Source organism: Rhinoraja longicauda, chromosome 14, assembly GCF_053455715.1.
Source record: "Rhinoraja longicauda isolate Sanriku21f chromosome 14, sRhiLon1.1, whole genome shotgun sequence".
In the NCBI taxonomy this organism is placed as follows: domain Eukaryota; kingdom Metazoa; phylum Chordata; class Chondrichthyes; order Rajiformes; family Arhynchobatidae; genus Rhinoraja; species Rhinoraja longicauda.
Window position 1 is genome coordinate 30,617,944 of NC_135966.1, and position 288,358 is coordinate 30,906,301.

Sequence of the window (288,358 nt, forward strand, 5' to 3'; positions counted from 1 at the left end):
ACCTGCAGACAGCAAACTCCCATATAACAGCCAGATAACTGATATTGCTGATGGATAAATATTGTCCAAAACTTCAACCCAAGTTGAAAACTTAAGTAAGCTCCCTTTCTCTTCCTTGGTAAAGTACCACAGGATTATTACCACCCACGTGAGGAAGTAGTGAAGTTATTGTTTTAATATCTCTGCCAAATGACGGCATCTCCATCAGTGCAGCTTTTCCTCAATGCTGCACAAGAGTATTTGGTCTAGATTTTGTGCTCATCATCAGGTGCAAGACTTGAATATTGATCCATTGATCCACATGGTCACCAATGTGCTATTGAATACCCTGCAAATGTCAGGTTCACTGAAGACCAATCCAATCACATGCAGTTTGATAACAGTCATTCACCATTGCAGGGACTGAGTCAAGAGAATCAAAAGTCAAGAAAGTTTAATTGTCATATATACACTGAAGATGGAACAATTAAATGAATAAAAAGTCTGTAAACAGAACTCAGATTATGTAACAAACATAAATAAATTTAAAAAAACAATAATAGACAAGCTAAAATGTTTTTGAACCTGGAGGTTGCGGTTTTTAGACTCCTATACCTTCTTTTTGATAGCAGGAATGAAATGAAAACAGAAATGAGAGAAAAGAGCTGCTAGTCCTGATGACTCGTGCTGGCTGCCTCTTTGGGGCAGCATCTCCTGTGGATCCCTTTGATGGTGGAATTGAGCCGGGCCATGTTATATACTGACAAAAGTGTCACAAAAAGCTGGAGTAACTCAGCGGGTCAGGCAGCATCACAGGAGAGAAGGAATGGGTGACGTCTCGGGTCGAGACCCTTCTTCAGACTAGTGTCAATTCCACAGGCAGTCAATTCCACAGGCAGTATAATTGCTTTTGGAGAAAGTTGCCAGTGAACTTCTGTAAAGGGACAAAGAATCAAATGAAAAGGCACAAAAAAAATCTTTACAATATTTTTAATATGACTGCAATATACTGGAAAAGAAATACAAAAAAAATCAGTTAGTATCTAGCTGTAAATATTTTTTATCAAAAAGTAGTTATCTGCATAATGTAGTGTGAAATTATAAGAAACACATCTTACAAACTATCAGAATATTGTACAAAAATACTTTGATTCTTTGCACAGATCCTAAGGGAGTAAATCAATGTTCCAGAGGATACAGTGATTCATACATTGTCCCATGATATACAGTACATTTCTTTGTAACTTGATTAAAAAGGAAATATCAAGATTTCAGAAACAGTGCATCGGACAGCATTTAATGAATACAGCACTTGATCCACAGTATGGAGTAATAACATACCACAGTATTCCTCAGTCGAGTATCACCAAAAGATTAGTTCACAAGTCTTGCACAAAGTAAATATTGTTAACTACAGTTTTTTTTAGAAATGCAGAGACACTGCCACATTTGATATATGCCCCAAAGTTTTCATTCTACTTATTTATCTGTTGTTCTGTTACCCATGGTTTTGCTATTTGTAAAACACTAAAATTTGAAAGGCGCCCCTCTTTCAGCATGTATTCACCAGAGAAGAGTTCCCAGTCGCTGCTGGGAACATTGGCATAACGGTCAAATGTTTTCAAATAACACCATATGAAATAACTGTTGTGACTAAAAAAAACAACTCAAATTATGTTTATTACAGAAGCTGATGCACTGAATGGAAAAGATGTAATGAACCCTAAGATGACAGAAGTGAATGATGGTCAAATCAGACACTTCAGATGCTCAATCCTCTTCACCCTTTCAGAGTCCTAGCCAAAACCATAAGTGTAGGTAGCAAGTGTTTTGGGAAATTGTGTAGAGCAGGTAGAGGGAGATGGACAGAAAAAAAGTGACAGGATTCATGTATCTAACTTCATCAAAATCTACCAGGGCTCACCTGCCACAGAACATGCAAATTTGGGTCCACCACCAGAATAAAGTCCACCGAATCAAATCCAGTGGTTTAAATCAAAAGGTTAGAATCCAAGTGTTATAATGCACAGACCAGCCCTTATGACATGCTATGGATCAGCACTTCCAATAAAAATAGATTTAAAAACAAGATTATTTGCTCGTCGTACACACATTTTTACAAGGCTGCCGATTGAAAACTGCGGCCATTAAGCTGCTAAATTTTTAACAAATCAAAATGGAGAGAATGAGTTAAGGCAGGTGACCATAAAGGGGCACACATTATTACATTCCTACAGAGCAACTGCACTCAGCCATTGAGATCAGGTTACACTGGCTTCAATTACATTGTGTTGATCAGGTTGCACTGGCTTCAATTACATTGTGTTGATCACTGTCAGAAATATGTGAAAGTTCTATTATGTGCAAAGTATTATGGGTAGGGGGTTGGAGGTAAAGGGGTAAAAGGATACTTGAAACCCAACAAGGTCCAAGCTGTCAAACACAGTAACAACATCCTAAATGACACAACTTCTGGTAATTGGTTGGGTTTGCATATGTTTTGTAAACTGAGTGTCTCATCTTTTAAATTGAGAATTTCCCCATTAAGAGCACACACCAGTCTTGGGCACTAATGGCCATATTTGGAAGCATTTCTTGTGTCTTTAGTACCTGCCAGTCTCTAATATACTCACCCCCCCCCCCAAAAGCTAGGCCCCTAGTTTTTCGTTTCACTGTGAATGCTGAGTTGGAAGGACACCAACAGAATTGTGGATGACTTGTATCCAATGGACTACATTTATGAAAAGAGTCTCCCAGGATATTTTCACACGATATAGCCAAAACAATCTGTTAAATGGGTTGTGAAATATGCTGTCATCTAGTACAATATATATTATTTTGTTACAATTATTTTAGATAACACTAAATAACACTAGAGTGGGTGGTATTGTAGACAGCAAAGGTGGTAAACGAAAATAACAGCAGGATCTTGATCAGCTAGGCAAAAGGGCTGAGGAATGGTTAATTAAGTTTAATAAATATAAATGTAAGGTGTTGCATTTTGGTAAGTCAAACCAGGGCAGGACCTTCACATTGAATGGTAGGGGCCTGGACAGTGTTGTAGAGCAGAGGGATCTAGGAGTGCAGGTTCATAGTTCCTTGAAAGTGACGTTACATTTAGGTAGGGTGGTCAAGAGAGTTTTCGGTACATTGGCCTTCATCATTCAGGGTATTGAGTGCAGAAGTTGGCATGTTACGTTGCAGTTGTAGATGTGGTTGAGGCCGCATTTGGAAGATTGTCATTGTTTTGATCACCCACTACAGGAAAGATGGTGATAAGTTGGAAAAAGGATGCAGAAGATTTGCGAGTATATTTCCAGGACACGAGAACCTAAACTCCAGGGTGAGGTTGGGCAGGCTTATAGAAGTGTTTTTAGATTTAGAGATACAGCGCAGAAACAGGCCCTTCGGCCCACCGGGTCCGCGCCGCCCAGCGATCCCCGCACACTAACACTATCCTACACCCACTAGGGACAATTTTTCTTAACATTTGCCCAGCCAATTAACCTACATACCTGTACGTCTTTGGAGTGTGGGAGGAAACCGAAGATCTCGGAGAAAACCCACGCAGGTCACGGGGAGAACGTACAAACTCCGTACAGACGGCGCCCGTAGTCAGGATCGAACCCGAGTCTCCAGCGCTGCATTCGCTGTAAGGCAGCAACTCTACCACTGCGTCACCGTGCCGCCCATGATCATTAGGGAAACAAATAGGGTGAAAGCACAGTCTTTTACCCAGTAGGGGTATCAAGAACCAGAGGACGTAGGTTTAAGGTAAGGGAGGAAAGATTTAATAGAAACCCAAGGGGCCATTCCTTGATTATCCATGGAAGGTTCAGAGAGATTTTGGAAATCTGCAGACATATACGAGGGAGAAATGTGCAATCGTACATTTTAAGCCACCTGTTGCACCATATAAAGACAGGCCATTTTTGGTCTTGCATTCATTTTGGTAACATCTAACAGTGTTTACGTAAAGGACACAAGACACATGGTATCACAAAGTCCTTTTCTGCTACTATTTTATTGTGCCAATTCCTGTCTGAGATCTATTCCTGAGAATACTAGGATAAAGTCCTATCCTGACCAAAGCAGTCAGGATAATTGGGAATTTGAAAAAAAAAAGGTAAAGGAAATTATTTCAACATGGAGTAGGAAAACTTCAATCATAACTGCAGACATTGCTTGACTGAATGTTCCAGTGGGTGTCAGCAACAAAATCACCTTTAAAACTGTTTCCAGTGGTGTAATATGATCATAAAATATCAACCTGGTTAACAAGAATTATAGTGCTTAGCCTATTTTCGCATAGGGATACAAATTACTCCTGTTATTTTTAATCTTATTTGAGATTAAAAGAGGGCGGTGAATGACACAAATGCTTAGTTTACAGGAACAACTATCACAAACAAAACTTCGACAGTTCTAAAATAGTTTCTTTAAAATAAAATCAGTGATTTCTAAATAGCAAAAATGTAACCACCTAACAAATAAGAGTTAACTTTTTAAAATAGAACTTTGGAAAATATTATTATAAAATAAATAATGAAAATGGTAATGGCCATTTCCTTTTGAAATCTCAGCCAAAGTTTGTAACTAACATGCATAATGAACCATTAGGAATGTTTGTAATTACGTACACTTAAATCCTTTGAAAGAGCAACCTATAGAAAAGGAGGTTCAATACAATCTGCAAGGAAATCCTAGTCATTTATACACACGAGTGTAAAAGTCTATATTTTATATTATTATCTTTGATCTTAGAGGGTAAACAAGGTCCATGCAAGATAGCTCACTATTTTCAGCTATGCATACAGTATTTGCAACTTAAAAACATACTTATTCCAATAAAACAATATCATGGGTATCTGCCACTCTTTCATCTTAGATCACCAATCCCACTTTAAAGTACAACTCTTGAGGAACAGTTCAAAATTATTTGTTTAAATTGGTTGCATTGACTTAGGAAGCACATCTGTCACAATAGCAACTCCCCAAGACCATTTGAGAACCCAGAAGTCTAATAGTTCAATATTAAATCTAAGCTCAAATTTCTGGTTTCCAATAGCTTGAAGAGGTGTAACGACCATGTATGGAAAAGGCATTAATGCTGCCAAGGCTCCAAGTGGCTTGTGGCACTTTGTTCAAACTGACCCAGTGCAATTTCTGTTTCAAAAAGGTTCAATGTAATTGGCATACCATCTATACATATATTCTGGAAACAGTATTCTTCTCCAAAGGGCAAGTACATCTTTAAAACTTTGGGGGAAAAATGTCTTGGACAAGCCACTTGAACAAGTTAGATGAAATTTCTGTATGATATCCACCTACATACAATCAATAGGCAAGGAAATTGAATGAGGCAAAGGACATATAGAACAAGTATCCCTGATAAAATCAGTCTCTGGTTAAGGACAAGTTTTCTTCTTTGGCAAACCTAAATTAACCTCATCAGATTTCCATGGTATTTAGTAGTCATGTGCATGCCAACCAAACAGAAAATCCATACCCTAACTTTCTGCAACGTGGACCGAAACAGAGGCACTCCTTCTTATTGAGCGTGGAGCTGAGAGCCTCTTATCCTCAAATGCTTGAACAACACCTTGGACCATAATATTTGTTACTTCACAGTATCTGCAAGAAGTTTTGTCCATTGTTCACAGATAGGCAAGACCTCCACCTCAGTGGTAACATATCACAACCTTTTACACTTCCAACATCATGGCACTTGAGACCATAGGATATTGAAGTTTGTTATTCTCTTGTGATCGGTCTTTAGGAGCAGTTCATTATACAAATCCCTCCCTGAGTATAACTCCCATTTTTTTTGTGAGAAATGTGTAATAACAGTAGTATTACATTTGATTGTTTTATTTTCGTCTTTAACAGTAGCATTTTCTTGCGCGAAGTTTAAAGTCTTGACAAATTTGGCAAATTGATGCTCGATCGGTTTCAGCTGCCCAGCTGCCATCCCTCACAAGCTTCAATGCAACACAACCATTCCATGCTGCCAATGGAGCTGCAAGGTGGGTCTCACCCCTCTTCAGATGGCAGGTAAAGAAGTCAGAATATCAGCAGATTGTTCACGTAGTTTATCGTTCCTAGTTCAGATTGTTCATGTAGTTTATCGTTCCTAGTACCCAGGACTAAAGGTGGCTTAATATCTTTCCTCTCAGATTGACAATTTTTTGCTTAAAACAATTTGGTGAGCTAGGACAGGAAATAATTTTAACAGCACATTTGTTTCATCACAAAAGACAAGATTACCGAGCGCAGGTGAAATCTTGTCCATTAAATGCAGCATGTACGGGCTGGATGAGATTCAGACATACGACAAAGCCAATCACATTCGCTTTTCGTGGTGAACAGTGGAGAGGTGCGAGGGAGATAGTGCTGATGAGCTGGACGGTAGTCTGCGTATTACCACCTCATCGTAAACCAAGCTGGGCAGCACCGAGGTCCGCAGAAGTTGGCTGTACATTTGCTGTGAATGGGAAGCCAGCCGTTGTTGACGTTGCACGGAGCCAGGAACCACAGTGGGTGAAACGGGAAGGCCAGATGCCAATACTGGCACCACAACTGAATCAGACTTTCCTTCCTCCACTGTATTTTTATTCAAATCAACCAGCTGAAAGTGGGCTCCAAATTTTTCCGTCTTGTTCTGAAACTCGGGGCAATAGGTTCCATGCAGATACGAGCCCGTGAGTGCTCCTTTCTTGTTGTCCTGTTCATCCCCCGAGGATAAATCCTGACTATTGGATGGATTTGATTCTTGGTCCATTTGAGGCTTTCTCTTTTGGCTGACTTTGGTCAAGCTGGACAGAAGCGACTTCTTTCCAGTTGGTTCGCCCTCTTTTCTCGACTCTTCCAGGTGGGGTGAAGGAAGTCTTTGGTCACTGTGGATTGGAAACTGTCTCCTCTCAGAGTTCTTTGGAAGCTCTTCTTGACAGCTCTTTGTTTGACCCAAATTTAGGGATGTCCCAGATGGTAAATGACGACTGCTTTTTGCTGGAGCTCTCTGGCTACCATCTGACGTTTCCAATACTGCAGGTAAGGCTGACAACGTGCATAGATCTGTTGGTTGTTTACCTGCTGTCTCAGAGTTCAATCTAGTTTTGATGGCCCGCGGGCTCTCATTATTGGTTGCAGTATGATCTAGCTTTTGAGTTTTAGGATATTTTGGTAAACTTAAGTCTGTGGGCACATCTTCGGACACAACTTCAGAACTTGGGCTCAGGGGTGATGAACTAAGTGACTCTGCACCAGAGCTATGATCCGAATGAATAGATTCTCTTCTCTGATCAATCACCTCTGTGCAACAGGAATCCAGGCACAGCTTCTTGATTGGTTGCTCATTTTTCTTAAGGCTTTCCTTGTTCTCACAGAAGTTTTGCAGAGATTGAGGAAAAAGATAAATAGGGACACCCTTCTGTGATACACAGACTGATGCATCCATGAACTCTGCAATTCTTTTTCCTGACGAACTCCTACTTGACTTACTGAGGTTTAGTGGCGAGGACTGTTCCCTGTATCGTATAGAAGGCTCATTTTTTGGTGGTAACTGCTTGTTGGATAAATTCTGAGGTAAAATCTCATACAGTTGTCCTTTATGATCATAAATATAGCTGCTATCATTGGTCTTGCTCAAGTTCAAACCTACCTCCACCAAACCGTCCTTCATTGAGTAGCCTCGTGGAGTTCCACTGCCATTACCGACAAGTCGGCCCATTGGTCTCGAGTTAGATTCATGCTCTTCCTTGGAAATTGCAACATGTTTGACGGAACTCAAATTATTGAACAAGGGCAGTGTAGATGCATTTCCTTTCACCAGTCGAATTCCATTTACTTGTCCAAAACCAAGCCTCTTTGCTGTTTGAGGGACCCCTTTCGATTCTTTCCTCTTTAGTCCTGCCACATTGTGCGTTCCAGGCTCTCCCAGAGGTTTGCTGCATACTTTGATCTTCTGACTATCCAACGCCACGTTCTGTGGTCGTTCCACTATGAGGGCTCGTTGCAAAGTGGGTCTGGATAGTTCCTTGGACGTAGCCAGGCCAAGCCTGCTTTTGAGAACATCAAGAGGAGAAATGCCTTCAGGCAACTGGAAGTTTAGAATTCCAGAATGAAGATTTTGGAACATTGCATTTGGAAAGATGTGCTTACTACTCTCTGTGCCCAGGCTTTGTTTAACTCTGGTGCCACTAGACAAGTCCTGAGGGTGATGTGGTGACTTATGTTTATGTCCTGTATTTGGGCACACTCGATTTTCCTGGTTTCTTATTTTGTGCTCATGTTGTCGAAATACTTTAGACTCCGTTTTCTCACTTGTGCCCAGTCCTGTGGGTGGGCAAGCGTTGCTTCTGGAACATTCCACTGCAATCGATGCAGCATTATCTTGGCTTTTGCATTTTAGTATTTGCATGTGTTTATCTTGAGAGTTGCCCTGAGTACTTGAGTGTTGAGCAGTGATAGTCCTTTGTCTATTCTCTTGGCATCTTTCACCTCTAGGTTGTTCATCCTGGAAGAGAGGATTGATTCATTTACTGGTCCGATTTCACTCGCTCTAGTTTAATACAAAATATATGCACAGAGCCTCATTTGATTGCCCCACAATCCAGGTACCCAAATTTACCACATCAAGCACTGCTATAGAGACGTTCTCAATGCTGCCGCAGTCAGTTGTTTTACAGCTTTGAGTTTTCCACCTTAGATTAACTATAGCAGGGGTAATCAAATATGAAGGTTAATTTTAATAATAGTTGCGTGACACGTCAATTTAGGACAGACAATGAATCCACCCTTGAATATTCAACATGAAACAAAGTGGTCAATCTTTCTCATTAAGTTAAGGAAGAATATGGAGGAGAGTGGGTCTAAGATTGTGCAGCATTCAAATGATGGTTTATAAATTCAGCCATTGTAAAACAAAAAACCTTAATGCTGGAAGTTTGTTGTAAGATATGCGAATACTGGGACAGTTAGGGTCAGTGAAGAGTGCAATTGGAATAACTTTTCAGATCAACCCAAAATGCTAAGTTTCTCTCCACAGATGCTCCCCAATTTGCTGCATATTTCCAGCAGTTTCTTTTTCAAACTTCAGTTTTGCTTTCCAATTTCAGGCATGTTAGTTCCTGTTATGTTTCATTTTACATCTCCACGTGCAGACTAGGTGCCCAGTACAATGCCTTGCAAAGGTGAGAAGGATCTAAAGCAGGGATCTCCAAACTATGGCCCACGGGCCACATCCAGCCCGCTATGAGATTTATCTGGCAAGCTCTTAGACAGCGGGGACTGGAAGCAGAAGCTGCCAGAGATGGTTCGCCACTGACCCAGAGCCGGGACAAGGCGAGAGATCGCAGCACCCCCTCGAAACTTCCCTCCTCGCCGTCGCCGCTCACGCCGGGGATGCGGGGCTTCTGAACAACAACTACACTTGTGTTTGTTCTTATTTTGCTGAGCTAGAGGGAGACGGGGCAGGGGAAGAGAGTGGAGCAGCAGCGCAGATCTCGCTGGCTTTGGGAGAGAGGGAGAGGGGACGAGAGGAACAGAAAGAGGGAGGGAGCAGCCCCCACAAGTGGTGGTGCTCCTTCACCGGACCCTCTGACACCCTCCTCCCTGCACTCCCCCGCTACTCCCTCTACCCTGACTCTCTCCCTCCCCCCACTCTCTCCCCTCACCCCCTCTCCCTCAGTGGTGGTCACTGTATTTTTTCTCTTTTATAAATAATTGTATACCTACGGTATATATATATATATATATATATTCCAATATTTCAAGCTCTTTAAAAAAATTGAATATTATTTATTTGTTGCCATATAAACCTAATCTAACTTAACCTAGTTTAACCTTTCCTAATCTATTCGAACGTAACCTAGTCTAAACTTTTTTTGAGTTCATTAAATTTATAAAACTCACACTTCTTTATTTTTTCCTACGGCCCGCAAAAATGTGCCAAATATATAATGTGGCCCACATGCTGAAAAGTTTGGAGGCCCCTGATCTAAGTCATGGCATTGTTTCTGGAAAATTCACAATACAGTCCAACAGTGTGCTGCTACACAAATAGGTCTTGACTGGGCCAATTCCATCACCAGCATTCCTTTACCTTGCACTGCTCCCAGACCCAGTTTTTGAGTGCTACATATTCAGACATGACTTGCAGTATTTGGAGAAAGGAGATTCCTGTTGATTCTCTTCCCCCTCAAATGCATTTCAAACCTCAGCCATACCACAATAGAAAGAAAAAGGAAAGTAAAGGAAGCAGAATAAAATTATTAGCTTTTGCACGTGTAATTAATGAGACAGTGCTCACCTTCAGAATAAATTGGGCTGGGTGTCAAGTTTGTAGATGACACTAAAGTGGGTGGTGTTGTAGACAGGAGGATGGTTGTCAAAGTTTACAACAAGATCATGACCAGGTGGGCTGAGGAATGGTTGATGGAATTTAATACAGGGAAACACAAGGTGTGGCATTTTGGGACGTCTAACATGGGCACGACTTCACAGTGAATTGTAGGGTTCTGGGGAATGTTGTGGTACAGAGGGATCTAGGAGTGCAAGTGCATAATTCCTTGAAAGTGACGTCACAGGGTGGATAAGATGGCTTTCGGCACATTGGGCTTCATCAGTCATACTATTGAGTATAGAAGTTAGGAGGTCATGTTGCAGTTGTACAAGACATTAGTGAGGCCACATTTAGAGTACTGTGTTCAGTTTTGGGCACCATGTTATAGGAAAGATGTTGTCCAGCTTGAAAGGGTTCAGGGAAGATTTACCAAGATGTTGCCAAGACTCGAAGACCTGAGCTATAGGGAGAGGTTGAGCAGGACGATATCCTTGGAGTGCAGGAGGATGAGGGGTGATCTTACAAAGGTATACAAAATCACAAAAGGATTTAGATCAGTTAAATACACAGTCTCTGCCCAGAGTAGGGAAATCAGGAACCAGAGGACATAGGTTTAAGGTGAGGGGGCAAATATTTAGATTTAGAGATACAGCGCAAAAACAGGCCCTTCGGCCCACCGGGTCCGCGCCGCCCAGCGATCCCCGCACGTTAACACTATCCTACACCCACTAGGGACAATTTTTACATTTGCCCAGCCAATTAACCTACCAACTTGTACGTCTTTGTAGTGTGGGAGGAAACCGAAGATCTCGGAGAAAACCCACGCATGTCACAGGGAGAACGTACAAACTCCGTACAGTACAGCACCCGTAGTCAGGATCGAACCCGAGTCTCCGGCGCTGCATTCACTGCTGTGCCACCATGCCCCCCTTAATAGGAACCCGAGGGATTACATTTTTATAGAAAGGGTGGTTGGTATATGGAACGAGTTGTCAGAGGAGGTAGTAGAGGCAGGTACAATTGCAATGTGCAAGAAACATTTAGACAGGTACATGGATAGGGTAGGTTTAGAGGGATATGGGCCAAAAGCAGCAGGAGGGACTAGTTTAGATGGGGGCATGTTGGTCGGTATGGGCAAGTTAGGCCAAAGGGCCTGTTTCCACACCTTATGACTATGACTGGGGTCTGCAAGGAATGGAACAAAGGGACTTATTGTACTCCCTGTCCACTCATGACTGTGTGGCTACATTATGTTTGAACTCCATTTACAAGTTTTTAGATGACACCATCATAGTAGGCTGGATCTCGAACACTGACGAGATGGAATAAAAAGAGGAAACAGAGCGCTTAGTAATATGGTGTCAAGATACCAATCTCTCTCCCTTTGTGTCAGCAAGACGAAGGAGCTAGTTATTGACTTCAGAAAAATGTTGTGCACGTGTCCTCGTTAACATCAATGGGGATGAAGTGGAGATTGGCCAGAACTTCAAGTTCCTAGACATAAATTTCACCAACAATTTGTCCTGGATCAACCACATTGAAGCGGCTAAGAAACCTCAATCGATTAGAAGATTAAGGAACTTTGGCATTTCTACAACGACTCCTACCAACATCTGTAGATTCACCATAAACAGCATCCTATGGGATGCATCAAAATTTAGTTTGGTAACAGGTTTGCTCAAGACTGCAGGAAAGTGAAGAAAAACAAGACCATAGTGCTGAAATAATTCAAATGGTCGGGCAGCACTAAGGGGAACATGGGTAGGTGATGTTTTAGGTCGGGACCCTTCTTCAGACCGGTTGCAAGAGGGGAAAAGAAAAGCTGAGAGGAGGGGCAGGACAAAGCCTGGCAGGTAATAGGTGGATGCAGGTGAGGGGGGAGGTTTTGATAGGCAGATGGGTTGACAAAGACCAGGGATGAAAAGAGAGAGAGAGGTGTGCCAAAAGGATTCAAGAGTTGCAAATTGGGAAGCTATAGGAGAGTATGTATGGGGACGGGATAAATAGATGCGAGTTCAGGTGGTGCACAGGGGAGGGGTTTACATTACCTAAAATTGAAGAATTCAACGTTCATGTTGATGGGGTGCGAGCTACCAAAGTAGAATACGAGGCTGGAATCCATATGTTTTTAACTGTAAGATGAGGGAGCTATCCAGTCATGTGTGGGACTATCAGACTAGGGACCACTGTAGGCCTTCCTGAACTTCTCACACATCACTGGGGTGAAAGCTGTACTGCAATATGATCAGCAGACATCCCAAACAGAGAATGTGCTCTTATCTACAGTAGAGGAAGTGAGAGGTGGGGAAAATGCGATATGAAAAAATATTACTGCATATATATCATTAAATTGTTTTTGGTATTTGTGAAACGCAAGAAGGTAGCACATTACAAAGATGTAAATTGTAATCAACGTTTTTCAGAATACAGGCAAGTCCGGAGCATAAATCAATATGAATTAAAAGTATCTCACCTCCTTCTCAAATATCCGACTCACGTCCTGACCTTTCTTCATTTTCATGTTCAGCTCCCCACTTTTAGTTATAACATCTTTCTCAGAGTCCTCGGAAGTGCTTGTTGCGTGCTTGCGCGGCTTGGCTGGCGGCAGTGGTTTGTGCTCCTCCCCTTTGAGGTAACGTTCGTAAGGTAGGATCAACCTGCATGGAAACAGAAGTGAGCGTCACCTAACCACATCGCTTAGCGTTAGCTTTAACCATTACTTGCTGGACTTCAAAGATAGACATAAAATGCTGGAGCAACTCAGCAATACAGGCAGCATCTCTGGATGGAAGGAATGGGTGAGTTTTGGGTCGAGTCCTTTCTTCAGACTGAGCCTGATAATGTCAGGGTTGCTGCAGAGTGGGCAGAGGGCTGTACGTTCAGAGGTACGGAGCGGTTAGAGTAGGTAAGGGGAGTGGAAAAGTTGAGACAGTTGATGTCACGCCAGCAGTTAGAAATGAAAAGGTCTAAAGAAGGGTAGAAGGCCATCTGGGGGAGTCCAAAAGGCAGGGGACAGGTAGAGACGGGATCATCACCGGGTAATGAGAACTCCGTCCCATAGGAAAAGGCACGGAGACAGAGGTGACGGAAGAACAGTTCTGTGTCGTGGCGGACCAGGAATTCAATGAGATAGGGGCAGAGGGGACTAAAAGCGAGGCCTCTGTTGAAGACAGACCATTCCCTATCAGATATAGGGAGGTCAGGAGGGATGGTGAAGACAAGACAAGGGTAGTGGATGGGGTCAGAGTAGGCCGGAGAGTGGACGGAGCTTGAGGCGATGTTCTGTGGGGGGGGAATGGTAGGTGTTCAGAGAGGGAGGACTATTGTACAGGTGGGGAGTGGTTGGTTAAAAGAGGGGGAAGGGGAAGACCCAGTGGAACCACTACTCAGGTTCCCTGTAGGAGGGGGAGAGCAGTAGGACCCAAGAGAGGCAGACCATGTGGTGTTGGAGCCTGCAGCGTGGAGGCTGTGGGCCTAGTAGTGAGCCTGGAACTTGGGTGAGGTGACAGTTCTGGCCCGTTGGTGGGCGGTGGAGAGGCGAGGGTCGACTGAGTCGCTTGTGGAGGCCCGAGGGGGCGGCAGCGGCGGTGAGCTCGGGGAGATGGCGAGAGTCGGCAGCCTGGGATCTCGGCTCAGTCTGAAGAAGGGCCTCGACCCGAAATATCACCCATTGTTTCTATCAAGAGATGCTGCCTGTCCTGCTGAGGTTACTCCAGCATTTTGTATCTATCTTCAGTATAAACCAGCATCTGCAGTTCCTTCCAGCACACTTGCTGTACTTCCTCTGGCTGCCATGGGATAAAGGGCAGGAATCATGGGTCAGCAGCTACTTGATGGTTCTCAAGCTCAGAAATAAAATAAGAAATAGGTTATTGCCATCAAATTCACTTCCTTTGTCTTGGGAACTTTGTCAGAAGTCTGACTTTACTTTGAATCATCTACATGGAAAAGATGGAGGGGTAAGAGGGGAGAATTATTTCAATTATCATCTACCTCTCCAACATTCACTCAATTCACTTGGGGATGGGGAGGCAGCTGAGTTTTATATTTAGGAGCAGAGATTCCCGGTAATCTGCCTCCAGGTTACTGGTCTGGCCGGCAGGGTTGCCCTTTCAAAAATCAGCATGGCTGGAGTGGTAGAACATAGAACAGCATAGGAACAGGCCCTATGGCCCATGTCTGTGCTGAACATGATGCCAAGTTAAATTAATTTCATCTGTCTACATGTGATACATCTCCCTCCATATCCATGTGCCTATCTGATTGTCGCTTAAATGACATTATTGTATCTGCCTCTCCAACAGTGTGTGGCTGCGTGTTTCAGGCAGCCACCATCTTCTGTGTAAATGTCTTTCTGCACATCTCCTTTACACTTTGCCCCCTCTCACCTTAGAGCTATGCCCCCTAGTCTTCGATACTTCCAGCCTGGGGAAAAGGTTCTGAATGTCTAGCCGATATGTGCTTCGCATAGCATATAATTTTCTCAGGTCTCGCTGTGTCATTGCTCATTGAATGCAACTCCTTCCACCAACCTCACAAAAGTTTCTCACATTCAGAAACAGTATTGGATTTTGTCTATTGTTGTAGTTGCAGGTTTTATTGCTGGTTGTAGTTTAGGAGTGTAGGCTGCCAATGAGGCAAAATGTGCCCTACCTCTCGTAGTGTCTCCTTGTACAAGTGGCAGCACTGGTGCTCCCTGGATTACCACCAAGTTCATCATAAATGTGTTTCCACAACCGGCGGGCAGTTACCTGCAATAGGAAATTGAAATATTTAATAAGAATTGCAGCAAATGGATAACGCCACTTTCAGATTTAAATTTGAAATTATTCAGTATTTTTAATTAACATTTTGACAAAAGACCAAAGATGTTTAAACGGTGGCTCAGTGCCATCCTGGTATATATTTTAGAAAGTTCACCATGGAAACCAGTATTTGCATTGGTATTTATGAGACTTGGGCTCCTGAACAGGATGAGAATAACCGCTTCTATTGTTAATGGTTTCCCAGTCAACAAAGGGCATTCCGAAGAAGATTGTTTCTTGGTGTTTCCAATGAATAATGCAAATTTGGCAAATGAATAAATAAAAACAGAATATATAAATGACAGACTGTAAGTCAAGGGAAATTAAATAAAGTAAAGATTCAGTTTATTTTGGAAAACACCACCAGAAAGGAAGGGGAATGAAAAATGGAGATTCAGAATGATTTTGTACTTGGTGAACAGACAATTTGGACATAATTATCAAGGAAAGAAGCCTTAAAAAATAAAGACCAAAGATAAAAATGCTGGCAGTTCTCCAAAGTTAACAATCTGAGCATTATTTTTATTACACAAAACAGAGCACATTATAGAGGCCTGTATTTCTTGGAAAATTGTCCATACCATGATTTTCCGTAAAGTAAACAAACCCTTGACAAAATTTTATGTTTTTTCCCCCCATCATTTTGCATTCGTTTCATTTTATTCCCCATTACGAATGAATTTTTATTCCGTACCTAGGAGTTGCTGTGTTCAGGTGGAGTGCATTGTGGAAGGCAAGTGGAAGACTTTGGTTCAAGAGGTTTCAGTGTAGAGCATGACAGCAGGATAAGGTACGGTCTGTGTCTTTTTTCCCCCCCTGTAAATCTTCCATGGTCAAGAACAGCAGAGGTGGCAGCTAGGGCAGTTGTATGCTCCTCCTGCAGAGTGTGGTAAGTCAGGGAGACACCCAGCAACACCTGTGGGAAATGAGTCTGGCTGCAGCTCCTTACAGACTGCATTAGGGATCGAGATCTGCAGCTGAACAACCTCGGGATCATCTAGAAGACTGAGGTGGTCACAGACAGGAGCTACGGTAAGGTGGTTAGGATACACCTGGAGTACAAGCAGAAAGTAGATGGAAGACCACCAGTAAAAGGAGTAGGCAGAGAATGCAGAACCCCATGGCAATCCCCCACAACCACAGGTATGCTCCTTTGGATACTGTTGTGGGATGGGGGGGGGGGGGGGGGGGTGGATCAGCAGCATTCAGGTTTGTGGCATTGAGCCTGGCACTGTGGCATAGCAAGGTAAGGTGAAGTCAGACATTGCGATAGTGATACAAGATTCATTAGTTAGGGGGTCAGACAGGAGATAACGTAGCAGCAAAGAGATTGCAAGAAATTCCAGTGAATTGTGGACACTGGCCAGATCATCACACAAACCAACCTTACTTCCATTGACTCCATTTAAACCTTACGCTCGGCAAGGCTAGCAACATAATTAAGGTTGAGTCACACCCTGGCCACTCCCTCTTCTCTCCTAGCTTAGCTTTTCTCCCCTTGGACTAGCTTAGATGGGGTGTCATGGTTTGCTTGGATGAGTTGGGCTGAAGGGCTTGTTTCTGTGCTGTATGACTTTATGATCACAAATTTATTGGTCACGTTTGCGAATTCTGTAATTACTGAACTTATAACGCAAAGCTACACTTTGAGTCCCAATATTTCAAGAACTGTTCAAGCCCAGTTAAAGGCAAATGTTAACACTTGAGTGAAAATAAGGAAACTTACTGCCTCATATCCTCCAAGGCGTTGTGTTACAGTGAACATAACAAACAGATCAACTGGTGGAAAAGGAAAAAAACATTTTAGTGTATGAACAATAACTGTCTATCCACCATGCTCAGAATGCACTTCCCACCAAATAGAATCCTTTATCTAAAAGTTGGACTGGCAACCTATTTCATGCTGGGAATACATGTTAAAGCCCTGTAGAAAGTGATAAAAAATTGTGAAATTGTGACATCTATGCTTTTAGAATTCATTATTAGCTTCACTCACTATGACAGTATTAAAACCTTTACTGCACCTTTTATGGGTACTGGTACACACACACACTAATAATAACTAGTTGTTGGCTTCTGGAAATGGATCAGCACTGTTAAGAAAATTCTCCACAACAGTTGGTGAGTCTTGAGCTACATAAATGTAGGACGAGCCAAGGGACAATTGCTGCGATAGGCTAGAGACCAAGCTGAGGAAAACAATCGTTTCCCACATGTTGGGTATCAGATGCGTTTAATACAATAGAATTGATAAAGGCATTGTGGGCATAAAGGTATCAATAAAGGCATTGATTTATAGCAATATCCCTTTAAGTCTAATTATAAAACTGAAATGTTAAAAAAAACGAATTAAAAGTTATAAAGGATCTCAGACTCGAAACATTAATTGTTTCTCTTTCATCGATGGTGCCTAACCTGCTGAATATTTCCAGCCTTTTTGTTTCTATTCCTATATGTAGGTTATGTAGGTTAATTGGCTGGGTAAATGTAAAAATTGTCCCTAGTGGGTGTAGGATAGTGTTAATGTACGGGGATCACTGGGCGGCACGGACTTGGAGGGCCGAAAAGGCCTGTTTCCGGCTGTATAGATATGATGATATGATATGATAAATCATGCAGTTTAAAATACATCTGGCCAGACGTTTGCATGTTTTTTTATTGGGAGTAAATTAGAAGTTGTAGGTTCTATTTGATCCTTTTGATCCAATGTCTGTCATTTGGTCATTAAAAGCTATGAACATTGATGACGCCAAGTCAAGTAGAATTTATTGTCAGAGGCCGGAAGATACGACATGCAAATGAAAGTGTAGCAGGAAGCACACGATCTAGTTTTTCAATGGGTAGGGCACCTATTGGAAACGGGTGCAAACATTTAGAAACAGTCCACACATATATATTTTTTTAAAGAGCAAATGGATCAAATTTCTCGGTAATGTAGGCACTTGAATTTGAAAGCTGACATTTTGCTGCCAAGGAGAGATTCGCCTACAGCTACATTTACAAAAATCGCACTACAAAAATCAAACCTAGGTTTGACAAAATTAGCATTAATGGAACTGCAGAATTCCAAAAGGACAACAGAGGTTATCTTGCTTTGTGGGAGCAATGTAGCATCAGTGTTTGTTGGCTAGAACATCAGTTAACAGTAACCTGCCTAGGGAAGGTTGGAGGAAGAAATATACTGCCGTACATTAAATCATACCAGACCTGACTTTATAATTCAGTAGAATAATATTGCATATATTTATTTGCAGATGAATATTCATTATTATTTTTTCAAAAGGGCATATAAACCCTTCAGATGTTGGCAATTCTTCTGGACTGCGCTTGGAAATAATGGCTCTCGCAATTTCTTATCAAATGCAAAAATGACAAATTGTCTCAAAGATCCTGGTAGATCTGTGAAAAGCTGATCTTTGGAATTGAATTTATACATGGTTCCAGACATGTTTTATTTGATCACAGATAAAGACAGTTTATAGCTGTACACTGAGGTCATGACCATGTTTTGTAGAAACTGAAATGTTGCCAGCTGTTCAAGAAAGATTCAAAATCAAACACCCATTACTCATCCACCAGTCTCCCTCTCTGATAACTGACTATCAAAACCTTCTCTGTAATCTCTACTAACTACAGATGTTGGGAATCAGAAATTACAGAGTATGCTGGTCAGGCAGCATCTCTGGAAAATAATGACAAGAGACAAAGTTAACATTTCAGATCAAAGTCTCTTCAACAGGCATGAGGCAAGGTTATTCATTAATGGATTGCACCAAAAATAAGAATTGTGTGTGAAGAGAATATATGTTTTCTCATCACAATGAAAAACATCTCTCAATGAAATCTGCTCTCATCTTCATTTGTAATCTGAACTAATAGTATTTTGGCATTCTTCCTTTAGGGTCATGATGATAACATTGGTGTGCATTTCTTGTGAAAGGTTCCAAAAAAGACCAATTAACAATACATCCTTTTGGAGAGCATAATTTGTGGGGGGAAATATATAACAGCTTTTATTTTCTCCACAATGAGATCATTAATTTTCTTCAAAACATTTGGGTGGAGATATGGCAGACAGAGTAGAACCCAGACAAGTGAGAGTTGGTGCATTTTGGGATGTTAAATGCAAAAGGGAAGTTTACAGTAAACGGCAAGTTCCCAAGGAGTACAGAAGCACAGAGGAATCTTGGGGTGCAAGTCCATAGCTTCTTTAAAGTAGCAACACTTGTAGATGGGGTGGAAATGAAGTTGTACACCATGCTTGCCTTCTTCAGTCAACGCATCAAAAGTTGGGATGCCATATTGCAACTGTTTAAAACTTAAGTTTGGGCATATTTGGAGAACTGTGTGCAGTTCTGGTCTCCACATAATAGGAATAATGTGGAGACTTTGGTGAGGGTGCAGTAGTTGTTCTTTCGGATGGTGCCTGGATTGACGAGTATTAGCCATAGAGAGGTTGGGCAAGCTTTGTATGGCACAGACTTTGTGGGCCTACAGTGCTGTACTATTCGATGTTCCATGAGGAGTTTAGTTTAGAAATACAGCATGGAAACAGGCCCACTGAGTCTGTGTCGACCAGCGATCACCCGTTCATTAGTTCTATCCTACACACTAGAGGCAATTTACAGATGCAAATTAACCTACAAGCCTGTCAAACGTCTTTGGTATGTGGGAGGAAACCAGAGGACCCAGAAAAAACCCACGCAGTCACAGGGAGAACGTGCAAACTCCATAAAGCCAACACCCGAGATCAGGATCAAACCTGGGTTTCTGGCGCTGTAAGGCAGCAGTAAACAATGAACAAGGACATGCCAGAACTCCAACAACATTGGATCAACTCAGTACCATCACTTGATTTGCAAGCTGTCTACCACCCTGAACATTATTTCCTCCACCACCAGCACACAGTGGCTACAATGAATGCACTACAGGCACATGAGAACACCATCACTCAAACTGCACACCATCTTGATTTTGAAATGCATCACCAGAGTCTTGATCTTGGATCCTGCTCCCCAACAGTACTGTTAGACTTCTTTGACAAGATGCAGGGATTTAAGAAGTCACCTTAACAAGTCCAAAAGAAAATTATGTCACATTTAAGAAGTCCAAAAGAAAATTAATAATTACAAGATAGATGAAGATATTTAATCTGAGATATGTTGTCTGCATATTAAGTGGAACTAAATTCTGAAGCACCCTTACACCAAAAATTACAAATTGGCATTTGAATTCAATTTTAAAAAAAGGTTATGGATCCTCAGAAAAACAGCAAGGAAAAAGTATATTGCAACTCTTGGACAACTTGCTTGACCCAGAGCATCTGTGTGGAATAACACAGGAGCAAACATCAGCCAGGGCAATTTCATCAAAATGCAGAGAAATTTGGATAGGTGATATATGAATAAGGTGGAATGAAGGGGTATGGGGCAAATGATAGCACAGAATGACAACTTGGACAGCATGGACATGGTGGGATGAAGGATCTGCTTCTATCTATATAGCTCTATGATTCTACCAGTTCCAGAAGCTACTGGCTATTGTTACTTAAGAATGAACTCACTTCCCAATTGTTCAGTGCAATTTTATACAATGATCACAAGAATTTGAGTGGAGAGAAATATTTTTGTTTGGAAACTGGTTCAGGGAGCCATTTGAAAACCATCCAGACCCAATGTTCATCATGCAGGCATATTGACCACAGTCAAGTAGTACAAATACATGGTGTACATTAAGATGTAACTCTGCCCCTCCCCCTCCTTCTCTCATGATACACGGGCTAATATGGAGTCATCCACATTTACTTAGAAGTAATTATCAACTTGTTCAGAGGGGAGATCATAAGATTTAATATTAGATCATTTCAGAGAATTCTTTTTTTTTGTAGTTATTTCCTGAGCAAAGCCATACAATTAAAAGAACTTGAACAGGCAGCACACAACTCCTGATCTCAGGTGCTGCCAATGTCGAGTTTACACAAGACTGCTCTGGGTGCTCTGGTTTCCTTCCACATCCAAACATAAGCAGGTTGCTAGGTTAATTGGACCCTGTAAATCGCCCCTTATATGAACATAGGTTTTGGGGGAATTTAAGTTAATGGGGAAATCATGAAAAATTGGGATTAACATGGGATTGCTGTAAAAATGCGACACATGGTTGGTAAATGGTGTCAAATGGCCCTTTTCCATGCTGTAGATTCCAAGGGGAACTATTTTCACCCTGTATTAATTTCTCGATCTATTTTTAAATCCAAAGAAAAAAAAGCATTCAAAAGCCACCACTAAATGGGCAGATGTGGCTAATAGTATTTCATAGCAACCTACTCACTCCAATGTCACATCACATTATTGATTCATAATTCCTAGAATAACACAAATTAATAATGTTACAATAGAAGTGGAACTTTAGGAGTTCTGAGATTTATCAATGGAGTATTGCAAATGTATTTATCTTCAGAGTTTACATTTTAGAGATATAGCATGGAAACAGGCCCTTTGGGCCACCGAGTCCATGCCGACAATCTATCACTCATCCACACTATTTCTATGTTATCCCACTTTCCCCATGAACTCCCTGCACACAAACAATTTACAACAGCTAATTAACCTACAAACCAGCACTTCTTTGGGATGTGGGACAAAACTTGAGCACCTGAAGGAATCCCATGTGGTCACGGGGAGAACAAGCAAACTCCACACAGACAGCACCAGACGTCAGGATCAAACCTGGGTCTCTGACGTGGCAACGCAACAGCTTTACCAGCTGCGCCATTGTGCTGAGGATTCTGAATAAAGCCGGTCATTTTGGGAAACTATGGGACATTTATTAATGCACAGACATGCTGCATTCCATTAGTATAAGAAGATAACTGCAGATGCTGGTACAAATCGAAGGTATTTATTCACAAAATGCTGGAGTAACTCAGCTGGTCAGGCAGCATCTCGGGAGAGAAGGAATGGGTGACGTTTCGGGTCGAGACCCTTCTTCAGACTGATGTCAGGGGGGCGAGATAAAGGAAGGATATAGGTGGAGACAGGAAGATAGAGGGAGATCTGGGAAGGAGGAGGGGACGGAGGGACAGAGGAACTATCTAAAGTTGGAGAAGTCGATGTTCATACCACTGGGTTGCAAACTGCCCAGGCATTCCATTAGAACACTTTCAAATAACAATTTCAATTTATCACGCATCTCCAGGTAGAGCAGACTGACTGGTAACATCAGGGCCTGGTCTGGAGATGTATACACCCAGGTAAGAAGGAGTTTCCAGAAAGTGGTGGACATTGCCCCAGTCCATTGTGGGTATTGACCTCCTCACTATGAAAGGGGTCTACAAGAAGCACTGTGTTAAAAAAAAGCAGCTAATATCAAAGACTCACACCACCCTGGCTATGCTCTAATCTTGCTGGGACCATCGGGAAGAAGATGCAGATGGCTCCAAACAGTGACACTAGTCCCAAGAACAGCTTCTTCCCGTTAAACATCAGGCTTTTGAACAACAGCACAAACCTTCCTCAACAACAATCTACTACAACAAATTTGTTTCAGTGGCACTATGTACTTCGATTTTCACGATTATGGTCTGGTTACCCAGCATTACGTATAATATATTGTATTTTTGTTTATTGTATATTTATATGTTGTGCTGTTACATTTATGCGCCTGCAGAGCTGCGACAAATAAGTATTTCATTGCTCCATTCCCAATGCATATAATCAAACACTTGACTTTGTAAAGTAGCAGAAATGTCCAAAGAATCTTGGGGCTGAGCTATTAAATTCAGGGTCATAGATGTCAGAATTAGAATGCAGTTAACTTGGAAGTTTGCAGCTGGAGGAATGGGGAGGGAGGGATTCAAGATAATTTTTTAATTGCATTGTTGCTCAACTTGGAAGCATTGTAGGTCAGTAACTTTAGGTGCGAGACACAAACATCACACAGTGTAAATTTGGATCAGGACAATTAAGTTTTGGATAACCTTGAGTTACTGGAGGAGTGCGAGAGTCATAAATAGGGGGACCCAACTCCAAAATAAGAGGGCAGGTGCAGGAAGAGAAACCATTGCTGGTAATTCTCTGGCCTTGGATGCATGGATAAGAATAGAATTCAAGCAGTCTAGACCCACCCAGCTGGTTGACAGTGGAGAGGTGTTGAAGATGTATTGCATGGAGGATCACGTTAAAGGTTGCAAATAACGTGAAGAAAACTAAGGAGCGATGGGTTGCTTCTGTCACAAGCTCACAGGATGAATTTGATTAGAGTAATTTCAGTATTGTCCAGGGTAAATGGCAGATGTGAAGAATTCCACAGGCTTCAGTATATATATATATATATATATATATATATATAAAAAAATGAGAAAATAAAGAATTTTACAGTATTACTTCACATGAATGGGCACAGAATAGAGTGATACAGACCATATCTAGACAAATGGGACTTGTTAGATTTGCATTATGGTTGGTGCAGACATGGAAGGTCAAAGGGCCCGCTCCTGTGCTGCACGGTTTTATGTTCTAACAACAAGTCAAAACAATTAAGAAACGTCCCATTCCATTGGCTTTATGGATCCAAGTTACAGATGGCATTTATTAATCTGGTTAGTTAAGGGGAAAACATTGGTTCAGATCCTTGACCATCTATTTTGGTGCAAGGATAACTAATGGAAGAAATTTGTCTCTACATTTAGTTGGCTTTTATCACTCTATAAATGCCCTTTGTTCTCTGTATATTTCTGAGGTGAATGAACTAGATCCATAGAATACAAAACTTTATTTTACGGCTACAGAATGAACTGCACAATTTTGTTTTGCAGAATGCCCAAGGAGATACAAATCACATTATCCCAAAGCTTATATTAGTAAAAACATTGACAAATTCTTCAAGAATTATGCTGCATAGGTTTCCTATTCTTAAACCACATCACTGAGATCAGTTAGCCCTTTTTGGGCAATGTATTACTGTGAGGCTTTCTGTAAATTATATCAGAGGCATTTATGTTCAAATGTTCCAAAGGTTACAATAAGGTTTAACTTTTAAACTAAACAAACATACATTAGGTCAAAGACTGTGTTCAGTAATAAGCTGATGAAACCTGCAAAATCCAAGACATGGGAAACAAATAAATTGTGTATCCCATCAACCAGGAAGCACCTGCAAACTTTGAGTACTTGAAACCTCTTGTTTTATAGTCATGGCCCACTTTGCAGTTAAAGAATTCGCAACAGAAATTGACACATTATCCATGCAAGCTTGTAGTACATCTCAGTTCTAATCACACGGCAACTGCACTTTGAAAAAGTATTTTCAGTTCAGGAGTGGATAAAAAATGTGCCCACTCATTGCACAGCCTCCCTGAATTTTCCTTCCAGTGAGCTCTGCTTTACCATGGTCCCAGTGTCTTTGGATAAGAGACAAAGGAAAATCAGCATTGGCACCCAGTCACTAGCCACAACCCCATACCCTGTAAATAAATACACAGTAATCTGTGGCATAAGAAATAAATATTAAAGCCAGACAGGTTAGTCTGCAGTCTGCTGGTCAAAGGATGAGATGCCTCCCAGGAATTCTGTTGGGATGTCTATGTTCAAGTTTGAACATGTTTAATATTACTACCTGCACCACAGATGTCTAAAATGGCTAACAAATCCCAGCAGTGTGGTTCATCAGTAACAAAGAAGAATGATGAAACAACTTTACTAATACAAGCTTGGGCCTTCCACTTTAATTGGTAGCTCTTCTGATCCCCTAGAGAGAAGTAAAGAACCCATCTCCCTTATAAAAGATGTGTCAGAAAGAACTGCAGATGCTGGTTTAAATCGTAGGGAGACACAAAATGCTGGAGAAGGATTGGGTCGAGACCCTTCCTCAGACCCGACCCGCAAGGTCACCCATTCCTTCTCTCCAGAGATGCTACCTGTCCCACTGAGTTACTCCAGCATTTTGTCTATCCCCTATAAGAGAGTCAGGTTCACAGCAAAACACTGAGAAAAATATTACTCAGCATATTAACAGTGATTATTTATTTTCTTCCTTTTTATATCCAGCTGAAATTATGTTAAATGAGGATGATGTCTGGTGTAACTGAATTCCAGTAAGCTCATCAAAATTATACACTGTGCTGCACAAAATAATAATTATCTATTCTAGTCACAAGTGTTCTCTGCCCTTAGATGCCTGCCTGATCTGCTAAATTTTTCTGCATTTTCTGTTTTATTTTACAATTTCCTGCAGCATAAATATTTTTGATTCTTTAATATTGATTAGTCAGGATCAAGAAAGATTGGAGACCAATATTATTGTTTGTTATCGTATAACAAAATGGGTACACGCTTGGTCATGTGGTAGGAAACTATATATATTTTGGGCATTGCAGAAAAATGCTGATCGTGGCAGGAGCAATGGTTCATAGCTCCTCATATTTCACTTTGGCAGCTCACAACACTGCAGTATGAACACTGATTTCTCCAATTTTAAGTACCTCCTGCATTCCCTCCCCCACCCCACCCTAGTTGTCCTACCAGTTCTACTGTTGGCATCCTTGCATCTCTCTCGTTATCATATCTTCCCCAGCCAACAATGCGACATTATGCGCTCCACCCTTCCTGAGGTCATGTGTTGCCGGCCCTTCTTTGTTCTAGCCTTTCCTCACCTTCAGTTTATTTTCCCCACCCCCCTACTTTCAGTCTGAAGAAGGGTTCCGACCCAAAACATCATTTGGTTTTTTTCTCCAGAGATGCTGCCTGTTCCATTAAGTTACTCCAGCATTTTGTGTCTATCTTTGGTATAAACCAGCATCTGTAGTTCCTTCCTACACGGAATGAACTTATTGGTCATTCAGCATCTACAGAGACAGAAGGTGCAAGTCTCCAGAGATGCTTCTAGTGTTTTCTTTTGCCTTCAGTGTCCCCACATGGGGGGTTGGTCATGTTCTGGATTATGATCAGGTAACCTTTTTGTGGTGGACTCTGTTCACCACAAAGCGGCACTGGGCAGCTGGCACATCATGTCATTTCCTTTGTACATTAAATCTCGCATTAAAGGTAGAAGATGGCAGACTCTTGAAGAACAACTTATCAACCAGGAAAAGTACAAGTGACAGGGTTCCATACCCTTGCTCCATAAAAAGAATCAAATACAAATAAATATTTATTTCATTATATAATAATCCTTTTTAGACTCTTCAGGAAGCATTTTTTTTCAATTTTTCAAATGAGTCATAAGCACAATTATTCTGTCATGGTCAATATTCTGCAATTTACCACTAAGGAGCACAAATATTCCCTTTTAGCCCCTTTATTCACTGGATTTTTAAGTTGCTTTGAAGGGGCAGTGTCCACCAAGAACAATGGCCATTTCTATTTGATCACCTTTATACAACAATCTCTTTTGTTCTTCCTACTTAAAATCAATGACGAGTCAATGGACACATGTACTGACTGCACAAACAGTTTTTAGTGACCAGCAGGAACTACTGTCAAGATATATTAAGACATAATTTTAAGCATTACCAATAAATACAAGTGAATAGCTACCATTTTGTTATGTTTATCACTTGGAAAATTACTTCAATCTTGTGTGTTCTGAGAAGAACATCCTTGTTTTTAACCATGCGATAGATTAAATTTGACATGTTAGTGAGAATAAAAACTAGCTGGTGATATTTTTTTTAATGATTTCTTGCAAACATCTGAAGGGATAACCATTTTCCTGATTTTCACTTCCCTAATCACTTTGCTATTCATGCAGGCAATTCCCCAGGCAAAAAACAATAAAATTCCATAGAATTTGTTTTGAACAAAACCTAAAGACCAGATCGGCATAGGCATTTACAAGGGGCAGAACAGATCCATGTTCACATGCGGCATATAATGATGCAAGGAACAAAATGGAATTTGAGAACAACTTAATGGTGGAGAGCAACATTCATACACCAAACAATATTCCCATTCATGAAGTGAGAACCCATCAACTGATTTCTGGCTCCCATATCAAATAATATATAACTCTGATCTCACAGCATTGTGTCTTACTTTTCTTGAAGCCCAGGTGAGGTATTCTGGCAATGGGGGTATTGCGATCACACATGAAGTTGTGCAAGGCCTTTAGGAAACGTTGCTCTGCAGAAAGCAGCTCACTTGGATTGTCTGCCTGATTCGCTTGTGCATTTCCAGATGCCATATTTTCTGAGTCAACTTTGTCCTGAAAATAAAGTTCCATTGAATTAAGTCATAAAAAGCAGAACCATTATGTAACAAGAACTTCAAAATGACAAGCACGTTGAAATTTGGAACATGTTTGTGGGGATGACACGAGCAGTAGGGGGGGGGGCAGGTTGTGCATTATTGTGGATATTGGAAGGAATATTGATCATTGCCTAGGCCTGGATTGGTTAGCAGGTAAAGGAGTTGGAGGTGGGGTGGCTAACAGTCAGTGCACTCTGAAACAAGTCTAAAAGCCAAAAGGTCTCAATTTGTCTGGCCGACATCCCAGTCTCGTACTCACTAGGAAGACAGATGGCACAGCAGTTGCCAACTGTAGCAGCAACTTCAGTATTCCCAATAAAGCCCCAAAGCTTACCATTGACGAAGGAGGGGAGCGATATTTCTTGACGCAAAAACCACAGAGAGATCTTCACGACGTTTCAGTTTAGTCGTTTATTGAAGTAACAATACGAAACAAATGAGTATATCTCGGTGCGGTGCTGGCTCGAAGGGCCGAATGGCCTCCTCCTGCACCAATTTTCTATGTTTCTATCTCCCGTCGTTAACATCTGGCAAGAACTTAATATCTCACCGTCACTCCTTCGTATCCTGTTATTAACTTGCTAAAACCTTAGCAGGCTCCTAACGTAACTGCCGCATTACGCAAGTGCTGGTTGAATTATACTCAAGCTGACCTCTCCCCTGGCTCCTCCCAGTCCATATATGTCCATTATGACCATATATGTAAGCCAAGAACTCATCTCATGTGTCCAAGCGTCCAAAAATAATACAACAGGATTCAAAATAATAAAATATGCCAAGATAGCTAATAAACACAAAATGGCTCCTACACCAACCATTGTGTCCTCCTAGGACAACCTGGTCAAAATTCCCAGTGATACTCCAAAGGAACCCCCCCCCCGCAAAGAACGATATCATCTGACGTGTCCCTGAAGCAGAACTTTCATCAAGAATGCAACGGTGATTCATGTCTTGCAGAAGCTGATGAGAGTTTAGGTGCAACACAAACTAACCTGAAAGTGGCAATTTCATTCAAATAAAATAGTCAACTGCATGATACTGGAGAAAGACATACATTGGCAATCAAATCCCTAAACAAATATACTTCATGGCACAATGAAAAGAAAACAAATTAATTTATCAAAATGCCGAATTGAAGAAATCTTGAAGAATAACTGACCTTTCAAGAGACCTAGATGTAAATGTACATGGATTGATGAGTAGGTGTGCTGATGGCAGCAAAATTGGAGTTGCAGGGAGTGAGGAAAACTCTGTCATTAGTCACAGCAGGATATAGATCAGCTACAGAAATGGGCTGAGAAATGGGGTATAACCCAAGCAATTTTGAGGTATTGCACTTTGGGAAGTTGAATGGAGTATATAGTTAATGGCAAGACAATTAACAGCATTGATGTGCAGAGGGATCTTGGAGTCCATGTCCATAGCTCGCTTAAGGTGGCAGCACAAGTAGATTGGGTGGTAGAGAAGATGAAGAGCATGCATGCCTTCATTGCTCGGGGCATTGAATACAAGGGTCTGGAATGCATGATGTAGCTTTACAGGACTTTGGTTAGGCCACATTTGTAGTATTGCATGCAGTTCTCTCCATTACAGGAAAGATGTGGAGGCTTTGGAGCAGACACAGAGGAGGTTTTTCCAGAATGCAGCCTGGATTAGAGGGTTTCAGCTTCAGGGTGATGTTGGATAGACATGGATTGGTTTGTCTGGAATGTCGGAGATGGAGAGGAGACTTAATTGAAGTACATAAAATTATGAGAGGCATAGATAGTGTAGACAGTTGAAAACTTTTTTCCAGGGTGGAAATGCCCAACACTAGAGGCTATAGCAATAAGGTGAGAAGCGGAAAGTTTAATGGAGATGTGTGGGGAAAGTTATTTTTAAATTTACACAGAGCGGTGGGATCTAGATAACATTGTTGGGGTGGTGAGAGAGGCAGATAGGTTAGTGGTGTTTAAGATTGGCACATGAAAGTGCCAATTGTGGGTCAAAGGGCCTTTACCTGTGCTGTACTATTCTATGTAAATGTTAATACACGATGCTGGAACTCACCATTATTTCTCTCAGTATTATTTTCTGGTGTATGTTGTTCTACCTTAATGAAATGTACCAATGGTGGTAAATGAAACATAATTAGCAATTGTTCCACTAACCTATATTTCCCAGCTAAAATCTTTAATTTCAAATTAAAAGGAAAGACTGATGCAAGACAAAGACATAAAGCTGCAGAAAAAAAGAATACCAGCACCAAAGCAAAGTGGAAAGATGTCCTAATCTTAACAGATAGGGCTGGGGAGGTACCAAGCTCCTCCACAGTACAAGAAGAAAGGGATACCATGTTCATGTTGAGCCAAATCAGATTAAAGTAATTATAAACAGTCAAATCTAGCCACAACAGATCGTAGAACAACAAATGACTACTTAATGGCTCATTTTCTTATAAGAAGCACTTAACCAAGCAATGTGGCGCATCAGGGAGTGAAAACCATACAATTGAAAACATCCATTTATCCCTCAGGGCTCAATATCACTGCTACCTAATCAAAATATTGCAGATGGTGGAAATCAGTAATAAAAAGTGAGCTGGAAATAGCCAAGTCAGGTAGCATCTGTGGGGAGGAAAAGCAAAGAAAATGTTTCAACTCAATGCCCCTTTAATCAGGTGGTCCAAAATGTTGGCTGCTCCTTCTTCCATGGATGTTATTGAATATTTCCAGCACTATTCATTTAAATTTGTTCTAACAATCACACAATTTTGCTTTTGTATTACATCTGTAAAAATCAGCTGGTCAAACCAGTTTCCCCTTCCCTGATGGTTTCAATTTCATTAAATTGATGCACAAAGATTAGTCCACCACAAATATTAAGGTGTATGCACAAAAACAATCATTCAACTTCCTGAAGTGGCCCACTTACACACAGGTGCTCATTCATTCAATTGGGTAAGTGGAGACTTGATTGTGATATTGTTAGATACCAAGTCCAGAAAACGCCATGGGCTAATTCCTAGCACAATCTTCTTTTCACCCTGTATTGGCTGAAGAATTGATTTGAGCAGGCACAAGCATGATTTGGCAATAACAAGAAAGACCCTTAATGGGACTTTAGAGTGTGGATGCAGTCGGGGAGCCGGAAGTGGTTAAAAAAAAAGGAATTAAAATCTAGGTCACTACATCCTTAAATTCAAGACAGCTCCATCTGCCAAAATATGAAACAGAATCAAAACTGAAATTAATTTCAAAACAAACTCAATATTTCAATTATTAAACATGATACAGCAATTTTGTTAAAGTATGATTTAGTTGGGAAAGTAAAGGTTAATAACTGTGTTTAAGCCTGTTTAATGTACTGCCCTGATGCTTTTGTTGGAATGGATGTCTTCATGGCATAGAAAATGGAGTCCCCTTTGATATTTCCTCCCCCCCCCCCCCCCCATCTACTTCTTGCCCACATGCTGTTTCTTGGGGATGCCAATTGCAAATATATCAAGTTCCACACATCCTGGTAAAACAGAAGTGCTGCCCCCACCCACCCTTCGTAATGTTGCCAGGATTCAATCCTCATCACTCCTGGGATGGTGGACCAGAAAACTGCGCTCAATACGAAACTACTGGGATAATCAATCAAACAACTCCCTACCACTCCAGGGCACGGATTGGATTTGCTTGATCCTGCGCTCTGTGTTTCCCAACTATCTAGGAACTCAGCATGTCAATGAGGCTGACCTCCAGGGAGTAAATCTACCAATGAAATCTTCAAAGTATGTAAGATAATCCAGACTTTGAAAATTTCCATTTAAATCTCTGCACCACTCATTTCTATCCTTCTTTCCATTAACTGCTGAACAAAACATTGCCCTTTTGAACCCCACCTCACATTTTAGACTTGAGATAAAGCATGGAAACAGGCCCTTCGGCCCACTGAGTCTGTGCGGACAAACGAGCACCCGTACACAAGCACTATCCTACACACTAAGGATAATTTATAGAAGCCAATTAACCTACAAACCTGTCCGTCTTTGGAGTATGGGAGGAAACCGGAGCACTACAGAGAAAACCCATTCTGTCACAGGGAGAATGTACAAACTCCATACAGATGGCATCCGTACTCAGGATCGAACCCAGGTCTCTGCTTTGTAAGGCAGCAATTCTACCGCTGCGTCACTGTGCGGCCCTAGTTAACTACAATTTAACTACAATTAATTTCTGACCATTTATTTAATCCAGCACCAAGATTTGAAACTGGTACCAAATCCCTTCCAGTCACCTTGCTCAATAACCTCACCGATATTCTGATCGTCCTATTCTGATCAAGTGAAATATTCATCTATTTTTATCGTCCTCTGCCTATTCCGACCTTCTGCAGCCCCATGATTATTCAATTTATCAGTTATTCCAACTATACCTGCTGAAGATTTACATCAATTGACCATTGGCACCCAAATGCATTGAGCTATTTCAGGCATGACGCTTGGAATTTGCTCCATAAACCTATGCCTTGCTTTTTAAATATTATTGGCAAGAATAAGCTATCAAATACAACTTCCTCCTGCAGCTCTGTCAGACTTTTTCCTCCCCAAAGTTAGTGGTAACCTTCTTGAATACTATGTTAAAGACTACATAAATGCAAGCCATCTTGATGATAAGTGATCAAAGCTTGCATTATTAGATCAACGGAGGTAGACCAGATTTTGGAGATGCAGCGTGGAAACAGGCCCTTTGGCCCACGCGGGCCAGCGATCACCCCATACTCCAGCATTATCCCACACACTGGGGACAATTCACAATTTACAGAAGCCAATTAACCTATAAAACCTGCACGTCTTTGGAGTGTGGGAGGATACCGAAGAACCCCGAGACAACTCGCGCAGTCACAGGGAGAACATACAAATTCCGTACAGACAGCTCCCATAGTCAGGGTCAAACTGAAGTCTCCGGCGCTGTAAAGCAGCAGCTCTACGCTGCGCCACCCGAGTTTCTAGGAACTGCTTTCTACTTTTATCAGAAAACTCTGGAAGACACTTTCCGAACAACTCGCCAACGTCACTAAAGCTCTTGCTTTTCAATAGATTACATTTACCAGCACTATTATGTAAAGTGATCTGTCTCCAGATTTTAGCTTCCACCATGATATAACCTGCAGAGTTTAAGTAAACACCCACCCAACAGTTTCTAGCACATCTTCGGCAGGTCTAGTGCATCCATGTCCAGCTCACACTATGTTACTTGGCAAGACTTGTTCCTTTAAGTAATGAAAATTAACTTACTATTGCCGAGGGTAACATAGTAGGGCAGTGGTAGAGCCACTGCCTCGCAGCCCTACAGACCCGGGTTCAATCCAGACCATGTCTGTCTTGGACTTGCATGTTCTCCCTATGATCACAGGGGTTTTCTCCAGTGCTCTGGTTTTTTCCCACATTCCAAAGACATGCAAGCTTGTAGGTTAATTGGCTTCTGTACATTGCTGCTCGTGTGTGGGACATAGAACCGGTGTACATATAATCGATCGGTAATGTGGGCTCAGTGGGCCGAAGGATCTGGTTCAATGCTATATCTCTAAACTAAACAGAAATTTGACAAATGCCTGTTTTTGTTGGCTTTAACTGAAACATACCATCTGTAGTTTGGTGGCAACATTATTGCCTTTTGACTTGTCCCACAATTGACCAGAGCACAAAACATTGGGTGGTACACGAGTTCAGTGCTCAGTGTGTGTTATACTGCCAGATTATCACCTTTTCTGTCTTCCCCTTAAGATTTAAGAGATGGATGGCCTAAAACGTGAATAAATTTAAACTTTCAAAAGGCACAGCCAGGTAATATTAAACTACAAACCAAAAAATCTGCAAATGTTAGGAATCTGAAATAATAACCAAAAATCTAACATGGTGTCTCTAATCTGAAACGTTAACCATTTATTTGTCCACATATATTGATTGACCTACTGAATATTTCTAGCATTCTCTGCCTTTGCTGAATGTTAAATTGCAGAAACTGCTTGATACCCAAATTAACAGCGAGTGTATTTCAAAGTGCTTTAGATGGTCCCGACGTTTTCAAAGAGAACTTATTAAAAGTAAATCATGTTTCTCTTCAATGTGTGCGGGCCCCGAGTTCTAAAACTGACTGCAATGACTCAGAATTATCTTTTGCAGGTCGTTTTAAACGTTACTGAAATCGGACAGCATAAAAGCAAGCACTTAATTGCACCATGTAAATATTAAATTATACGCCCAGGAAACTAACCTGCGAACTGAATTCCCTAAATGATGTTATTGGAGCTTCTGTTGCCAGAGATGGCACCAGTTCGTGGAGTCGGGGTTGTACCGGACAAAAGTGTTCAGAGCGGTGGTTAAATCCCCCAGTGCTCAATGCAAAGACCCAGCGTTACAAACCGTTTTCTCCTTGTCATCCGACTGGCTGGACTGCGGACACTCTAACGAGGGACTCTCGTCGCCCTTTGTAATCTTAGGCTTCTTCATGCGGGTTCGTCCTTTGATGTCGGTCGCTGAAAGGATAAAGCCAGGAAAAGTGTCAGTGGGAGGGCAAGTCGCTGTACCTGCCTCAAAGAGTAGTTAATTTTCTGTTGCTTTCGGCCCCAACACTTTTTTTCCCCCCAAAAAACAAAACGGTGGGTTCGTCTCCAGACACAATATTGCCTACAACCGCTGAAACTCGCCTTGAAATGTTTTCTTTCTCTGCCTGTCGTGAATTGCCTCCGGCGCGAAGGGAAATTTCAATTGGGAAATATCACAGCCATTGAGAAGTACATTTTAACCAAACGCTCTTGGGTAATTTACCGGCTATCCTGGAATATAGCGCACCCATCCGCAGTACCTAATGTAAACATTCCAGGCTTAACATTAAACCACGGTTTCAGATCCAGCCCACGTGTTGACATTACATTTGCAGCACCCGGTCACAGAGTTCAACGCTACTCTCCGAACCACGTCTGTAAACTAATTAACTTTACCAAATGAACAAAAGCATGCCATAAAAGTGTTGCTGTGCGGATCGGCGAGCCTTTCCGATTCCTTCACTGATTTGGATTACAACGCTGAAATGTAAGATCAACAACAAGCGAACGCTGGTCCTTATCTTCACTGCCGTCAATATGAGCTTGTCGACACATGCCTGTGACCAACCCCCAGCTCGCTTTGTTCCACACTGACGGATTGCACGCAGTACATTTAACAAGGGCCGTTTGTGCACAACTATTTCGATGCAAATGACAAGTCCGCCAAAACAATCGTAAACACCGAATCACACCACTTAAAATAAAGCGGCGCGAAAAGTAAACTAAATAATCTGTACCGATACCTTAACACTGATGCTACCCTCCCCCTCCCCCTCCCCACATATCCATCTGCACTTCTAACAAACGTTACATACATCAATCTATTTCCATCTAATTATCCAGCCATCTCCCATCTCAAATCCATTAGAACGAACACTTAGGCCAATTGGCTCTCAATTAAATGCAACTATATCCTTCCTGTAATGCAAACTTGATTTATAATTACTTTTACAGCGTTTCCCGACAATTTACAATAACATTATATGGACTTTTGTGGTTTATCGGTTAACTTCCCTCTTTTATTTTTATTATAATTGCTTTGTCAATGTATCTGTAAAAACAACATATCACCACTCCTCCCTTTAAAATGTTTTATCTCCTACGTCATTTATTTCCATAATCTTTTGGAAATTTGTATTTTTTGTTTGTTTAAATTATGTTCTGGTATAATCTTTGATACGCACATTTTTTTAACATTTTCTCGGCCAACGCTGGTTTCGAGTCCACCGAATGGCGGATCAAAAGTGCAAATTCCATTCAGACCTCGAGAATGCATTCCTCACAGCGATCGGTGCTGCTGCGGCAGGACATGTATATCAATAAGGTTAAATAAAATCGGTTCCTGGTTCTCTGTTTTTGAAAACCCTTGGACGGGATGACTTAAACTCCTCCGAGATAAATACACACATTAAATCAGCCAATTCAAATCACGTCTGAAAGAGCGACATGTCGAACAAAACAAGCCATGTATGTACTCAGCACATCCAACCAGCCGCTTCCCGCACGTACCCCGACCAATGAAAACAATTGCGACATTTTTTTAGCTTCTTGTCCCAAGAACGTGCATTAACCATCTAGCAGTTTATTCATGTGCGTTAAAGAGTGGAGTCATGACAACACTGCTAAATTTACCTGGTTGGCAAAAGCTTGGTGGACTTAATGAGGACAAGCGCATGAACTTGGTGTAATACTTTAATAGACAATAGACAATAGGTGCAGGAGGAGGCCACTCGGCCCTTCGAGCCAGCACCGCCATTCAATGTGATCATGGCTGATCATTCTCAATCAGTACCCTGTTCCTGCCTTCTCCCCATACCCCCTGACTCCGCTATCCTTAAGAGCTCTATCCAGCTCTCTCTTGAATGCATTCAGAGAATTGGCCTCCACTGCCTTCTGAGGCAGAGAATTCCACAGATTCACAACTCTCTGACTGAAAAAGTTTTTCCTCATCTCAGTTCTAAATGGCCCACCCCTTATTCTTAAACTATAGCTCCTTGTTCTGGACTCCCCCAACATTGGGAACATGTTTCCTGCCTCTAACGTGTCCAACCCCTTAATAATCTTGAATAATTTCAATGAACTGAGCTAACAAGGTCCAAGCAACTCCATACCACCAATCCAACACAATTTGTTACTAATCCGAATAAATTATATTTTAAAAAAAAGCAGGGGTCATATGGAATAAAGTTGTATGTTTTTCATAGGGACATTCAGCCCATTGAGCCTATGGTGGCTTTCAGAGCAATCCCATTTCCCAGATTGACAAAAGGACACAAATTGCTGGAATAATTCAGCGGGTCAGGCAGCATCTCTGGGGAACATGAATAGGTGGTGCTTTGGGTTGGGGACCCTTCTTCAGACTCCAGATGGGAGTTACTCCATCACTTTGCATCCATTTGTGTAAACCAGCATCTGCAGTTCCTTGTTTTTCCATTTCCTGGAAATGTTCCTATTCTCTCACACACATACACATTAACACTTGACTCCCCAATTCTGCTGCCACTGCCCAGCCATGCGTGGGGTTATTTATGTTGGTCAATTAAACTAACGGGTCTTCAAGATGTTAAACTGGAGCACAAGGTGGAACCCAAATGATCACAGGAAGAGCGTGTAAAGTCCACACAGTGAGCAGAGTTTGGAATCAAAATCAAGTTCTTGGAATTGTGAGCAGCTGCATTACCTGCACGACAGTCCCAACTGCAACAGCCTCTCCAAATACTGGGTTCTGATAGCCCTCTTCTTCCCATTCCAGGGCAGAGGCCTATCATGGTCCATGGTTGACCTCCTAAACCTGACCTTGAGAAAGCTCTGGACAGCACACATTTTTCAGGGAAAATGCTACAATTGAGGTCCTCGGGCTCATTTGCAATGACCAAAGAGATAGCTCTCCTGTTGCATCTGTGGTAGTGCACCCTGACTACAACACTGGGTGATAATATATGAAACACTTTCTAATTTTTCCCAGTTCATGAAAGGGCATCATCCAGAAAAGTTGAATATTTATCTTTCCATAGATGCTCATTTTCCAGCTTATTCTGCTTAATATTAAATACACCAAAATTACAAGAGCATAATACTTTCCTCTGGGTTTATCCACAATTACTGGTGCAGAATCTGCTTCTGCTGTCCATTACATTTTTGCAGATTCCATGTAAAACTGAAGGCATAGAGTTGATTGAGAAAAAGAGCTTCAACATTAGTTCATCATGACTTAGTTCACCAAGGATGATCAACCTGAATGCTATTACAATTCAAGGACATGGTTTAGAGGGATATGGACCACATGCTGCCAAATGGGACTAGCTCAGATGGGGCAACTCGGTTGACAAGGACAAGTTGGGCCAACTGACCTGTTCCTATGCTCATGACTCCATGACAGAGATATAAACTGTGGCTTTTTTTTACTGGAACTCCTTTACTAATAAATGAAAATGAATGAAATGCACAAATATATTTTAACCCGCTACTGAAGAGGTGCAGTTGCAGTTTCTAGTGATCAGAAAGATGTAGAAAATACAATTTAGTAGGTACCATCTGTTTTTTGGGTGCTGTGGATGTGATATTTGGTTTGAAATCTCACCTGTGCAACCAAAACACGTATGCTACAACTGCCACCAAATTATATAATTGGTGAATGCATTAGCACAAAGTGCATGAGACAGCACAGTAAGAAGGACCCAACAAAGGTCACTGAAATTAAATATTAACTCAGTTTCTCTTTCCACAGATGTTGCCCAACCTCAGAGTATTTCCACAATGCCTGGATGAATTGCATTGACTTATTGGCTATGGCCTGTGTCTGGTACAATAGAAAATAGACAATAGACAATAGGTGCAGGAGTAGGCCATTCGGCCCTTTGAGCCAGCACTGCCATTCACTGTGATCATGGCTGATCATCCACAATCAGTACCCCGTTCCTGTCTTCTCCCCATATTCCCTTGACTCCGCCATCTTTAAGAGCTCCATCTAACTCTCTCATGAAAGCATCCAGAAAATTGGCCTCCACTGCCTTCTGAGGCATAGAATTCCACACATTCACAACTCTCTGGGTGAAAAGGTTTTTACTCATCTCCGTTCTAAATGGCCTACCCCTTATTCTTAAACTGTAGCCCCTGGTTCGGGACTCCCCCAACATCGGGAACATGTTTCCTGCTTCTAGCATGTCCAATCCCTTAATAACCTTATATGTTTCAATCAGACCCCCTCTCATACTTTCCACTGATTTGCCATGCAGCAAAAATCTGATGTGGTGCCAGGTGCTGAGAAACGTCTTTAATTCAAGTCCTCTGTACAAATCTAATGCTACCTGATATGAGTGCATTAGTTTATATTTGCTCATTTCAAACTGCTGGTGGAATAGGGAGTTGGCAGGTCAGAAGGAGACAAGTGTGTTTGGTAGAGAAAGGCTCTCAGCAGGGAGTTAGATCTCTGCGGTGTGTTCAGAGAGCAATGTCCTGTATCAATGGCAGCAAGGAACAAGGGACCAGGCATCTGTACTTCAGTAAGGACCTCCTCACCAATATCTGCTAGGCAGGAGATTGCAGATTGAAATCACTGCTGGGACTTCTATGTACATGATGCACTAGGTTCACCAAGGTCCTTGGCATGTGCACTAATGTCAAATGCACTTCTTTCACGCCACTTGCACAAAATTCCTCCATGCATTTGAGATCCATGAGAGCACTATGCAAGTCTCAAGCACACATGCATGGCCTATTTTAGCACTATGTTAAGCAGCTCCACCCGACCTGGGCAGTATATGCCAACTGTCCTCATCTAGGTAGGTGTCTTCATTACATTTTCATCATTACCGATTACTCCCAGCAGTCGTAAACTTCACTTGTCCCACCATCCTCCTTAAACGACCAATGAGTCCATCCTCTCCACCATCATCTTGATCATCTGCCCAAAACATCTGCCTAACTTTCTCCCATTCATTTTGGACATCTACCCAATTGTCTCCTGTAGCTCTTCATGATCTACTTCCCACCACCTCCTGACCATTTGATCTTATCCTCTCTGTGACTCCTGCACTTTTGGCAATCCTTTCACTGGTCCTGATCCTCTCCATTGCACCAAATCCCAGAAATACTCCTGCTGACTGCATCACTCCACTGTCATGCTCTCTCCTCCATAATCTCTGCTTTCCAGAAAAGGCCTATTCTAGAACATAAAGCTTTGGGCTTCGTGCTCAGCAAAACAGCACAGTCTCCTTATAAGTTGTGCTCCTTTCAATGGCCTAAGCCAAAAAATTACCATGGGTTCAATACAGCACATAGGCCGTATCCGGTTGAAGGCCACAGTTTCCTGGCAGCGTTCCACCATCCATTTGCATCTGCATCAGCTAACCAAATTATTGGGTGACTACTAATATGCAAAGGCTATCAATTTGTGGCAAGCTGCAGAAGAGTTATTTCTACATGCCTACGGTCTGCACTCTAAGTGGCAGAGCAAACTACTGGTTTATAAAACCAATGCTTCTGCAGCCCACACCACTCAAGCGTTTTGAACAGTATGGAAGTGGTCTGCACAATGGGAGGGGAGGAAATTCCCCAATTCCGCAGTAGCCCAGTCACCAACAGCCTCACTGCTTCTCTTCGCGTTGTAACTATTCATCATGTTATCCACTTGCCAATAATGCAAAAATAAATACCAGCATAAAATAAATGTTAAAGTTATGAATCAAAACAAAGCATGCCACATTGCAGATAAACATGAACTTAATCACACAATGCATTCCCTTCATACTTGTCTTTTGTGAGCTTTTGTCAGTCCTAGTTCTCCAATGCATTTTTACCCCAGTGTGAGATCCTTTCAGTGCAGAAGGCTAGAGATAGATAGTGGTAGAAGGCTTTCTCAAGCAAGACTATGCCAGGAAGGGCTGAATGTAGACTAAACCATCCAGGCAGAGGCAGTTGAGAGCTGGGCTGGCTGGGAGGTATCAGCAGGGTTGGAGCCACAGTGTTACTGCATAAGCATTGTCCTTCTAAGAACAACAAGCAGGCAGTTCTCCACGGAGCAACTTCCATTGCCTTGAAGAGAGGTCTCGTCTAAACCTAGTAATGCTGGAAGTCAGTTGTTGATGGTGACAAAAGAAATAATCATTAGGCCCCTATAATCCAGAGTTAAAAGTGAGGTGTCCAAGGATTTAACTCTGCACACATGATCTACTCCTGATTTCAAACCAACCTGCAGAGATCAGGTTCTGGCTTCTTGTTCAACCTCTGTTTTTTTAAATTCTCCACTATTAAGCAATTATGTTTTTAGTTGCTTGGCTCTCAAAATGCTGAAACTACCCTCAAATATCCGCTCCACCCTCTTTAAGCTATTCTATAAAATCTACTGTCTGTCCATGACAAATTTTGTTTGACGATTGCTCCTGTGAGCTGCCATGCATATCAGAGGTGTTACATAAAACTTGCTAAGATTTTGTAATTTATTTCAATTTAACAGATCATTTGGAGAGCAATAGTCAATGGAGACCAAGAGACAGAAAGTCTGGATAGACTTATATCGCATAGTGTTTTCGGTGTCCAAAGCACAATCACAGTTCTGCCAAGAGCCACCGAGGAAAGGGAAATAGATCATATTTGGTTCCTGGGTCACAGTAGGACATCAGTGAGTTAAGCTTGTATTCCATTACTAGTTAAAGTGTCTTAGGTATGCTGGACATAATTTATATTAATTCACTGATTTCTATTTTCTACTACAAGGCAACATCTCATGTGAAGCAAGACAATAGACAATAGACAATAGGTGCAGGAGTAGGCCATTCAGCCCTTCGAGCCAGCACCGCCATTCAATGCGATCATGGCTGATCACTCTCAATCAGTACCCCGTTCCTGCCTTCTCCCCATACCCCCTCACTCCGCTATCCTTAAGAGCTCTATCCAGCTCTCTCTTGAAAGCATCCAACGAACTGGCCTCCACTGCCTTCTGAGGCAGAGAATTCCACACCTTCACCACTCTCTGACTGAAAAAGTTCTTCCTCATCTCCGTTCTAAATGGCCTACCCCTTATTCTTAAACTGTGGCCCCTTGTTCTGGACTCCCCCAACATTGGGAACATGTTTCCTGCCTCTAATGTGTCCAATCCCCTAATTATCTTATATGTTTCAATAAGATCCCCCCTCATCCTTCTAAATTTAAGTGTATACAAGCCTAATTGCTCCAGCCTTTCAACATACGACCGTCCCGCCATTCCGGGAATTAACCTAGTGAACCTACGCTGCACGCCCTCAATAGTAAGAATATCCTTCCTCAAATTTGGAGACCAAAACTGCACACAGTACTCCAGGTGCGGTCTCACCAGGGCCCGGTACAACTGTAGAAGGACCTCTTTGCTCCTATACTCAACTCCTCTTGTTACGAAGGCCAACATTCCATTGGCTTTCTTCACTGCCTGCTGAACCTGCATGCTTCCTTTCAGTGACTGATGCACTAGGACACCCAGATCTCGTTGAACATCCCCTCTTCCTAACTTGACACCATTCAGATAATAATCTGCCTTTCTATTCTTACTTCCAAAGTGAATAACCTCACACTTATCTACATTAAACTGCATCTGCCATGTATCCGCCCACTCACACAACCTGTCCAAGTCACTCTGCAGCCTTATTGCATCTTCCACACAATTCACACTACCCCCCAGCTTAGTATCATCTGCAAATTTGCTAATGGTCATTTTAATCCCTTCATCTAAGTCATTAATATATATCGTAAATAGCTGGGGTCCCAGCACCGAACCTTGCGGTACTCCACTGGTCACTGCCTGCCATTCCGAAAGGGACCCATTTATCCCCACTCTTTGCTTTCTGTCTGTCAACCAATTTTCTATCCATGTCAGTACCCTACCCCCAATACAATGTGCTCTAATTTTGCCCACTAATCTCCTATGTGGGACCTTGTCGAAGGCTTTCTGAAAGTCGAGGTACACCACATCCACCGACTCTCCCCTGTCAATTTTCCTAGTTACATCCTCAAAAAATTCCAGTAGATTTGTCAAGCATGATTTCCCCTTCGTAAATCCATGCTGACTCGGAATGATCCTGTTACTGCTATCCAAATGCTCAGCAATTTCGTCTTTTATAATTGACTCCAGCATCTTCCCCACCACTGATGTCAGACTAACTGGTCTATAATTACCCGTTTTCTCTCTCCCTCCTTTCTTAAAAAGTGGGATAACATTTGCTATCCTCCAATCCACAGGAACTGATCCTGAATCTATAGAACATTGAAAAATAATCTCCAATGCTTCCACTATTTCTAGAGCCACCTCCTTAAGTACCCTGGGATGCAGACCATCACGCCCTGAGGATTTATCAGCCTTCAGTCCCATCAGTCTACCCAAAACCATTTCCTGCCTAATGTGGATTTCCTTCAGTTCCTCCATCACCCTAGGTTCTCCGGCCCCTAGAACATTTGGGAGATTGTGTGTATCTTCCTCAGTAAAGACAGATCCAAAGTAACGGTTTAACTCGTCTGCCATTTCTTTGTTCCCCATAATAAATTCCCCTGCTTCTGTCTTCAAGGGACCCACATTTGCCTTGACTATTTTTTTCCTCTTCACGTACCTAAAAAAACTTTTGCTATCCTCCTTTATATTATTGGCTAGTTTACCCTCGTACCTCATCTTTTCTCCCCGTATTGCCTTTTTAGTTAACTTTTGTTGCTCTTTAGAAGAGTCCCAATCCTCTGTCTTCCCACTTCTCTTTGCTATGTTATACTTCCTCTCCTTAATTTTTATGCTGTCCTTGACTTCCCTTGTCAGCCACAGGTGTCTCTTACTCCCCTTAGAGTCTTTCCGCCTCTTTGGGATAAATTGATCCTGCAACCTCTGCATTATTCCCAGGAATACCTGCCATTGCTGTTCTACCGTCTTCCCTGCTAGGGCCTCCTTCCAGTCAATTTTGGCCAGCTCCTGCCTCATGCCTCTGTAATCCCTTTTGCTATACTGTAATACTGACACTTCCGATTTTCCCTTCTGCCTTTCCATTTGCAGAGTAAAACTTATCATGTTGTGATCACTGCCTCCTAATGGCTCTTTTACCTCTAGTCCCCTTATCAGATCAGGATCATTACACAACACTAAATCCAGAATTGCCTTCTCCCTGGTAGGCTCCAGTACAAGCTGTTATAAGAATCCATCTCGAAGGCACTCTACAAACTCTCTTTCCTGGGGTCCATTTCCAACCTGATTTTCCCAGTCTACCTGCATGTTGAAATCTCCCATAACCACCGTAGCATTACATTTGTGACACGCCAATTTTATCTCCTGATTCAACCTTACCTCCTGTCAGTTGATAATGGAGCAATGTGAATGACTGTGGCCGTGCAGTAATATGTAGCCTCGTCCGCACCACTCTCCCGGCTGAAGTATGTGTCAAGACACGAGGTGCTGGAAAGGACACACAAAATAGGTTTCTCACATGCAGACCTACCGAAGGATTAGTTAGACTATGGCTTTTTTCACTGTTACATTGGGCTTTGTTTAATATGACAGGAACAGATTTGTGCAGCCTTTGACCAGTTTAATTAAAGAACTGCAGAAACTCATAAAGGTATGAAGAATTTATTTGACTCTTCCATGGAATTTGCCATGGATTAATACAAGAGGCTCCAGGAAATTCCACACCTTAAAGTTTACATTACAAATGTGATTTTCAAGAGCTAAAAACCTCCATAATTCATTCCATTGAGCACTTTCTCTTAAGGTTGAAAGAACACAGAAAAAACCCATTTGGTGCATCATGCCTAGGCTCGTTATGAGCAATGTTAGACATACAATATGTTCACCAAATTTGCAACAGTCATACTTGTTGCACACAACTGACACAAATGCACTGCAATACATTTCTTATTGGTTGTCCATTCACAACAATCTCACAAGAGACACCTTTGTGCTCTAAGCAGACGAGAATTGAAGGGCTCTGAGTGAGAAGTGGAGGGCTAGAAAGAGGAATTGTCAATCGCACAGACTAGAACAATCTTGAATAACTGTTTCCTTTAGTACTTTCTCCACCTCCTTAGAGAGACCCAGCTAAGGCAAAAAAAATACAGAGCCCTCCCATTCAAGGGCATCTCAAAATGGACAATTTGATGACTGTGCAGAGAAATTCAACTCCAGTCATGGAATAAAAGCTATCAGGTCAAAACACAGAAATCATATTCATAGAGGAATAAAATATTAAACTTCCAGCTCTCACCAAACTCATCGCAAATGGACTTGTTATTCCCCAGCGTTGGGTGTTCAAATGTTTCTCGACAATAAAGAATCGTGGTGTTCTGATCCATCATAAGGATCCCTCCAAGAGCCAGCAACTGTGCTTCATCAACGCACTCGGCTGATGCCTTCTGAATTCTTTTTCGAATGGCCCGATAGCGGCAATACTGAGGATAGCTTAATACTTTAACTTGTGATTGATCATCTTGGAAACCTTAAAGATAAAGAGATGGCTTAATGGTGAAATACTAAATAGTTCCAGTTCATAAAGTAATCTGTGCCAAATTCAGCCCAATTAAATAAAGACAATAAATTTCTCAGCTTTTGAATAACTGAAATAGCAGAACCTTGGTATCACTTAAGCTAAAGTAATAAAGCAATGCTTCTTTTACATAAAACACCCATAAGAATATCTGCCAGCACACTGAACATCATATAGTTAGATCCATGAAGCACATGGACTGAAGCGCACAGCAAATCCTTGATAATATATTCAATTGTTTTAATTATTAGTTCCCTTACATCTTCATGTGCTTATTCCCCAGTTTGAAAATACGTGGTGAAAATGACCATAACGTATGCACTAACGACCAGATCATTAGACTAAAATAGAACCCTTCCAGGGAGTCACAGATTCATGCAGCACAGAAACAGGCCCTTTGGCCCAGCTTACACATGCCACCCAAGATGCCCTATATACACCAGTCCCACTTGCTGTGTTTGGTCCATATCCCCCTAAATCTTTCTTATATATATCTCAGCCAGGACACGTGCAATTTTCTCTCTAGTGTCCTTGGATATATCTGTTGGGGTCAGGAGGCTCGTCCACCTTTATAACTTCAATCAAAACATTCTCAACTGTAATACTGGTTGGCATCAAGAGACATTGACTGCCCCAAGTTCCCCAGTCTTCCTGGCTTTCTCCATAGTTAAAAACAGAGGAGAGAGTGATATTAAGGGATGAAAGTCAACACCAACACCAACACTTTCAACACCAGGAAGGCTCTTAGAAGTAAACACAGGTGATTGCTATCTTTATCCTGCATTCCTCCTTGCTCACACATTCCAGATGTTTCCACAAGAGAGAGGCATATGCAGAAGCTCTCTGTTCTGGAAGCTCCACCTATCTCTCACCAAATACATCACTCCCAACATGTACGTATCTATCTACAATAAACTGACATTCTTGAGAAGTTACCGTAAAAATATTGTTATGCAGTTTTGAAATCAGCCTAAACCTGAAGAACGGGTTTTTACCTGAAATGCCAATCTAATTTCACGAAGACAGGTGGACAGTAAAAGCTTCTTTAGATATGTTAAGAGAAAAAGAGTAGCAAAGTCAAATGTGAGTCCATTGAAGGCAGACACGGGTGAAATTATTATGGGTAACAAGGAAATGGCAGAAGAGTTGAACAGGTACTTTAGATCTGTCTTCACTAAGGAAGACACAAACAATCTCCCAGATGTACTAGAGGACAGAGGATCTAGGGGGGTAGAGGAACTGAAAGAAATTTGCATTAGGCAAGAAATAGTAATGGGTAGACTGATGGGACTGAAGGTTGATAAATCCCCAGGGCCAGGGCGGCACGGTAGCGCAGCGGTAGAGTTGCTGCTTTACAGCGAATGCAGCACCGGAGACTCAGGTTCGATCCTGATTACGGGTGCTGCACTGTAAGGAGTTTGTACGTTCTCCCCGTGACCTGCGTGGGTTTTCTCCGAGATCTTCGGTTTCCTCCCACACTCCAAAGACGTACAGGTATGTAGGTTAATTGGCTGGGTAAATGTAAAAATTGTCCCTAGTGGGTGTAGGATAGTGTTAATGTACGGGGATCGCTGGGCGGCACGGACTTGGAGGGCCGAAAAGGCCTGTTTCCGGCTGTATATATATGATATGATATGATATGATGGTCTGCATCCCAAGAGAGGTGGCTCTAGAAATAGTGGATGCATTAGTGATCATTTTCCAGTGTTCAATAGATTCAGGATCAGTTCCTGTGGATTGGAGGATAGCTAATGTTATCTCACTTTTCAAGAAAGGAGCGAGAGAGAAGACAGGGAATTACAGACCAGTTAGCCTGACATCGGTGGTGGGGAAGATGCTGGAGTCAATTATTAAAGAGGTAAGAATGGTGCATTTGGATAGCAGTAAAAGGATAAGTCCAAGTCAGCATGGATTTATGAAAGGGAAATCATGCTTGACTAATCTTCTGGAATTTTTTGAGGATGTGACAAGTAAAATGGTTGAAGGGGAGCCAGTGGATGTAGTGTATCTAGACTTTCAGAAAGCCTTTGATAAGGTCCCACATGGGATAATGGTGAGCAAAATTAGAGCACATGGTATTGGGCGTAGGGTGTTGACATGAATAGAAAATTGGTTGGCAGACAGGAAGCAAAGAGCAGGAGTAAACGGGTCCTTATCAGAATGGCAGGCAGTGGCGAGTAGAGTACCACAAGGCTCGGTGTTGGGGCCGCAACTGTTTACCATATATATTAATGATTTGGATGAAGGAATTAGAAGTAACACTAGCAAGTTTGCGGATGAACAATGCTGGGTGGCATTGTGAACTGCGAAGAGGATGTTAGGAGGTTGCAGGGTGACCTGGACAGGTTCAGTGAGTGGGCAGATGCGTGGCAGATGCAGTATAATATAGATAAATGTGAGGTTATCCACTTTGGCAGCAAAAACAAGGAGGCAGATTATTATCTCAATGGTGTCAGGTTAGGTAAGGGGGAAGTGCAGCGAGACCTGGGTGTCCTTGTACATTAGTCACTGAAAGTTGGCGTGCAGGTACAGCAGGCAATGAAGGAAGCTAATGGCATGTTGGCCTTCATAACGAGAGGATTTCAGTAGAGGAGTAAAGAGGTTCTTCTGCAGTTGTACACGGCCCTGGTAAGACCACATCTGGAGTATTGTGTACAGTTTTGGTCTTCTAATTTGAGGAAGGACATCCTTGTAATTGAGGCAGTGCAGCGAAGGTTCACGAGATCCCTGGGGTGGCGGGACTGTCATATGAGGAAAGATTGAAAAGACTAGACTTGTATTCACTGGAGTTTAGAAGGATGAGAGGGGATCTTATGGAGACATATAAAATTATAAAAGGACAGGACAAGCTAGATGCAGGAAACATGTTCCCAATGTTGCGCGAGTCCAGAACCAGGGGCCACAGTCTTAGAATAAAGGGGAGGCCATTTAAAACTGAGGTGAGAAGGAACTTTTTCACCCCAAGAGTTGTGAATTTGTGGAATTCTCTGCCACAAAGGGCAGTGGAGACCAAATCACTAGATGAATTTAAGAGAGAGTTAGATAAAGCTCCTGGGGCTAGCGGAATCAAGGGATATGGGGAGAAGTTGGGCACAGGTTACTGAGTGTGGATGATCAGCCATAATCACCATGAATGGCGGTGCTGGCTCGAAGGGCCGAATGGCCTCCTCCTGCAACTATTTTCTATGTTTTCTAGGTGCCATCAACATAAAGGGTTTCACCTGAGCATTTTGGGGAAATATGTCATGTATATTGGGTCTCTTACCAATGGCTGATTGCCCATAATGGTCCTGCTTTTATTTTAGGAGCAGAAAATCAAATCCAATATGCTTATTGGTTGAACAGCAGAGATTTCTAGCCTAGACTCGTACTCCATTTCTCTCCCCTTTATAAACGGTTCAATTTCTCTCTGTTATCTGTTGCATCATCTACCAGCCTGGTGTTGGAATAAACAACAAACCTCCATTGAGAAACAGAACAAATCGCACACTAGCACACAGCATAAAACTGAACAGAAAATGGCCTGGACAGAGTGATCTGGAATTAAGAATGCCATTTGGAATAGGGAAAAAATGGCAAATTATTGAATTCATTCTGATCATTAAAATCAAGTTTTACTTTAACCTCCTCTAGTAGCTACACCTGGAGAGAAGATAGCCTATCCAAGAGTAACATACCTCTGATTAACATTAGAAATAAAAGCAACAAGGTAAATGGCATCCTTCATGCTGGTTGCAAAATTGCCAAGTAAATTGTTTAAAGAAATTACAATATTATTTTATAGACAAAATAGATTACATAAACATCTCAATGCTATTGCAGGAGCTTGTTGTGTACAAACTGATGGTTATGTTAACTTTTTAACAATATCTGTTCTTCAAAACAAAACTTCAGTGGGTGCAAATTAGTTCATGAAAGATGTTATATTAATGCAAAAACAAGTTTAAAAGCAAACAAACAAACTTGGTAGAACCAGACATTTTTTAATTAAAAGGAATACCTGATTACTTGTTGAACAACAAAATATGTTTAAAAAGTTGAAGGAAATGGTCGCCAGGTCTGGGCTTTGCCTCGCCAATATAAAGCAGGCCACATCAAGAACACAAAATGTAGTAGACAAGGTCAAAGGAGCTGCATGTGAACTGTCTCACCTGGAAAGATTGCTGGGTCCATGGATGGATGTGAAAGAGGAGATAGAGGGACAGGTGATACATCTCCTGCGGTTGCAGGGGAAAGTCCCCAGGGTGAGGCTAGTTTGGGTGCAAAGGGATAAGTAAACCAAGGAGTTGCAGATGGAGCAGTGTTATGGAAGGCAAAAAGGGTTGGGGACGGGAAGATGAGACTGGTGGTGGGGTTTTGTTGAAGGTGGCAGAAATGTTGTAGAATGATGTGTTAGATGCAGAGGTTGATGGGATAAAAGGTAATGACAAGGGGGACTACCCTTGTTTCATCTGGGAGAAGGGACTTAATGAGCAGAACCACAGGACACAGTGATGTGGGTGTGGGATCCATCTCTGAGTAGGGGGAAGCCACATTTACTTAAGAAAGAGAACATCTTGGATGTCCTAGAATGAAAAGCTGCATCTTGGAAACAGATATGGCAGAGACAGAGAAACTGAGAGTCAGGAATAGCGTCTTTGCAAGAGGCAGGGTTGGAGGACGTGCAGTCAAAATAACTGTAGAAGTTGATGGTTCTGTAGTGGATGTCAGTTGATAGACTGTCCCCTATGATGGAGACAGAGAGAAATCAAGAGAAGAGTTTAGCTTAGTTTATTTTAGAGATACAGCGCTGAAACAGGCCCTTCGGCCCACCGAGTCTGCACCGACCAGCGATCCCCAAACATTAACACTATCTTACACCAGGGACAATTTTTACATTTATACCATGCCAATTACCCTACAAACCTGTACGTCTTTGAAGTGTGGGAGGAAACCATAATTCTTGGAGAAAACCCATGGGGAGAACGTACAAACTCCGTACAGACAATCACCCACAGCCAGGATCTAACCCTGGTCTCTGGCGCTGTGAACAGTGTAAAGCAGCAACTCTACTGCTGCACCACCATGTCGCCCACTAGAGATGTCAGAGATAGTCCAAGTGAATTTGAAGGCAGAGTGGAAGTCAGTGGTAAAGTTAATGTAATCAACGCATTCTGCACTGGTGTAGAAGGTAGTCCTGATTTAGTCACCAATGTAACAGAGAAAGAGTTGTGGGTTGGTGCCAGTGTATGGATTGTCAAATTTTGAAACCCGCAATATTAGTGGGTAGAAATGCTAGAATTATCAAACATGACAATTATAATAATAATAATAATAATAATAATGCATTTTATTTATATAGCGCTTTTCATATACTCAAAGACGCTTTACAGAGATTTTGAGAACATAGGGAAATGAATAAATAGATAAATAAGTAAATAAATAAATGAACAGAGAAAGGAGACAGAAGGTGAGGTGACCTTCAGTGGTTGAAGGCAGTACTGAACAGGTGAGACTTCAGCGATGTTTTGAATGTGGTGAGTGTGGGGGAGTCTCTAACGGTTTGGGGTAGTGAGTTCCATAGGGTGGGAGCAGCGATGGAGAAAGCCCTGTCCCCCCAGGATCTGAGTTTGGTCCGGATGTGGGGGGATAGGAGATTGGCAGCGGCAGAGCGGAGGGTGCAGGTGGGAGTGTGCCTGTGGAGGAGGTCGGTCAGGTAGGCATGCTTGGCTGGAAGTACAAATGTGAAGCTATTTGAAATTAGGCAGAATTAGGCTCTACCTCAGATCTTCTTGGCCCATATAATTTCCCAACACTCATGGGCTGAATGTGCACAACTAGTAAGGCCATGTGAGCAAAACTTTATTGCCATTCTGAAGCATGCAAATAAAAAATAGCAATTTGGAAAAAAAGGAGGAAGCAGCAACGGGTTTAAATGAATAAAGTTAATGTTGCTGTGATAAAGCTACATCAGATCTGTGTAATGCTAGCTTTCTTTAAAGCAAGTAGCAATGTAAAGATTGAACTGATAACAGCATGAGTGAGAACAAAGCTTCATGATTACAGGTATACAAAGCCAATAAAAAGACAGCTGCACCACGGAGATGCAAGAAACTACAGATTTTGGACTCTTGAGCAGAACAGAAAGTGCTGGAGAAGCTCAGGGGGTAAGGAGTGTCTGCAGAATGGACAGATGACGTTTCAGATTAGGACCCTTCTTGACGCTGAGTTCCTCCAGCACTTTTGTTTGAAAATTGACAGCTGGAATCTTAAATTAAACATGAGATGGTGCTAACAGGGGTGAGATTGTTCCAGATTTAAATTAGACACAGGTGTGATATTGTTAAGGGAGCATTTCAAAGAACGAGGAGAGAAAAACTGAAACAATAATGGCAAGCATTAATAACAAAGCCCTAAAGTAATATCTGTCAGTATTTGACTGCTTGCTCCAGATGCACAGTTAATTAGTTGTTTGGGCAAGTAAAAGGCTTCAGGATGATGAGATCATTAGCATACAAATTTTACTATCCCACAATTACTGAATCAGGAAAAAGCAATTTCATAAAGTGTGTCACTGCTTAATATGGTTAGAGGAGAATGCTGCTCCACAATTATGTGGCAATGTAGAGTAGAAATAATGTGTTTTCGGCACTGATTATTCTATTCTTTAATTTTTTTAAATGGTCAAAATGAGGCTGAAAGGAATTTGAAATTGCTTGGAAACAAATCATTCAGCCTATCAGGGGCAAACTGATACATTTTTTCCAAATTAGGCTATCTGGTCTAATTTTGCTCATGTGCTTAGTCTCTGATTATACAGAATCAAAACGTTTGACCGTACAGATGTAGTTCATTTGGTCCATCTATGTCCTGCAAAGCAAGTACATTTACTCTCAACTCTCAATCCCTGCCCTTTTTTGATTTTTCATTTACAATTATTTTTTTCATCTGTGTAGCTGCTTTAGAATTTTGGTCCACTACTGGAGCTGGTAGAGAATTCTAAGATCTAACACTCCCCCATGTGGAAAAAATATCTCGTTACCTCTCTCTTTAATATTTATTTTATTCACAGAACAATTTAAATCTATTTGAAAAGAAGTTTGACAACTCTGATAGAATATCCATCATTCTATCTACCACCAGCATAACAAATTTATTTTCATACCACTCTTTCATTCTTTTCTCTGATTATATTAGAGAATTGAACTAGAAAAATAAGATAATGAAAATATTTAGTTTCCTTCTTTTCCTCAATACAATTTGGCTACCACATACAATTAATTACACCTATCCAAAGAAAGAATATTATCCTGGTTAACTGATACTTTTATTCAGCGAAACTGATTGTGGAAAAATTCCATGTTAAAACCATTGTATTATTGCCTTCAGAAAAATTAGTCCTCCACACATAAATGTTCATCTGGATTTTTTTCCTTGCAAAAACAAATAAAAATGTTCTAAAACAGTGTGGCTCTGTAATTTAAAAGCATATGAGATATTATATAAACGAAGCCTAATGAGTATAATGTCCCTCAGCATTCAGCAGTTAAGAAAATCAAACGTCAACATTCCCAATCTGCTGTGGAGCATTAACAGAGACATCAAAATAATTCTGCTCACTTCTCTTTTCTTTCATGGAATCATGGGATAATGCAGCACAAAAACCAATCCTCCAGCCCAACTCATCCATGCTGACCAAGTTGCCCCATAAAAACTATTTCTATTTGCCCATGTTTGGCCCATATCCCTCTCAACCTTTCCTATTCTTGTATCTGTCCAATTATCATTTTAATGATGTTATAGTACCTGCCTCAACTACCTCCAACATTGAATTGAATTGAATGTTTATTGGCCAAGTATGTACACATACAAGGAATGTGCCTTGGTGCTCCGCTCGCAAGTAACAACACGAACATACATTAAACAATTAAGAATAAAGCATGAAACATTAAAACATTAAAAATAAAACATTATAGTTTAAACATGTGAATGAAATAAACCAGAGCAAAAGGAGGCTACAAACTTTTGGGTATTGAGTAGAGCTACTACTCGCGGAAAAAAAGCTGTTTTTATGTCTGACTGTGGCGGCATTGACAGTCCGGAGTCGCCTTCCAGAGGGAAGTGCTTCAAAGAGTTTGTGGCCAGGGTGATAGGGATGGTTTTGCCCGCTCGCTTCCTGGCCCTTGCAGTGTACAGTTCGTCAATGGGGGGAAGGTTGCAGCCAACAACCTTCACAGCTGATCGAACAATTCGTTGCAGCCTCTCGATGTCGTGTTTGGTGGCTGAGCCAAACTAGACCATGATGGAGAAAGTGAGGACAGACTCTACGATGGCAGTATAGAATTGGACCATCATTCCTGTGGCAGATTGTGTTTCCTCAGCTGCTGCAGGAAGTACATCCTCTGTTGGGCCTTTTTGACCGTGAAGTCGATGGTGGCCCCCCATTTAAGGTCCTTGGAGATGATGGTTCCAAGAAACTTAAATGACTCCACAGATGCAACTGTGGTGAGTGCGGGGAGGGGAGGGGGGGCTCTCCTAAAGTCTACTATTAATTCCACTGTCTTAAGAGCATTGAGCTCCAGGTTGTAACGAAGGCACCAGGATGCCAGCTGTGTCACTTTCTGTTTGTAGGCAGATTCCTCCCCATCCTGGATCGGTCCAATCAGGGTTGTGATGTCCAAAACCTTGACAGAGGAGTCTGTGGAGGTGCAGTCATTGGGGTTGAGAGATTAAAGGAGAGGGGAGAGTACGCAGCCTTGCGGTGCTCCTATGCTGAGGGTCTGCGGGTCTGAGATGTGCTTTCCCAGCCTCACATGCTGCTTCCTGCCTGTCAGGATGTTGATGATCCACTGACAAAGGATACATAGAACACAGAACAGTCCAGCACAGGAATGGGCCCTTCGGCCCACAATGTTAGTGCCCAACATGATGCCTAGCTGAACTAATCTCATCTGCCTGCACATGATTCACATCCCTGTATTCCCTGCACTTCCATGTGCCTATCTAAAAACTTCTTAAATGCCACTATTGTATCTGCCTCCACCACCACAGCAGGGAATGCATTCCAGGCCCCCACCATCCTCAGTAGAGAACTTGCCCCGCACAGCTCCATTAAACTTTCACCCTCTCACCTTACAGCCATGCCCTCGCATTTTGGATATTTCCACCCTGGAAAAAAGGTTCGGACTATCTACCCTTTATATGTCTCTCAGAATTTTATATACTTCTATCAAGTCTCCCCTCAACCTCTGGTCTTCCAGAATAAATAATCCAACACTATCCAACCTCTCCCTGTAGCTGAAACCCTCTAATTCAGACAGCTTAATGATGTTTTAATTTGCCGAGCCCCAATTAAGTACGTTCCCCCCAACATCCAAACCTGTCCCAATGCAAAGCAAGATCCCTCTTGCCATTAACTGTATATTCTCTCCTTACATTGAACCCTCCAAAGTGCAACGCCTTGCACTTGCACTGGTTAAACTCCATCTGCTATTCCTCTGCCCATTTCTGCAACTGATCTATATTCTGATATATCGACTGACAGCCTTCCTCGCTGTCTGCAACTCTTCGAATTTTGGTGTTGTCAGCAAACTTACTCACCAATCCATCTACATTTACATAGTTGTGATCACCAGAGGTCCCATTCACAGACCCCTGAGGAACTTTACTGGTCACAGACTTCCAGCCAGAGTATGTACCAGTAAGTCTGTGGGGAATCAAAGACTAAACACATTCAACAGATGTTTAGATATTATGAGAATCAAGGGATATGGAATTAGTGCAAGAAAGTGGGCTTCTGAACACTGAATTCTAAATATATAAAAAAGAAAGATCCTATGGGCACTGATTTGCAAGGTGATCTATTGCTGGGCAAATTAATCAGACTGGATGAATCAGAGATAAGTTCAATGAAGACATCCACTCAGAAGATAAACATTCCTTTCGTATTGGTCACATTTTGACCAACAGCCTTATTAGGTAAAAAAAGCATTCCCAGTCCTCTATCCTGATGCTATAGAAACTGGAGATAGACACAAAACGCTGGACTCATTCAGAGGGACAGGCAGCATCTCTTCCCTCCCATTCCTTCTCTCCTGAGATGCTGCCTGTCCCGCTGAGTTACTCCAGCATTTTGTGTCTATCTTCGGTGTAAACCAGCATCAGTAGTTCCTTCCTACATGCTACGACTGGATTCTACTCAGTCAGAATTGGATGAGTAGTAACTGATATCAGATAAACTGCAATGGAAGGTTCACAGGATTCTGACAGGGATGAGGAAGAAAGGATTGTGGTTAACCATTCACTCAGCACTTCTATATATAGATATTCAGCTCACCCACTAACTAGAAGACTCCTTACCTGAATTTTCACATTCACTTCCCACATTATTTGAGGTGAGGTGGCAGTCTGATGGTGGACTGTCGTTCAGTTCAGATTCCTCTTTGTGTTCGCTAATGTCCAAGTTCGTAGTGTTGGGTATGGATTCCTGAGCATTTGCAGCCCATTGTGAAGTCGCAATACAGGCCCATTTCGCCAGATCTGGCAGCCGGATAATTACCTTTTTGGAGACTGCAATGACCTCATCCTATTACAAGAAAAGGTAAAACACTCTCAATCTTTACTGATCTTCAACCAGATATTTATCAAAAAGTAATAGGGCCTGCAGAATTCCGCATCCTGACTTCACACTCTGACATACGACAAACAATTTCTGAAGTGTGTGATATTGTTTGGCTAAAGTTTGTACACAACAAAATTATACAAGCAGCAAAATAAAAAGCCGGAGTTTGGTTAGAGGAATAAAATTGCCCGATAAATACTGAGATAAGCCATCATCTGAAGGACTAGGAAGGCAATACACCAACACACCTGCAATAATGAAGGGCACTTTTAACTCCCTGAACAGGTTCAAGCAAGTCAATTTCAGATTGGAGCAGTAACTTTGTAAAGCAATAACGTTGATAGGTCGGAGCATCCAAATTGGCTAATCGAACAGCTAATAAAAAGAAGGCAAGAAGTGGGAGGTAAAGGTACAGCCTGTTGTATCTTTTGTGCAGCCTATTGTGTGGGATTGTTGTGCTTCTCGTTTCTTGTTTCAGTGCAGTAGGGATGGCAGGTAGAATGGTGCAACATTCCTCCAGCAGCATGTGGCAAGTCAGGAAAACTGCTGGCGTCATGGATAATTACACTTGTTTTAATTGTGCCCAGGTGCAGCTCCTTACTGACGGCTGGAGGCCCTCAAGATCATCGGAGTGAGAGCTTCTTGGATGAGTCTTACAACGAGGTGGTCACGCCTAAGGTCCAGGAGAGGAGGTAGGTGGCCAGTAGGAAGGGTAATAGGCTGAGAGTGCAGGTGACCCCTGTGGTCATTCCCCTTCAAAACAAATATACAATTTTGGATACTGTTAGGGGGGATGACCCTTCAGGATTGAACAGCAGTGTCAGGCAGGGCTGTGGCACTGAGCCTGGCTCTGAAGCACTGCAGGGAAGGGTGATTTCAGGCAGAGCCATAGTGATAGGTCTTTAGCTGGGGGGGGACAGACAGATGATTCAGTATCGAGAATTGAGACTCTAGGATGGTGTGTTGCCTCCCTGGTGCCAGTGCCAGGGTCCAGGATGCCTCAGAGTGGCTACATGACATTCTAGAGGGGGGGGGGGGGGGGGGGCAGCCAGAAGTTGTTCTGCATGTTGGCACAAATAGCATAGGTAGGAAAAGGGATGAAATCCTGCAGATTATAGGAAGTTAGGCAAAAGGTTAAAAAAACAGGACCTCCATGTTAGTGACTTCCAGATTGCCCTCTTTGCCACATGCTAGTGAAAGTGGCAACAGGAAGACAGGACAGATGAATGCACGGCTGAGAAGTTGGTGCACAGGGTAGGGATTCAGATACTTGGACCATTGAGGTCCCATCTGGGGCAGATGTGTACAAGAGGGATGGGTTCCACCTGATCTGGAGGCGAACCAATATTCTGGCAGGCAGGTTTGCCAGTGCTGTACAGGTAAGTTTAAACTAGATTGGCGGGGGGGGGGGGGGGGGGGGGGGGGGGGGGACGGGGACAATGCAGGACTGAGACAGTGAGAGGCTGGAAGTCAGTATGGACCATAATGAGAGAAAGTTCAATGGACAGAATAGGTAGGAGAAAAGCAGGGAGTGAGGATGGACTATTGGATTGAATTGCACTTACTTTAATGCAACAGGCCTGACAGGTAAGGTGGATAAACTCAGGGCGTGGATAAGTATATGCCACTGGGGTGTTGTAGCCAATACAGTAACCTGGTTAAGAGATGGACAGGAATGGCAGCTTAATGTTGCAGGGTACAGATGCTTCAAGAGAGATCGAGGTGCTGGTAAAAGAGGAGATACTGTTGCCTTATTAATTAAGGAGAATGTCACAGCAGTAGTACGAGATTACTGATGAGTCTGGAGTCAGCGAGTCTGGATAGGCGGGCTAGGAAATAAAAGTGGATGATCATCTTGCTGGGAGTGTACTACTAGCCCACAAATAGTCAGCAGGAATTGGAGGAGCAAATATTCTATGACATTGAGGCAGCTACAAGGCTAATCAGGTGGTCAGACTGGGGGATTTTAACCTTCTCATGGTGCCTAGGGCTTAAAGGGGTGGAATTTGTGAAATGTGTTCAGGAAAATATCTTCAGGAAATATGGGAGACGGCAAAGCTGAATCTAGTCTTGGAAATTGGGAAGGCAAGTGACTGAAATGTCAGTGGGTAAACATTTTGGGACCAATGATCACAGGTCTTAGCTTTAAGACAGTTATGGATACGAACAGGGCAAGCCAACTTTGATGGTATTAGACAGGAACTTGATTGTTTGCTGACAAAGGAACCTCTGGAAAGGGGGATGTGGAAAAGTGTGGTGACAAGAGGTCAGGGCAAGTATGTTCCTGTTAGAGTGAAAGAGAAAGGAAACTTGGATGGCAAGAGAAATTGAGGGTCTGGTCAGGAAAAAGGAGGAGGCATGAGATAGGTATAGGAAGCAGGGCTCAAGTGCAAACCTGGAGGAGTTTCAGGAACTAAGGAACATACTGAAAAAGGAAATCAGAAGGGCAAAAAGGGGGCAGAAGATAGCTCTGGCAGATAATATTCAGGGAAATGCAAAGAGATTTTATGTACATTAAAGGAAAGAGGGTAGAAAGAGAATAGGGCACCTTAGAAACCAAAGTGATCATCCATCCTCACTCCCTGCTTTTCTCCTACCTATTCTGCCAAAGGAGATAGGCGAGATCCTTAATGAGTATTTCTCCTCTGTGTTTATTGTGGAGAAAGATGTGGAAGCTAGGGAACTTGAGAAAGTTAATGGAAGTGTTTTGAGAACAATCAGTATTACAGTCGAGGAGGTGCTGAACATTTTAAGGTGCATGAAGACCGATAAATCCCCTAGTCCATATCAGATATCTCCAAGGACACTGTGAGAAGCTAGAGAAGAAATTGCAGGTGACCTGGCTGAGTTATGCAAATCATCATTAGGTATGGGTGAGGTGCCGGAAGACTGGAGGGTGGCTAATGTTATGCCCCTATTTCATAAGTTCTCGGAGCACATTAAGGCCATGCAACCCATCAAGTCTATTCCGCCATTCAATCATGGCTGATCTATCTTTCCCTCTCAACCTCATTTACCTGCCTTTGCCCCATACCTGACACACTTATCAAAAATCTGTCACTCTCCGCCTTAAAAATATCCATTGACTTGGCTTCCACAGCCATCTATTTGCAAGGAAAAGTTGGGAACTATAGATCAGTGAGCTTAACATCTGTGGTAGGCAAGTAACTGGAGAGTATTCTGAGGGATAAGATACATATGTGCATTTAGGTAGACTGAGGTTGATTAGGGATAGTGAGCGCAGTTTTGTATGTGGGAGATCACGTCTCACAAATCTGATTGAGTTCTTTGAGGAAGTAACTAAAATGGCTGATGAGGGCAAAGCTGCAGACGTTGTCTATATGGACCAGCAAGATAAAGATGAGGTTCCGCATAGCAGAATTGGCTTCATAGCAGAGGGTGATGGTGGAAGGCTATTCTTCAGACTGCAAACCTGTGACGAGTGGTGTGCCTCAGAGATCAGTGCTGGGCACGTTGCTGTTTGTGGTTTATGTCAACAATTTAGATGAGAATGTTCATGAATAGTAAGTTTGCAGATGACACAAAAGTGGGTGGCATTATAGATGGCGAAGATGGTTATCAAAAATTGTAGAGTATCTTGATCAGTTGGGCAGATGGACTGGGAAATGGTTAATGGACTTTAAGACAGACAGATAAGTGTGAGGTGTTGCATTTTGGGAAATCAAACCAAGGCAGGACCTACACAATGAATGGCAGGACTCTGGAGAGTGTTGTATAGCAGAGGGATCTAGGAGTGCCGGTACATAGTTCCTTGAAAGTGACGTCACAGGGAGTTAGGATTGTCAAGAAGGCTTTTGGCTCATTGGCAGGCTAGGACTTTATTCCTTGGAGTGCAGGAGGTTGAGGGGTGACCTTATAGAGGTATTTAAGATTATGAGGGAAATAGATAGGGTAAATGCTCAGTCTTTTACCCAGATTGGGGATACAACACAAACACAATCATGGCTGATTTATCTTTCCCTCTCTCCTTAGGCCTATTGTCTATTATCTATTGTCTATTAACACATCCCCTGAGGAAGCACTGTGCAGATGAGAGATGGAGAGGTGCAGATGGTTTTGTCAGCCTGACAATCCTGTGTTAGCCAATAAAATTTAAATGTTTTTAATTTAGAAAGAAAGAAATAGCAACTTTCAGCCACAGAGGATATCCTTATTCTTAAAATAGCTTGTTCTCCTTGTTCGCCTCTGGTATATCTGACAGAAGTTGAGAGAGAGTAAAACTGCCCTTCTGATTAACAGTGAGATTAAAATAGATGCTGTTTTTAATCAAAAACAAAAAATAATCTTTGCTTCTGGGAGTAAGATATCAGAGATGGTCTGTGAATTTGAGGGCAGAGTGGAAGTTAGTGGTAAAGTTAATAAAATCAATGAGTTCTGCACGTGTCAGGAGGCAGCCATGATGCAGTCTTCAAGGTAGGGAAGAAAGAGTTAGGGGATGGTGCTAGTGTACATTTGAAACAAGGACTGTTCATCGTAACCAGCAAAAAGGATGGCATAGCTGGGGTCAATGCGAGTGCTCATGCTACATTTTTAACATTTGCAAAAGTGAGAGCAGTCAAATGAGACGTTGTTGAGTGTGAGGACAAGTTCTGCCAGGCGGAGGAGGGTATTAATAGAGGGAAATTGTTTGGGTCTCCGTTAAGACCTTCCTGGTGGAAAAGGACTGAGGCAATGGGGGCTGGATATTGAAAGACATTGAAGACTTGTAGGGCATGCGAGGTATCTTGGATGGTAGGTGAGAAAGAACTGGGCAAGAGGGATAGGATGGGATCAAGATATTTGGGCAGTGCGGGGCTGGGAATGATAAGTTTGCAGGCAGTGGAGGGGAGGTGGCCAGATATGATGAGATCAAAAACAGTTTGGGAGACGATGGCCTGGTATCTGCGAGGTCATGGTGAAGGGGTCGGCATGAGGCGGTGTCTGAGAACTGGCACCTAAAGGTAGGCATGTTTTCACCTATCACAATCAGTGATAACAAGTTCGAAATACTAGCCACTTTCTTCAATATATTCTTTTTTGAATTTGAGTAAATTTCTTATATTTAAAACCACCTGGTTCTCAATGCCTCACAATTGGATATCACTGTGTGCAAGATACATCTTCTGGATGCACTGGGACGCATGCTCAGTGATGTGGCCTGGGGTCATCGGGTGTTTCGGGTCTCACAACATCAGACACCCTCGCCCAGCCGGGGTTGATCAGGCCCCGACTTGCGTCCCAGCAGCAACTGCCCACGGATCAGCCCTCTTAATCCAAAGCCATCTAGTGGCTTTCTCTGCGGCTTCGCTTGCGGATTGAATGGCCCTCTTCTTTGCCAGCCCACCTCTATGGGTTCATAGCATGTCTTCCAGCCTCTGTCCCGGCACATATCCACCAGTTCCATCAAACAACTTCACATCTATCTATTGCTGATCAGAATTAACATTGCACTGAGTTGGAAGACTGTGGATTCAAGTCTGCTGCAAATACCTCATTAACTGGGGACAGAGCTGGACAAAACACAGACCATTTGTTTGGGAACATTCGCTCTCACTGTCACAAAACTACCTTCCTGCTCTCAGTTACAACACTAATGAATCTATATATAGAATCAGAGTGGTTGGTGACTCAGAGTCAGTTATCATTACTGGGTGACTTTCACACACCTCACAGGTTTGGAAAAAAACATACTACTAGAACTCCAGGACCAAATGTGAAATTCTCCAACCCCAGCAAGATCTGAAAATACACCAGAAAAAAAAAATCCCTTGAAATTAGACGCTCAAAAAAAAAAGCTGAATTGATACAGCGATCAATGCATGTCTACCAATGACAATGAATCAGTTCATTCAATTCACTCACAGAAGCCATTTCAATCCATTTTTTTTCTAACATCACCATTAGTGAGCCATGAAATAAACATACCTACAGGAAGAAAACAGAACTACCCTTCAGGCGCCAGCAAGTTCTTCTAAAATCCAACATCAAGGGCTCCTCTCAGAATGTGCAGTGCATATAAAAACGAGAGTCTTCAAGTGTAAAGTTTTATGAGGTGACTATCGAAGACCAATTTCAACAATAGCTTTTACTTAAATCTATTCTAAATAGTTCTATTAATTTGTGAGGAACTCTATACAGAAGAAATGAATTGTATTATTGAGCCCAGCTCCTCATGCAAATAAGTTTGTACTCAATATCTTTAGAAATGTTCCCACTGGGCAACTCCTTTCAGATCAGTGGATTACAGCTATTGTTAAGAGCTCACGCTGCCATGGAAACACTCCAGTCTTAACATTGAAACTGGGGCAACTATGCAATGTCAGTTCTATGCATGAGATAAGCACTAATCTATTTGTGGGATTTAGTCATTTCTACAATGCACTACCTTTCTGACATACAAGCAGCATTCGGTACATTCTTTACAAGCACTTTCTGCCATCGTACATCTTCTTCCCTCATTATTACATTTGGATTATCCAAATTGGCCTTTGCTGAGTTATTAATCAGAGGAAACATTACTAACGATACTTGAAAATCTGAAGACATTTCTCCCAATTACCAGCTATTAGTTTGCACACAAGCGCTGTCTAATTGGACCAGAATGCAGCTTTGGCTATGTTTCATGGGGTTTATTTTCATTGTAATAAGGCACCAATAGTGTATATGGAAAATGAATTTGTGAACTAAGTGAATTACACCACTCCTAATTTCCTATGGCTTTTTCTGTTACTTTAGCATTGCTCTCATTTAAAACAGTAAGAAACATTATATAAGAGAGATATTATAGCTCCTTCCTTTCCCAAAATCAACAGTGATCACTGTACTTCCAAGGCTGTTTACATATCATTCCCACTAAGGATATAAAATGCTGCTCAAGACAGTGACAGACTAATGGAATTAGTTTTAGATAAAAGATACAGCATGGAAACACCCCTCCAGCCCACCAAGTCCACGCCAACCAACAATCACCCATACACTAATTCTATATTGTCCCAGTTTCACACCTTACACATACTAAGGGCTATAAGGCCTATCTGAAACCTCTTAAAAGCCACTATCGTATCTGCCCCCACCACCACCCCAGGCAATGTGATCCAGGCTCCCACCTCTCTCTGTGTAAAAAGACTTGCCCCACACATCTCCATTAAACTTTCCCCCTCTCACCTTAGAGCTATGCCCTCTAGTGTTGGACACATGCACCCAGGGAAAAAAAGTTCTGATTGTTGACCCTGTCTATGCCTCTCATAATTTTATATACTTCTATTAAGTCTCCACTTAACCTCTGATGTTCCAGAGAAAACGGTCCATGTCTATCCAACCTCGCCCTGTAGCTAAGACCCTCTAATCCAAGCAGCATTCTGGTAAACCTCCACTGCACCCTCTCCAAAACGTCTACATTCTTTCTGTAATGGGGCAACCAGAACTGCATGCAATACTCCAAATGCAGCCTGACCAAAGTCCTATGCATCATAACTTCACAATATTCAACGCCCCTCGCAATGAAGGCAAGCATACCATACATGACCTTTGGCACCCTATCTACTTGCACTGCCTGCTTTAGTCAGCTATAAAGTTGGACTCCAAGATCTCTTTGCCATTAACTGTATACTTTCAGGATCCTAAACGTTGTAAATGTGAGGGGGGGGGGGGGGGGGGCATGGAGTATAGGAGCAAGGCAGTCATAGTGAAAATTTATAAAGCACTAGTTTGTCCATAATTGGAGTATTATGTCCAGTTCTGGATGTTGCACTTTAGGGAATGTGGATATTTTGGGGAGAGTACAGAAGAGATTTACCAAAATGATTCCAGGGAAGAGGGTCATCAGTTATGTGGTTACCCTGGAGGAGACTGGATTCTTCCTGAAACAGAGGAGGCTGTGAACTTCAGATAATAAGCATTTAAGAGAAAATAATTTGCACGGCAACTCCAACAGCCTGACGGGAGAAGACGGCGGGGAAGAGAAAAAGACATTCTGGCCTTCCATCACAGTGAGGAGGTGACTGGAGGAGACTCACTGTGATGGATGTTTCTTTTGTTTGGTGTTGGTCTATGATTGTATGTGTTATTGCATTTTTATTGATTATTCTTATTGGTCTTATTGTTGAACTGCGGGTAATTTTTCATTTCACTGCACATTTATGTGTATGTGACAAATAAATTGACTATTGACTATTGACTATTGAGTAATACAAACAGGATTGTATTTACTAGGAGCTGGTGTAAAGACAATGGGTCAAATAGCCTCTTTCCACATTTAAATGTAAACAGATACAAAATACAACAAAACCTAATTATTTATTCTGGTCAATTGTTGTCCATAAATCTAAATTTAGGCTTCAGATTTCTAATTATTGAAGTGAAAATGAGAGTAAAACAAAATTAACAATAATCTTCTGACTATATAGTCATTTTAATCATAGGTGTTCCCTTTATCTCATTAGTAGATTCCCCTGCTTGGCAACAGTGCAAAGTAAGACTGCATAAATTCCTTACAGCCACCCCACCTCACTCCCAAAAGCTTAACATAATTTCTGTTCTCAATCACTGTTATCAATCATCCGTTGCAATTTAATAATTTGCTGCAAAAAAACAAGTACGTTTATCTTCACGTATTTTGACTAGCATAGATTTTTTTTAGATTTAGGGACACAGCATGGAACCAGGCCCTTTGGCCCACCGAGTCCGTACCGACCAGCGATCCCCGCACATTAACACAAGCCTACATACACTAGGGACAATTTACACTTGTACAAAACATATAAACCCAAGCCAATTAACCTACAAACTTGTACGTTTTTGGAGTGTGGGAGGAAACCGAAGATCTCGGAGAAAACCCACGAGGTCACGGGGAGAACGTACAAACTCTGTACAGATAACACCCAAAGTCGGGATCGAGCCCGTGTCTCTGGCGTTGCAAGCATTGTAAGGCAGCAACTCTACCACTGAATTTAATTAACCATATCAAAACTTTTTAATTAGACAGTAATAAATGTATCACTTTATTAATAGCAATTTTGAATTGTAGCAATAGACAATAGACAATAGACAATAGGTGCAGGAGTAGGCCATTCAGCCCTTCGAGCCAGCACCGCCATTCAATGCGATCATGGCTGATCACTCTCAATCAGTACCCCGTTCCTGCCTTCTCCCCATACCCCCTCACTCCGCTATCCTTAAGAGCTCTATCCAGTTCTCTCTTGAAAGCATCCAACGAACTGGCCTCCACTGCCTTCTGAGGCAGAGAATTCCACACCTTCACCACTCTCTGACTGAAAAAGTTCTTCCTCATCTCCGTTCTAAATGACAAAATTCATAAAACATTTCAAAAAAATGAAATCATTAATTGAAATTACAACTAACTACTTGGAAATTATTCAAAATATTAAACCAAAATAAGATCGGTACAAAAAATCCCATTTTATTCCTAATTCCCAGGCCTGGTATCCCTATTGAAATCATTGAGTGTCAGATCCTGCACCAGCTCCAATATGGTGCAGGATCAGAAAGGCAGCTCCCTGGCCAAAGTCTGGGGAAATCTCACCAAGACCAGGATCTGCCACTGCACCCCGTGTGGAGTTCAGTGCCAGTTGTGGCATCATCCGTGATTCAAAGGGTTCTGGGCATTAAGTATGTGTAAACCAATGCTTATCCTAAATGGAACACATCCCTTTGGAACCTCCAGCTGCAGCTGGCACAATTCGACTCAATCTTGTTCTGGAAAGTTTCTTTAAAGTGGTGCCATGCAGTCTCAGGTAATCTAACTCACTAGAAGTCACTTTCACCCTGAAACTTTTCAGAGTAGAAAGCAAGCACAGAAAATCCCATCATTATCTTAACAGGTTATCAATGAACATTTTCACATCAGAAATATATAGAAAATGTTACGTTCTAATGTGCTTTCAAAAACTCTCCAAATATTCACAGATAATGAACCACATGAAAAGGTTAAAGCATCAGAGATCATTCTGCATCAGATGCAACATTTTTGATTTCTTTCAATCCTTTTCATAAACCTTTACCCAACAATAAAATAAAAGCAAGAACCTGACTTCAGGAATGCTGCCCATGATAGAGCAAGATGCAACCTTTCAGCAGGCTCTTATCTCCCTCTTGGCAGATTGTTTTTTGCATCAAACCAGTATCAACCTGATCAAGCCTAGAAGTTTATGCAACAGAATTATGTCCACAGGCTTCAATTTACACCCAAGTTGTGACCAAATGTGGGTCCCTTGAAGACAGAAGCAGGGGAATTTATTATGGGGAACAAAGAAATGGCAGACGAGTTAAACCGTTACTTTGGATCTGTCTTCACTGAGGAAGATACACACAATCTCCCAAATGTTCTAGGGGCCGGAGAACCTAGGGTGATGGAGGAACTGAAGGAAATCCACATTAGGCAGGAAATGGTTTTGGGTAGACTGATGGGACTGAAGGCTGATAAATCCCCAGGGCCTGATGGTCTGCATCCCAGGGTACTTAAGGAGGTGGCTCTAGAAATAGTGGAAGCATTGGAGATCATTTTTCAATGTTCTATAGATTCAGGATCAGTTCCTGTGGATTGGAGGATAGCAAATGTTATCCCACTTTTTAAGAAAGGAGGGAGAGAGAAAACAGGTAATTATAGACCAGTTAGTCTGACATCAGTGGTGGGGAAGATGCTGGAGTCAATTATAAAAGACGAAATTGCTGAGCATTTGGATAGCAGTAACAGGATTATTCCGAGTCAGCATGGATTTACGAAGGGGAAATCATGCTTGACAAATCTACTGGAATTTTTTGAGGATGTAACTAGGAAAATTGACAGGGGAGAGTCAGTGGATGTGGTGTACCTCGACTTTCAGAAAGCCTTCGACAAGGTCCCACATAGGAGATTAGTGGGCAAAATTAGGGCACATGGTATTGGGGGTAGGGTACTGACATGGATAGAAAATTGGTTGACAGACAGAAAGCAAAGAGTGGGGATAAATGGGTCCCTTTCGGAATGGCAGGCAGTGACCAGTGGGGTACCGCAAGGTTCGGTGCTGGGACCCCAGCTATTTACGATATACATTAATGACTTAGACGAAGGGATTAAAAGTACCATTAGCAAATTTGCAGATGATACTAAGCTGGGGGGTAGTGTGAATTGTGAGGAAGATGCAATAAGGCTGCAGGGTGACTTGGACAGGTTGTGTGAGTGGGCGGATACATGGCAGATGCAGTTTAATGTAGATAAGTGTGAGGTTATTCACTTTGGAAGTAAGAATAGAAAGGCAGATTATTATCTGAATGGTGTCAAGTTAGGAGGAGGGGGAGTTCAACGAGATCTGGGTGTCCTAGTGCATCAGTCAATGAAAGGAAGCATGCAGGTACAGCAGGCAGTGAGGAAAGCCAATGGAATGTTGGCCTTCGTAACAAGAGGAGTTGAGTATAGGAGCAAAGAGGTCCTTCTACAGTTGTACCGGGCCCTGGTGAGACCGCACCTGGAGTACTGTGTGCAGTTTTGGTCTCCAAATTTGAGGAAGGATATTCTTGCTATGGAGGGCGTGCAGCGTAGGTTCACTAGGTTAATTCCCGGAATGGCGGGACTGTCGTATGTTGAAAGGCTGGAGCGATTGGGCTTGTATACACTGGAATTTAGAAGGATGAGGGGGGATCTTATTGAAACATATAATGGCGGTGCTGGCTCGAAGGGCTGAATGGCCTACTCCTGCACCTATTGTCTATTGTCTATTGTCTATAATCCAAGTTACTGCCAGTCATTGTTGATTCCTTTTCCAATACTTCAATTCCAATCTTAGTCCCGCCCCCTCCTCTGACATCAGTCTGAAGAAGGGTCTCGACCCGAAACGTCACCCATTCCTTCTCTCCTGAGATGCTGCCTGACCCCCTGAGTTACTCCAGCATCTTGTGTCTACCTTTTCCAATACGAGTCGTAGAGGGAAGTCCTACCTCCAGCAGTGAAAACACATTTACAAGTGAACATTGCTGAATAAGTGAACAATGCAGAACAAGACAGATTCTAGCAACTTTGCCTTCTACAACCACATACCTGTGCTACATTACCTGTGGGCGATAATGCAATTCAAGTGCCAGCTAGTCACACACAAAATAAAATATGAATCCTTAGAGCAAACAAATTCCCATATTAGAAATTTAAAGCCGAAGGAATTTTGTGAATAAAAGTAATCACAGCACTCAGGGACTTGAGGAAAGCAGTTCCTGATTTAAATGTCAGGACTTTGCCAAGTACAGTTTTATTAAAATGTAGAAACAAGGAACTGCAAATGCTGATTTACAAAGAAAAATATGTGAACATTTTCCCATATTATTTTAGAGCAAATAATTCTCAGAATTAATAGCTTAGTTGCAGTTCATTTCAAACATCCAGTATAATGTCCTTTGTTAAATTTCATCAGTGTTCAAGCTGGACATTTAACATTAAACAGAAAGCTTTCTGTTATTCTTTAGACAGGGACGTAGTGTTTTGCATTCAGAAGGTCAAGCATTTGTTCAGATTTCTTTTTATCTTTCTCCTTCCCTTCCCATAGTTAAAATCTTTTTTTTTTTTTACTATAGGTGGTTCTAAACATGCCTGTTGAACAAGGAGGAAACAGATATTTTAGGAATGAGAAGTATGCCACAGAACTTACAGCAAGAGATTTGGGCAGGTATATTCAGTAATATGCGGGAGAGAGCAGCGATCAATTCCACATCCATGAATGCTCAAGTTAAACAAATGGGACTGGACACTTTGATCCCACAACAATATGAAAAATGACACGCTGCCTTCATTGTAATATGACAAAATATTGCAAGTTTCACAGTAATGAAGAGGCCTGTGACAATCAGCTTAATTTGAAGTGTCTGGTAATATTTCAGTCAAGATTATTGGTTTAAAGTCACAATAAGAATTTCCAGAATATGCCAGAGTACGATAGTCAAATTCAGGATGTGCTCAATACTGTTTGTTAATCATCGCTATCATTTATCAACACAATAAAATGATATCGCTTAGGTGTAGAAGAGTTCTGAGCTGCCTTGATTCCATTGATTGGTGGAGCAACTGGCCAACTTTAGGTTCTGTTTTTCAAGTTTCTTTTACATTTTTGCACACCAGAAAAAGGACATTGCTTCCATTACACCAGTCACTAGCTGCATTTCAATATGGAGGAGACTGAAGTAAACTTCTGACTCATTTTAAAAGATGTTTATCCATCTCCCTCTCCAGTACTCACCCCATCCAACTCTGCAGCACACATTTAATATTGCACTGTACCACTTATTTTCTGTAACTCTTCCACTCAAAGTTTGCTCAAACAATACTAGAGGGATGCAAGGTAAACCTTTTAAAATGTATAATCTGCATTTGAATGCCTGAAGGGGCAGGGTGTATAGCATCAATCCATATCTTTGAACTGGAATTGGTTAAATACTTAGGGAGAATAATGTAGGATTTATAGGAGAATAAAAGAACAAGAAAGTGAGCCTGACGCTCTTCATTAGAACCCTGGCAAAAGAAAGACGTTTCTTTAGATCCTCCATCCTAGGATTAAAGATAAAAGAATTGAGAGACCTGCATTGTAGCTTTCTGTAAGAACAAAGAGCTAATCTACTTGGAGACTGTATAAACCCGAAAGGCTCAATGTGCTATAATAGATCCATGGTACTGTCATCAATAAGTTTAAATAAATTTAGAATATGTGCAGTAAGTCTGTTAACATCTGGAATGAAAAGAGAAGCATTTCAGGTGATGATCCTATAGTTAGTTCTGTGTTCCAGTGAAGAGGTCACTTCAGTACACCAGTACACCCTCAATACTTCATCTTCACTCCATGAATGCAGGGGTTAGGAATCTGTCCCGTTCTGTCACTGTTACAATGAAACATGTCCACTCAAGAAAACTAATCACTGCAAATGCTATTCAGGCAGTTACTGCACTGCAATGCATTTCCAAATATTATTTCATTCCAGCATTAATTTTACACAAAGCGCAAAGTGCTGTAAGAACTCCAGGTCAGGCAGCAGCTGTGAAGGAAATGGACAAACAATATTTTGGGTCAGGACCCTTCTTCAGGTGGCATAATTTCAATGCAAAAACTAAACCCCAGGGAAAAGAATCAGAAAAGGCAATAATCCTCTAAGTCATGATACATGAACAAAAGGATTTATATGGTTCAATCCAGCTGAATGGAGCACAAGATATGATGGATAGACACAAAAAGCTGGAGTAACTTAGCGGGACAGGCAGCATCTCTGGAGAGAAGGAATGGGTGACATTTTGGGTCGAGGCCCTAATGGTGCTCCTGGAGGTGGTACAGTGTCATTTTACTGAACTTCAGAATATGTGGGCAGCTTGCATCATCTTGCAACATATTCCCATGAAATGGAGAGGCACAGTGGCACAGCAGTAGTTATTGCTTTACAGCACCAGAGACCTGGGTTCAATCCTGGCTACAGGTGCTGTCTGTACAGAGTTTGTACGTTCTCCCTGTGACCGCGCGCGCTTTCTCGAGGTGTTCCAGTTTCCTCCCCACTCCAAAGAAGTACAGGTTTATAGGTTAATTGGCTTCAGTAAAAATTGTAAATTGCCCCAAGTGAGTAGAATCTTGCTAGTGTATGGGGTAAATGTTGGTTTATGTCATAGGAGTAGAATTAGTCCAATGAGTCTACTCCGCCATTCAATTATGACCGATCTATCTTTTCCTCTCAACACAATTCTCCTGCCTTCTCCAGTAACCTTTGACACCCTTACCAATCAAAGTACCTGTCAGTCTCCACTTTAAAAATACTCAAAGACATGGCCTACACAGCCATCTGTGGCAATGAATTCCACAGATTCACAACCGTCTGGCTAAAGAAATTCCTCCTAATTTCCTTTCTAAAGGTACGTCCTTCTATTCTGAGGCTATGCCCTCTAGTCCTAGACTCTCCCATTAGTAGAAACATCTGCTTCACATCCACTCCATTCAGGCCTTACATTATACGATACGTTTCTATGAGATCCCTCCTCAGCGAGTGCAGGCCCAGAGTCATCAAACACTCATCATACATTAACCTATCATCCCTGGGATCAGTCTTGTAAACCTCCTCTGGACCGTCTCCAATGCCAGCACATCCCTCCTCAGATACGAGTCCCAAAACTGCTCACAATCCTCCAAATGCGGTATGATCAATGCCTTATAAAGCCTCAGCATTACAACCCTGCTTTTATATTCTATTCCTCTTGAAATTAATGCTAACATTGCATTTGCTTTCCATTTTACCAATTCAACCTGCAAATTTACCTTTTAGGAATCCTGCACCAGCACTCCCAAGTCTCTTTGCATCTCCGATTTCTGAATTCTCTACCCATTTCTTTCCCCATCATCTTTATTCCCACTACCAAAGTGCTTGACCGCACACTTTGCTACGCTACATTCCAGCTGCCACTTGTTTGCCCATTTTCTCAACCTGTACAAATCCTTCTGCACACTCCCTGCTTCATCTACACTATCTGCCCCTCCACCTATCTTTGTATCACCTACAAACTTGACCACAAAGTCATCAATTCCATCTTCCAAATCTATAATATACACTGTGAAATGTTATGGACCCAACGCCGACCTCATTTTTTCCCATTGGAACCTAATCAGATGTACAGCACTTTGGTCAACGTGGGTTGTTTTTAAATGTGCTATACAAATAAAATTGACTTGACTTGACTTGACTCTGCGGAACACGATTAGAACACTACCGGCAGACAACCACTGACTCCCCTTTGTCTATTCTGCTATTTACTTCCTTGAAGAATTCCAACAGATTTGTCAGGCAAGATTTCCCCTTCACAAAACTATGCAGACATCACCCTATTTTACCATGTGCTACCATGCACTTGGAAACTTCATCCTAAATAATGGACTCTAAAATCTTACCAACCACTGAAGTCAGGCCAACCGGCATATAGTTTCCCCTCTTTTGCCTTCCTGAATCTTGGAATAACACTTGCAATTTTCCAGTCATCTGGGGTCACTTCTGACTCTAATGATTCCCGAAAGCTCACTACTAGTGCCTCGTCGGTCTCAAAAGCTACATCTTTCAGAATCCTGGGGTGCAGTCCACCTGGTCCAGGTGATTTGACCACCTTCAGTCCTTTCTGTGACCCAAGCACCTTCTCCTTTATAATAGCAACTCTACTAATTTCTGCTTCCTGGCAATTTTTAATTTCAGCCATGTTGCTGGTGTCTTCCACTATGAAGACATGCAAAAAACGTATTCAATTTATCCGCCATTTCTTTACTCCCCGTTACTACCTCCATTCAGCATCATTGTCCAATAGTCCAATATCCACTCTTGCCCCTCTTTTACTTTTTATGTATCTGAAGAAACTTTTATAGAGTCATAGAGTCATGCAACATGGAAACAGGCCCTATAGTAGTACCTGCCTCAAATATGTGCTCGTTCCACATCGAAAATGTGTCTAGATTTTAACTTTTGTGACCCATCTCTGGTATCTACTTGAAATTTGGCATAGATTTAGATTAAAAAATAATTCAGAAGGAATTCATAACTCGTCAGTGCAAAAAGTTGTACACTAATTAATTAAGCTAATTAGAAAAAGTCACAGCACTCCAGCTGTGCACTCCACTCAACAGCACTCCAGCTCGACCCAGGGTCCAGCCACGGGCTTCGTCGACCCAGGCTCCATCGACCCAGGCTCCGTCAGCCGCTGGCTCTGTCGATCAGTGAGACCCCGCTCTGACCTGCTCCGGTCCCGGCTTCTCCACAGCTTTCCGGGAACTCAGAGAGAGAATTCTGAACACGCATGACCAAAATATTTTAAACATTGGTTTAATTCCAGATACACAGCTGTTACTAATTGTTTACTGTGTCGAGGAAACTAAAACTTGCCAGGTTAGTTGGTCAGGCACATCACAAAGCAGACATTTCTTCATCCAAGCAGATTTCTACTTTATCATAGATTCTTGATCAGTGAATATATTCAAGGACAAGATTAGATTGATAGCACCTAAGGTTTAGGAACTGAAAGAGATTTTAAATACAGCATGAGGCACGGTACTAGTAAATGGCAGAGCAGACTGAGAGAACAATATAGACCCTTCAGCTTATTTGTGACAGTATCCCTGATGTTTATACTCTAAAGTTATATCTAAAGTAAACTTAAATTAGAAACGTAAACACTATAAGAAAACATTACACCAGCATATAATTCTTAAGGATGGCTCTTAAAAGAAGTTTGTTGATATCATTTCTCCGCGGCTTTCCGGGAGCTCAGAGAGAGAATTCTGAACATGCACTGCAGGGTTTTGCCAGGATTTACTCCAGGACTTTGACCCATCAACAGTGAAGGAACAGCGACACGTGGGCTCCCTGCCAAGCTAGCCTGAAACAAAACGCGTGATTGGTGAATTGGCGTCTGATTCAATGACAAACGTGCTTTGATTGGACAATTACTACTCGGAAAATTGACAAGATTTGAGGTTTTCTCCATATTTTTTTAACATGTGCAGGTTTTGTTCTTGATAAGTTTCAGATATAATTTCTATAATATTTTTACACATTATGTTATAAATACAGGTAGATATGGGATGTGGGTCACGACATGAAATGAAAAGGCACCTTGACCCACGGTCTAATACCTACCACATATGTAAAAAAGTTACCCCTCAGGTTCCTATTAAGTCTTTCCTCCTCACCTTAAATCTATGTCCTCTGGTTCTCGATTCCGCTACTCTGGGCAAAAGACTGCATTTACTCGATCTTGTACACCTTGTTCATGATTTTGTACACCTCTATAAGATCATCCCTTACCCTCCTGCAGTCCAAGCCTGCTCAACCTCTCCATATAGCTCAGACTCTCAAGTCCTGGCAACATCCTCGTATATTTTCTCTTAACCCTTTCCAAATTAACAACATCTTTCTTGTAACAGGGTGACCAAAACTGAACACAATACTCTAAATGTAGCCTTGCCATTGTCTTATACAACTGTAACATGACCTCTCAACCTCTACACTCAATACTTTGACTGATGAAAACTAATGTTCGGAAAGCTTTTTTTACCACCCTATCTACCTGTGATGCCATTTTCAAGGAACTATGTACCTGCACTCCTAGATCCCTCTGCTCTACAACTCCCCATTCACTGTGTAGGTCCTGCCCCTATCAGACGCCCCAAAATGCAGCACCTCACATTTCTCTGTATTAAATTATATTAACCATTCCTCAGCCCACCTGCCCAACCGATTAAGATCATGTTGCAATTTTTGATATAATTTTCACTATCTGCAATACAACCCACTTTAGTGTCATCTGCAAACTTGCTAATCATGCCTTGTGTGTTCTCATCCTAATTATTGACATAGATGACAAACAGCAATGTTTTGGACCTAGGTAGCTGACAGAATAGCCTCCACAGTTAGGAGTTTAAGTTGTACAAAAGGGAAGTATATTGGTTTGTCATAGAGTTATACAGTATGGAAACAGGACCTTCGGCCCAATGTCAATATTGACCTAGATGTTTATCTGATCTAGTCCCATTTCCCTGTGCTCGGCCCCTTCTGTCTGAACCTTTCCTGTCATGTACCTATCCAAATGTCTTTTAAACATTGCATTGTACTCGCCTCAATGACAAATAATCCAGGGGAATAAACATCCCAATCTATCCAGCATCGCCTTATAACTCCAGCCCATCCAATCCTAGTAACATCCACCTGAGTTTGTTCTGCACCCTTTTCAGCTTAATAACATACTTCTTATTGCTGGATGAGCAGAACTCTACACAATACAGAAAATGTGGTCTCACCAATGACTTACAGTGCATTCAGAATGTATTCACTATTTCCACATTTTGTTACGTTACAGCCTTATTTTAAAATGGATTAAATTCTTTTTTTTTTATCATCAATCTACACACAATACCCCATAATAAAAAAGTGAAAACAGGTGCTCAGAAATTTTTGCAAAGTAATTAAAAAGAAATAACTGAAATATCACATTTATATAAGTATTCGGACCCTTTACTCAGTAGTTTGTTGAGGCACCTTTGGCAGCGATTACAGCCTCAAATCTTCTTGGGTATGACGCTACAAGCTTGGCACACCTGTATTTGGGTAAGTTCTCCCATTCTTCTCTGCAGATCCTCTCAACCTCTGTCAGGTTGGATGGGGAGCGTCGATGCACAGATATTTTCAGGTCCCTCCAGAGATGTTCGATTGGGTTCAAGTCCGGGTTCTGGCTGGGCCACTCAAGGACATTCACAAACTTGTCATGAAACCACTCCTGCATTGTCCTGGCTGTGTGCTTAGGGTCATTGTCCTGTTGCAAGGTGAACCTCCGCCCCAGTCTGAGGTCCAGAACGCTCTGGAGCAGGTTTTCATCAAGGATCTCTCTGTATTTTGCTCCGTTGATCTTTCCCTCGATCCTGACTAGTCTCCCAATTCCTGCTGCTGAAAAACATCCCCACAGCATGATGCTGCCACCACCATGCTTCACCGTATGTATGGTATTGGCCAGGTGATGAGACGTGACGCTTGGCATTCAGGCCAAAGAGTTCAATCTTGGTTTCGTCAGACCAGAAAATCTTGTTTCTCATGGTCTGAAAGTCCTTTAGGTGCCTTTTGGAAAACTCCAAGCGGGCTGTCATGTGCCTTTTCCTGAGGAGTGGCTTCCGTCTGGCACTCTACCATAAAGGCCTGATTGGTGGAGTGCTGCAGATATAGTTGTCCTTCTGGAAGGTTCTCCCATCTTCACAGAGGAACTCTGGAGCTCTGTCAGAGTGACCATCGGGTTCTTGGTCACCTCCCTGATGAAGGCCCTTCTCCCCTGATTGCTCAGTTTGGCCGGGAGGCCAGCTTCATGAAGAGCCCTGGTGGTTCTAAAGTTCTTCCGTTTAAGAATGACGGAGGCCACTGTGCTCTTCGGGACAGAAATGCTGCAGAAATTGTTTTATACCCTTCCCCAGATCTGTGTCTCGACACAATCCTGTCTCGGAGGTCTATGGACAAATCCTTCGTCTTCATGGCTTGGTTTTTGCTCTGACATGCACTGTCAACTGTGGGACCTTGTATAGACAGGTGTGTGCCTTTCCAAATCAAGTCCAATCCATTTTGTTTACCACTGGTGGGCTCCAATCAAGTTGTAGAAACATCTCAAGGATAATCCATGGAAACCGGATGAACCTAAGCTTAATTTTGAGTGTCATAGCAAAGGTATGACAAAGGTATACTTATGTAAATGTGATATTTCAGTTATTTCTTTTTAATTACTTTACAAAAATTTCTAAACACCTGTTTTTTCTTTTTTATTACAGGGTATTGTGTGTAGATTGATGATTTAATTTTTTTTTTAATCCATTTTAAAATAAGGCTGTAACGTAACAAAATGTGGAAAAAGTGAAGGGGTCTGAATACTGTCTGAATGCACTGTATATAGTAATATAATGTCCTGTACTCATTGCTCTGATCGATGATAGCATATGCGTCAAACATTGTCTTAATTGCGTTGCCACTTTTAGAGAACTTAATAGGGTTTTGTAAAAATGTAGAACAAAAAAGGCCACGAGTGTACAGTGAAAGATAAAATTCTTGAAAACTGACCTAGAGTATAGAGGAACAGAGTGGGAAAGGAAACAGTGCGGAGCCAAGAAATAAAGACAAACAGAGGTGGCAGAAAAAGTTATCAGTTGAAAGAAAATTGAAAGTTAGTAAAATCGATCAACAATTGAAAACAATATGTTAACAGAAATAAAATCTGAAAACTAGAGGCCCTAATTGGAAAGGATGTAGGTGACGTTATAAACATGACTTTTGCCAAATTGTGGTTACCATATAACATTTTCATAAGGGATGAAGAGAAAGTAGTTCATTTTATTAAGTACAAAATTGAGATGCTTGAATGTCAGAGAACAGCTGTTCCAGATTGAAAGGACTTGATTAATCAATAAAATAAATAAATATGTGGGTAGTTTAAAGTTTGTGATAAATAGCGAAATAAGAGACTTCTTTAAAAACCCACAAGCCGCAGAGACGAAACACTGTGTTTGCTTGATCAGTTTGTTGCTAATCCAACAAAGAAAAAAACATTAGATTTGATCATGGCTGAGGAAGCAAGAAATGAGCAGTAGATAGATGAAGGAATGGGCGACGTTTCAGGTCGAGACCCTTCTTCAGACTCAGTCTGAAGAAGGGTCTCAACCCGAAACATCGGCCATTCCTTCTCTCCTGAGATGCTGCCTGACCTGCTGAGTTACTCCAGCATTTTGTGAATAAATACCTTCGATTTGTACCAGCATCTGCAGTTATTTTCTTACAGTAGATAGATGAATATATCTTGGCAGTCACTGATCTAAGATTTATTGAAAATGTTAAATGCAAAACCTGAGCCCAAGATAACAATTGTCCGGATGAAAAGTAGACAATTTCAGTTGGAAGACAAATAAAATAGCTTAAATTAATTTTGTAGAAAAGGAAAAATAAACAGTGGACACGCAATTACAGGTGAAAATAAAAGCGGATAAATAACAGCTTGGGTATTTATTTAGGTTAAAATGTGTATGAATTACAGAAAAGGTCATTACAGGTGAAAACTATGACAGAGGTAAAAGTGCAAGAAACAACGCTGAACAGAGAGCACAGGGTCCAGCTGAGATGATGAAAAAATTATACCACCAGAAGAAATAGTAAAAGGAAAGCCTAGTGGTATGACAGCAATAAAAGAAAGAACATATATATTCAGAATGCATTAGACTTAACAAATGAAAGCGAGCACAGGACTGTTTAAGAGTAGAGGTAATAACTATAATTTCCAAACATTTTCAGAAACAGTACTCTGCTAATGTCCTTGCTTGATGAAACTTGAGTGCTTTGGAATGTTTTCCTGTGTAAAAGACACAATTTAAATTCAAGTCTTTCTCTTGGAAGACTTCCTCAAAATAAAAATAGAGGGTCTACAATAATGCAGAAAATTATACATAAATTATTTACATCTTAGTTGCAATTTCCAATGTAAAAAAAGTTCATACATTCGTAGAAACATGAAATAATTACAGGCAATTAACATCAGCTTATAAAAGACATCCAAATTATTTGAATGGAAATAAATTGGATTTGAGAATTATACTTCAAAGATTTGTTCGGAAGTCACCTTTATTTTTCATTCGTGGAGTGGAGCACATAAACAGGTGGAATAATGCTGAAGTTTGCTGATGGGATCAAATTGCAGAGAATCGTACAGTGAATCAAATAGTTGGCAGCTGTAACTCAATGCCGATATATGATGTTATTCACCTTGAGAAAGAAAACTGGATGGAAGTATATCCTAAATAAAATACACTAATAGAACAAAGTTTCCAAAGGTTTGCTGGGTCTAGAGCATAATTGTGAAAGTATGGGTCGAAAAGGCATGTAAAATATAGAAATTTGGAATTATTTATGCTGACTTACAGTATAAAGCAAAGGCACAGTGTAATCAGTTGGATGGTTCCAGCTTTTAAACGGCACATTACTGGAATAGCATCAGAACCATAAAAAAGTACAAAGAAGGTTCAGTAGAACGATACTAAGAATTAAAATTGCTGTGGTCTAAAAAATGCTCAAAATGGAGTTTCAAAATGGAACAAGTAAACTTAATGGAGAGCTGGGGGAATCTCATAAATTTTAATACCCCTTAACAGGCTGCATAGTGAACAACTGTTTTCACTGAAATTGGTAAATTAATAACAGGAATTCATAGACACAGAAGTCTGGAAAGGTTTCAACAACCTTTAATCATACAAAAGGTTAATGAGAACATGGTGATTATTGAGGCAGAGTCATTAGCATAATCTAGTGAAGAATTTATTAAAGTTCACCATAGTCTTTTAGTTTAATATGCCCTCCATTTGCGAGCACATCACTATGTCTTTTTTTATTCATCTCAGGTAATCATAAAACCTTTAATCCTTCTGGAATGTGCTTAATGCTTGTGGAGCCACTCACTGCCAATTGTGCAGTGAGAGAGCAGGATTAGATCACAGATATCAGCACATTAATGGGGGTCAGAGTCCAAATGCCATGCTCAAATTTCTCCTGCTTTCAGTACAATATCCAGATAGAAGAGGTAAATGTTGGCAATAACGTCAAAGGCCCTTTTCTAATGCCACACACCAATAAAATCTAATTATAGCAATCATCATTCAAGAACATGTGAAAATAAGAGCAAGAGTAAGCAGCCTGCCCTGCCTTCAAATATGATCATAGCTAGTCTGCCCCAGGCCACAATTCCTTTTCTATGCCAATTCCACATAGCTCTCAATTCTCCATTCTTTCAAAAATGTATCTATCTCCTCCTTCAAGACCTCCAGCAAACTGCCACAATCTTCTAGGGCTAAAAAATCCAGATTTTCACAATGTCTGCAAAAAGATTTATGCACCTTAGTTTTACAGAATCATCCCCTCATCTTGTAACTATGTCTACTCATTTGAGCTTCTTCTATTAATGGATACTAGACCAAATAGACCCGTTGGGCCCAAACCACTCCTGCATTGCTGCAGCACCCTCTCCTCCTCCACTCCCCCCTCCACTCTCCCCCCACTCCCTCCTCCTCTCTCCCCCCTCCCTCCCTCCCCTCTCCCCCTCCCTCCCTCCCCTCCTCCCTCCCTCCCCTCCTCCCTCTCCCCCTCCCTCTCCCCTAGGGTTGCCTCTCCTCCGTTGGTGCAACACCCTCTCCTCCCCTACTCCCTCTTCCCCCACTCCCCCCCACTCCCCCCCACTCCCCCTCTCCTCCCCCCTTCCTCCACTCCTCCCCCCTTCCTCCACTCCTCCCCCCTCCTCCCTCCCCCTCCCTCACTCCCCCCTCCCTCACGGGAGCAACCCGCGGTTGTCGTAGCAACCCGCCACCCGGCCGCCATTGGTGGGGGGTGGAAAGAGTCCAGTCCCGACCCGGTGCGGGGATGTTCAGTGGTAGAAAGCGGTGCTGCCACTGACAGTGTCCCACTGTTGCTGTGCCACTGGACTCTGAGCGGCATGGGGAAAGCACTGAGCTGGCCGGGGAGAGGTGGGGGTACGGGGGAGCCGAGGGCAGGTCCAGCGACAAGCCCAGGCCTCGGCCTCCATCTCCACCAACACCCAGCCTCACAGCTGCTGCTACTGCCTTTCCCCGTGGCCCACCTCAGGCTCACGGTTACCCGGTCACGTCCAGGCCCAGGCTCCAGCTGCTTCACCCAGCACCAGGCCTGGCACTACCACCCGCAAGAGACAGGCGGCCGAGCCCTGCTCAACGGGCCCCAACTGCACAGGAGCAGACACGTTTGTTCTGCGCACGCGCGGATGCGGCGCCCATCTTACGTAACAGATCAACGGAGCCCCAACTGCGCATGTGCATTATTTTAAACTTTAAAATGTGAATAACTTAAAAAATATAACAATAAAACTTCTTCCATAGGACCACGGGATGATGGTGAGTAAGGTGAGTAAGGTTGTAAGGTGAGTAAGGTTGGCCTAAAATTGTCGCGCTATCGTGTACCGTTTTGGCTGTAGTTCAGGAACAAGCGAACAAACGAGAGTTTTAATATATAGATATCTTAACATTTACCCTTAGAACATTATATGTTTCAATTAGATCACGCCTCAGTCTTGTTCTTTAGCCACCTTTGCCCAATTACCTTCTTAATAAAAAACACATTACAAAATATTAGGTGTGGGAAGGAACTGCAGATGCTGGTTTAAACCGAGGATATTGCACCTATTTCTCCCATCCCCTTCCACCCACATTCCTTAACCCAGCTTCACTATTTACAACTTTGCATCCCTTTTGTCTCAAACCTTCCGCATTTTCATCTCTGGCCTTTGTCCAAACATTTGTATGTCAAAACATTACACCTCATCTGTATGCACCTATAAACCTGCCAGAATTTGTCCTGCCCTTTCAGGTTTCTCCCCACACCCCACTCCCCACACCCCTCCCCACAATCAGTCTTAAGAAGGGTCCCGACCTGAAACATTACGTATCCATGTTATCCAGAGATGACGACTGACCCACTGAGTTACTCCAGCATTTTGTTGTTTTTCGTAAACCAGCATCTGCAGTTCCTTGTTTCTACACTTTAAAAACAAACAATGGAAGCCCAAACATCACTCCTACCAGCATCTCCAAGTTCATTCCCTTCTCTTGGCTTCCCAAAGACAGTGTGGTGAAGCTTTACAGATACAGTGCCCTCCATAATGTTTGGGACAAAGACCCATCATTTATTTATTTGCCTCTGTACTCCACAATTTGAGATTCGTAATAGAAAAAAATGACATGTGGTTAAAGTGCACATTGTCAGATTTTAATAACGGGTATTTTTATACATTTTGGTTTCACCATGTAGAAATTACAGCAGTGGTTATACATAGTCCTCCCATTTCAGGGCACCATAATGTTTGGGACACAGCAATGTCATGTAAATGAAAGTAGTCATGTTTAGTATTTTGTTGCATATCATATCATATCATATCATATATATACAGCGCGGAAACAGGCCTTTTCGGCCCACCAAGTCCGCGCCGCCCAGCGATCCCCGCACACTAACACTATTAACACTATCCTACACACACTAGGGACAATTTTTACATTTACCCAGCCAATTAACCTACATACCTGTACGTCTTTGGAGTAATGACCGCTTGAAGTCTGCGATTCTTGGACATCACCAGTTGCTGGGTGTCTTCTCTGGTGATGCTCTGCCAGGCCTGTATTGCAGCCATCTTTAGCTTATGCTTGTTTTGGGGCTAGTCCCATTCAGTTTTCTCTTCAGCATATAAAAGGCATGCTCAATTGGGTTCAGATCGGGTGATTGACTTGGCCACTCAGGAATTGACCATTTTTTAGCTTTGAAAATCTCCTTTGTTGCTTTAGCAGTTTGTTTGAGATCATTGTCTTGCTGTAGAATGAACCGCCGGCCAATGAGTTTTGAGAAATTTGTTTGAACTTGAGCAGATCGGATATGTCTATACACTTCAGAATTCATTATGCTACTACCATCAGCAGTTGTATCATCAATGAAGATAAGTGAGCTAGTACCTTCAGCAGCCATACATGCCCAGGCCATAACACCCCCACCACCGTGTTTCACGGATGAGGTGGTATGCTTTGGATCTTGGGCAGTTCCTTCTCTCCTTCATACTTTGCTCCTGCCATCACTCTGATATAAGTTAATCTTCATCTCATCTGTCCACAAGACCTTTTTCCAGAACTGTGGTTGCTCTTTTAAGTACTTCTTGGCAAACTGTAACCTGGCCATCCTATTTTTGCGCCTAACCAGTGGTTTGCAACCAGCAGCGTAGCCTCTGTATTTCTGTTCATGAAGTCTTCTGCGGACAGTGGTAATTGATAAATCCACACCTGACTCCTGAAGAATTTTTCTGATGTGTTGGACAGGTGTTTGGGGATTTTTCTTTATTTCAGAGAGAATTTTTCTGTCATCAGCTGTGGAGGTCTTCCTTGGCCTATCAGTCCCTTTGCGATTAGTAAGCTCACCAATGCACTCTTTCTTCTTAATGATGTTCCAAACAGTTGATTTTGGTAAGCCTAAGGTTTGGCTGATGTCTCCAATAGTTTTATTCTTGTTTCTCAGACTCATATTGGCTTCTTTGACTTTCATTGGCACAACTTTGGTCCTCATGTTGATAAACAGCAATAAAAGTTTCCAAAGGTGATGGAAAGACTGGAGGAAAGACTTGGAGCTGAGAGCTCTCTTATACCTGCATTAAGGAAGCATTTTAACACACCTGAGCAATTACAAACACCTGTGAACCCATGTGTCCCAAACATTATGGTGCCCTGAAATGTGGGGACTATGTATAAACACAGCTGTAATTTCTACATGGTGAAACCAAAATGTATAAAAAATGGCCTTTAATAAAATCTGACAATGTGCAGATGTGATTTTAATATCAATAATCTGATGTGATTTTTTCTATTACAAATCTCAAATTGTGGAGTACAGAGGCAAATAAATAAATGATGAGTCTTTGTCCCAAACATTATGGAGGGCACTGTACATCTGACAACAAAGGTGCTATATCAAGAAAGGAACTAATGATAATGAGACTAAAAAGTGATTTAAAAACAACTGAGGGTCTGAAAGGAGAGAAGAAATTGGCAAAAATTTAAAGCGGGTAAATTACAAACCACATAAAGCACATAACATGAGCAACTAAATCTGACCATTTGTACTAAGTTTGGCCTGATTGTATTTATGTATAGTATTATCTGATTTGACTGGATAGCATGCAACAAAAGTTTTTAACTGTAGTCAGTAAACATGACAATAATAAACATAAACTGTAGTGCATGACAGTGAATGTACTAGTTTAGATACCTGGGGATGGGTGGGGGACAGGGGACGGAAATGATTCCTCAGCGATTAGTGGTTATGGTGATGGATTGGGGTGAAGTCAGGATTTGATTTATACATCATGGTGTGAAATTTGACTTATTATATTTGGTAACCAAGGCCAACACAGGTTAACAATTGGAAGAATGATACATGCAGAAGAAAAGGGAGTGTAGAGGGATTTTACAAGGTAAGAAGTTAAAAAGCAGGTAGGAGAATATTAGAATATGCCGTCTGGAAGTGGAGACAGAACAATTAGAAGTTTCAACGTGGCTTGTGAGAGGGGTATGGGTGAGTAAAGTAGAAGTGTGGGTGGAGAGAGGATTAAAAAAAACAAATACTCAACAGAATAGAAACAGTGCAAAATTAAATTCAGAACAGCAAACTATATTCAGGTTAAAGCAATTTTTTATTCCGGTTGTCACATTCTAACAGAAAATTGGTTTGACAATAACAATTCTTCTGAACCAGAGAAGGCCTTTGACAACAAAACATCCTCTCACTTCAAGTGCACAAAGAAACATTGAAAAGTACAGGAATCTCGTGAAACTACAGATATTTTGGATGTTACAGACATAAAGAGGGGTATGGAAAGTAGTGGTGTTTCAGTATGATATAAACACAACTAATGGCTAATGTTTTAGCTTTATAATTGCTACTTTTTAAAAACAAAAGAGGCAGTTTCTTAAAAAGCCAGAACAAATGTAAAACTCATTTGTCAGGAAGTGCATGTCTTAGAGATGGATGGTTGTATTCCACATCTCAAATTACAGGGAACAACAAATAAGCAAATAAAGATTTCCTAATCCGTGCTTCAGAGTCATACAGCACCGAAACATGCCCTTCAGTCCAACTTGCCCCAGCCAACCAAAGTGCCCCATCTACACTAGTCCTTCAGTCTCCTATTAAATATTTCTCCTGTCACCTTAAACCTGTATCCTCTGGCTCTTGATTCCCCTACTGTGGGTAAAAGACTCTGTGCATCTACCCATCTATTCCCTATGATCTTATATATTTCATCCTCCTGCGCTACAAGGAATAAAGTCTTAGCTTGCTCAATCTCTCCCTATAGCCCAGGTCCTCAAGTCCTGGCAACATCCTCATAAATCTTTTCTGAACTTTTCCCAGCTTAAATCTTCACTGTAGCAGGGTGACCAAAGCTGAACACAATACACCAAATGTGGCCTCAACAACGTCTTGTACAACTGTAACATAACATCCCAACTGACAGATAAAGGCCAATGTGCCAAAGCCTCCTTGATCAACCTATCTACCTGTGACTCCACTTTCAAGAAACTATGTTCTTGAACTCTGCTCCCCAGAGCCCTGCCATTTACTGTGAAGGCCCTGCCCGTGTTTCGTTTCTCAAAATGCAACATCTCACACTTATCTGTATTAAACACTATTAATCATTCCCCAGTCCACTTGCCCAACTGATCAAGGTTTTGCTACCACCCATAGCAAACGTACTAATCCTACAGTGGTGCAAATTTACTAATCCTGCAAACGTACTAATCCTGCCTTGTACATTTTCATCTAAATCGTTGATATAACCCCAGAGACAGCAGTGGGCCCAGCTCCAATTCTTGAGGAATCCCAATACTCACCGACCTCCAATTCAAATAGCAAACTTTCACCATCATCCCTGCTCCCTTCCGTGAAGCCAATTTTCTATCCAGTGAGCTAGCTCTCCCTTGATCTCATGCGATCTAACCTTTCCAGAGCTGCGTGCCACGAGGAACCTTATCAAATGCTTGCTTCGTGCTATTTATTTATATTTCGTTTTAAATAAACCCCTATCAGCACAATCTATGTTTAGGTCATTGTCTCGCTAACCATGAAAGAGGAGAGAGGCTCCCGCCGCGTTCAACAACTCGACGCCACCAATGCAAATTCACAGTAGATCAGGACAATTCTGGAAATTCACTCAGAAGACGTCAAATTTGTCAAGTCAAGTCAAGTCAATTTTATTTGTATAGCACATTTAAAAACAACCCACGTTGACCAAAGTGCTGTACATCTGATTAGGTACTAAGGAAAAAATGAAACAGTTCACAGCGCCTCCTCAATGAGCCTCAAACGCTAGGGAGTAGAAAAAGGGTTTGAGCCTGGGCTTAAAGGAGTCGATGGAGGGGGCAGTTCTGATGGGGAGAGGGATGCTGTTCCACAGTCTAGGAGCTGCAACCGCAAAATTTGGGCAACCGCCGACCCCGCTGGGCTGCTAATTATTTCAAGAGAGCCAGTCTCTCATTTTGATGATTGTTCCCCCATCATCATTTCTGAATATAGCCCACAATGAGGAAACGGAGCAGCACCCACGCCCTTTGAAACAGAGATCAAACGACAACGAAACCTTAGTCATGTTATTATTTTAAATCACGGTTAAACAGACCCAATCGTTCAGAGACGTTTACAATTTTAAATGTCCGCCGATAACATTATAATACGGACTGCAAGATTCCATAATCAAAGCGTATCAGATTTCAGTTTGCTCATTCCTGGAAATAATTACCATTTCGCAACCCAATGGAAACGGTTCACAAGTAAAGTTTCCAAAGAATTTAAAAATATTTTATTAATACATTATTTTGAGAACCAACTCAATAAAGATATCTGCCGCGGTGTTTGGGGTGTTTTTTGTTCAAAATCAAACGTTTTCCCTAATCTGTTGTACTTATTCACAAAATGCTGGAGTAACTCAGCAGGTCAGGCAGCATCTCAGGAGAGAAGGAATGGGCGACGTTTTGGGTCGAGACCCTTCTTCAGACTGAGTCTCCTTCTTCAGGCTGAGTTACTCCAGCATTTTGTGAATAAATCCCTAATCTGTTGTGTGGGTGGTTCAGTGGAGCTTGGACAGGACGGCTTCCCAATATCTGCCTGATTCTAATCATGTTTCAGTAGAGATCAGCCAACGTTGGGGCAATATGAAAAGGGGGGGATTCCGAGAGTTCGCGGAATATTTAATGTTGTGTCCATCCCCCCCGGCTTCCCATTAATTTAACAATCCCGCAAACACTGCTCAAACGGGAAGGAAGCAGCTGCCCTCTTGCCCCCTTACCTGGCCGTGGTGCAGGTCGCGTCCTTGCGGGGTATCTCCCGGGCTGAAGTAGAGCCTGGTGCTGGCCAGCGTCTGCCGGCGGCTGCGGTCCTCCCACAAGAGCTGGAGCTCGGCGATGCACTCGGGCTCATGGGGCTGGCATCTGACAAAGAGGAACTGGCCGAGCTTGGCCGTCAACGTCCTCGGCGCCACGTCCTGGCCGGAGGAGCCCGACACCAGCACGCTGAAAGCCCTGTAGAAGGTGTACGGTCCGTGGGAACCGCAGGGAGAACCGACCCACTGGAGGGGAGGGAAGAGCGAGAGAGACAAAGAGGCAAAGCCATTAATGACAGAGAATTCCTGAAACAAAACACTTTGTATCAAACTTCACCGCTTCCCCCCTCTGAAGCTCCTCTCAGCCCTCAGCCCACCACACAGCTAGCTAGCTCCCTCTGCAATCCCAAAGTTTTTGCTCAAACTTTCTCTCCCCTCAAGTAAACCGACAAAAAAAAAGAAAAAAAAAAAGACTTTGAATCTTTCTGTGGGTGATTTTTGTTTACCTCGATTTTGATCGGCTCCATATCTCCTCCAGCAGCAGTCGGCTGAGCAGCTAGGTCCTGGCAGCTGCGCGCCTCGCGATTTTAATGTTTTAAAGAAACAATAAAGCGAGGGAAGAAATAAAAGGGGAAAGTATCAAAGAAAAACCGGTCAGCAACTTTATGGTGGCGGACAAAGGGGAACAAAGAGCAAAGGATAACGAGCCAACGCGGAAACAGTCTCTTGATTTTCAAACTCAGCAAATCCGTCCATACCAATGCATAAATAATAACTGATTATTATTAAATACTTTCCCACCCCCCCCCCCCCCCAACCCTCTTCATGCATTTGCACGCATGGAATTCTCAAGTAAACCGACAAAAAAAATTCCACTGCCAAAACTTAAACTGCGTTGTTGCTGTTGTTTTACTTTCCAAAACTAAACTTTAATTTTTTTTTTACCCAGCTGCAAGGATGGAAGAAGGCTTGACGTCACTGGGATGATTGAGTGGGAAGGAGTTTCCAGCCGGCAACCTGGGATCGGGAAGGGAACTCCCTGCAATGAAAGTGTTGTCACTTGGATCCGACAGTGATTTTATCCGCAACTAGAGATCTGCCAACCAAGCAGAGACAATGTGGGAACGTTGCGGTTATATCATCTTCATGGGATTGTTCCAAGGGAATTGCTAGTCCCCCGAGAGAAAGGGGAGCTACTGAGGAGATTCCTGGACTGTCATATTCAGTACACGGTCTCTACGCATAGAAATGGTGGAAAGCGGGCACTGCTAACGCCCAGAATTCCCATCTTCTTCTAAAACAATCTCTCGGGATCGAGGGTAACTTTCTTCCACTCTGGTTTTACATGTTCCCATGAGACCAATGTGGGACCATCAGTCTGCCAAAGGCAGGGCAGGAGGTCGCGGATTGGGGAGGGGGAGTAGTTAGAGAGGTGGTCCACTGTTTACTGGGGGCTTCCGTGTACATAGTCTTGAGGTTGCCAACATCATCCCTAATGCTCCTTCCCCACCTTCAGCACTCGTGACTCAAGGGCCACGAGGGATTTTCCATGTTTTCCATGGAAACTTTGAACATATCCTGGAATGTTTTTCTTTGTTACTTTTGTAATATCTTCCCGTGACAGTGTTTATAATAGAGTTCTACTCTCTCAGTAGAATGTAAAGGAGAGGATTTTGGAACAGGAATATCATCTTCGTGAATAAAGTCATTAAAAATAAATGTATACCAGGGGATTGGGTATTGGAATAAAATCCTCCAAAGACGTACAGGTATGTAGGTTAACTGGCTGGGTAAATGTAAAAATTGTCCCTAGTGGGTGTAGGATAGTGTTAATGTACGGGGATCACTGGGCGGCACGGACTTGGAGGGCCGAAAAGGCCTGTTTCCGGCTGTATATATATGATATGATATGATATGATATGATAAAACAGTCACCAAGCAGTTGGGATTGTGAATATGATTTTTGATGGGAAATCTGGGATAAGTAGGGCAGTGCAAGAGGAGACATTAAACAATGGATTGAGCTTTAAAGGACTTTGAATAGAAATCTAAGATGCCAGCAAATTGCTCAATAGTGGCATTCCATGTGTCCACCACCCTCTGTGTGAAAAAGTTGCCGCTCAGGTTTCTATTGGATTTTTCTATTCTAGACATGGGCCTATGTCTTCTGGTTCTTGAATCCCCTACTCTGGGTTAAAGACTCTCTGCACCCTCCCTATATATTCCTCTCATGATTTTATGCACCTCTTTCAGTTCACCCCTCAGCCTCCTGTGCTCCAAGGAATAAAGTCCAAGCCTGCCTAACCTCTTCCTGTATATAGCCTAGGGCCTCAAGTCCTGGCAATGTCCTCATAAATCTCCAATTCACTCTTTTCATCTTAAGACATTTTGATACAAGTTCAATATTTCTTTAAAGATTTAGTCAAATATTATTATGTTGTATTGAATGTTCAGCAGTAGATTTTTGTTGATTTGAAAGTTTTATTTTTTAATAAACCTTCTCTGATAATTATAGTCTCTCATGCCATCTGATAAACTGTTTATTCATCTATTAGACAAAAGACTGAATAATATATGTGAACATTTTTTTTGTAGGAGGTGAGGATTTCCCAACAGGTGTGGTCCCTGATGTTCAGGAAAAATATGATTGGGAGATGTGCTAAAATTATAGCTGCATTATTAAACTGCCTTACACTTTATCAGTTATAATTTGACTTGTGTTGAACATAATTTATCAACATTAAAGGAGCTAAGTGCTTTTCTGGCAGCATCTTTGCTCCAAAACCTTTATAAACTGTGAAAATTCTCCACAGTCTCTCCTACTCATTTATTGACAAAAACAAATATTATCCAATGCATCACAAAGTATGCAGGAATTGCAACTTGCACAATATAGCCCTTTTTAAACAACATCCGGAACCATTTTGCGAGGGTACAAAAGACACTGCTACCCTGCTTTGTTCTAGCCCGCAGAATGTTGAATCATGATAGTGTTCTTGGTGCTCCAAACCCAACCCTCACACATATATCAGGTGATGTGCAAGTTCCAGTGATAACACTGTTGGTGATGCTGTTTATCATTGATTGAGAGTAGTTGGTGATATTGAATGTGATCTGATTTTTGTAGATAATACATACCTGGGTAATTTTCTCCTTTGTTGGATAGACGCAGGTATTGGAATTCTGCTGGAAGAGCTTGACTAGACATATAACGAGCACTGAAGAGCTTTCAGCTGGATTTTGTCAAGACTTGCAACCTTTGCTGAATTCAGTGATTTTTGTCATTTCTTAATACCATTTGGAGTGAATCATGTGGCTGAAAATTTAACATCTGTGATGTGAGATCCTAAAAGGCTGTGATAGATTATCCACTTGGCATGGTATTTATTCACAAAATGCTGAAGTAACTCAGCAGGTCAGGCAGCATCTCAGGAGAGAAGGAATGGATGACGTTTCGGGTCGAGACCCTTCTTCAAACTGATGTCAGGGGGCGGGACAAAGGAAGGATATAGGTGGAGACAGCAAGATAGAGGGAGAACTGGGAAGGGGAAGAGAGGGACAGAGGAACTACCTAAAGTTGGAGAAGTCAATGTTCATACCGCTGGGCTGCAAGCTGCCCAGGTAAAATATGAGGTGCTGTTCCTCCAATTTCCGGTGGGCCTCACTATGGCACAGGAGGAGGCCCATGACAGAAATGTCAGACTGGGAGTGGGAGTTGAAGTGATCAGCCACCGGGAGATCAGGTTGGTTAAGGCGGACTGAGCGAAGGTGTTGAGCGAAGCGATCGCCGAGCCTGCATTTGGTTTCGCCGATGTAAAGAAGTTGACATCTAGAGCAGCGGATACAATAGATGAGGTTGGAGGAGGTGCAGGTGAACCTCTGTCTCACCTGGAAAGACTGTTTGGGTCCTTGGATGGAGTTGAGGAGGGAGGTAAAGGGACAGGTGTTGCATCTCCTGCGGTTGCAGGGGAAAGTGCCCGGGGATGGGGTGGTTTGGGAAGGAAAGGACGAGTGGACCAGGGAGTTACGGAGGGAATGGTCTCTGTGGAATGCAGAAAGGGGAGGGGATGGGAAGTTGTAGCCAGTAATGGGGTCCCGTTGTAGGTGACGGAAATGTTGGAGGATGATTTGTTGGCTGATGGGGTGGAAGGTGAGAACGAGGGGGATTCTGTCCTTGTTACGAATGGGGGGAGGGGGAGCAAGAGCAGAGCTGTGGGATATAGAAGAGGTCCTAGTGAGAGCCTCATCTATAATGGAAGAGGGGAAGCCCCGTTTCCTGAAGAATGAGGACATCTCTGACGCCCTAGTGTGAAACACCTCATCCCGGGCGCAGATGCGGTGTAGACGGAGGAATTGGGAGTAGGGGATAGACTTTTTGCAGGAGACAGGGTGGGAAGAAGGGTAGTCCAAATAGCAATGCGAGTCAGCGGGTTTATAGTAGATGTCAGTCACTAGTCTGTCTCCTGTGATGGAGATGGTAAGGTCCAGAAACGGTATGGAGATGTCGGAGATAGTCTAAGTATATTTAAGAGCAGGATGGAAATTGGTAGTGAAGTGTAAGAAGTCAGTGAGTTCTGCATGGGTACAAGAGGTAGCACCAATGCAGTCGTCGATGTTGCGGAGGTTGAGTTCGGGTATGGGGCCAGCGTACGTCTGGAACAGGGATTGTTCGACATACCCGACAAAGAGGCAGGCGTAGCTAGGGCCCATGCGAGTGCCCATAGCTACGCATCTGGTTTGGAGGAAGTGGGAGGAGTCAAAGGAGAGGTTGTTATGGGTAAGAACCAGCTCTGCTAGGCGGAGGAGAGTGTTAGTAGATGGGGATTGGCTGGTTCTACGGTCGAGGAAGAAACGGAGGGCTTCGAGACCATCCTTGTGGGGGATGGAAGTGTAGAGTGACTGGACATCCATGGTAAAGATGAGGGAGTGGGGGCCTGGAAACCGGAAGTTGTTTATCCACTCAGCAGTTCTGGCTGAAGACATCTAAAAATGTTTCAGAAGATACTCACAAAAAGCTGGAGTAACAGCGGGGCAGACAGCATCTCTGGAGAAAAGGAATAGGTGACGTTTTGGGTCGAGACCCTTCAGACTGAGAGTCAGGGAAATGAGAGATATAGACGGTGATGTAGAGAGATGTAGAACAAATGAATGAAAGATATGCAAAAAAAGTAACAATAATAAAGGAAACAGGCCATTGTTAGATGAGAACAAATACAGACAATGTGACTCAACAAGACGACTTTGAAGCTGGTTTATTTTTTGCGTGCAAATGCTGAGCTCCCTACATCTTTAGAAGAGGGGTATTTGTCGTTCCTCCTTTTTCTTTAATTAACCATTCACCAAAATTATCGGACCTTTTAATAGAGGAAAGTATTTTACAAATGTAAATTGTTATGGTCAGGTGCAATTTATTGCACCCTGGTTGTAAATGCAATGGAGTGTTACATAAAGACGTATTTTTCAGCTGGGGAATCAGGAGCTCAATACTTCATTGAAATAATTCATATAATAGTGAGAAAAGACATGAATTGATAGTCTAACTTTCTAAGTTATATCGGCTATGCTTGTAAAATCCAGTATGCAGAAAATTATCAGAAAAGAACGACAAATTGTAATATGTCCCACAGCAACAACATTAAAATGGTCGACTTGTGCCAGGAGAACATAAACCATTGCTAAAAGATCCTTTACATTCTATCTTTACAAATACATCAATCAGATCAATTTCCTGCATTGTTTAGTTAATATTTTTATTTTGCTCTGGTGCTCGCTATCTATCTATATATTACTAAACCTCCCATCTTTTTTGTTCCCGTTTGTTTATCCCGTTTGTTTGTGTCTATTGACACCATTTGTGCCGTTTGTTTGTGTCCGTTGACACGATAGCGTGACAATTTTAGGCCCACCTTACTCACCATTGTCCTGGAATGTGCGGGAGGAAGTTACGTTCAAATTGGTGTTATATTTTTAAAGTTATTTACATTTTTAGATTTAGTTTTAGAGATACAGCACGGAAACAGGCCCTTCGGCCCACCGAGTCCGCACCGCCCAGCGATCACCGCACATTAACACTATCCTACACACACTAGGGACAATTTTTACATTTACCCAGTCAATTAACCTACATACCTGTATGTCTTTGGAGTGTGGGAGGAAACCGAAGATCTCGGAGAAAACCCACGCAGGTCACGGGGAGAACGTACAAACTCCGTACAGACGGCGCCCGTAGTCAGGATCGAACCTGAGTCTCTGGCGCTGCATTCGCTGTAAGGCAGCAACTCTACCGCTGCGCCACTGTGCTGCCCCGTAAATTAAAAAAATAATTTGTCCATTTTATCTTGGCCGTCAGCCGCATTGGACGTCACAATAGGACCCGCCCAAGTGACGGGAGTAGCGGCCAATGAGGGGTGGGTGGCCTCTCCCTTTTCCACCTACCCTGCCCTTCAGCCGCGTTCTAAGTCACAATGGGACCCACCCGAGTGACGGGAGTGGCGGCTAAGGGGGAGCTGCTGAGCTGTCCAGCTGAAACTTTAGTAAATGCGCTTCCCTCCTTCGCAATATTCTACCTATCTAAATGAATTTATTGAAAATTAACAAATGTGGAATATCTGATACAACGGGATCGGGATAATTGAGTAAAGCAGTCGAACCCCAAATAAAGTAATTATATTATATTCGTCTTTAACTTATCGCCAGCAAAACGGGACCAACTAATTCGTCTTTTGCAAATTTCGCCAGCTGACATTAAGTGCAAAGGTGGGGAATATCTGTGTTTTAAAAAGACACAATATGGCTGGAGTATCTCAGGGGGTTAGGCAGGGGCTCTGGGGAACATGCACCGGTGACGATTCGGGTCTGGAGCGTGTAGGCACATATATTTGTTGGTGTATTAAAGTCTGCGTGTGACGATGCCTTTAACGGGGAGGTGGCGGTGACGCGGCCTGCACGGTGAGGGAGCCCGACCAGACCCGACCCCCGCACCAGATCGGGCTCAACCCCCCAGACATCGGGCCACAGGCAAGGGGGTGAACAACAACGTGGCCGGCTGCTAACAGGGACTGGACGTGAGCTCCTGTCTGCCGTGACGGAGGCCCGCAGTCCCTGACAAAAGGGGTGGGTTTATTGGAGGTTTTAATGGTTGCCATGGTTGCCATGATGACCCCCCTCCTCCCCGGGCTATTACTATAGTACAAGTTTACTTAATTTGCTATATTGTCCCTCCTGGACAGTGTTTTACATTAATAATAATAATAATAATGCATTTTATTTATATAGCGCTTTTCATATACTCAAAGACGCTTTACAGAGATTTTGAGAACATAGGGAAATTAATAAATAGATAAATAAGTAAATAAATAAATGAACAGAGAAAGGAGACAGAAGGTGAGGTGACCTTCAGTGGTTGAAGGCAGTACTGAACAGGTGAGACTTCAGTGATGTTTTGAATGTGGTGAGTGTGGAGGAGTCTCTAACGGTTTGGGGTAGTGAGTTCCATAGGGTGGGAGCAGCGATGGAGAAAGCCCTGTCCCCCCAGGATCTGAGTTTGGTCCGGATGTGGGGGGATAGGAGATTGGCAGCGGCAGAGCGGAGGGTGCAGGTGGGAGTGTGCCTGTGGAGGAGGTCGGTCAGGTAGGATGGGGCCAGGTTATGGAGGGCTTTGTATGTTATGAGGAGGATTTTGTACTGGATTCTCTGGGGGATGGGGAGCCAGTGGAGTTTATAAAGGACGGGGGTGATATGGTCACGGATCGAGGTGTGTGTGAGTAGACGGGCAGCGGAGTTTTGAATGTATTGAAGTTTATTGATGATTTTTGAGGGTGCGCCATAGAGGAGGCTGACATTAGGGTCAGTGGCAACCTGTGGTACCCGCCCCTCATCCCGACTGTTTTGTGGTCGCTATTTATCTACTTATCTACACACTTTTCGTCTTCGTGTGTGAGCCTGGGCAATCGGACTGTTTGTCAAGGAGCATGTCAAAACTGTGAAGGCATCACAGTGGCACAGAAACTTGCCCTCTTCAAATGCCCTACCCCTCTCAATGTCTAGCAAGTTTTGTGAATTGAGGCATACATGAACCAAGGCTCAGAGGGGGGCGGGACCCGCCCGAGTGATGGGAGTGGCGGCCAATTTGGGGGGGGTGCTCACGATGGCCACCGGGGCGGGACTCCCCATAGTGACGGGAGTGGCGGCCAATGAGGGGGGGGGGCTCACGATGGCCACCGGGGCGGGACCCCCCATAGTGACGGGAGTGGCGGCCAATGAGGGAGGGGGGAGCCCACGAGCTGAAACTTTAATAAATGCGCCCCCCGCCGGGAGGACCGGTGCCCGTCCAGACGTGCCCTGCGCCTGACCTTCCGTGATGCAACGCGGTGGCAGAGGGTCAAACAAGATGCCCGTCGCCTCCGAGCTGTGTTTTCGACGTCACAATGGGAGAAGGTCCGCGCATGCGCAGTTATGGCCCATTGATCTAATACAGATGCTCCCCGACTTACGATGCTTCAACTTACGATATTTCAACTTACAATATTTTGACTTTGCAATGGTGCAAACGGCAGCGACCTGTAACGAGCCGCAGCTCGTTTCAGGCCACGTGATCTAATACAGATGCTCCCCGACTTACCATGCTTCGACTTACGATATTTCGAAGGGGGGAGGAGGGGATAAGGGGGGTTGAGGGGGGATGTAGTGGGTGAGTGGGGGGAGGGGGGGATAAGGGGGGTTGAGGGGGGATGGAGTGGGTGATGCGCGGGTGAGGGGGGATAAGTGGGGGGGGGATGGAGGGGGGATAACAGGTGGGTTGAGACGGGATGGAGTGGGGGGGAATAAGGGCAGTTGAGGGTGGATGGAGTGGGTGGGGGGTGAGGGGGGGATGGAGTGGGTGAGGAGGGGGAGGGTGATAGAGTGGGTGAGGAGGAGGGTGATAGAATGGGTGAGGGGGTGGAGGGGGAATAAGGGGGGTTGAGGGGGATGGAGTAGGTGAGTGGGTGAGGAGGGGGAGGGAGGATGAAGTGGGTGAGGGGGGGATAAGGGCGGTTGAGGGGGGATGGAGTGGGTGAGTGGGGATTTGCACGGAGGGTTGCCGGGGCCACAGGAGAGATTTGGACCCAATGGGTCCACGCCCATCTAGTAAAGCTATAAATCTCATGCACTGCAGAGTAACATGATTTGGATGCCATTGTCACATTCCGTAAGATATTAATACACATATTTAATATCCAGTGCCTATTTTTAGCTGCATTCCAGACATAGAGCAATTAAGTTCATCCAACAATGTGGTTTAAAACAAAATTCTTAATCTGATGCAATAACATTTGGTACCAAATAAGTTTCAAGGACTTTTTAACCCAAGAATGGATTGAGACAAGGCAATAATGCTTGGAATGATTTTCTGAACAAGCAACCATGAGTAGCAAAGCATCTGTAGCAAGAAACAAGCATCAGCAGATTAAAAGTGGAATTGTAATATAACTGAGGAGGTCACTTAGTTTAGATAGGTTAGGACCTGGATTTTAAATGCAAATCCAGAGCAGAGAAAGTTTGTGGGCATTGCCAATGAGCATGGTAGACACAAAATGCTGGAGTAACTCAGCGGGTCAGGCAGCATCTCGGGAGAGGAGGAATGGGCGACGTTTCAGGTCGAGGCCCTTCTTCAGACTGATGTCAGGGGAGGGGGTGGGACAAAGATAGAATGAAGTCGGAGACAGTAAGACTAGTGGGACACAGTCAGACCATGGTGCAGATTGGCAGTGTATGATGGGATTGCAAGCAAAAATGCTGAGGGATGGGTGAGTTAACAGCAATATTAGAAATAGAACTTTCAGATAATAAATGTGTGGATAGTATTTGCTTTTTGTGGGAAATAAGTTATCGTGCACAGAAGAGGTCTGAGCGTTTGCCAAATGCTGATGTCAAGGCTATGTAGCACATGGATAGTTGCCATGAGTGTTGGAGCATCAAATATTAGGCTGCCCTGTTGTTGGCTGTGAAGTGGACTTCAATAACTTTGCTCATTATTAATTGCTGCAGCAGGAATTTGCCAGGTGTTAAAGCTGTCATGAATCTGCATTGATGTGCAGAGGGATCCTGGAGTCCAAGTTCATAGCTCACTGGAGGTGGCAGCACAAATAGATAGGGTGGTTAAGAAGGCATATGGTGTCTGCCTTCATTGCTAGGGGCATTGAATATAAGAGTCAGGAAGTCATAAAGGACATTGGTTAGGTCACATTTGGAGTATTGAATGCAGTTCTGCTCACCCTTTATAGGAAAGACGTGGAGACTTTGAAGAGGGTGCAGAGGAGGTTTAGCAGAATGCAGTCTGGATTAGAGGTTTTCAGTTACAGGAAGAGGTTGGGCAAACTTGGATTGCTTTCCCAGGATGTTGCAGATTGAGGGGAGACTTGATAGAAGTATATAAAATTGAGAGGCAGAGATAGGGTAGAAAGTCAGAACCTTTCTCCCAAGGTGGAAATGTCCAACACTAAAAAGAAAAGCTATAAGGTGAGAGGGGGAAAGTTTAAGGGAGATGTACAGGACAGGTTTTTTCCATAAAAGAGTGGTGGGAGCCAGGAATACACAGCCAATGGTGGTGGAGGTAAATATGAGTGGTTGAGTCTTTCGGATAGGCATGTGGAAGGGCAGGGAACAGAAGGATGTGGATTCTGTGCAGGCAGGTGAGATCAGTAACATGGCATCATGTTTGGCACAAATATTGTGGGCCAAAGGGCCGGCTCCTGTGCTGTACTGTTCTATGTTTTCAGGCCCATGCCGACTCTGGTGTGTTAACGAAAGCCCTACAACCACAAGCTTCACCGCTGCATTCCAGGTTTCTTCGCATGAGCAAACCGGACTCTCTACCTCTGGTTCCATCTTGTCCCCCCCCACCTTATCCAGTCACATGCTCTTCAATACTCAAGAGCTTTCATTTCCTGGACCCCCATCATCTCATCTTTACCATGGACGTCCAGTCCCTTTATACCTCCAATCCTTACCAGGAAGACCTTGGCTTTTGGTACTTCCTTGAACAGAGACCCAATCAGTTCCACTCAACCAACACTCTCTTCCACCTGACAGAAATTGTCGTCACCTGTAACAACTTCTCATTTGACACCTCTCACCTTTTTTTCAGTCAAAGTTGTACTCATGGGCACTCGCATGGGCCCCAGCTATGACTGTCTTTTTGTTGATTACATTGAATACTCCATGTTAGTATTGACATCCACAAGCACAGACTCCCACACTTACCTTGACCGCATCCTCCCACACAGCCTCTTGCAAGGACGTCATCCTTTACTTTCAAATTCTCTGTCTCCACTGTGTCAGCTCCCAAGATAAGGCTATCTATACTCAGCTGAAATGTCCTTTCTTCAGTAAAGATGGTTCTCCTTGCAGTTGCGGATGGATCCTCGTCTGCGTCTCCTCCATACCCCGCAATTTTGCTCTCATTCCCCCTCCCTCCCCTGACAGAATAAGGAGAGGTCCGCTGGTCCTCACCAATCTCCACACCTAACACATCATTTTCTGATATTTGCACCAGCTTTAACACGATCCACCACCAGTCACATCTTCATATCCCCACAGCTTTCTGCTGAGACCACTTCCTGCAACTCCTTGATTCCTCCCAAGGTACTATGTCCTACAACCACAGGAAATGTAACACCTCCTCCATCACCTCCATCCAAGTAGCCCAGGAGCTCTTCCAGGACAGAGGTTCACATGCATCTCTTCAAAACCAAGCCATATTTGGAGTATAATGTGTAATTCTGGTCACCCCTTTATACAGGCCTCGGAGAGAGTGCAGACGTTGTTTATCAGAAAACTGCTTGGAATAGAGGGCATTAGTTACAGGGAAAGGTTGGACAGACTAGGGTTATATTTTCCTGAAAGCCAGAAGTGGAGGGGAGACCTGCTAGAAGTATATAATATTCTGAGGCATAGATGGGGTAGTCAGTCAGAACCTTTTTCCCCAGGGTGGATAAGATGAGAAGGGAAAAGGTTAATGGAAATGTGCAGGGCAAGCTTTTTTTACAGAGTGGCGGTGGCCTGGAATGCACTGCCAGAGATTGTGGTGGAGGCAGATATGATAGGCTTAAAGAGGCTTTTGAAGCCACATGGAAGTGCAGGGAATGGAGGGATACGGATCATGTACAGGCAAATGAGATGATCTTAACTTGGCATAATGTGTCAGCACAAACATTGTGGACTGAAGGGGCAGTTTCTGTACTACACTGTTCTCTCTGACGTATATAGCGTGTAAATTAAAGCCATCTTTAAAAATAACATGTCGACATTAAAATAGTAAACATATTGTTTGCTTTAAAAAAAAAAGATTTCCTACACCCATTCTTTAAAATTTGAAGGTTAAGGGAAGGACAAGAACTGTCCAGATGAAAAGTATAATTATCAGTTGTGGCACCTTGGTAGAAGAGTAGGATTTTGGGAAAAGAAATTAAAGGTGAAAGTTTGAGATGGGTAAGATTTGTGAAACAACAAAAAAAGGTGTAGAGCAAGGAGCTACAAATGCTGGTTTATACCGAAGATAGACACATAATGCAGGACAAATTCAGCGGATCAGGCAGCATCGCCTTAGAAAAGGAATAGGTGATGTTTCGGGACATAACATTTCTTCAGACTGAAAGGTAGAGTTGGTGGTAAGGGTGGGGGGAAAAGGAGACGAGAAAAGACCAGAACAAAACAGGGTGTCAACAGATGATCTCAGGAAGGGTGGAGTCCATAATGGACCATGCTGGGGGATATGATGTGTTAATGACAAGGATACCAGCATGTGAACAGTGGAACGTGTAGGATGACTATGGTATTGGTATTGGGGGGGGGGGGGGGGAAGGAATGCAGGAGTAACGTGAAATTAGAGAAATCAATGTTTATACTGCTGTGTTGTAAGCTGCCCAAGCAAAATATGAGGTGCTGTTGCTCCAATTTGCATTAGCCTTACTCTGACAGTGGAGGAGCCCCAGGACTGAATGGTCAGTATGGGTATGAAAAGGGGAGTTAAATTATTTGGCAACCAGGAGATCGCGTATGCCAAGGAGGACTTTGCGTAAATGTCCAGCAAAATGATTGACAAGTTTACGCTTGGTCTTGCCGATCTATAGAAGACCATACCGGGAGCACTGGATACAGCAGATAAGATTGGCGGAGGTCACAAGGAATAGGAGTAGAATTAGGTCATTCGGCCCCATCAAGTCTACTCCGCCATTCAATGGTGGCTGATCTACCTCTCCCTCCTAATCCCATTCGCCCGGTACGGCTCGGCCGCGGGGCCTTCCATCGCCCGGTGCGGCCACGGGACTTTCCAGCGCCCGGTGCGGCTCGGCCGCGGAAACTTCCATCTCCTTGCGGGGTCTGTGCGGGTCGGTCGGTCGCCTCGGTAGGGGTCGAGATGTCTGTCCGTGTGAGGGGCATGGGGGAAGAGAGAGGAAGTTTTTTTTGCCTTCCATCACAGTGAGGGGGTGTTTGGAGTCACTGTGATGGATGTTTGTATTGGGGTTATGTGTCTTGTGTTCTTTTTTTTTTGCTCTGTGACTGCTGGCAAATGATTTTCGTTCGTTATCGAATGACAATAAAGATATTCTGTATTCTGCCTTCTCCCCATAACCTCTGACACCTGTACTAATCAAGAATATATCTCTGCCTTAAAAATATCCACTGACTTGGCCTCTACAGCCTTCTGTGGCAAATAATTCCACAGTTTCACTACCCTCTGACTAAATACATTTCTCCTCATCTCCTTCCTAAAAGAACATGCTTTAATTCTGAGGCTATGACCTCTAGTTCTAGACTCTCCCACTAATGGAAACATCCTCTCCAATTCCACTCTATCCAAGCCATTCACTATTCTGTATGTTTCAATGAGGCCCCCCCTCATTCTTCTAAACTCCAGCGAGTACAGGCCCAGTGCTGATAAACACTCATCATAGGTTAACCTACTCATTCCTGGGATAATTCTTGTAAACCTCTTCTGGACACTCCCCAGAGCCAGCACTTCCTTCCTCAGATATGGTGCCCAGAATTGCTCACAATATTCCAAATGCGACCTTACCAGCGCCTGAAAGAGCCTCAACATTACATCCCTGTTTTTTGTTTACAAGCCCTCTTGAAATAAATGCTAGCATTGACTTTGCTTTCTTTACTACCGATTTAACTTGCAGATTCACTTCTCGGGAATCCTGCACCAGCACTCCCAAATCCCTTTGCACCTCCGATTTCTGGATTTTCACCCCATTTAGAAAATAGTCTACGCCTTTATTCCTACTACCAAAATGCACGACTCCATACTTTGCTACATTATATTCCATCTTCCACTTCTCTGCCCACTCTCCCAACCTGTCCAAGTCCTTCTGCAGAGTCCCTGCTTTCTCTACACTACCTGCCCTTCCACCTATTTTCGTATCATCTGCAAACTTTGCCACAAAGCCTTCAATCCCCTCGTCCAAATGATTAATATACGTGAAAAGTAGCGGCCCCAGCACCGGCCCTTGCGGAACTCCGCTAGTCACTGGCAGCCAACCAGAAAAAGCCACCTTTGTCTTCTGCCATTCAGCCAACCTGCTATCAATGCTAGTATCTGCCCTTTGATTCCATGGGCTCTCATCTTCCTAAGCAGCTTAACATGTGGCACCATATCAAAGGCTTTTTGAAAATCAAAGTAAGGAGGAGGTGCAAGTAAACCTCTGTCTCACCTAAGACTGTCGGGTTCCCTGGATGATGTCGAGGGAGGAGGTATAAGGACAGGTGTTGCATCTCCTACAGTTGCAGGCGAAAGTCCCTGGGGAGGGGAGGGCTGGGTGGGAAAGGATGAATGAACCAAGGATTTGCAGAGGGAACATTCTCTGCGGAAACCAGAAGGGGGTGGAGATGGGAAGATGAGACTAGTGGTGGGATCCCGTTGGAAGTGGCGAAAATGTCTGAGGATGGTGTTTTGTGTGACGGCGGATGGGGTCAAAGATGAGGACTAAGGGGACTCTGTCCCTGTTATGACTGGGGGGAGGGGGAGCAAGAGCAGAACTATGGGATACAGAGGAGTCATATGTGAGTAAAAAAGTAGGGATGACATTGTTCAAGGTTGTACCACTTAAGATAGAAATACAAAGGAATTTTGAAAGGGTTGATCCAAAAGTGAAAGTTCTAAATTGGGGCAAGGCCAATTTTGATGATATCAGACAGAACTTGCAAAAGTTGATTGGAGTAGATTGTTTGTGGGCAAAGGGACATAGAAAATATGTGATGCTTTTAAAAGTGTTGTAGTGAGAGTTCAAGGTTTGCGTGTTCCTGCTAGAGTGAAGGGAAAAGCAGGTGGAACTAAGGAACCCTGGATGATGAGAAAAATTGATGTTCTGGACAGGAAAAAGGTGGCATGGGTCAGGTATCAGCAGCTGGAATCAAGTGCATCGTTATTTATCCAACAAATTCTTCATTTCTCTCATCAGGTAAACCTCGTGTTCTCAAGGCAAATTTTCTGCATTGTTAAAGAAGGCACAACAATATCTGATAAAGTTAATTTATTTCTACTATTATAATCTGAAAAGTTAAGAAATAAATACAATTTAGAAATGCACTGAAATGGCAGTTTCCACTCTCTAATACTGATGATTCACCATCTATTTTTGATGGAGCTATATTGCAAAACATAGTAAACACTACACCAAACCATAAGTTTAAAATAAAGTCATTCTAAATTTTGTTTCACTTTGAGATCTTCCTTGCATCTCATTCACAAATACCAAATGATGGGAGACATTGCCATCGGCATTGCTGTAGACCTGAAAAAGTCATTAATGCAGTCACATAATGTACTTAAAAAAGAATGAACTTTGTGCCATTAAAATTCTGGATACGTCGATGAAAACAAATGCTTCAATGAATACAGAAGTTCATCAGTCAGTATTTCATGGTTTTCTTTCTCTCTTCCTGTGAATCTATTTTAATTCATTTTGTCATCTCCATGTCCTGGAATCAAGAATTGTAAATCCTGATTTACAAAACATTTTCCAAAAAGAAGAAAAAATAATCAGAGATATGAAGATTTCTTCAGCCCTCCTTTACAAATGTTTTGCAGTCATCTCGTCCAGAAAGTGTTCATCCACTTGCGTGATATGTCTCCGATGCAAATGGTTCACAAGATGGCAGAAAAATCAAGGCAAATACATTGTGCATTGCTCCCTCACATTGCATAAAGATAAAAGATGAGAAGGATAAAAAAAAGAGCTGTGGATTCATGAAGTCCATATAAATAGTAGCACGAGGTGTATGAAGGCAGCCTTTAATTGATGTGAATCATCAGTAAAAATGTAAAACAGATTGCTCTCTATTCGCCCAGGGCGGTCTTTACTTCTATTATGACACCATTCCATTTTCTAGACGCAGTTTGGATTGCAGCTTTTTTCTAACGGCAGAAACAGTAACTCGAGAACATTTGCACTGGCTGAGTTTCAAAATCAGTATGGTGAATCCATCTCGATTGCACTAAACATAATACTTTTTCGCAATGTCAACCATATTCATTGATATGTACATTGATGTAGATTTAAATACTCGTTTCTTTGTAAACTTTTGTTCCATCATTCCATGAACCGAAAGGAGAATCCATTGGTCTCTATTTTGCTATATCAAAGTTGGCATCTTTTCTGAAGCGGACACACTGTGCTAAAAGGTTCTTTTTACAGAAAGGCAACAGATGATATTGTTTTATAATAATGATAGAAGGTGCCTGCTTCTTCAGTGAATTACATAATATAGTCCACCAGGAGACCACCTGAAATAGGTTACAGGCTGTGACCTTAACAATAAAAATATTAAAATAAACTGAAGATTTTGCTGGTTTATGAGCAGTTTCCCTTAACAGCCGTTACATCACTAACGACTGAATCTAAAGGTTTCTTGCAACCAACTTGTTGATACTGCAAAAAATTGTAACATCGATCAATACATCACCCAACAGAAAAGGATTCCATCTCTGCTCAGTCGAATGCAATACTAATCCAGGACATGATACGGTGTTGTGTATCCACAGCCTCATCACCAGTAGAAATAGAAGCCAAAACACAGTGATAGGTTTATCCATTTTGTCGGCAGTTCTGTAACAGCTCGAAGAGATGCAATTATTTCTGGGTTACTTCCAATCAGTTTATAATACACCATGGTGTTTCATTCAGATCACAATCCAGTAAGATGTTGATGATGGTGCAGTGCACCCCTGCGATTGTCAGCTCTGTTCTGGACCCAACTCTATACTTCAAGTTCTTTAATCCACCTTCTTTGTCAATCTTGAACTGTTCCTGTTAATAGAGGAGTGGGAGGTGGGTGGAAATAGACATGGATCAATAATTGTAGCCCATCAAGTCTTTGGAGAAAACAATCCTATTCTCCATTAATTTTCTCTGTAAACTAATCACCCATATTTTTTAATTTATTTTTTTAAACAATTCACAACAATTCTCCCCAGATTCCACCATTCAATTGACCTACTGACTTATACACCTTTTGCATGTGGAAGAAAACTGGGGCACTCAGAAAAACCCCACATAGTCATAGCGAGAACATATAAGGTCCATCCAGAAAAATACCAAGCGGTTAGGATTGAACCTTGCTTGCTGGAACAGTGAAGCAGGAGGTCCTATCAGCAGGATGTCTCTGAGCATTTGGGCCAATGTGCCTAACTAGTTCCCATTATTTTACAGAAGTCATAATAAATCCAACCCACGTAACCATGACTGTCTTCTGCTGCTTCAAACAATAGCAGAACTGCCTGGACGTGGTTTCAATTGCTCATTGACAACATAATCCCTCAACCAAAAGTATTAATTCCTTTGAAGGATTGCTAGATATGGTCCAAATTGGTTACAGCAGCACTCTGAAGTCCTGGTCAGGTGATTATATACAAGAGCAGACTGAGTATATCGCTGGTATTCACCTGTGGAGGACATCATAATGACATTCTGACAAGCTCAAGTGCTTGGTAATGGTCAGTGGCCATAAGATTTTGTTTCCTCCTCATAGTCCAATTTATGTGCCATTTACAGTTGTGGTTTGTCACAGGACAACAATGGCAAATTACCTTTTAGTCTGCACAGTTTAGGATCATTCAAGAAGTCTACTTTTGTGGTTTCTTTTAAAGAGAGGAAGCCATCAATAACACTCATCGAGAAATGTTAATAATCGGCAATTTTATTTTGGCTGGGATCCTTGGAATAAAGTTGGAAACGAGCGTCAACATTTTCTCAAATGGCAGCTTATTGATTTGAACAGTATGTAAGTTTCCTCACAGTCAGAGAAAACAGAAACCACACAGTACAGTTATCTCTAATACATCTCTGTCCCTATTAGTTTTGGGTGAGGGATAGCCACAAGCTGGTTCCCTGGTCTATCAACCAGAATGAACTGGGAGAGAAAAGTGAAAAATGCAACAAACGCTTGAACTATGAGTAATCCATAGCTTTATGACGTTCTTTGTTTAAATTTTAACAACATAAATTACATTCTCACCGAAACTACTGTAATACACGCTGAAACAAGGCGATCCCACTCTTTGATATTAACACTTCGTACAGTTCCCTTGGAATTAACTGCCAAACTCTGACCTTCAGCTATTAATGCCCATGCCATTTTCATTTTCATACTCTCGTTCCAATCCTAATGATGGCTACATACTTCCTGTAATGGAAGTTGATAATACTGTACACCATAAATGCCCAGTGTGGTCAAGCAGCAGTGATGAATGCAATCACCTACTCAGCCACCCTACCCACATAGAAGGAAAAACAAAGCAAAGAATAAAAGTTGTGAAAACTGAATTAAATGTTGGAAACATTTCTGTGGAGAGAATCAGAGCTCAGCAACATCACTGTGGAGAGAATCAGAGCTAACATTTCAAGCATGACGATTCGTTAGAAACAACTACCATTATTTGTTGCAAAACATCATCTATTTCAACCTTCACTGACTACTTCCAGCATTTTCTATATTTACACGATTGCTTTCCCATTCAAATCAAGACTACTGATGAGTACTGGTCTGATGAGTACAAGTTCTGATGCAGACAAAAGGAAGCCGGCTTTGTCCCACCACTACTTTTCCAGCTTTCTCCCCCCTATCACAATCTGTCTGAAGAAGGGCCCCGATCAAAAACGTCACCTATTCATGTCCTCTGGAGATGCCACCTGACCCTCTTAATTACTCCAGCACTTAGTGTTTTTTTTCTCTCCAGTACTGATAACAGCACCATATTTCTAAAATAAAAAGAAACAGAAAATGCAGGAAATGCTTAGCAAGTGAGGCAGGATCCGTGGAGAGAAAAAGAGAGTTAAAGGTTCAGGCTGATTACGTGATCTGATCTGTTGCGACCTCTTTGGCTTTATAGCACTGATTGGAACCCAATGACACCAGTTTTGCACCTCTTGCACACGCTGGCAACAATGGAAATATATTTCTATACCTGCTTCTGTCCTGACACTCTCTTCTGGTCTCGGCGTCTCCACGCTGGATCATGCAAATGTTTGAAGGTATTATACCCTGTTTGAATTCCAGTAGGACGGTAAAGCTACAAATTCAAAATAAAATATATTTTCCATTTTAAAAGATGAACAAAAATATTCACATGCCGAAAATCTGTAATAAAAACATAAAATGCTGGAAACACTCTGCAGGTCAGGTCATGGAAGATGACAGTTAACATTTCAAGTCAAAGCCCCTTTGAATTCTGGTGAGGGGTCTTCGACTTGAAATGTTAACTGTTGCCCTTGCCAAAGTGCAGAAAGTTCTTGCCACCCATTCAATGTTCACGATAGGAAATAAGATATGCTCCTCAAACAGATCTGAACCATCGTATTAACCTTTCAAGGGTGAGCTTGGATAACATGGTGAGTAAACAAATCAGAAGCTACAATAATTCCTCCAGTTTAGTTTAAGGAAACATAGAACAAGATCAAATTCCATTCAACAGTGGAAGAATATGCTTTGCATTTAGTATACGATATGATATAACTTTATTTATCCCAGGAAATTGATCTGCCAACAGTCGTAAAAACACAAAATACACAAAACACACGAAACATGAAATTAAAATTATGAGTGGAAAGGCTTGGGGGATGTGTAGAGATTGGGGAGGGGTGGGGGAAGGGAGTCAGTCTCAGTCTACCCCACGCCAGAAGAGGGAGGAATTGTAAAGTTTGGTAGCCACAGGGAAGAAAGATCCTGTGTGGCATTCTGTCCATCACTTGGTGGAACCAGTCTGTTGCTGAAGGTGCTCCTCAGGTTGACCATTGTATCATGGAGGGGGTGAGCTGTATTGTCCAGGATACTCCGCAGTTTGAGGAGCATCCTTCCCTCCAAGACCACCTCCCATGATTCCAATTCCGCCTCCAGAATGGAGCCAGCCTTTCTGATGGGCCCTAGCTATGCCTGCCTCTTTGTCGGGTACGTCGAACAATCCCTGTTCCAGACGTACACTGGCCCCATTCCCAAACTCTACCTCCGCTACATTGACGACTGCGTTGGTGTTACCTCTTGTACCCATGCAGAACTCACTGACTTCATACATTTCACCACTAATTTCCATCCTGCTCTTAAATATACTTGGACCATCTCCGACATCTCCCTACCGTTTCTGCATCTTACCATCTCCATCACAGGAGACAGACTAGTGACCGACATGTACTACAAATCCACTGACTCCCACAGCTATCTGGACTACACATCTTCCCACCCTGTCTCCTGCAAAAAGTCTATCCCCTACTCCCAATTCCTCCGTCTACGCCGCATCTGCGCCCAGGATGAGGTGTTTCACACTAGGGCATCGGAAATGTCCTCATTCTTTAGGAAACGGGGCTTCCCCTCTTCCATTATAGATGAGGCTCTCACTGGGGCCTCTTCTATATCTCGCAGCTCCGCTCTTGCTCCCCCTCCCCCCATTCGTAACAAGGATAGAGTCCCCCTTGTCCTTGCCTTCCACCCCATCAGCCAGGGTATACAACAAATTATCCTACAACATTTCCGTCACCTCCAAAGAGATCCCACTACTGGCCACATCTTCCCATCTCCTCCCCTTTCTGCTTTCCGCAGAGACCATTCCCTCCGTAACTCCCTGGTCCACTCGTCCCTTCCTACCCAAACCACCCCTTCCCCAGGTACTTTCCCCTGCAACCGCAGGAGATGCAACACAAGTCCCTTTACCTCCCCCCTTGACTCCATCCAAGGATCCAAACAGTCTTTCCAGGTGAGGCAGAGGTTCACCTGCACCTCCTCCAACCTCATCTATTGTATCCGCTGTTCCAGATGTCAACTTCTCCACATCGGCGAGACCAAACGCAGGCTCGGCGATCGTTTCGCTCAATACCTTCGCTCAGTCCGCCTTAACCAACCTGATCTCCCGGTGGCTGCGCACTTCAACTCCCCCTCCCACTCTGACCTTTCTGCCATGGGCCTCCTCAAGTGTCATAGTGAGGCCCACCACAAATTGGAGGAACAGCACCTCATATCTCGCTTGGGCAGCTTACAGCCCAGCGGTATGAACATTGACTTCTCTAACTTTAGATAGCTCCTCTGTCCCTCTCTTCCCCTTCCCAGTTCTCCCACTGTCTTCCTGTCTCCACCAATATCCTTTCTTTGTCCCGCCCCCCGACATCAATCTGAAGAAGGGTCTCGACCTGAAACGTCACCCATTCCTTCTCACCAGAGATGCTGCCTGACCCGCTGAGTTACTCCAGCATTTTGTGATACCTTTGATTTGTACCTGCATCTGCAGTTATTTTCCTACAGCCTTTCTGATGAGTTTGTTGATCCTAACATAGAATATAGAACAGCACAGGAACAGACCCTTCGGCCCACAATGTCCATGGCCACCATGATGCCAAATTAAACTAATCTTCTTTGCCTGCATGTGATCCATTTCCCTTCATTCTCTGTATAGAGATGTGTCTGTCTCAAGGCTTCTTAAAGGCCATTATGATATCTGCCTCAATTGCCACTCCTTGCAGTGCGTTCCAGGCACCCACCAAACTATGTTAAAAAATCTCCTTTAAATTTTCCCCTTCTCACCTTAATGTCCCTCTAGTCTTTGACATTTCCACACTGGGAAAAAAATTCTGACTTTCTACCCATCTATCCCTCTCATAATTCTATATACTTTTATCAGATCTCCCCTTGACCTCCATCGCTCCAGAAAAAACAATCCAAGTACAATTAGAATTAGTTGAATAGGTTGAATCCTGTAAGGATTTTGATAACTATGTAAGCTAGAGGCAAGAAATCCTTCAAAATACAACAATTAATAATTGCACTTTTTTTGCAATTACAGAAAATTATAGTCTTTTTTTAAATTTTTAAACGATATTAAACATCCCCTCCCTCATGCAGCTCTCCTAAATTCTTTGCAAATACATGTCTCAATATTTATGGCAAAAGTATTGATAGTGCGTAAGCAGTACAATTTGTACAGGACAAAACTGTTGCTAAACACACATTATACAAAATACCACGAATATCAACAATATTCAGTAAATTAGGCGGCAAGGGTTCAGAAACAGAATTAATGTTTCAGGCTGATGACTTTTCATCAGAACTGTGGGAGGGGCGTGGGGCTGGAATGTTTGAAGTAAAACAAGATTATAAAGTGCAAAGAAAGGGAGAAAGGATAGAGAGACCAGAAAGGAAAATTTTGGTAGGGATGGGGGCAAGGGAAGATTAAATCAACAATAGAGATGGAGACACAAGACATTGCAGATGCTGGTTTGCAGAAAAAAAACACAAAGTGTTGGAGTAACTTACTGCTTAAAATAATAGCTAACTACAAGCTGTGGAGTATCACTTGTGGGTTGCAAGATGGTACTTTAAAAAAGTCAGTCTATCTATGCCCTGAAACATTACCTTTGCTCCCCTCTCTACAGATGCTGATTTTGTGAATTTCCTCCACTGTTACAATGCATGGGATGAGACTGCTGAATATAAACTGTCATCTGACCCCAGAATCCAACTTCAAGAAAGTTGTGAAAGATTCTGTCATGAAATTTCACATTCTGCATTTAATTCTTACATGAAATTCTTTACTAAAATATTGATACCAAAAGGGATCAAAATTCCAATCTTAATAGCAAATGTCAGAAACAAACAAGTACGAATAAAATATCCAGACTGTAGAAAGTGATAAACAGTGATCTGATTATACTTACTTAAGTGTCAAAATGAAAATTTGAAACCAGTTTAGCTATTACTTTTAAGCAGGACAGTCTGGTGCTTCAGATAGGATGTGCTGTTTAATTCAGCACAGTTTACCAGAAATGAACCGAAACTATGTAAAAGTTTGAAGAATTTACAGCACAAGTCGCATTCAGCACATATTTTGTGCTTGTTTAAACACTGCATTGGAAGCTGGCCCTGCTCATAAAGCTGGTCCAGATTTATCGCTGGTAATTTCCATTACTTGTTCCCATTTGCAGCACCGCAAGAAGGCTTTAAAAATTAACTATTTTTAGACACGAATGAACACATTTAAAAAAGTTTGAGTGTTCTTAGGTTAGAGATACAGCAGGGATTCAGGCCCTTGGGCCCACCGAACCCTCGCCGACCATCACCTGTTCATACTAGTTCAATGTTAACTCACTTTCTCATCTGTTCCCTCCACATTAGGGACAATTTTACAGAGGCCTACTAACCCTCACATCTTTGGGATGTGGGAGGAAATCGGAGCACCTGAAGAAAACCCGCGTGGTCCCAGGAAGAACCTGAAAACTCCACACAGGCAGCACCCGTGATCAGGATCGAACCCGAATCTCTGGCGTTGTGAGGCAGCAGTACCAGCTGCTGCACTATGCTATAGAAGAGCGCTTAACTCAGAAATGAAACAATTTCAATGATACGTAACTGGTTCTGTATTTTTAAAAATAATAATATGAATAATTTAAAATTTAAGGTATTCACATCATCTTGCATAATTTCATCTTCAGTGATACTAATTGAAGAATTTGTAAGATGCTACTTCATTGAACTGTATTATGATAGATTATGTTTGTTGAAATGTCTTCCAATGGCAAGAGACTGAGCAGAGTAGACCTATCTTTACCGAAGATTATAAGGGTTAGGGGTCTCAAACAAATGCATAAAGTTATTAAATGACTTAACAGGATAGATTCTGAGCAGCTACGACTATGGATAATCATAGCTTCAGGATAAAGAGTCAGCCATTTCGGAGCGAGGAGACATTTTTCACTCAGGACTTTGAATTCTTTAGCTCAAAGTCCAGTGGATGCTCAGATGTCAAGTGCATTCCATAAATATGTGATTACAAAGAGAGTAAGGGGGAAGTGGAGCTAAGGGAGCAAGTTATGGGACTGTTTTATTGAATGGCAGAATAGGCACAAAAGATATTATGGATTAATCTTACTCCTGTTTTAATGTTCCTCTCTGAAAGTGTCAATATTATAATAATAGGAGAAAAGCTGATTTTGAAGGAACACAAAGTACAAATACAATGTTCCTTATTACTTGCTGCCACATCAGTCACCCAAGCACAATGGGACTATTTTATGAAATGGTTCCTATCAGCGATTCTCAAGTACTAATTCTGCTACACCCATACTTACTGAATGAGATCACTAATCTACTCGGGTATATCAGTCACAGCTGAGAAGTTACAGAAAACTGATCAATCCATTTCACAACAGAATTCCAGTTGCGTGATGCTCATCCTGAGCATGTTACGTATCCCTTACAAATTCTTGTGCACAATTATGTGAAATTATTACCTGCAGTCCTGCTGCTGTTATTCTACGATAAAATTCGTCATCCTCCCGGCCCCATCCCCAAAACCGATTTGATAGTCCATTGCACTGGAAAACAAAATGGAAATATGTTGTGTTTGGAGAAACAGGACATTTAGCATAAACTACTAAGCTAGAGCACCACCCCTTTAAAATACCACTGCATACTTTACTTTGGTATTTTTTAAATTGAAATTAGAAACTGTACAGAACCAGTAATCAAAGTAATTTGAATTATTTAAAATTAAATGTTCAGTCTTTTTTTTTACATTAACTGAGTTTCAGCTATGTCTATGATGCCTTATTTATGTCTATTCCCTCGTTTATATTCCTGCAACCTATACTATCTCACATGCCCATAAACTCTCCCTGATTTGCCTGCCAGACACCTCCTCCAATTATAATTTACCATAGCCAATTAGCTAGCTAGTGGTTAAGACGAGAACTGATAAAAATATATAACATTTTGAGAGGTATAGATGAGGTACAGTCAGAATCTATTTTCATAGGATGGAAATGTCATAAGACTAAGGGGTATAGCTTAAGGTGAGGGGCAAAATTTAAAGGAGATGCGTGGGCAAGTTTTTTTAATCTACAAAGAGTGGTAGGTGGTTGGAACACATTAATTGGAGGAGGTGTCTGGCAGGCACACTGGTGGTGGAGGCAGATACGACAGTGGCATTTAAGAGGCTTTTAGATAGGCACATGGATATGCATGGAATGGTGGGATATAGATCATGTGCAGGCAGATGAGATTAGTTTATCTTGGCATCATGTTCAGTATGGACATTGTGGGCTGAACAGCCTATTTCTTTGCTACAGGAAGAAGCCAGAGCATCTAGGGAAAAGCCGCATGGTTAAATGGAGAACATATACACAAACAGCACTGGAAATCGGGATCCAACTAGAATCGCCACAATTGTGTGTCAATTGTACTATTTTGTCACTTTGCCCAGTTCTATGTTTGATGACATGCTAGGACACTAGAAAATGGAGTTTAGAAGAATGAGAACTGATGTCAATGAGAATATTTTTTTCTACTAATGAGGATATGAATTTCTGGAATCATGCAGTCCAGTCCCATGAAGTCATCAGAATACATCTGATGAGAGAGGAGGGCGATGATTTTTTTTGAGTAGGCAGGACATGTAAAGAAGCAGGCATTTGATTGGTTAAGTAAAAGGCCCAGCAGCCACTAAAAGGAAGGAAACGTTTAGCAAATTGGCCTCTTAGGGGCCAAGTGCAGAATGGAGGCTTTGGCAAGAAAGGGTAAAAGCAGGTTAAGCTACGGTTTGCTTTTCTGTGTAATTCTTTGTAGGTTTAGGTATCATTGAGATAGCAGATGGGATATCGGAATGTTCCATCTGCAGGATGTTGGAAGTCAGAGTGATTTCCAGTGCCCCTGAGGACTACACCTGCAGTAAGTGCATTCTGCTACAGCTCCTTAAGGACTGCATTAAGGAACTGGAGCTGCAACTAGATGACCTTGGGATTATCTGGGGGTGTGAGAATGTCATGAATAGGAGTTACAGTAAGGTGGTCATACCTAAGGAGCGGCCAAGAAGAAGACAGGTGACTGCCAGGAAAGGGAGTAGGCAGAAAGGGCAGGAATCTCCTGCGGCCGTTCCCCCGCACAACAGGTATGTTCCTTTGAATGCCGTTGTGGGGGAAGGACTAGCCCCGCAGAGGCTGTGCAATGTGCTACACTTTGAGAGTTCAAATGTAAGGAGAAAGTATATAATTAATGGCATGATCCTCAAGAGCATTGATGCACAGGGGGATCTTGGGGTCCAAGTCCATAGCCCCCTGAAAGTGGCAACACATGTAGAATGTGGTAAAGAAGGCATATGGTCTGCTTAGCTTTATGCTAGGGACATTGAGCATAAGAGTTAGGATGTCATGATGCTGTTTCATAGGACTTTGGTTAGGCCACATTTGGAATATTGCATGCCATTCTTATCGCCCCATTACAGAAAGTGTATGAAGAGTGCAGAGGAGGTTTACCAGAATGTTGCCTAGATTATGGTGTATTAGCTACAGGTTGGCCATATTTGGATTGTTTTATTAGTATCAGCGGAGATTGTGGAGGAGACCTGATAGAAGTATATAAAATTATGAGAGGCCAAGATAGGGTAGACAATCAGAACCTTTTTCCTAGGATGGAAAAAAATCAAATAGTGGAATGCATTTGAGGTGAGAGGAGCAAAGTTTAAAGGAGATGCATGGGGCAATTTATTTTTTTTACACTGAAAGTGATGAGTGCCAGGAACAGACTGCCAGGATTAATGGTTGAGGAGGATATGATAGTGACATTTAATAGGCTTTTGGTTACACATATGGATATACAGGGAATTAAAGAATATGGATTCTATGTAGGTGGATAAAAGATGGTTGTGGCATCACGTTCCAGCAGAGATATTGTGGGTCAAAAAGCCTGTTCTTTGACCCACAAAGCCTCAGACCCACAGCTGAACAGTTCTAATGCAGAGGTTGCAGGATCAATTTATTCCAAAGAGGTGGAAAGACTCTAAGGGGAGTAAGAGACACCTGTGGCTGACAAGGGAAGTCAGGGACAGCATAAAAATTAAGGAGAGGAAGTATAACATAGCAAAGAAGAGTGGGAAGACAGAGGATTGGGACTCTTTTAAAGAGCAACAAAAGTTAACTAAAAAGGCAATACGGGGAGAAAAGATGAGGTACGAGGGTAAACTAGCCAATAATATAAAGGAGGATAGCAAAAGTTTTTTTAGGTACGTGAAGAGGAAAAAAATAGTCAAGGCAAATGTGGGTCCCTTGAAGACAGAAACAGGGGAATTTATTATGGGGAACAAAGAAATGGCAGACGAGTTAAACCGTTACTTTGGATCTGTCTTCACTGAGGAAGATACACACAATCTCCCAAATGTTCTAGGGGCCGGAGAACCTAGGGTGATGGAGGAACTGAAGGAAATCCACATTAGGCAGGAAATGGTGTTGGGTAGACTGATGGGACTGAAGGCTGATAAATCCCCAGGGCCTGATGGTCTGCATCCCAGAGTACTTAAGGAGGTGGCTCTAGAAATAGTGGAAGCATTGGAGATTATTTTTCAATGTTCTATAGATTCAGGATCAGTTCCTGTGGATTGGAGGATAGCAAATGTTATCCCACTTTTTAAGAAAGGAGGGAGAGAGAAAACGGGTAATTATAGACCAGTTAGTCTGACATCAGTGGTGGGGAAGATGCTGGAGTCAATTATAAAAGACGAAATTGCTGAGCATTTGGATAGCAGTAACGGGATCATTCCGAGTCAGCATGGATTTACGAAGGGGAAATCATGCTTGACAAATCTACTGGAATTTTTTGAGGATGTAACTAGGAAAATTGACAAGGGAGAGTCAGTGGATGTGGTGTACCTCGACTTTCAGAAAGCCTTCGACAAGGTCCCACATAGGAGATTAGGGGGCAAAATTAGGGCACATGGTATTGGGGGTAGGGTACTGACATGGATAGAAAATTGGTTGACAGACAGAAAGCAAAGAGTGGGGATAAATGGGTCCCTTTCGGAATGGCAGGCAGTGACCAGTGGGGTACCGCAAGGTTCGGTGCTGGGACCCCAGCTATTCACGATATACATTAATGACTTAGACGAAGGGATTAAAAGTACCATTAGCAAATTTGCAGATGATACTAAGTTGGGGGGTAGTGTGAATTGTGAGGAAGATGCAATAAGGCTGCAGGGTGACTTGGACAGGTTGTGTGAGTGGGCGGATACATGGCAGATGCAGTTTAATGTAGATAAGTGTGAGGTTATTCACTTTGGAAGTAAGAATAGAAAGGCAGATTATTATCTGAATGGTGTCAAGTTAGGAGGAGGGGGAGTTCAACGAGATCTGGGTGTCCTAGTGCATCAGTCAATGAAAGGAAGCATGCAGGTTCAGCAGGCAGTGAAGAAAGCCAATGGAATGTTGGCCTTCGTAACAAGAGGAGTTGAGTATAGGAGCAAAGAGGTCCTTCTACAGTTGTACCGGGCCCTGGTGAGACCGCACCTGGAGTACTGTGTGCAGTTTTGGTCTCCAAATTTGAGGAAGGATATTCTTGCTATGGAGGGCGTGCAGCGTAGGTTCACTAGGTTAATTCCCGGAATGGCGGGACTGTCGTATGTTGAAAGGCTGGAGCGATTGGGCTTGTATACACTGGAATTTAGAAGGATGAGGGGAGATCTTATTGAAACATATAAGATAATTAGGGGATTGGACACATTAGAGGCAGATAACATGTTCCCAATGTTGGGGGAGTCCAGAACAAGGGGCCACAGTTTGAGAATAAGGGGTAGGCCATTTAGAACGGAGATGAGGAAGAACTTTTTCAGTCAGAGGGTGGTGAAGGTGTGGAATTCTCTGCCTCAGAAGGCAGTGGAGGCCAGTTCGTTGGATGCTTTCAAGAGAGAGCTGGATAGAGCTCTTAAGGATAGCGGAGTGAGGGGGTATGGGGAGAAGGCAGGAACGGGGTACTGATTGAGAGTGATCAGCCATGATCGCATTGAATGGCGGTGCTGGCTCGAAGGGCTGAATGGCCTACTCCTGCACCTATTGTCTATTGTCTATTGTCTATATTCAGCCTTCATTTCTAACTGGACCGCAGTTAAAGTGGTTATAAACATTAAATACCATGATGGCGATTACTAATTTAACTACTTTATCTAGTCCCTTTCATGCAGTATTGTTACTCACCAGTTCAAAGTGCTGCTTGGTGAGGAGAAGGATCCCTCCCACGTAGCTCTTGTAATGATAAAGAGGATGAAGTTCAGGAGATGCCACGTGAAAAGGTCCTTTCCCTGGATACCCATAGTCCAGCTCTTCATTCTGGGGTAGCAAGTCCACATCATGCATAGCAAGGTAGTCTGTATCATTCCCACTCTCCAAGAAACCAATGTTTATCAAAGAGGCACGATTAAACCTGGGCACAGAATTGTCAACATGAAGACACATACAGGATCCCAATATGAAAAATAGGATCCTTTGGTTTGTTTCAATTCTTATTTCTCATCATTATTAAAACAGAACAAATGGAGTGCATTTCCTAAAATGCCAGAAACCACTCTGTTCAATACAATGGTTAATAAATTAGGTTCATAAGTAGTTCATAAGTGATAGGAGCAGAATTAGGCCATTCGGCCCATCGTCCACTCTGCCATTAAATTATGGCTGATCTATCTTTCACTCTTAACCCCATTCACCTGCCTTCTCCCCATAACCCCCGACACCTGTACTAATCAATAATCTATATATGCCTGTGTTAAAAATATCAATTGACGGTCTCCACAGCCTTCTGTGGCAATTAATTCCACAGATTCATCACCCTCCGACTAAAGAAATTCCTCCTCATCCCCTTCCTAAAGGAACGTCCTTTTATTCTGAGGCTATGACCTCTGGTCCTAGACTCTCCCACTAGTGGAAACATCCTCTCCACATCCATCTATCTAGGCCTTTCACTATTTGGTAAGTTTCAATGAAGTCCCCCCTCATCCTTACATACTCCAGTGAGTAGTGGCCCACAGCCATCAAATGCTCATCATATGTTAACCCATTCATTCATGGGATCATTCTTGTAAACCTCCTCTGGACGTTCTCTAGCACCAGCACATCCTTCCTCAGATATGGGGCACACAATTGCTCACACTATACCAAGTGCAGTCTGACCAGCACCTTATAATGTATCAACATTATATCTCAGTTCTCAGGCTGGGATGTATCTTGGGGATCATATAAACAATTAGCCACAGAACATAGTTTAAAGGATGCAGAGCACAGCCAAAATACGAAGTTTGTAATCTTGCCCCGCAGGGAGCTAAAATCTTTGGGGTGATGGGTTTGAGAGTCCCCGTGTACCTCTCTCTTCTTGTCCATGTCCTGGTGAATGCTGCAGCAAGGTTTCATGATTTCTTCCTTGCTGATAATTGGAGGTCAGTTTAATCTGCCCAATGCTTTGTGCATTGACACATTTGTACAACTGGGTAATTGTTCCAAATTATCTCGAAGATACCCATTGCACTATAATAACTTGAATAGTGCTATGGTTCGTTCTGCATGTGGTTTTCAGCACCAAAGTGGAATGCTTTTAGGGACCTTAGATTTTGTAGTGCATTCAGCTACTATTTATACATCACGCGTAATTAAACAAATCTGGAATGTTATTTGAAGATTATGTTATTTAAACTTTCTTATTGATGGCATATGCGGGCACTTCAACGTTCTCAACCTCAATTTCCAATTCCTCAATGACATCCACCACCCATAGCTGAATGATTTAATAGGAAGCTGAGGGGAAACTCTTTCACCTAAAGGGTGGTGGGGATATGGAATGATCTGTTAGAGGAGGGAGTGGAGGCAGGTACAATAACAACATTTAAACACCATTTGGATTGGTACATGGATAGGAAAGGTTTAGAGGGATATGGAGCAAATGGGACTAGCTTAGTTTAATTTAGAGATACAGATATCTCTACATCTGTAGAGATACAGATTTAGGAAACAAAGCCCTTAAGTTTACCAAGTTGGCGTCGACCAGCCATCACCCGTATACCAGATCTATCCTATTCACTAAGGACTATTTACAGAAGCCAATTAACCTACAAACCTGCACATCTTTGGAATATGGGAGGAAACCTAAGCCAGCAGAGAAAACCCACACAATCACAGGAAGACAATTCAAACTCCTTACAGACAGCACATGTAGTCAGGATCGAACCCTAGTCTCTGGTCCTGTAAGGCAGCAACCGCAGTGTCACTGTGCCGCCCCTTAGATGGGGCATCTTGGTCAGCATGGACGATTTGAACTGAAGAGCGTGTTTATGTGCAGCATGACTCGATAATTTATTTTCAATGTGTTGTTGTCCAAGTCCATGTGCCTGTGATGCTGCTGCAATTATTATTATACCTTTTCCTCACCGTACCTATGCATAAGGCAATAAACTCAACTTAATTTAACCCCAATCTCTCTTCAATCTTGGGCATGGCTTCAGTATTCTTGAGATATGTGTTTCTCCAATTGTCTTTCTGAGCATCTCTAAATGTAACTACCCCACCAACAGCAGACATAATTTTAACTGTTGGCATTATAAATTCTGTAGTTCCCTCCCCAAAACCTCATTTTATCTCTCTTTCCTTATTTAATACTATGCAGAATACCTATCCTGACACAATTTCTTCTTATGAGGGTGATGTTACATTTTATTAGATAATGTTCCTCTGAAGCACCCTGGTTTACGTTGTCATTGTCTGTTGTAATTACATAGTCTTTTCCCAAAGCACTGGAGAATGGAATCCTCTTGAAGCTCTGATTTCTTTTCTGACTAGTCACCTGGTACTTGGCATGTCCCTCTGCATTCCCTAGCTTCCCTGAGGTCGAGTTATCTGGAGACCCTGCTACCTTATTTTAAGCCATAGTAGGTACAATTAGATGGAGCATGAAAATGACTGTGGACATTTTCTTTGTGGATATGGGATGAATTAAATGCAGTTATTCTAAAATCAGCTAAATTATGTGGTCGTAAATTACACAAATAAGGGCTAATATCAGGTTAACACACACGTATAAATCATGCATTGCTCCCTGAAGTTACTACGTTTTACATTTGTTTGGAAAAGTTAGACCATAAGACATCGTAAGAGCAGAAATAGGCCACTGTCTTCCACTGCAAAAAAAAACTATTCAGTTAATCCACCATTTCTTTGTTCCACATTATTACTTCTCCAATGTAATTTTCTAGGGATCCAATGTCCATTCTTGCTTTCCTTTTATTCTTTAGATATCTGACAAAAAAATTAGTATCCTATTTTATATTATTGGCCAGTTTCATCTTTTCTCCCCTTATAGCTTTTTTTGCTGCCTTCCATTGTTTTTTTAAATGCTTCCCAATCCTCCACTTCTCACTGATCTTTGCCATGTTATATGCATTTCCTTTTGCTTTATTGCTATCTTTGACTTCAGCAACAAAGGCCTCGTTCTCCCTTTGATATGTGTCTTCCTCTTTGGTATGAAAAGATCCTGCGTCTTTCAAATTATTCCCAGAAACTCCAGCCACTGCGGCTCCATCGTCATTCCTGCTAAGGTCTACTTCTAATCAACTTTATTCAGCTCCTCTTTCATGCCTCTTTAGTTACCGTAAAAGTAATACCGGTATATCCGATTTCAGCCTCTCTCTCTCTCAAGCTGCAGGTTGAATTCGACCATATCATGATTACTGTCGCTGAAGGGTTTCTTCACCTTCAGCTCCCTAATCAAGTCTGGTTCATTGCACAATACCAAAACCAGAATTGCCTTTTTTTTTTAAAAAGCGGGCTCGACCACAAGCTGCTCCAAGAAGCCAACTTGTAGGCATTCTACAAATTAAACACCAGCACTAACATCATGATAATCATAATAATTATCATAACTCCAGATGTCTTTCTTTGCCTGCTGCTATTTTGTTTTCCTGTTGGTTACGTATTTTCAATTTACAGCACTCACCCGCCCTGCTGCTTCATGTAAAACACAGTTTGTAACTGTGGAGGCTTTATCAAAAGTTCTGGGTTTCAGTAGATCTGCTGTAAATATTATATTTGGCTTTTCTTTTCAATGGGCAAGGGAAGCACAGAAACACTCCATTCAAGATCTCGAAAAAGAAGTCACCATAATATTACTGATAACAGAAAATAACTTAAAAGCAGTTTGAAACATAATATTGAGATATTCCCAGTCACCTTAGGTAGCTCTGATTAAAAACAAGCAGTTTGTTTTGACTTTCCTTAAATATTATATATGGTATTATTATTAGGTACGATACAAGTTTGATTCTTACTATCTGATAAGAAAACCTACAGCAAGATTGTGTATGTATTATACCTTTTAAAGCCCAGTACCTGTAGTGATCAACTTGGTTGATTACAAGGATCTTGTGTCTTATTTTCTTCTTCTTTAAAAATCCATGCATGTGTGGGACAAAATTCAAAAGTTCTTCAAAACGTTCCCTGAGAGGAACAATGATTGCAATTTTATGAGGGCCCCAGGTTGGATCATCAGTCTCCTCCCGACAGGACTTGCGCACTGAACCATCATCATTGGTGCTCTGACTGCTGGTTATTCTGCAATTATATTGCAGCCACATTACAGAGAAGAATCCGAAAACTATAAATGTACAAAACAGTTTAAAGATGGAACATCTTCGAGGCAATATCCTTAGTAGCAGTCCTGACCTGAAAAATACCAAAGCACAGATATCTTATTTTCTGAAAAGATTACCTGTCTAACAATACCAGACCTTAATTATAACAATCAAGCATCAAACAAATCCCTGTCATTCAGAGAATATTTACCTTCAAAATGAATAATTTCCAGAGGAACAAAAACAAAAACACAGCGCCTTTCGTCACCTGCCATCCTAAATACAAAAACATTCCAAGCAGTCTTTTCATCAGGATATTAAAAAAGCCAAAGAACTGTTTCTAAATTTTGATCTTCCTGTCAAATAACCTTTTTTCCCCCTAACATTCTCATTAGGCGGTTCAAATCTTGAAATCATTGCTCATTAAAAATAAAATTCAGCAAATTTTTAGTAAATATTTTGTGATTTTTAAAAATTAAGTGAATTGGCTTTGATGATTTTGTGACAAGAAGTCTCAAATGTCCAAAGAATGTCTAGAATGAAATAAACCCATGCATTCCAGCTACTGCTGTAAATATTGGTCTCAATAACATTAGCACACACAAAGCAAACATTATTACATTGCGTTGCTTACACATATGATCATTACAATAAGCATTTGAGAATTCATAGGTATGCATTTAAGGTGAATACAGTGGATGTTCAATAGTCTAGATGTGTTAGTCTTCAGTACATTCATAAACCAGCATGTGGGAAATAACTAATAAACTGGCTTGCACATTTAGCATATTTCAATAGTCATGCATACTGCAAATAATATCCATAATTATAAAAAGAAACAAATACAAACACAAAGGCATACAGCAAAAAAAGAAACATAAGACACTCACAAATCTGACTGCTCTGGGGAGTGACCAACCAGAGCAGGAACCCTGCCAGACAAAACAAAACAATTGGGGTATGGATCAATTGAACCAAATCGCTATCTCAAATTACGCTGATTACACTCTAACACAGATCACGTTCAGGACCAGCTTAAGAGGAGATCAAAAAGAGTATTAAATGATTAAACACACCTGGACTGTCTGTGTTCCCATGGCAGGCATGATGCAGTAACGCAGCAACTCTACCGCTGCGCCATTATTCTGCCCAAAAAGTTTAGAGGAACCTCATTAAAATGTACAGAGTAATGAAAGGTTTGGATTGAGTGGATGTGGAGAGAATGTTTCCACTAGTGGGAGAGTCTAGGACTAGAGGTCATAGCCTCAAAATTAAAGGATGTTCTTTTAGGAAGGAGATGAGGAGGAATTTCTTTGAATCTGTGGAATTATTTGCCACAGTAGGCTGTGGAGGCCGTTATTGGATATATTTGAGGCAGAGATAGATAAATTCTTGATTAGTATGGGTGTGAGAGGTTATGGCGAGAAGGCAGGAGAATGGGGTTAAGAGGGAGTGATAGATCAGCCATGATTGAATGGCAGAGTAGACTTGATGGGCTGAGTAGACCTGATGGCTGAGTAGACTTGATGGGTTGAGTAGACTTGATGGGCTGAGTAGACTTGATGGGCTGAGTGGCCTAATACTACCAGGTTTTATCCTGCCCCTCCTCTTTTCCAGCTTTCTCCCTCCCACACAATCAGTCTAAAGAATGGTCCCGACCTGAAATGTCACATATCCATGTTCACCAGATGCTTCCTGACAGCATCTCTGGAAAAAAGGAATAGGTGACGTTTCAGGTCCAGACCCTTCTTCAGAGTGAAGAATTATGACCGAAGAAGGGTCTCGACCCGAAACATCATCCATTCCTTCTCTCCAGAGATGCTGCCTGTCGCACTGAGTTATTCCAGCATTTATCTTTGGTGTAAACCAGCATCTGCAGTTCCTTCCTGCACACTCTCTACAGCATCTTGCATTCCAGCATATTGGAATTACAATAGACAATAGGTGCAGGAGGAGGCCATTCGGCCCTTCGAGCCAGAACCACTATTCAATGTGATCATAGCTTGTCATATCAGGCCACGAGGCAACCATTCAGGATACTTTCTGCAGTACATCTGTGAATGTTTGTGGGAGACATATCAAATCACTTTAAACTTCTAAGAAAGTAGTAGCACTGGCATGCCTTCTTTGTGAGTGCATCTATGTGCTGGAACCCAGAATTTAATCATTGTGCCACCACTGCACCCCAAGTAGCAGGCTGCACCTGAAAAAGATGATTGACTTCATGTTCATAATAACTTTCAGCAAAGAGGAAAGCTTATCCAATTTTAAAAGCAATAGCAGCAAGTTATGATTCCTAATGAAGCAGAGTCTGCACCAGATATGCATGCGAAATATGGAAGGCAGCTGTTCAGAGTATAGTTTTAGTTAGAAATCCAACTATAATGCATAAAATGGCTCTCAGCGTCTTTCTTATTTGACTTGATTTCTATTAATGCAGATGTTCCTCCTTATTTCATTGTGTAATATTGTGACATAAAGGCAGGGACTTTGCATTACACTGCACAAATGATTTGTTATCCAGGTAAATCATACTCTACTTGAGTACATCAAGGAGTGCAATCGGAAGAAATAAGAATATTAATTGTGAGCTAAATCATCTTAGTGATCTCCACAATAATTGCAGTCCTGGATTATTTTTCAACTAAGGTGCAGAAAGGTACAGCACTATTGCAATAATTATATAGTTATTTTTAAAACACACACTATTGAAAGATAAATAATGAAATTCACATTTTCTCCTTTTTAACATGATGCCTTTATCTCAGTTTACCTGCTATCTTCCTTGGTGAAATAGAGAACGGGGTTTCGTCTGGACGAGTACATCATCTTCTTTCACTCCTTAGCTCTCAATTAATCTGTCTCCAGCATGGCACATAGTCTCTTGACAAACGATGTGGCGGATATGTAGACAAAACGTCTGTTTTCAATATAGTCCTGTCAAAGATGACATACATTCGGAGACCACAGCAGCCTTGTTAAAGGTAAGGCGTTAATTGAAATGTGTACTGCTGTTCCAGCGAATGACTTGCTCGCAGGTCCTTGTCAATAGAGGTCTTCAGAGCATTGTCAATTTGGAGATGCAACCAAAAATCATGCAGCGATCAATGACCTCAACGCCCCAGATATCCTGAGACCCGAGACCCAGCGAAGAGATAACTATAACCCCAACTCCTGTAGGGAGTGGATGCTTGCAGACCCGGCGGAACTCGCCTCCTCTCCGTCCCACAAAAGGACAAGAAGTTCCTCCAGACCCCACACACAGTGCCCGGGATCCCTCTCACACTCCCCCGAAACCGCGGGCAGGGGCTCAGTTTCTCTCTTCGATTACGTGGCCAGGGGGCAGCTCACCGCCATTCCCTGATCCGGCTCCTCCTCCTCCTCTCTCCCCCCGGCCCACGTCTCTGGCGGCGGATGAGAAGGCGCCGACCCCCGGGGCAAGTCCGAGCGGGGATCCAAATCGTGTTCAGTGACAGTGCCCGGGCGGGAGGGCCGAATCCCGAGGCCGGGTGTTCCTGGTGCCGGTTGGCGGGCTGGGGTACGAGGCGGAGAGCGGGCACAGGGTGCGCGTCCCGGGCCGCCGCCAGATGCGAGGATCCGGCCCCGGAGCCGCGGGAGGAAAAGTTCCTACACGCTGGCGACTGGTGCCACCTCTTTCACCATCCGGCGGCCACACAAACGTTCCGCAAACAGCGCTCTGCAGGTTCGTATTGCAATTACACACATATTTTGAAGTACGGAGATATTAACATACATTTACTCTTTTGTGTTATCTTCAGCACATGATCATAAAATTACTTCAAAGAGAGAATTCCGCAAAAGATCTTTAAAATAGGAAGGAACTCCAGATGTTGGGGGTTTTTCCCCGTAATTCGACTGGAGTGCGAGTGGGCCAGGCAGCATCTCTGGAGAAAAGGCATAGGCGACGATTCGGGTCGGAACCCTTCTTCAGTCCCATCGTGTATACGAATGTTGATTTATACCCACATTATTTGAATGTACTAATTCATGTCATTGGTACAATAGTACTACATCAAATCTCACTCTCTACAACATCGAACAATTATAGCCTTGTTGATGAGGTCGTGAAAAACTCTGGCACATCAACACGTGCATGTATTCAACTGGATACAAAGCTTGGAAAAGCTTCACTTGTGGCGAATAGTATAGAGGTAGAAAATCCAAAACATCAACTTGTATTAAAGTATCATCAAAGATCTAACTGGACACTTATATAGGACAAAAAGGTGGGTGTTCTGGAAGGTTAGACAAGTTTTTGCATGGTAGGCTGTTCTGGAAGGTTAGATCGCATGGGATCCAAGGAGAACTAGCCGGCTGGATAGAAAATTGGCTTCATGGAAGGAAGCAGAGGATGATGGTGGAAGGTTGTTTTTCGGACTGGAGGCCGGTACTAGTGGTGTGCCTCAAGGATGGGTGCTGGGCTCATTGCTGTTTGTTGTTTATATCAAGAAATCGGATGAGAACGTCCAAGACATTAGTAAAATTGCAGATCACACTAATGTGGGTTGTATTGTTCTGAAAATGTAGAAGCAAGTGACTGCTGTGACTGCTGATGCTGATTTACACGAAAGATAGACAAATACAACTTGCTGGAGTAACTCAGTGGATCACCGCCAGAGGTGATGAAATCAGAGATAATCCGGGAGATAATGGCCTGGTGCTCATCTGTGGGGTCGTGGTCGACAATAGACAATAGACAATAGGTGCAGGAGTAGGCCATTCAGCCCTTCGAGCCAGCACCGCCATTCAATGCGATCATGGCTGATCACTCTCAATCAGTACCCCGTTCCTGCCTTCTCCCCATACCCCCTCACTCCGCTATCCTTAAGAGCTCTATCCAGCTCTCTCTTGAAAGCTGGATAGGTAACCTACTCTAATCTTACCCCCTCCAAATGCCAAGCCCTCCGTTCACTTTGCAACAATCCCGATTTTATCATCAAACCCACCGACAAGGGAGATGCCGTTGTAGTCTGGCGTGCTGAAGTCAGACGCCAGATCTCGGACACTTCCTCATATCCACCCCTCAACCATGACCCCACTCTCGAGGGGTAGGTAAGAGGAGATGTCCGAGAACTAGAGTCTGGGTTCAGCACAGGTCAGCCCGCCAGGCTACTACGGCACCTCCCTTGTCGGTCGGTTTGATGATGATGGGATTGTTTCAAAGTGAACAGAGGGCTTGGATTTCAGATGGGGGTGAGATTAGAGTAGGTAAGGGGAGTAGAACAGTCAAGCCAGCTGCTGTCTCACCGGCAATTAGAGATGATAAGGTTTAAGAGAGGATAGATGGCCGTCCTGGGGAGTCCAAGAGGAGGTGGATATTGGAGATGGGAGAAGGGGTCATCACTGGTCGGTGAGGACTCCTTCCCAAAGAAGAAGGCATGGAGGTGGAGGCGACGGAAGAAAACCTCTAAGTCATGGCGAATGCGGAACTCGTTGAGGTGTGGGCAGTGGAACACTAAGTGAAGGCCTCTTTTGAGGACTGGCCATTCTGTAGGCGGAGGTCACGGGGATGGTGAAAACACAACAAGGGTAATCACAGGAGGTGGTGAAATCAAAGATAGTCCCAGAGATAATGGCTTGGTCTCATCGGTGGGGTCATGGTTGAGGGGTGGATATGAGGAAGTGTCCGAGATCTGGCGTCTGACCTCAGCACGCCAGACTACAACGGCATCTCCCTTGTCGGTGGGTTTGATGATAAAATCGGGATTGTTGCAAAGTGAACGGAGGGCTTGGCATTTGGAGGGGGTAAGATTAGAGTAGGTAAGTGGAGTAGAACAGTCAAGACGGTTGAAGTCTTACCAGCAGTTAGAGATTAAAAAAAAGGTTCATAGATGACTGTCCAGGGGTGTCCACAGTGAAGCTGGTCTGGGTGTAAAGGTTAATGTCAAAGGGCAGAAGAAAAACTGGAAAGGCTCAGAATGAAGCCAGCTTTCTCCCCCCCCCCCCCCCCCAATCAATCTGAAGAAGAGTCCTGACCCGAAATATCACCTATTCATGTTCTCCAGGGATGCTCCCTGACCTAAGACAGATACAAAAAGCTGGAGGAACTCAGCGGGTCAGCCAACATCTCTGGAGAAAAGGAATAGGTGATGTTTCAGATTGAGACCCATCTTCAGACTGAGAGTCAGGGGAAAGGGGAACGAGAGATGTAGATAGTACTTAGGAGAAATGAATAGAAGATATGCAAAACAACGATAATCAAGGAAATGTGGGGCACACAATAGGCCATTGTTGGCCTTGGGATATGTGACAAAGAGCATTCTGACAGGAACTACAGGATGACAGTAAAACTAGTACGATGACCAGGATGGGGGAGGGATGGAGAGAGAGGGGATGCAAGGATTACTTGAAGTTAGAGAAATCAATATTCACACCGCTAGGTTGTAAGCTGCCCAAGCAAAATACGAGATGCTTTTCCTCCAATTTACTTTTGGCTTCACTCTGACAATGGAGAAGGTCCAGAACAGAAAGGCCTGCGTGGGAATGCGAAGGGAAGTTAAAATGTTCGGCAACTGGGAGATTCTGACCTGCTGAATTACTCCAGCACTTTGGGCCTTGGAATGGAGATGCTATGTAGTTTGAGGAGTTTTTGTTTACTTTAACTGTTCCTTTAGTTCCTCCGTGTGTTTACGGTGTGAGTTTCAGAATTTACAGCTAATCTTTTTTGATCCTTAGTTCAGTTTAGCTTATGTCACGTGTACCAAGGTACAGTGAAAAGCTTTTCTCATTTTAACAGTTTTTCTAAGTTTACACCAATTAATAACAAGTAATGCAACAAATGCAAATTACCAGTTTCTTAATTAATTATACACAATTTAAATCACTTAATAGAACACAATAATCAAATATTATGTTTTGGAGCTCTGGCCAATATCACTTGCTAGAACATGTTTTGCTATACAATGGGTTTGGTGGAAACCAAAAATGTTCACATATTTTAAGACGAATTACCTGTAAAGAAACTACATTAGAAATGTTTGATTGCTTTAAGAATCTCATCCTACCTAAACAAGTCGTTGCACATGAAAGTTCTTGAAATGTTCAGAAATGTAGGACAGTGGAAGGAATTTAAAAAGTTACTTTGTTTTTCCAGATTTCCTCTAAAAAAACACTGTAGGAACAGGTTAAGATTCAATATTATTGGCAGCTTGTTGCAAGTTTGAAATAATTTACTATATGGTCCAAAAAATAGACAACCAGATTGTGCAACCCTTAAGTTTGCATAATCTGATTCCTACCTGAGTATGTGGTTGTATGCCATGTGGCAGACAAAACTATTAAGTTAAGTAAACTATTTTCAAGTATAGACAACTACCATGTATGATGAAGAATCCTAATAGTCTCCAGAGGTGAAATGCAGTTTCCATTAATTGCCTTAATTTCTGGACTTCCTCAAAAATGAGAATATGATACATTTGAACATTGACACAGAAATTATCATTATAAATGTGAACGCTGTCACTGACATTAATCATATTTTTGAGGATGCACTCACCTCAAAAGTTAAATCTATAAACAAGTTAAAAAGTTTGCTCTTGATGATGTTTCATAATGCACAAAGGTATGTGCTTGTTTGAATTCCTGATAGTGTTTCACAATTCAAAACAATTAACAGCAATTATCAGGGGGAGTGTTGCTTTAAATGAAAAGCATTCTTTGCATTGACCATTGCGTAAATACATTTGGAAATCATTGCAAAAGCACAGCTTTGTACTGTTTATATTCCTATATTATGTTAAATGCAATATCTGTTGCTTCACAAGTTGAATTTTAATTTGAAGGTTGTGATGAATAATGGGACTAGCTGTGGTATATTTTTGAAAGCAAATGCATAGTGGTTGGGAGTTTCTGTTTTCCTCTTGTGGGAAAGTTCAACAATTTATAAATCCATTACAAAAACTGTACAGATGTGAGTGTACCTTTAAAGACATGAGTTTAGTTTAGAGATACAGTGTTGAAATAGGCCGTTCGGGCTACCGAGTCCACGCTGACCATGGATCGCCCACACACTAGTTCTGTTATTCCACTTTTGCATCCTACACACTAGGAACAATTTACAGAATCCAATTAACCTACAAACCTACAAGTGTTTGGAATGCGGGATGAAACGGAGCACCTGGAGAAACACGCGCAATCACTGGGAGAATGGACAAACCACACAGACAGCACCTGTAGTCAGGATCGAATCCAGATCTTTAGCGTGTGAGGCAGCAGCTCGACTATCTTCATTAAATGCTGTTTTGTTGGTAGCTCTATCCATGATGTAGTGATCAGTATGGGTAGCAATATAGTGCAGGAATTCATGATCATTCATTTGATGGGAAATGTGAAGCCGGAGCTAATAGGTGAGGCAATCGGTATGTGGAACGTCCCAAGTAGGCAAGAGACATCACATGCATAGGTTGATTGCCAAAGAGATTGCAAATAATTGATTGATATAAAGTGGTGAAATTGCATGGGTGTGTAAGGAAATATGATAGTTCTAGAAGTGGTTATAGTGCGGGGTGGTAATATCAACAAAATATGCACCTTTTGTGATATTATAAATTCTCAGCAACATGTTTGAACTGTGCAAAAATAATACAAGCAGAGTCATTCAGCATGGAAACAGGCCCTTCAACCCAACTAGCCCATGCTGACCAAGATGCTCCATCTACACATCAAATTTTGAAATTGGTCAATTATTATATCTTGTGTATTCAACAAATGGGATTCTAATTTCAGTTGGAAGTCAGTAAAATAATAGAGCGGCAGGAGAGTCACAGATGGAAGGAATGCTATTGGTCAGACTGAGGTATAAGTTGCAGCACATGTACCTATAAATCCCGAGCCAGCATAAAAATCTAGGCCAAGACTCCACTGTGTGAGAGGGAATGCTATCCTCTGGATTCAGTATTAAAGCAAATTCCCAGCTGCCCTGCATTAGTGGTTCAGTTTCTGGCTTACTATCCAGTGGTTTGGCCCATTGAACTGAATACAACTTCATAAGTTCATACGTCATAGGAGCAGAAGTAGGCCATTTGGCTCATCGAGTCTACTCTGCCATTCAATCACGGCTGATTTATCTTTCCATCTCAACCCCATTCTCCTGCTTTCCCATGCTTACTAATCAAGAATCTGTCAATCTCCGTCTTAAAAATACCCAATGACGGCCTCGACAGCAATCTGTGGCAATAAATTCCACAGATTCACCACCTTCTGACTAAAGAAATTCCTCCATCTCCTTTCTAAAGACACTTTCTTTTATTCTGAGCTTATGCCCTTTGGTTCGAGACTCTCCTTCTAGTGGAAACATTCTCTCCACATCCACTCTATCCAGGCCTTTCACTATCCGTTAAATCTCAATGAGGTCCCCACTCATCCTTCTAAACTCCAACGAGTACAGGCCCAGAGCCGTAAAATGCTCATCATATGTTAACCCTATCATCCCCAGGATCATTCTCGTAAACCTCCTCAGGACCCACTCCAATACCAGCATATCCTTCCTCAAATATAGAGCCCAGAAATGCTCACAATACTCCAAATGTGGTCTGACCAGTGCCTTATAAAACCTCAGCATTACATCCCTGTTTTTATATTCTAGTCCTCTCGAAATAAATGCTAACATTGCATTTGCCTTTCTTATTACCGATGCAACATATAAACAAACCTTTTGTTAATCCTGCACCAGCACTCCCAAGTCCCTTTGCACCTCCGATCTCTGAATCCTCTCCCCATTTAGAAAAAAATCTACGCCTTTATTCCTACTATCAAAATGCACGACGGCACACTGATGTGAAAATCCACTTACTTTTCAGTTTTAACTAATGTCCAATTATTCTTATATAATTTAACCCGTATATGACCCTAGACCCACAGTACCACTTAATTGCCCCCTGAAATTGCTTAGCAAGCTAGGGAAAATTAGGAACGAGCAAATCAGCAGTGGTGACCAGACCAGTGATGCCCATGTCCTGAGTAACAATATATCGTTGATAGGGAAGCTTGCGTGGGATATGCTGTTTACAACAATAAATTATAAAAAGTATTTGCACAATACTACTTCAGCCTCTCGGTGTACCAGTTCACCAAGAGAACAGCCTCCCAACAGTATATGCCACTGTCCAAGAGTATATTAGTTCAACCATATTAGTTTTATACTTATTCCAAATGTTGACTTACCTTCGTTATCATTGGAATGTTTTTCCAGTGTCCTGAACTTTAAAAATAGTGGCCTGGATTTCCTGACTGCAAATAAATCTGAGTCAGTCAAATATACTTGTAGGTACACAAAGTGATGGAGTAACTCAGCGGGTCAAGCAGCATCTCAGGAGAACATGGATAGGCGATGTTTCGGATAAAGATCTTTTTTTAGACTGATTATAGTAGAGGGGAGAAAACTGGTAGGGCATCCAGTTTATATAGTCGTACAATGTTGAAACAGGCCTTTCAGTCCAACTAGCCTATGCCAACGAACATGCCCCATCTACACTAGTCCAACCTGCCTGCGTTTGGCCCTTATCCATCTAAACCTATCCTATCCATATACCTGTCTGTGTTTCTTTTCTTTTTTTTGAAAAGCATATGTACAAATAGAAATAAAAGACACATTTGTTACAAAGTTCTTACATAGCTTCAATTTTTAAATTTTTAAAGAGAGAAAATAAAAAATAAAGAAGAAAGGAAAAAAAAAACAAAAAAAACAAACTATAAACTATTGGGAAGAGAGAATAAGAGGATTAAAATAAAATATATAACTATAAAAATTAAAGGTAGTAGTTCCGGGAGACAATAACCACAGTTGTACATCCAACCCTTAACTCAAGTTTCAACTTTAAATTTAAAATTTTTATTTTAGTCCTGTGCCAAACCCATTTACTTTTCTAAAAATTCAATAAATGGAGACCATATTTTAAAAAATAACTCAGGTTTGTCAATTAAGGCAAATCTTATTTTTTCCAAATGCAGGGTCTCTGTCATTTCCGTAGTCCACATTTTAATTGTGGGGGTTATTGTTTTTTCCCAAAATTTAAGTATTAATTTTTTCGCAGTTATTAGACTGTAATCAAGAAAATGTACCTGACGTTGTAAAGTTTGTAGTATGTTCTGATAATCCTAATATAATTAATTTTGGATCCATATCCAATTGCTTGTTGATAACTTTAGAAACTATTTTAAAAATCTCCAACCAGAAGTTTTGCATTTTTATACAAGTTACGAAAATATGAGTTAAATTAGCTTCTTGAAATTGACATTTATCACATGTTTCTTAAATGTTGCAATAGTACCTGCTTCAACTAACTCCACCGGCAGCTTGATCCATAAACCTGCCACCCTTTGTGTAAAAAAAGTTACCCCTCAGGTTCCTATTTAATCTTACCCCTTTTCCCCCTCATCTTAAACCTATGTCCTCTGGCTCTCGATTCCCCTACTCTGCATTTACTCTGCATTTACCCAATCTATTCGTCCCATGATTTTGTACACCTCTGAAAGATCACCCTTTACCTCATGCACTCCAACGAATAAAGTCCTAGCCTGCCCAACCTCTCCCTATAGCCCAAGCCCTCGAATCCTGGCAGCATCCTTATAAATCTTCCCGTTTGAACTGGAAATCAAACTGCCTTTTCCAGTTTGACTCCATATTTCCTATAACATGGTGACCACATCTGAACACAATACTCTAAATGTGTCATCACTAGTGTCTTTATATAAAGGTAACATGACCTCCTAACTTCTATGCTCAATACTCTGACTGATGAAGGCCAATGTGTCAAATGTCTTTTTGACTACCCCATCTACCTGCGACGCTACTTTCAATGAACTGCACTCCTCGATCTCTCTGCTCTACAACATTCCCCAGAGCCTTACCATTCACTGTGTAGGTCTTGCACTTGGTAGACCCAAAAATGCAGCACCTCACGTTTCTCTGTATAACAATCACGACCCTGCTGCAAATTTTGACAACTATCTTCACTATCTACAATACCACCCACTTTAGTGTCATCTGCAGACTTGATAATTATGCCTTGTTGGTTCTCGTCCAAATCATTGATATAGGTGACAAACAGCAATGGGACCAGTACTGAATCCTGGGGTACACCACTAGTCACAGGCCTCCAGTCTGAAAAATAACCTTCTACTATCACCCTCTGTTTCCTTCCAAAAAATAAATTTCCTATCCATTCAGCAATCTCTACTTGAATCTCATGCAATCTAACCTTTCAGAGCAGCCTGCCATTTGGAACCTTGTCAAATGCCTTGCTGAAATCCATATATACATAACATCTACAGCTCTGGCCTAATCAATCTTTTTGGTCATATCTTCAAAAAACCCATATGATCTCTCACATACAAAACCTTGCTGACTATCCCTAATCAGCCCTTGTCCATCTAAATGCATGTGTATCTTATCCCTCAGAATACTCTCTCGTAACGTTCTGACCACAGATGTTAGGCTCACTGGCCTATAGTTCCCAAGCTGTTCACTGCAGCCCTTCTTAAATATAGGCACAAGATTTGCCACTCTCCCGTCTTCTGGCACCTCACCCGTATTTAATGACGACTTGTAAATCTCTGCCCAGGCACCAGCAATTTTCTCTCCAACTTCCCACTGTGTCCTCGGATATATCAACGGTCATGTGATAGGAGTAGAATTTGGCCATTCGGCCTATCAAGTCCCCCATCATTTAATTATGGCTGAAATATCTCCCCCTCCTAACCCCATTCTTCTGCCTTCTCCCCATAACCTCTGCCACCTGTACTAATCATCTATCCCTGCCTTAAAAATATCCACTGACTTGCCCTCCACAGCCTTCTGAGGTAAAGAATTCCACAGATTCACCACCTTCTGACTAAATAAATTTCTCCTCACCATCCTAAAAGAACATCCTTTAATTCTGAGGCTATGACCTCTAGTCCTCGATTCCCACTAGTGGAAACATCCTCTCCACATCCACTCTATCCAAGTTTCTTACTATGCTATATGTTTCAATGACTTGGCCAAGAGGCCTTCAATCTCCTCGTCCAAATCATTAATATCTAATCAGGCCCAAGAAATTTGTCTATCTTCATACGCGTCAGGACTTTCATCACCTCTGTATAAACAGAGGAGAAATACCCATTGAGGACTTTGCCCATGTGCTGTGGCTCTACACAGAGTTGACTGCTTTGATTCCTTAGGGGTCCTATTCTTTCCCTGGTTAACCTTTTTCCCTTTCACACTAGGGACAATTTGCCACTTTACCAAAGCCAATTAACCTACAAATCTAAACGTCTTAAGAGTGTGGGAGGAAACGGGAGCAGCCGGAGAAAACCCATACCCACAGGGAAAACGTACAAACTCCGTACAGACAGCATCCATAGTCGGGATTGAACCTGGGTTTCTGACGCTGTAAGGCAGCAGTTCTACCGCAATGCCACTGTGCCACCCTCAAATTTCAAGCATGCTGCCAAGCCGACCAGTAGGTTTGTCTTGCCACCACAGACCAGGTACTCGCTTGCCACGGACCAAAGATGGAGGAGCTGCCCGCTGCGAACTGAGGATAGCCTGGCTCGTCACAGACACTTGATGTGCCCGTCACAGACCAATGATGGAGGACCCAGTGGTAGCCCTGGCTCACACACAGCCCGAGGCGAACTCGTCCTGAGCCACCAGCATCGACAGGACCCATACCACTGAGAGCGAGGATGGATCCGTGAGAGAGGTTTACCGTCGAGAGCGAGGAAGACATCGAGAGGATAGCATGATCGCCAAGAGCATAAGGAGATCCACGACGCCGAGAACGAGGAGGGAACCCGTGCTACCGAGGGCTATCTGGCGGGGGTGGGGTAGCGGGGGGCCACCGAGAATGAAGGGGGACCCAGTGGGGGATGCCTGCTGCCATGTGCTGCGGTAGGCCTGGATTGCCACTGCAAGCTGGAAAAACCGTTCAATTAACATTTTGTACCTTTGTCGGCGCCAGAAACATGGCAACTTTGTGTACTGCCTAGGTGAGGTCTGATGTATTATTTTACTGAGTTGTATGCAAAACAAAGTATTTCTGGTTATAAATCAACTGGTGGCCTCCATATTGTGATCGATTTGGTCCTGCCCTCTGTCTTTGTGCCAAGATCCAGACCTATGCTCATCCCTGGAACACCTGGTTAAGAAGGACACCTCTGTCAGACCAATTCATAGACTACAGCTCTGCTTTCAGTACCATTATCCTAACCAAGCTCATCTCCAAACTCGTGCAATTTGGAGTCAGCGATCCCCTCTACAACTGGATCATCGACTTCTTGACTAACATCGAAGCTATGGCCAAGATAACACATCAACACCTCTGCTTCTTTAGAAGGCTTAGGAAGTTTAGCATGTCCCCAACAATCCTCATCAATTTCTGCAGATCGTTGTATAAAGCTTTTTATCGGGATGCATCATAGCATGGTTTGGGAACAGCTCCATCCAAAACCACAAGAAATTGCAGACAGTTGTAGATGTAGTCCAGACCATCATGCAAGCCAACCTCTCTTCCATTGACTCCATCTAGACCTCACGCAGCCTCGGCGAGGCCACCAGCATAATCAAGGACCAGTCTTTCCAGGTCACCCCCTCTTCTCCCTCTCCCATCAGACAAGAGATACAGAAGTTTGAAAATGTATACCTCCAGATTCAGGAACAGTTTCTTCCCAGCTGTTGACAGGCAACTGAACCATCCTCTCACCGGCTAGATTGCGGCCCTGACCTCCCATCTACCTCATTAGAGACCCTTGAACTATCATTACTCGGAATTTATCTTTGCGTTAAATGTTGTACCCGTTATCTATTATTGGTACACTGCGGGTGGCTTGATTGCAATCATGTATAATGTTTTCTTTGACTGAATTAAACAGAACAAAAGCTTTTCTCTGTACCTCGGTAGACGTGACAATACTAAACTAAACTACACTAAAGAGAGGAACTTGGTGGACATCTTCTGGGCTTACGTCCATGCCCTGGTGTTCCTGACATTCACGAGCACCTTGCCCACTTTTCTTAGAATAGTGTATTGGCTATTCTATGTACTTGTAATAAACTTACCTTTGCAAAGAAAAAATGGGGCAAAACCAGCATCTTATACAACTTTTCTTCTATACTCATTTCCCTTACTCATGAAGGCTAGCATGGCTACCAAAGCCTTCTTCACTACCCTCTCTACCTGATTACCACTGTGCTCAATATACATATATATTGTCTTTTACTTGTCTTTTTATGACATTGGGATGAGACAAATAATTGTAATTACTGTCAACATTATTTTCTTAGCAACAAATTGTATGAATAATATTGAAAATTGGTCCAGTGTTAATGCGAGTTCAAAATGACTAAATGAAACAAACATCTGTTTTCAAGAGACGATTGTATATTTTTAATTATGCAGTAATGGAAATGTTCAATTAGCGGCCACCGCAGAATGTTTGCTAATTCTAATAAAAAACACAAGAATCTTCAAATTTTCTCTTATGTCACCCCTGTATAACAGGCAAGTACTATGTGGTATCAATACCTCTGAGTGTTCAGCATCTCTAATTAAATGAAAGTTGCTATTTAACGGATGATGCTTACAGATCTTTAAATTTTATTTTGCTGATGCTCATGCCTCCTGGGAAAGCACCTTGGATCTAGTTATAAATTGAAAAACATCAAATGGATGGAAAATGAATGGGCAAACATCACGAGCATAAAAGAACTGTACAATATAAATTAAAAAGCAACTGTATACAGTATTATGCCCAAAGCTGAAAAAAAAGTGCAACATCTCTGCTGACTCTTAGTAGTCTCTGGCTCATGACCAAAGTGGAGAGGGAGTATATGGCATGGTATTAAGAACCTATTGCCATGCGCAAGGTTAATACTTTCATCAAAGTCTCCCAGTAATTCTGTCCCATAAGAGGAGAGAAAATAACTGCATAGAATAAGCTCACAATAGGTTACATTGTGCAATCTATTTTTATCTCTTTGTCTATTAATGCTTCCATCTGAATGGCTTGAAATTCTGTTTTATTAGAAACTTTAGATGCATCTTTTTGCATTAGATGAGCTATTTATAAATATGGTGAGAAGTTGTGACCCCTGCACTGATCCTTCCAGGACACCTGTCATAACCCCCTGTCAATTTGAGTCCCTGCTAATTATTCCCTATTCACTTCCTTCTGCTGATCAATTTGCCAAGTCAATAATTTCTATTTCATAAACTGCAACCAACTCAGTTTAGTATCTTGGTTAAAACTGCAAAAGTTCTATTGGGCTCCTGTTACAAAGCTTGGTTTCCTTCAGTAATCCACTCTTCCCTGATTGTGTTACAGCTGGAGGGACATTCATTAACAGTATGCCAGATGATACCATGTTGAATCCTACTTCAAAATCCCAAAGCAATGTAGCTCAAGTCAAATGTCAAATGTCATTCAGATTGCCATTCTTAGATTGATAGTGAAATCCAGGTGTCTGGACAGATCTTGAAGCACCTTCAGTACACATTGGACAGGTCTCCAAAAAGTGAAGGATAAATCTTCATCGCTAATATGAACCAAATATGTTTGCAATGGCTTATATTTACATTCTGTTATTAATGGTGATACCGTTCTACACACAAAGGAATGGACCCAAAAGGTAGCTTCATTTGGGGTCTCACATAAACCTTAATTGCAGTTTTAATGGAAAATGAAACATTTTGAATATTTTTCAAATGCCTAAATAATGACAAGAATACTGGGAGATTATTCCTCACTCAAGAATCATGTCTACCCTTTCCCTTGCACTGTTGTATTTTGCTACTTCTCTCAACTTTGTATTCTCCTGTGTTACCTGATGTTTTAGCAATTAGGTGAGACAGCTTCTCATGGAAGCCAGGTGGTAGCTTTGTTTTTGTGACTCTTGAGGTTTCAGGGCTCTTGGAAAATTCTTCTGCCTTATTCTTTTTTCTTATGCTAGCTGCATACAATTCATTTTTTTGATCAACCAGAGCATATTTGTAATCGTCTTCTGTATCTTGCTGACTCCATTCATGTGCTAGGTTCACATAATCCATGTCAGAAAATGTGTCGCTCTCTTTAATAGTCTCCCCTGAACTTTGATAAATTGGCCTTTCTATGTCTTTAAGGAAAGATGACCCCTCCCTGAAGGAAAGGGGGAATTCTCTCTCAGAAATATTCTCATAGACTGAACTTGTTTCAGGATCATCACCTTCCCCACATTCTCTGTATTTTGCAGGATCAAGTGTTAAGTTTTTTGTGTCCTCTTTCTTTGATCTATCTTTAAACAGTTTGACAGTGGCATAAATTATTGGTGCTTCTTCCCTTTCTTTTGTAGATGGAGTATTACCAATTGTTTCCACATTTGGCTCAGCTCCACAAGCAGATTTATACTCTTCCCCATCTTGATTTAATTTACTTTTTGTTGTTTTTGAACTTTTCTCAGAGTCCTGCTCATTCGTCAAAGCATGCCCACTTTCGTCCTGGGATATTTTATAGAATAATTCTTGAGAAGAACTTGGAATGTTTGACGCTCTTCGGCCAGGTCCTATGGAAGTCTCAGAGATGGGCTTCAATGGGCGACATTCTATGTTGGATTCTAATTCTTTAACAACTCTCTTAACAATGTGGTAAATCTTTTCAACTTCCTTTGTGTTGAATTGAAAAACCCCTTCACCCGAATCACATCTTCTGCCTGCCTCAAACGTGAAAACTGCCTGCAGAAAAAAAAAATCTATGTCAATTTATAATTGTCCACAATGTAAAATTCACATTACCGCATTTGGCTTTATGTAATATTGAAATATCTAACACATTTCATGTCTGCCAAGTGTAGAAAATCAGCTGCATGTGCTGTTCCTACTTTCAGGAAAATGAAAAACTGTGATGAAACAAAGGTTGTTTGTTACCCCAGATTGCAATTCACTGTCATTCAAGCCATACTCAAATAAAATTACGTATCCCTTTTGGTTCCCCACTGGTAAGGTATCAAATACATTCTGTATCAGGTTCACCACCTGAATCCCTAAGGGTAAAAATAGAGGGATTTCTTTTTTTCAGGAGTTTTGAGATTGAAGGCCATCCATGGAAACTGCGATGAAGCCTTTGTTATTAGTTACAGTTACAGCAATGTCTAAAATGTACTAGATAGCACTTCCACCATAAAATAATTATTTAATAAGATCCTTGGTAATCTCTCGAGATTCTTTGTATCTTCCTCTACCACTTCAGTGCCCCTTGACTTGGCAACTCTGCCCAGGAAACACAAGAAATTACAGAGTTATGGATGCAGCCCAGAACATCATACAAACTAGCCACCTTCCCCCTCTTTTGACTCTATCTGCACTTCATGCTGCCTCAGGAAAACAGCCAACATTACCAAGGACCATTCACAGCCCAGTCATTCTCCCTTCTCTGATCGGGCAGAAGATACAAAAGCTTGAAAGCATGATTCAAGGACAGCTTCTTCCCTACTGTTATCAGACACTTAAAAGCCAAGGATGTATTCCCAATCCCCAAACTGCTTGGTTGCAGCCCTTGTACTCTCTTTTATCTGCAATTTCTCAGTATTCTACACGGTTTCATTGTTCTTATGCATGGATGTTTCACCTGGATAGCCATGCAAAACTAAATTCTCAATGTATCGTGATACAATAATAAATTAATAATAAAACAAAAAAAACCATAGAAAGCTCAGACAAGAAAATTATATAAATCTGGAGAAATTCAGTGTCCCAGATTCAGTTTAGGCAGTCAATAATTCATTGTTGAATGGAGATGGTCCAACCCTGAAAGTGCATGGGGTGAACAAAATGACTGAGATGGTGGTTGAATGAGAAATACATGCTCACCATCTGTAAAGGATGAGAAATATATGTGAAAATCTATCATTGTCTTTCAGATGATTTGTGATCACAATTCTGCTCATCATATGGACCAAATCCAAGAAATGGGATCTAACCATTGAAGGGGTCCTATGAATTAATCACATCCAGCAGATGCTTCCAGAGGTAAAGATTGGAATGGTGGATAGTTTTGGTCACTTTGCTATCATCTGGTGATGTTTGTTAAAGGGCAGCTTGATTTACAGACCCTTGTGGTTTTTGGCTGGGTTGATGACACAGAAGGTACCGAAGGAACAGCGATCGAATCAGCATAGAACTTGTCAACAGTCATCCTTTACAATCCTGAGCCTGAAGCTAGGATGAGATTGGTTCAATAGGCCAGCAATGAACATCCCAACTCTTGTACCAGTCCAACTCATGAAACATACAGCTAGACATATCCTGAAAACTGATTGTCTTGTTCAAAAGGAAACGAATCTGATCTAGGCATTCACACAAGTCTCAATCTGATTGATTCTTCATTCATTGACCTATGAGCCAACCAGCCCAATCTACATGTTTGTAATGGAGTGGAACATTTTTATCTTTAAACAAACTATATCGAGGTCTGCATAAAGAGAAATAAATCAGCTGCATGATCAATTGCTAAAATAAACCCCACATTTTAACAAACAAAGGAATAAATCAATATATCATTCTTTCTCCCATATTCAAACAACAAACAAAATGTACTTGATTTTATTGTCTCCGCCTGCAGTAAATCTGGCACAAAAGATGGGTTAGGATTAGGTCTAGCCTTGTCTTGTTCCAGTGAGGTGTATTTCCCCTGAAGTTGTTTATAAGCGTAGACATCAGAGAGAAAACTTATTAAGCACTTTCAGAATGCCAATAAACTGAAATCTTTCATCCATTAAAAGTTTTGTAGTTGTGGTAATGACTGGGATCAAACATTTCTATATCATATAATTCATGACCCTGTATCAGCAAAACAAAATGGAGATGGTAGAATCAAAATGAAGTACTGTGTCAATCAATTAGTCACAGGCATAATTTTTGATTTTTAAAGTAAGGAGACTCAGGGAAAATGTGAACAATTTGCAAGGAGCTTTAGATGGAACGAGTCCTAACTTGCAAAGCAACTACAAATAGATTTGACGAGAGAGAGAGAGAGAGAGAGAGAGAGAGAAGAGGGGGGAGAGAGGGAGAGAGAGAGAGAGAGAGAGAGAGCAGGATTGCAGTCTTAGGTCAAAACTATAACGTACAGAACACAGAGATCATATTTGACATAACAGTCTGTAGTATTTTATATCATTCTCTTCAGCAATTTCTGCTTGCAGTTGCATTGCAAGTTGGGACCTGTTCCATCTAAGCCTCCTTGCAAGTGTTCATATTATTGCAATTGTGGTACTTGGTCAATTTTTTTTTAGTCTTTTACAAGAGATCTGGTTGGGTCCTGCTTTGAGAGCCTGGCCTACTTGTTCCCATCCAGAACGGTTCAGGCTGATGTCAGATAGATGTAAGGGCAACTACATATAAATGTAAAGAATTTAAATAATTCATATATTTGGGATGGGTTCAGGCCAAGCTGAAAGGGCAGGTTACAGGAAACTAATGGCACACCATTTCATCTTTACTGACTCAAAGCAGCCAAGGTTCCTACTAGAAACAGGTAGTGCCTACTCTATGTTCAAGTGTGGAAGTTCAATCAGGTCATTTTTCCTATTGGCATCATTTTATCCGTGATTTTGGGGAAGCTGATCCTGAATGGCAAACCATGGCAGTAGTCATCAGATGCTCAAAAGAGCAAAGATAGGCATAAAAATAACAGTACAATGGATTGTTTGTGTGTCAGGAGGAGTAGAAATACATCAGTCTGGCCTTGAGAATTTCTTGGAATTTCTGTAATCCTATGTAGACACCACTGTTTTTTTATTGGCCTTTTACTAAAGCCTTCATTAAATGTATTCTCAGGAAGTGGTCCAGTATCTTAAATCTCCCAATCTGGTTTCATACTTCTTGTTCCAACATCAAATATGCCAGTTTCAAGAGGCAGCCCTGGATTATATAAATTAGATCTAGCGTTAAAATGGCTCAGGTATGAGAGCGCTGTGGTGATTTACCTCCAATTCATTCTTAAAGGGTCCCCCAATCGTAACCATCGCCAATACTAGCTGCTAATAAGTGACTATTTTCTAGTACTATGTTTTTCACCTCATGCACATCTGTCACTCTGGTCTCTGCTTCCCTCAATACCTATTACACTATAATGCATAATTAATCTCAAATTGCATATATTCAATTGATCTCAATTGGAACTGGCTGATGGCACTGATTTCGAGCAGAGCTATTGCAATATGTACATTGCATCAGTGGACATGATCCATAACAAGCTTAACAGGGTTAGTTTGGAAACAGAATATAACACATAGCAGAATTTAAAAAAACAGAAAATGCTTCACCTGATCTTTTCCATATCTCCGCAGTAATTGGTAAGGCCATGTATAGGCAACTTCCATAGTTACGGGATCTCTCAAAATCAGACTGTCATTCCCAACTATCAACGTGTATTTTCCTTGAAGATTGCATCTAGTTGTTGTTGCCGTGTTCCGCACAGTCACAGTGAACTGGTTATCAGGCTTAGCTGTGGGATACATTATCAATGATCTTGTTACAAAGTCTTTCCATAAACTGACATTAATCTGCTCCACTACAGGAATGTAAAACAGCTCTGTGGTTGTGATTATTGATTATGCCAGAGTATTAGTTTGTAGTTTGTGCTTCTGAGTAAAAGGATGATGAAAGATTCACGGGATTCCTTCCAATGAAAAAGAGGCGACCTCACAATCTATGCATGAATTTTGCACTGTTACCTGCACCAACCAAGTGCTCTTTTCCATGTAGCCGCACCACTCATAAGTTCATGTTCATAAGTTACAGGAGCAGAATTAGGCCATTTGGCCCATCAAGTCCATTCCACCATTCAATCAGAGTTTATCCATCTTTCTTTCTCAACCCCATTCCCTCACAACCTCCAGTGTTCCAGAAAAAATAATTCACTTCTGACCAACCTCTCCCTAGAGCTAGTAACCCCTAATCCAGATATCATTCTGATAAACCTTCTTTGCGCCCTTTCCAAAGCCTCCACATCCTTCCTGTAATGGGGCAACCAGAACTGCACAAAACACTCCAATTGTGTCCAACCAAAATCCTGTAAAGCTGCATCATAACTTCCTGACTCATTCTCAATGCCCCAACCAATGAAAGCAAACATACCATTTAGCTTTTTTACCAGCCCATCTAAATATGTTGCCATTTTCAGGGATTTATAGACTTGGATCCCAAGATCCCTCTGTACATCAATACTGTTAAGGGTCATGCTATTAATTGTCTATTTCCCCCTTACATTTGACCTCCCAAAATGCAACACGTCACACTTGCTCGGATTAAACTCCATCTGCCATTTCGCTCCCCATTTCTATAGCTGATCTATATCCCATTGTAGAATTTGACAGCCTTCCTCACAGTCCGCAACTCCAGCAATCTTGATATTTGCAAACTCACTATATTTACATCCAAGTCATTTATATATATATATCATAAACAGATGCCTGTGGAATTCCAGCCTGGATATTATCTTCTCACCATAACCCTCTGTCTTCTCTCAGTAAGCCAGTTCTGAATCCATGTGAACAAGTTACTGATAATCCCGTGCATCTTCTGGGTCAGCCTACTTTATCAAATGCCTTACTAAAAATGTCAAACCTTGTTGATCATCCACGATTCCTTATCCCTCCTCCTTTACTGGAACATGCGGATTATGAACATTGATCAACTGGCCTTTTAACAATTCCCACATTTCAAGATGTAGACTTACCCAATAACAATTGCTCCGTGTACCCTCCCATGCTTCTGCCTCATAACATTACAGTTTGCCTCACTCCAATTCAGCACCCTCCATCAAGTTCCAGTCTTCTACCTATTCAAAACAATCTTAAAATTTATAGAGTTGTGATCACGATCTCCAACATGCTCTTCCACTAAAACATCAGTCACCTACCAGGCTCATTCCTGGTCTCTGAAGAAGGATCTCGACCCGAAACATCACCCATTCCTTTTGTCCAGAGATGCTGCCTGTCCCACTGAATAACTCCAGCATTTTGTTTGTCTATCTTTGGTTTAAACTAGCATCTGCAGTTCCTTCCTACACACTAATATGTTCCCTTCTTGGGTTGGACTATCCACATGCTGTTTCAAGAAACCCCCTTGGATACACATCTCAAATTCTGCCCCATCTAAGCCATTGGCACTAAGCAAGTCCCAGGCAATATTGGGAAAGTTAAAATCACCCACTAAGGCAACTCTGTTCTTTTGGCATCTTTAAGTAATCTGTCTACATATCTGATCCTCTATCTCCTGCTTGCTTGTAAACAACTAATACCCTAACAAGTCAGATGAAGAGTGCATTCAAATTTTATGTGATCTGGATGATGGTGTGGCAAATTGGATTAGTAAATATGCAGATGATACTAAGATAGGTGGAGTAGTTGATAGTGAGGTAGATTTTCAAAGTCTACAGAGAGACTTGGGCCTTTTGGAAGGGTGGGCTGAAAGATGGCAGATGGAGTTTAATGCTGATAAGTGTGAGGTGCTGCATTTTGGTAGGACAAATCAAAATAGGACGTACAGGGTAAATGGTAGGGAATTGAGGAATGCAGTGGAACAGAGGGATCTGGGAATAACTGTGCATTGTTCCCTGAAGGTGGAATCTCATGTGGATAGGGTGGTGAAGAAGGCGTTTGGTATGCTTGCCTTTATAAATCAGAGCATCGAGTATAGAAGTTAGGATGTAATGTTAAAATTGTACAGGGCATTGGTGAGGCCGAATCTGGAGTATGGTGTGCAGTTCTGGTCGCCAAATTATAGGAAGGATGTCGACAAAATGGAGAGGGTACAGAGGAGATTTACTAGAATGTTGCCTGGGTTTCAGCACTTAGGCTACAGAGAGAGGTTGAACAGGTTGGGTCTTTATTCTTTGGAGCGTAGAAGGTTGAGGGGGGACTTGATAAAGGTTTTTTAAATTTTGAGAGGGACGGACAGAGTTGACGTGGGTAGGCTTTTCCCTTTGAGAGTGGGGAAGATTCCAACAAGGGGACATAGCTTCAGAATTGAGGGACAAAGGTTTAGGGGTAACATGAGGGGGAACTTCTTTACTCAGAGGGTGGTGGCTGTATGGAATGAGCTTCCGGTGGAAGTGGTGGAGGCTGGCTCGATTTTATTATTTAAGAGTAAATTGGATAGGTATATGGATAGGAGGGGATTAGAGGGTTATGGTCTGAGTGCAGGTAGATGAGACTAGGTTAGGGAGAATGGTCGGCGTGGACTGGTAGGACCGGACAGGCCTGTTTCCATGCTGTAGTTGTTATATGGTTATATGGTTATATGGTTATATGTTAAGCAAAATTTGCACAAACAACAACTGCATCCTTGCTGTATGCTACTTTACATTGGATAGCATATATATTACTACACCTTGAGATATGGATGAATAAAGCTCATTTTCTTTCATCAAAAATGAATCATTGGATGACATGGAACTGGATGCTGGAAAATCTTCACATTTATTCTGCGCATTGGTATCCTGGCAACGTAGAGGAATGAAAACAAATAGTTAAACAATTTAACAAAAATGAATAAACAGTATAATGTTCAATTTGTATACAACATTTCTGCGCTTCTACCCACTTTGAAATGGGGCGATCCTAGACCGAGCCCAATTTATTGACAGCCAAGATTAACTGCTGTGAGTATTTTCCTCGTGCTTCTCAGGAACAACTTAGTGCATCAAAGGCAACATGTGCTGCTTTGCAAAGACACCATCCAATAACATTACCTAGACAATTATGCCATTGATTATTGCAGAACACATACACAAAGCATGTGTGTGTACGTTTGTAATATTTTAAAGATAATCTGATACATGTATTGTGAGGAGTAACATTGCAGGACTAATAATATTCTGAAGCCAATATTAGGAATGTTTCTAAAAAGGTATTTTATGCTTATAATAGTGACTTCACTCAAAAATGAATTTGACTGCAAAGCACCAAAGTAGCCTGAAAGGGTCATTCAAGTACTGCAAGACACCCTTTTATAGCAAGGTATGGTACAGTTGGAGAAACATTTTCCATTTCTTGAATTCAAAATTTTCTTGGATCATTTGTGGCTATGTCTAGATACAGAGAAAATCTCCCTCTGTTCTGTTCACTCTGCTACGAAGACACCCTGCTCTAAGCTTGGAAGAGGACCAATACTATGCATATGTAGGAATGTAGGAATTGTGTCAATGTAATTAAAGGAGAAATTCTTCCAGTGTAATCATACCATTAGCAATCTAATCGAGACTTCCCAAACACATTTAATATTAGATCATAGATTCCTTCCAGCCAATAGACAAAGGCATCTTTTATGCCTTTAACAGGATGGATTTGAACTACTGATGAAAGATTCGTTTGAGTTGCACAAAAAGGGGTTGAAGTTGTTGTGATAGAATTCTGTTCTAATCGCACTATCCTTTTCCTCACGATGTTATTGTGAGAAAATATTCAAGATTTCCATTATCACATGACGTGACTGCAGCGTCATGGAGCACAGCAGTAGGTCCTTCAGCCCACCATGTCCGTGTTGCCCATCAAGAGCCCATCTATTACCATTCCCATGTATGCAGCCTTCTTTAGCCTTGCAACTCCAGTGCTCATCTACATATGGTAAATAATATGAGTGATCTTACCTCCCCACTTCCTCAGGCAGGTTCCAGGTTCCAAGGTGAAAAAGACTCTTTATCAGTTCCTTCTTGCCCGTGGACTATGCCCTTGAGCTGTTATGGGGTAATATTTCCTACCATCTACTTTACCCATGCCCCCTGTAATTTTGGATACTTACTTAAATCTTCCCTCAGCATCCTCCATTCCAAGGATAACAAAACTATCCAGTCTCTACTCATAATTGAAACAATATCCTGGTGATAAACATGATCAATTGCCTCTGAGATGAATGAAATCTTTGTGGAGTGTTTAAACTTAAATCTTTTTTATTTTGATTTATATTTCATAGAATTCCTCTACTTTTTAAATGGGATGGAAGTGTTTATTGTGCACTGCACTGGACCACTTGGACAATAAAAACACATCTATGTCAGGCTGCAGCTGGTCTACAGCTCTATGGAGTATAGCTTGGTGTTCAATACTATCAATACACGTTCCCCCCAAGCTGGTTACCAAGCTCATGGAACTGGGTCTCTGTGCATCCCTCTGCAACTGGATCCTCGTCTTCCTCATCAACAGACCACAATCTGTACAAGGCAGCAACACTTCCTCCTCAATTATCAGTAGCACAGCAGCACCTCAAGGCTGCTGCTTAGCCCCCTGCTCTACTCACTCTATACTCATGACTGTGTAGCTGGATAAGGTTCCAACTCCATTGTCAAATTTGACGTGACACCACCGTTGTTGGACGAATTACAGATGACAATAAGTCAGAGTAGAAGAGGGAGATCGATCAACTGACTGACTGGTGCTAGAACAACACCTTTGCTCTCAACATCAGTAAAACCGAGGAACTGATTGTTGACTTCCTAAAAGGAAGGTCGTGGATCCACAAACCTGTCTTCATTGATGGGACAATGGTGGAAAGAATCAAAAACTTTAAATTCCTGGGCGTTTATATCTCTGCAGATCTGTTCTGGATGCAGCACATTGATGCAATCATGAAAAAAGCTCATCAATGCTTCTACTTCCTTGGAAGATTGAGGAGATTCGGATTTCAAGGAATACTCTCTTCAACGTCTACTAGTGTACAGTAGATAGCATATTGACTGGTTACATCACGGCCTGGTTCAGTAACTTGAACGCCCAGGAATGAAGAAGATTGCAAAAAGTAGTGAACACTGCCTAGTCAATCACTGGTACTGACCTCCCCACCATTGAAGGGGTCCACAGGAGTCGCTGCCTCAATCATTTCACTCCTGCCATTGGGAAGAAGGTATAAGAGCCTAAAAACTGTAATGTCCTGGTTTAGGAGTGACTTCTTCCCTACAATCATCAGGCTACTAAACATTACAAAATAAGCTCTGAACTACATGGTGACAGCGCCCCCTGCCTTGGATGCCAATCTGGTCCCGATCACTGATTGACTGGCCGGGAGAGGCCAATACTTGGCATTATTGATAACAGCAAGGGGGAAGGGGGTACAGGGAGGGGGAAGGGGGAACAGGGAAGGGGGAAGGAGAAAGGGGGAAGGACTGCAGGGAGAAGCCTAAGATTGCCATGACTCCTCAATTAAAGGACAGGGCTGAACTGCCAGGCCAAACCCCAGAATCGCCAGCATCCATCGCACATGCACCCTGATGGTGAGGGCCAACTCCTCTGTGCGGTCCTGGACTTTCTTACCACTGTAAATATAATATAACATGCGAGTTCACCCTGTTGCAAGTGTCGGTGTGGTCACTGCCGAAGCAGGGTAATCCCCGATCATTACGGTTTTTGCAGAGTGTTATGTTTACATATCTGTTGTGTTGATGCAAGTAAGAATTTAATTGTTCCATTTTGGGACATGTGACAATAAAACACTTTTGACTTGAAATTTAAACTTTCCATGCTTTACCTACCACAAATGCCAGCTCAGAGAGACAAATGATCCACTGCATCACGTCATTCTTTGGAGCTGCCAGTATCCAGTTTTTATCCGTGGTGTTGATGTAGAATGCAGACATATCTTTTGGCGTGTTTTCCACTTGAATTCCACTGATGTTGATACAGTTGGACAGAGAAATGATCCTCTCCGCTTTTTTGGAATTAGGTTTTTCCAAGGAGGTGCTGCCCTCTTTTGCATCAAATTGCTCTAGCCTAGCTATGCTGTATGAACTCGCTGGATACAATATGAACCAACTTTTCTTCCAAACTTTCTGAAATTACAATAAAGGTTATGTTAACACCAGGGCATAAAAGAAAATCGGATCTTCCCAGCATATGCGAATGCTGAAAGCACAGCTTTGCGAATGACGCTAAAATTGGTGGAATGGTGGGCAGGGAAGAGGTTTATCTAAAGTTACAACAGATTCCAGATCAACTGGGAAATTTGGCAACGGAATGGCATATGGAATTTAACTCAGACGAGTGTGATGCACTTTGGGAAGTTAAACCGGGGAAATGACATGCGCACGGAATGGCAGAGGTTTGGGTAATGCTGTGCAGTTCTGGTCTTCATGCAATAGAAAGGGTGTGACTAGGCTAGAGAGGGTGCAGAAATGATTCAACAGGATAATGCTGGAACTGGAGGACTTGAGTTATAAGGAGATATTGGGTAGACTGGACTTTCCCTGGAGCGAAGGAAGTCAAGAGGTGTACTTATTGAAGTACATAAAATCATGAGGAGCATCGAAAATGTCGATGGTCGCAACCTTTTTCTCAGGGCAAGGTAGTCTGAAAACAAGAGGCCACAGGTTAGGATGAGTGGGGAAAGATTTGAAGGGAACCCGAGGGGCAACTTTTTTCATACAGGGTAAATGGAATGAGTTGCCACAGGAAGAGGACGAAGCTGGCACAATTACAATCTTTACAGACATTTGGAAGGTAAATGGATAGAAAAGGTTTTGGGGGATTTGGCCAAAATACAGACAAATGGGACCAACTGAGGTAGTGTTACAGCTCAAGCAAACCGCATTTAATCCAGACATTGATGCTGTGGAGTTTATATTTTCTCCCACGTCATAGTCAATTACTCACCGTACATTGCATGTATTGTGTAGATGATTGGAATGATGTGAATGTAGGGATAATAAAGTCAGGATTAATGTAAATAAGAGAATTGATGAGCTGAATGGCTGGATTACGTGGTCTTCGTGATGTCAATATAACGTGCCGATAATATATATTATGCAATTGGATTATGCTGTTGGCTGTATCATCATTAAAAAAAAACCATATTTACTGATATAATCAGATCGAGCATCATAGATGGACACAAAATGCTGGAGAAACTCAGTGTGTCAGGCAGCATCTCTGGATAGAAGGAACGGATGACGTTTCGTATTGAGATCCTTCTTCGGATTATTGACCGTCTTTCTGGTTGTCTGATCTGTCCTAAATTTAGCGAAAACTTTTAAAACCAAAAAAACCCGTACTTCTTGATTTAGGGGTTTCTATAGGTTCGCACACTCATTTTCAGAATAAAGCAGAAGACTGTGGGCTAAATTATTGCAGGCGCTTCTTAAATATGGCAAGTCAGTTAATAAGGGCTACTGGGAATAGCCATAGTGCAAAACAGCATGGAAACAGGCCCTTTGGTCTGCCTTGTCGATGCTGACAAAGTTGACATTCTGGGATGGTCCCATTTGCAGCATTTGGCTCAACCTTCCTATAAGCTTGGTAATGTACTGAATGTGTGATCAGCACTGAGAAATTACTGAAATTATGTTTCTTGATTATACTTGTGTTTCTTTCTATGTTTTGTTTATCTGCTTCTGACTTATGATGTTGTGGTTTTTTATTATCATATTTTGTTTGATTGTTTTGTTTCACTGCTATTTTGGCTAGTTAGGGGAATGCTTTGTTAAGCATTAAAGGTAGGCACAATAAGCTTTGGCCTATGCCTACACCTTTTTTTTCAGTCAGAGAATATCATATGTGATTATATTGCTTTATTTTTGATATAATGATTTCGTACTACTTAACTTTCACAACTGTATGGACAATCTGTTGTATTGAACGAAAAACAAATAAATAAATAAATAAATAAATAGAATTAAATAAAGCAGTACATTACTAAGGACTGCTCATACTCCAGTCATTACAAACATGAGCAAAGACTGCTCATTCTCCAGTTATACTGTCGTTGCCCTACTCCCTTTGGGACAAAAGATACAAAAGCATGTACCACCAGATTCAAGAACAGCTTGTTCTCCATCGTTATCATATCATATCATATATATACAGCCGGAAACAGGCCTTTTCGGCCCTCCAAGTCCGTGCCGCCCAGCGATCCCCGTACATTAACACTATCCTACACCCACTAGGGACAATTTTTACATTTACCCAGCCAATTAACCTACATACCTGTACGTCTTTGGAGTGTGGGAGGAAACCGAAGATCTCGGAGAAAACCCACGCAGGTCACGGGGAGAACGTACAAACTCCCGTTATCATTCTCTTGAACAGAACTGCGATAAACTGAGGTTATATTTCTGATCTTCCAATCTCAATGTGGTTGTTGAACTTCCCTTATTTGCATTTGCACAGCAACTGCAACGTCATATTTTGCACCCTGCTTACTTTCACATTTACACCATCTGTTATACTCATGTATGGTATGATTTACCCAAATAGAATACAGACCCAAGTTTCCCGTCGTATTTTGGGAAAATAATAAACTTATACCACTACCCCGTACATTGATAAAGGCATTAAATATCAGGAGTAAACCCTTTCGTGGGCCAAGCCAGGAGTTGTCTTGGGCTAGATGTAGCCAATGACTCTACACTAAATAGAGTCTATCTATCTAGATATCTATCTTTCCATTTAGATATCTATCTTGAGTTTGTCTATCTGTAAAAACACATTTTTACAAGCAACATGATAACACAGTATTTTACAGGATAAGATAGAACGAGTGTAAATGGGCGATTAATAGCGGTGTGGGCTGATTGGGATGAAGGGCCTGTTTCCATGCTGATCTCTAAACTAAACTAAACTCAAACATGTCTCTTCCCTTCTACTCTGGCAGCAAGTCTAAGTGCAGTCAAGCCACAACTTGTTCTGAGGACCATTGTGGCCTAACTGGGAACAAACGAGCAACAGTGATGACCAAAAATGGCATGGCAGAAATTAGCAGCGATAACATCTTTTACACAGAACTAAGTCGTACTTCCTTTAATCTCCCTTGGTTTCCTTTTTTTTGAAAACCATCTTCTTTATTTTCTAGTAGGCTGCACCCTGAAATATTTAAACTTTAGCGTCAAGCTCAAATTCTTGCACTGCAGAGTATCGCTGAATGAAAATAATATTGAACATTTAAACTTCAGAGAAATTCTTACAATGTCCTCACTAACTTGGATCTATCAGTCTACCCAAATCAGGGAAGAAAACAAAACTGGAGAATACTTCAAGTCCCGGTGGTGAAGAGAAGAAAGAGTAGGCGGTGGGAAGGAAGGCGGTGGGAAGGAAGGGGTGGGGGGGGGGGGGGGGTAGGTGAGGAAAACGCAGCGAGTTGAAGGATTTGGCCGTGGGTAAATCCTGAAGTTTGCACATTTAACGTTGTTTTTAAATGCACTTCACGGTGTGGAATACTTAATGCCTCCCACCTTGAAGTGAGCTTCTCCAGGACAGAAGCAGCGCACACCAGCCATCAACAAAACCTATTTGCTCGCTGAAGATAGGCACAAAAAACGAGTGACTCCGCGGGTCAGGCAGTGTTGTTAATTAAATCAAGTGCAATATACCCATCTCTTGCGTGGCTGAAGAAGGGTCTCGACCCGAAACGTCACCCATTCCTTCTCACCAGAGATGCTGCCTGTCCAGCTGAGCTACTCCAGCTTTTTGCGTCTATCTTGCATGGCTGTGCCGTTTGAAGTTGACACCGTGGGCACCATCAGTCTTCTCCTGTTCGAGTGGTCATGGCTGGTCACCCCCTTTCTGTTCTGAATAAACGCGAGTTCATTCCAAGCTCTGCTTACTGTGTTCACGTCTCCTTTCCCATTAACCCGGAGCTTGCCGAGCTACACTGGATAAATAACCTACCAAGTTTTATATTCTATTCTTTGTTTTCAAATCCTTTCACAAATGATTCTGCAGTCCTGCGAAAAAGGATCTCGACCCGATATGTCACACATTCCTTCTCTCCAGAGATGCTATCTGACCCGCTGAGTTACTCCAGCTTTTTGTGTCTAGCTTCTGTGACTTTTGAACATGGTTGCATTGAATCACTCCAACTTTGCTGACCGTGGAGGGTCAGTTGTCAAAACCTTGGGCTCTGATAGTACTTTCCTAATCCTCGCTCTTTTTGTTCCTCCTTTAAGATCTAACTCCGACGAACTTCGAGGTCGTCCACTTTAATATCTCTTTCTATGGCCCGTTGTCAGTTTTTTGATTCGGAACGCTCGTATGGGATATTATTTAGGCATTTGTAACATGCCAAGGATGTGCAATGGTAATTGAAGGTGCTATTGGGTTTATGACCCAATCTGATCTTATTTACTGCCCAAAGCGCTCAGCACTTTGAACCAAAAACTTGCACATCAAGGCAAAAGAACTTACCATCCCAAATTTGTAGTGCTGCATTTGAAGTATTCCTTCTTTGATGGGCTTTTCCATTGCAAGTCTCTCAGTTGTTGGTTCCTTCTACCGTCACTATGTAGTTATGTACTCAACGTCTGAAGCTTCACTTCCTACATACTCACTTCCTCATTTTTTGAGGAAAATCGATTTGACACATTCTCATTCTTGCTATCAAAGCAAAATCTAAAAATTACATTTTCAAATGGAAAGCTTGATGCCTAAATGGAACAATAAAAGTCATCTAAGTCATGAGGAAAATCTATAATGTATGAGAGAAAAAAAAGTTTAATTCCTCTCACTTTGGAATGCAAGGGTGAATTATTGGTAGTGTCAGAGTTACAAGCATCCCAGAGAGGACAAGCTCAGATGCTTCTGCTGTTTGCTTTTACATCCTTAAGACCAACCCTTTTTTAAATTCCCTCACGTCCAGATAACATCCTCGTGAATATGTTCTGTATCCTTTCAAGCTTAACAACATCTTTCCTCCAACAGGGTAGCTAAAACTGTACACAATACTCTAAATATGGCTGCACCAATGTCTTGTACATTTGTAACATGACCTACCATTTTCTATACTCAATACTCTGACTGCTGAAGGCCAATGTGCCGAAAGGCTTCTGGACCACCCAATCTACTTGTGGTGCCACGTTCAAGGAACCATGCACCTGCACTCCTTGATCCCTCTGCTCTACAACACTCCCCAGAGTCCTGTGTAGGTCCTGCCCTGGTTTGACATCCCAAAATGCAACACTTTGCTCTTCTCCGTATTAACCATTAACTGCATTAACCATTCCTCGGCCCACCTGCCCAACCGATCAGGATGCTACTGCCATTTTTAACAACTATCTTCGCTATCTACAATACCACCCACATTAATGTCATTTGCAAACTTTGCTAATCATACATTGTACATTCTCATCCAAATTATTGATATAGATGACAAACAAAAGTGGGCCCAGCACCAAACCCTGAAGTACACCACTAGTCACAGGCCTCCAGACTGAAAAGCAACCTTCCACCATCACCCTCTGCTTCCATGAAGCTAATTTTCTATCCAGTCAGCTAGCTGTCCTTGGATCCCATGCAATCTAACCTTCCAGAGCAGTCTATCATGTTGAGCCTTGCCAAAAACCTTGATGAAATCCATATATGTCCTCAGCTCTGCCCAAATCAACCTTTCTTGTCACATCTTCAAAAAACTCAATCAAATTCATGAGATATGATCTCCCATGTACAAAACCATGCTGACTATCACTAATCAGTCCCTGTCCATCTAAATGTATGTATATCTTATCCCTCAGAATATTCTTTAGTAACCTTCCGATCACAGATGTTAGACTCACTGGACTCTCTGCATTCTATTACGGAATAGCATCTATTGTACTGATTGAGAATGATCAGCCATGATCACATTGAATGGTGGTGCTGACTCGAAGGGCGGAATAGCCTACTCCTGCACCTATTGTCTATTGTCTATTGTAGTCATGTATAGTGTGATTTGATTGAATAGCTTGCAGAATAAGCTTTTCATTGTACATGTGACAATAAGCAAACTAAACTACCTCATGATTATACTTAGTTAATGCCCAGGAATTTGAATCTGCTGACTTTCTCCACTGCCGATGAAACCTGACATGTAGTTTAGTTTAGTTTAGTATATTGTCGCGTGAAAAGCTTTTGTTGCATGCTAACCAGTCAGCAGAAAGACAATACATGATTACAATCGAGCCACAGTGTACAGATACACGATAAAGGGAATAACGTGAATACGTCTAGTGTAAGATAAAGTCCAGTAAAGTCCAATTATAGATAGTCCAAGGGTTTCCAATGAAGTAGGTAGTAGCTCAGAACTGCTCTCTAGATGTTGGTAGGATGGTTCACTTGCCTGATAACAGCTGGAAAGAAACTGTCCCTGAATCTGAAGGTACGCACATTTCTATACCTTTTCCCTGATGGGAGAGGGGAGAAGAGGGAATAGCCGGGTTGCAACTTGTCCTTGATTATGCTGGTGGCCGGGTTGCAACTTGTCCTTGATTATGCTGGTGGCCCATGTAATTTCCCAATGTCCTCTTTCTACAACAAAAAGTTATTTGGTTTTGTTGTTGTTGGGTGAGAAGTTCTGTGCCTCTTGTATGCTGGCTCCAACACACCTGTGATTCGACTAACAATAGTGATGTTGTCAGCGAATTTATAAATGGTATTGGAGCTTTGCTTAGCCACACTTACATGGGAGTAAAGAGCAGGGAAGAATTTCAAGTAAGTGCTCAAAGCCTCCTTGCAAAAATACAACATCCCCTTTGAATCCTGGAAATCTCTGGTGCATGAAAATGCAAAATGGAGGAAATGCCATTGGATGAGAGTATTGAAAGTCTCAAGGCCAGGAACATGCAGAGGTCCCAATGAAGATTCTCTGTCTGGCCAGGAAGGAGGATTCTAAACATAGAAATATAGAAAATAGGTGCAGGAGGGGGCCATTTGGCCCTTCGAGCCAGTACTGCCATTCATTGTGATGGCTAATCATCTACTATCAGTAACCTGTGCCTGCCTTCTCCCCATATCCCTTGATTCCACTAGCCCCTAGAGCTCCACCTAACTCTCTTTTAAATTCATCCAATGAATTGGCCTCCACTGCCTTTTGTAGCAGAGAATTCCACAAATTCACAACTCTCTGGGTGAAAAGGTTTCTTCTCACCTCATTTTTAAATGGCCTCCCCTTTATTCTTAGATTGTGTCCCCCGGTTCTGTACTCCCCCAACATTGGGAACATTTTTCCTGCATCTAGCTTGTCTAGTCTTTTTATAATTTTATTCGTCTCTATAAGATCCCCTCTCATCCTTCTAAACTCCAGTGAATACAAGCCTAGTCTTTCCAATCTTTCCTCATATGACAGTCCTTCCATCCCAGGGATTAACCTCGTGAACCTACACTGCACTGCATCAATGGCAAGGACGTCCTTCCTCAAATTAGGAGACAAAAACTGCACACAATACTCCAGATGTAGTCTCACCAGGGTCCTATACAACTGCAGAAGGACTTCTTTGCTCCTGTACTGCATATGCTGTGGGAAGAGGAGCTGAATACGAAAGCAGAGATGAGAGTGTGGGCAGACGGGATGGAGGCAGGGCATGTGTGTATTTGTATATGAACAAGTGCATGTGCACTGCTAGCTAACAGTGTGTGCCCTTCACTGTGTAAGCATTAAAGTATATATAGCAGCCTAGTCTCCACTCACCTCAGTTCACCTTACCTTCCAATGGCCCACGTGGGTCCAAATGATAGCTGAAGTGCAACAGTCATCACACGCTGTTGGAAACTATCATCGGGCAATCACTGGCCTCGGAACCCCAGGGACCAATATTTTACATTTCCCTATGGCATATAGACCATTCTACTGGACATTTCTTGAATATTACCACTGGGAGGATGGCTGATTGACTGAGATAAGTTTAACTTTATTTCTGTAGTCGCTGTTTAGAGATGCAGCATGGAAACAGACCCTTTGGTTCACTGAGCCCACCACGACCGTTCACATGTTCACACTAGTTCTATATTATTCCACTCTCTACACGCTAGGAACAATTTATTTGCCTTGCGTCTTGGGACGTGATGCGGTAGATCTTTGGGATGTGGAAGGAAACTGCAGCACCTGGAGGAAACCCACACAGTCACAGGAACAAGAGGAGTTGAGTATAGGAGCAAAGAGGTCCTTCTGCAGTTGTACAGGGCCCTAGTGAGACCGCACCTGGAGTACTGTGTGCAGTTTTGCACTCCAAATTTGAGGAAGGATATTCTTGCTATTGAGGGCGTGCAGCGTAGGTTTACTAGGTTAATTCCCGGAATGGCGGGACTGTCATATGTTGAAAGACTGGAGCGACTAGACTTGTATACACTGGAATTTAGAAGGATGAGAGGAGATCTTATCGAAACATATAAGATTATTAAGGGGTTGGACACGTTAGAGGCAGGAAACATGTTCCCAATGTTGGGGGAGTCCAGAACAAGGGGCCACAGTTTAAGAATAAGGGGTAAGCCATTTAGAACTGAGATGAGGAAAAACTTTTTCCGTCAGAGAGTTGTGAATCTGTGGAATTCTCTGCCTCAGAAGGCAGTGGAGGCCAATTCTCTGAATGCATTCAAGAGAGAGATAGATAGAGCTCTTAAGGATAGCGGAGTCAGGGGGTTATGGGGAGAAGGCAGGAACGGGGTACTGATTGAGAATGATCAGCCATGATCACATTGAATGGCGGTGCTGGCTCGAAGGGCCAAATGGCCTCCTCCTGCACCTATTGTCTATTGTCTAACAACATGCAAACCCGACACAGACAGCACCCGAAGTCAAGATTGAATGCAGGTCTCTGGCGCCGTGAGGCAGCACCTCTACCAGATGCGCCACTGTGCTGCCTTAGGTCATTTTTTGTGTGACTGCCAGTTTCCAAATTACAAATGGGATACCCATTTGTAATTTAGTTAGGAGTCATTGTTATTGTAATATGGTTAGGAGTCTTACTCTAGTCATCTCACACCATTGGTCTCCATCCCCACAATCCGCCCTCTTTTCTGGTCTCCATGGTGTTCAAGAGCAGAAAGCATTTAAGTTACTAAACCATTAGTGGTTGAGAATACCACATACACCACATATCGATGTCACATCCTGTTTGTGATGTTACAGTTCCTTGTGTGATGTGTAACTTCCAAACGCTAATTTCACGCTTTTCTATGAGTTTCCATTTGCTCATCTCTGTAACTGATGGTTGTAAGATGGTTGTTTTTCAACTTTGCTCCCACCAGGGTCACTGACACGCCATGCATTTTCTAAACAAATAAGGGGATTGCAATTCCTTAACACATGCATAATCACATAACAATTTAGCCTAATGAGTCCCAAACATTGTCACCTTCAGTCACAATTGCTTGCTTTTCATTTCCATACAACTCATTCGGTCTCATGTGCTATCAATTTTTCCTTGATTTTCTTTTGCCTTGTTCCTACACTGAGGTAATTTAATTTGAGTTGTGAGGAAACCAGAGCATCCAATAAGATCCCATGCAGAAAAATATATCAACTCCACAAAGATCGCACTCCAGCTCATGGAAATAAGTGGGGAAATGGGATTGAATCGTTGGTGCTGAATGGCCTATATGTCATAGGGAAGTGTAAAATATTGGTCCCTGGGGCTCCGAGGCCAGTGATTGCCCGATGATGGCATCCAACAGCGTGTGATGACCGTTACATATCAGCTATTATTTGGACCCACGTGGGCCATTGGAAGGCAAGGTGAACTGAGGCGAGTGGTGACTAGGCTGCTATATAGACTTTAATGCATACACAGTGAAGGGCACACACTGTTAGCTAGCAGTGCACATGCACTTGTTCGTATACAAACACACACATGCCCTGCCTCCATCCCGCCTGCCCACACTCTCATCTCTGCTTTCGTATTCAGCTCCTCTTCCCACAGCATATTCAGCTAACTTTCCAGTCTCATTCCTGGCCTCAGCTCAGGTGACTCATCTACACACGGTCCTGACTTCTGCATCTTTCCGTCATGCTTTCCATTGAGGTCTCATTGTGCAGGATCAGCAAGGACATAGTCTAGTCCCACATCCTCCCAATTAGACCATTAGACTCTGTCACCGCTGAATTCACCACACTTCCTTCACGTCCTTATGAACAATCTCTATTATTCTGAACTTGCATTCATTATGTTCACACAAACCTTAACCTTGCTTCATCCCTATCTCAGTGCCACATTTGCACATCCTTCAACTTATTTGACCACAATATGCACATGAGAACTATAGACAGTTTGACACACACTTTCAAAGAGATGCGTGGCTGGAAGTAAGAAGAGTTGAACTAGTGGAGAGACGTTCTAAACCCTGTACTGTATGCAGGACTGGGTTTACAGGACTGGTCTTACTGGTCATTGTCACGCTTTGGCCAGTGATGGCACTGAATCAAATTAACACTGTGCAGATCAGAACTTCACTGAATTTGGTTGCTGAAGGTGGCTGATGGATGTATGTAAAAGAGTGCATGGCCCATTGGATTATCTGTCCTTTCCACCGAGTAGTCTTTCCCACATTTATATAGAACATCGATACAGCACAAGAACAGGCCCTTCGGCTCACAATGTCTATACTGAATATCAATAGTCAATAGTCGTTTATTTGTCACATACACATAAATATGTAGTGAAATGAAACATTACCCGCAGTTGAACAATAAGACCAATAAGATTAATCAATAAAAATGCAATAACACATACAATCACAACTAACACCAAACAAAAAGAATCATCCATCACAGTGAGTCTCCTCCAGTCCCTCCTCACTGTGATGGAAGACCAGAATGTCTTTTTCTCTTCCCTGCCGTCTTGTCCCGCGGTCAGGCTGTTGGAGTTGCCACGTCGGGGCGGTCGGGGCTCCCGATATTGAAGCCCCCGCTGGGCGGTGAAAAATCCCGCGGCCTATTTCAGGCCGCGCCGGATGGTGAAAGGTCCGTGGCGGGCAGACCCAAACCCCGTGATTCGGGGCGGGCGAACACGCTGCCTCTGCCGCTGCCGGAGCTCCCGATGTCGGCCCCCATCCAGGGGCCTGCGGGCTTCCGACGTCCACGCGGCCCGCGCCGGAGCCTCCGGAGACGAGTCGCAGCCGTTCCCGCAGCATCCGCAGGCAGCCAGCGCCGCAGGTGGTGAGTCCGGGCCGTGGGCTCTGCGAACCAGAGCCCCAGGTGGTCCCAGGTGCATGGCCGGTGGTAGGCCGCAACGGGAACGGAGACATGACACAGAACAAAGGTTGCGTCTCCGTTCGGGAGAGAGAATGTTACAGTTCCCGTTCCCTCCCACCCCCCCCCCCCCCCCCAAAACATAACATACAACACATCATATTAAAACTACAATTCAGACAAAAACAACAAAAAACACAAAAGACAGATGGACTGCAGGCAAGCCGCAGCTGCGACGGCAGCTAAATTAATCTCTTCTGCCTGCACGTGATCCATATCCCTCCATTTCTAGCATATCCAGTGTCTATCTGAAAGCCTCTTAAATGCCACTATCATAATCTAAACCACCATCTATGTGTTTGCTTATTATTGGTCATGGTCTGTTTGAATTAGTGAGAGGTAACTAATGATTCTGCAAAGTACTGCAAAAATGTCAGAAATTTGATGTGGACACAGAAAATACTGGCAATACTCAGCAGGTTGGTCAGCATTTGTGGGAGAGAAACAATTATTGCACTTGGGTTAATTTAATCGGAACTGAATTTCAAGACGCATAGAAAGTGGAGAAGAGAAGAAATCTTAAAAGGTTTTACACTAGTGGAAAGCAGCAGAGATCATATGTTAGGTACGGTTTAAAGAAAATAAGGATAAAAATGTGATAAATCAAGGAATAATGGATGAATTTCAAAGGAGTGTAACGGAGTAGAAGAATTATTCTTTGAAATTGTTGAATCCAATGGATGTAATGTGTTTCATTGGCAAGTAAAATGTTACTTATTGAGCTAACATTGAGTTTCTCTCCAGGAATTAAGGACAAGGAAGTCAAAGTGGGAGTCAGATGGAGTATTAAATTGACAGGCAAACCAAAGTCGGAGTAATACTGCAGACTGAACAGAGCAATGTATAAAATGGACACCCACTTTATTTGATCTTCTCAGTGTCAAGAGGGCTGAATTACACAATGAATATTGTACAAAACAGAAAATGCCAGAGATTTCAGCAGAGCAGGTAACATCCATGGAGAGAGAGAGAGATCAATGACCTGTCAGAGTTCTGAAGAAGAGTCTTCAACTTGAAACGTTCAAACTGTTTTTCTTTCCGCAAAATGCTGTCTGACCTGCTGCATACCCTCCATTGTTGTGTGATGTTCAGATTTATGAATGACACAGTGGTATAGCTGGTGGTACTGTTGCCTCACACCACCAACAACCCATGTTCAATCTTGACCTTAGGTGCTGTGTGGAGTTTGCGCATTCTCTTTGTAATGCTGTTGTATTCCATCTACATCCAAAACACTTGGGCATGGTAGTAGGTTGATTGGCCACTGTAAATTGCTCCTGGAAGTGTCGGTGAGTGGTGGAATTTTGGGGAGGGGATAGTTGGTGGGAATGTGGAGACGATAGTTTACAGGGACAATTAGTGAGGGAATGTGATTGCTTTGAAATCTGGCATTGAGTTGATGGGTCAAGTGACCTTGGCCTCTTCAATGGCACGGGGAAATATGGAATATAGAATTTCCAACACCTGTAGCTTCTTTTTGCTTGTGGTTAATAAAGTATATTGGAAAAAGGAAAATAAAACTAAACATCTATTTAACTTCATGGTGGGGAGGGAGGGGATAAAATTGATGGTGTTGTATCTCCTGCATTTCCACAATGGTATGTTGGAAAGGAAAAGGAATTTAGAAGTGGTTATTAAATGGAATAGGATGCTGTGTGGTGCAGAAACTACCTTTGGAGAAGGATGGTCAGCTTGGACTCAGTGGGCCAATCGGCCTGTTTCCATGCTGCATCTCTGAAACTAAAATCCAAAACTAAATGTAGTCATTATTGGATCTCCTTATTTTTTCTGCGAAACTGTATCATTTCACATTTCTCAGAATTAAATTTCATCTGCTACATGAATTCTGAGAGGGCAGGGAAGGTATCACTCTGAAGTTGAGTGGTGGAGAATGGTCCATTGCAAATGGAGGTTTAATTGTTGCAAGAAACATACTATGAGCACCCTAATGTGGCTTTGGGAGGAAGAAAAGCATGTGAAAGCAGAAGTGCAGAGATAGAATAGATACGGTTGGCATCAATTGAGATGGGGGAATTTCCTGGTTGAGGGAAATGGAAGTGATTTTGGAAACACCCGTATGATGAGTGCCATTATCAAAACTGGTTCCATGGAAGAGAATAATCTGGGAGAATGGTATTAATATCCATGCAGAAATCGGGCTATAGGAAGGTGCAGTGTAGGAGGGAGGGGGTAGTATCATCAAGATCACAATGGGAATTGATATACTTTTAACAGATATTAATTTGTGTAAATGGAGATAGAGACTGAAGAGAAGAGACTGAGATGGACCACATCAAGGTGAAGAAAGAATGGAAAGCAACCAAGTTGATGGAATATTAAATTTCACAGCAAGAACAAGAAATGTTACCAATATAGTCAGCACAATCCATTTTCCATGAGAAAGCAGACATAGCCAAACATTATAATAATATTTATTTGGAAAAAGTGGTATGGGTCTAAAAGGAAGTTGTTTAATGTGAGACATGCTCAGTCAGGTAAAAGAGGTTTGTGGTGGATGGGAACTGGTTTGGTCTCTTTTCAAGGAAGAAACAAAAAGCCTTCAGGTATTCCTGATGGGGGATGGAAGAGTAGAGCAAGAAAAATAGAAAACATTACAAAGTGGCAAGAGTATAGTTTTAAAGAGTCTGGATAAAAGGAGGATAAAAAAGGAAGAGGAAAGTTCTATGGATAAGAACAGCTATAATGATGGGTCCACTCTTTCCAGCTTAATGCCATCTTTTCTATAGCAAGCCGACCATAACTGAAGACAATACTCCAAATGTGGTCTCAACAATGTCTTGTACAAATGTAACACAACACCCTAACTTCTATACTAAATTCTGTGTACGATGAAGGCCAGTGTGTCAGAAGCCTTCTTCGACATCCCATCTACTTGTGACACCACTTTCAAGGAGCTTTTACACTTACATTCCCAAATTCCTCTACTTTGCAATACCTCCCCAGGGTCCTACCAATCACTGGGAAGGTCCAGCCCTGGTTTGACTTCGCAAAATGTAAGACATCACACATCACACTTATTTGAATTCAATTCCATCTGCCATTCTTCGGCATACTTGCCCAGCTGATCAAGATCCCATTGTAATTCTTACTAACTATCTTCACTATCTGTGATACCACTTACATTAGTGTATTTTTACTATATATGCCTTATACATTCTCATCTAAATAGTTCATATAGATGACAAACAGCAATAGGCCCAGCACTGATCGCTGAGACACACCACTAGTTACAGGCATCCATTCCTAAAAACGACCTTTCACCACCGCTCTCTGTTGCCTTGCATTGTTAATTCTGTATACAGGGAGCTCGCTCTTCCTGGATCCCATGCGATCAAATCTTCCAAGGCAGCCTATCATGCCGCACCTTTAATAAAAGCCTTGCTGAAGTCTATATATTTACAATAGACAATAGATACAGGAGTAGGCCAATCGGCCCTTCGAGCCAGCACCGCCATTCAATGTGATCATGGCTGATCATTCACAATCAGTACCCCGCTCCTGCCTTCTCCCCATACCCCCTGACTCCGCTATCATAAAGAGATCTATCTAGCTCTCTCTTGAAAGCATCCAGAGAATTGACCTCCACTGCCTTCTGAGGCAAAGAATTCCACAGATTTACAACTCTGACTGAAAAAGTTTTTCATCATCTCCGTTCTAAATGGCCTACCCCTTACTCTTAAACTGTGGCCCCTGGTTCTGGACTCCCCCAATTTTGGGAACATGTTTCCTGCCTCTAAAGTGTTCAATCCCTTAATAATCTTATATATTTCAATAAGATCCCCACTCATCCTTCTAAATTCCAGTGTATACAAGCCTAGTCGCTCCAGTCTTTCAACATACGACAGTCCCGCCATTCTGGGAATTAACCTAGTGAACCTACGCTGCACTCCCTCAATAGCAAGAATGTCCTTCCTCAAATTTGAAGACCAAAACTGCACACAGTACTCCAGGTGCGGTCTCACTCGGGCCCTGTACAACTGCAGAAGAACCTCTTTGCTCCTATACTCATCTCCTCTTGTCATAAAGGCCAACAAGCTTTCTTCATTGCCTGCTGCACCTGCATGCTAACTTTAAGTGACTGATGAACAAGGACACCCAGATCTCTTTGTACCTCCGCATCTCCTAACTTGACAACATTCAGATAATAATCTGCCTTCCTGTTCTTACCACCAAAGTGGATAACCTCACACTTATCCACATTAAACTGCATCTGCCAAACATCTGCCCACTCGCACAACCTGTCCAAGTCACCCTGCATCCTCATAGCATCCTCCTCACAGTTCACACTGCCACCCCGCTTTGTGTCATCCTCAAATTTGCTAATGCTCCTCTTAATCCCTTCATCTAAGTCATTAATGTATATTGTAAATAGCTGTGGTCCCAGCATCGAGTCTTGCGGTACCCCACTAGTCACTGCCTGCCATTCTGAAAGGGACCCGTTAATCCCCACTCTTTGCTTTCTGTCTGCCAACCAATTTTCTATCCATGCCTGCACCCGACCCCCAATACCATGTGCTCTAATTTTGCACACTAATCTCCTATGTGGGACCTTGTCAAATGCTTTCTGAAAGTCGAGGTACACCACATCCACTAGGTCTCCCTTGGCCATTTTCCTAGTTACATCCTCAAAAATTTCAGAAGATTAGTCAAGCATGATTTCCCCTTCGTAAATCCATGCTGACTCGGACCGATCCTGTTACTGCTATCCAAATGTTCTGCAATTTCTTCTTTTATTATTGATTCCAGCATCTTCCCCACCACTGTTGTCAGGCTAACTGGTCTATAATTTCCCATTTTCTCTCTCCCTCCTTTCTTAAAAAGTGGGATAACATTAGCTACTCTCCAATCCACGGGAACTGATCCTGAATCTATAGAACATTGGAAAATGATCACCAATGCGTCCACGATTTCTAGAGCCACTTCCTTAAGTACCTTGGGATGCAGACCATCAGGCCCTGGGGATTTATCAGCCATCAGTCCCATCAGTCTACCCAACACCATTTCCTGCCTAATGTGAATTTCCTTCAGTTCCTCCGTTACCCTAGGACCTCTGTCCACTAGTACATATGGGAGATTGGATCTGTCTTCACTAAGGAAGACACAAACAAAGTACCTATTCAACTCGTCTGCTATTTGTTTCCCATAATAAATTCAAATATTTATAGCCCTACCCTCTTTATTGCATCTTTAAAAATCTCAATCAAATTCATGACATACAATCTCTTACCTACAAAATTATGCTGACTTTCCCTAATTAACCCCTGTCTTTCAAAATGCATTTACATCTTATCCTTCATAATCCTCTGCAGTAACTTGCCTGCCACTGATGCTTGGCCTACTGGTCTATAGATCCCTTTTTTTCTCCACATTGAAACCCTTCTTAAAATAGAGGCACAACATTAGCTCCCCACCAGCCTTCTGTGCTCACCTGTGGCTAACGATGATTCGCGTGTCTGACGATGAAAGGGTGCTTGGAATAACTCTTAAAAAAATTAAGTGTTCTTCATTTTTTAAGAGTTAAAGAATTAAAGGCTAATGGGACTAGCTTAGATAGGGCTTCCTGCTTAACATGGACGAGTTGGGCTGTAGGGCCTGTTCCCTTGCTGTATGACTCCATAATTGTATCTCATGGGATCTTTATGTATGACTTAGCACTTTGGTGCAACACAGTGAGGCAGCAGCAGCTGGTAGAACCCAGATTCCATCCTGTCCTCGGGTGCTGTCAGTTTGGAGTTTGCACATTCTCCCTGTGGGTTTCCTATGGGTGTTCCCGTGTCCTTCCACATCCAAAAGACGAGTGGGTTTGCAAGTTAACCGCCTCTGTAAATTGCCTCAAGTGTGTAGGGAGTGGATGTGAAGGTGGGATAACATAGAACTAGTGTGAACGCGTGATTGATGGTCAGCGTGGACTCGGTGGACCAAAGGGTCTGTTTCTATGCTGTATCTCTAAATTAAATTTTGGAGTCAAAATTCTATCCCAACTTATTTAGAAGGGACAATGAACATAAAATGAATTCTGCGTTCCCCAAGTTATACACAAAGACCCATATACTGAAAAATAAGTAAAAATAAAGCAACTGTATGCAGAAAATATTCAGGATAGTAACCAATTTATTTTTAGTAATGCGAACACACACACCCACAGACACACATACACACACACACACACACACTGTGCACACACACATAAATATTGCAACAATAATTTTAGTAACTATACATATTTTTTGAAAAATAATTTCTTAATTTTTTGAAGTTCAAAATTGAGAAGTTCTCATACTTGAAATAAAGAAACTGAATTCCCAAGAATATGAGTGATTAATAACAATAAAATTCCTCCTTGTACCCAAACCCACAGTCTTTCATAGTTATACCAAGGATTGGGGTAGTTTCTTCTCGTCTTGTGTTCTGGTTATTTTTCCTGTTTATAATCCGGCCTATTTTGAAAAAAAATGACATCTAAAATTACTCCATTAGTTTAGAAAAAAAATACAATTTTCATTCAAAGCCATGTAAACCTGTTGACTTGTCATCAGTGGTGTGCTGTAAAGTACTCAGACATTAGGGGAGCACAGTGGCTCAGCTAGTAGAGCTTCTGCCTCACATTGCCAGAGACCTGGGTTGGATCCTGACTTTGGGTGCTGTGTCTGCACATTCTCCCTCTGACCACATGGGTTTCCTCTGGGTGCCTCTGTTCCCTCTCACATCCCAAAGACGTGCGGGTTTATAGCTTAATTGGCCCTTGTAAAATTGCCCTGAGTGTGTAGGGGGTGGATTTGAAAGTGGGATAACATAGAACTAGTGTGAATGGGTGATCGAAGGTCAGTGTGGACACGGTGAGCCGAAGGGCCCCGTTTCCTTACTGTGTCTCTAAACTATTACGAGGATTTCTCATCTTTCTTTGTCTTCGCTCTGACTAAATTGAGAAAGGATTTTCGAAGATCTCTTTTCACGAGGATAGGAGCCAGGGACAGTTGCATTACTAAGGACAAAACTCCTGATGATTTCCATTGCTCTCATTATGAAAGTACCTTTCTTATTTGTAGCCATGTGAGAATGATCAGCAAATGCAATTGTAACAAAATGCCTGAAGCACTGCACCTCGGATGTCAGTAAAGTTATTTCTAGTCAATGTCAAAATGCATGACTGTTGTTGCACTGCCAATGGCAAATACTCGAGTAGATTGAACAGTAAGTAGTATTGTGTACTAATTCCATAATTCTTTTGATATTCATGTGAACCACAGAAGACTGTGATCTGTGGCATTTGTGATCAATAACACGCTCACCTCTTCTGGTTCAAAGCAGCCCACCGTGCAAATATTTATTCTTTGAAATAGTACCTTGCAAATATTTTGCTTTCACCTCAGAAGCAAGAGCATATCCATTGGCCAAAGCTGGTAGTTTCTTGCTCTGTAACTATTGGCCAAAAGTAGTAAATTACTCTTTGAAGACATAGAAACATAGAAACATAGAAAATAGGTGCAGGAGGAGGCCATTTGGCCCTTCGAGCCAGCACTGCCATTCATTGTGATCATGGCTGATCATCCACAATCAGTAACCTTTGCCCAACTTCTCCCCATATCCCTTGATTCCACTAGCCCCCAGAACTCTATCTAACTCTCTTTTAAATTCACCCAGTGATTTGGCCTCCACTGCCCTCTGTGGCAGAGAATTCCACAAATTCACAACTCTCTGGGTGAAAAAGCTCCTTCTCACCTCAGTTTTAAATGGCCTCCCCTTTATTCTAAGACTGTGGCCCCTGGTTCTGGACTCACCCAACATTGGGAACATGTTTCCTGCATCTAGCTTGTCCAGTCCTTTTATAATTTTATACGTCTCTAAGATCCCCTCTCATCCTTCTAAACTCCAATGAATACAAGCCTAGTATTTTCAATCTTTCCTCATATGGCAGTCCCGCCATCTAAGGGATCAATCTCGTGAACCTACGCTGCATTGCCTCAATTACAAGGATGTCCTTCCTCGAATGAGGAGACCAAAATTGTACACAATACTCCAGATGTGGTCTTACCAGGGCCCTGTTCAACTGCAGAAGAACCTCTTTACTCCTCTACTGAAATCCTCTCGTTATGAAGGCCAACATGCCATTAGCTTTCTTCACTGCCTGCTGTACCTGCACGCCAACTTTCAGTGACTGGTGTACAAGGACACCCAGGCCTCGCTGTACTTCCCCCTTACCTAACCTGACGCTATTGAAATAATAATCTGCCTCCTTGTTTTTGCCACCAAGGTGGATAACCTCACATTTCTCTATATTATACTGCATCTGCCTCGCATCTGCCCACTCACTCAACCTGTCCAGGTCACCCTGCAACCTCCTAACATCCTCTGCGCAGTTCACACTGCCACTCAGCTTTGTGCCATCTGCAAACTTGCTAGTGTTACTTCTAATTCCTTCATCCAAATCATTCATATTTATAGTAAACAGTTGCGGCCCCAACACCGAGCCTTGCGGCACTCCACTCGCCACTACCTGCCATTCTGAAAAGAACCCGTTTACTCCTACTCTTTGCTTCCAGTCTGCTAACCAATTCTCTATCCATGTCAACACCCTACCCCCAATACCATGTGCTCTAATTTTGCTCACCAATGTCCCGTGTGGGACCTTATCAAAGGCTTTCTGAAAGTCTAGATACACTACATCCACTGGCTCCCCTTCATCCATTTTACTTGTCACATCCTCAAAAAATTCCAGAAGATTAGTCAACCATGATTTCCCTTTCATAAATCCACGCTGACTTGGACTTATCCTTTTACTGCTATCCAAATGCACCATTATTACCTCTTTAATAATCGGCTCCAGCATCTTCCCCACCACCAATGTCAGGCTAACTGGTCTGTAATTCCCCGTTTTCTCTCTCGCTCCTTTCTTGAAAAGTGGGATAACATTAGCTATCCTCCAATCCATAGGAACTGATCCTGAATCTATTGAACATTGGAAAATGATCACCAATGCGTCCACTATTTCTAGAGCCACCTCCCTGAGTACCATCAGGCCCTCAGGATTTATCAACCTTCATTCCCATCAGTCTACCCAATACTATTTCTCCCCTAATGCAAATTTCTTTGTTCCTCTACCCCCAGATCCTCTACCCTCTAGTACATCTGGGAGATTGTTTGTGCCTTCCTTAGTGAAGACAGATCCGAAGTACCTGTTCAACTCTTCTGCCATTTCCTTGTTACTACCCATAATAATTTCACCCGTGTCTGCCTTCAAGGGATCCACATTTGACTTTGCTACTCTTTTTCTCTTAACATATCTATAGAAGCTTTTTCTGTCCTTCTTTATATTCTTGGCCAGCTTCCCTTCGTACTTCATCTTTTCAGCCTGTATTGCCCGTTTTGTTACCTTCTGTTGTCCTTTGAAAGTTTCCCAATCCTCTGGCTTCCCGCTACTCTTTGCTGTGTTATACATCTTTTCTTTTAGTTTTATTCCATCCCTAACTTCCCTTGTCAGCCACGGTTGCCTCCTACTCCCCTTAGAATCTTTCTTCCTCTTTGGAATGAAATGATCCTGCATCTTTTGGATTAAGCCCAGAAATTCCTGCCTTTGCTGTACCACTGTCATTCCTGCTTGGATCCCTTTCCAGTCAACCTTGGCCAGCTCCTCTCTCATGCCTTCATAGTCCCCTTTGAACAACTGCAACACTGACACTTCCGATTTAACCTTCTCCCTCTCAAATTGCAGATTAAAACACCATATTATGATCACTACCTCCAAGCGGTTCCTTTACCTCGAGTTCTCTTATCAAATCTGGTTTATTGGACAACACTAAATCCAGAATTGCCTTTTCTCTGGTAGGCTCCAATACAAGCTGCTCTAAGAATCCATCTCGGAGGCACTCTACAAACTCTCTTTCTTGGGGTCCAGAACCAACCTGATTTTCCCAGTCTACCTGCATAATGAAATCCCTCATCACCACAGTGGCATTACCTTTGTTACATGCCAGTTTTAACTCCTGCTGCAACTTACACCCTACATCCGGGCTACTATTTGGGGGTCTGTAGATAACTCTTCTTACCTTTACAATTTCTCAACTCTATCCCACAGTGACTCTACCTCATCAGTCCCTATGTCACACCTCGCAAGGGACTGAATTTCATTCCTCACCAACGGAGCTACCCCACCTCCTCTGCCCACCTGCCTGTCCTTTCTATAGGATGGAAAACCCTGAATATTAAGTTCCCAGGCCCGATCCTCCTGCAGCCACGTCACTGTAATCCCCACAATGTCATATCTACCCATCTCTTACTGAGCCTCAAGCTCATCTACTTTACTTCTTATACTTTGTGCATTCATATACAATACATTTAATTCCTTACTCATCTCACCTTTCACATCAATTCCTATTACACTTGGCCATACTCTGCTATCCCTTTGTGACCTTTCTTTCCCATTGATTCTGGGGTCATTAACTATCCCTTTACTCTCTTTCCCTTTAACTCCATCCTTGACTATCCCATTTGACACCCCCGACACCCCCCCCCCCCCCCCCCCCTCCTATTTAGTTTTAAACCACCCGTGTAGCAGTGGCAAACCTGCCTGCCAGAATGCTGGTCCCCCATCTGTTAAGGTGCAATCCGCCCCTTTTGTACCCCCTTACCCCAAAACATTTCCCAGTGGTCTAAGAATCTAAATCCCTGCCCCCTGCACCAGCTCCTCAGCCACACATTCAGGTCCTGTATCTCCCTGTTCTTGCTCTCACCAGCACGAGGAACTGGAAGCAAACCGGAAATAACCACCCTGGACACTATCAGGTTCATTAATTTAAAGCCTATCATAAGCACAGCTTTAGTACCATCACTGAATGTAGCGTTGGTTCTGTCAGTTGAATCTCCCTCACCAGCTTTTGGCTCTTTTCTGTCAGGAATTGCTTTCCAAGGCAATGGTAACCTTTGCCGATCTGGAGCTCCCTTTCCCCTTTGTTGGTGCTAAATTAAAAACAACAATGAAAGCTGAATAAAGGCATCATTTTATTAATAATTTCCTTATGGCACAGATTTACCAGAACACTGTCATACTACCCAGCTCCTTCAATACCAATCTGAATTTAAATATATTTAAGTTATACCAATAGAACATCTAAGTCCAGTTTTATCTCTTACAGGTCATGTGGGGTCGTAAGCTGAAGTCAGGGGAAGGGATGAGTTGACATGAAACTGTACTGCAGTATTACAGTATAATGCTGTAATGTATAACAGTACTTACTGGCTAAAGCCACCCACAGTACGCTTTCCCATTCCAATGGTAAGGCCCCAGTTTGCTCATGGTTAAAGAAAGGAAACTATAATGTAAAATGATAAACTTGGTTAAAAGCTCATCCATGATTACTGTTCGCTATAGGACAGCTTTGCCTATTTATATCCTACAGCAGTACTGGCTGATTTTCACAAACTACAGATCTGCCTTGTTTGTGCAAGATTCTAAGTCTCTCTTAATTCCAGATAGAAACAGAAACATAGAAAATAGGTGCAGGAGTAGGCCATTCGGCCCTTCGAGCCTGCACTGCCATTCAATATAATCATGGCTGATCATCCAGCTCAGTAACCTGTACAAATAGCGCCAGCGTCCTCTCACGTCAGGGTCTGGCAGTAAACAATAAAAAACACAAGACACACAATTACAATTTAACACAAACAGCCACCACAGTGATTGCTCCAGGCACACCCTCACTGTGATGGAAGGCAAAGAAAAGTCTTATCTCCTCCTCATTCTTCTCCCGTGGTCAGGCAGTCAAACTGCTGCCATGAGGCGATCGAGGCTCCCCACTTTTGAAGCCCCCACCAGGCGATGGAAAGTCCCAGGCCGAGCCGAGCAGGCCGATGAAGGTCCTGAGCCCCCACCGGGCGATGGAAAGTGCCGCGGCCGAGCCACGCAGGGCGATGAAGGGCCTGCGAGCGGATCGTACCTCGCGCTTCGGGGCGGTCAAAGCTGCTACGACTGGAGCTCCCGAAAGCCGGTCGCCAGCCAGGGACCTGCGAACTCCCGATGTTGCGGTCTGCAGGGCCCACGGCTGAAGCCTCCGAGATGGTAAGTCCAGGCCCTGCGACCGGAGTCTTCAAGGTCGATCCCAGCTGGAGGCCGCCGACTCCACGGTGTTAGGCCGTAGCGCGAACGGAGATACGACACGATAAAGGTCGCATCTCCGTTGAGGAGGAGATTGGAAAAATGAACTGGCCAATGAACTGGCCTCAACTACCTTCTGTGGCAGCGAATTCCACAGACTCACCACTCTCTGTGTGAAGAAATGTTTTCTCATCTCGGTCCTAAAAGACTTCCCCCTTATCCTTAAGCTGTGACCCCTGGTTCTGGACTTCCCCAACATCGGGAACAATCTTCCCGCATCTAGCCTCTCCGACCCCTTAAGAATTTTATATGTTTCAATAAGATCCCCCCTCAGTCTTCTAAATTCCAGCGAGTACAAGCCTCGTCTATCCAGTCTTTCTTCATATGATCTTGTACACATTCACTCAAATATCTCAAACTTACCATGACAACTTTAGTTCCATGTTAAACCCTGCTCATCTATATTCTCATTTTATATAACATCCACTGGTTTCCATTCTCATAATGTCACGACTTCCAAGTTCTCCAATCATCGACAAAGCTCTTCAAGACCTCACCACTCTTTGTGCAACCTTCTGCCGTACATCCCAATTTGCAATTCTCCTCCATTCCAGGACCCAAATATCCCGACCATTCATGCAGATTTTTCAGCTTGCTCTTTGTAACTTTCTACTGACACATTTTCAGATTGCTTTCAGAAGGCTTTAAAGTGATAGAGTCATACAGCATTAAAACAGGCCCTCCCACCCAACGCCCACAACTGCCAACATGCCCAGCTACACTAGTCCCAGCTGCCTGTGTTTGGCTCGTATCCCTCCAAACCTGTCCTATCCATGTATATGTCTAACGTTGTGATAGTCCCTGCCTCAACTAGCTCCTCTGGCAGCTCGTTCCATACACCCACCACCCTTTGTGTGAAAAAGTTACCCTTCCGATTCCTATTAAATCTTATCTCCTTCATATTAAACCTATGTTCCCTGGTCCTCGATTCCCCTACACTGGGCAAGAGACTCTGTGCATCTAACCGATCTATTCCTCTCATTCTCCTTTGACCAAATATACAGCCATCCCAACAAATTCCTGTAGAAATGGAATCTGGAGTTAATAAGTGCAGGAAAGAAACTTCATCTGTATTAAAGGAGAATGTATATACTTCCAAAATAAACTAATCCCTTAAATGCACACAATTTAAAACTACAAGCCTTGAGTTACCTGTCAAAACTAATTTCACCCTGCTGCATGCTAAATTAATTTTGAGACATAAATTGTATTTTAAAAGATATTGTAACAATATGGAATGGCAATGATCACACTTCAAAATACTTGCTATAAAGGACTTGACGTATCCTGTAGTTATAAAAAGCACTGGATACATGCAAGTCTCTATTGTTAAAAGGCTTAGTTAGGTTACATCAGCATTTTGTATTAGCAACTGCTTACTGGTGTTATATTAGTCATACAAAAATAAAATAATACTTTTAACCTTTCCAGTGGTTAGGTCAGCAACAATAGCAGACAACTTAGCTATGCAACTTAGCATTTTTGTGGTTAACTTACTTATCACAGCCCATGGGAAATATGGCATAACAGTACACACAATAAAAAATCAGTCATGAGTCTTGCATTTGAATAATAATTCAATAACCTTGATGCACCATAGAAAGGACTGGGCTGAGCAAGGAAACAGGCCCTTTGCCCCAACGTCCATGCTGGCCAAGATGCCATTGCCTTGGGCGAGTGCAATAAAATGTTGTTTTGTGCAAGTTATGGAAATGGCTGATGTCAAATGTATTCAAGTTGTACCAATGTACAACTTCAGGATAAAAGAGGGAGGAAAGAAGGTGAGAAGACAAATGAAGAATATTTTTTGTTCATTGTTAAATAGAATTATGGAGGATAAACAGATATAATTATGGAGGATAGAAACTAATTAGATTCTGTTTTTGAAACAAAGATGACATTAGAAACATAGAAACAGAAAATAGGTGCAGGAGTAGGCCATTCGGCCCTTCGAGCCTGCACCGCCATTCAATATGATCATGGCTGATCATCCAACTCAGTATCCCGTACCTGCCTTCTCTCCATAACCCCTGATCCCTTTAGCCACAAGGGCCACATCTAACTCCCTCTTAAATATAGCCAATGAACTGGCCTCAACTACCTTCTGTGGCAGAGAATTCCACAGATTCACCACTCTCTGTATGAAAAAAAACTTTCTCATCTCGGTCCTTCCCCCTTATCCTTAAAGCCCTTGTTCTGGACTTCCCCAACATCGGGAACAATCTTCCTGCATCTAGCCTGTCCAACCCCTTAAGAATTTTGTAAGTTTCTATAAGATCCCCCCTCAATCTTCTAAATTCCAGCGAGTACAAGCTGAGTCTATCCAGTCTTTCTTCATATGAAAGTCCTGCCATCCCAGGAATCAATCTGGTGAACCTTCTCTGTATTCCCTCTATGGCAAGAATGTCTTTCCTCAGATTAGGAGACCAAAACTGTACACAATACTCCAGGTGTGGTCTCACCAATGCCCTGTACAACTGCAGCAGAACCTCCCTGCTCCTATACTCAAATCCCCTCGCTATGAATGCCAACATACCATTCGCTTTCTTCACTGCCTGCTGCACCTGCATGCCTACTTTCAATGACTGGTGTACCACGACACCCAGGTCTCGTTGCATCTCCCCTTCTCCTAATCGGCCACCATTCAGATAATAGTCTGCTTTCCTGTTCTTGCCACCAAAGTGGATAACCTCACATTTATCCACATTATCCTGCATCTGCCATGCATTTGCCCACTCACCTAACCTATCCAAGTCACCTTGTAGCCTCCTAGCATCCTCCTCACAGCTAACACTGCCCCCCAGCTTCGTGTCATCTGCAAACTTGGAGATGTTGCATTCAATTCGCTCGTCCAAATCATTAATATATATTGTAAATAGCTGGGGTCCCAGCACTGAGCCTTGCGGTACCCCACTAGTCACTGCCTGCCATTCTGAAAAGGACCCGTTTATTCCTACTCTTTGTTTCCTGTCTGCCAGCCAGTTCTCTATCCACCTCAACACTGAACCCTCAATACCGTGTGCTTTAAGTTTGTACACCAATCTCTTATGTGGGACCTTGTCGAAAGCCTTCTGGAAGTCCAGATATAACACATCGACTGGTTCTCCCTTATCCACTCTACTAGTTACATCCTCGAAAAATTCTATAAGATTCGTCAGACATGATTTACCTTTCAAAAATCCATGCTGACTTTGTCCAATGATTTCACCACTTTCCAAATGTGCTGCTATCCCATCTTTAATAACTGACTCTAGCATTTTCCCCACTACCGATGTTAGACTAACTGGTCTGTAATTCCCTGTTTTCTCTCTCCCTCCCTTTTTGAAAAGTGGGGTTACATTAGCTACCGTCCAATCCTCAGGAACTACTCCAGAATCTAAAGAATTTTGAAACATTATCACTAATGCATCCACTATTTCTGGGGCTACCTCCTTAAGCACTCTGGGATGCAGCCTATCTGGCCCTGGGGATTTATCGGCCTTTAATCCATTCAATTTACCTAACACCACTTCCCGACTAACCTGGATTTCACTCAGTTCCTCCATCTCATTTGACCCCCAGTTCCATGCTATTTCTGGCAGATTATTTATGTCTTCCTTAGTGAAGACAGAACCAAAGTAGTTATTCAATTGGTCTGCCATGTCCTTGTTCCCCATGATCAATTCACCTGTTTCTGACTGCAAGGGACCTACATTTGTTTTAACTAATCTTTTACTCTTCACATATCTATAAAAGCTTTTGCAGTCAGTTTTTATGTTCCCTGCCAGTTTTCTTTCATAATCTATTTTCCCTTTCCTAATAAAGCCCTTTGTCCTCCTCTGCTGGACTCTTAATTTCTCCCAGTCCTCTGGTAGGCTGCTTTTTCTTGCTAATTTGTACGCTTCATCTTTTGTTTTGATACTATCCCTAATCTCCCTTGTTAGCCACGGATGCACTACCTTCCCTGATTTATTCTTTTGCCAAACTGGAATGAACAATTGTTGTAGTTCATCCATGCGGTCTTTAAATGCCTTCCATTGCATATCCACCGTCAACCCTTTAAGAATCAATTGCCAGTCTATCTTGGACAATTCACGTCTCATGCCCTCAAAGTTACCTTTCTTTAAGTTCAGAACCGTTGTTTCTGAATTAACTAAGTCACTCTCCATCCTAATGAAGAACTCAACCATATTATGGTCACTCTTGCCCAAGGGGCCACGCACATCAAGACTGCTAACTAACCCTTCCTCATTACTCACTACCCAGTCTAGAATAGCCTACTCTCTCGTTGGTCTCATTCTTTGGTCTGATTCTTGTTAAACTAAAATAGCATATAATGACACACCCCACAGCATTGAGCAGGAAGTCAGATGATAAAGATCATGTTAGACATGGCCTTCAAAATCCATCTTGCAGCTCTCAAGATGGAAAAGCTTTTTAATTTTTTAAAAAACTAATAGCTGTTCCCATTCAGGCGTAACACATGTCTGAGATATATCAAACGTGTTGCTACAATTACTCCTTAAAGCTCAAGGGCTGGGTTAAACATACAAAGAAACCTCCTGCTTGCTCTGCTCGCTCCTTCTGTAAAGCTATCAACTGGACAATGTTGATCAACCTTGGCTTGCTTTGTGCAGCATTCCAGACATATTCTGTTCTTTTATACTTTTTTTATTTTTCGACTTTTAAGCATAATGTCCTCTTTGATTCTTCACTTACAATAGAATAAATGTTATTTTTTTAATTATTCATTCCCAGTTTATTCTTACCTGCTTCTTCAACTTTAAGTTGATCTTTCTCAGTTTTCTCATTTTGTGGAAGGGATAACCAAGAGATAACATTTACTCTTTTCCACTCTTGATCTGCAAACCCACCTTCTTCATGTTCCAGTGCCACAGTTTGTCCTTTTAGAACAGGTGCCGAGGGATCAGTTTCCTTTTGCTGGTCACTAGATGGTGATCTCCACATCCGTCCCATCAGTTTAATGGAATTGAAAATTGCTTGTCGATTACTTAATGATGGTCTGTCACTGTTCAAATTTCTATCATCTATCATTGATTCCCTGTTGCTACCCTGTTATGAGGTAAGAGTTGACAATGTGCATTACAGTAAGCTGTATGAGGTTAGTACAAATTCCGAACTGGAGGTATAACAGAAACAAAGGGTCAATGGAGGAAGGTAATTTTTTTTTAAAGCCAATGGATGAAATAGATGCCATTAAAAACACAACTTGGACAAAACCTGTTCAGTGATTTTCTGTTGACAATCAACTGTTTCCCTCTGCTTGCCTTGTTGAATGTTTCCAACATTTTCTGCTTTTATTTCAGATTGAATTCCTCGCAATGACCTGATATTTTCTTCAACTATTTTAGGGGGCAACACATCTGCAGCAGCCCTGGACGAAGACTGCCTGAAACGGTACGAAAGTGGACAGAGATTTCCATCCAGATGTTAATGCTAGCTAATTAAATCTACATTTGATACTTTATGGTAGACTGTGATGTATGTTCTGGATGTCTGGAGTTTGCTCACCAAGCATACACAACATAGAGTGAAGAGGACCCTAGTAAAGACCTTAACCCACTTCTCTCCTCAGTTGCAGACTGTTCTACTGTGCATTTGAACATTTAGTTTAGATGAGTTTAGTTTAGAGGTTGGGCGGCACAATGGCGCAGTATTAGGTTCAATCCAGATTACGTTGCTGTCTGTACAAAATTTGTACATTCTCCCTAAGACTGCATGGGTTTTCTCCGGCTGCTCCGATTTTCTCCCACATTCCAAAGACATGTAGGTTTGTAGGTTAATTGGCTTCTCTAAATTGTCCCTAGTGTGTAGGATGCAAAAGTGGAATAACATAGAACCAGTGTATGGACCCGGTGGGCCGAAGGGCATTTCCACACTGTATCTCTAAAACTAAAAACCAATGATACAGCACAGAAACAGGCCCTTTGGCCCATTGAGTCCATACCTACCATCAATTACCCATTCATACAAGTTATATGTTATCCCACTTTTGTATCCATTCCCTGCACACTCTGGGCAATATACAGAGACAAATTAGCCTACAAACCCACACGTCTTTGGGATGTGGGAGGAAATCAGAGCACCCAGAAAACCAATGCAGTCAGAGGGTGAATGTGCAAACTCCACACAGACAGCACCCGGGATCATGGTTGAACCTGGTTCGTTTGCACTGTGAGGTAGCATCTATACCAGCTGCGCCACTCCCCTGGAGTTTCCCCCTGGAGTTTTTTGGATTTGTAGTTGTTTCTATTATCTTATTTATAGGAGTGAAGGTTATATCTTTAGACTTTCCTTGCAATAAGGTAAACAACATATTTTCTACACATTTAAACCCTTTCCCATTAATTATCCAACAAACATATTGGATAATTTAATTAATTCCTTGCATAAACCCAGTTACTGCATTAGATGTACCATTTACAGAATGAACTACATTGTCTCATCTAGGCTACTTCCAATGTACTTCCCAAACCCCACAATCTCCACTATCAAGATGGCAATAGACAAGGAGTAAGGGAGTGCCACCCTCTGCTGGTTCCTCTCCACATTATACGCCGGTCTAATCTGGATATGTATCACCCGTCCATCTTCAACACCGGTACTATATCCTGGAACTCCCTGCCCAACAACACTGGGGTACATTTTCACCACAAGGACTGCAGTGGTTCACCAATGCTACCTCAAGGGCAGTTCGTGATGTGCAATCGAATTTGGCCTTGCTCGTGATGCACTGATTCCAAAAGATTTTTTTTAAATCTTCCTTTCCTTTCTTCAACATGGGGAAGGGAACTTACCACATTCATAAGACTTACCACTTTCATCCCTGTGCCTTGGCCCATTGGCATCAATTTATCAATTCATTACACCTACCAAATAATTCACAGATCCAGAAAGCATGAGGACAAATTAGTTTCACTTGGCCTAGGGAACACAATAACTCCATCCATAAAATCTCCCCATGTTCAGAACTTATACACAGCCATGATTGCTGTAAGTTTCTCCTGACAGAGGGTGTGGAGGAGTAGAGTAAGGATTGTGAAGCAGAGCTTGCGTATGCCCAGCTGAATATGCACCAACACAACCTGGAAGGTTTGTGGGCTTCCTGGGGCAAAAAGACCTCCAAGGAACATGGAGAAATAGGCTGCCTATAGACCTATCCACTTACTAAAAGCAGTGCTCTGATTTCCTCCCACATCTCAAAGACGTGTGGGTTTGTAAGCTAATTGGTCCCTTTTCTATTTCCCGAGCGTGTAGGGAATGAATGTGAAAGTACAATATTTTGAAATCAACTGCAGTGTTGTTCAGTGATCAACTGGGAAAGTGAGTGGCCATATTTAGTTTAGTGTAGCTTAGTTTAGAGATACAGTGCGGAAACAGGCCCTTTGGCCCACGAGTCCACACCGACCATCGATCCCCACACACTAACATTATTCTACACACATTAGGGACAATTTACAATTTTACCCAGCCAATTAGCCAACCTGCACATCTCTGGAGTGTGGGAGGAAACCAAGCACCCGGAGATAACCTATGCAGGTCACGGAGAGAACGTACAAACTCCACACAGACAGCACCCGTAGTCAGGATTGGACCCAGGTTTCTGGCGCTGTAAGGCAGCAACTCTACTGCTGAACCACCATGCCGCCCTTTGTGGACTCAACATGATTCTGCAGGTACAAAGTTTGCAGCTTTACATAAATTTATTGAAAAGCAATGCACATCTTGAATTGGAAGACACATGCATCCTTAATAAACATCAAAGTAAATGTATAAAAAGTTAGTTTTTAGGCAACAATGGACATTTTCCATATCTATTTATTTGTTTAAAGGATAATGACATAATTGCCGACACTTATTGCCCTTCCTGAACTGAGGAACCAGTTGAGAGTTGAGCACATTGTTAAAATTGCTTTCATGTATAGTCCATTCACTGAAAGAATGCTGGATTTTCTTCCCTGAAGGACACTATTGGAGGAATTTAAATTCTACCACTGCCATGGTGAAATTTGAATTTATATTGCTGGATCAATTGGACACTGACCTCGTTTAACAATAATGACTAACATATGCGACTGTCTGAAAGCTGGGAGGTTTAAAATCTTGTGCATGCCCCTGACAAATCTACAGTGGTAGGAGCCTCAGCAAGGGGACAACCAGAACTGACCTAGGTTATCGGAATAGTCTATCTCAGGCCATCACAGTGTTCCGTGGTTTAAGTAGGAGCAGCCATCTTTGGATATGTTGCCCATACCTGACACCGAGCAGTAGGTAGATTGCTCCGTTATCCTGATGGTGCTACCTTGCAAAACACAGAAAAGTGCTAGAAAAGCTCAGCAGGAGCGAGGGATTGTTCTGATGAAGGTTCATTGACCTGAAATGTTGACTTTGTGTTCCTTTCTGCATGGATGCTGCCTCACAACAAAAAAAACGGGTCTAGATTCAATCTATCATTTCACAAAATGCTAAAACTCAACACATGAGAGGACCAACCTCTTTTTCAAATTCTTCATTAGCTGATTCATCCAAGTCATCTTCTGTTAGTTGTCCAATGGAGTGAAGCTTTTGCGGTGCCTGGTTTGGTTCAGATGGTTCATTATCTAAATGGCAAATCTGCTTTAACCTTTGGCAACAATAATAATGATTTTCCACTTTTTTACTCGGGGTTAAGGCTACGCTAAAGGCTTGCGCTGACATCTTGTAGTATTTTGTATTTTTGTATTTTGATTTGAGCTTCTGCATTGTGAGAAATGGGTGCTTTAAAGCTGTACTCACAGTAATGCGCTGCCTGGGATCAAAGATGAGAATTTTCTTTATGAGAGCCACCATCATAAATTGGTCAAACAGTTCAGCTTTGAGCTCCTTATCCGGGTATACAGTTTTGGAATAGACAGTTGCTAGTTGGTCAAGTGAATACAAAGTTCTTGTTCTGGTCTCCAGAGGTTGCACCATCGTCTCTGCTTGATACTCATCGATTGATTTGAGCCTCCATTGATATGTTGAATTAGGCTGACGAGCCTTTTTAAAGAAGTGGTGCGTTTTGCTGGCAGTTTCCAACAGTTGATCACCTGGTAGCCCTTGTGCATCAACAATGTACCTGATCTGATCATACTCATTGGTACCAGGATAAATTGGCCAACCAAGATGAAGCTCTGCCATAACACAACCTAGAGACCACATGTCCAGCTTTTCAGAGAAGGGTAAACCAAGTAAGATCTCAGGTGATCGGTAAAATCTAGATTGAATGTATGGCCCTGCGGTGGGGAAAAAAAAACTTTTGTATAAAAATAAGTATGAATGAAATCTATCGTTAATACAGAAACAAATTTGTAATTAATCACATTTTGATTACTAAATAGGATACTTTAAAAAATGTAATCAATTTGTGATATCTGCAGAATGTTAGAGCTTGTACCTATTGAGACGATCAATAACAAATTCTGCATACTGTATGGCGAGTTTATTTTAATTCATATTGAAATAAAGTCATAATTTCCACCCCTCCACACCCAATCTTAGTATCTTGTCACCTTTGAAAGTAATATAAAGATAGATAATTACAACATTTAACACTATGAAGGTTTTTGATTTAATTTGGGATTTCTGAATAAAGAAATATCTTAATATCCTGTCAGTGCGTAGTTGGTTGGAATATTAACTACTTTTAACATTCTCATGCCTGATTCATTCCAGAGCAAACTTCAAATTATAGTCCAATCAATAAAAACCATTCAGACTTAACTACTTGATGTGCCTGGCTGTCTGCAGAGACGAACAAGTCCTCTACAAATATGAATAATCAGAAATTCAAAATTGAAGAACTAAAAAAAATTGGTAATTTTCAGGAAGGCCAAGTTTTTTTTTCCAAAAGATGAGAGACCAATGATAATTGGTAATCTGCAGAATTTCAGAGTTCTTATGCACAATTTGCAATAGACTGGTGTGCAGATTTTGCAAGTAATTAGGAAAGCCAGCAGAATTTTTATTTTATTGCTATAGAGAATTGGAAAAAAGTCCAGAGAATATGATTAAGTACTTAGGGAGTTAGAGAATAAGCAGAAGGGCAGGCAGGTAATGTTGAGAAAGCAGGGATGCTGCAGAACGACTTGGACAGGGTTGGGAGAGTGGGCAAAGAAGTGGCAAATGGAATCCAGCATAGCAAAGTGTACGGTCATGCACTTTGGTAGAAGGAATAAAGGTGAATACTTTTTTTAAATGGGGAGAGTATTCTGAGATCGGAGGTGCAGAGGGACTTGGCAGTGCTAGTGCAGGATTCCCAAAAGTTTATATTTGCTGGTTGAGGCAGCAGTAAAGAAGGCAAATGCTATGGTACAATTCATTTTGAGGGGGTTACAATATAAAAGCAAGGATGGAATGCTGAGGCTTTATAAGGCGATGCTGAGGCCACATTTGGAATACAGCGATCAGTTTTGGGCCCCATATCTGACGAAGATGGAGAGGGTCCAGAGGAGGTTTACGAGAATGATCCCGGGGATGATTGAGTTAGGGAATGAGGAGTGCTTGAAGGCTCTGGCCCAGTATTCACTAGAATTTAGAAGGATGAGGGGTGGGGAAGGGTAATTGAAATCTACTGGATCATGAAAGCCCGAGATAGAGTGGACATGGAAAAGATGTTTCCAGTAATTGGAGAGTCCAGAATCAGAGGGCACAGCCTTAGAATAAAATCATAGCTGATCTATTTTTTCCCATTCTCCTGCCTGTAACTTTTGATGCCCTTCCTAATCAAGAACCCATTAATCTTCACTTTAAAAATGCACAATGTCTTAGCCTTTAGACTGCAGATGAGGAGGCATTTCTTTAGCCAGAAGGTGGTGAATCTTAGGGATTCATTGCCGTAGATGGCTGTGGAGGCCCAGACATCGGGCATTTTTAAAGTAGAAGTTGATAGGTTCTTGATTAGGAAGGGCAACAAAAGTTATGGGAAGAAGGCAGGAGAATGGGGTTGAGAGGGGAAAAATAGATTAACCTTGATTGAATGGTAGAGAAGACTCGATGAGCTGAATGGCCTAATTTTGCTTCTATGTCTTATGGTCTAAGTAAGGAAGCAAGTTAGGAACCTCATCTGAAACATTATTCATCTTTATATTTAAGGAACAGCACAGTGGCACAGTGGTAGAGCAACTGCCTTACAGCGCCAGAGATCCGGGTTCGATCTTGACTATGGGTGTTGTCTGTACGGAGTTTGTACTTTCTTCTTATGACCTGCGTGGGTTTTCCACAAGATCTTTGGTTTCTTCCCACACCCCAAAGACGTGCAGGTTTGTAGGATAATTGGCTTGGTATAAATGTAAAATTGTCCCTGGTGTGTGTAGGGTAGTGTTAATGTGTGGGGATCACTGGTTGGTGCGAACTCGGTAGAGCAAAGGGCCTGTTTCCCCACTGTAACTCTAAACTAAACGAAATGATAATATTCAAGTTTTGGATTTGAAGCAGGCTTCCTGATAGAAGGTAGAGAGCTTTGGTAGAAGGGCAGTATTCAGGCTGGTGGTCAGAGACCAGTGGAGTTCTGCAAGGATCCGTGCAGGGACTGCTGCTGCTTGTGAAAAATATAGAAATGACTGGGACATAAACGTAGACTGGTTGGTTAGTATGTTTTCAGATGACACCAAGATTGCTGGTGTCGTGGACTGTGAGGAAGGCTGTCAAAGTATTCAACAAGGTATAGATCAGCTACAGAAATGGATGGAGAAATGGCAGATGGAGTTTAATCGGAGCAAGTGTGATGTATTGCACTTGGGGAGGTCTAATGTAAGGGGAAAATATACAATTAATGGCATGACTCTTAACAGCATTGATGTACAGAGGGGTCTTGGGGTCCAAGTCCATAACTCCCTGAAATTGGCGACACAAGTAAATAGAGTGGTAAATAAGGCATATCATAAGCTGGCTTTTATAACGCACCTGCTCCCCCTCAAACCACCTGCCCCCCCTTATCCTGTCAACCCCTGCCTCAGTTCTCCCCAGTCTCCACCACCGACCTCTCTGACCTCTTCACAGGAATAAAAACTGCCACCTGCTCTCTGGACCCCATCCCCTCCAGCTTTGTCAAGGCCTGACTTCCTGCTCTCTCTCCACTTATCACTGCAACAATAAACTCCTCCCTGTCCACTGGCATCGTCCCGCCATCCCTCAAAATCGCTGCTGTCACCCCCATTCTGAAAAAACCTGGTCTCAACCCTGACACCCCAAACAACTTCAGACCAATCTCCAACCTACCCTTTCTGTCCAAAGTTTTGGAACGTGCTGTAGCTTCCCAACTCAAATACCACCTCTCTACCAATAACCTGTATGAAACTTTCCAATCCGGATTCCGCTCCAACCACTGTACCGAAACTGCGCTCCTCAAAATCACAAACGACCTTTTCCTGTCTTCCGACGCTGGCAACCTCAACATCCTCATCCTACTTGACCTCAGCGCCGCCTTTGACACCATAAATCACTCCATTCTCCTCACCCGACTTGAAACCTCCTTTAACATCACCGGCACAGCCCTATCCTGGTTCAAATCTTACCTCTCTGACAGGCACCAGTTCATCTCCATTAACAACTGTAAATCCCCCACCGCTCCCCTCCCCCAAGGTGTCCCCCAAGGCTCAGTCCTTGGCCCCCTCCTCTTCATCCTCTACCTGTTCCCCCTTGGTCAATTAATCCGCCGTCATGGTCTCAACTTCCACTGCTTCGCCGATGATATCCAGCTCCTCATCTCCACCAAGTCAATCTCCACCACCACACACTCTACACTGACAAACTGCATCACTGAAATAAAATCTTGGCTTCAATCAAATTTCCTCAAACTCAACTGCAACAAATCTGAAATCATCATCATTGGTCCAAAAACGCTCACCAAATCCACCCAAAACTTCATCCTCAATATTGATGGTCTCCCAGTATCCACCTCCCCTCACATCCGGAATCTTGGAATCATCTTTGATCAAACCCTCTCCTTCGACAAACACATCAAACACATCACAAAGACAGCCTTCTTCCACCTCAAAAACATTGCCCGTCTCCGTCCATCCCTCTCCTCCACAGCTGCAGAAACCCTCATCCACGCCTTCATCACCTCCCGTCTGGACTACTGCAACAGCCTCCTCTATGGCGCACCCTCAAAAATCATCAGTAAACTTCAATACATTCAAAACTCCGCTGCCCGTCTACTCACCCACACCCCGATCCGTGACCATATCACCCCCGTCCTTTACAAACTCCACTGGCTCCCCATCCCCCAGAGAATCCAGTACAAAATCCTCCTCATGACCTACAAAGCCCTCCATAACCTGGCCCCATCCTACCTGATTGACCTCCTCCACAGGCACACTCCCACCTGCACCCTCCGCTCTGCTGCTGCCAATCTCCTATCCCCCCCCATCCGGACCAAACTTAGATCCTGGGGGGACAGGGCCTTCTCCATCGCTGCTCCCACCCTATGGAACTCACTACCCCAAATCGTCAGAGACTCCTCCTCACTCACCACATTCAAAACATCACTGAAGTCTCACCTGTTCAGTACTGCCTTCAACCACTGAAGGTCACCTCACCTTCTGTCTCCTTTCTCTGTTCGTTTACTTATTTATCTATTTATTCACTTCCCTATGTTCTTTAAATCCCTGTAAAGCGTCTTTGAGTGTATGAAAAGCGCTATATAAATGTAATGCATTATTATTATTATTATTATAAGTCAAGGCATTGAGTATTTCAGGACGCCATGATGCAGATTTATAGGACTTTGGTTAGGTCGCATTTGAAGTACTGTGTGCAATTCTGAAGGAGGATGTAGCAAGAGGGTTTGGGAGGGGGGCGAGGGAGGAAGAAGGGGTGAAACAGGTGGGCTCCCACCCCCTGCTACTTTCCTCTCTTATGCTTCACAATCTGCAAATCTTCAAACCTCTCTCACACTTCCTGCTCTTATCACTGATCTTTGTTCTAACCATCTGCCTATCAAAATCCCCTTTGCCTATATCCACGTGTGACCTGCAATTCTTTGTCCTGCCTTTCCACTTTTCTTGTTCCCCCCATTCCTACAGTCAGTCTGAAGCAGGGTCTTAACCCTAACCGTCACATCCATGTTTTCCAAAGATGCTGCCTGACCTGTTGAGTTACTCCAGCACTTGTGTTCTTTTGTGTATTAACCAGCATCTGCAGTTCTTTGTTTCTACAAGTACAAAATATCAGTTGGCTTGGTTGAATAGATGTTAGTTAAACAAATTAATCACTGACTGGCAACCAAGGTGCAGAGAAAGGAGTGGGAATTAGCCATTCAGCCCTATGAGCTTGGTCCGTGTTCAATGCAGTCATGGTAGATCCACTATCGCAATACCATATTCCTCCTCTGTCCCCATATTCCTCAAGGCCCTTGTGCAAAGAAATCCATTTAGTTTCTTGTTCACTACAATCAATAACAAGTCTTCCATTGCCTTCTGTGGTTGTGAATCGCATGGATTCACTACCCTTCTGAGTGAAGAAATTTCTCCTCATCTAAATATCTCAGCCACGCCTTCCCCTTCCCTTCACCCCACATCCACTCTGACTAGCCTTGCCAGAATTTCTGCATGTTCATGTTTGCCAACTCTAAGAAAATAATTGAAAATGAGTACATACCTTTAATCTTCTGAATGTCAGGCAAAATACAAGCAGAACCAAAATCAATCAGCTTAATTTTGAAGGGAGATTTGGCCTTTTCAACAAGCATGATATTTTCAGGTTTGATGTCTGTGTGAACAATAGAGAGCTCCTTCAGTTTCTGGAGAGCAATCAGCACCTGCTTTGTGATGGAGCGAATATGCCTGATCGGTAGTGGAACAAAGTTATTTTCTTTCTGATACTCATACAGATTTTGGTCCAGAAGCTCAAATACAAAGCAAAGCTTGGTATCATCAGTGAAGGACTCAAAAAAATGAACAATGCAAAACTTGTCTGAATCCACAGACTGCAACATCCTCAGTATTTTTAACTCGCATTTGATGACCCCTTTCCGGAAATTATAGTTTCGTAATATCTTTATGGCCACATAGTGGTCAGAGTTCCTTTTCCAACATTTTGTCACTTCTCCGAATGTTCCCTTTCCTAAAACAGCAATGATGTCATACGCATCAGTGTCAGAGTACATAACAGACATCTTCAAAGGTATGCCAAATCCAACACTTTCAGTATTGAAATAAAGCTCTACTGTATCCAACAACAGAACATGTTCCATTTCGGCAGTGATGCAATGGACATCCCATTGTGACACAGGTTCACGTAGTGACCATGTGTCCAGCAACAGAACCTGATGATCACAGAATGACAGCTCTGTTGTGAGTTTCAATGAGATATTAGTCTGATCATCCTAGTTTCTACCACCAAGCTCATTAATGTTGACTGGCTCATTCATTAATTCTCAAGTCCCCAGAAAGATTGGCTACACAGTACAAATGCATTTCCCAAAGTGCTCCATGTGGTAGATTGTATTCACACATAAATGAATCAATTTCAGAAGTGCTGCAAGGAGAATCATCCAACCCTTTGTTGGTGTGGATGGCCCGAGGGACAGCATTTACTCCAGTGCTCCATTTGGCACCTAACTTATGCTCAGCGATGAACCATCGTTGCCCATCGAAGAAAGTTCCTACATATATAACATGGAACAGTGCAGCACAGGAACAATGTTTGGCCCGAACAAGATGCCTAGTTAAACTAATCTCATCTTCCTACACATGATCCACATCCCTCTATTCCCTGCACTTCCCTGTGGCTATCTAAAAGCCTTTTAAACACCACTATTGATCTGCCTCCACCACCACATTTCAGGCCCCCACCACTCTCTGTGTAAAAGACTTGCAATAGACAATAGATAATAGGTGCAGGAGTAGGCCATTCGGCCCTTCGAGCCAGCACCGCCATTCACCATGATCATGGCTGATCATCCACAATCAGTACCCCGTTCCTGCCTTCTCCCCATATCCCTTGACTCCGCTATCATTAAGAGCTCTATCTAACTCTCTTTTAAAAGCATCCAAGGAATTGGCCTCCACTGCCTTCTGAGGCAGAGAGTTCCACAGCTTCACAACTCCCTGAATGAAAAAGTTTTTCCTCATCTCTGTTCCAAATGGCCTACCCCTTATTCTTAAATGGTGGCCCCTGGTTTGAGACTCCCCCAACATCGGGAACATGTTTCCTGCCTCTAGAGTGCTCCGCATATCTACATTTAAACTTTCCCCCTCGCAGTTTATAGCTCTGCCCTCTAGTGTTGGACATTGGTTCTGACTCTCTACCCCATCTATGCCTCTCATAGCTCTGCCCTCTAGTGTTGGACATTGGTTCTGACTCTCTACCCCATCTATGCCTCTCATAGCTCTGCCCTCTAGTGTTGGACATTGGTTCTGACTCTCTACCCCATCTATGCCTCTCATAATTTTATAATTTTATGCAGGAAAAATGTTCTCGATGTTGGGGGAGTCCAGAACCAGGGGTCACAGTTTAAAAATAAGACTGAGATGAGGAAAAACTTTTTCACCTACAGAGTTCTGAATCTGTGGAATTCTCTGCCACAGAAGGCAGTGGAGGACAATTCACCGGATGTTTTCAAGAGAGAGTTAGATTTAGCTCTTGGGGCTAAAGGAATCAAAGGATATGGGGGAAAAGCTGGAACGGGGTACTGATTTTAGATGATCAGCCATGATCATATTGAATAGCGATGCTGGTTCGAAGGGCCGAATGGCCTACTCCTGCACCTATTTTTTCTATGTTTCGGAAAGAACTGCAGATGCTGGTTTAAATCGAAGGTAGACACAAAATGCTGGAGTAATTCAGCGGGGCAGGCAGCATCTCTGGTTTCTATGTTCTTCTATCAAGTCACCCGTTAAACTCCAATGTTCCTGAGAAAACAATCCAAGTCTATCCAACCTCTCCCTGTAGACTGAAACCCTCTAATCCAGGCAGCATTCTGGTAAATCTCCTCCACACCCTTTCCAAAGCCTTCCTGTAGTGGGGCAACCAGAACTGCACAGAATAGTCCAAATGCAGCCTAACCAGAGTCATACTGTATAATACCGCAACATGACTTCTTGTCTCTTATACTCAACGCCCTGACTATAAAACATCTGCCATTTCTCCATCCATTTCTGTAGCTGATCTACATGCCGCTGTATACTTTAACAGACTTCCTCAGTCCCCAACCCTAGCAATCATCTACAAACTTACTAATTCACCTATGTTTATGTCTAAGTCATTTTTACATATATAGAACAAACACCAGCAGCCCCAGCACAGCTCCCTGTGGAACTCCATTGGTCACCTTCAGTCTGAATATTATCCTTCCACCACAACCCTCTGTGTTCTATCAGTATGCCAGTTGCAAATCCATACGACCAAGTCACTATTAATCCTGTGCAACGTAATCCTCTGGATCACTCTGCAATGTTTTCAAATACACAGGATGTGATGTTAAAATCCAAATTGCTACCTCTTAACTTGCTCCCGGTGGTGATGGAAGGGTTAAGCACTCACCTACGCTCCTCCGATGTTGAGAAAGGCTGGGCAGACACGTCATTGGGGTTATCAAGTGGGCTCCTACTTTCATCAACATTTCGCTGACTGGGCCCACGGCGTCTCCAGTAAGCTCAGCGGCACGTTCTGGCGTCCCAGAACCACCCCCCTCTGCATCTGCCTAGCTGGCACAATGGGGACTTTATCAGATGATGTACTAGAATCCAGGTAGGCAACATCAACCTCCTCAAAAAACTTGATCAGTTAGTAAGACAGTTTAATTTATCATCATGTTCAGCTCAGACTTTATGGGCTGAAAGGCCTGTTCATGTTCTCTTCAAAATATCTTGCAGCTATTTCATCTCAGTTGTGAGTTCCACATTATCAGCACCTCTTGGATGAGGAAATTTCTTCTGAATTCCTTGGTGCATTTTGTGGTAAACAAATATAAACTGATTAAAATGTCGTGGTTTCTATGTGTCCAAGTGCACATACTGAAAAGAGGAAGTCGCTCTCACCCAGTTGCAGTATGTCAATGGCCACTAACCAATTTCCCTTAAAAACCCATGCCTTTCAACTCCAGATAAGCATAAAAGCAATGGAGATCTGGTTGTAATGCTGCATGCATAGTTAAGGAATCGCTTTAAAGTAGGTATACAGCAGCAAGATGGAACCAGATGGCTATACAGATCTGTACATAATATCTAAGCTGTGTGGTTTGGTCATGATTGCATCAACCTTGTAGATTGACTAACTGTTCCAACACCAGAATAAGCTGGGATCGTCTTGAGGGATAGATGGTCTTCCTTGTAAGGAATAGTCTTCCTCATAAGGAATTAACACGATGGACTGCAGATGCAGGTTTACCACTTCCATTGTGATCCCACCAACTGTCACAGCTTCCACCTAGTCTTTGACATTTCCCCGGCCCTTTCCACATTCTGCAGAGATCGTTTCCTCTGCAACTCCTTAGTTCACTCTTCCTTTCCCACCCAAACCACCATGTACGCAGGTACTTTCCCCTGCAATGGAGATGTAAACACCTGTCCCGATAACTCCAACCTCACATACATCTCAGGACCCCAGCAGCCCTTCCGGGTGAGACAGAGGTTCATCATGCACATCCTTCAAACTCATCTACCACATTCGGTGCTACCCAATGTGGCCTCCTTTACATCGGTGAGAACAAGCAGAGACTAGGTGACCATTCTGTCGAACATGCACTCGGTCTGCCAAGGTCTGCTGGATCTCCCGATTGATAACTATTTTAACTCCCCTTCCCATTCCCATGCTGACCTTCCTCCATTGCCAGAGTGAGGCAACATGCAAACTGGAAGAACAGCACCTCTTATTCCTCTTGAGTAGCTTACAACCCAATGGTATGAACATTGATCTCTCCATTTTTAGGTAACTAACAACAAACATCCAACCGTTTTTCCCCTCTCTTTTTCCTGTGCTCCACCTGGATGTGTACCCATCTTTCCCTCTATCCTATCTTCCTTCCCCTTCCACCTAATAAGATTCCATTAAAAAATAAATCTCAATAGAGCAGCATGTTTAACCCAGAGTCCTGAACAAGATATATTCTTTAACGTTCATTAAAACATTAATGTTTGTTAATGATTTATAAGATAAGGAAGTCATTGAGAAACTGTTGGTGAACATCCCTCTTAGAACATTGGAGTTCTTTTGGCAAAATATTTCAATGCTGCCAGGTATGAAGCTCCAGGATTTTGCAATTTTGAAGAACAAGTGATATATTTCCACCACAGGATAGTGTATAATTTGGAAGCGAACCAGCAGATATTTCCTTAGACTGTTACAATTTAGACAATTATTGTCTGTACAGAGTTTGTACATTCTCCCCGTGACCTGCATGGGTTTTCTTCGGTTTCCTCCTACACTCCAAAGACGTACAGGTTTGTAGGTTAATTGGCTTGTGTATAAATGTGAATTGCCCCTTGTGTCTGTCCATAGCATTAATGTGCAGGGATCACTGGTCAGTCCGGACTGGATAGGCTGAAGGGCCAGTTTCCGTGCTGTATCTCTAAGCAAAACTAAACTATTACAAGCCTTCCTTAGTGGGAAAGATTGAAATTTAGGGGGTTTCTGTTAAACAAACCTTGGTAAGTAACTTGCATGCATTTAATAGATGCTACTCACCACAGTTATGGTCCATGAATGATGGTGTGGACAAATGTTTAGAGTAATCGTGTGCTGCTATATGGCATTGAACTTCTTCAACATTGTTGGAGGTTCCATCATATTCTTGACTTTGCCTTGATTAGTAAAAAATCAGTTACGTTTCTGGTTAATATTGATTTTTTTTGTTTTTGAAGATGTTTTTTTTGTCCGTACTTGAACCAATACTGTGATACGGCATGCAGCAGAGTGGTACCAAGCATCAGTACCCCAGTTGTTGGCAAATGCTTTTTGATAACTCAGCCAGCAATACCTTCCCTGATTTTGCTGTTGATTAGACAATGGAGCAGTAAAATGCTAAAATCCTTTGTATTGTTGGGCATATTCCAGGGCTGTCACCTAACTGGAACATGTCAGTTGGTTCTAAAACACTTATTTGTTACCAAAGCCAAAATTGTGCTGCAATCTTTGCTGAAGATGCTTGTAGTTGCTTCAACTTGTCTATTGAACTCATGAATATCAGAGACATTTTTTAAAGCAACTAAAATAAAAATTCTAAAATTATTTTCATTTTATATTTTTTACAACTAATATTAATTGATAACATTTAAAACTGTTATAATTAAAATTATTCAACCATAATTAGCTGAAAATAATAATTTAATATCTTACCTTTCTTCTCAACAAACCTGTGTCAGGTTATACCTGATATGCATTTGGGAGCCAAGGAAAATCTTGGCAAAATCTTGTCCTGGCAGAGGTCACGATGGGGAGTTTGGTGGTGGAAAGACACAGTAAGTTCAGAACTTCCACGTTTCTCCATGCATTTAGTTTAATCCTTTGCATTATCGTTTTCCAGAGCCTTTGGAAAATCTAGTTTACTGTAGTATTATAACTCAGGTTTAGGTCTGTTATTAGGATGTTTGATTCATATCTTTCTTTAAACTCCTGCCATCTCATGTTCAAACACACAATGACGTTATAAGGGCACCAATTCCAGGTACCTCAAAGGTTCAGTTTTAACAAGTTCTGCTTTCTATCAGATGCCTTCTTTTCCTTCCCACCATTATTTATATTCCATTATTTACTCAATTCCTAAGAATGCACCAGGAGACCACGAAAGGGAGCGGCCTTTGATCAGGATCATTAATCTTTCAGAGAGCTATTAATTCTAGTTTACCGTTAAGTGTGAACTTGATTAAACAAGTGTGAAATTAGGTTCAAAACTGAAATATTTAATTGAAAATTACAAAGAACATCAACAAAATCTGAAAGTACAATTGCTCACAAATGATTTCCCTGAATTGGTCGTGTTTTAATATGGAGGACAAGAAAGGAAATACATTTAAAACCATTTTCTCCATAGGAATTGGAAGTACCCAGAATTGTGTTGGATGGGAAAAGCACACGATTGATATCTTCATTCAGCCCGACAAAGCCCCCTGCACATTGATAGACATGATTTGAGTTGCATTGTTTAATTAAGTGAGTTTTAGTTTCATTGAACAAACCCCTGGTATGCCGTTCTGTGTGTGAAGTTGTAATTAGTACATTGTGTATTCAAACTGAACTGTTTCAGGAAAGTGCAAAACAATAATTGAAAGTTGTAGAAGCAGAATGAGATTCCTTGAGGATATGATTTTTGAAAAGCAAAAATTGCAGATGGAAAACTATTCTAGGATTTCAATCAAACGAGGCATGTTACAAGTTAACGACGACTAAATAAATCAGTTTTCTTTTTGTATGTGAGGCTTCTGTGAAGCTTTTCTGGTGGTTACTGCAGTTGGTGAGACCAGACCTGGAGTGTTGTGTGTAGTTTCGGTCTCCTAATTTGAGGAAGGACATTCATGCTATTAAGGGAGTGCAGCGTAGGTTCACCAAGTTAATTCCCGGGATGGCAGGAAGGATATGATGAAAGACTGTGCTTATATTCACTGGAATATAGAAGGATGAGAGGGGATCTTATAGAAACATATAAAATTCTTAAGAGATTGGACTGGCTAGATGCAGGAAGAATGTTCCCAACGTTGGGGGAGTTCAGAACCAGGGATCGCAGTTTAAGAATAAGGGGTAGGCCATTTAGGACTGAGATGAGGAAAAACTTTTTCACCCAGAGTTGTGAGTCTGTGGAATTCTCTGCCACAGAAAGCAGTGGAGGCCAATACACTGGATGTTTTCAAGAGAGAGTTAGATATAGCTCTTAGGGCTAATGGAATCAAGGGATATGGGGAAAAAGCAGGAACGGGTTACTGATTTTGGATGATCAGCCACAATCATATTGAATGGCGGCGCTGGCTCGAAAGGCCTACTCCTGCACTTATTTTCTGTGTTTTTATTTTGGATAAATTAAAGTGGCAGATAAGTGGGTACTGGGAGCACTGAAGTATAAGAACCTAAAGCTGTATATAGCTGGTGCAATTTTTGTTTTTCACCATTGAAAGCAGTCAAGGTCTAGCTTTCTGAATGTAATAAGCATAAGAGAAGGATTGTCATTTATAGTCTTCAGGAAAAAATAAAGTTAATTATTTTTAAATTTTACCTATCGTCAGCTTGAACCTTTTAGGAAATGCTTTTAGTTTAGTTTAGAGATACAGCGCAGAAACAGGCCTCTTAAACATGACTTGTTTTAAACAAGAAACAAGTCTATGCCAACCAGTGGTCCCCGTGCACTAACACTATCCTACACACACTGGGGACACTTTATAATTGTATCAAGCTAATTAACCTACAAACCTATACATCTATGGAGTCTGGGAGGAAACCGGAAATCCCGGAGAAAACCCATGCAGGTCACGGGGAGAATGTACAAACTCTGTACAAACGGCACCCATAGTCAGGATCGAACTCGGGTCTCTGGCACTAGAAGGCAGCAACTCTACCGCTGGGCCACTGCGCCGCCCAATGAAAGATTCTTCAGAAATCATAATTTCATCAGCGAAGTAATTGTGCAGGTACTGAAATAATGGGAATGATTTGGTTTGGTTCTAATCATTTGAAATGCCTTCCAAATATAACTTGATTGCTTTTACTACAGAACATGATGCACACCGAAGAGCATAAACATACATCATTAACACACACTATGGTAAAAGAAGAGTCCGTGTGATATCTCAATGTAAGTTATCAAGTTTTATTTAAATGTTTAAGTCAAAAAAGGTCAAGCCATAAATGATTGGTTAATAGCAAGCTTACTAATCTGGATCAGTTAACTATAGAATGTTAAGATGCTGGGTCAAACCAACCTCCCTTCCATGGACTCCATCTATATTTCACGCTGCCTTGGCAAGGCCGCCAGCATAATCAAGGACCAGTCTCACCCTGGTCACTCCCTCTTCTGCCCTGTCACATCAGGCAAGAGGTACAGAAGTTTGAAAATGCTTAAGTGCAGATTCAGGGACAATTTCTTCCCAGCTGTTATCGGGCAATGGAACCATCCACTCACCAACTAGAATGGGGTCCTGTGAACTATCTTTAATCAGACTTATCAGACTTTGTCTTGCACTGAATAATATACACTTTATCCTGTATCTATACACTTGGATGGCTTCATTGTATTTATGTATAGTCTATTTGTTGATTGGATAGCACGCAACAAAAAAAGCTTTTCACGGTACCTTGGTACACATGACAATAATAAACTAAACTAATAAACTAAACATTATTTTACAGATATTTAATTCGTTACCACAGACACTGAGAAAAACCGCTTTTAAAAGTGAACCAAGATTGCCGCTGATGCTGCCGATTGCTGTTGGTGCAACAATATAACTGGTGCAGTCATCTATAGTGAGAGAAGTAGGCGATGGAGGTGACAGTGGAGGAAAGAGCAGCTTAGAATGTGGATGCAGTGCAGATATTTGTCACCAGATGGACTCAGTGTCTTGCGTGAAAGCACAAATATATCAGATGCTGAAGTCAACAATGTTCTTTGAATATTGAGCTATTAACAGGGGTGTATTAGCAGGGGGGCATGGTTGTTGCCTTACAGCACCAGAGACCAGGGTTCAATCCTGACTACAGGTGCTGTCTGTATGGAGTTTGTATGTTCTCCCTGTGACCACATGGGTTTTCCCGGGTGCTTCAGTTTCCTCCCACACACCAAAGGCGTACAGGTTTGTTGGTTAATTGTCTTTGGTAAAAATAGTAAATTGTCCCTGGTGTGTAGGATCGTGGTAGTGTATTGGGTGATTGCTGGTCAGCGTGGACTCAGTGGGCTGAACGGCCTATTTCCGCGCTGTATATCTAAAGTCTAAAGAGAAAGTATACAGTTAATGGCAGGACACTTGACAGCAATGATGTATAGAGTGATCTTTGGGTCCAATGCAATGGGTCCTTTTAAAATGGCAACACAAGTAGGAGTGGTAACGAAGGCAAATGGTATGCTTGCCTTCATCAGTGGAAATGTCAGGAAGTTACGTTGCACCTTCATGGGACTTTGACTTAGCCACATTTGGAGTTTTGTATACAATTTGGAGGCCCTGTTACAAGAAAGGTGTGGAGGCTTTGGAGAAGGTGCAGGTTTACCAGAATGCTGCCTAGATTAAAGGGTAAAGGCTTTAAGGTTGGAAAAATTTGGTTTGTGTTCGCTGGAACGTCAGAGGCTAAGGGGAGACATGATAGATGTACGTATATTTATGAAAGGCATAGAAGGGATTGAGAGTCAGAAGCTTTTTCCCTCGGTGGAAATGTCAAAGTCTAGAGTGCTTGCTTTAAGATGGGAGGGGCAACATTTAAAACGTGCGAGTCGGGTCCTTTTTTTTTACAGAGAGCAGTGGGTGCCTAGAACGTACAACCAGGCGTGGTGATGGAGGCAGATACGATAGCAGCATTGAAATGTTTTTTGGATCAGAAAAAATGGATATAGAGGGATATAGAACAACCGCAGGTAGATGTAATAGGTTTACCCTGGCATCATGTTTGGCTTGAACATTATCGGCCAAGGGGCCTGTTGCTGTTCTATCAACTCTGCAGGGATTAATCTATGGAATGTGAAATTTAAAGTAAACTAACTCAGAGAGGTATTTGAAGAATGGCACTGTGCCATTCTGCGCAGCAATTCTAACATATATATATTTTTATATATGTGTATACTATATATATATATATGTATATATATATATATATATATAACATCCTTGGATTATTTCACATTTTGAAGCCTTGTTTAGAAATAATTGTGGATCGTTAAGGTCAGATTTGCAAGTGTACAGAAATTATTTGCACCATTTTTCAAACATGAGAAAAAGTCAATCATCTCCCAGATTTTAATCATATAGAACCAAGTGTTCTTGGTTCTCTTTGCACACCTGCTACCACCTTCCACTCTTGACATTTTTTGAAGTTTCCTTGTGTTACATCATTTCCATTTGTAGATGGAAGTCAGTCAGTAACATCCTCCCGATGTAATAGTCTGGCATCGTGCTTTGTAAAATATATCTGCTCATCTTCAGGAATTCACACAATATAGGGTTTTTTTCAACGAGTTAGTGTCCTGGATCTAGAAATATATTTTCATTCCCTGTCATATTTCAGAGGATTCAATTCTCTCAATCCACGGTAGGTTCTGTTTAGCATCAGTTTCTGTTAATTCTGATTTGGCTGCAATCTCTTCGACTTCTTGTTCAAGGGCCTGGTTTCTTTGGTACATCTCTAGGTAGTTAGACTGCAGTTGTTTCTGATACTGGATGACTTTTTCCTTTTCATCTTGCCAGATATTCCTCTCAATTTCAAAATTGGCAGCTTGGGCTTCACTCTGCCTCTGTTCCAATAGCAGTTCAGCTTTCAGCCTTTCAACCTGGAGGACTAGACCTTGGGTGATGTCTTCGTGAAAGCCTCTGGACTTCAGATCATCAGTCTCCCTACTCAACAAGCCCATCATTTCTTCAGGGGCATCAACTCTCCTCTGGGAGGCTTCTTGGAACAAGGTGGGATCCTGCTGCAGCAGGGCATCTGTATTCTTAGCTAATTGCTTTGATCGCTCCTGCACAGAGTTCTTCAACAGCAAAATTTGTTCATCTTTGGTATAGAGCTCCACTTGGACCTCTTGGAGCAGAGCTTTGAGGTTGAACAGCTCACTGAGTTTCTCTGCCACCTCTGCCTGAGAGTCTCGTAGCTGCTGCTTTAGCAGAGCAATCTCACCGGCCTTCTGACAGACCTGCAGCAAGACAAATAGCAAGCAAATCATTTTGGCTACCCAGAACAGAAAACTGCTCTGCAAGAGTCAAAACCAAAATTTCAGTTTTTACTAAAAGGAATGTTTATCTAAAATGCACAATGCCCTTCAAGTTTTCAGAGAAAGAAATCTGGAATTCACTTCAAATTAGTGGCAAACAATACGAATCAATCTGAAATGGTTTCTTGCCAAGCTAGGGATCCCACCAGATTGTACGTTTAAAGTAATGTGTAGAAAGTTTAGAGGGGACCCAAGGAAGAATTCATTCACCAAAAGAGTGATAGGAATCTGCAATACACCAGCTGAGACAATATTTAATAAGCATTCTGAACAAGGCATCAAAGTCTCCAGATTAAGTGTTGGTGAATTGAATTAGTATCAATAAGTACAATGGTTGTCTTGAAAATGGTGGGCTATGGAGGCTGTTTCTGTATTGTATGACTCTAATATATATGATTTATCTTTCTTACAACACTTCTACCTTAAACCAAGCAGAAATTGTCTGCCTGTGTGCAAAGCATGCTGGCTTTATTCTTGGTCAAGCAGAATCCTTTATCCAAAAAAGTTCTAGCAGTTAAATATAGAGGAAAATAATCCAGCCTGGCCAATAGTGGATGATGGGTTGGAGGGGAGGGGGCTGTTGCAGAGAGGAATGGGGTTGGAAAGAGGTAGATAATGTTATAAAATCGACATTGAATCTGCATGCAAATTTAGAGCAACTAATTCATCTCCTTTCCGATGTAAAATTCAGCAGCCAGAGAGTTACATTAAATAAAGTGAGATTATTAGAGCAAACGTCTACCACACCGAGATATTGCTGAGGTTTACACAGATTTAATCGTAGGAGCAGCAGCAATGATGTCAGCAGCCTTAGTCTGAAAGTTAGGGTGTGGACAGAGGGTGTGAGCAACCAACCATGCATGGACAACACGGTAGAGGAGAAATCTTAAGGGAAGCCTACTTGGAAGGTCATCACTGTTCAGACTTTCTGACAGCAGCCCAGAGAAGTCCAGACCCCTTTAAGAAAGCCTTAACCGCACTGTTAAAGCCTGGTTTCTCATGTCAGCCATTATACGCATAATTCTGCATAGGTGTGAGCGAAACACATGCGGCACCTCATTTGAGGCTGTTATGCGTGCTTGCCTGGGAACCTCTGTCTGCACCAAAGCAGAACAGAGAACCCACAAACAAAAATCTGGAGGTATGCAGGTGATGCACCAGAAACCCGATCACATTTAGCAACAGGCTTTTGATAAAAGTTACTTTGTGTAGCATCCAAGGATTAGGTTATGCAATGGATGTATAACACTGTTGTGCTGAATACAATGTGGTGCTGAACAATTAAAGCTAACTCTTGCAATAGGTAGTGTAGGAAAATAACTGCAGATGCTGGTACAAATCGAAGGTATTTATTCACAAAATGCTGGAGTAACTCAGCAGGTCAGGCAGCATCTCAGGAGAGAAGGAATGGGTGACATTTCAGGTCGAGACCCTTCTTCAGTCTGAAGTCTGAAGAAGGGTCTCGACCCGAAACGTCACCCATTCCTTCTCTCCTGAGATGCTGCCTGATCTGCTGAGTTACTCCAGCATTTTGTGAATAACTCTTGCAATAGATACAGTATAACTTCCTCAATTCACGAGTGAAAAACAAAACTGGAAAATGCAGCAGGTTTCTCACTTTATAGAGAAACCAACATCAATAACAAGGAAGATATTGTTCGATGATTTGTAGCTCCGTGTTGTTTTACTTGAAAAATGCTAACAAGCAAATGGCAAGATAATATCAAACATAAATAATCATACCTCCCATTTGGTTTCCTCTAGCCTTGGGGTTAAGTCGTCTTGCTCCTGTCGATAAGATGTACAACAGCTTTTGAGCTGCTCACATTCCAGCAACATCTTGTCAAAATCCTCCTGCAGCTTCCTCTTCTCCTGCTGGATCTTGAAGACCTGCAGCTGTAGAGTGCGCTGGGTGTGCTGGGCTTGCTGGGTCACCTGGCGCAGCTTGCTGGCATAGATCCGCTTGAGCTCTTCCATCTCCTTCTCCCACAGCCTTTGTTTATCCTCAAACACCTGAGCAATGGCGTCCTCGCTCTCATCCAGATTCCTTCTCACATGCTTCAGCTCCACTTCCCTCTCGTGAAGTCGGTCTTCCAGTCCTCTGACGACGTCTTCCATCGATCGCGAAAGCTCGCAGGAGGGGGACATGTTGCCCTGGGGGTTCAGCCCTCTCAGGACCGCCATACTCTTGTAGGAGAAACGGCCACCGTCAGAGTTTGAAATTTCCTTGGATCCCCCATCAATGCAATTTGAGCCAATGTGGTTGATTTGGCCCATGGAGGAGCTTATTTGCCCTATGTGGTGCTTTATTCCTGTTCCACAGGGAGGGAGGCTGGTCATGGAGTTCCGCCCAGAGTCAGACAGACCTTCCTCTTGACTGGCTGTCCTGAAATAATCCTGCTTTTCAGCACCATTCCTCAGTGGTGAATGGTCCGTCTTGCTGAAGTCATTGAGGCTGGCTGTGCTGTCACTCATCTCCTTCGACTGTTGTGGATACAGATTCTGCATTGAACAGAAATTCTTTGGCACCACTGGTTTAAATGCAGAGGGTCGGAATCGTGACTGTGGAGTGGGAAGGGTTTGGGGAGGGGGAGAAGATGGAAGGATGTAAAATTTATGATTAATTAATGTAGATTATAAATAGTTTGCAATTATTTGCTGTAAAATGGACTATGTTCATATACCCATTAGCCATAAGAATTTGTATTTTCTGAAAAGCTTTTACAGTGCCTTTATCAAGTGAAAGGCAAATATTAGTTCCAGCCTTTTATTTCTTCCTTTCTTTGAATACACAGTACATTGCACAGGCCTGAGAGGTCAAGAAGAGGTAGGAGTAAAAAATTAGTTGCATTATTGATTAAACACAACATCATGCGAGTAGTCCAAGCGAGATTGTCCAGTGAGGCTATATCGGTGGAGCTGAGAAATAAAAAGGTGGCAGTCATCTTGTTGGGATTGTACTATTATGGGCCATGGGACAACAAATAGTCAATAGGAATTAGAGGAACAAGTATGATGGGAGACTTCAGCCAGATGCAAAACTCATTTGGGCTGTCATAGTAAAGATTTTTGACTTTTCCAATACATTAACTGGGACTGCCATAGTGCTTATGGTTTGGATGGGATGGAATCTGCCAAGTGTATTCAGGAAAGTTCCTCAGGCAAAATGTAGAGGGCCCTACAAGGGACAGGGCAAAGCTTGACCTACTGTTAAGGAATTGGGCAGGACAAGTGACTAAAGTGTCAGTGGCTGAGCACTTTGGGACCAACAACCACAGTTCTTTTACTTTTTAAATATTTATGGATATGGATAGGGCTGGTCGCCAAGTTAAAGTTTTAAATTAGAGAAAGGCCAACTTTAATGGTAATAGACAAGAACTTGTAAAAGTTGATCAGAGTAGGTTGTAGGCAAAGGGATATCCAGAAAGTGGTATGAGTTTCAAAGGGTGATAGTGAGATTTCAAGATGGGCATGTTTCTTTAAAAGTGAAGGGCAAGGCAGGTTAGAGTAAAGAATACTGGATGATGAGAAAAATTGAGACTCCGATCAGGAAAACATAGAAAATAGGTGCAGGAGTAGGCCATTTGGCCCTTCGAGCCAGCATCGCCATTCAATATGATCATGACTGATCATCCAGAATCAGTACCCCGTTCCTGCTTTCTCTCCATATCCCTTGATTCCGTTAGCCCTAAGAGCTATATCCAACTCTCTCTTGAATACATCCAGTGAATTGGCCTCCAATGCCTTCTGTGGCAGAGAATTCCACAGATTCAGAACTCTCTGGGTGAAAACGTTTTTCCTCATTTCAGTCCTAAATGGCCTGCCTCTTATTCTTTAACTGTGACCCCTGGTTCTGGACTTCCCCCAACATGGAAAACATTTTTCCTGCATCTAGCCTGGCCAATCCCTTAAGAAGTTTATATGCTTCTATAAGATCCTCTCTCATCCTTCTAAAATCCAGTGAAAATAAGCCCAGTAAATCCATTCTTTTATCATATGTCAATCCCGCCATCCCGGGAATTAACCTGGTGAACCTACACTGCATTCCCTCAATAGCAAGAATGTCCTTCCTCAAACTAGACCAAAACTGCACTCAACACTCCAGGTGTGGTCTCACCAGAGCCCTGTACAACTGCAGTAGGACTTTGCTCCTATACTCAAATCCTTTTGCAATGAAGGCCAACATGTCATTTGCTTTCTTCGCTGCCTGCTATACCTGCATGCTTACTTTCAGTGATTGATTTACAAGGACACCCAAGTCTCGTTGCATCTCCCCTTTTCCTAATCTGACACCACTCAGATAATAATCTGCCTTCTTGTTCTTACCACCAAAGTGGTTAACCACAAATTTATCCACATTATACTGCATGTGCCAGGCATCTGCCCACGCACCTAACCTATCCAAGGCACCCTGCAGCCTCAAAGCATCCTCCCCGCAGCTCACACTGCCACCCAGCTTTGTGTCATCCGTAAACTTGGAGATGTTAAGAGGCATGGATTCAGGTAGAGGCAGCTTGGATCAAGTGTACACCTGGAGTATTGGGAACAGATGTGCATAGTTAAGGAGGAAATCAGGAGGGCCGAAAGTGGGCATGAGATTGCTCTGGCAGATCTAATTTAGGAGGATGACAGTGAAGATGGTTATCAAGTAATGCAACAGGATCTTGATAAGTAGGGCAATGGGCTTATAGAATGGGTAATGGAATTTACTTCAGATAAATGAGAGGTGTTGCATTTTGGGAAGCTAAACCATGGCAGGATCTTCACAATGAACGATAGGGCCCGGGACAGTATTCTAAAATAGATGGATCTCGGTATAGAAGTACAAATGTCCCTGAAAGTAGTGTCACAGGTAAACAGGGTGATGAAGATAGCATGAGATGCACTGGCATTCATCAGTCATGGAATTGATTTGGGATGGTATGTTACAGTTGTACAAGACGTTGGTGAGGCTGCATTTGGAACGTCATGTTCTATGCTATGGTTACCCTGGTATAGGAAAAAATGCAATTCAGCAACAAAAAAAAGAGTTGAGAGAAGATTTATGAAGATGTTGCCAGCACATGAGGGTGTGAGTTATAGAGAAAGGCTATGCCCAGGAGGCTGAGGGTAATCTTATAGAGGACTCATTTTCACCAGGGTAGATTAGAGGGTAATAGAATTAGAGGATATAAGTTTGTGAGAAGAGACAAAATTTAATAGAAATCTGAGGTGCAACATTTTCACACGGATGGTGTGGGCATATGGAACAATCTGCTAACTGAAGTATTTGAGGCAGGTGCAATCACACTTAAGACATTTGGAAATTACTTGGATAGGAATGATTAAAGGGCATGGGTAAATGGGACTAGCTTGGTTGGAGCATCTTGATTGGCATGGACAAGTTGTTGTCCTGAAAGGCCTATTTCCATCTGTTTGACTCCATGACTAAGCCAGAGAGGATACCAAGTTTATATATTAAGCTAATTAATTTAGGATTCTTACATCTAAAGACCCCAAGCACTGGTGTTTGGACTAGGCTTAAAACAATTTGCGTACATGCTTCACCGTAGTACAGTTGCTTTTGACAGTGCAATCATTCACTTGATGAAACATTTTTTTTAAAGTTCCCAAAGAATAATAATCGAAAATGAATATTATATGTGGAGGTAAATGCTCACATAAAATCAGGCAGAACAAAGACTAAATATTGACTGGCCTCAATCGTCATATTTAAGATATACATCTTAAGGAGCAATAGTAGAGATGTTGCTTCACAATGCCATAGAGTTCAATCGTGACTACAGAAGCTATCTGTGTGGAGTTTGTATGTTCTCCCTGTGACTGCATGGATTTTCTCCGGGTGCTCCAGTTGTCCCCTCATACTCCAAAGACGTGCAGGTTTGTAGATTAATTGACTTCTGCAATCCGTCCCTGGTGGGTCAGATGCGAAAGTGGGATAACAAGGGTAACAAGTGTGTGGGTGATCAATGGTTGGCGCGGACTTGGTGGGCTGACTGCACACTGCATCTCTAAACTAATCTACATGTTTTTTTCTGTGTGGGTGAAATCCAATTAGGCACCAATTGCAATTCATGCAGTTCTCGTAAGTAATTTTACATAAGGTTCTTCTCTTCACTGATTCTCAGAGAATGGGGCATGTGCACCATGGTGACATTTATTTCTCACAGCTACCAACCTCAAAATATCAGATCAAAACTGCTTTCTGTCATAAAAGTATTGCTTTCGAGGCAACAGTGAGGTAAGTAAGAGGTTATTGCTGAAACAAATGGAGAATGCTGGATATATGCAGGTTAGGCAGCATCCTTAGAAAGTGAGAAAAGACATAACACTTCAGGTTGAAGACCGTCTGTCAGAGCTCTGGAAACAGTCCGTGCCACAGCCAAAGTGGCAATTTGTCCCTCTACTTTCTTTTCCTGCCCATCATGGAAGGGTGGAGGAGGGGTTCTATTACCAAGGAGAAGGTGCTGAAAGGTCTGAAGATGTACAAGTCACTTGGACCAGATGGACTCACCCCAAGGTTTTGAAAGAGGTAGCTTTAGAGATTGTGGAGGCATTTGTGGTGTCTACTCTGCCATTCAATCACGGCTAACTATCTGTCCCCTCTCAACCTCCATTCTCCATCTTCATCTCGCAACCCTTCTTCCCATAACCCTTAAACACCCTTACTAATCAAGAATATGTCAATCTCCACTTTAAAAGTACCCAATGACCCGGCCTCCACAGCCGTCTGTGGCAATGAATTCCACAGACTCACCACCCTCTGACTAAAGAAATTCCTCCTTGTCTCCTTTCTAAAGGTACGTCCTTTTATTCTGAGACGGTGCCTTCCGGTTCTAGATTCTCCCACTATCCTCACCACATCTACTCTATCCAGCCTTTCACTATTCGGTAAGTTTCAATGAAGTCCCACTCATTTTTCAAAACTCCAGTGAGTACAGGCTCAGAGCCATCAAACGCTCATCCTACGTTAGCCCAGTCAGCCCGTGGATCATTCTTCTATACCTCCTCTGGACCCTCTCGATTGCCAGCACATCCTTCCTCGGATATGGGGCTCAAAACTGCTCACAATATTCCAAATGGTGTCTGACCAGTCATCTCAGCAGCAGGTGTGATATTTGACAAAGAGCAGTTTGTTTGAATGTCTGTCAATTCCAAGAGAGGTCTGATAGAGACTGAAGACAATTATTTTGCTCTTCCCAATTTTTAGTTGGAGGAAATGTAAGCCCATTCATAACTGAAGATCAAACAAGCGGTACATTGGCACTGCTCATAGAGTTGTTACCTCACAGCACCAGAGACCTGGGTTCGATCCTAACCTTGTGTGCTCTCTGTGTGGAGTTTGCACGTTCTCCCTGTGACTGCTTGTGTTTCCTCCAAGTGTTCCAGTTTCCTCCCACATCTCAAAGGCATGCAATTTTTTAAGCTAATTGGCCTCTGAATATTGCCCCTAATATGTATGGATTGGGAGAATATAGAACTAGTGTGAATGGGGGATGGATGCCCACGTGGACATGGTAGGCCTAAGGGCCCGTTTCCATACTTTATCTCTAAACTAAACTTGACAAGACAGAGTTGGTGGAAAGACCAAGAGAACCTGAGGTGAAGTTCAGAAGAAGGGTCTTAAGTAGGGTCTCGACCCGAAACGTCACCCATTCCTTCTCTCCAGAGATGCTGCCTGTCCCACTGAGTTACTCCAGCATTTTGTGTCTACCTTCAGAAGTAAAGGGATTCTATATATCATCTGCTCGCATGGACATAATGTTCTCTAAAGTTTTCTGCCTTACAAACAAACCACAACTTTTACGAATAGATTATGGCATGACATGGTATTTATCAGAAGATACATGCTGGTCCAGAATCCATTTGCAAAGACATTGCAAGAATCTGTGCAAATGCTGATGGGGCGGCACGGTAGCGCAGCGGTAGAGTTGCTGCTTTACAGCGAATGCAGCGCCGGAGACTCAGGTTCGATCCTGACTACGGGTGCTGCACTGTAAGGAGTTTGTACGTTCTCCCCGTGACCTGCGTGGGTTTTCTCCGAGATCTTCGGTTTCCTCCCACACTCCAAAGACGTACAGGTATGTAGGTTAATTGGCTGGGTAAATGTAAAAATTGTCCCTAGTGGGTGTAGGATAGTGTTAATGTGCGGGGATCACTGGGCGGCACGGACTTGGAGGGCCGAAAAGGCCTGTTTCCGGCTGTATATGATATGATATGATATGATATGATATGTTTATAGGTGATGTTGACAAGTGGCAGCATGTTAATAAGAAATAGATTGGGGCCTGCAATGGATCCTAGGGAGTTCACCCGCGTTTTCTGCAGGAGAGGGAATGAGGAATCATTGTAGATGGCACTCTGGTTTCAAATGGATAAACATGAAAAAAAAACAAGCAAGCATGGTGCTAACCATCTGAACAATGGCCAGATAACAGTGGACTATATTATAGTTATCCATGTTCACACAGAATCAAAATGTATCGAGAAATATTTAGAATTCAGAAAGATGGAAATAAAATACATTATATGAGAAAGATCTATCAATCTGCTAAAAGGGGCTCAGCAAATGTCATCCTATTTTACTACATCAAACGTATTCCGGTTGGCCATTTATGACCTAGGTTTAGAGTACCTTTTCAAATTTCCCGCCAACAGGAAGTGAATTCTTTGTAAGATCAATTTCCTTTCCATAAATCTCAAACTGTCCATCTTTTCGGCAGTGTTCCATGGAAGAGCTCCCAGATGCTATCCATTTCTCTGCCTTTGGTCCTTTTTTGGTGTTGTTCAGATAGTTCAACAGCTCCCTTTGGGACAATCCCTTTTTAAACAGCCCGTCCGGCTGCCTGAGATTGCAAGCATTGCCATTCCGGCGACTTCTCACATTATCACATGGGAGGTCATGCTTTTCAGCCATCAGACTACCAACGCTTCCCATTTCGCATTTGCTGTTGACGGGAAAACAAGGATACAGGTTGTTGGAATCACTAGATAGACACAGTGTTGACCGCAGCCATGGGCATTCACGACTCCAAGAACATGGCTTGATGGCAACACTAGGAGAGAAGAAACAAGCTGCTTAGTATAATGGAAGCAACAAGGACTCGAGTCTGCTCCTATCACTGGAAGAAACTGGGTAAAATACACACCCCTTGTATTACACAGCAATGAAGGAAATGTGTTCTCATCTCTTCTTGCAAGAGAAAACAAACATGCATTTTCTCTTACTGTGCAATAAATTCAGCAAACATCCCTTCAGAAAATTAACGTATTGTACACCACTGCATTGCCACAACTATCCTTCTATTAAGCAACTTTAAATAAAATATTCTCTGGATGTCTGCATTGCTGACATGGCTGGTTCTTTTGCTCCAAGTTGCCCTTGAAACTGTGCTGTACTGAAACAGGTTGGAATGTCCAATTTTCCATCTGTACTAAAAGGAGGTACTGTAATATTTTAACCAAGGCTTTCTTTCAACAATGTACCATTGCAGTGTTTCCAAACTTCAGTTTTATCAGTCTTTTAGTTTCAATATATTGTCGAAGTGAGCAAGGACAGAAGAGATGAAGCATCAAGAAACAGATAGTAAGAGGACTGCAGATGTTGGAATCCTGAGCAAATTCAAAGCGCTGGAGAAACTCAGCAGGTCAGGCCGCATCTGTGAAAGGCAATGACACATGAGGTTTCGGATTGGGACCCTTCTGCGAGGGGTGTTTTGTTCTCAGGATCTTGTTGGACTGAAGAAATGCAGGCATAGACACTGGTTGAGCTAAGGAAAGTTTACAGCTCTAATGCCATCTGATCTCTATTGGCCTACTGACATAGAGGTAGAAGGGGGAAAAGAATAATCGAGGAAGGTGAAGCCATTGGAAAGGGAAAGTATGGGAGAAAGAGACTGGTGTGGTATTCCAGATGGGAGGAGAGGAGGGAGCCAAGGGAATTAGAGGTTGGTAATGAGAGAGTGAGGAAGGGGAAAAGGACAGCAGGGATAAACAAGGGACAGATGAGGGAGGAAATGGGAGAGAGGGACTGGTATCAATGTTGCCTAGTATTAAAGATGGCAAAGGGGAAAATAAATTGAGGGAGAAAATTGAGAGAGACTGGCAAGTTTCTGGAAACAAAGAAAATCTAGCTACTTTTTCCAGCTTCAAACTAATTGACCACATTTCAAGCACTAGCATTATGACCCAGCATTAGAATTGCACAATTGATGAAACAAAGTTTTAATATTGTACCATATGTTAAAGTGGTTTAATAATACTGGATTTTTTTAAAAGTTAGAACTCCTCCAGCTCAACTAAATAATGCATCATATTTAAGTGACTTGCAGGCAAGATGTTTGTGAGCTATCTGTAGCTTGCTAGTGTTAAACAATAATATATTGAATATAGAATCAATTCAATTTAAAAATTCACAACAATAATATACTTGGACAAAAATATGATTTATTTTACATTTATTTCATATTTTATGAAGCAATGCCTCATAATGTTGTTCAATATTGTGTACTCATCAATTATTTTGTTTCTAATTTGGAAATCAAACAAAAATAAATGCAGAGCAAATTCCTGCCCGACCATATCTCCTTCAGCTTAGCCTGACTGCAGATTCCCCTTATCTGTAAAAAAGTGAAGCATTGATGCAATAGGTATTTTTTTGTGGAGGTTGATGTGTTTGTGTGCATCAATTTAAAAAAAAATCTTAATCCTTTATCACAAAATTGCACTGAAAAAAACCCCCACCAACTGCCATGCCGCTCAGTGTCATTGTTTTAATCACAGAAGCAGCAAGCGATGAAGCAGGTGAATGGCTGAGTTTATGGGAAAATCTCAAGAGATTTGCTGCTTCAAATTAGTTCAAATCCAAATGCCAACACTTGGACCAAATTCCAAGTGTCCCTTAAGTAGGACTTAGAAAAATCAGATGTAGAGCAAACTCCCAGGATTAGAAACTCTCAAGCCCTTCTTTTTTTTGGTGAATCAATGAGAGTTAGTGCTTAGGAGGAATGAGGCCATGATATTATACTGGTTCCACCTAGACTGGAGAGTAGAACATGCAATCATGCACTATTATTTTTCCTCTACTATAACATAGAGTGCAGGTCACACAGAATGGACAGAACTAATGTGACAGAACTAATCGGAAAGGCTGGAGAAGAATTGGGAAAAATTGTCTTTTTACTTTGGAAGTTACATGAATCTAACACAAGTTAATACTAAATATAATTCTACATTGGTATCGTTTGAAAAGTAAATAAACTATAGAGCCTGGAAATATGGAGTATAAACAGAAACTGTTGGACAAGTTCAGCAGGTAAGGCAGAACTCGTGGATGAATAAAACGGTTGGCGTTTCAGATCTAAGACCCTTTCTCAGTTTTGATGAGGTGCCCAGGATAGGAAATATTGGCCGTTCCTGGCCTGCTGAGTGTTTCCAACATTTTCTGTATTAATATTCTTTTTGCTTGTATAGTTCTGGGAAAAATTATAGACTAGCTTAATTGATTTTTTTCCTCTCTAGCACCATCTAGTGGTATCTTCTCCAGTTCAGGTTACACTTACTTTAATAAAATGTTAATGTGAGTAAAATAATCAGGTTGATCTCCATTATATGGGAAAAAGAATCTGGCATGAGAGTTGGCAATGAACATTCAATTCAACACAGCAGGGAAGAATTCCTGACTGAGATTGATTGATTGAATTGCTTGAAAGATACAGCATGGAAACTGCTGATTATTATTCGGTTTGGCTGAGCAGCATGCACCGAGATGCATTTATTGTGATTGCAAGGATAACGTTTATTTCAAGACAAGGCTTGGCAGGTGATAGGTGGATACGGGTGAATAGGGTTTTATTGGCAGATGGGTGGAGAAAAAAAAAGATCATTTTTAAGGGTGAGAGTGTGGAAGGTGCACAGTCTGACACCTGACATCTTTTAAAATAAATCTCCAAAATTTACCATTCAGATAATGCAAGCAGTTAGAGAGGCTAATGGTACATTGAAATTTATTGAAAGGATTTGAGTACAAGAGTAGAGACAATTTGCACAAATTATATAGGGCCCTGGAGAGACTATACTCCAGCACTGTTTCTTTTTCTGTAAACCAGCATCTGCACTTCCTTGTGTCATCATACTGGATTTTGTCTTCTGCACCCTTTCTAAAGCCTCAACATCCTACCTATAATGCGGCAACCAGGATTGCACAGAATGCTCCAAATGTGGCCTAACCAAAAGTTTTATACCGAGGGCAGTGGAGGCCAATTCTCTGAATGCATTCAAGAGAGAGCTGGATAGAGCTCTTAAGGATAGCGGAGTCAGGGGGTATGGGGAGAAGGCAGGAACGGGGTACTGATTGAGAATGATCAGCCATGATCACATTGAATGGCGGTGCTGGCTCGAAGGGCCGAATGGCCTCCTCCTGCACCTATTGTCTATTGCAACATGATTTTCCAACTTTTATATGCAAGCATGCCACCCTATCCACTTGTGTTGCTATTTTCAGGGAGCTATTTACTTGCACAAAAGATACCCCTGTATATTAATGCTCCTAAAGGTCTTGCCATTTACTTTACAGTTTCTATTTAACACCCAAAATATATCGACTTGCACTTGAGTAGATTAAACTGTCTGCTATTTTTCCAACTAAATTTTCAACTGATCTATATTCTGCTATCTCCTTTGACAAACTTCCTCACTTTCCACAACTCATCTACACACGTACTACAAACAACAGAAAACCCTGCACTGATCATTGCAAACTCGACTGTTCATAGACTTTCAATCAGAAAAGACCTGCTGCAACGACCCTTTGTTTTCTATGACCAAGCCAATTTTAGACCCACTTTACTAACTCACCATGGATCCCATGCTATTTAATCTTACGGACCAGTCTACTATGAGGGACTTTGACAAATGCTTTACTAAAATCCATGCAGACAAAAGCCACTGCCCTGCACTCATCATCTTCATAATTTCCTAAAAAAAAACCTCATCCTTGTGAGACACGACCACAAATCCATGCTATTTATCTCTAATAAGTTCATGCTTTTCCGTCTGTGAGTAATTCCAGTCCCTGAGAATCTTTTCCAATTATTTCCCTACAATTGATTCCCTATACCTCCTCCCTCGACTCAGTCCAAGAAGCCCTACAGTCTTTTGAAGTGAGGAAGAGGTTCACTTGCACCTCTTCCAACCTCGTCTATGGTATCTACTGTTTCAGGTGTGGACTCCTATATATTGGCGAGACCAAGAGCAGGCTCGGCAATTGTTTTGCTGAACATCTCCGCTCAGTCCGCCTAAACCTACCTGATCTCCCGGTTGCTAAACACTAACACTAACCCTCTCCCACACTGACCTTTCTTTTCTGGGCCTCCTGCACTGTCATAGTATGGCCCAGTGTAAAGTATAAGCTCTCGAAATATTGGAAGGAATCATCAAATGGAACTGGATTTTATTCTTCTCATCACTCCAAGAAAGTATCTTGAACTTTTCTACGTCCAAATTCTTCTGCTTGTTGAGGTATTGAACGTACTTCTATAAATATTGACATTCAATATTAAAATACTAAAATAAGTTATTACCTTGCATGTAATTCCAGAGTTTAGCCTAGTGCCAAACTTCCAGCAGTGTGTAATAATTAACTATTCTATTTTAGTATTATCAGCATATTTCAATACCATTCCCCCTGTACAAGCTGATAACAGTTTTACGGACGCCTTTTCAAGTCCACACCCAGTCCTTGAAGCTGTCACATCTGGCATCAATGACATCACTCTATTTCCTGTTTTGACATGTTTTAAACATTTGTTCCTTTGAAAGATGATTCACACTGAACAACTGTTTATTCCTCCAGACAAGAGACGTGCTGGCCTCACCAATATTTTCTGTTTGGTTTCTGTAAATTGCCCCTATGTGTACGGCGCAAAAGTGGTCTAACATCGAATTAGAGTAAACAGGTGATCAATCGTTGCTGTGGACTCGGTGGACCGAAAGGCCTATTTCCACGATATACTGTATCTATAAACTAAACTTTAAGAGACTATTCTGCAACAAGAACACATTTGAAGCTGAAAGAGCCACTGCCTCACAGCAACCTGGGTATGATCCTGAACTCAGGTGCTGTCTGTGTGGGGTTTGCACGTTCTCCATGTGACCGTCTGGGTTTCCTAAGTGCTCCAATTTCCTTGCACATCCCAAAGACCTGTGGGTTTGCATGTTAATTGGCCTCTGTAAAAGTGCCCCTGAATGTGTAGGAAGCGGTGGCAAAAGTGGGATAACATAGAACTAGTGTGAACTGGTGATCAATGGTCGGTGTGGACTCAGTGGCCCAAAGGGCTTTGTTTCCATGCTGTATCTCTAAATTCGATGACAGAGCAGTACCACCAGGCCACTCAACTACAAGAGCCAACACTCTCGTCGTTCACAAAATGCTGGAGTAACTCAGCAGGTCAGGCAGCATCTCAGGAGAGAGGGAATGGGTGACGTTTCGGGTCGAGACCCTTCTTCATCACAAAATGCCCCTTCCCAGTTCTCCTTCCAACTTCCTGTCTCCACCTATATTCTTCCTTTGTCCCGCCCCCCCTGACATCAGTCTGAAGAAGGGTCTCGACCCGAAACGTCACTCATTCCCTCTCTCCTGAGATGCTGCCTGACCTGCTGAGTTACTCCAGCATTTTGTGAACAAGAGCTAACACAATAGCTTCAGATTTCTCCTCCCCCCAGCATCTGCATGGATAGTCTTTTCACATTAGCAGCCACCAGAAAGCAAATGGGTATCGAAATTTCCGCCCAACACAATGCTAGCAGAGCTGTTAGTTGCAATATATCTGGTAGATAGTGCACTGTGCATTCACAGTACTGTGATGGTGGAAGGTATAAATATTTAAGGTAGTTTGTTTTGGATGACATTGAACTTCAAATGGGTGTTGGAACTTCACTCATCGGGTATTCCATCATACTTCTTAATTTTTCATCTTTTCCCAAGCCCTCCTTCTTTAATAAATTGTTCCTGAATTTCTGCAGTGAAATTGTTTCAAGAAATAGATTAGGGCCTCCACAGTCAAAATGCTCACTAAAGTATAAAATATATTGATACCATAAACCAACACTGAACAGCAGCAGCATAGCTCATCAACAAAATCTTGGTTCTTGAATGCTATCCTGGAATTAATTGCCTGGAAATTCCAAAGCACAGATGTGTGAATGTGACAGAATATGCTTTGATGTGCCCGTTAGCTAACCCAATTACATTTTTTTTTCTTGCCGTTGTATTCAAAGGAGCAGGTAAGATATAAACAAGAGAGACATTTGCACTCATCTCGTTTTCCCTGGTAGTGCAAAATCCACACAAGTCATCAGATTCATATGACCTCAGTGCCATCCCCATTTTCCACTTCAGTAATCATCAAATAACATCCAAACTGCAGTAGTTTTCCACCAGTAAACAATTGTGTTAAAAATGTCACAACTCATCTCATCCTCCACACAGCACTTACATATCAACCTGAACTAAATGCAAGCCCCTAAGTGCAGTTGAAAGGAGGTAACAACATCCATTTCACACCTTAAGCTCCCTTTTAAAGTGACCTAGGGAAGTTTCTAATCATAAATTGTTCACAGCTTTTGCAAGCATTTGTTGGAATTAAGATTAAATAAACACTGAGCAACATTAGTGATTCTGACAGTGAGGGAGCGGAATTAACATACACAGAGTTAAAATGATAAATTGTGAAGCATCCTTGGCTAATGATGTATCTCTGCTGACAGTGCCCCCTTCCTGTCAACACTCAGCAACTCATCCAAGTCAGATGCTCCTATTAAATTAATAGCATTCATTGGTCAATGCATTAAACATTAAAGGGCAGTCTTTTGTTTTAAAATGGTGGCATTGATAAGCACACGGCCGATTAGACATCTGTGGCTGCATGGCACCACTTGGTTTGTTTTATAAATATGAATTATTTGAGTGTCAATAGGCGGCTTAGCCTGTTATCTACCAGCTATTAAATGAATGTAAACAAGTTTAAGACTCTGTGGATGCTTCAAGTAGATGTAAATAGGTATGATATAATTGGGACTGAGGGAAAGGCTGCAGGGTGGCCAAAGACAGGGATCGAACATCCAAGGGTATTCAATATTTTGGAAGAAAGCCAAAAAGAAAATTGAGGCAGAAAAATGCTGTTTAAAGAGAAAATGAACACAATAGCAAGGGAGGACACGAGCTCAGATAATGGGGAATCAAAATGGGTGGAGCAAAGAAATTTCAAAGGCACAAAATGCTGGTGGAAGAGTAGAACCAATGAACAAGAGATGGTGGTTTACAAAGAAAGACAAAGTGCTGGAGTAACTCAGCAGGTCAGGCAACATCTCCAGAGAACACAGATAAGTGATGTTTTGGGCTGGAATATCAAGGTTAGGATTGAACAATTATGTACAAACATTAGTGGTGATGTCATTAAACATGAAATTTGATGCACGTGCAATAAGGGTATAACTGTAATCATGCATGACTTTATACATAGGTTGGGCTGACCAAATTATAATAACAGCATTGTAGAGAAATTTAGCTTAGTTTAAAGATACAGCATGGAAACAGGTCCTTCAGCACTCTGAGTACACAATGTGTGAAGGCAATGTAAGCCCCTTACAGTATGAAACAGGGACATTTATAATTAGGAACAAAAAAATTGCAGCCCAATTGAACAAGTGTTTTGGTTCTATCTTCTCAAAGGAAGACACAATTGTGCCAAAAATGATAGGAACTCTTGGGAGATATTGAAGGAAATAAGGGTGCATAGGGAAATGGTATTAGACAAATTGATGGGATTGAAGACAGATAAATCCCGAGGACATGATAGACTGTATTCCAGAGACATTAATGAAGTTTACCTCCTCCCTCGCCTCCATCCAAGGACCGTAGCAGTCCTTTCAGGTGAGACAGAGGTTCATGTGCATCTCCTTCAATCTTATCTACTGCATCCAGTCTTCCTGATGTAGCCTCCCGTATCCAGGCAAGATCAAGCATAGACTGCCAAGGCCTGCTGGGTCTCCCGGTTGCAAACCATTTTAACTCCCCTTCCCATTCCCATACTGACTTTTCTCTCCTGAGCTTCCTCCAACACCAGAGTGAGGCCACATGCAAACTGAAGGATCAGCACCTCATATTCTGCTTGGGCAGCTTACAATCCAATGGTATGAACACTGAATTCTCCAATTTTAGGTAAGTAACCCACAAATGCCCCCCCTCCCCCTGTCCTGCCCCTCCTCTTTTCCATCTTTCTTTCCCAACCCCCCAGACAACAATCGGTCTGAAGACAAGTCTCGGCCCGAAACGTTACCTAACCATGTTCTCCAGAGATGTTGCCTGGCCCACTGATTTACTCCAACATCTTGCGTCTTTCTCCATTTCCAGAACATCGAGCCAAAGGATCAAGAGTAAAAGAGCCAAGATAGTTGAGGCACGTACAATAAACATATTAAATACATTAGGACAGGTACATGGATAGGAAATGTTTAGGGGGATATGGGCCAAATAAGAGTAAATGGGACTAGCTTAAATGGGATATAATTGCTGACATGGAATAGTTGGGCCAAAAGGCCTATTTTGATGCTGTATAATTCTATGACTCCAAAGTAAGCAGCCACACTGGGGTTAAATGTCCATTGGTTTCCCCCCTCTCCTATTTAAATACAAATGAGAACTGAGTTTTCCAGCTTCTAATCATGTCTGCCAACCTTGAGGTGGGAGGATGGTAGATTCTGCACGGGCCGCCCAATGAAGGGGAAACACTCTGAAAGGATAAGGACAGCAAAATCAAAGAATGCAATGTTTCGGTAGGATGACAAATCACACACCAGTCAGAAAGAGACGAGGAAAGGTTATTGACTTTAAATAGTCAGTCATTCCACCGATAATACTTGACCTACCAAGCTTCCAAGACTTTCTGTCTTTACGCCAGACCAGAATGGTTTATGTCATGTCACGACGAATTGAGTATGACTGAGAAACTGCTAAAGACAAGATGCCTTGCAGCAGATAGACTTCCATCCTGAATAACCACATTTAAATAACAAGGTGGGATACGAGGGGAAGGTATGGGTTGTTTTATCTGTGGGACAGGCATCTATCATTATCTACATTCAGTCTGAAGTAGGATCTCGTCCCGAAACGTCACCCATTCCTTCTCTCCAGAGATGCTGCCTCTCCAGAGATGCTGAGGTACTCCAGTATTTTGTGCCTATCTACATTTATTTAAATGGATTTTAAGTGCCTTGCAGTGGAAGGACAGCAAAAACATTGTGTTAGATGGGGAGTTAGAAACTATAAAGATCTAGGCAAAAGGGAGGGTTTAAGGAGAGATTGCGGAGCATTTGGATAGTAAAGACGAAGATTAAGACGAAATTGCGGAGCATTTGGATAGTAGTAACAGGATTGTTCCGAGTCAGCATGGATTTACGAAGGGGGAATCATGCTTGACTAATCTTCTGGAATTCTTTGAGGATGTAACTAGGAAAATTGACAGGGGAGAGCCGGTGGATGTGGTGTACCGTGACTTTCAGAAAGCCTTTGACAAGGTTCCACATAGGAGATTTGTGGGCAAAATTAGAGCACATGGTATTGGAGGTAGGGTACTGACATGGATAGAAAATTGGTTGACAGACAGAAAGCAAAGAGTGGGGATAAATGGGTCCCTTTCAGAATGGCAAGCAGTAACTAGTGGGGTACCGCAAGGCTCGGTGCTGGGACCGCAGCTATTTACAATATACATTAATGACTTGGATGAAGGGATTAAAAGTACCATTAGCAAATTTGCAGATGATACAAAGCTGGGTGGTAGTGTGAACTGTGAGGAAGACGCTATGAGGTTGCAGGGTGACTTGGACAGGTTGTGTGAGTGGGCGGATGCATGGCAGATGCAGTTTAATGTGGATAAGTGTGAGGTTACCCACTTTGGTGGTAAGAATAGGAAGGCAGAGCATTATCTGAATGGTGTCAAGTTAGGAACAGGAGACGTACAACGAGATCTGGGTGTCCTAGTGCATCAGTCACTGAAAGGAAGCATGCAGGTACAGCAGGCAGTGAAGAAAGCCAATGGAATGCTGGCCTTCATAACAAGAGGAGTTGAGTATAGGAGCAAAGAGGTCCTTCTGCAGTTGTACAGGGCCCTAGTGAGACCGCACCTGGAGTACTGTGTGCAGTTTTGGTCTCCAAATTTGAGGAAGGATATTCTAGCTATTGAGGGCGAGCAGCGTAGGTTTACTAGGTTAATTCCCGGAATGGTGGGATTATCATATGTTGAAAGACTGGAGCGACTATGCTTGTATACACTGGAATTTAGAAAGATGAGAGGAGATCTTATCGAAATGTATAAGATTATTAAGGGGTTGGACACGTTAGAGGCAGGAAACATGTTCCCAATGTTGGGGGAGTCCAGAACAAGGGGCCACAGTTTAAGAATAAGGGGTATGCCGTTTAGAACTGAGATGAGGAAAAACTTTTTCAGTCAGAGAGTTGTGAATCTGTGGAATTCTCTGCCTCAGAAGGCAGTGGAGGCCAATTCTCTGAATGCATTCAAGAGAGAACTAGATAGAGCTCTTAAGGATAGCGGAGTCAGGGGGTATGGGGAGAAGGCAGGAACGGGATACTGATTTAGAATGATCAGCCATGATCACATTGAATGGCGGTGCTGGCTCGAAGGGCTGAATGGCCTCCTCCTGCACCTATTGTCTATTGTCTATTTATTTTTAAAAAGCAACATTCCTTTTTCTACTCGTTCCAATTCTACTCATGCCGTGCACAATTTTTATTCCTTCATCTGGTCACATATTCTTGAGGTGTAACATATAACAGTCATTTCTGTCAGAATGCCATCTGGAAGTGTCCTATCTGACAGAGCACAATGTTATCTGCGCCAATAGACTTGAGAATCCAAAACACAGATCTGCAGAGTACACCACCACTTAACCAGTCTGGACTGGGTAAGACAATATGTCACAGAACAAATTCACTTACCCAAACTTTTTCTCAAAACAGCTTTTCATTTGAAAATGGAAACATATGCTTCTGGAAGCAGGGAGGACTCCAAAATACTGAGATTGAAGGTCAGTCTCACCACTGTAAGTAGCTACATCCCACATTTAATCCCATAATCACTTCACCTCAGCAACCCTTCCACAGTTCCAAATTTAACTCACTTAAAAAGCAAAGTGATTTTGTTTATCCAGCAGCTTTTCAATCGGACGAATTTAGAAAGGATGAGCATGAATGTAAAGTGAAGTCGAAGTCTGGCACTCAAGGGACTGATGCCCTGTGGTCCTAAGATGCTGGTGGAGAGAGGTGTAAATCTAAATTTCATTAAGGGTGAATCAGTACATCGACCAAGTGTTATACAAATCAAAAGCATGATTAAGGATACAGAGACACAAGCATACATCTATTAAAATATTTTTTTTACCACTTGGACTATGGAACTGTGATCAAGACCTAGGAGAAAAAAACCTGTGCTCACAGAAAATGTCCTTTTTAATTTTGCCACCCCCCCACCCCCCCAATTAAAACTTCTATTTTCATTTGTTTCTCATGAGTGCTTGAAGGTTGCTTTGTAGAGCTATTGAAACAGCAGTGCTCTGCAGGCAATGATGAAGATCCACAGCATGATTTGAAGAATTCTGGATGGTCAGGGGTGCTTGTTGAATGAGTGGAGCTGAGAGAGTGCAGGATGAGATGTTGGCACTGACTGGAGGCAGAACTTGCAGGGTGGTGCAGCTAGCAGGGCTGCTGCCCCACAGCTCCAGAGACCCTGGGTTCAATCCTGACCTCCTGTGATGTCTATCCAGAGATTGCATGATCTCTCTATGACCACCTGGGTTTCCTCTTGGCACACCAGATCCTCCATGTCCCAAAGCCATGCAGATTGGGAGGTAATCTGTCCACTGTAAATTATCCTTAGATGAGAAGAATGTATGGAGAATAGGATGCAGGGAAAATTAAGGAATGGGCTTACTCTGTGTTGGTATTGACTCAATGGGCCACGTCCCTTCCATGTTGCAAAGAATATGGAAACATAGAAAGTGCTTGCAGAGAATGCCTAGGTGTTACGTGCAACACCATGCAAGCACCTGAAGGAACAGCGAAGGCTTTCAATCCAAAGCCACGTGAAGTTTGCCAAATGCGTGGATAATGGGAGCAATTTGGCTCAAACCACTGACGAAAAAGCCATTAAAAGGGTGTTCACTTTTAATGGCACCAGACTGGAGGCAAGATATCCTTTAAGAAGTGGAAGGCAGTCAGGGTGCTGTGAAGGTGGATGAAATACAATGGTCAGAATAGAACTAGCTGGCGGAGAGCAGTACATGGTGCAAGAGAAAATTCAGGTCAGGATCAAGGAATAAACCAAGCATCGACATCTCCAGACCAACCCGAGACTGTACTGAGGGATCACTTTGTCTTGTCACAAAGAGAGAGAGATCCAAGCACAGGGGACGGTGGTATTTGATGGCCAAAAGATTTACTGATGATATTATTTACACAAATTTGAAGTGATCCAACGTTGATCTAAATCTGAATCCTAAAATCTTTCGGGGAGGGATGCAAAAGGTGGAATTCACTAAACGCCTGCAAGGTGGAATTCATTGCCACAGACTGCTGTGGAGGCAAGTACTTGGGTATCTTTAAAGCAGAGGACAGGTACATGATTAGCAAGGGTATAAAAGGTTACAGGGAAAAAGCTTGGGAATGGGGTTGAGAGGGAACGATAGATCAGTCATGATTGAATGACAGTGTAGACCCGATGGGTTGAATGGCGTAATTCCACTCCTATGACTTATCAACTTATGAATTATATCCGCCCAGTTGTAATTACTCCCACATTAAGTAAGACTGATGACAAAGAAACTAAACATCCAAGTGGCACAAACTACTAAAGAGGTCTTTGTTTTCCTCCAAACAAAGGCAAAGACTAGTCTTTCTTCCAAACTAGAGGCAAAGACTACTCCATTCAACCATGTAAAAAGAGGACAAAAATCGTTTAATCATATCCCTCTCAACTTATTTCTGTGTATAATGATTCACTTTCATACTTATCAGTTAATAATTAATCTACCAACAACAGGAACATGCAGGCACGAGTAATATAGAAAACTTCAATTCCTTCAAATAATTATTACTCTGACTAGCAATCCAGCAGTATGATGAAGTGATGGGATATTATATTATCTCTTTATGAAAATAAAATCAACGAGGGGTCAGATCAGCAGAAAACTCGAAACCTCCTAAAGCAATTCAGAATTGGAGCCTAAACCAGAATCGATGGCCTCATACAGTGCTGCAAATTTCTTGGATCTGCAAGTGCATCTTGACTGGGTAACCAGTGAATATGATGGCATCATCCTCAGCAAACATTAACCTGTCCACCCCACTATATAATTCCACTAAAATACATTTCCAGTTCCAGCCAACCTGGAAAAATCCAGCTGCTGAACATCTGGATGTGTTCAGTGCCCAAGATGGGAGAGCTGTCCCACAAACTACTCAGCTAATTTATCTTGGCATCAGATTTGGCACAGACATTGTGGGCTGAAGGGCCTTTTCCTTTGCTGTAGTGTTCTATGTTCTATTTACTTTTAGAAGACACTTTTCATTCACAACTTTAGTTCTTTGGACTGTGCTCTGTGACAATGTTTTGAAACATAAGTATTAAAGCACATGTCAGGGGCACAGTTAGGCAGTGTACATTATATGCTAAAAATAAAATCAGAACATTATTGTGTGAAACCTGGAACCACATCAAAATGGATCCCTGAACCACTGAACGCATCATATTGAGAAACCACGGAAAATAAAGAGTAAGTGATAAAATTGTTTGGTTTCTGTAGCTGCAACTTGAGAGTATTCTGTTTTCAGTTATTTGTTCTGATTTAATTCAGCTATTCTGTATTTAAACAAGGGGGCTTTCAAAACAAACTTAACACACATAAGGAAACTCAGCACCAGTCTTAAATGTATGCCAAATGCCACCTGCAATCCATCATGCTAATGAACTGCTCCTGACAACCCACAGCCGATTGCCACAGAGCCCATTATTAAGCCAAATGGGCCTCAGAATCCACCTTCTACCAGATGTAGTAGTTCCAATTAAATGGCAGGTATATTGTGAAATTCCTCCTGTGGGGCATTCAAACTTAAATTCAATATCTCGGCCTTGCATTATATCTCCATGGCATGAGTCCAGATTGCTCATAAAAGGAACTTAGCAAGAGAAAAAAGCAACCTACAATGAATAACTAACAATATTGTATTCCCTTGTGAACTTAGACCACAATCCTGACTGAGCTCTCTATTGATATTCAGTACTTCCATTCAGCTTAATGGTCATTGTGGGAAATTAGCCGAGCACATCCATGGGGATCGATGAGTGGTTCTAAAACTCTGAAATGCAAATGAGATTAAAATCTCAAAAAGGTTATTAGCCCAAATACAATGGTGCTTCAAGCAGTCTATTTGTCTAGTTGTGCCATTGTGGATAAATTCCCCAAGTCTCCTTGAGATGGTGTTGTATGAATGCAGCACTGGTGATACTGCAGGAAGTCAGAGCTTCTTCATGTTATGTGCCAATGGCAGAAAACTTTGACCAGAGCTGCCCAAAATTCCACTCCAACATTGTGCTAAAAAGCAGGAAACATTATCCACATTAGCTTTATTGCATCTTGTTGGTGCAGCAATTACCATGCCCCAACACACAAAGCGATGAGCCAGGACCCTATGATGATTTAAATTGTGAAATCAAATTCAATTAATACAGCTATTTGTGCTCCAATACCAAAGAAAAGCCCATAAATGTTTTCCATAAGAAACTAATTGGTTCTCATGTTTTTCAGCTAGCTATACTAACACAGACTACCCTGTTGATTACTCCACTTCCATAACATATAGGCAGCATCTGGGGGAGGGAATGGACTTGCACAACAGATCCCCAGAACAATTTAAATGGAAATTTATTCTTAACCTAATCCAGACCAGATCTGATGTGGCTTTACCCACCCCAAGGCTGAAATGAAGACTGCAGTCTGAAGATTGATTTTGTGTTCATCAAGATTAAAGATGCCAATCTAGATATAAACAACTGCTGGAGTTGTTCTTTAGTTAACTTCAATTCCCTTACCTCTCACTCATGGTGACTGCTCCCAGCCCCCATTCACTGGGCAGCAGGACATCAAAGGCACAAACCTTTTGGATGGATCAACTGGGCTTATATTCACTGGTATTTTGAAGGATGAGAAGGGATCTTACAGAAACATATAAAATTCTTAAGGGATTGGACAGGCGAGATGCAGGAAAAATGTTCCCCATGTTGAGTGAGTCGAGAACCTGGGATCACAGTTTAAGAATACAGGGTAGGCCATTTAGGAATGAGATGAGAAAAAAATATTCACCCAGAGTTGTGAATCTGTGGAATTCTCTGCCACAGAAGGCAGTGGAGGCCAATTCACTGGATGTTTTCAAGAGAGTTAGATATAGCTCTTAGGGCTAACGGAATCAAAGGATATGGGGAGAAAGCAGGAACAGGGTACTGATTTAGGATGGTTAACCATGATCAAAGGGCCGAATGGTCTACTCCTGCAACTATTTTCTATGTTTCTGTTTCTATGTTTGTTACCATGTGGGGAGGGTCAGGTTTTTGGATATAATTGCTATCCTTCCCCCTTTCTCTCCACTTCAGCACACACATCTACCCTCCAACCCACCCCATCAACAGCCCACAAAGCTGCTGTCTTTACTGAAGTGGGCCAGCTTTGCTTGAAGCCACCACAAGCAGAAATACAACACCATCCAAAGTTACAATTCAGCCGATCAATATTGCACTAAATCAACACCTCTAAAATATAGTAGGAGATAAACAAGTGAGAAATAGGCAGCAGCAATTTATGGTTCTCCTTACAAGCCAGCAAAGCATATGCAAAGAAGCCGCTGGTCTCTCATTTTGAACTGAGAGTAGATCTCGATGATGGGACACAGATTGGAAAGATTGGAAACAGATGTCCTGATTATTAACAGCCTCCTGCTCAGGAGAGTTACTTCCTCTAATTCTGTATGCTCCAGGGAGAGCCAGCTCCAGCTAGAAAGTTCTTATTAACCAAGGTTGTAGATTATTCAAACAGCACAAAAAAAAATGTTAGGATGAAGGAAAAGGAAAGAGAAACAAAGCAAACTCCAGGCAGGATGTTCGAAGGCAAGGGGTGAATTTCCAAACATGGATCAAAACAGACCATAGGTTTGAGTATAAAGAGTTCAATATTTTTTTCCAAGCCTCCAATCTCAGATTAAGTCTAGCTCGAGCACATGGATATCAAATTATTAAGGCAAATCCTGATGATGCTTTCATTGTATTTCCAATTGGCCTTGTTGACAAGGGACTCCAGCCCTCCATAATCATCAGTCTCAGAATCTGTTAAGAAGTAATGCAGATATTGATCTTTCCAGTAGGAAATCCCATATGCAGTTCCAAAGGAAAAAAAATCTTTAGCTTTCGTCCACCATTCAACTTTCTCTGATGCCGCAAAGGCTGTACCAAACCAGGCAGATTTTAAGTAAAACAAGTGGATAATGAGAAGATATTTTCTCTGTAGATGTGAATCTAACATCTGTGGTCAGAAAGTAACTAGAATATTCTGAGGAATAGGAAATGCATGCATTTAGATGAATGGGATGATGGATGGCTGATTAGGGATAGTCAACATGGTTTTGTACAAGGGAGATGGAATTTTACAAATCTGATTGAGTTTTTAGATGTAACCAAAAAGATTGATGAGGGCAGAGTTGTATACATTGTATAAATGGATTTCAGCAAGGCATTTGACAAGGTTCTGCATGGTAGTCTGCCCTAGAAGGTTAGATCACACGGGATCCAAGCAAAGATAGCGGACTGGATAGAAAATATGCTTCATGGAAGGAAGCAGCAGGTGATGCGGAAGTTTGCTTTTCGGACTGGAGGCTAGCGACTAGCAGTATACCTCAGGGTTCAGTGCTGGGCCCATTACTGTTTGCCATCTTTATCAATGATTTGGATGGGAACGTAAAAAGGCATGATTAGCAAGTTTGCAGATGATACTAAAGTGTGTGGTAATGTAGATAGTGTTGTTGTAAAAATTGCAGCAGAATCTTGATTGGTTGGGCAGGTGGGCTGAAGCATGTTTGTTCGAATTTAATACTCAGAAGTGTAAGGTGTCGCATTTTGGGCAGTCAAACAAGGGCAGGACCTACAGTGAATTGCAAGACTCTGGGGAGTGTTGTAGAGTAAGGGGATCTAGGAGTGCAGATATTAGTTCATTGAAAGGGGCATCACAGGTAAATAGGATGGAGAAAAGGCTTTAGGCACATTGGCCATCAGTCAGAGTATTCTGTACAGAAGATAGACACAAAATCTTGGAGCAACTCAGCAGGACAGGCAGCATCTCTGAAGAAAAGGAATGGGTGACGTTTTGAGTCGAGACCCTTCTGCAGTCATCGATTTAAACCAGCATCTGCAGTTCTTTCCTACATATTCCGTATAGACATTGGAAGGTCATGTTACAGTTGTACAAGGCATTGTTGAGGCCACATTTAGAGTATTGTGTTCAGTTTTGGTCACCATGTTATAGGAAAGATGTTGTTAAGCTGGAAGGGTGCAGAGAAGATTTAAGAGGATGATGCCAGGGCTTATGGACCTGAGCTATTGGAAGAGGTTGAGCAGGCTAGGGCTTGATTCCTTGGAGTGTCGAAGGATGACAGGTGATCTTATAGAGGAATACAAAATCATGAGAGGAATAGATAGGGTAAATGCACAGAGACCTTTACCCAGAGTAGGGGAATCGAGAACCGGAGGACATAGATATGCAGTGAGGGGAGAAAGATTTAATAGGTACCTGAGAGGTAACCTTTCTTTTTGCACAAAGGGTGGTAGGTATATGGAACGAGCTGCTGGAGGAGGTAGTGGAGGCAGGTACTATCATAATGTTTGAGACATTTGGAGAGTTACATAGACAGGATAGGTTTAGAGGGATAAGGGCCAAGTCCAGGCAATTGGGACTAGTGTAGATGGGGCATGTTGGGCGGCGTGGGCAAGTTGGGCCGAAGGGCCTGTTTCCATGCTGTATGACTATGATTCTATGTCTTTCATTTTCTCTCTAATGCAGATGCTGTTTTAAAGTTCCACTTCAATGGATTTCAAGATCAGTCAGGTACAAAATGGAAAGCCAGGGGCTTAATCAGGTTAAATGTAGGGGCTCATTTCAGCAGGAGAAGAACAGGCAGCATCTGTGGTTTCAAGTCTTAAGGTTTCAAGTCAGATCATTCCTGATGACGGGTCAATGACTTGCAAAATTATCTGTTTCTCTTTCCACTGATGCTGCCTGACCTAGGGAGTGTTTCCAATATTATCTGTTTTTATTTCAATGTCTAGCATCTGCAGCTGTTTTAATTTTCGACACGAATAGGTCAAGTTTGTTTTTCGTTCTCTCTCACCATACTTTATTTTTCTCCCTCTCCTAAATACACTAACATTGTGCTACTGTAGGACCTCTGGACAGTGATTACTGAAGAGGAGTGCCAACAGCAGCAGACAGTGTGTAGAGCAGCTTGCAGTCTGGGCTGATCCTGGTTTTAAATCCAGTAGTGTTTTTTTTTTACAGGAGCGGTTGATTAAAAAACCGGTGGGGGTCAGCCTGCAGCACATACCTTCAAGGTCGGCAGGTGAAGGAGCGGCAGGTGAAGGAGTGAGTGTGGGGATTGGCTGAAGAATTAAATCAGCAAATTGGTAAGTTAGCTAATTAGTCCATTAGTCAATTTGTCAGCTAATATAAGCAAGGTTTGTCTTGCGGAGCGGCCTGTCAGGGAGTGGCCTTGTCGAGGAAAGTGCCTTGTGAGAAAAGTGCGAGTCGTTGGCTTGAGAGTCTTCGGTGAGGAGACTACGCCAAAAGTTGGAGAGGGTGGGACACTGCGAAGAAATGACAGGTAAGCTGATTCAGTGTGATGTTTGCAGGATGTGGGAGGTCGGGGACACTGCTGGTGCCTTTGGCTGCGACAATTGTGGAAAGTGTGTCCAGGTTCAGCTCCTGAAGGACTGTGTTGGGACACTGGAGAGGCAATGGGATGACCTCAGGATCATCCGAGAAAATGAGATGTTCCTGGACAGGACCTAGAGCGAGATTGTTACACCAAAGGTACCGGAAGAGAGAAGGTGGGTGACACGAGGAGGGCAGGAAGCTTGGAATACAGGAGACCCCGGGGGTTGTGCCTCTTAAACAGGTCCACCCTCTTAGAAGCTGTTAGGACAGAAGACACTGCCAGTCTGAAAGGGGCCATCTGGGGCCATGGATGAAAGAGTATATAGGACAAGTTAAGAAAGATCCCAGAATTAACGGAACAGAAAGCTCACGAAGCGATAGGAGAGTATGGCCAAGTGTAATAGGAATCAATGTGAAAGGTGAGGTGAGTAATGGATTAAAAGTATTATATATGAATGCACAAAGTATAAGAAGTAAAGTGGATGAGCTTAAGACTCAGTTAGAGATTGGTAGGTATGACAGTGTGGGGATTACAGAGACATGGCTGCAGGAGGATCAGGACTGGGAACTGAATATTCAGGGTTATACGTCCTATAGAAAGGACAGGCAGGTGGGCAGAAGTGGTGGGATAGCTCTGTTGGTGAGGAATGAAATTCAGTCCCTTGTGAAGGGTGACATAGGGACTTACGATGTAGCGTCACTGTGGATAGAGTTGAGGAATTGTAAAGGTAAGAAGACACTAATGGGAGTTATCTACAGACCCCCAAACAGTAGCTTGGATATAGGGTGTAAGTTGCAGCAGGAGTTAAAATTGGCATGTAACAAAGGTAATGCCACTGTGGTTATAGGGGACTTCAATAAACAGATTGACTGGGTCTAATCAGGTTGGTTCTGGACCCCAAGAAAGTGAGTTTGTAGAGTCCCTCCGAGATAGATTCTTAGAGCAGCTTGTACTGGAGCCTACCAGAGAGAAGGCAATTCTGGATTTAGTGTTGTCCAATTAACCAGATTTAATAAGGGAACTCAAGGTAAAGGAACCGCTTGAAGGTAGTGACCATAATATGCTTAGTTGTAATCTGCAATTTGAGAGGGAGAAGGTTAAATCAGAAGTGTCAGCATTGCAGTTGTAGAAAGTGGATTATGAAGGCATGAGAGGGGAACTGGCCAAGTTTGACTGGGCATAATACAGATGCAGGATCATTTCATTCCAAGAGGGAGAAAAATTCTATGGGGAGTAAGAGGCAACTGTGGCTGACAAGGGAAGTTAGGGAATGGAATAAAACTAAAAGAAAAGATGTGTAACATAGTAAAGAGTAGCAGGAAGCCAGAAGATTGGGAAACTTTCAAAGGACAACAGAAGGTAACAAAAAGGGCAATACGGGCTGAAAAGATGAAGTACGAGGGTAAGCTGGCCAAGAATACAAAGAAGGATAGTAAAAGTTTCTTTAGGTATGTTAAGAGAAAAAGATTAGTAAAGACAAATGTGGGTCCCTTGAAGGCAAAAATGGGTGAAATTATTATGAGGAACAAGGAAATGGCAGAAGAGTTGAACAGGTACTTTGGATCTGTCTTCACTAAGGAAGACACAATGTCCCAGGTGTACTAGAGGACAGAGGATCTAGGGAGACAGAGGAACTGAAAGAAATTACCATTAGGCGAGAAATAGTGTTGGGTAGACTGATGGGACTGAATGCTGATAAATCCCCAGGGCCTGATGGTCTGCATCCCAGGGTACTCAAGGAGGTGGCTCTAGAAATCGTGGACGCATTGGTGATCATTTTCCAATATTCTATAGATTCAGGATCAGTTCCTGTGGATTGGAGGGTAGCTAATGTTATCCCACTTTGCTAGAAAACAGGGAATTATAGATCAGTTAGCCTGACATCGGTGGTGGGGAAGATGCTGGAGTCAATTATTAAAGAGGTAATAACGGCGCATTTGGATAGCAGTAAAAGGATTGGTCCAATCAGCATGGAGTTATGAAGGGGAAATCCTGCTTGACTAATCTTCGGGAATTTTTTGAGATTGTGACAAGTAAAATGGATGAAGGAGAGCCAGTGGATGTCGTGTATCTAGACTTTCAGAAAGCCTTTAAAGTTCCACACGGGAGATTGTTGAGCAAAATTGGAGCAGATGGTATTGGGGGTATGGTATTGACATGGATAGAGAATTGGTTGGCAGACAGGAAGCAAAGAGTAGGAATAAACGGGTCCTTTTCAGAATGGCAGGCAGTGGCGAGCGGAGTGCCGCAACTATTTATAATATATATTAATGATTTGGAATTAGAAGTAACACTAGCAAGTTTGCAGATGACACAAAGCTGAGTGGCAGTGTGAACTGCGCAGACGATGTTAGGAAGTTGCAGGGTGACTTGGACAGGTTGAGTGAGTGGGCAGGTGCATGGCAGATGCAGTATAATATAATGTAGATAAATGTGAGGTTATCCACTTTGGCGGCAAAAACAAGGAGGCAGATTATTATCTCAGATTAGGTAAAGAGGAAGTACAACAAGACCTGGGTGTCCTTGTACACCAGTCACTGAAAGTAAGCGTGCAGGTACAGCAGGCAGTGAAGAAAGCTAATGGCATGTTGGCCTTCATAAAGAGAGGATTTGTGTATAGAAGTAAAGAGGTCCTTCTGCAGTTGTATAGGGCCTGGTGAGACCACATCTGGAGTATTGTGTGCAGTTTTGGTCTCCTAATTTGAGGAAGGACGTCCTTGCTACTGAGGCAGTGCAGCGTAGGTTCACGAGATTAATCCCCGCGATGGTGGGACTGTCATATGAGGAAAGATTGGAAAGACTGGGATTGTATTCACTGGCATTTAGAAGGATGAGAGGGGATCTTATAGAGATGTATAAAATTATAAAAGGACTGGACAAGCTAGATACAGGAAATATGTTCCCAATGTTGGGGAAGTCCAGAACCAGGGGCCACAGTCTAAGAATAAAGGGGAGGCCATTTAAAACTGAGTTGAGAAGAAACTCTTTCACCCAGAGTTGTGAATTTGTGGAATTCTCTGCCACAGAAGGCAGTGGAGGCCAATTCACTGAATGAATTAAAAAGAGAGTTAGATAGAGCTCTCGGGGCTAGTGGAATCAAGGGATATGGGGTGAAGGCAGGGACAGGTTACTGATTATGGATGATCAGCCATGATCACAATGAATGACAGTGCTGGCTCGAAGGGCCAAATGGCCTCCTCCTGCACCTATTTTCCATGTTTCTATGTTTCTGTTATCTGCAATTCCAAAGGGTTTCCTTTGTCATGATTGGCATGCTGCAAATAAGCTGCTTTTTAACAGCTGACTCAGGGGTTTTTCAATCCACCATGGCAGCCCCACCTACGACCTCTGTAGCACCAGACTGGCTAAATCAATAGGGCCAAGGACGATGTGTGGGCCTTTCATGTTGTGTGTGGCTGAGCAATCCATTGGCTAACCTTTCTTAGCATCAAGAGATTACGTGTGGTTACTTACATTACGTCTCTCAGGTTTTCTGGGAAAGCATCAGGACCCAGCAAGCCAGCAAATAATTTACGGTGTATTTATGTTGGGTAGGTAGATGGAGAACAAATTGAATCAGACCCTGAGACACACTCTCAATCAGCTAAAGTTCACGCATTACCCACAACAGTTTTCAAAATGCAGTACAAGACAATATATTAACTACCTACCTGAACTGAAAATTCACACACATTACTGCGCTGAAGAGGGTGCAGATGAGACACACCAGATATTGTGTGGGATAGGAGGTTTCAGTTAGGAGGTTAGACTGGGTTTATTATCCTTGGAGTGGAGGAAGGCGAAAATTGGCAGCTGTGGTAGATCGTAAGAAACTTTTCCCCTTGGTAGAGGTGTTCAAAATTAGAGGGTATATGATGAGGTAATTAGTGAGCTTTGGAAGAAATTTGAGGAGGAGGGTGGATAGCGGAGACTGGTACTCTCCTAGAGGGTGGATGGCGGAGACTGGTACTCTGACATTATTTAATAAATATCTAGACGAGCACTTAAATCACCTTGGCAAAGAAGGCTGTAGATCAAGTGGTGGTCAATGGGATTAGTATGGACAGGTATTCGATGGTCAGCATGGGCATGGTGGGCCAAAGGGCCTGTTTCTGTGCAGCATGGCTCAGCAAACTATCTCACCAAAGGGGTGAAAAGCAATTTACAAAAGGGGTCAGGTGGCTCTGACTGCACTATGTTATTAAGAAAAGTTGTAGTGGGAGGTTCTTTAAGAAATAAAAATGCTTCTCAGATCGCGGCACACTGAAGCATCAATACCAAGACCTCAGTTTGCTGCTGGAAGCAATTCCAAACCAACATTTCATTCATGGAACCAGGAGGCAAGCCTTTCAATACGTCTTTGTTGCATTTATGTGCTCAGATGACCTCTGATGACCTTCCTCAAGGAGAGAGCACGAGCCCTAATCTGGTATTCACACACCACCCTTATAAAGGTGAAAGAATTATGCTGCTTGAAAGAATGTCAGCAAGTGGAGCACATTCCAGGCACTCTTCAACAAAGAGACACAGATGGCCCCTTTCAGAAAGAATCTTCTCACTCAATAACCAAGAAATAGGAGACCAGCAACTAAAAAATGTATAACTGCCACTTTGCAGACATCTTTAATGTTTTCTCTACATTCTGCTGACACAAATCATTAAACAAGGAAGCTCCATTACAACACAGCAATCCAAAAGGGTGCCTCAAAAAAGAATCGAAGGTGACAATTTTGTCTTCTTTATGGGCATTTATTCAGGCAAATAGGTCACTACCCAGAGGTTTGCTAGGGTGCATCAAAATTGTGACCTCACTAATTAAATGTGCTGTGGCACTTCCTCACCGGAAGTTCAGCTGGCAATATGCATGATTCTGCCATCTGCATTCTCACAAATTCTGCCTCAGGCTCCTCATCAAACTAGACATCAAAATAGTACGTAAACGTACCTGTATCACAAGATCAGTTCAGAGTATGGGCCGAGAATGATGTCAGCGCTGGGGTCCACGGAGTGGACTGGGAGCGAGGGCTGAGCGAGGGGCTGGGGAAAGAGTCATAGAGTTAAAGTCGTGCAGCACAGAAACAGGCACAATGACTTCTGGGTGCTCCCCCTCCCCCTTGAGAATGTTCTGCAGTTGCTCTGAGACAGCTTCGACCCTGATACCAGGGAGGCAACACACCATCCCGGACTCTCGTTTGCTGTAACAGAATCTCCTATATATCCCCTTAACTAATGAGTCTCCTATCACTTTGGCTCTGCCCAACTTTATCCTTCCCCGCTGTGTCTCAAAACCAGGCCTGGTACCACATGGGATTCCTGTACTCACTGCCCTTTCCTAGTGCTCACACATTTACTCTCTGCCTGTACCTTGGGTATGACCACCTCATTGTAACTCCCATCTATGATGCTCTCACACGCACGGATGAGACTGAGGTTGCCTAGCTGAATTGTAGGTGTAGTCCTCAGGAACACTCCCCAATTTCCAACATCCTGCAGGAGGAGCATTCCACTATCCCACCTGCCATCTCCTCTGCACCAAGTACAAGAGGAAGGAGAATAAAATCTCTCACACAAAATAATAGACTATACTTTAACCTGCTGCTGCCTGCTACTCAGCCTCCTCGCTGAAGCCTTAAGCCAAAACTTCAGCACTTATCCTCAACATATCACATCACAACAGTCTATCTCCCAACATGGCTGCTGGGCCTCCCAATGTGCTAATCCAATGGCTGCCTTTTTAAATCTCCCACTGCTTCAGAGGTTAAATTGGCTGCCTCAGTCAAGTCAATAACATCATTTTAAAATCTCCCCATGCCTTGCAGAGCTTCTATTTAGTTGTAGAGCTAAGATTTAGAGTAAATAACTTGAAGAATGTCAAATTTCAATGAGCCTGATTGTTCTGGAGAATGATAAAAAGATTCTGCCCAAAAGCTACAGGACTGTGGATGTTTGTTTTGTTCTTATTACATAAAATAGATTTTTGTGTTTTTAAGTTGACATTAAAATATTTTTAACTTTCAACATTTAATTCATTTTTGGTCAGATTAAATGTTTATGAATGTCAGAGGCATTCAGAAACATTTTAATGTCAGAGATATTACAAATCCTGACATCTAGTAAAATTAGAGTTAAAGCTTGGTCAACTGGAGAAAGCTTCCAGTGGAGATTTGCGCATGGGTTTGTTCTGGGATTTGCCTGCATTACATTATGTTCAAGGCCCAGGATTTCAATTGAATTCAGCCCATTGAATCCACACAGAACTAATATGAACAGTTGATTAATGTTCAATGTTATCCCACTTTTTCATCCACTCTGTACACACTGGGGCCAATTTACAGGGGCCAATTAACCGACAAATCCGCTTGTCTTTGAGGTGTGTGGAAATTAGAGCACCCAGAGGAAACCTCGCAGTCAGAAAGTCATAAGTGAAAGGAGCAGAATTAGGCCATTCGGCCCATCAAGTCTACTCCGCTATTCAATCATGTCTGATCTGTCTCTCCCTCCTAACCCCATTCTCCTTGTTTCTTCCCCATAACCTTTGACACCTATACTAATCAAGAATCTATCTATCTCTGTCTTAAAAATATCCATTGACTTGGCCTCCAGAGTAGCAATGAATTCCACCGATTCACCACCCACTGACTGAAGAAATTCTTCCTCATCTCCTTCCTAAAGGAACGTCCTTTAATTCTGAGGCTATGTCCTCTAGACCTAGACTCTCCCACTAGTGGAAACATCTCTCCACATCCACTCTATCCAAGCCTTTCACTATTCTATATGTTTCAATGAGGCTCCCCCTCGTTCTTCTAAACTCCAGCAAGTACAGGCCCAATGATGTCAAACGCTCGTCATATGTTAACCTGATCATTCTTGTAAACCTCCTCTGGATCCTCTCCAGGGCCAGCACATCCTTCCTCAGATATGGTACCCAAAATTGATCATAATACTCCAAATGCAGCCTGACCAGCACCGTCAGCATTACATCCCTGTTTTTGTATTCTACCCCTCTTGAAATAAATGCTAGCATTGCGTTTTTCTTCTTTACTACTGGTTTGACTTGCAGATTAATTTTTTGGGAATCTGCACCAGCACTCCCAAATCCCTTTGCACCTCTATTCCCCTACACTGGGCAAAAACTCTGTGCATTTCCCTTATCTATTTCTCTCATGATCTTGTACAGCTCTATAAGATCACCCCATCCACCTGCACTCCAAGGAATAAAGTCCTAGCCTGCTCAACCTCTCCCTTTAGCTCAGGCTCTCGCGTCTTGGCAACACCCTCAATCTTCTCTGCACCCTTTTCAGCTTTCCAGCAAAAGGATATTTCATCTGTCGGCACAACACGTCGGAGTACACAAATACTACAAATTCCTCTTCAGTAATTATTAACTCTTCCTTTATAAACATAGATAAAATCTTGATGTGTTCGTCAAAACAAAGAGTACCAGAACGGATCCACAACACAGCTCACAAACATAAATCACATATCCACAATCCTTGTTTGCTGTTACAGTTCTGCCAAATATGCAAGGAAGCAGGGTTACAAATGAGGATGCCATATTTCTATCACTTTGGTCAGCCAGAAGGCTGGCGTGGATTAATCGCAGTTCCAACAGTGTTGAAAGATAGCAGTAGGTAGAGTTAACACTCACTAAATCTGGGAAGGCAAAAAGCTGATGGGTTAAGTAAGTCAGAACCTCAATGGGCTGTAAAGAAAAGATGCGTTTCCTTTAACGCAGTAGTTCCCAAACTTTATTATACACCCACTTCCAGATTTACCTCTTCACCACCAATATTATCTGCCTGTCTCCCCATCCCGCATGCAATTCTTCTCCCATAGCTTCCATCCCAATCATCTACCATGACATCCCCCACCTAACCTACTTGCTATTCAACTATCGATCCTTCCTCCTCAATCATCTACCTTCACAGCCCTCACCCAACCTACCTGGTCTTATTCTACCTCACCATCACCCCCTCTTTCCCCCGTCATATCCACAACCTTGCTCTTCTGCCTGACTTCCCACAACCGTGTATCTGGAGAATTCCAATACCTTCCTACCCCAACCCAGAAGATATGCACAGCCAAAACATTTTCAGTACAACATCTCTCCTATCTAACCTCTTTCCAGTGAGATGGATCAGGTATCCCAGAGATATTCACACCCTGGTTTGGGAAAACAGGGAAAATTGCGCAGATTTTCTATGAAATGGGATCTTTGATACCCACCTGAAAGTGCAGATTGGCCCTTAGTTCAATGTTTCATCTGAATGTTGGTATGCTGAAGTAGTGGCCAAAGCTCAGTCTCTAAAGTGGGACTATAATTCCAGCAGCAGCCAACACCATCCAAGCAGTGGTACAGATTGTTTTAAAAACAATTCGAGTTTTTTAAAATGCTAAAAAAATGTTACTTATGTCTATTACAACAGCAAGTGGGAGTAGGGTATAAGGGAAGAGAAGAATGTCAGGAAGTTTCACAGAAATTTAAAAAAACTTTAGATAAAAGAAAATGTCTAGAAACTACCAGAATGGAGGCATGGAGGACCGTAACACCGCCTTCAGGTCTAGTGACAGAGCTCTATACAGTGCTGCTAGAACCAACCTGAAGAGAGGCATCAAGGATGCCAAAGCGTCCTACAAGAGGAAGATTGAGGACCACTTTTCCAACAATGACCCACGGCGGGTATGGCAAGGCATCCAGCACATCACCAATTACAAGACCAGCAACCGCACGACTGCCGACGGCGACGCCTCGTTGGCTGAGGAACTTAACTGTTTCTTTGCTCGTTTCGAGGTGAAAGCTACAGTGGCAGACATTACACCCTCTCCAGCACCTGAGAGCAACACCTTCACTGTGCAGGAGTATGACGTTAAGCGAGTGCTCAGAGCAGTGAATCCCAGGAAAGCTGCAGGCCCCGATGGTGTGACGGGCAGAGTGCTGAGGGAATGTGCAGACCAATTATCTGAGGTCTTCACAAAAATCTTCAACCTGTCCCTTTTAAAATCCACCATCCCTCCCTGCCTGAAGTCCGCCATAATCATCCCACTGCCGAAAAAGCCTGTCATCAGCGGTCTTAACGACTACCGTCCGGTAGCACTCACACCGGTCATCACAAAGTGCTTCGAGAGACTGGTCCTGCAGCACATCAAAGCCAGCCTCCCACCCACCTTCGACCCATACCAGTTTGCCTACAGAGCAAATAGGTCTACAGGGGATGCCATCGACACTGCTCTTCACACTGCACTGACCCACCTTGAACACCAGGGGAGCTATGTGAGGATGCTCTTTCTCGACTTCAGCTCTGCCTTTAACACGGTCATCCCGAGCAGACTGGTCACCAAACTTTCCGACCTTGGATTTTCCCTAACCATCTGCAAATGGATCAAGGACTTCCTGACCAACCGCCCCCAGACAGTCAAAATAGGCCCTCACCTCTCCTCCACCATTACACTGAGCACCGGCTCACCACAGGGCTGTGTGTTGAGCCCCATCCTTTACTCCCTCTACACTCACGACTGCGCCCCCACCCATCCCACCAACACCATCATCAAGTTCGCGGATGACACGACTGTGGTTGGACTTATCTCAGAAGGAGATGAGACAGCCTATAGGGATGAAATCCAAAGGCTGGCAGCATGGTGTTCAGTGAACAATCTGGTCCTGAACTCCTCCAAAACAAAGGAACTTATAATTGACTTTAGAAAAACCAGTGGAGATTACGACCCACTCTACATCAATGGGGTCTGCGTGGAAAGGGTACCAGCTTTCAGGTTCCTGGGTACGCACATCGCAGAGGATCTCACCTGGTCTACCAACACCATCACCACAGTAAAGAAGGCACAGCAGAGACTCCACTTCCTGAGGATCCTCAGGAAAACCAACCTGCAGGAGAAGCTCATGTTGTCCTTCTATCGCTGCTCCATCGAGAGTGTGCTGGCATACTGTATAACCACATGGTATGCCAGCTGCTCAGAAAAGGACAGGAAGGCCCTTCAGAGGGTCATCACGACGGCCCAGAAAATCATCGGCTGCTCACTGCCCTCCCTGGAGCACCTGTTCAGCCTGCGCTGCCTCAGTAGAGCAGGCAAAATAATAAAAGATCCATCCCACCCCGGCCACCGTCTGTTTGTTCATCTGCCCTCTGGTCGACGTTTCAGGTCAATCAAATCCCGAACAAACAGACTTAAGAACAGTTTTTACCCCAGGGCCATACGAGAACTGAACACTACCTGTGCACTAGGCAACACCGTTAAAAAATCTTGTACTTAATTTAATTGTATTTATGTATTTATTTGTTTTTGCATTTATTGCATATATGTTTGTACGCACCGTCAGGATTGGCTGTTTTTTAATTTCGTTGTACTCGTTGCAATGACAATAAATGAATATTATTATTATTATTATTATTATTATGGGTCATATCATCCTCTCCAGCAATTGGCAGGCCATGGCCTTTAATACTTAATGGTCAGATTCCATGAACTTTTTAACAAAATAAAAGTCCAACAGTTTACTTTCTTTGAAGTTGAAATTAATGGATTTAACGTCAAGCAACATTAAATAAATCACAGCTGTAATCAGTAGATTAATTAAAATAAACTATTTATAACGGGGTTTCTATAATACATCTCTAACAAGAACCCCCCTGGGCATTATCAAAAGGGTCAGTGTAGAGCAATACTCATGTCTGACATTTGTGGAATCAGCCTCAGGACTTCTCCATTCATTACATCTAAAAAAAAAGCCTGATAGAATGATTTAATGGTGCGGTGGGTTGAAATTTCACCGTAGTTTGTGTCACTTCCAGCGATGTTTAACAGAGGTCTATTCCTGCCTAGGTGGGAGTGAGTGACAAACCTGATTATCATCACCAAGATTCCAGGCAGAAATATCAAGTTGATTTGAATGATTATGACAATTATTATTATATTTTAGTGCAAGCTGTGTTAGGGTCAATGTTTGGTTCTGTGCACATTTAAAAATATACGACAGAATGTGAAGGAAGAACAGCTTTTAGAATTGAACTAATCTGAGCTGAGGTTTCCAGTGGTGAAGTGACAATCCTTGTCTCTACCAAATTAGACAACTTCAAGGTGGGGGGAATAAATGTTGGGAAAAACTCAGGCTCCCGACAACTTTTCAGTAAGCTCTGATCAGGGTCGGAGGCTTGAATGATCAGTGGGTGGGGAAGGGCGATGGATGACACGAGCTGAAGGAGGAAGTCTAGCTAAGGGAAATACTCCCCACCCACCATCCCACTTGAGGGGGGGGGGGATATCACATTGTTACAGATCAAGTCTCGTCATTCAAACCTAAAGGCAAGCATGCCGGAGAACCACAGAAAGTAATCTTGTGACAAAAATGCAACCCAGAAATAACCACAATCACCTGGCAATATTTTAAAATACACCATTTGTATCGAGTGCATTTCTTAGCTGGTATTCTGTGAAATGTGCCAAAGTAGAATGACTGCAAATGTCTGAAATCTCAAGGAGTTCCCAGTTGTGAAGAAGGGCCTTGAACCCAAAACATTAACTATTTTTCTCTCTCTCTCCATATGCTACCTGACCCACAAAGTCTCCGGCAGCATTTTCTGTACAGGACAATATGTTGGCTACTATAGTGGAGTGTTCCCCCATTACATTAGGATGGCATTGACGTTTATAGAGGGAAACTAACTACTAACTAACGACACCTTTGGGATGCGTGAGGAACAAGAGCAACCGGAGGAAACCTGCATGGTCACAGTGAGAAGATGTAAATTTCCCACAAACAGCACTGGAGGTTGTGATTGACCCCAACCTTCTGGTTGCTGTAACTGAGAGGCAGCAAATCTATGAGATGCACAACTGTGCATAAAGGTTTATCTTCATTCCACCTCAATGTCGGGAGCCCTGATATTTCAAAGTCCTAAAGAACCCTGCAACTTGTACTAATTGGTTGGCACAGCGGTAAAGTTGCTGCCTTACAGCACCAGAGACCCGGGTTCAATCCTGACCATGGGTGCTGTCTGTACAGAATTTGTATGTTCTCCCCGTGACTGTGTGGGTTTCCTCTGGGTGCTCCCGTTTCCTTGCACACTTCAATAACATACAGGTTTGTAGGTTAATTGGCTTCTGTAAATTGTCCCTAGTGTGTAGGTTAGCGCTAGCATGCAGGGGTCACTGGTCGGCACAGACTCAGTGGGCTGAAGGACCTGCATCCACAGTGCATCTCTAAAGTCAACTGAACAACAAAGGCACAATAGAGATAAATTAAGAATGATAAATAGTTAATGAGCCATGAACAGTGATGAGCAGTCAACAATTGAGCCTTGAAGTCGACCATCAAACCCCAATGCATGAAGCCGAAGTTCTTTGTTCCTCAGATTCCACAATAGCCAGTCTTTCTTAGCTAAAGCACTCTTGAAAGGTGATTTGTTGACCTTGGGTAGCTTTACAACTGCTGCTGCAAACCATCTGACAATTCAACAGCGGCCAATTGTTTAAATATTAACTATGCTCACAATAACTGAAAAGACTTTCAGACACCAGGTTTATTTAGTGGCAATGCAACTGTGGAGAGCAATCAAACCCTGTGCTTTGGAGTTGAAGAACTGCATTCCCCATTGCACTTAATAAGGTGTAGTTCTGCAGGAGATATGCACCATGAGTCCCAGTTCAATTAATTCAACAAATAAAAAAATAGTGATATCTACTATAGCTTCATCTGCACTACATGGGATTCAGTCCAGATTAATAAAGGTAGTCAGCACCAGTAAATTATCACCTTTCCCCACTCCAACTGGTGGCCATCCACCATTTTCCCCAGTCTCATGAAATGTGGGAAGAAAATAGCCAAAGCAAGCAGATTGAATGAACCCATTCATGCTACGAGCTCTCAAATGTTGTGTAAAATTTGTGGTTTGATATCATATGGCAGGCAGACTGTACAGCAAGCAGAACAGAGTTACGAAACCAGCCATTATTTCCATATGGTGGTAGAGAAGACTTAGAAACACAGTTGAGGGAGGTGCTATCTAATTTAGCAAATGCAATTCACTGTGCCTGTATTCTAATTAATATTGAGGTAACATTTGTGTGATGAACTCTCCATTGCAGTTAAAACTAACTTTATTACTTTACACAACACAACCAGAACAGGTTTCACCCCAAACCAATTTCACAAAAGTTTGTTCCCAGTTCGAATATTCCAAAGAAAGTAAGCTGGTGTGGTCATTGAGACCAGAATAGAAGGAATGGGACTTCGTCCAGGTGCAGAATAGGGACACTGGCCAGCCCGAAATACCTCCGCTCATGCACAGTATTCACTACAACTCCACTGTAATATCATCCATCTGACAATTCATGTTCATAAGTTATAGGAGCAGAATTAGTCCATTCGGCCCTACTCCATCATTCAATCATGGCTGGTCAATCTTTCCCTCTCAACCCCATTCTACTGCTTTCTCCCCATAATCATTGACCCCCTTAATTATCAAGAATCTGTCAATCTCCGCCTTAATAGTGTTTATAGATTTGACCTCCACAGCAGTCTGTGGCAATGAATTCCAAAGAGTCCCTACCCTCTGACTAAAGAAATTCCTCCTCATCTCCTTTCTAAAGGCATGTCCTTTTATTCCAAGTCCTCAACTCTCCCACTAGTCTACCCACATCCATTCTATCCAGAAAATGCTGGAGTAACTCAGCAGGTCAGGCAGCATCTCGGGAGAGAAGGAATGGGTGACGTTTCGGGTCGAGACCCTTCCTCAGTCTGTGGAAGGGTCTCGACCCGAAATGTCACCCATTCCTTCTCTCCCGATATGCTGCCTGACCTGCTGAGTTACTCCAGCATTTTGTGAATAAATCGATTTGTACCAGCATCTGCAGTTATTTTCTTATATTCCATTCTATCCAGGCCTTTCACTATTCAGTAAGTTTCAATGTGAGCCCCCTCACTCTTCTAAACTCCAGCGAGTGCAGGCCCAGTGCCGTCAGTGATCCAATGTTCACTCTTGCCTCATTCTTACTCTTTATATATCTGAAGAAATGTTTGCTATCCTTTTTTATCTTATAGGCTAGTTTACTTTCATATTTCATATTTTCTCTCTGTATATTCTTTTTGTTAGCTTCTGTTGGTTTTTTTTAAAAAAGCTTCCCACTAACCTTTGCAGTGTTATACACCTCTTTTTAGCTTTATGCCATTTTCGACTTCCCTTGTCAGCTACGGTCACCTCATTCTCTCCTTAGAATCTTTCTTCTTCTTTGTAATGAAAATATTCTGCGTTTTCAGAATTATACCCAGAAATTCCTGCCATTGCTGTTCTACTGTCATTCCTGCTAGGGTCCCTTTCCAATCAACTTTGGCCAGTTCCTCCCTCATGCCAATGTAGTCACATTTGCTCAACAGTAGTACCAACACATCCGACTTCATCTTCCCCTTCTCAAATTGCAGGTTGAATTTTGTCATATTACTAGACGGGCGTGGACCCGTTGGGTGCAAACCTCTCCTGCGGGCCTGGCAACCCTCCCCCAACTGACAATCCGTGGATCCGTTGGTTGCCGGGGAGTGTCTCCCGGGGCCGTGGGCGAGCAAGGTGGAAAAGGAAAGAGGAGAGGGAGCCACTCACCTCGGCTCCAGGCGACCATCGCATCAGCCAGAGCGAGCTGTGGACCCATTGGGTGGAAACCTCTCCTGCAGCTGCAGCTCGGCGGCGATGGCCACCTTGTTTGACCCTCCGCCGTCGCGCTGTACCACGGGAGGAAGGTCAGGCGCGGGGCACGCCGGGACGGGCGGCAGTGCTCCAGGCGGGTGGGGGGAGACGGGGGGGACGCATTTATTAAAATTTCAGCTCGACGGCTCAACAGGCCCCACCCCCCCTTCATTGGCCGCCACTCCCGTCACTCGGGCAGATCCCATTGTGACGTTGAAGGCGGCTGACGGCCAGGAAAAATGAAAAAGTTCATTTTTAAACTTTAAAATGACAACAACTTAAAAATATAATACCAATTTGAACGAAACTTCCTCCAGCACACCCCAGGACAATGGTGAGTAAGGTGGGCCTAACATTGTCGCGCTCTTGTGTCAACAGACACAAACGGCACAATCAAACGGTGTCAATGGGCACAAATAAATGGCGGAACAAACAAGATGAGAGTTTTGGTAATACATAAAAGATGGTCACTACCTCCTAGTGGTTGCTTTACCATAAGCTCCCTAATCAAATCTGGTTCATTGCACAACACTAAATCCTAATTGTATCATATCCAGAATGGTAGATTCAACTACAAGCTGCTCTAAGAATCCATCTTCACAAGTTAAAGGGTAATGATTGCTGTGTTTATCAGGCAGTGCTTGTAGGAGAACTGGAGCAAGATCCATGTCAGACATTATTAGCAATGGGACGATTGGAATTGGAATAACTAAGTACTGTGACAGCGTGCCAAGGTTATTGGTGAACAACACAACTCCCCCATTCCATCTGTAGTGAGACTGCAGATGCCGATGTATTTTCAAAGTCACTGAATACAATGGTGATGCATGCACACAAGAGAAAAAAAGTCAGTGCAATCGAGCAAATAAATGCTCAAGTCCAGCATAGTGTGCTTAAATTCAGATTGGCTACTGAGATGAAAAGGAAAAAGGATGTAGCAGCGTTCCAGTAACTCGAATATGGCCAATTTTCATGATTTGATCCAGAGAATTCAGATTCAGAAACCACACTGAAAATCTGTTCTTGTTCTGCCTCTGGCAGATTCAAGGGTGCTCTGTCTCCTCAATCCTCTGCTGGGGCCAATGAGCTACAGCAATACACCACATTATATCAGTAGGTCCTCTCTGAACAGTTTCACCAGGATGTTGCCAATTGCACTATTCGATGGGCCGAATGGCCCAATTCTGCTCCAATGAACCAATGGCTCTGCGATGTACTGTGGGTTTCTCTAAACTGGCTTAGAACTGGATGTCACTTTCATTCATTCACTATAAGGGCATTGGTGAGACCACACCTGGAGTATTGCGTACAGTTTTGGTCTCCTAATCTGAGGAAAGACATTCTTGCCATAGAGGGAGTACAGAGAAGGTTCACCAGATTGATTCCTGGGATGGCAGGACTTTCATATGAAGAAAGACTGGATAGACTCGGCTTGTACTCACTGGAATTTAGAAGATTGAGGGGGGATCTTATAGAAACTTACAAAATTCTTAAGGGGTTGGACAGGCTAGATGCAGGAAGATTGTTCCCGATGTTGGGGAAGTCCAGAACAAGGGGTCACAGTTTAAGGATAAGGGGGAAGTCTTTTAGGACCGAGATGAGAACGTTTTTTTTCACACAGAGAGTGGTGAATCTGTGGAATTCTCTGCCACAGAAGGTAATTGAGGCCAGTTCATTGGCTATATTTAAGAGGGAGTTAGATGTGGCCCTTGTGGCTAAAGGGATCAGGGGGTATGGAGAGAAGGCAGGTACGGGATACTGAGTTGGATGATCAGCCATGATCATATTGGATGGCGGTGCAGGCTCGAAGGGCCGAATGGCCTACTCCTGCACCTATTTTCTATGTTTCTATAAAGCTTTAAATACTCAACTGTTTATTGTAATGGTCACTCTTCAACTGAAGCTATGAGCATGGTATGACCATACAAATGATTAACCACATGATCTCACAGCAACCCCACCATACATTACTCTCAGTGATTAGACATACAATGTGCCTGACAGGACATTCAAATTATTTTACACATTTTGATACCCTTCATATTTTCATTTAATGTTGCTCAACGAGATTCTCATTGGCAAGGCCTGAAAGACCAGGCAACAGACCCTTTTCAATCAGGAAGTGCCTTTATTTAAAAGATCTTAAAACTCAACCGCAGTCAAAATGATTATTGCAATATTAAATGGGAGGTATATTCTAAGATTTGGTTTTAAGGCTATTACAATTATTGCATTGAAGAGTTAAAATGTAACAAACACAGATTCTTCGTCACGAAGAACACATTGTCTCTTTCATTTAAAAAAAATACGAGCTTGCAGACAACTCAGTCCACTTCAGGGGTATTTCTAGATTTGATTAATATATTCCACCATTGGCATTCAATAAGGGAGCTCCCAAATTCAAATCCACTCAAACATTAAAGCACTTGTGGGACCCACAAATGGACTTCCACAAATGAACTTCCAGAGTCTGCAGTGGGGTGCATTAATCAAGTCTCACTCAATCACTGTGCTCAAAGTCGTCAAATGCCAATGACGGTAAGAAATAGAAAAAGAGTTGGCCCGATACCCCAAAAATAACAGATCTCTGAAAAGGTATTGTTTTAATATTTTCCCACATCACAATCAGCAACAAGGATTTAAAAAATAAGCATCTGCCTTAAAGTGCTCCAAGTTTCATCCACAGAGGCAGCAGAAAGCTCATAGCACTGCTGTATAAACACTGTGCCACATGGGCACCTACGCTTCAGTACAAAATCAAGACTGTCACCTTTTCAGAATATCGAGATTCTTACCAGGAGCAAGTCTGAGCTGTGGTCCACCCCAGCCACAAGGACCAGCCCATGAATAAGAAACTGGAAATAGAACTTATGTCCACCACTCTTTACATTTGATGCTCAATAATTCAACATATCCTCAAGACACACTCCTCTTCACTGTTACAAAAGGAGTAAATGGTCAGTCATTGTGCGCTTATTGTGGCGTATCTTCCTGACATAGAGCACGTCGAGATTTACTTGCATGCCTTTCACTATAGGCAGGAAGCTAATCGTTGTGTGAAATGCTTAGTTTATTCCCCTCAAGGGTTGTCAATAAGGACATTTACAAAGGTAATTAGTGAAATGGAAAGCTTTTTATAAAACCTGTTCAAGTGCCTACAAGCCAATGAACAAAGCACCACAAAGAGGCGCGAATGGCCAATTAATAGAACACAGGAAATTCTATCACAATCATTTTGTTGACTTGTTTAATTTTAATTGATGCATTGACAAATCTCAACACATTCTGCAATGGATATCAGGACATTTCCTGGTTGCTTTTTTTTCAGTAACGATCTCATCTTAATCTACGTGGCATTAGATTACAAATGGATACTTTAAAAATCCTGAGGCTGATTAACTTTTTCTTGGGCGTGAATTTTTTTTAAAATTATTCTTGCCATCGAAGCAATTCGGCCCATTGAGTCTACTCCACCATTTAATCATGGCTAATCTATCTTTCCCTCTCAACCCAATTCTCCTGTCTTCTGCTCATATCCCGTGACACCCTTACTAATCAACAATCTGTCAATCCCCACCTTAAAAATACCCAATGACTTCGCCTCCTCAGCTATCTGCAGCAATGAATTCAACAGATTCATCACCCTCTGACTAAAGAAATTCCTAATCTCCTTTCTAAAGTTGCATTCTTCTATTTTGAGTCTGGTCCTAGACTCTCCCAGTCGTGGAAAGATCTTCTCTACATCCACTCTATCCAGGCCTCTCACTATTTAGTAAGTTTCAATGAGGTCCCCCCGATTCTTCTAAAGACGAGCAAGTACAGGCCCAGTGTCGTTAAATGCTCATCATATTTTAACCCAATCATTCCCAGGATCATAAACCTCCTCTGGACCCTCTCCAATGCATTACATCCTGTTATTATATTCTAGCCCTCTCAAAATAAATGCTAACACTGCATTTGCCTCCCTGACTATCGATTAAACTTTCAAATTAATTTTGTGGGAATCTTGCACCAGCACTGCGCCTCCGATTTATGAATCCTCTCCCCATTTAGAAAATAGTCTACACCTTTATTCCTACTACCAAAATGCAATGCATTTGCTATGTTGTATTCTATCTGGCACTTCTTTGTCCACTCTCTGAACCCGTACAAGTCCTTCTGCAGCGTCCCTGCTTTCTCTACATTGCCTGCCCCTCCACCTATTTTCATATAATCTGCAAACGTGGCCACAAAGTCTTCAATTCCCTCATCAAAATCATTGATATACAAGGTGAAGAATAGTGACCCCAGCACCGACCCCCACGGAACACCGCTAGTCACTGGCAGCCAACCAGAAATAGTACCCTTTATTCCCAGTCTTTGTCGTACCTTTCAGCCAACCTCCCTCTAACATCATGGGCTCTCATCTTCTTTAGCAACCTCACATGCAGCACCTTATCAAAGGCATTCTAAAATTCCAGGTAAACAACATCCACTGACTCTCCTTTGTCTATCCTGCTATTTACTTCCTTAAAGAAGTCCAACAGTTTCCACCGTCGGCCGCATGGGACCTTTCCTTTCATTTGCTCCATTATTCCGTCCGCACCAAATAATCCCCTTCTTGTAGCACTTCCACTCACAATCATCGGCACTGCAACACCTGTCCTTTGACCTCCTCCCTTCCCACCATCCAAGCACTGAGTGTTTTGAGCTTAAGCAACAATTAATTTGTACATCTCCCAATCTAGTGTACTGTATTTGGTGCTCATAATGTGGCCTCCTGTACATTGAAGAAACCAGACAAAGATGCGGGCTGACCTGCTTAGTATATCCAGCATTTTCTGGTTTCCATTTTAGATATTCAATATCTGCAGCTTTTTGATTTTCATTTTGTTTTTATAGCTCAGTGTTAAAAGAAGGATATTGTTTGAAGTGTCACCGTAACATATTTATATTTCAGATTTCTACGCTCCCAAGTAAAGGATGTGGCCAGAGAGAAACGCTGTTCAAATTTATTTTATGCAACTCCGGATTCCAATTTGAATCTCAGCCGCCAATTGTATAACCGATTGCTTTAAATTTGAACCGGTTCTCAAGATCTGCAGGCGAGGGAAGCACAGCTGATATTGATCTCGGGCTCCATAAAGTGAAAACACAGCATCATTGACTCTGCTCGTCAGACCGGACAGAAAGATGCCAAGCAGTTTCATCAGCAGCAGGTAAACAGGCACAGTACTTGCCTATGGGCAAACTAAAACATGGAAACTATAAAATAACATCACAGGAGAGCTTTTAATCAGGACATTCCATTAAAAACAGGTTGTCAGTTGAAACGAGGCATGGCTCCTCAGGGCACTAACATTTCCATGGAATTTCAATCAGCATTTAATTATGAACAATCTCATATTAATCAGCTCCTTCATCAGGAAGCATGGACTTAATATACAAACATAAATTCCCTTGTGTGGAAGAAATGGATTTGCATATGGCATTATCCAGTCATTAACATAAATAAACATCAGACCAGGTCTATGAGGAAATCTTGTGCAGTTTTCTTATGGTCCGTTCAAGCAAGGGATCACAATCATTACAATCAACTCGAAAAGATTGCAATCCCCTGATCACTTTTCTTTCAGAAAATTAAAAATAAATCATCTGCATTTTACTGAAAAGGAAGAGCATCACTTGGTTTTATTATTTCCTTATGAAGCAGGTTGTATGTCTGGCTGTGTGTAGACATGATAATCAAGATCCTCACCACTTAGGTAACACAGAAGCACATGAAAGGCATGAAAATAGAGAAAAACAAAACTTTTCGTTATCCCCATTAGTATCCGATACCATCAAATTAAAGCTGGAAACAAATCCAAGTTTTATCCCTGTCCCGCTGAGTTACTCCAGCATTTTGTGTCTACCAAGTGTACAGTATCCTCTTTCATTCACGTCATCAAATAATTAACTCTTGATAAATGGCTCCTTTGTAAGAAGGATATAATTAGTGTGATGAGGAAGATGGATGTTAAATTACTATTTCACAAGGCAGAAAAACTCAAGCAGACCAACAATGTGCAACTCAGCACAATGGTAACATCTCAGGAAAATCTAATCATTATAAAGTAGGCCTGGTTTGGTAAGCGCATGAAATGGATTGCACTAAATCACAACTCTTCTGATTGAACAGAACTCGAAAGTGAGTGCAGTTTTTGACAAATCACACAGACCATCGAGTTTTGGCCATAAACCATAATGCTGTCATTGCATCACACCCTAAACAAAAAAAGGTAAAAGCAACAAAGAGTACCTGAAATCTGTTGCTTCTTGCATTCTACTTGCACTGCAGCCAATGGATTACTTTAACTTTGGTATACTGTGCGGCCTTGATTAAAGTAACAGAAAATTGGCTTCATGGAAGGAAGCAGAGGGTGATGGTGGGAGGTTGTTTTTCGGTCTGGAAATGCATGACTAGTGATGTTTCTCTGGAATCAGTGCTGGGCGCGTTGCTGTTTGTTATATCAACAATTTGGATGAAAATGTACAAGGCAGGATAAGTAAATATGCATATAACATTGTGTTATATTGTAGATAGCAAAGATGGCTATCAACCTTTACTGCATGATCTTGATCAGTTGGGAAAGTGGGCTGAGGGAATGGTTAATGGAATTTAATACAGATCAGTGTGAGATGTTGGGTGGGGGGGGGGGGGGGGTGGAGAGGGCGCTGCACCAATGCAGGAGGTTTGGGCCCAACAGGTCCACTTGGTCTAGAATCCTTTAAAGTTTCCCCTTCTGAACGTAATACTACGCCCTCTAGTCATTGACATTTTCATCCTGGGAAAACGTTTCTGATCACTTCTATGCCTCTCATCAAGTCATACAGCAAGGAAACAGGCCCTTCGGCCCAACTTGCCCACACCAACCAACATGTCCCATCATCATTTTATATGTATTCCAAACAGATCTCTTAACCTCCAATGCTTCAGGGAAAACGTCCAAGTCTGTGCAATCTCTCCTTATAGTTAATACCTTCTAATCCAGAGAGCTTTCTGGTAAACCACTTCAGCACCCTCTACAAAGCCTCCGCATCCCTGTAATGAAGTGACCAGAACTGCACACACTTGTTCAAATGTGGCCTAACTAATGTTTTATAAAGGTGCAATATGACATAGAAACATAGATAGAAACATAGAAAATAAGTGCAGGAGTCTCCATCCCTCCAGTGTGGTGATCCAGGGGGCTGTCCTGCCTAGCTCTGCGGGATTTTGGTGAGGGTTTTATAGTACTCACCAGCCAGTCTCTCGCAGCCACGTCCGATGTTGAGCAGCTCCGTGCGGCTCCATGTGCGATCCGCCTTCCGTGAGCTGCAGTGCCTTGGGGAGCGCGCTGCCGTTGTGTCCGGACTCGCCGCCACGGGCTCCGACTGGATTTCGGTGGAGGCAAGGGTCGCGGATTTTAAATGAAGATTTAGTGACCTGTTTTTCCCGCCGCATCCGCTGCGGGGCTGCTCCCTGTGGCTCCATGAGCGGTCCACCTTTCGTGGTATGCAACGCTTTCGAGAGCGCGATGTCGCTGTGTCCGGACGTGCTGCCATCAGCACCGTCGGGATTTCGGTGCCGGTGCTGGATTTCCTCGTACTGTTGGTGAGTTTTAGTGTTCGCTTGAGTTTTTAAAGTTTTATGGGTTTTATGGGTGAACTTTCCCGGGTTTTTTCGCAGCCGCCTTCAGTGCTGGGCTGCTCCGAATTGCATCGGTCTGGGGAGCGCAAAGCCGCTGCGTCTGGACGCGCCGCCATCTTAGCTAAGAGCTACATCTCTAACTTTCTCTTGAAAACATCAAGTGAATTGGCCTCCACTGCCTTCTGTGGCAGAGAACTCCACAGATTCACAACTCTCTGGGTGAGACGGTCATTTAGAGCTGCTAATCCTTCAGGAATAATGTTTCACCTCTAAAACAAAGCAGGAAGCATAACACTCCAGAGAATTAAAAAAAAAAATGTTTTTCTGAAAAAAAAATACTTCAACACCCATGGAATTAGACTAATTCACCAATGTATGCCTCCAGTGTGTGATGCAGGAATGCTGCATCTGCAATTTGATTTAATTGAAATGATTTAATTGACACAAATTTCAGAGGAGATTGAAATTAAATGGCATCACATGGCGTTTACTGACCCGACTTTTATACTCAATGATCCAGGGAAAAGGACAGAACAACAACACAACACATGTAGATTGGTCTGAGAAGGATGGATTTTTAAATGCGGAAGTTTCTTGGGTGGATAGGTGGGCAGGGGAACCTCTACATAGCTCTGGAAAATAAAGGAACGGACGAGATCAGGAAGCTGGCACAATCTAATGAAATAATCCACTTTTCCGTGCTGCATGATGACAGCACAGGTACTGCCTCCTACTCTCCATAGACATCAGAAAATGCATGAAGCTTGCTATCAGTCCTCTCCTAACATGCACCTTCAAGTGTCTAATCTCCAATTCCCCTCTTCCCCTCCCCAAATTCTCCATCTCACGCATTAGCGTGTGACCATTGTCCACTTCCCGCCCACAGCTTTGCACAGTTATCTTGGCCAATTTTCTCCTAACCTGTTTCTTGCAATGAAAAAATCCAATCCATTATCCCAGTCTCTCTAACGCATTAATTTTGACTCTGCTCTCTGTCATGATAATGCCTTTAAGAGTTTCCTTTTATCATGAGAAAGGTTTTGCTCCGACTATGGTTGACATGCCTTGAATTATTCACATTGCATTTGCATTCCTAATTGTCACCCAATCTACTCTTTTTTAGAACCACTTCCAGGTTCCATTCCCTTCCCACTCTAGAAATCTACACATATCACAGATCATTACCTCTGGAATATCGGAACCTCATGCATGATGCCACCACAAAACACCACAAAACCCTGCGTCCCTTTTCAATATTCCAATGGGACAATTTCCTTAGTGATTCACTCCTCCGTCGTTTCTTCTCCTTCCACCGCATTTTTCCATGCCATCAGATTAGATGCCTACTCATTTACTTCCTCCTTTCCCACTATCCAGGATACCAAACATATTTCTCAGACGACGCATCATTTGCTGCTCATGATGAGTTCTCTAAAATCAGGTAAACCAAACATAGATGAAAGAACTGTTCTGTTGAAAGACCTCAATTCAGTAAACAAATACGATAAAACCTCCAGACCCCCCTCCTTTCATTCATCATTCAATTCTACTCTTACCTCAACCTTCCACATAGTTTGAATGAACCTGAGTGCAGGCTAGGTGTAATCCTTTATTTATGAACTGGATGCATAGTAGCCAATAGAATCCATCAACTTCAAAATGGTGATTCTGCTAATCCCATTTTCATTTTTGTCAATCCATCTTGCATTTGTTTGTATTCCATTATCAATATTTGCTGGTACCATTGATTTTTTAAAAATCGTTTAATCGTGCCAATGGGCTCATTATGTTCCTGTTGGCCAAAAAAAGTATTGAGACTAATTCAAATTCCCAGCTCTTGGTCCCGTTTAAAAAAAAAATGTTTTGAGGATTCTGTTTCCACAACAATGGTTGTTTTATTCTAAGCTTTGGGCAACAGAAGGCAGACATGCCCAATGCCTTCTTAACCAGCTTATTAATTTTTGAACAAGATGGCACCCAAACCAGGACGCTCTGCTTGTTGGGCCCAGAAGTGGATCTGCAATCATTCATTACAATCGTTCACAGGGTGAATGTGTAAACACCACAGAGCAAAAAAAATTGCATGGAAGACAACTTGCAGATCACAAAATAGTGATGCATACAAGGCAAGAAGTCATTGCACCATGATGCTTTTCTGCATGAATTAATCTTTAATGAGCCATACTCCACTTGCTTTTGTCTCTGGTAGCAATTTCATTTCATCAACTCATGATAGTTAACATCAGCACTAATTTCAAGGGGTTATTCAGCATCCAATATTTTATTTCAAAAGTTAAGAAAGATGTGAACAAAAGTTGTATTTATACTTTTAAAACTGCCATATATCAAAAATTATATATTTGGCACCAGGAAGAAACTGCCACACAATGTGTTGATACAAGGGATTTATCAACATTGAATAGCTCTGCATCAGTGGCGCCTGGCAGGAATTGTAAACTCCTGCAGAAAAACAATGACCTTTATCAGAGCCATCTTTGCATATAAATCAAATCCTGCCCAACCCAGCAATGCACAGGGATACAATTGTTGAAATGAATGCAGGCAGTCTAAATACAGTAGCTCATTCAGGGAATCAGACATTCTTCCCACGCTTCTGAAACTCAATTGAAACAAAGTCTGATAAAAAAAAAGGACATGCTGTAACAGCATAAGTGCAACACTAGTCAAAACAAACATGGCCACAAAACACACTATGAATCACAGATTTTATTTCCACATTCTGGGTCAGCATAGTGAAGAAAACCTAGAATTACTTAACAATTCAAAATCTTTTTCCTTGAACGTTATTAGAACTCTTAAATTTTCTTTTAAATTTTAAATAAGGGCTCTTGCAGAGCTCGGACTTTACAAATTTTATTCAATGCTTTGCCAAACATTCAATTGTCAATCTGGCTATTTATAGGAAGCCCTCTTCGTTCCCTAAAACGCAATTCAACCCCAAAAGTTTCAGGTTATTCAGTAACGTTTCAATCGTGCAATGTATCCAACATGCAGGGAGCATTGTTTTTGAATCACAGCAATGATTTAACAAAGCATTACACTGCATTTGGTAAGTGCGATAGATTCATCATGCGTAGCTGCCAAAGCCTTTTGCTGCCAAAGCTCTAAGCTCCTCATTTTCTCTGCATTCTCCACCACTCTCTGATCCTCTTAAGTTGCTCCTTACAATTATGTTTTGGTCATCCACCTTTACTTCTCTCAACACCAATGTTACTCGATGAAGCACTTTGTGATGCTTTAACCCTTGTATATCCAAATGCATATATATATCTTATCCCTCAGAACACTCTCCAGTATCTTGCTTACCATAGATCTTAGGCTCACTGGCCTATAGTTCCCATGCTTTTCCTTGAACAGGTACTTCTTAAACAGAGTCAACACATCCGCCATCCTCAAGTCTTCTAGCACCTCCCCTGTATTTAATGATAGCTCTCAGCCAGGGTGCCTTTCATTTCTTCTCTTGATTCCCATAGTGTCGGGGATATACATGATCAGAAGTGGAAGATTTTTCTAACTTCAGAAGCCTTAGAATGGTCAGTTCAATTTAGTTTATTGACACGTGTACCGAGGTACAGTGAAAAGCATTTTGTCGCGTGCTACCCAGTCAGTGGAAAGACTAAACATGATTACAATCAAAGATAGAGAGTGGAAATAGGCTCTTCGACCACCGAGTCCATGCCCACCATCGATTACTAGCATACTAGTTCTAAGTCCTGCACACTCGGGGCAATTTACAGAACCCAATGGACCTACGTGTTCTTGGAATGTGGGAGGAAACCGGACCTTGCAGTCACAGGGAAAATGAACAAATTCCGCACAGATAGCACCAGTAGTCAGGATCAAACCCAGGGCTCTGGAGCTATGAGGCAGCATCTGTACATTGTGCCAACCCAATTCCATCACTTACTTCTTTCATGTGAAAACATTCACATCAGCATTTCTATTGCCTGCTATAAAACTTTTCTGAAAGGATTATAACAGTTGATTATCCCAAATGGGAGACGTGCATCCCCATAGCAGAGTTGTTGAAAACATATAGGATTAGGGTAAGGTGTTGGAGATTTAGAGGAGATCAGTGGCAGCAGCAATCAGCAGTAATCAGCAGTAGCAGTAGCAGTAGCAGCAACAGCAGCAATCAGCAGCAGCAGCAGCAAGCAGCAAGCAGCAAGCAGCACCAAGCTGTGTTGCTTGGGAAGTAGTGTGTGGGGATAGTAAGGAGTAAGACCTGTGTGATCTCCCGGACTAGTTTCGATCGCCTAGCTTGGGGTCGGAGAGGAATTTCCCGGATTGGCCTGGGTTTTTTATCCGGTTTTTCGCCTCTCCCAGGAGATCACTCAGTTCTTTTGGGTGGGCGGTTGGAGTAGCGGCTGGGCGGTAGGTTTAGTAACCGAGCGCGGGGCTTTGTTTGGAGAGTATGACTGCCAGGGCAGTTTTTTGTTCTGGGTGTCAGATGTGGGGAATCTGGGAGTCTGATAGTCTTCCAGACATCCACATCTGCGCCAGGTGTGACGAGATGGGGCTCCTAAGGGACCGTATTAGGAACCTGGAGCGGCAGATTGATGACCTCCGTCTGATCAGGGAGAGTGAGGAGGTTATAGATAGGAGTTACAGGGAGGTGGTCACTCCTAGACCATGGGAGGTAGACAAGTGGGTCACTGTTAGGGGGGGCAAGGAACAGAGGCAGGGACTAGGGAGTACCCCGGTGGCTGTACCCCTTGGAAATAAGTACTCCTGTTTAAGTACTGTTGGGGGGGACAGCCTACCTGGGGGCAACGACGGTGCCCGGGCCTCTGGCAAGGAGTCCGGCCCTGTTGCTCAGAAGGGTAGGGAAAGGAAGAGGAGAGCAGTAGTAATAGGGGACTCTATAGTGAGGGGGTCAGATAGGCGTTTCTGTGGACGCAGTCGGGAGACCCGGATGGTGGTTTGCCTCCCTGGTGCCGGTGTCCGGGATGTGTCTGAGCGTGTCCAGGATATCCTGAAAGGGGAGGGAGAGGAGCCAGAGGTCGTGGTACATATAGGTACCAACAATATAGGTAGGATAAGGGAAGAGGTCCTGAAAGGAGAATTCAGGGGGCTAGGAAGAGAGTTAAAAAAAAGGACTTCCAAAGTAATAATCTCAGGCTTACTGCCTGTGCCACGCGATAGTGAGAATAGGAATGGAGTGAGGTGGAGGATAAATATGTGGCTGAGGAACTGGTGCAGGGAGCAGGGTTTCAAGTTTCTGGATCATTGGGACCTCTTCTGGGGGAAGTATGACCTGTACAAAAAGGACAGGTTGCATCTGAACCCGAGGGGAACCAATATCCTGGCGGGGAGATTTGCTAAAATAACTGCGGAGACTTTAAACTAGTACGGTTGGGGGGAGGGTCTCAAACACAGATAGCTAATAGGCAGTGTGTGAGGCAGGAGGCAGAAAAGGGAAACACTCAGACCCAATATGTAGGAGAGAAAGAAGGGAAAAGAAATAAACTGAGAATAAGAAATGATGGGTCCCTTAAATGTGTATATTTTAATGCTAGGAGCATTGTAAGAAAGGTGGATGAGCTTAGAGCCTGGATTGACATCTGGAAGTATGATGTTGTGGCGATCAGTGAAACATGGTTGCAGGAGGGTTGCGATTGGCAATTAAATATTCCAGGATTTCATTGTTTCAGATGTGATAGAATCGGAGGGGCAAGAGGTGGGGGTGTTGCATTGCTTGTCAGGGAGGATATCACAGCAGTGCTTTGGCAGGACAGACTAGAAGGCTCGATTAAGGAGGCTGTTTGGGTGGAACTCAGAAATGAGAAAGGTTTAGCAACACTTATAGGGGTGTATTATAGACCGCCAAATAGGGAACGAGAATTGGAAGAGCAAATATGTAAGGAGATAGCAGATATTAGTAGTAAGCACAGAGTGGTGATTGTGGGTGATTTCAATTTTCCGTATATAGACTGGGAATCACATTCTGTTAAAGGGCTGGATGGTTTGGAGTTTGTAAAATGTGTGCAGGATAGTTTTTTGCAGCAATACGTAGAGGTGCCTACCAGAGAAGGGGCAGTGTTGGACCTCCTGTTAGGAAATGAGATGGGTCAGGTGACGGAGGTATGTGTTGAGGAGCACTTTGGGTCTAGTGATCATAATGCCATTAGTTTCAATATCATTATGGAGAAGGTCAAATCTGGACCAAGGGTTGAGATTTTGGATTGGAGAAAGGCTAATTTTGAGGAGATGAGAAAGGATTTAAAAGGAGTGAAATGGAAATTGTTGTTTTATGAAAAGGATATAATAGAGAAATGGAGGATATTTAAAGGTGAAATTTTGAGAGTACAGAGTCTTTATGTCCCTGTTCGGTGGAAAGGAAAGAATAATAATTTGAAAGAGCCGTGGTTTTCCAGGGAAATTGGACACTTGGTTCGGAAAAAGAGGGAGATATACAATAAATATAAGCGGCAGGGAGTAAATGAGGTTCTTGAGGAATATAAAGAATGTAAAAGGAATCTTAAAAAGGAAATCAGAAAAGCGAAAAAAAGATATGAGGCTGCTTTGGCAAGTAATGTAAAAGTAAACCCCAAGGGGTTCTACAGATATGTCAATAGCAAAAGGATAGTGAGGGATAAAATTGGTCCATTAGAGAGTCAGAGTGGACAGCTATGTGCTGAGCCGGAAGAAATGGGGGAGATATTAAACAATTTCTTTTCTTCGGTATTTACCGAGGAGAAGGATATTGAATTATGTGAGGTAAGCGAAACAAGTAGAGTAGTGATGGAAATTAGGAGGATTAAAGAAGAGGAGGTACGGACACTTTTGAAGAATATAAAAGTGGATAAGTCTCCAGGTCCTGATAGGATATTCCCTAGGACATTGAGGGAAGTTAGTGCAGAAATAGCAGGGGCTATGACGGAAATATTTCAAACGTCATTAGAAACAGGGATGGTGCCGGAAGATTGGCGCATTGCGCATGTTGTGCCTTTGTTTAAAAAAGGTTCTAAAAGTAAACCTAGCAATTATAGACCTATTAGTTTGACGTCTGTGGTGGGAAAATTAATGGAAAAGATACTTAGGGACAATATATATAATTATTTGGATAATCAAGGCCTGATTAGAAACAGTCAACATGGATTTGTGCCTGGAAGGTCATGTTTGACTAATCTTCTTGAATTTTTTGAAGAGGTTACCAGGGAAATTGATAAGGGCAAGGCTGTGGATGTTGTCTATATGGACTTCAGTAAGGCATTTGACAAGGTTCCACATGGAAGGTTGATTAAGAAGGTTAAATCGTTGGGTATTAATAGTGAGGTTGCAAGATGGATTCAACAATGGCTGAATGGGAGATACCAGAGGGTAACGGTTGACAATTGTATGTCAGGTTGGAGGCCAGTGTCTAGTGGAGTGCCCCAAGGATCTGTGTTGGGTCCACTGTTGTTTGTCATTTACATTAATGATCTGGATGATGGTGTGGCAAATTGGATTAGTAAATATGCAGATGATACTAAGATAGGTGGAGTAGTTGATAGTGAGGTAGATTTTCAAAGTCTACAGAGAGACTTGGGCCTTTTGGAAGGGTGGGCTGAAAGATGGCAGATGGAGTTTAATGCTGATAAGTGTGAGGTGCTGCATTTTGGTAGGACAAATCAAAATAGGACGTACAGGGTAAATGGTAGGGAATTGAGGAATGCAGTGGAACAGAGGGATCTGGGAATAACTGTGCATTGTTCCCTGAAGGTGGAATCTCATGTGGATAGGGTGGTGAAGTAGGCGTTTGGTATGTATGCTTGCCTTTATAAATCAGAGCATCGAGTATAGAAGTTGGGATGTAATGTTGAAATTGTACAGGGCATTGGTGAGGCCAAATCTGGAGTATGGTGTGCAGTTCTGGTCGCCAAATTATAGGAAGGATGTCGACAAAATGGAGAGGGTACAGAGGAGATTTACTAGAATGTTGCCTGGGTTTCAGCACTTAGGCTACAGAGAGAGGTTGAACAGGTTGGGTCTTTATTCTTTGGAGCGTAGAAGGTTGAGGGGGGACTTGATAGAGGTTTTTAAAATTTTGAGAGGGACGGACAGAGTTGACGTGGGTAGGCTTTTCCCTTTGAGAGTGGGGAAGATTCCAACAAGGGGACATAGCTTCAGAATTGAGGGACAAAGGTTTAGGGGTAACATGAGGGGGAACTTCTTTACTCAGAGGGTTGTGGCTGTATGGAATGGGCTTCCGGTGGAAGTGGTGGAGGCTGGCTCGATTTTATTATTTAAGAGTAAATTGGATAGGTATATGGATAGGAGGGGATTGGAGAGTTATGGTCTGAGTGCAGGTAGATGAGACTAGGTCAGGGAGAATGGTCGGCGTGGACTGGTAGGGCCGGACAGGCCTGTTTCCATGCTGTAGTTGTTATATTGTTATATTGTTATATTGTTAACATAGAACCGTACAGCACAAGAGCAGGCCCATCGACCCACAATGTCTGTGTCGAACATGATGCCAAGACCATCTCTGATCTACCCGCACATAATCCATATCCCTCCATATCCATATGCCCATCCAAAAGTCTCCTGACAGTGCATACCAGGTACCAACCACCCTCTGTGTAAAACATTTGCCCCATCTCCTTTAAATATTGCCCCTTTCATCTAAAAGCTAAGGCCTCAAGTATTAGATTTTTTCATCCTGGGGGGAAAAAGGTTCTGACAGTCTACACTATCTATGTCTCTCATAATTTTTTTATACTTCTATCAGGTCTCGTCGCAAATGCCAGTTCCAGAGAAAACAATCCAATCCTGTAGTTACTGTAATACCCCCTAATCCAGGCATCATTTTGGTAAACCTCCTCCTCATCCTTTCCAAAGATTCCACATCCTTCCTGTTAGGAGGCAACCAGAACTGCATGCAATACTCCAAAATGCAGCCTAACCAAAATCTTATAAAGCTCCATCATGACTTCCTGACTCTTATACTCAATGCCCCGACCTATGAAAGCAAGCAAACCATATCCCCTCTTTACCACTCTAACTGCTTGTGTTGCCACTTTCTGGGAATCATGGACTTGGACCCCAAGATCCCTCTGTACATGAATGCTGTGATGGGTCATGCTATTAATGGTATATGTTCCCCTTACACGTGACCGCCCAGGGTGCAGCACCTCACAATTGCTCGGATTAAACTCCATCTGCCATTTCTCCACCCATTTCTGTAGCTGAACATTTTTACACAAAAGGTGGTTGGAATCTGGAATGCAATATCTGAAAAATTGCTGGAGATACTCACACAATGCTTGCCAATAAAACAGCAAGTTTTAGTCAGTCAATAACATTGGCAAAATCTGTTTCACTATATGCAAATCTACTTCCAAGTCAAATAGGTTTCACGATACAGGGAGCCAAGGGATTGAAAGCATAGAGCCTGCATAGATCCAGAAAATCAGATGAATAGCAAAATTCAATGTAAAAATAGATCCTTAGGTCTTCCGGTAACTACCTGCCCCGAGTGATGGCCAGATTCAGATCAAATGTGTTGACAATAGACAATAGGTGCAGGAGGAGGCCATTCGGCCCTTCGAGCCAGCACCGCCATTCAATGTGATCATAGCTGATCATTCTCAATCGGTACCCCGTTCCTGCCTTCTCCCCATACCCCCTGACTCCGCTATCCTTAAGAGCTCTATCCAGCTCTCTCTTGAATGCATTCAGAGAATTGGCCTCCACTGCCTTCTGAGGCAGAGAATTCCACAGATTCACAACTCTCTGACTGAAAAAGTTTTTCCTCATCTCAGTTCTAAATGGCCTACCCCTTATTCTTCAACTGTGGCCCCTTGTTCTGGACTCCCCCAACATTGGGAACATGTTTCCTGCCTCTAACGTGTCCAACCCCTTAATAATCTTATACGTTTCGATAAGATCTCCTCTCATCCTTCTAAATTCCAGTGTATACAAGCCTAGTCGCTCCAGTCTTTCAACATATGATAGTCCCGCTATTCCGGGAATTAACCTAGTAAACCTACGCTGCACGTAGAACCAACCAAAGAACCAACCATATGGTAGCTTCATTAGATCAACACTGCGCCTGCTTATAATTATACAATGCAATTTCCCAGTGCAGAAAGTGGAAATATTCCACTGCTAAAATTAAACTTTATTTGAATTCCATGTAAACAGAACACATTTTCCAAAATGGTTGAGGGAAGGGAATGGTGGGGTGGGGAAAGAATTAATTTGAAAGGTAAAACACACCAAATTACTGTTAATTTACTCTCAAAGCATGATGCTTCCTGACAAATTCAATTTGACAGCAGCGAGCATCGTCCTGAGCAATTAATAGAAGAATCAGTGAAAATATTCAGATTTTTTTGGAAAGGAAGAGATCATACATAAGCTTATACCAACAACTTTCTCTGTTCCACCTTACTCTCAAAATCCTTGAACAGACTTAGGTATTCAGTAAGTAAATTAGCATCTTTCCCATATGCTCCTCCTCCTGATGATGTACAGGGACCATAAGCTACCACCCACCTCAACAATGGGACATAGAAACATAGCAAATAGGTGCAAGAGTAGGCCATTTGGCCCTTCGAGCCAGCACCGCCATTCAATATGATCATCATGGCTGATCATCCAAAATCAGTAGCCCATCCCTGCTTTCTCCCCATATCACTCAAGGAGGCAACAAAAATCTAAGTCAGTTGCTCCTCAACATGAACAGACATCTTGAAACTACGTTCCAAACACTCAATCCAATTGTAATGTAGTCATTTAAGGAACATCCTGTTTCCAACACATTTTGAATGGGCCAGTCTGTTAATGTATCAATACTGTTGATGCGGGCATTCCATCCAATGATGCTGTGGTAAAAAATATTGCCAAGAAGATGTGGGAACCAACAGAAAAGTTTATTTGTTGTAAATGTCAGACTATATAATTTGCTGTACCACTCCACAAAGGCTTTCTTTTGCCAGGAGAGAGAACAGTGCCTAAATCACATCTCAACCATGACCTTGCTTGACATTACCATGAAAGACAGTTTAGTGCAGTAGCAGCGATCCCTTCTACTTCTCCTACCAAACTAAAGTTAAACCTTATCTTTTCGATATATTAATCCAATCCAACACATCATCCAAGATCACATGCAGTATTCCAAAAAAATGTGTTCAGCACCTTTAGTATAGCAAAATGATCCAGAGCACATTGTCGATGAAATTGGGCAGAAATAAACTCGTATTAAATTCAAATTAGATATTTGAACACGACCAAGAGTTGGGCAGGGCACATATTAAAGAAGCATCATAAACAGACAAGGAGAGGATGAGGGATAGAATTTCAGTAATAAAAGGTAGAGCACAGGAAGGGGGTAATGGAAATACAGAAGAGGCCAGAATTAAAAGGAAAATATCATTCTTTAGGTAATCTGATCAACATTGACCTCAAAAAGCAGCAAAACCACAGATTTGCAATTTAACACTCATTTGCTGTGTTCAGACTAGTACTGTGACAGAGTACATGTCTACTCCAGGTTACAACTGTGTTCTGTTCCCAAGGACTGTTAACAAATTAAACAATTCGCAAATCAAAAATCTAGCCATGAACTAAGTTCCCAAAAGATGCTTGCAGGGTTATCCCATAAAAATAGATAGTCTGGAGAAGGTTTTTAAATTTAGTTTTACCATTCTTAATTATAAACCTAATATTAATAAATTTAGACTGTTTATCTCAAGCTAATAATGATATATTTTATTAAAATATTTTACAGCAGATGAGGCTTTCAAATGATTTTACAGTTTTAATAGGACACAGTTGATAGCCTGGATGGCATATCTCCAGACAAGGTTCATAGAAATGCACATCGTATTAACGAGAATATATTCTTCTTGAGTTCGCTATGGTAAAATTCCAGCATCTATCAAAAACAGTCATCTGTAGCCCCACAGCGGCTGTCAAATCTATCCTGCATCTCTCTCAAACTGTCGGTCATGTGTGTCAGCTCTACACAAGTAGGACGTTCGTAAACTGGGGAGGACCTGTAACACTGCTACACTGAAGAAAGGTCTCGACTCGAAACATCACCCATTACTCCAGCATTTTGTGTCCACCTTAGATTTAAACCAGCATCTGCAGTTTTTTCCTACAATGCTATACTTGTAAATCTGCTGTCATATTTCTCATATATTTACTTAGATTATAATGTTAATTCATGGTTAGTCATCCATTCTGAAAAATCCAAGATTTAATGAAAAAAGTTAGTAAAACCCCATTTACTTCTCACCTTCGCTCCTTATAGATTTATGTTTATCACCCTCCATCTCCACTTTTAATCTCCTCTACCCCACTGGCTCCATCTGCCCTTTATAAAATATTGTCTGCTTCCACATATCTCTCACCTGCTTCTGACTCTTAACTTCCAGGGCCTTAACCTAAAACATATAATTAAATTCCCCCCCCACATCTGTAGTTCCTCCAGCAGTTTGATGTCTTTGCCTCAGATTCCATATTGCAGTCTCTTGCTTCTCAATGTACTTACTTCAATTTCTGCCGATGAAATTTCGTTCAGAAGTCTGAAGAAGGGTCTTGACCCGAAACGTCATCCATTCCTTCTCTCCAGAGATGCTGCCTGTCCCGCTGAGTTACTCCAGCTTTTTGTGTCTATCTTTCTTTCACCGGGTTCAATCCAATGTCTACTGGACAAAGACTTGTATGGTGTACAGCCTTAACAGCTTTAGTGAGAAGAGAAAGAAAATGTGCTTGAGTTTGTGACCCGAGAATATTTTGTAGCCTTAGATTTGATCCAAATTTTCTATTTCTAACCATGGATTTCTAACAATTAAAAGAGAACGGTTTCTTGCTGGCAAGTAGCTTTTTTCACGCAAGTTAACACAAAAGTATATTTACACTTTAAAGTTGAACAAATTCAGATCAATATACAAATACACTTTGATGTTTGCACAAAGAATAGCAGCAATCACTGAAAACTAAATCAGTCAAGCAGTTTTCATTTTTCATACACAAAATGCAATATGTTTTTTGTAGAAGCTGTACTGGATTGGAATGGCAAGGTGGAGAAACAAAGCAGTCATAAATGGACCTGTGAGCTGTGAAAACTCACTTGCCAACAGGCCAACACACTCAAGTCTCACACCCAACAATTTCCTCAGCAAATGGAAATCTCCCTTCAAAAATTGCCTCTCAGCATCACCTCATCAGCCAAGAATGCGTACTTTATATTAGTCTTTCTACATTAAAAAAGAAGCAGAAATAACTGCCCACCGCTGGAACTGGAGATGTTACCAAGAGCCAGTACGCTTTGAGTATAACACCAAGTCACCTAGACCTCAGCCAAGGCCAATCAAAGTGGTAAACTTTCAAAAAAGCAAATAAACAGGATGGTTTTTTTAAAAATGAGTATGGGGCACAGTGGCTTAGCCGGGTGGTAGGCTGGTGATATAGAAAAGAGGAGGCATTTGAACGGCACCCATGGAAAATAGAAATCAAGGTAAGTGAAACTCAAATACAATGGAAATAGCATCGAGGAAGATACACAGTGCAAAATATCGTTCTCAGCGATTGCATTGCATCCATTCCATAGACTATGTCACTTAATCCAAAGATTGTTCAATGTGGATTCCCTCTTCCTTCCCACCTACCTGTACAGTGTCAAGGTGAGTAACTGTGGGGAATCTTATCATGGCTCTTAGAATCTCTGTGAAAGATAAAAGAGAATATTCAGTAAGGGTTTAACCAGATGACAATCTGATAATCTCTAGTCTCTTGCTCCATCCCTTGCCCTCACTTTAGAAAAATCAGAACACCTGGCTCTGCTCCTTCTTCCTATGTAGAGGCAGCAACTGAAAAGTGCAGCTCCTGCAGTGAGGATTGCACAGAGCTGGCCGGGGAGACAGAGGAATGACTCCGCAACTGCTTGCAGTCAGTAGACTAGACATTGTTCAAGGACTCAGCAATGAACCTAAACAAATACATCATGGTTGTTCATAAGGAAAACTGTGGAGCATTGTTTTCCCACCAGGACCTGCAGGGTAGTGATCTCAGGATTGCTTCCAGTACCTCGTGCTACTGAAGGCAAGAATAGGAAGATAGGGGAAATGAATGTGTGGCTGAGGAGGTGGTGCAGGTGGCAGGGATCTTCAGTCTGAAGAAGGGTCTCGACCCGAAACGTCACCCATTCCTTCTCTCCATTCCTTCGCTGCCTGACCCACTGAGTTACTCCAGCTTTTTGTGATACCCAGTGATATTGTAATCATAATCACAGGGTTCGATATCAGAAGATTCTTCATGAGGATAAACCCTCGGAAACTATTTAGCCCTAATGGTATACCTGGCCAGGTTCTTAAAACCTACAAGAACCAACTATCTGAAGATTCAGCAGACATTTTCCACCGCTCATTACCAATATCTGAGGTTTCCACCTGCTTTAAAAGGACATCAATAAGGCCGGTGCCCAAGAAGCCTAATGACTCTCAATTTTGTAGTGGACAACTTGGATAAAAAGCACACATACGCCAGGCTGTTGTGTCCATGACTGCAGTTCAGCATTCAAAACCATCACCGCCTCCAAAATTGTCATCAAACTCAGAGAACAGAGTCTTGGGGTAACTGGATCCTTGACCTACTCATTGCCAGACCACAGTGAGAACGAATTGGACATAACACTTCCTCCTCGATAACCATCAACACTGGAGCACTTCAAGTAACATACCCATGACTGTGTAGCCAGACTGTGTAGCCAGACTGTAGTTCCAATGGCATCTTTAAATTGACGGTAGACAGTCAATTGTTTGCACCATGGCCAGGTTCGGCATCTCGAACGCACAGGAATATTAGACACTACCTGCTCTATCACAGGTACTGACCACCCTACCATCCCAGAGATCTATAGGAGGCACTGCCTCAAAAAGACAACCAACATCAAAGACTCGCACTACCCATGCCTTGTGCTCATTTCACCCCTCACAATGCAGCAAAAGTTCAGGAGCCTTCAAACCATGACTACAGGTTCAATAATAGTTTCTTCCCAGCATCTATCAGGCTCTTCAACACGACACGACATTACCTCAGTGACTATGAACTTCTATGGACTGTGTCTTTGGTTGCAGTAAAGACTACACTGTTTTGGACTAGTATTATGGTTATTAAATTATTTATTTTTATTATTATTATATTTAGGGCGGCACGGTGGCGCAACGGTAGAGTTGCTGCTTTACAGCGAATGCAGCGCCGGAGACTCAGGTTCGATCCTGACTACGGGTGCTGTACTGCCAGGAGTTTGTACGTTCTCCCCGTGACCTGCGTGGGTTTTCTCCGAGATCTTCGGTTTCCTCCCACACTCCAAAGACGTACAGGTATGTAGGTTAATTGACTGGGTAAATGTAAAAATTGTCCCTAGTGTGTGTAGGATAGTGTTAATGTGTGGGGATCGCTGGGTGGCGTGGACTTGGTGGGCCGAAAAGGCCTGTTTCCGCGCTGTATCTGAAATATGAAATAAAATAAATATGAAATATTTATCTATGTATACTGTGATTACAGGCCTGTTCAGCTGCTGCAAGTAAGAATCTCATTGTTCCATGGACATTTGAGGTAATGTGCCCCTGTGCATCTGTGCATGACTCGTATACTCCTTCCACACTTTAGGATTGAAGGTCGGACAGTTAAATAAAAATAAAAATTGAGCATATGAAAATATATCTCATGTGAGTCAGTATATTGAGGAGGAGAAGTGAGAAAATAGCATGGTGTTTATGGATGACGGAAATTCAGAGTTGCAAATAGCAAGATTGTCATAAGTTGACAACGGATTACACACATCCACCTGTCCCCGTGGCTTAAAGCCAAATTTCTTCAAAATTGGAGACGCTGGTTAACTTTTGAATGTTTTTTTTTCCAAATTGATTTAAGCTCTGAGTAACTTTTTGAAGGGTTTCCTTTCAAATGAAATAAAATCTGCAAAACTCCACAAATATTAACCATTTACAGCAAACATTCAGCTGATAAACACGAGTCATGACCAACCTAACAACGCCACAGTTCAATGAAGAGTCAGAGTCATGGCGCATGGAAACAGGTCCTTCAGTCAAACTTGCCCATACCAACCAAGATGCCCCATCTAAATGAGTCCCACCAGCCCATATCCCTCTAAAACCTTTCCTATCCACATACCTGTCCAAATGACTTTCAAATGTTACAGTACCTGCCTCAACTACCTCCTCTGGCAGCTCGTTCCACCCCACCATCCTCTGTATGAAGAAGTTGCTCTTCAGGTTCTTATTAAATCTTTTCCCTCTCACCTTAAACCAATGTCCTCTGGTTCGTGATTCCCCTACTCTGGGTGAAAGACTGTGCATCTCCCCTATCTATTCCGCTCATGATCTTATACATCGCTATAAGATCACCCCCATCCTCCTGCACGCCAATGAATAAAGTCGTAGCCTGCCCAACGTCTCCCTAAACCTCAAAACCTCATATTTGGGCACCGAGGAAAGATGTGCTGACTCTCGAGAGGGTCCAGAGGAGGTTTACAAGAATGATCCTAGGATCATAACATATAACATAAGATAAGCGGGCCTGTACTCGCTGGAGTTTAGAAGGATGAGGGAGGACCTCATTGAAACTTACCGAATAATGGAAGGTTTGGATAGAGAGGATGTGGAGGGGATGTTTCCATTAGTGGGATGGTCTGGGACTGGAGGGTCATAGCCACAGAATTAAAGGATGCTCCTTTAGGAAGGAGATGAGGAATTTCTTTAGTTAGAGGGTGGTGAATTTTTGTCACAGAAGGCTGTAGAGGCCGTCAATGGATATTCTTAAGGCAGAGATAGATAGATTCTTGATTTGCACGGGTGTCAGAGGTTATGGGGGGAAGGCAGGAGAATGGGGTTAGGAGGAAGAGATAGATCAGCCATGATTGAATGGCGGAGTAGACTTGATGGGCCGAATGGCCTAATTCTGCTCCCATCACTTATGACTTAGTCCTGGCCAAATTCTCATAAACCTTCTCTGCACACTTTCGAGCTTAACATCTTTCCATAGGAAGGTGACAAAAACTAAACACAATACTCCAAATGTGGCCTCAACAACAACGTACAATGTAACATAATATCTCAACTTCTGCACTCAATACCCTGACTGATGAAGGCCAATGACCTTCTTGACTACCCGAGGTACCTGTGACACCACTTTTAAGAAACTGTGTACCTGTACTCCTAGATCCCTTTGCTCAACAAACACTCCACGGAGCCCCGTCATTTATTATGAAAGTCCTGAATTCCCAAAAGGCAATACCTCACACTTATCTGCATTAAACACTTCTAATCATTCCTAAGCCCACATGCCCAACTGATCAAGATCCTGCTGTAATTCATGATAATCATCTTTGCTATCTCCAATACTACCCAATTTAGTGTCATCTGCAAAGTTACTAATCATGACACGTACATCTATGAATCATCAATAGATATGGGTGAGGTGCTGGAAAAATGGAGAGTGGATAATATTTTTCCATCAATGATGGCTTGTTCCTGCATGCAAGACACATTATTTTCTAAGCGTGTAGTTCACATTTGCATTCGAAAATATCCACTAGTGCATTTTTAGTTGTGACATGAAGACTGGCACAGGGTTGAAGATCATTTTTCATGAACATCTAACAGATAAGTAAAAGACAATGCGAGGCTTAAAGACTTGTGTTATATGAAGCAGTTACTCAAGTAATGTATCAAATCCTCTTTCCATTAGGAATCCACCTTCATCTCTATTCTATATACTAAAATTCTTGTTTGTTCGCAAGTTCCTGAACTACAGCCAAAACAGTACACGATAGCGCAACAACTCACCGTCGTCCCTTTGGTGCTAATGGAAGAAGTTTCATTGAAATTGGTGTTATATTTTTTAAGTTATTCACATTTTAAAGTTTAAAAAACCACGCATGCACAGTTGGGGCCCCGTTGATCTGGTACTTACATAAGATGACCGCCGCATCCGCGCGTGCACAGAACAAACTCGTCCGCAGAGCAAACGCGACCTCGCCTGCGCAGGTGGGGGCCGTTGATCTCGGGTAGGAGCAAGGCTCGGCCACCTGTCTCTTGGGGGCGGGTTTGCCGGCTCTGAAGTGGCAGGAGAGCCAGGCCTGGTGCTGGGGGAAGCAGCCGGAGACTGGGCCTGGGCCTGAGGTGGGCCAAGGGGAAAGGCGGCAGCAGCGGCGGTGAGGCAGGCCATTGGTGGAGGTGGAGGCCGAGGCCTAGTGCTGGGCCTACTCTCGGCTCCCCCGTACCCCCTCCTCTCCCCGGCCAGTTCAGCGCCTTCCCCACGCCGCCCAGAATCCAGCGGCATCGGCGGCCATCCAGGCCGGGATGCGGGGGTGGGAAATAGTCACATGTTCACATTCTGCAGGCACTGAGCACATCCCTTTGATTGTCTTTATGCAAAGTAGGAAGGGGAGCATGGGGCAAGTGCATGCAGTGTCTAATTGATTTTAAGTTAGATTTTTTTCAAAATTGGTTACAAAGATGTTTAAAGTGGCGAGATGAAAAATATGACACCAGCCTCCCTCCTCGGCTAACCCCAACACACCCCGCCATTACTGTGCCTATACTTGCTCAAAGAAGGCACAAGGCTGACTGCATACTGTCAGTATCCCACTGCACAATAACAAATTGCCAATATCTAACTATAGTTTTTAAATTGTACTTGTATTTGTACCGGATTGAAAATGATAAAGACCTTGGGTTGCTCAGGTAGAGGGAGTTCAAGGCTTGGAAGGATGTCCCACCCCACCCCGTGCAACTATCCTGTGAGAGGATTCCCACTGCTCCGTCCAAAACCAAAATCACAAGCCTCATTCTCCACACTGTTACCTCGACATTTAACATAAATAGAACTACCAAGCTGGGGTTGCAGAGATGTGAGAAAATTAATTTATTTTCTCCTACCAGGTAGCACATTTTCCTCAATAAAGGCTAATTAAGTTTCCCTGAACCATGGTGGTTTTCAGTACCAGTTCTGTATAGATTGTCAATAACTGGCAGAGAGGTACACTGCGGCAGGATTACTACTCTCCACACAAACCCTCTGTAGTCAGCATGAAGCAAAGCTCTAATTAGAGCCTACTCTGATGAGGCTACCTATATCGCACAACCTGCTGCTACAGCTTTCTTCCTGAAAAGAAGCTTCTCCTCCACCCCCCCCCCTCCACCCCCTCCCCTCCACCACCCCCCCCCTCCACCCCCCCCTCCACCAACCCCCCCCTCCACCACCCCCCCCTCCACCCCCCTAAATCTCCACCACTGCCGTCTACATTCAAAGCAAAACCTTCCAGTATTTTACAAGTTCTTTGAAATGAAAAGGAAGCAACACAACTGTGAATTTCCAAGCTGTGTATAACTGCAAGGTAACCGACTACTTCGTACGAGCTAGGGAAGGGTAGTAATAGTGGTTGTAAGGAACTGAAACCTTCACCTATTAGAAACTTAACTGTACCCAGTGAGAACACTGTCCGTACATCCTGTCAAAACTCTGTACTTTTAGTTTTAAAGATCAAGTATTTCTGACCTTGGTGAGTTGTCCACCCTGGTTGCAGCAATAGCAGCCAGGATGATCCTTCGTTCAAACTCTAGCTTGTGCAGGCACATCTTATGTCTACCACCTAGGCCAGCTGTTCTAGCAGTCAGGAGAGGATGATGGGGGAATATTTAAGTCAACCTGGACATCTAAACAAAACCACTGTCCATTCTCCTCTGCTGAAAAGGTTTTCATGTACAAGGTTGTTTGAGAACACATTGAATTTGGGTTAAAAATGTCGCCTGTCATCGGCAAATAGCCCGTTACACACAACATCCAAACACTTAACAAGGGATGCTGCCTCAATGATGCAATGAAGAGGTAATGGACAATCCCTACCCTTACCACTGCAGGACTCGACTTTCACAGAAATAGGAACTTTGTCTGGAACAAAACTGTTTATTGCCCAAAAACCCCTCAAAATATATTACGTATGTTTAGCAGTTTAGAGATATAAAACGGAAACAGGCCCTTTGGCCCACTGAGTCCAGGCTGGGCCTCGATCACACATTCACACTAGTTCTATGTAATCCCACAATAAACTGCAAATATTGGCATCTTGAATAGAAAACATAGTGCTGGAGGAACATGGCATCTGTGGAGGGAATGAAGTCTGAAGGGTCTGGACTCAAAACATCATCTATCCATTTCCCACCACAGATGCTATATGACCTGCTGAGTTTCTCCAGTCCTCTTTTTTTTAAAACTGCAGATTCACAAATGCAGTTGTCTGTGTCTCCATTCAATTAGCAAAGGTTATTATGTAGGGACATAGGGATTGGCCAGGTAATAGAACCCTCGGATTGGGTTACGGTCACGGGGTGAGGAAGCGCGGGGTATTTAAATGCTTGGCGCCAAACGTTAGATTAGAGATTAGATTAGTGAGTGAAGTTAGTGTTCGTCCAGAAAGAAGTCTGTTGCGATTGTCACGGGTTTTATACCAATAAAGTATTTGGATAATACCACTCGTCTGGACTCACTACATTGGTGACCTCGAACGTAGGAAGAAAGCAGCAGCATGTCGCAGGCAGGAGCGAGCGCGGGCGAAATCCATCTACCGCCGTTCTGGGCCCATCAGCCGCACCTGTGGTTTGTGCAGGCAGAATCACAGTTCCATCTTAAAAAGGTGGAGGAAGACCAGGAGAAGTACCACCACCTGGTGAGCTGTCTGCAGGCAGAGGTGGCTGCGCGGGTCAGCCGATACCTGACCAGTCCACCCCAAACGGACCAGTACGTGGGGCTCAAGAAGCTCCTGCTGCGGACCTTCGGCTGGGCCCAGAGCCAGCGGGCTCTGAAGCTCCTCCATTTGCCAGACCTGGGGCAGCGGCTGCCGTCGGAGCTGATGTCCGAGATGCTGGCTTTGGCGGGCGACCATCAGCCGTGCATGATATTCGAAGCTGCCTTTCGGGAGAAGCTACCTGGGGACGTCAGGTTGGTGTTGGCAGACGTCCCTTTTGAAGATCCGGTAGCGTTCGCCGAGAAGGCCGACACGCTCGTGAGGGAGCGCAACGCCCGAGACAGCTCCGTTAACCGGGTCTCGAGGCCCAGCGGCAGTCGGGGGTGCGGCCGGGAGAGCGACGCATCGGCCGCTATTGCGCAGCCGGCCCGCCAAGAGAGGGCGGCGGCGCCTGTTCATTGGCAGCGGGCTCGACCAACAGAGCCGGATAGGCGTGGCTGGTGCTCTTTCCATCGGCGGTGGGGCAGCGAGGCACGAAGCTGTAGATCCCCGTGTTCGTTTCCGGGAAACGCCTGGGCCGATCGAATGTAGAGGCAGTCTCGGTTGGCCGTAACCACCGCCTCTACGCTACGGATCAGAGTACCGGGATCGTTTTCCTAGTGGATACGGGAGTGGTCGTAAGTATTGTGCCCCCCTATGACTGTGAAGTTCGAGTGGGGGAAAAGGGACCGCCCCTAATTGCAGTGAATGGTAGCACCATCCGTACATACGGTAAAAGGACCATGTCCCTGTCCTTCGAGTCCAGGACTTATCGTTGGGAATTCATCGTTGCGGATGTGGGCCAGGCCATATTGGGGGCAGATTTCCTATGGGCGTTTTCCTTGGTCGCAGACGTCCGAGGGAGGGGCCTACAACCCTCGGCTGATGTACGGCCTCGGGGTACTGGGCCAGAGGCTTCTACAAGTGCCGCCCCACCCAGCCTAGTTATCCAGTCCATTACCACGGCTCCCGGTCAGTTCGATGCGGTCCTAGCCGACTTCCCGCAGCTCCTCGTCCAGCGTTTTGATTCACCTTCGGAGAAGCACGGGGTCGTCCATTTCATCCCAACCGAAGGGCCGCCGGTTTTTGCCCGGGCACGGCGCCTCCCACCCGACAAGCTGGCCAGGGCGCGAGAGGAGTTCCTAAACTTGGAGAGGTTAGGAATTATTCGGCCTTCGAGTAGTCCGTGGGCCTCACCCTTGCACATGGTTTCCAAAGCGTCTGGGGGGTGGAGACCATGTGGTGACTTCCGTCGACTCAACGCGGCAACACGGCCGGACCGCTATCCGATTCCACACATTCAGGACTTTTCAGCTAGCCTGGAGGGGGCGACAATATTTTCAAAAATTGATTTGGTGCGGGGATACCATCAGATCCCGGTCCACCCGCTGGACATTCCGAAAACAGCGACCATCACCCCGTTCGGACTGTTTGAGTGGTTGCGTATGCCTTTCGGCCTTAAAAATGCAGCTCAGGCATTCCAGCGTCTGATGGACCGGGTGGGTCGAGGGTTGCCGTTTGTCTTTATTTATCCAGACGATATTTTGATTGCCAGCCGTTCGGTCCAGGAGCACTTGGTCCACCTCCGCACGGTGTTCCAGAGGCTGCAAGACCATGGCCTGATTCTCCATCCGGACAAATGCCAATTCGGCCTGTCCGCGGTGGATTTTTTGGGTCACCGGGTTTCTCCGGCCGGTGCCACTCCTTTACCAGCTAAGGTGGACGCGGTCCGCTCTTTCCCCCGCCCGACTACCATCAAGGGCTTGCAGGAATTCGTGGGCATGGTCAATTTCTATCATCGGTTCGTGCCTGCAGCAGCTCGGGTTATGCGCCCCCTTTTTCAATGTCTCGCAGGTAACCCCGCGGAGTTGGTATGGTCCGTAGTTGCCGAGAAGGCTTTTGTTGCGGTCAAACAGGCTCTCGCCAACGCCACCATGCTGGTGCACCCGCGCTCCTCCGCCCCCACAGCACTGACGGTGGATGCCTCAGACGTGGCGGTGGGTGGGGTTTTGGAGCAGCAGGTCGACGGTAATTGGCAGCCTCTGGCGTTTTTTAGCAGGCAGCTCTCTCGAGCGGAGCTCAAGTACAGTGCGTTCGATAGAGAGCTCCTGGCCCTTTATTTAGCAGTCCGCCACTTCCGTTATTTTTTAGAAGGCCGTTCTTTCGTGGCCTACACGGATCACAAACCTTTGACATTCGCTTTTGCTAAGGTTTCTGATCCGTGGTCGGCTCGCCAGCAGCGGCACCTAACCCTCATTTCGGAGTTTACGACCGATGTCCGTCATATTGCGGGTAGGCTGAATGCTGTTGCTGATGCCCTGTCCCGGCCGGCCATTCCCTCCGTAGCCGTGGTTGGTAAACATGTGGATTTCCAGGAGCTAGGGGAGGCTCAGCGCCTGGAAGGGACTGCCGAGGTGTACGCCTCCACAACCTCGGGACTGCGTTTAGAGCAGGTGGCGTGTGGCCCCACAGGTATCAAGTTGTGGTGCGACGTTACTCTCCCACGCCCTCGCCCGGTGGTGCCTGCCGCTCTGCGGCGTAAGGTTTTTGAGGCCATTCATGGCCTGGCACATCCGTCCATCAGGGCGACTTCAGCCATGGTGGCTGACCGGTTTGTCTGGCATGGCCTGCGAAAGCAGGTGACAGCCTGGGCACGCGCCTGCATTCCGTGCCAGACCTCCAAAGTCCATCGTCATGTCCAGCCCCCATACCAGAGATTCGAGGTTCCCCCCGCCCGTTTTTTCCACATCCATGTGGATTTGGTGGGTCCATTGCCCTATTCTAGGGGTTACACTCATCTACTGACGGTGGTTGATCGGTTCACTCGTTGGCCGGAGGCGCTCCCGTTGTCGGACACCTCGGCGGCCTCCTGTGCACGGGCCCTGGCGTTGCATTGGGTGGCTCGTTTCGGGGTCCCGGCTATCATCACTACAGATCGGGGAGCCCAGTTCACCTCGTCCCTCTGGGCCGCGCTGGCGCAGCTGTATGGTGCTCGATTACAGCAGACCACCGCCTATCATCCCCAAGCCAACGGGATGGTTGAGCGTTTCCATCGGCAGCTGAAGGCGTCCCTCTGTGCTCGCCTGACTGGCTACGATTGGGCTGACCAGCTGCCTTGGGTCCTTCTCGGCATTCGTACGGCCCCGCGGGCTGAGCTGGGCACATCTTCGGCCGAGCTCGTCTACGGTTCGCCCCTGCGGGTGCCGGGCGACATTCTCCCTTCCACTCCCGCCTTGCCGCCATCCGTCACGTCAGTCTTGGGCTCCCTCCGGGAACGGGTGGGTTCTCTGGCTCCAGTCCCCACCTCTAGTCACGGAAGCACAGCAATTCACGCTCCTTCGGAATTGCGGAGCTGTGATTTCGTGTTTCTTCGGAAAGATTGCCACCGCCCCCCTCTCCAGCCGGTTTACCAGGGCCCGTTCCAGGTGCTCAAAAGAGGGACTGTAACCTTCACCTTGCAGGTAGGAAATCGTCAGGAGCTGGTTTCAGTGTCCCGTCTCAAGCCGGCCCATTTGGACCAGGACCTCCCTGTGTCGGTGGCTCAGCCGCCGCCCCGGGGCCGGCCTGTGGCTGCTTGACTGGTCCCGTCAGCGGCGCCCAGTTTACCACCTCTTGGGCCTCCGCCGCCTATGGTTGGTCCCGGGCTGCCATTGTTCATCTAGTGCCCCCCGTCACCTACACCCTCCGCTCCAGTGGACCCCCCATCGCCTCCAGCGGCGGCGTCCACCCCGCCTCCTGTCACGCTGGGGGTATCGGTTTCCCCCATCCGTACACGTTCTGGGCGGGAGGTTCGGCCGCCCGTGAGGTATGGTTTCGAGGGTTCTGGGGGGGGGTCATGTAGGGACATAGGGATTGGCCAGGTAATAGAACCCTCGGATTGGGTTACGGTCACGGGGTGAGGAAGCGCGGGGTATTTAAATGCTTGGCGCCAAACGTTAGATTAGAGATTAGATTAGTGAGTGAAGTTAGTGTTCGTCCAGAAAGAAGTCTGTTGCGTTTGTCACGGGTTTTATACCAATAAAGTATTTGGATAATACCACTCGTCTGGACTCACTACAATTTTCAATTTTGCAGATTACAGTGTGCATGAGAAGTTAAAATACTTTCATTTCCAGGAAAACTAAACTCTAATCTGTGCACAGAAATACTAATTGAGATTATTCCCAATGAGCTTTAAATTAGACTAAATTATATTTCCAACCAGTAAAAGGTATATTCCTTTGAGGTTTTGGCAAGAGCTTGGTTTAAAATTAACCACCTGTTATCTTTGTCATCTACTTTTCCTCACTGACCAACCAGCCCTTCATCAACAACCTCAGTTAGGTGACCTAGATCCAAATATCCCACAAGTCCAATGATATCACTCAGCTACATGGTGCAAACATTCAGCACTACCATACAGCAGACTAGCTCTGGAATCAGCTTTGATTTTATTTTCTCACGCAAAGATTAGAATATCCCAATAGCTTGTCGAAGCTACCGGCATGAAATTAAATATTTCAATCCTTTTTTTAACCCCACCTAAAATCATTTAAAAAACTAATATGACCTTTTTTCTGCTGTTATAAGGGAGGATGTACAACGTTATTGTCGGAGAATGTATTGAGAAGTTGGTTTCTACACTGGTATTTCACCCATTCGGATCTGAGTGCATTAACGATTTGGATGACAATACAACTAACATTGTTAGTAAATTTGCAGATGACACCAATATTAGTGGTCAATTGGACAGTGAGGAGAGATAGAGGTTTACAACAGGATTTAGATCAGTTGGGAAGGTGGGCCAAGGAATGGCAAATGGGACTTAAATCTGACAAGTGTGAGGTGTTGAACTTTGGAATGTCAAAATATTTAACACAGTAAATAGCAGGATTTATACAGTAAATGGTCGAGCTCTGGAGAATGTTGCAGAACAGAGATATCTGGGAAAACAGGTGCATGCTTCCTGTGTGGAGATTATATGTTCTCATGGTCACATGGGTTTTCTCTCACATCACAAAGATATGTAGGATCGTCGTCATTATATTAGTGATTGTAAAATTGTCCCTCATGTGTAGGCGAGTGGTAGAATTTGATATGAGTTGATGAGAAAATGGGATTACTACAGGATTAATGTAAACAGGTTTTTGATCAGCATGGATTTCTTGGGCTGAAAGATCCGTTTCTATGTTGTGTGATTCTGTGAAAGCATTATCCACATTCTCAACCTTCCCGACCAATCTAAATGACGTGTAGACCTATACCCTGAATAACCTTGCCTCCTGCACCCCAATTAGAACAGTAAACTTTATCCTACATTGCCTCTCTTCATTCTTCCTACCAAAATACATAATCTCACTTTTCCTCCTTAAACTTCATCCAGCAGCCTGTTCACATCCTGCTGTCATTTATCACAATCCACAGTACTGCTAATCGGTGTGACATGACCTGAGTGCACATAGTTCTGCAATAACGTGCGTTCCACCACACAAATTGCATACAAGGTGATTGATAAATTAGTTAGGTTATGTTAATTATTGCCACGTGTATCAAGGTGCAGTGAAAAGCTTTGGTTTGCATACTATCAAATCACATAAATTAACACTTTACATAAATACTAGCAGGCCAAACTTGCTCAATAAGTAGGGCAGATACAGAATCAGAATATAGTTCTCAGCATTGTAGCACGTCAGTCCCATGGACAAAGTCCAATGTCTGAAAGGGGGTGGAGGTGAATCAGACAGTACCTTTGCTTATGGTAGGATCATTATAAAGACTGATACCGAGCGGAAATAGCTGTTCTTGAATCTGGTGGTGCATGTATTCAAGCTTCTGTATCTTCTGGCTGATGGGAACGGGGAGAAGTGGAAAACATGTTTAATCTTGTTGGAGGCTTTTCCAAGGCCGGGTGAAATGTAGATGGATTCATGGTGGTCAGGTCTGTGTGGTTGACTAGGCCACATTCACAACCCTCTGCAATTTCTAATGGCCTTGGGAAGAGCTGTTCCCAACCCAGCTGCGATGCAACCTGACAGTTGACAGCTTTCTATGGTGTATCTTTAGAACATTTTAAGAGTCATTGGAGACATGCCAAATGTTCTGAGTCTCCTGAGGAAGTAGCGGCATTGCTGTGACTTCTTGGCTCTTGCTTCACCAGATCATTGATAATATCAATGCCAAGGAACTTGAAGCTCTCAACTTCAGGGAGAAGTGATCCTGACACGATGTTACTAACTTCTCTATCTCCTTCCTGTATTCCATCTCATAATTGTTCGAGATCCAGCCCACCAGTGGTGTCATCTGCAAACATAGATGGAATTAAAGCCAAATTTGGCTGTATACTCAGTAGGTCATGTCACATCTATTATCGGTTTTGAGTGTAAAGGGAGTATAGTTGGGGACTGAGAATGCATGCTTGTGGGACACTGTGTTAAGACTTATTGCGGAGGAGATGTTGTCACTAACCTCACTAATTCTGGTCTATGGGTCAGAAAATCAAGGATCCAGGAGGAGGAGGAATGATTGAGATGGGAGAAGGGGATCAGAGACGGGGTCTGAGGAGAGCAGAGGTTGGGGGGCAGGTGGAGGCTTGGGGGAGGTACGGTGGTTGGAGAGGGGGTCTCAGAGGAAAGAGAGGTCTGCGTGGTTGTGTACGAAGAGGGGCTAGGGGAAGTGCCATGGTTATTATTTGAGAAAGGGCAGCAGGACCCAATGGTGTTGGTGTTAAGGGACCCAGATTGGAAAGCAGTAGGACCAAGGAGAGTCAACCAAATCGATCATCGGATTCAGCAAAGTCGTGACCCTGGCCTGAAGGCAACTGTAATGGAAATAAGGACCAGCAAAGTCAGTGGCCCCACCCAGCTTTGTGAGGACCAGCAGAGTCAGTGGCCCCGGCCTAGGACTGACCTGGGAGGCAGTGAGGGCCAGCAGCATCGGTGGTCCATTCTGTGGATGGCCAGCGATGCGGTTGTACTTGGTGCCGAGGGCACTGCTAGATTTGGCGGCAGTGGTGTCATGGGTGCACATCCAGGTGTCCAGCCTTGGTGCTGCCAGGAGCAACATTGGATCCTTTAGTGTCAAGCGGGGTACATGTTCTGGAGGCAGACAGGCTTGTGACACTTTGTGGAAGTCAAAACTCAGACCCAGGAGATGGGTTGTGACCCGAAATGTCGTCTGTCCATTACCTCCCCACATGCTGCCAGACCCACTATGTTCCACCACCACTTGTGTTGTGTTCAAGATTCCAACACCTGCAGTTTCTTGCGTCCCAGCTGTAGTTTTATTTTTTCATTTTCACAACACGGCTAAGTTTTGCCTTATCAGCACATTTTGAAATTGTGACTTGTAACCCCAAGTCTAGCTCTTTAATACAGATTACAAAAAAAAAATCAATGACTCTCACATTGATCCCTGGGAACATCATGACTCACCTTCCTTCAGTTTGAAGAATCTATCTTTGCAATCTTTATCAAAACCCTTCTTCATTCACTGTGGATTCCAATTTTCACATACTACTCATTTTCGCAATGTCTGACTTCCAAACTAATGTAATTCTTACCTCCTTGGATAGGTGTGGATAGATAACTTTTCTCAAGAGAGTTTTCATTTTTCTATAGATTGTGCATTTGTGACAATGTCTAAAAATGTATTTCATTAATTCCCAGTTTATCTTCTAGCAATTTTTTAACTATATTTTCCCATCCTCGACAAGTCTGGCTACCCCATGCACCTACAGACTCGAGGTGAGTTTCAGACAGAGCTGGTTCTCTTGAACTCCTTACAAAATAATCATATTCTGACTATTTTTCCCAAAAGGATCTTTCACTCAAGATTATTAATTTACACCATCGCATTGCAGAAGCTATAAGATAGTCTGTTCCCCAAATGCTTTCCTGGTCTTGTTAAAATAAACTGTTCCCAATACCGAGCTGAGAGCCAGGACAGAAGCTGCCAAGCTACCATCAACAATCTTCCCTCATAATTAGTTCTGGCTACAATCACAGCTTTTGGGAATCTTACTGTATTCTCCCATCTTTACCCTTGCTGATACAGTTTCCGGTTCTGCTGAGCCAAGATCATTCATCATTACTGTTCTTTGCAACTAGAGCCACCTCTTTCCCCACCATGTCCCTTTTCATTCCGTCTTGCCTTTCTGAAAGTAACATTTTTTAGAACATTTAATTTTGAATCTTTCAACTATGTTTCGGTGATGACTCTTAGCTCAAACTCTTTTGGTCTTAAATTGTAATGACTGTTTTATATCTCCTTTCTGCATTCAGGTACAATTTGCTCAGATTTTAATGTTTCAGCTATATTTTTATATTGTGGAAGACAAATGAAACTGCAGATGCTGGATTCTGAAACGAAAACAGAAATACCAAGAGCTCAGCCAGTCAAGCAGCATCTGTGGAAAGAGAAACCAATTAACCTTTCCGATCAGTGACCCTTGCTCAGAATTGGGGAAAGAGAAAGAGTTGAGAGGTGTACACTTTTCACAGCAGAGTGGGGTAGGAGTGAAGTGCAAGACAAAAGATTATTTAGCAATAGTGTAAGACAGATCGGAAACATGTACTGATCTTTAGCAAGACATTAAAGAAATGGATGAGAAAGGGACATGAGCATGTTAATGAGAAACAAAGGGAGAGCAACTTACCTGAAATTGGAGAATTTGATGTTCATTCCGAAGAATTGCAAAGTGCCTACACAGAAGATAGAATGTTCTTCTGGTTTATATTGGCCCTCACTATAGCAGTGGAAGAAGCCGAGCGAGGACAGACAGGTCAGAATGGGAGCGGGGTTGAGAATTAAAATGGCACCCAAAAGGGAGCTCAGGTTCACCCCTGCGGATTCAGCACAGGTGCTTCACAAAGCAATCGCCTACTCTGCATTTAATTTCTCCAGTGCAGAGATGGCCCCATTGTGAACACCAAATGTAGTACACTAGCTTGGACAAAGTGCAACATTTTTTGTAACTTAAGTATTACTAAGGTAAAAAAAAGGCATATGTTATATTTTCCTTCATTGATCGTGACTTTGTGTGTAAGAGTCAGGAAGTTATGCTGCAGTTTTATAGATCTTTAGTTAGACTGCATTCGCAGTATTGCGTGCAGTTCTGGTCACAGGAAGGATGTAATGGGTGGGTGATTGATCGTCAGCATGGACCCAGTGGGCAGAGGGCCTATTTCAATCAATCAATTATTCGCCACAGAACCTCAAGATCATGGCTCATGTTATTGTACCCTCAATTCTGCATTCATAAAGGTATTGGCACGCACTCATGCAAAGACATACGGCTCATTAAAGAAGATTCCATGGTCATGAATTCCTCAGCAATAGCTCAACTATGAATACTTCTAGCACTGGCTGGCCACCATTCTCCTGTTAACAACTTACTTCTGCATTTAAAGCCCAGATTTCTTTCTTTCATGCACATATGGACTCCAATCTTGGAGCAACAGCAAACTGGCATTACATGGCAGCTGGCACCACAACTGCTGCTCTATGGTGAGCTTGCATAGGTACAGCATATGCACAGGCATCGGTAATTCCATTTCAAACTAGTTTTGTACATGATTTAGTTTTAGTACATGATTGCATTTCACTTTCAACTTTTCATTTCCATTCTAATGTGCAGCACCAAAAAATTCACCGTTTGAATGACTTTCAAACGCAAAGTTTCTACGGACTATTCTCATGAATCGAACCTCTAGAACAAAGATCTGTATCTCTACACCAACTGCAGTGATTGGCTAATCCCTATGTAACCTGATGGCACAAATGGACACAATATATCAGGTGTGATTTGACCGGAATCTTATACCCTTTGATATTGATTTTTTCTAACATGTATTCTACTTCATCATTCCACTAGTTTTTAAAAAAAATTGCTGCTTGACATTGACAAGAACTGTTAAACAGTAAGGAGAAAGCATAAGGGTGGCAAAGTAAGGGTACAAGGACATCATTGTATATTAGGTCAAAAAGATAAAGGAAGTACATGCAATGTTTAGGAGGTTGGAATCAGACTGGACCTTTGAGGGATATAAAGAAAGAACGGAAGGGAGAGATTTGAAGGGCCAAAAGGGCCTGGAAATGGCTTTCCTTGTTAGGTTTTGGCAAGTCAGATTAAAGAAAATCCCAAAACTTTAGACCAAAATTAAAAACAAGAGGTGATCCAGGGGGAAGGTAGCACTGCTCAAAATCAAGGAGGGAATTTGCGCTCAGAGTCTGGGGATGTCGACAATGTACTAAACAAGTATTTTGCATCCATTTTCACCAAGGAGAAGGACATAGAGGACAGTGAGATCTGTGTGGAGAATACTAACATGCAAGAGCAGTTTGACATTAAGGAGGGGTTGGGGTTGTTGAAGAACATTAAGATGGATAAATCTCCAGGACCTGATGGCATTTACCCCAGAAGGAAAGTAGAGAGATTCCCAGGTATTATAGGCCGGTGAGCCACATGTCAATGGTAGCAAAACTATTGGAAAGGATTCTCCAGGAAAGGATTTATTTCAGTTTGGAAGAGAATGGGTTAATGAGAATCAGTTAGGATTGCTTTTACACAGTAAGTCATGTCTTACTAACCTAATTGAGTTTTTGAGGAAGCGGCAAAGGTGATCGATGAAGCTAGTGGATGTTGTCTACATGAATTTTAGTAAAGCATTTGATAGGATGATCCAGATGATTAAGACGCACAGGATTAATGGTGGCTTGGTTTTATGGATTTGGAACTGGTTTACTGATAGAAGACAGATGGTTGTGGTGGAAAGACAAATTTCAGGCTGGAGCTCTGTGACCAGTGGAGCACTGAAAGGATCTGTACTGGGACCACTGCTGTTTGCAATATGTAAATGACGTGGATGTATACATAAAAGGATTGATTATAGGTTCGCAGACTGGGAGGAAGGCTGTCCAAATATACAGAGGGATATTGATCAGCAAAAGAAATGGGGAGAGAAGTGGCAGATGGAGTTTAATCCGAGCAAGTGTGAGGTGTTGCACTTTGGGAGGTCACGTGCAAGGGGAAAATAGACAATTAATGGCATGACCCTTAACAGCATTGATGTACAGAGGGATCTTGGGGTTCAAGTCGAAAACTCCCTGAAAGTGGCAACACAAGTAGATAGAGTGGTAGAGGTTTATGTTATGATTGCTTTCATAGGTTGGGCCATAGAGTACAAGACTCAGGAAGTCATGATAACCTTTATAGGACTTTGGTTTGATCGTATTTGGAGTATTGTCTGTAGTTCTGGTTGCCCCATTACAGGAGAGGTGTGGAGGTTTTGAAAGGGTTGCAGAGGAGGTTTACTAAAATGATGCATGATTGGGGGAGGTTGGAGAGACTACGATTGTTTTCACTAGAATGCTGGATGTTGCGGGAAGACCTGATTGAGGTATGTAAAATTATGAGAGGTGTAGATAGGGTGGACAATCAGAACCTGTTTCCAAGGATGAAACAATTAAATATTAGAGAGCATAGCTTTAAGGTAAGAGGGGCAAAGTTTAAAGGAGATGGGGAGGGGGGGGGGGGAAAGCCTGGAACATGCTGCCGGGGGTGGTGGTTGAAGCAGATACATTGGTGGCATTTAAAAGACTTATGAATAGGCTTGCATAGAGCAGTCTGTGTCAAAATGCCACCATCTATTGCATCCGCTGCTCTAGATGTCAACTTCTTTACATCGGCGAAACCAAACGCAGGCTCGGCGATCGTTTCGCTCAACACCTTCGCTCAGTCCGCCTTAACCAACCTGATCTCCCGGTGGCTGAGCACTTCAACTCCCCCTCCCACTCCCAGTCTGACCTTTCTGTCATGGGCCTCCTCCAGTGCCATAGTGAGGCCCACCAGAAATTGGAGGAGCAGCACCTCATATTTCACTTGGGCAGCTTGCAGCCCAGCAGTATGAACATTGACTTCTCCAACTTTAGATAGTTCCTCTGTCCCTCTCTTCCCCTCCCCCTTCCTAGTTCTCCCTCTATCTTCCTGTCCTTCCTTTATCCTTCCTTTGTCCCGCCCCCCCTGACATCAGTCTGAAGAACGGTCTCGACCCAAAACGTCACCCATTCCTTCTCTCCCGAGATGCTGCCTGACCTGCTGAGTTACTCCAGCATTTTATCATATCATATCATATATATACAGCCGGAAACAGGCCTTTTCGGCCCACCAAGTCCGTGCCGCCCAGCGATCCCCGTACATTAACACTATCCTACACCCACTAGGGACAATTTTTACATTTACCCAGCCAATTAACCTACATACCTGTACGTCTTTGGAGTGTGGGAGGAAACCGAAGATCTCGGAGAAAACCCACGCAGGTCACGGGGAGAACGTACAAACTCCTTACAGTGCAGCACCCGTAGTCAGGATCGAACCTGAGTCTCCGGCGCTGCATTCGCTGTAAAGCAGCAACTCTACCGCTGCGCTACCGTGCCGCAGTATGGCATATGTATTTTGTGTATGAATAGGCATATGGATATGTAGGGAATAGGGGGATATGGATTATGTACAGGTATATCAGAGATGATCTTGGTATCATGTTCAGCACAGACATTATGGGCTGTTCTTATCCACACCCTTACATTTAGGGCCAATTTACATAGGTCAGTTTATCTACAAATCTGCACGTCTTTGGGATGGGGGAGGAAACCAGTACGTCCAGAGAAAACCTACGAAGGTCACAGCGAGAACAAGTAAATTCCACAGTCAGCAATTATCATTTCACACATACATACTTCCCCCAGCTCACACAAGCACACGATTTGAACAGTGTCTATTAGATTACAGTGTACCTGATGGTCCTGAGGTAATCCCACCGCAAAAACAATTGTGCAGCTAACCAATATGGGATCTTAACTGATCAAACAACCTTATGGCATTGGACAACATCAGTGAATCATAAGGATGCAATCAACTGGAATATTTAGATAAAGGACTGCTTTGTTAATTTTCTTTTGTTCGCAATAGTGGAGGTTGCTCCAAAAGAATGCAATGAATTTGGAAATAGCTTAACACAAACACACAATGATAGAGCAGAGACTTCTCAATAAAAACTCAGACTTGTTTTAGTGAACTTACAGTAGTTCAAGCACTCACTGTTCACCATGACTTACTACATTACTCAATGCCTGATGATTTTTAAAACTGTATAAACTAATGTTTACATAGCAGAGGTCAAACACATCTTCATACCAGTTAAAACCAACATCATCTCTATCTACCAGCCGATGTTTTATTGTAAACTACCAAGATCACTATCGTAGAGACTGATGCCAATGTCTCAAACCTACTGGATACCATCACTGTTTAGACAGTACAAGTCTGAGACAAATCAGCGATACTGTCAGAGACTGGGAAAATACCAGTCAGTAATTTCACAAAGCAACTGCAGGGTCCTATGAATTAGATTTTCTTTCTAAGACCTTAACCTTCAAGTGACATCAGTCATTTATGAAGCAATTGGCCCAAGATAAAACTTATAACTCAAGGATCTTGCAAAGGTTAAATAATTCTTAAAATTTTGGAGAGTTAGAAAGATATGCAATTTTCCTGCTATTAGAATATTTTTCACTCCCATCAGGAATTTGAAAAACTCTTCATTGATAGTGGCCTTGAAACTAGCTGGGTTTTTTTTCAAAGAGCCCAATCTGTTTTACTAATGACCTTCAAGGTAGAATTTGACTGAAATGTGATTCCAGACCCACAATACTGTGGCTCAATCTTATCCACCGTCTGAAGTGAGCAAGGATGCATTTGAATGCACCATCATTGTTATGTTAAAAATAAATGAATGTTAAAATTGGTCAGATCACCTGGCACACAAAGTTATTGTCAGTCCAGTTAACCTAGCAAACTCGTTTAGTTTAGTTTAGAGATACAGCAAAATAGGCCCTTCGGCCCACCGAGACCACACTGAGCTGCTATCGCACATACACCAGTTCGCACATACACACTGGGAACAATTTACAGAAGCCAATTAATCTACAAACCTGCATGTCTTTGGAATGTGGGAGGCAACTGGAGCAGCCTGAAAAAACCCATGCGGTCACATGGAGAAAGTACAAACTCCGTACAGATAGCACCCTTAGTCAGTATTGAACCCGGATCTCTGGTGCTGTCAGGCAGCAACTCTACCACTCGCCACTGTGACTCACTGATAACAAAAAACACAGGCTTATCCCCTGGGCAGAGGAATCCAAAACTAGAGTGCCCCCCCCTCCCCCACACTGGGTCCCCCTTTGTTCTCCCACCATTCTTCACGGCGCTCCCCCCACCCGGGTCCCTGTTGTTCTTCACAGCATTCCCCCCACTCGGGTCCCCATTGTCTTCCCCTCCCCCCCTCGCGCTCATCGACTGCGAGGCCCCACCGCCACAGAGGCTCCTGTTGCCTCCAAGGCCCACATTGCCGCCGAGGCTCCCATTGCCGCCGAGGTCCCGCTAAGTCTCCCGCTGCCGCCGTCGAGTCTCCCAGTATCGCCAAGGCACCCGCTGCCACCGCCAAATCTCCCGCTGCCGCTGCCGAGGCTCCTTCGGCCCAGGCAGGCCTCGCCACCCACCTTCACCTCAGTCCCTTGGGAGGCCTGTGGGGCGAATCGGGCCAACCAGGGCATGTTCCGGTCATCGGTCATCGTTCTGGTCGTTGGCGCGCAGTTGTTCAGGGATGGATTGGGCCCGCGCGGCTCCCTGGGACACGCCCGCTGCTCGTGCGCAGTTCCCCGGGACACATATTAAACATCAAAATGGATTAAAGTTTTTTTAAAGGCAGATTTCTGACAGAATTTGTAATAAAAGGGGGATATTTGTGGTAAGTACATAATTACTGTGTTTAAGGGGGTGAGCGGCAGGATTTGTATTAAAAAGGGGGATATTTGTGATAAATACATAATTAGGGGAGGGGTAAGGGGCGGGCGGCACGGTTACTCAGGAGCGTTACTAAGGAGCGTGAGTCTGAGGGGCTCCACTATCATGTTTATTGAGACAGTGTCAGCAGAGAAGTGGCAACTGAAAACCAGGCTTCCTGGAGATACTGTGATCGATGGCAGTAACAGAAACATATATCACCACAATCAAAGTACCCTACCATCAATGTTCAGAATGTCACCATTGATTAGAAACTCAACCAAAACAGTCCCATATGCACCACGGTTCAACAATAGATAAGAGGCTGGATACCCTATGGTGGATAACACACCTCCTTACATTCCAAAGCTTTTCTAGCAATCCTCAAGGCAGGAGTGTTCTCGCTAACTGCCTGAATGAGTGCAGTTCCAACTAATGTCAGGTAGTTTGACACTATCCAGGACAAAACCGCCCACAGTATTTGCTTCCCACCCACCACTCCAAACATTCATCCTCTCCAACTTCAAAGCAATGCTGCAGCAGTGTCTACCATGCACAACATATATACATTTATTCTTCAAAGATACTCTGACAGCAGCCTCGAACATGCACCACTTCCTGCAGATTCCCTTCTAACTTCCACACCATTCCGGTTTGGAAATATATTGCCATTTTTTCATTATTGCAGGCTATAGATTTAATGTAACTGACTAGAGACAACTGAAGAGTGGCTGATTGTTGAAAATCCTGAAGTGACAAAAAAAAAACAAATGGCAAAGAATCCTGCAATTATCAGGGTGATCATTTGATTCATCCCAAACCATCAAGGCTATGGATCAAAGAACTGGGAGTCTGATTAAGCCTGATCATCACTTTTTGGCAGACTGGGACAAAATGGGCTGAACCAAACATATAATACAAGAAAACAAGATGTGCAGGACCATCGGCCCCTCAAGCCCCTCCATCATTCAATAAAATCATGGCTGAACTAATCTCAATTTCAACACCACCTTACACTTTCTACCCACACTCCTTGATTCTTTGGTAATGCAAATGTCCAGCAACCTCTGCCTTGAATATATTCAATGAGTTCACCTCTATGACTCTCCAAAGAATCACGACCCAGAGAAAAGCAAGTTCTCCCCATCTCCATTGTATGTGGATGCCCCCTTATCTGAAAAATGCCTGCTAGTTATTGAAGATATCCTTTCAGCATCCAGCCTATCAATCCCAGTTAGACTCTTATTGTTCCAATATGATCAGCTTTAAACACCTATAATTATAGGAAGCACCAACCCCTTCATCACAGGAGCCAATCCAGTGAACCATTGCAGTGCCTCCAGTGTAAGCATACCATGATTAAACTGTATGGAATCTCACCATCTGAAGTTGCATCAAAATTTTCCAACTTTGCTCCATAAGCCCAACATTCCATTAGCCTTCTTGCTCACAGTTATAAATTTCATTGATCCAGCAAATTTATTGTGCGAGACCTTTTAAAGTAAGGACTGCAAACGTTTCTGGCCCAAATTCAATATCATTTTCCAGGACAGTTATCATTTTACCAAGATTTAAATTGGAAATGATTGAACATTTGAATTACAGCCAGATGTTCTTCATTAGCAAGAACCAACTGAAGCTTCAATAAGATAAGTTATGAAGTCATACAACATGCAAACAGGCACTTCGGCCCAACATCTCGCCCCATCTGCCCGTATTTGGCCCATATCCCTCTAAACCATTCCTATCCATACCTTATACAAGCAGAATTAGGCCATATGGCCCATCATGTCATACACAGATATTTGGCCCATCAAGTCATACAAGCCCATACATGGATAGGACAGGTTTGGAGGGATATGGACTAAATGCAGGCAGGTTGGACTAGTGTAACTGGGACATGTTGGCGGTGTGGGCAAGTTGGGCTGAATGGCCCGTTTCCACAGTATCACTCTACGCCTCTAAGTCTACTTCGCCATTCAATCATGGCTGATCTATTTTTCCCTCTCAACCCCATTTGCCTGCCTTCTCCCCATAACCCCTGCCAACCGTACTAATCAAGAATCAATCAATCTGCACCTTAAAAGTACCCAATGACTTGGCCTCCACCACCGTCTGTGGCAATGAATTCCCCAGATTCACCACCCTCTGACTAAAGAAATTCCTCCTCATCTCCTTTCTAAAAGGTACGTCCTTTTATGCTGAGGCTGTGTGTGACCTCTGGTCCTAGACCCTCCCACGAGTGGAAGCATCCTCTCAACATTCACTCTACCCAGGCCTCTCACTCTTCGGTAAGTTTCATACCCTCATCCTTCCAAACTCGAGCGGGTACAGGTTCAGTGCCGCCAAACGCTCGTCATATGTTAACCCAATCATTCCTGGGATTATTCTCGTAAACCTCCTCTGGACGCTCGCACATCCTCCCTCAGATATGGGGCTCAAAATGCGCACAATATTCCAAATGCAATGTGACCAGTGCCCTATAAAGCCTCTGTATTAGTACATCCCTGTTTTTGTATTCTAGTTCTCTCAAAATAAATATCAGCATTGCATTCCCCTCCTTTACTACCGATTCGACTTGCAAATTAACTTTTTTGTAAATCCTACACGAGCACCCCCGAGTACCTTTGAAACCTCCGATTACTGAATATTTGTTTGGTCATCATAATCAACGCAATCGCATCACTCTCATACTTCAAACACATCATTGCTTAAACCGCCGCTCTTCCTGGTCGTTAAAATACAAGGGTCAACTATTCACCCTTGAGGAAACCCATTCTTGCTCCAACCAGATATCCATTGACGAACTCGGTCGAAAGGAGGTCAGGTTGGAAATTTGGCGGAATTCCCCCTCCTGTTAGAGTCACCAGCACCGCGTCGGATTGAGCCGGGACTCTCACAGTGATCCAGGCCCTAGTAAATGAAGCCCAACAACATGAACCCCGCTATCATAGGTTTTGTAATCCGTTCAGATTGATATGCCACAGTGTGGGAGGCGAAGGGGTCTTGTTTAACTTCACCAGTTTAAAACAAACACGACACAATTTGTACCAGCATCTGCAGTTATTTTCTTATACTATATATTCTTACACAATTTTTCATACGAGTCTGAAGCAGTTTCAAAGATAAAATTACAAGCTCCCTTCAGCAGTTCAGGTTGAATGCAAATTCCGCAGCTGACTGTGTTCCCCCTTTCCTCAGATCCCGCCAGCCACCGTCGGGATTCCTGGAGTTACCAACAAGCGGGAGAACGGCTCGGTTTCCACGATGCCCCCCCCGGCAGCAGGACAAGTGCACTGGCCGCAGAAAGTGCAGGGCAGACACTCAAGCCCACTAATATCCGGCGCATTACCAGCCAAATGGAAGAAACCAAAAAAAAACTCGCCAATTAATCCCAACACTGTCCCTGCCCCCCACCGAAGCATTTATTACAAGACTATACTCGCTCCACTATCACGGCAGTAACTCCGCCCGCATGGACACAGACAGGACCCCTTAGTTCCCACAACGTACCCCACACACCTAACCGCACTGTTGCCCGCCCGCCCGGGACACCGCCGGCAGCGCCAGAGTCTCGTAACCTGCTGCTTTGCCCAGGCTGTCGGACAGAGTGTCCGTCCTCACACTTCAGGCGCGCTCACTGGACTGGACTGGATCGCTCTCCTGGTTCAGATTTAACGCAGTCGAGTACACGCACTCTTTTCTGCCCTGGTTTAGACTGAGTGCACTCAGTCGTGTAGGGTTCGCTCCTTTCGGCTCCAGTTTAGGTTGGATTTAGGATTCGCGTCCTGTTTTTAACCGGTGGACTCACTCAGATGGTTTTCACTCCATTCTGCCCCTGTTTGCCGCTGGATGTAACTCGGGAGGACGGCACTTTTTCCTATCCCGCTCAAGGCTCGGTGCAGTCACTGAAAGAGATTTCAGGTCATCCGCCTCTCCCACGCCGTGAGGCTAATCTGACTTTACTCGATGCAGTGGCAAAGTGGAACGGGCAGCCGCAAAAGAGGGACTGGATAATTCAGGCAGTACGGGGTTGGATGCCTCGGCAACAAAAAAAGGACACTGAACTCGAGATGCTGCCTGGCCTGCTGAGTTACTCCAGCATTTTGTGAATAAATCCACTGGTTGTAAATCGACAAGTTGATCGTTAATAGTAAGCAGACGCGAAAATGACATTAAGTTCGCTCGGCTCCAAAAGTTGTGGATGCAGTTATAATATACATATATATGGATTTTTAAAGGGACAAGATACTTACTCCCACTCAATCAAAACACAAAGTGCTGGAGGAACTCAGCGAGTCGGGCAGCATCTGGAGTCAGAATGCACAGGTGATGGTTCGCGTCGGGACCCTTCTTCAGACTGATCCCCTAGTTCCACTCAATGTTCCATGACCCTACAACATTCCCGGCATCCCGGGTACACAGACTCATTCACACAGACTTTCACACTGAAGCAGTGTCCCGTCCGAAACGTATTGTATCCATTTCCCTTCACAGATGCCGCCTGGACCGTTGGAACTCAAATTTCCAGCATCTGCAATCTCTTCTGTGTCTGGACTTTCGCGCTCCTATGCACGCACACACCACACACATAAGCAGAGCAAACATACCCATGCAGATACTGCATGCTCACAGATCCGCTCAGATCAGAAGAGTAGGCACAGAGCTCCAGCAAGCCAATACTTTGGAAAGACTGGGCTTGTATTCACTGGAGGATGAGAGGGGATCTTATAGAGAGGTATAAAATTGTGAAAGGACTGGACCAAGCTAAATGCAGGAAAAATGTTCCCAATGTTGGGGAGTCCAGAACCAGAGGCCACAGTCTTAGAATAAAGGGGAGGCCATTTAAAACTGAGGTGAGAAAAAAACTTTTTCACCCAGAGAGTTGTGAATTTGTGGAATTCTCTGCCACAGAAGGCAATGGAGGCCAATTCACTGGATGAATCTAAAAGAGAGTTAGATAAGGCTCTAGGGGCTAGTGGAATCAAGGGATATTGGGAGAAGGCAGGCACAGGTTACTGATTGTGGATGATCAGTCATGATCTCAATGAATGGTGGTGCTGGCTCGAAGGGCCAAATGGCCTCCTCCTGCACCTATTTTCTATGTTTACCCAAGGCAGAAAAGTTTGGAACACAGTGTGTGTAAAGGAAATAAACACCTCCAAAAAAACGAATAATAATGAAAAACAACTGAACAAGCTGGGCAGCATCTGTGAAAAGAAAACGAGCGTTAATGTTTCAGGTCAATACCCCATCATCAGAACTGGTAAAGTGAACAAAATAATACAATGGAAATAGGATGTTTTGTCGAGTTGATTTCTGAAATAAACATTTGTTGACAACTAAAGAAATAGAAAAGCTCCAGGAAACATTTAAAACAGAGATCAATGTACTTCAGGGTGCACACAACTACCTAAGAAAGACTGAAACTACCATCAGTCTGAAGAAGGGTCTCGACCCGAAACGTCACCCATTCCTTCTCCCCCGAGATGCTGCCCGACCTGCTGAGTTACTCCAGCACTTTGTGAATAAATACCTTCGATTTGTACCAGCATCTGCAGTTATTTTCTTATACCTAAAATGCACAAACTTGTTGCATATTGATACATACAATGGATGAATAAAAATATATGAACAGAATTCAAAGTAACAAACGTGCATTAGGTACATTGACAGCAGAAGAATTGCAAGAAGAAATTACAAAGCAATTTACTAACATACTAAAGTGTGGTACAGTGGCACAGCGGTAGAATTGCTGCTTGACAGCACCAGAGTCCCGAGTATGATCCTGACTGTGAGAGCTCCCTGCACGGGGTTTGAACATTCTCCCTGTGACCACATGGGTTTTCTCCAGGTGCTCCGGTTTCCTCCCACAATCCAAAAAAGTGCAGATCTGTAGGTCACTTAGCTGATGTAAATTGTTCCTAGTGTGTAGGATAGAAGTAGTGATTGATGGTCGGCACTGGACTCAGTGGGCGGAGGGGCCTGTTTCCATGCTGTATCTCTAAATTAAACTTAGCTAAAAAATGCCTTTCAGTTTTGACATTTCCACTTTGGGTAAAAAAGATTCTGTCTTGGAGTTACTAACATCT

At 42.7% G+C, this 288,358-nt stretch overlaps 5 protein-coding genes across 6 annotated transcripts; all 5 read right to left on the reverse strand.

The window, feature by feature from the left end:
• Positions 1-569: 569 nt before the first annotated feature.
• On the reverse strand, positions 570-96,732 carry LOC144600112 (uncharacterized). Its single transcript, XM_078411536.1, has 11 exons — positions 96,691-96,732; positions 85,417-85,695; positions 54,764-54,989; positions 44,147-44,377; positions 43,231-43,338; positions 33,760-33,872; positions 27,156-27,324; positions 16,853-16,905; positions 14,975-15,072; positions 12,795-12,978; positions 570-8,494 (listed from the first exon to the last, which is right to left on the reverse strand). Exons 1-11 carry the CDS (start codon positions 96,730-96,732, stop codon positions 6,323-6,325), a joined length of 3,675 nt encoding a protein of 1,224 aa, XP_078267662.1. The 3' UTR covers positions 570-6,322.
• A 4,292-nt stretch (positions 96,733-101,024) lies between these two features.
• b4galt7 (xylosylprotein beta 1,4-galactosyltransferase, polypeptide 7 (galactosyltransferase I)) lies at positions 101,025-122,999 on the reverse strand. Of its 2 annotated transcripts, XM_078411140.1 has the most exons (6): positions 122,109-122,999; positions 119,094-119,426; positions 114,924-115,149; positions 110,199-110,282; positions 104,897-105,001; positions 101,025-102,740 (listed from the first exon to the last, which is right to left on the reverse strand). In XM_078411140.1, the coding sequence occupies exons 1-6, from the start codon at positions 122,162-122,164 to the stop codon at positions 102,585-102,587; spliced, it is 960 nt and encodes a 319-aa protein (XP_078267266.1). In that variant the 5' UTR covers positions 122,165-122,999; the 3' UTR covers positions 101,025-102,584. The 2 variants fall into 2 exon arrangements, with proteins under 2 accessions (XP_078267266.1, XP_078267267.1); XM_078411141.1 differs by lacking the exon at positions 104,897-105,001.
• Positions 123,000-135,983: 12,984 nt separating this feature from the next.
• On the reverse strand, positions 135,984-151,529 carry LOC144600114 (uncharacterized). Its single transcript, XM_078411538.1, has 5 exons — positions 151,473-151,529; positions 146,831-147,127; positions 143,698-143,806; positions 140,628-140,809; positions 135,984-137,040 (listed from the first exon to the last, which is right to left on the reverse strand). The coding sequence occupies exons 1-5, from the start codon at positions 151,527-151,529 to the stop codon at positions 136,081-136,083; spliced, it is 1,605 nt and encodes a 534-aa protein (XP_078267664.1). The 3' UTR covers positions 135,984-136,080.
• Positions 151,530-169,186: 17,657 nt separating this feature from the next.
• On the reverse strand, positions 169,187-185,663 carry LOC144600167 (homeodomain-interacting protein kinase 4-like). The gene is made up of 4 exons (XM_078411646.1): positions 185,069-185,663; positions 178,943-179,703; positions 175,198-175,501; positions 169,187-169,254 (listed from the first exon to the last, which is right to left on the reverse strand). The coding sequence occupies exons 1-4, from the start codon at positions 185,661-185,663 to the stop codon at positions 169,187-169,189; spliced, it is 1,728 nt and encodes a 575-aa protein (XP_078267772.1).
• Positions 185,664-193,238: 7,575 nt separating this feature from the next.
• n4bp3 (NEDD4 binding protein 3) lies at positions 193,239-246,349 on the reverse strand. The gene is made up of 4 exons (XM_078411645.1): positions 246,299-246,349; positions 204,943-205,255; positions 198,051-198,869; positions 193,239-196,229 (listed from the first exon to the last, which is right to left on the reverse strand). Exons 2-4 carry the CDS (start codon positions 205,243-205,245, stop codon positions 195,597-195,599), a joined length of 1,755 nt encoding a protein of 584 aa, XP_078267771.1. The 5' UTR covers positions 205,246-205,255; positions 246,299-246,349; the 3' UTR covers positions 193,239-195,596.
• Between the last annotated feature and the right edge of the window lie 42,009 nt (positions 246,350-288,358).

What these genes read in the sequence shown, in the direction of transcription:
- LOC144600112 (XM_078411536.1), bottom strand. Translation starts at nt 96,732, where the DNA reads ATGACGTCCTTGCAAGAGGCTGTGTGGGAGGATGCGGTCAAG. An exon ending in AAGTGAATGTGAAAATTCAG is followed by an intron (nt 44,378 to 54,763) that starts GTAAGGAGTCTT and finishes TTTATCTTTAAG; the next exon opens with GTTTCCAAGATGATCAATCA. An exon ending in GTCGGATATTTGAGAAGGAG is followed by an intron (nt 8,495 to 12,794) that starts GTGAGATACTTT and finishes CCTCTCTTCCAG; the next exon opens with GATGAACAACCTAGAGGTGA.
- b4galt7 (XM_078411140.1), bottom strand. Translation starts at nt 122,164, where the DNA reads ATGATGTACTCGTCCAGACGAAACCCCGTTCTCTATTTCACCAAGGAA. An exon ending in TTCACCAAGGAAGATAGCAG is followed by an intron (nt 119,427 to 122,108) that starts GTAAACTGAGAT and finishes GGTATTTTTCAG; the next exon opens with GTCAGGACTGCTACTAAGGA. An exon ending in CCAAGCAGCACTTTGAACTG is followed by an intron (nt 110,283 to 114,923) that starts GTGAGTAACAAT and finishes TTTGTTTTCCAG; the next exon opens with TGCAATGGACTATCAAATCG.
- LOC144600114 (XM_078411538.1), bottom strand. Translation starts at nt 151,529, where the DNA reads ATGGAAAAGCCCATCAAAGAAGGAATACTTCAAATGCAGCACTACAAA. An exon ending in AGCACTACAAATTTGGGATG is followed by an intron (nt 147,128 to 151,472) that starts GTAAGTTCTTTT and finishes TTGTAATTTCAG; the next exon opens with AAAGTTTGGAAGAAAAGTTG. An exon ending in TTATTCATCCATATCTCAAG is followed by an intron (nt 140,810 to 143,697) that starts GTGTAGTAATAT and finishes TGTATCCCACAG; the next exon opens with CTAAGCCTGATAACCAGTTC.
- LOC144600167 (XM_078411646.1), bottom strand. Translation starts at nt 185,663, where the DNA reads ATGGAACATGTTCTGTTGTTGGATACAGTAGAGCTTTATTTCAATACT. An exon ending in TGACATTCAGAAGATTAAAG is followed by an intron (nt 179,704 to 185,068) that starts GTATGTACTCAT and finishes TCCCCACCGCAG; the next exon opens with GGCCATACATTCAATCTAGA. An exon ending in ATGAAGAATTTGAAAAAGAG is followed by an intron (nt 175,502 to 178,942) that starts GTTGGTCCTCTC and finishes ACCTCATAACAG; the next exon opens with GGTAGCAACAGGGAATCAAT.
- n4bp3 (XM_078411645.1), bottom strand. Translation starts at nt 205,245, where the DNA reads ATGGGAAGCGTTGGTAGTCTGATGGCTGAAAAGCATGACCTCCCATGT. An exon ending in TTGGCGGGAAATTTGAAAAG is followed by an intron (nt 198,870 to 204,942) that starts GTACTCTAAACC and finishes CCCACTCCACAG; the next exon opens with TCACGATTCCGACCCTCTGC. An exon ending in TAGAGGAAACCAAATGGGAG is followed by an intron (nt 196,230 to 198,050) that starts GTATGATTATTT and finishes GTCTTGCTGCAG; the next exon opens with GTCTGTCAGAAGGCCGGTGA.